Raw genomic sequence first — 288,358 nt, forward strand, 5'->3', positions numbered from 1 at the left:
ATAAAGTCTCATATTTTAAGTAAAACATGAACTTACAACAGTAGCAACAGCCTGTCGGTTGATTCCTGCAGCTTCTCCAAAGTGCTCTAAAGGACAACTAGAGAACTACCATTCTGTATTAATGACAGAAGTATAGCACACTTGAAGCCATAAGGTTGGAATCAAAGTTGTAAAACCTGAAGAATTTCCTTTAGCGATGAACAAAATAATCAGGTTAATTTTATCCTAATGAACAATTGTCATCATGAACAAGAAAACTAAAATGATAACACATTTTCTGTGAGTTCTCAAATATCTCCCTCAACCATTCCAGTAAAACATTCTGACAGGCAGACTCAAACATGTACTTCCAACACCAGCAGCAGTTTGTGAGTTAACTCCATAGTAATCAACTGTAGCGTCACCCAGATTTCTAATAAACAAATAGAGCGCAAACATTTTATATTTTGTGTTCAAGACAAGAGTGTGGCACTCCCCAATGCAATTTTGTTAGAATATGAGTTGTAGAGTTTAAAGCCTTTCCTAAGGAGTAGGCTGAAGTAAATAAGCATTGAGGCATGAAATTAGAGGATTAAATATGTGAGGGGCAGTTTGAGTTTTTAGTAATTTGAGGCATAATATAGTTTTAATGGGGCTAAAATATTTAGAGGTGTCTGCATAACTTACACCATTTCCTTTCCACCTCTTTGTACTCAGTCTACCCATCTTCTCAGTCACTCACCAGCACACTTATTTTAAAATGGCATCATTTTGGTAGACAAATAAATATATATGTTTCTCTTTCTTGGAATGTGGCTTTTAAGATTAATGGAAATAACAAATAGGATATATTTTTTGGCTATATGAACTGAGAATAATTGGTGTATCTGGTGTTGTAGGATTATTCCGTGAAATGAGATCTAACATGCATTCTATTGTTCAAAGCATTTTATCATTATATGAGCTGAGATCTAATATGCACCTTAGAATTTATAGTACTTTAGTACAGGCACTTTTTGACTATGATAAACCATAGAAGTGGAAGGATGTATTTAGAAAATGGTGATCTCCCTGTATCCAAAAACATGTCTTGACTTGGTATTTTAGAATGTTTATTTTAATTGCGGTTAAATATGTAAATCAGCACTTAAGGCACTTTTAGCAGCATATAAGCTGAGTCCCAATATGCAATGTAGTGCCTTACGTGCTTTAATATATATTGTTTTCCATAAAAGTGCATGGAAAAAGGCAAAGGACTTGCACCAGCACTTTATTATACTTATTTGAAAGTACCATACTTAATTTAATTTCAAGAGGTCCTCAATAATAAACTTTGAATGAGGTTTACTGAGTGATTGCAGATAATCCTGTTAATTCTAAGTATTTAGAGGGCATATTCCAAGTGAAAGAAAGTTTTGTTTGTGTTACATAAATTAGATGGTTTACCTGTATGTAATCGGAAAAAAGAAGAAATAAAAGAGCAAAAGGAAGAGAATACAAATGATTGATAACATAAGACTGTCTGCCTGTGAAAATACATTTTGTGCACTGTGTCACTTTAAAGAGAATGTTTGTATCAATGGACTCTATTGCCCAGTTAAAGGAGGAATGCTGAAATGCTTCGGATGCCTGAGGCACGTTTTGCACTTGTGGTGAAGATCCCTAAAAATGAAATAAAATAGAGAAAAGTTGTGGCTCATGTGCATTACCTAGAGATGGTGCCTCTAGGTAGTTATAGTTACATTCGCTTTTCCATAGGAAAAGGTTTTTTTGTGTTGCTAATAACCTTGGCGCTGTTTGAAGAATCCCTGCAAAACTTTCCAAAATGTGTGATTTTTTTTTACTAGTTTGTGCATGAAAGGTTTTGGGGTAATCCGTCAAGTGGGGTTTGAGAAAAAAGGGGGTGTAAGACATGACAGCTTTAGGGTGGTCATCCCACAACTTTTTTCCTGACTCCCTCCATTTTTCTGACCTGTTTTTGCTAGATTTAGGACTCTGTGCACTTTACCACTGCTGACCAGTGCTAAAGTGCATGTGCTCTCTCCCCTAAACATGGTAACATTGGTTTCTACCCAACTGGCATATTTAATGTACTTGTAAGACCCTAGTTAGGTGACTACAGGTGTCCAGGACCTGTAAATTAAATGCTACTAGTGGGCCTGCAGCACTGGTTGTGCCACTCACATAAGTAGCCCCTTAACCATGTCTCAGGCCTGTCATGGCAAGGCCTGGGTGTGCAGTTTCACTGCCACTTCAACTTGGCATTTAAAACTTCTTGCCAAGCCTTAAACTTCCCTTTTTCTATTTATAAGTCGCCCTAGAGAAGGCCCTAGGTAAACCATAGGACAGGGTGCTATGTAAGTTAGAGGCAGGACATCTACTTATGTGTTTTACATCTCCTGGTAGGGGAAAGCTCATAGATGTGTTTCCCACTACTGTGAGGCCTGTTCCTCTCATAGGCCAGCATTACAACTGCCCTTATATACTTTTAAGTGGTAGAATCTGATCTGAAAGTAGTAGCCCTGTCATATTTAGTATGGGCAGAATGGTAAGAGAAAATCCTGCTTACTGGTGAAGCTGGATTTAATAGTACTATTTTAGAAATGCCACTTTTAGAAAGTAGGCATTTCTCTGCACTTACCGCCATCTGTGTCTTATAGCCTGTCTCCAATCCATATCTGGTATGTGCTGGTTGACAGCTCCCCGTGTGCATTCCACCCAGACAGCCATAAACACAGGAAACTCAGTCACATCTGCATTCATCTGCATACTGAATGGGTCTCCCTGGGCAGGAAGGGTGGAGGGGCTCCCTCTTACACTTCAATGGCCAAAGGCTGGCTCTCACACAAAGGACTGATAACCTCCATAGGGATCCTGACAAACAGCACTGGGCTGAAAGGGGAACTTGTGTACTTCAAAACCACTCTTTGAAGTTTCCCCCAAGTTAAAGGAAATTTTGGGTCCATATACACTGTGTCTCTGACCCCACCGAATCAGACACTTCTGAATCTACACCTGAACTCTGTCAGAGGGACTGCCTGGCTGCCCAGAGGACTCATCTGGACTGCTTCACTGAGAAGGACTGCTGCCCTGTTTGCTACCCTTCTTGCCTCTCACTCTGCTGGAAGGACTCTGCCTTCCCCAAAAGTGCTCTCCAAGGGTTTGGATTGAGCGTGCCTCCTGTTCTGAAGTCCCAGGGCCACAAAGACTTCACCCCAGAGAAGAAAATCCCAGTGCGTTGGAAAATCGACACAACGCCTGCAGAAATTGACGCAGCGTCTGCTCGTTCTTACCAGCATGTCAAGGATTTTCAATGCATCCTCACTGGCATCAAAACATCCCTGCATCGCAGTGGGGAACCAAGGCTGCACTCTTGAAAATCGACACATCACCTTGCAGTGTAGAAAGAAACAATGCATTGTCTGTGCCGCGCTGAAAAATTTGACGCAGTGCCTTATTTTTCAACGCATCTCCTCCTCTTCGGCCCCCTTGCATAGTTATTTTTGACACATCCCAGGGACAACCACTGATTCTTAAGGACAGAGACTCCTTTAAACCTTTAAAAACTGATATCTTGACTTGTGCATATTGGATTTTTGTCATTTTGATCTTATGTTGTTTAGATAAATGTTATCTATTTTCCTAAACTGCCGTGGAGTAGTTTTTGTCGTGTTTTCACTGTGTTACTGTATAGTTATTGCACAAATACTTCCCACATTGCCTTCTAAGTTAAGCCTGCCTGCTATGTGCCACGAGAGGGTGAGCACAGGATAATTTGAATTGTGTTGTGACTTACCCTGGGCACAACACAATTCCACTAGGTTTGTGGTCCCTACTTGGACAAGGGTATATACCTCTGCCAACTAGAGACCCAGGTTCTAACAATGGGGATCCCAAAATGCAAAACCCCAATGTGTTTTCTATAAACTTCTTTAATGTGGGCTACAGCAAACATTGCTGAACAAAATTAAACCAAATTTAACAGGAAGCCAGATCTTGGTCCGCAGATTGTGCTTTTTGTGATTTGGTGCAACTCTGTTCTGTAGTTTTGAGAAATTAAGGGTCAAAAATAATTTTACATCTGGATGATTGGGTCTGTGAAAGTCTCGCGATACGCCCACAGGAGCACCAGTTTAAAAATAGAGCAGTCTGGTTGGCCCAATGGAGCTTTTTTAACCCTTGGGCCATCTTGCTCCATGGAAGTCAGACTCCTGCAAGAGGTAGCATTCTGATTGGCTGCCAGAAACATGAGAAAAGTGTTGCAGGCAGTCATTATGGAACCTGGTGACTTAGGCCCTCATTCTGACCTTGGCGGGCGGCGGAGGCCGCCCGCCAAAGTCCCGCCGTCAGGTTACCGTTCCGCGGTCGAAAGACCGCGGCGGTAATTCTGACTTTCCCGCTGGGCTGGCGGGCGGTCGCCTTCAGACCGCCAGCCAGCCCAGCGGGAAAGAGGCTTCCACGATAAAGCCGGCTCGGAATCGAGCCGGCGGAGTGGAAGCTGTGCGACGGGTGCAGTTGCACCCGTCGCGTATTTCACTGTCTGCGCAGCAGACAGTGAAATACATGTAGGGGCCCTCTTACGGGGGCCCATGCAATGCCCATGCCAGTGGCATGGGCACTGCAGGGGCCCCCAGGGGCCCCGCGACCCCCCCTACCGCCATCCGGATCTCGGCGGTCCGACCGCCGGGATCTGGATGGCGGTAGGGGGGGTCGGAATCCCCGCGGCGGTGCAGCAAGCTGCGCCGCCGCGGAGGATTCAATGGGGCGGCGGTACACTGGCGGGACCCCGCCAGTGGTGCCGGTCCGACCGAGGCTTTACCGCCACGGTCGGAATCCCCATTGGAGCACCGCCGGCCTGTCGGCGGTGCTCCCGCGGTCCTCCGCCAGGGTCAGAATGACCACCTTAGTCTTCTGCCCTGAAGTTCGAAAAAAAAAAACATTCAAGAGAACAGGGTAGGGATACCGTGATCCCTAGGCCCCAAGTGGGAGGAACTAGAGAAACACCCCCACCCAGAGCCAAAAAGAAATAAAAATCAGTAATAAATGGTGCAATCCAGCAAGAATCTTGAGGGATAAAAAAAAATAAAAAAATTATGGTGTCTGGGACCCATTTAATAACTATAAGCCCAGGGGGCCCACCCCTGGGGCCATATACATAAAGGGGATGGGGCTGAATGTCCCCTCTACCTAAGCCTCCAGAGGCCCCTAGGAGTCCACCCCCTGGACCGAAAACTTTGTTTATAGGGAGGAGGGATGTGCAGCCCCCCTCCCGAGCTACAAGAGCCCCAGCAGAGCCCAGCCCAGTCCTGAACATGTTGTGTACGTGGTGCAGAGATGCGAGCCACCCTTCCCGAGCCATCAGAGGTCCCGGAGAGCCCATCTCATTGCTGAACATATTGTGTATGGGGATTGGGGATGCAATGCCCCCTCCAAGCCATCAGAAGCTCCGGGGGGCCCACCCCGGAGGCTGAAATCATTAAACAAGGTGAGGGAGGACATGCAGCACTCTTTTAGAGCCATTACAGGCACCAAGGTACCCACCCAGGGACCGAAATTTTGCAAAATTGAGAGGAGGGCTATACAGCCCCTAGCCCTGAACCCCTAAATGCCCAGGGGATCCCACACCTGGGGCTGATTACTTTGAACAAGTGGGATCATGGAGTCCCTCTTCTTGAGCCATTAATGGCCCCAATGATCCCATCCTCTCAGGCCGGCACAGGTGCTATGTCCTGGGTACACCCACCCAATGGACGTAGCGATTTCAGGCAGGAAAACCTATGTTTGCTCTTAATTGACTGGAGCATTTTCAAAACTCCCACCACATGGGAGCAAACACTGTGTCTGCTTCTGGTGGGCTGGAGCTTTGAAAATGCTCCCATCCACTGGAAGCAGACGTTTGATCTGTTTCTCTGCCCAGACAGAAGCGGACAGGGAAACAGATTAAAATATTGCTCAAGCTGCTCCCTGTGGCTGGAAACAATGTCAGCTCCCGCTGTGCAAGGAGATGGCACGAGCTGTGAGGGCCTTGGGGCTTCCCCCGCAATCTCCAACAAAAGTATGGAGGGTGCCCTTGGTGGGCACAAGAGCACTCACCTTTAATAGGACAGGGCCCAAGAGGATGGGGTCGCTCTGGCTAAAATTGACCCAGGGAGGTGGGCTACATCCTGTCCCCCTAAAAATCACATTGGCCACTGGGGGATGGGGTCCCTGGGGCTAAAATCAGCAAGAGGAGGGAACTGGGTGTCCACCTCCCTCTGTAAATTTCACTGGACCCTGTGGGTTGGGGTCCCCTGGGCTGAAATCAGCCTGGGTAGGGGGGGCCACATGCACCACCTCCCCTTTATTTATTAGAGCACCCTGAGGATGGGGTCCCCAGGGCATAAAGAGGCTCGAGGAGGGAGGCCATGCAGCTCCTTTTCCCTTTATGTAAATAAGTGGCCCCTTGGGGTGGGGTCCCTGAGGCTCATAACAGTTCGGGGAGGGGGGCAGTGTGGTCAGGTCCCCAGGGCATAACAAGTCTTGGGGAGGAAGCCACGCAGACCCCTCCCCTTTAATTAAAAAACAAATGGGCCTGGGGATAAGGTTACCGGGCCTTACAAGATTTTGGGAGGGGTGACTTGTAGCCTTCCTCCTCTTTTAACATATATGTATGGCCCTGGGCAATGGAATGCCCGGGGACCTAAAGAGTCTCAGGGAGAAGGGCCCCTCTCCCCTTTTAACTTATAACTATGGCCCTGGGGAATTGGGTCCCCAGGACCTAAAGAAGCTCGGGGGACCGCATAGCCGAATGCCATGTGTAGAATTGGCTGCCTCTGGGTGGGGGGCTGGCCACATGGCCTTGCTGAAGGTTGGCTGTACACGGGGGTTGGCCACAGGGCATGCATGACTGATGGCCCTGTGCAGTGTGGGGTTTTTGAGTTTACGGGGGTTGGCCAAAGAGCCCTTCCACAGGGTGGGGGTTAGCTGTAGGGCCTGGCCATGCACGGTGGGGGGTTGCATTTACATATGATGATTAAATATCAATTTACGTTAAAACAAAACTTAGAAATTCACTTAAAATAACAAATAATTAATGTTATAGTTAGATATGATAAAAAGATCAAGGCCCATATTTATACTCGGTTTGCGCTGAATTAGCGTAATTTCATTTTACGCTAATTCAGAGCAAACCTAACTCCATATTTATACTTTGGCGCCAGAAACGTCTAGCACCAAAGTAATGGAGTTTACGCTGTTTTCTGGACGGGAAAACCTACCTGGCGTCAATGAGATGCAAGGTAGGCATTCCCGTCCAGAAAAGGACGCTATGGCCTTTGCGCCATATTTATCCCCCTGTGCTACAATACAGCACGGGGATGGGGGCCTTAAATAATAGCCCTAAGCTTGCTTAGCGCCATTATTTAACGCCTGCATCTGGGCAGGCGTAAGGGGGCCTGTAGGCAGAATTACATGGTCAGAGACCAGGGAAATTGCCCACAGGTGCCCTTCCCTGGTCCCACGGACACCCCCACCCACCCCCACCCACACTAGCAGGACACCTAAGGATGGGGGACCCATCTCAGGTAAGTCCGGGTGAGTTTATATTTTTTTTGCCAACAGCGATCGGGGACCTGACTTGGGGCCCCTTGCATGGTGCTGGCCCCAATGGCCGTGGCATTTCCATTGGGGTGGTGGGCATGACTCCTGTCTTCATTAAGACAGGAACCATGTCCATGGGGATTGTGTGGCAGAAAATGGTGCTACACTGCTTAGAGGCAATTTTTTTGCCTCTGAACTTCATAGCACCATAATTTGGCGCACAAAGCCCAGTTCCCGCTGCGCCTCCCCGGCCCTGTTAGCGTCCTTTCCAGCACCATTCCATAAATATGGCGCCTGGCCAGCATCATGGAATGGCGCTAGCTGCCGGCATACTTTTTGATGCAAACCTACGCTAACGCAGGTTTGCGTAAAAAATTAGAACTACGCCCCCTAGTTTTTAAAAAAAGCTTTGAAATTCACTGAACAATACTAAAGGTTAAAGTAATGTTGAAGTTAGGTGCATTTGTCAGAGACAACCCTAACATTTTGAAATTAAAAAGACACAGAAGTTAACCAGTTATAGTTAGCAGAGGTCAATTGAGCTGGAGCCCCTGCTATGCACTGCTTATGACATTACTCATTACGTGTTCTATGACATAATTTATGACATCACTGATGACATCTCAAATTACATCATTGATGACATTACTTTTGACATCACTGATGATCTCATCAAGCTTCTTTTGTACACAATGCTCTTTAAACAGGTATACCATTAGAGCTATGAAAGTAAGTCTAAATAGATCAGGATAATATGAAGCATTTTTACTGCTGTCATATGTACAACCCCTATAGGTAAAGCAAGCTTCTCTTATTGACCCTATACCATATGCTTCATCGGTAGCTGTGTTCAAGTTGACTATGAACCACAATGAACCACAATCAAAGGTGTTAGAAATTGGGTCTCTAGTTGTCAGAGATATGCACCCCGTCCAAGTGGGGACCACAATTCTAATCAGAGTATGTCAAATACACAGCCTGAACTCACCTGTGCTCACCTTCTGGTAGCTTTGCACAGAGCTGTCAGGCTTAACTTAAGAGCCAATGTGTAAATTACTTGTGCAACCCTTGATTACAACAACACAGTGAAAGACACCACAAAAATACTCTACACCAGTTTAGGAAAATAGAACATATTTATCTGAGTAAAACAAGACCAAAATGACAAAAATCTAATCAGTAGAATTTGATGAATTAATTTTTAAAGAATAACCTAAAAGTAGTGATTAGAAGTCACTAATGGTCAAAAGGTTTCTTGAGGTCATGAGGGACCGGTGCAAATCCAAAGTTCGGGCCGACCGCGATGGAGGGTAAGCCGACTACAGAACCCATGCTGGACCCAGGGTCCGCTGAACAAGTACCTTGTATGGAGCAAGCGTTGATGTCAAGTAGCAAATGCGAAGATAACGCAGTGATATTTTCCATGCAGTCGGATCACTGCGTTTGTCGAGCCTCGCAGTCATGTCCTGTGTTGGAGTCAAACTCTGTAGGGATAAATTCAATGTGTCACCATTGATCCGTGCAGACCATCATCATCGAGTCGTGCAGGCTGTATATCTGCTGCCGCCGAGCAGATTTTTCCTCAGTTTCCAATACTTAGACCCAGTTGAGCCTTTGAAGTGGGGAAGACTGCAAAGAGAGGCCTTTGAAGTGTACAAGGTTCCTTCCCTTTCTTCCCTGGCTCCATATACTATACATCGGGTTATGTATCCCTTTGTGTGGGGATAGGCACAGCCCTTTCCAGGTTTAAATGTCAGCTCCTTCCTCCCATCTAGCCCAGGAATACTCATCAGCCTGGTGATGGGCCATCAGGATGCAAATGTCATACCCAAGCTCCCTTTGTGTTTGTGACTGTCTAGAGGGAATACACAAAGCCCAGCTGTCATCCACCCCAGACATGTTTTCAGAGACAGGCGAAGGCACAAAACTTTTAAAGTAAGAAAATGGCAGCATTCTAAAAGTGGCATTTTCAAACTTACAATTTATAATCCGACTTCACCGTAAGCTGTGATTTTAAATTGTGAGTCCAGACACACCAAAATCAAAATTTCTATCTTTTCCCAATTGGAAAGTTACACTTTCAGGCTGCTTCTGGTAACTACAATGTTAACCTATGAGAAAGATAGGCCCTGCAATAGTGAAAAACAGATGTAGTGGGTTTTTACTACTAGGACATGTTAAACTTAAAAGTACATGCCCAATGTTTTAAATACACTGCACTCTGCCCTTGGGGCTAAATAGGGCCTACCTTAGAGGCGACATAAGTGATAAAAAGGTAGGTTTCGGCCTGGCAAGTGGGTGCACTTGGCAGGTCAAAATGGCAGTTTAATTCTGCACACACAACCACAGGACTGAGACATGTTTAAAAGGCTATTGTAGTAGATGACACAATCAGTGCTGCAGGCCCATTAGTACTATTTAATTTACAGGCCCCGGGCCCATATGGTGCACTTTACAAGGGACTTACAAGTAAATTAAATATGATAATTGTGGATAAGCCAATATCAACATGTTTTTGAGTACAGAGCACCTGCACTTTAGCACTGGTCAGCAGTGGTAAAGGGCCTAGAGTCCTGAAGCCAACAAAAACAAATTCAGCAAAAAATGGAGGAGGAAGACAAATTTCTGGGGGTGACCCTACTAAAGTTAACCTATCCTGCATATGGTGCTCAATCTGTATACAACTGTTCAGGGAAAACCAAGTTCCCCAAGATACTCTAGCCCTGCGCAATAACTGATGCCCTATTATCGACACTCTTTACCTGAGTCAAACCCCTGACAGTCACTGAACCAACAATGATCAATTAAGTGGATATGAGTAGAAAAGTGGGTAATGTTAACAATGTTTGCTCTATGGATCGAGTTTACTCTGTACCACACTGTTTACAGACAGTGATTCTCTCATGAGGCATACACCACAGAGTATTAAAAGGTATCCATTAATCACAGTGTAGACTCTATGTAAAACTCGTCTAAAGAGTGACTTAAAATAGCCAAGGCCTGAAGTTGCTAAAGATTATACTACCTGCAGCCTTCATACTTTGGTGAAAGCTTTACAGATAGCCCAGCTTCTGAAGCAAAACACTCATGTTTGCATAGGTCAGTACCTAATGCACACAGTCATCAATTGTAGGAGAAACTGTCATGCTGAGACGATTCAGTCTAATAACTCAAGACTGTTTAAACTACTTTGAATGTAGGATGTAGAATCAGCCCTCCTGGAAACTATTTCTCAATACCCAAAAACTTGTGTTGAACATCATGAACACAAGTCAACTGTTACCTGCACACAGAGTTACACTTCAATACAAAGAATTGTAACGTGTTCAATACCTCTACATAACCATGGTGCTTTAGGAGCACATGCATTTTGTACCCACTACTATGTAAACTATAAAACAAACTAATACACTCACTGAATGATGCCATCATTGATGTTATCAGTGATGTAATGAATGCTGTCATTTGAGATTTCTTCATTGATGTCATAAATGCTAGTTCAGGCTGAACAGTTCAAATGGTGAGCAGGGTCAAGACTGATTTCATATGGCTGGGGCCAAACTGGGGTGGCATGGTGAGCACAAAGGCAATGGATTTAACTTAGTTATTGACTGGGTTGAGTGTGTGAAACGTTTCAGCACTCCGTCCATCATCCTTTTATGCTGCTAAAGTTTCCCTAAGGGGCCAGAGAATGCTCAGACGTGTGCCCCTTGCTTACTCTGCCACTTGATTCAAACTAGCCTGGCTGATGAGGGGTGATACGCCAAAACTGGTCCCAGTAAGCTTGTTTCCAGTCCAGTTAGGACCTGGCTTGGCAATGTGGACTGGACAGTTCCTAGGGAGAGCAAGGTCACGACTGATTTGCAAATGGCTTGGTCCAAAGTGGGGTGGCATGATGAGCAAAAGAACAAGGAATTTAACTCAGATCTGTGACTTGGGGTGTTTGAAAAGTTTCTGCACTCCGTCCATCATCTTTTTGTGTCATAAATTATGTCATAGAACACATCATGAATGATGTCATATGTGAGGACATAAGCAGTGCATGGCAGAGACACCAGTTATAGTTAACTCTGCTACATATAACTGGTGAATTTCTTTGGGTTTTTTTCAGTTCAAAAGTTTAATGTTGTCACTGACCTAGTCACATAACTATAGCATTCTTTAAACCTTTCATTTATCAGTGAATACATATCACCTAAACACCCGTGAAATTCACCTGTTTACTAAGCTAACTATAACTTGAACCCCCTCATGCATTACTTTTTACATCACATATTACATCACTCATGACAACTCAATTGACATAATTGATGACATCAGTGATAACATTATAAACATAGCATTGAATTCCTGAGTGTACAGATGTGGTTTGCTGTAATGGAAATACCTCAAGCCCTAGAGGAAGTGTAATTGTGCATTTTAAAAGTTATATGCTGCACCATTCACAAATCACAAAAGTTTGTGGTCAAAGAAATACTCCACATTAAACAAGGCAAGGGCTAAACACAACTGATTTGGATTGCAGTGGTATATTTGAAAGTAGACTGTTGTTTAAAGCCAAAGCCTGTTCTAAAAAATCTATAAGAAAGGCGAAAGCTACTGTTAAAAATACTATTGATATGAAGGTTTGTGTCCATGCCAAATAGTTTTCATTCAGCGGTATAGACAAATTTTATAAACTGTGCATTTTTTAACCCTACTATAGCGAATAGCAAATTGAGGGGGCCTGGCCAAGATGGTAGCCTCATCAAAAGCTTCTTGTTGAGTTCTGTGTGAGGTCCTAAGATATCTGTAGTAAAGTACCTCGCTTCTGACAATCTCCCACCTCCTTGTGTTTGCAAGGCTGCCTGCACCAGACTGGAGGGCCTGGGAGAAGTGCACAAGCCCAATTAACTGGCCACTGGAGACTGAGAGGTGAGAACGGTTCCCTTGGCGGGTGTGTCTGGGCAGGCTTGATGGGAGTGCAGTGCACTCAGCACTCGAGGCTGGGTGACTGGAGCATCACTACCATATCACAAAGCAGGGCCAAAGAAGTCTGTGACACCAATGTGGCAGGTGAAGAAATTATCTGGACTGGTGCTGGCCAGAGGAGTGCACTCTACCGAGGGAGGAGCAAGGCCTGCTTTGTGGGTGCGACGCCTGAATAGACCATGGCGAGGAGTCCTAAGGAGGCTGTCAGCTGGGCTGCGCAGCACACTGGGTGCAATACATTAGCAGAGTTGAAGGGGCTCAGAGATGACAGTGTGGAGAATCCAATAACATAGAAGAGAATGTCACAACGAGCTCCGCTTGACCTCGCCCCCTCAGTGATGCCTGAGGAATCCTGTTCTTTTGCTGTGGTACAAGGGAGGTGAGCCTTGGAGGAGCATCCAACCCTTCGACATGGATGTTTGGTGTTGGACCTGACCCACCTCATGCCCGCATAGTCACTACTGAGGTTAACATCCTCAGGTCCAAGCACAAAAAACTCATAGAACGAATTGACACAAATAAATCATCGTCCACGTCCATGTGCCCCACAAAGAAAGAAATGCAGGCACAAATGCAAAGGGTCATAGTGAAAGTAGAACACCTGAAAGTGAAAGCTGAGGCTTTAGAAGGGTGCTCAGAAGGAACAATGGGGGTCATTACAACATTGGCGGTAAAAGCCGCTTACCGCCGTGCAGAAGACCGCCAATACACCGCCGCTGCCGCGGTAGACCGCCACAGCTATTATATTACTACACCCACACAACACTGCCACACCAAAGGTCAGTGATAAACTGGCGGAAACAAATCCTCCACCTCCACGCCAACAGAAACACGCCCATGCTACCACGAATCCACGCGGCGGTCTTTCAACTGCGGTATTCCATTGGCGGTACACACCGCCGCGCTCAAAATACACACACATCTACAAAACACCGCCACATTGGACAATTCCAAATACGCACACCTGATACACATACACACACCACTCCCACACACCCAATACTGTACAATATAAAACACACACCCACATCACCCACAAACCCCTACGACCAGAAATTCTGAAAGAAGGCAAGAGAGAGAGCACAGATTAGACAACCCCATCACACAGAGGCACACAACACCATCACCCACACAACATCCACGCACAAAACACCACACACCACTACACTCACCACACTCATCACCACATACACCACACCACACCTCACCCACACCACCCCATGGCACGCCAAAGACACCCCCGCTTCTCCGAGGAGGAGATCAGGGTCATGGTGGAGGAAATCGTCTGGGTAGAGCCACAGCTATTTGGCTCACAGGTACAGCACACATCAATAGCCAGGAAGATGGAGTTATGGCGCAGAATAGTCGACAGGGTGAACGCCGTGGGACAGCACCCAAGAAATAGGGAGGACATCAGGAAGAGGTGGAACGACCTACGGGGGAAGGTGCGTTCAACGGTCTCCAGGCACAACATCGTGGTGCAGCGGACTGGCGGCGGACCCCCACCTCCTCCCCCACAACTAACAACATGGGAGGAGCAAGTCTTGACCATCTTGCATCCTGAGGGCCTCGGAGGAGTCGGTGGAGGATGGGACACTGGTAAGTCAAATCTTAAATATCAGATCCCCCACCCTACCTGCATGCTCTCACACACCCCCTCCCTCACAGCCTACCCTATCACTACAACTCCTCACTAATGTACCCATGACACCAACCACCCATCCCAACACCAAGCCCTGCATGACACAACTAAGCATGGACACCCAGCACTAAAGCATGCCCACTGCATATACCCAGAACACCCCCCCAACCATCATCACACAAACCCACACACAGGAATGCTTGCACTGGGGTACACAAACACCCACCCATTGCACACCATTACACACACACATGCAATAATCATGCTCTTATGCCCCTGCAGGAACCCGAAGGATCGTCACCACACCAGAGGGTCCAGACAACACCACTCCACCCCCAGAAGAGGCCCACAGTGACGAGAGCAGCTCTGCCCTACTGGATCTTGATGACCAGCCCGGACCATCGTGGGCCTCAGGACAGTCGGTTCCCCTTGCACAGGCACAGCCCAACACTGACCTTCCACCCTCTGGTAACACCAGCACAGCACCCTCCCAGCGGGCCCAAACCTCCCTACCCAGGACAGGTCAATCAGCGGTGTGTCCACCACTACAGGGCACCCAGGGTAACCCACCACCCCAACAACAACAGGGACCTGGGGGCAGTGGTAGTGGGCACACGGTCCAGGGGACAGAGGCACAGGAACACAGGGGAACTGGGAGGGCTGCTGTGCGACAGGGGGCGGACAAGCCAAGGGAACCCACTCTCCACGAGGCCCTATCCTCCATTATGGGAGCATACCACCACTCCCAGGAGACAATGGCCACGGTCCTGGACAAGTTGCAGGAGACCCTGCGCCTGCAGGAGGAGCAGTATTTGGGGTTCAGGGAGGAGCTCAGGACCATAAGCTCTGCCCTGGGCACCATCGTAGGGGTGCTGAAGGACATACAGCAGACCTTGAGGGACACCGTGGCACTCCAAGGGGCCCCTGACACTAGCCACGACGATGAACTGCCCACCACCTCCGCCGGCGCTAGTGGATAGGACGCCCCGCCACAGGACCACCACACCAGCACCCCACCCCCTGCAGACGGACAACCACCACGCAAGCGGTCCCTGAGATCCAGGAACAGGACAGAGCAAGATGGCAAGACCCCTGCCAGGAAATGAGACCACCCTGATTGTCCTCCCACTGTCCCACTTTGTTAGCCTGTCCAGATTCTAACTGCCCCAGCTCCACTTCCTATGCCCACATGGGCAGTGCACCTGTGAGACTAATAGCTGGACTCTGCCATGGACATTCCTCCACCATCCCCCATCACCATTTTACAACCCCCTTCATTTTCTGAGCACTTAAATAAACACTCTTGAAACACAAAACAATCTGGAGTCAGTCTATGATTTGGTAATTTGTATTATCAATGACAGTGTCATAATGGCTGCACCATTGTAAGGCTAACATACCTATGTCACACATCACAAGCCCTTGAAGGATGCAAGCAGTTGACACGTAGGTTACCACACCTGTGAAACCGTAATGGAAGGGTACAACTCAGTTAACAAATAGTGATTGAAATCGAGAAACAGGATAGAGGTAGACGTGTGAAAGTTAATGTAATGTTAAACATGAAAATGTTCTCACCTGTGTGTCACTGGAAATATTGCTGTATGACTGACTCCCTGTTGTCGTTGTCTTCTTCCTCAGCTTCATCCTCATCACTGTCCACAGGCTCCACAGACTCCACAACTGCTACAACACCGTCATCTGGATCATCCTCCTGCAGAAAAGGCACCTGGCGTCGCAAAGCCAAATTATGGAGCATGGAGCAGGCGATGATGATGTCGCACACCTTCTTTGGTGAGTAGAATAGGGATCCTCCTGTCATATGGAGGCACCTGAACCTGGCCTTCAGGAGGCCGAAGGTGCGTTCGATCACCCTCCTAGTCCGCCCAATAGCATCATTGTACCGTTCCTCTGCCCTGGTCCTGGGATTCCTCACTGGGGTCAATAGCCAGGACAGGTTGGGGTAACCAGAGTCCCCCAATAGCCATACACGGTGCCTCTGGAGTTGACCCATCATATCAGGGATGCTGCTATTTCGCAGGATGTAGGCGTCATGCACAGAGCCAGGGAACATAGCATTTACCTGCGAGATGTACTGGTCTGCCAAACAGACCATCTGGACATTCATGGAATGATAACTCTTCCTGTTCCTGTACACCTGTTCACTCCTGTAGGGGGGGGACCAGAGCTACATGGGTCCCATCAATGGCACCTATGACATTGGGGATATGTCTAAGGGCATAGCAGTCACCTTTCACTGTAGGCAAATCCTTCACCTGAGGGAAAATGATGCATCTCCTTACGTGTTTCAGCAGGGCAGCCAACACTCTGGACAACACGTTGGAAAACATAGGCTGGGACATCCCTGATGCCATGGCCACAGTAGTCTGAAATGACCCACTTGCAAGGAAATGGAGCACTGACAGCACCTGCACGTCAGGGGGGATTCCAGTCGGATGGCGGATCGGTGACATCAGGTCTGGCTCCAACTGGCTACATAGTTCCTGGATAGTGGCACGGTCTAACCGGTAGGTGACGATGACATGTCTTTCTTCCATTGTCAACAGGTCCACCAGCGGTCGGTACACCGGAGGATTCCACCATTTTTTCATATGTCCCAGCTGACCGTGTCTACGAAGGACAACAGCGAAGAACCAGTCATTATTCCTCCAGGTATGTACCCACAGTTACACACAAGACTACACCAGACACAAAACCCTTCCTGTATGTGTGTTGAGTGTAGGCCTAGCTATGTGTGACGCAGTAGTAAATGAAGCCATGTGGGCCCCTGAAATGGCGGCTGCCTGACCTCTAAACTGGGACAATGGGATTGTGGGGTAACTGCGCTGGCGTTGCACACGTCACGGTAGGCGGTCGTAGACCGTGGCGCAATGCTGCATTGGTTGACATTGGACCCTATGGGTCCCAGGAGCCAATGAACAGGTGCGCCGGCGGTGATGATTCGCACCGCCGCGGACGTCACCGCCGCAGACGTCACCGCCATTTTCTATCTGTTCAATCACTAGATACCTGTCCTTTGACAGGAGAGGACCTACACTGCTAGTGCTGCTGTGACCTTGGTCTGGAAGCGACGATGGCTGCTGCGTCTGGGGAAAGGGCCCCTGCCTTCACTGCACAGGAGTTGGAGAAACTTGTGGATGGGGTCCTCCCCCAGTACACACTACTCTACGGTCCTCCAGACCAACAGGTTAGTACACAGTGAGCACGTTGTATGGGCTAGGCCTGGGTGGAAGAGGGAAGGGGGCAGAGTTCATAGAACATTAATGCATGGGAATGAATGGGCCACATGGCCAGAGTAGGGAGGGGGCCACTCACATTGACTTTGCAGTTGGTAATGACTGTTCCTCTTCCCTTGTGCATGTCATGTAGGTCAGCGCCCACCAGAAGAGGGACATCTGGCGTGCCATCGCCAAGGAGGTCCGGACCCTGGGGGCCCACCAGAGATGGGGCACCCACTGCCGGAAGAGATGGGAGGACATTCGCCGCTGCAGCAAGAAGACGGCGGAGGCTCAGCTGGGGATGGCCTCCCAACGTGGGAGGGGTGCCCGTCGCACCATGACCCCCCTGATGTTCCGGATCCTGGCGGTGGCCTACCCGGAGTTGGATGGGCGCTTGAGGACATCACAGCAGACACAAGGGGGTGAGTACAACTTAATTCTGCGCACTTTGCATGCAGTGGAGGGGTCTGGGTGGGGGAGGTGGGCTGTGGGTGTCCCTAGGCCAGGGTGAGTTAGGTAGGCAAGGCCCCTCCGTAATGTAGGCCATGTGGCACTCAACCCCACCTCAGCAGAGTGCCAAGTCGAGGTATAGTTGCCCCTGTGGCATCCATGTGTGCAGATGTCCACCATTGCCATGTAGGCCATAACCCAGAAATTGCGTGTGCATAGTGCAGGAGCACGGCGTAATGCAGGGGGCTGCTGCGTCTGTCTTGTCCGCCAACGGTAGCGGAATGCCATGCACTAAAACTCTCTTTCTTCTGTCTCCCCCCCACTTTTCCTGCTCTCCCTGTCCTTTTGTACATCAGCATCAACAGGCGGAGGTACAGTGGCACTGGAGCACGAGGGAGCTGCATCCCACATGGCCATGGAGGGCCACACCATGGACTCTGAATGCACCAGTGGGACGGAGGGGGAGGGGAGCTTCACGTCGGCCACCGGATCACCAACCAGTGACGCCGATGGGAGCTCCCCTGTGGTGGCGGCACCATCTGTGCCCACCACTTCAACAGGTACAGCCGCCACCTCCCCTACCAGCACTGCCCTCCCAGCAGCCCCTCAGCGTTCGCCCCGTGCCCGCTCACCCAGGAGGGTGGGCATCACCTTCGCCCCAGGCACCTCTGGCCCTGCCCCAGTCACCCCTGCTGCCCTCAGTGAGGAGGCCATTGACCTCCTCAGGTCACTCACTGTTGGGCAGTCTACCATTGTGAATGCCATCCAGGGAGTAGAACGAGAGGTGCAACACGGTAATGCATTCCTGGAGGGCATTCATTCTGGTCAGGCTGTCCTTCAGCGAACCCTGCAATCTCTGGCCCCAGCACTGATGGCAGCCACTGTCCCTGTGTCTAGCCTCCCCCCTCCATCTTCCCCCACCCAGACCCAATCCCCTGTACCCCAGCCCATCCCAAGCACACCTACAGACCAGCATGCACACAAGTCAACACACAAAAGTAGCTCAAGCAAACATAGGCACCACACATCCCACAGGCACTCACACAAGCATCACACCCATACAGACACAGCAATATCCACTGTCTCCACTGTGTCCCCCTCCCCCTCTTCTCCCTCCTCCCTCCCAGTCTCGTCTACACACACACCTGCATGCACCACATCTACAGGCACCATGAATCGCACCAGGACACCCAGCACCACAAGCCGCTCACCTGCACTCACCACCTCCACTGCCATTTACACGTCCCCTGTGTCCTCTCCCAATGTGTCTTTGACGCCCCCTCCCAAAGTACACAAACGCCGGCAATCACTCACCCAACATCCATCCACCTCACGACAGCCTCCAGTACCTGCACCTGCACCCAAAACAGCTAAAATGGCACCTCCGACGACCACCTCCTCTTCCTCCACTCCCAGACCCCCTCCAGCTACCCATCCCAGTGTTCGCCAGAAACTGTCCCTGTGTAAAATTGACCTTTTTGCCCCCACCCCCCCTCCAATTCATCAGTCCCGTCGTAGCGCCTCAGCCAAAATGCCTCCAATACCAGTGATGCGTGTTCAAGGCTTGTGGAGTGCACCGGCCACTAGGGCAGGCAGTAGGACCCGGAGCCTAGGCACTGGCAGCCCACCCCCTGTAAAGGCTCTAAAATTGGAGAGTGGACGACGGGACCGTGTTAAGACTCCTGGTGGGACAACAACTGACATGGGTTCGAAGAGGATTGGTGAGTCAGCTGTGACACCACCAAAGGTGGGGAAGGTCCAGTGGAAGTCTGCCCAGCCTGTTGTGAGTGTCACGGCGGAGAAGTGCGCCATCATTTCCGGCGGTCCAGACACAACCGCCAGCACCGTTGTCACTGGTCCAGAGACCACCGCCGGAGTCACAGCCCAGGAGGGCACAAGTATCGTCACTGGTCCAGAGACCACTGCCGGAGTCACAGCCCAGGAGGGCACAAGTATCGTCTCTGGTCCAGAGACCACCGCCGGAGTCACAGCCCAGGAGGGCACAAGTATCGTCACTGGTCCAGAGACCACCGCCGGAGTCACAGCCCAGGAGGGCCCCGGCTGCCACAGCCCCGCTGGGCAGTGATGGAACGTCATGCCACACACCAATGCCCAGTGTGAAGAACGTCATGCCACACACCAATGTCCGTATCAGAACCGCCATGTCAAAGCACCGCTGAACAGTCCTGAACCGCCATGTCAAAGCACTGATGAACAGGGCAAAGACCGCCATGGCAAAGCACCGCTGAACAGGGCAAAGACCGCCATGGCAAAGCACCGCTGAACAGTCCAGACCGCCAGGTCAAAGCACCGCTGAACAGTCCTGAACCGGCATGGTGAAGACCGCTGAACAGTCCAGAACTGCCATGTCAAAGCCCCGCTGAACAGGGCAAAGACCGCCATGGCAAAGCACCGCTGAACAGGGCAAAGACCGCAATGGCAAAGCACCGCTGAACAGGGCAAAGACTGCCATGGCAAAGCACTGCTGAACAGGGCAAAGACCACCATGGCAAAGCACCGCTGAACAGTCCAGAACTGCCATGTCAAAGCACCGCTGAACAGAGCAAAGACCGCCATTGCAAAGCACAGCTGAACAGGGCAAAGACCGCCATGGCAAAGCACCGCTGAACAGTCCAGAACCGCCATGTCAAAGCACCGCTGAACAGGGCAAAGACCGCCATGGCAAAGCACCGCTGAACAGGGCAAAGACCGCCATGTCAAAGCACCGCTGAACAAGGCAAAGACCGCCATGGCAAAGCACCGCTGAACAGGGCAAGCACTGTGTAGGAATGAATAGCCCGCCACATCAGGCATCCTTATCCCATGTGCAGCTGGGACAGTGACAGGACAGGAACATTCACAGGGAGACTCATCCAGTCCGGGCACCAGTCCCACCCAGTACCAGTAGAGAACTGCATCTACTTGAGAGACTGTGGCTTTGCACTCCCCAGGATGGCACAGTGGGCAAACCAGCCACTGTAGAGACTTGTGAGACTGTGGCTTTGCACTCCCCAGGATGGCACAGTGGGCAACCCACCCACTGTAGAGACTTGAGAGACTGTGGCTTTGCACTCCCCAGGATGGCACAGTGGGCAAACCACCCACTGTAGAGACTTGTGAGACTGTGGCTTTGCACTCCCCAGGATGGCACCGTGGGCAACCCACCCACTGTAGTGACTTGAGAGACTGTGGCTTTGCACTCCCCAGGATGGCACAGTGGGCATACCACCCACTGTAGTGACTTGAGAGACTGTGGCTTTGCACTTCCCAGGATACATCAATGGGCATGGAGCCCCGTCGTGGATCTGGCTTTGCATTCATCCGGCTGAGGTGCCCCCCCCTTCCCTTCCCCCTGAGGTGCCTGTAGTATTTCTATCTGATGCCCCGGCAGTGTTCTCTCCGATAGTGGTCAGGTATCGTTTGTGGGCCTTGCCCATGCATTTTTGGACTGTTGGTGCACGGACATTGTTGTGTACATATCTGCACTACTTCTCGTATTGTATATATAATTATGACTGATTTTCAAATATATATATGTATATTTTTGTATGACATGTATATTGGCACATTATAATGTTTGACCGAATTTCGCATTGTTTTTTCATTCTTCCGGGGGGATTGTGGGTTGTTCTTGTGATTTTTGTGAATGCATTGGTGTGTATGTTGTAATATGCGAGGGTGGGGGTGGGGGTGTTTGGTGGGTGTCCCCCTAACTTTTGCCTCCCCCCTCCCCTGTGTCGTAGGTGCAGTACTCACCGGTGTCTTCGGCGCCTACGTAGCCGTTAGTCGTAGAGGAGCAGAAAGACAAGGGAGTATTTGTAATTCCGGCTCCATGGTGGCCTCCTTCCTCGTGGGATGTGTTCAGGTGAGCTTTTTCCCATTGCAAAAGCTGTTTCCACCGTGTTTTTATCCACTGTGAATCCACCCCGGAAAAGGTGGCAGATTGGCGGGTTGTAATACTGTGGGCGGTACATTGTCTCCCGCCTGCCTGTTGTCGGTAACCGCCGCGCTGCTTGTCTGTACCGCCGTGGTGTGTTAAAGTGGCTGTCTATGTTGGCGGTTTCCGCCAGGGTCATAATTCCCTTTTTTTTGTCCGCCGGCCTGTTTGTGGTATTTCCGCAGCTTTAACACCGTCCGCCAGGGTTGTAATGACCACCAATGTGTGATTTGTGTGAATCCCTAAATGTGTGGAAGAACAGAGATTGGATCTATTTCAGTAGGAATGGTTGTTGGAAATAGTCTTGGAAGGCAGTGCTCCAAAGTTGTTCTCCCTTGAGAGGTCCCACCATGTACCATGCAGCTCCCATTGTTGGGGATGCTCCCCATCCAATGGTCACACAATTGTTGAATTACATAGACAGGATGCTCATTTTGTAGCTCTTCCCTTCTATGGGGACCATGGAAATACAATGGTAATGTTTTCAGTGCATATCCAGATTTCACCCTGGATGTTCAAAAACAGCTCAGATCCTTCATCATGATTTAGCAACAACTGAGAAAATTAGGTTTAAAATATGCTCTGCTCTTTCCAGCGAAATTGGAATACCCCTTTTAATAGAGAACAAGGAGTCATGCAGACACCCATAGGAGGAACAGGCAGCCAGAGAAAGAGCACAAGTGGTAGCGGATGTTTGAAGTCAATGACCCCATGTGCCCTGCACTGACGCTCAGGGCATCAGACAGCATTGTATAAACCTGGTGATATGCATGAGCTTGCTCTGCTTCCCCCTGCTTCGGGAAACGCCTGGGCACGGCACATGAAAACACCATGCACAAGTTTACTTACCATATAAATGTGCCAGTGGTGATTGGTTGTTGACTTCCTGAGGGCCTTGATACAAAAGAGCTATAGTTCTCGTAGCCCACCCCAACCCACAAAGGCAAAGTTCATGTAAAAAATATCTGCATGTAAATGTTCTGGCCCAGATTTAAGAAGGCCTAGTGCCTCCTTGCAACACATTAGCTTTATTTTTTATGATGCTAATGTGGCTCAACAAGGCCAAATTTGCCGCGTCAGATTTATAAAGTGGCACAATGCATGCATTCCGTCATTTTTTACACCTTGTGCCACATTATACTTGGGCCAGGCATAATGTATGTGCAAAGGGGGCGTTCCCCCGTAGGGAGACCACAAAAATGGCATAGTGGAATCTATTTTCTAGCGGCTATTATTAACGCCTGCACAGAGCAGGCATTTAAAGGGGGCACACCATTATTCTTAATGGGCCCCTATGTAACTTGCAGGGTTAGCACCAAAATTGGTACTGCTAATCCAGCAATGTACTACAATAACATCAAAAATTATGAGGCTAGTGTAGCTAACTTGCGCAATGGTGCTCTGTATTTTAAATATGGTGCACACATGGTGGCATTAGGGGGGCGCTAAGGGGCACAAGAAAAGTGGCGCTGCATATAGTGCAGCTCCACTTTTCTTGCATTTGGGCCTCTGTGTTTTACAAGTATAATGGCACAGCGTGAGAATTTCTTTTTGCCTGGGGAGAGAAGTTGGGATGTTACAGTCACAGTTTTGTTTACTGTTACAGAAGTGGACATTGGAACGCAGTGTTACTGTGAAGAACGGGGCAGTTTGAGGGCTCGTGACTGGCAGGGGCATTACCAGATGCACTTTGCTGGGGTGAGAATAGAAAGCTTTGAGATGCACACATAGCAGAAGCAGTAGTAGTGAATCAAACCCAATACAATTTCTTTGCATTTAACATACAGGGGATGGCCACACCACATAATCATCATCAAATATATACATATCTCAGATGGCGAAATGTACAGATATCTTGCATGCACGAAAAACACCTAACACATACAGAGGTACAGAAAGGGGCTAGGCAATGGTAGGGTCAGGTATACATGACTATACACTCTTCTTTTGACAGTGCAGTGTTGAAATAGGTGGCACTGACTACGCCGTTTAGTGTATCACAGGCTACAATAGATCATGAGGGCAGGTATGTTCTCCTACAGGGAGCCTTAAACGGTGACTAGTTGAATGTGATGTGCTTTAGGTTTCTAATTCTTACCTGTTGGCCTTTCTCAACAGTTTAACACTGAGATTACTATGTGACCCGGGGATTCCATGCCTTTGCTGGGGGCGATAGCTGTGCAGCAGATGTGGAAATGAATAAGTCAGCATCCCCCTTCCTGAGGGCACCAAGTAGGCTGGCCACACAACACTTTCAGAAATGGGTGGCACATATTCACTTACATGATATCTGAAGGCTCAAAACCCCACAAAGTTAAGTTTGATATGGGGACGGAAGCCAACTGTAATTCCCCCCTGAGGCTGAGAACTGAAGCAATACTCAGTAACCCATATCAGACCGCAATAGGTGAACATAATAGACAGTTCATCAAGGAAATTGAGGGATCGATGTCCAACACATTGAGAAGGAATGCCTTTTAAAGTGGTGATTAGGGGACAACATGGGGACTATGTAAGACACTAGATAGTCAGATAATATCAATTAAAGATGATTTGAGAATGGCTGAAAAGTGAGACAGGATTGGTAACACTGAATATAAAGAGTATGTAACAAGACAACATGGGGAGGGAGACAAGGTGGGCTGAATGCTTGGTTATTAAGGACAAGTAACCAGCGGACACCCATGGGACTCGTGAGAACCACGCAGGGGGAGAGGGTCAACACACAATAGATGATAAACACTAGCTTTGCAGAATAACATAGGGACTTATACATGGCACCTGAACAGAACACAACTTCATGAGTACAAATCAAGCTCTAAGCAGTGAATATACCTGCGATTGACTCCCTGCATCACCAAGAACTAGAGGAGCCTCTGAGTGTAGAGGAGATCCATTGCGCAATGGCAGGTATGGCACAGAGTAAAACTCCAGGAATGGGTAGTCTACTCTTTAGAATTCTTCCCCACTTATAAAGGGCTAACAGCAAATAAACTACTAGAAGGGTTCATGTGGCTAGGGACATGGGCTCCTTACCAGAATCTATGAAGGAAACACAGTTAGTGGTCCTGCACAAATAGGGCTGTGTTCTTATGAATGTATGATCATATAGACCGCTGTAGCTACTGAAGTTAAATTATAAGATCCTGTGTAAGATATTAGTGACCAGACTGCTTCCCACCCTGACACAAATAGAAACAATGACCAAAACAGGTTCATCCTGGATAGGAACACATTTTTAAATATATGTCAACTTTTAAATTTGATGGATACGGCAGAGAGGATAGGCCATATTTTATGGTAGAATTAGAAAGAATAGGGCTTGGACCAGCCTTCATTGGCTGGTGAGCTTATTGTATACTGGTCCAATGGCCAGAGTGTGCATGGGCAGACTATTTCTGATACATTTACTATGAGTAGGGGCACCAGAGAAGGGTGTCCTCTATCTCTGATCACCTTTGCAATAGCTATGAAGCCCCTAGCATGTTTACTAGGGATGTGAACCTCAGAATGCAGTATTATGGTGGGATGCAGGTGGCATAGTATATCCTTATATGATGATGCACTCATTTACTTGTGTGACTAAGTACTTCTATGGACAGTCTGTTGCCCTTACTGTCCACCTTTGGTGAACTCTCAGGGTTAAAAATTGACTGCCCCAAATTCTGTCTCTTCTCCCTGTGCTGGATAGAGGAGCCCAGGTCAGGCAACACATGGATTGAATGGCTGGAATGAAAAGGGGATACCTTCAAATATTTGGGAGTACAGATGCATCACAGAAGGAAGACTTGATTGGTGGGAATCTTGGATGGGCAGTTGCCCTGAAAGGGGTTGCTGCTGTTGTCAATGGGATGTGTAGCCATAGAGAAAACATGTGTCCTCCCTGTGTGATTAGGCAAGTCCTTTTTTACTGAACAACATCATATTCTGCTGGATTTGATCTAGAGCACTGGAAAAAAGAGGGTTGCATTGGCTCCGGCTCAGCGCCCAGTGACCAAGGACTGGAACACTCAATTATGAATTATACTACGCAGCAGGGCAATTGCAGTGACCGATGCAATGGCTGGGCAGGCCTCTAGTAGTGTGAAAGAGGATCTTCTCCTGAAATTGAGTGAGACACTGATTGAAGGCTACATTTAAGGAGGGGTAGTAGGACGCCCACCCACAATAGATTAGCCACAGTAGCAAATTACTGTTGGGATAAATACGTCATTGGTAAGGGCAGGGGCGCCATACGGATCGCAAATACCACTGTGGGCACTGCTGGAGATAGAAGAACTAGCAGGAGCGCACAATAAGAAACTATGAATTGATAGTGGAGTGACTCATGTAAGTGATTTATATAAAGATAATATGTTGTACACGTTCCCAGAGCTGTGTTACACATGTGGGATTTTGGTAGGATAATTTCTCATCTACAATATTGTCAAACACCAGTTTTATGCCACATTGTTGGCACAGCAGACAGTTGTGAGAGTGAGAAGGAAGGTTAAATGGGACCGGGGTATGGGTGTGAATATACCGGACAAAAAATGGAGCGGGTCTTAAGAATATGTAAAAGCAATGTCCCACAACCCCAGGTTTAGATTTACCCAATTTAATTATTTAAATAAAAAATATCTCACATCATGGCGCTTGCATCACAGTTACGGGGGGTGTCCATGCCTTGCCTTAGCTCTCACCTAAAAGATGCTGGATTTTAGGTGTGGTGGGAATGTCCAGCACTGCGGACCACATGAGAGGGGGGACTGTGCAACCTATATCCAAAATTACTGAGCAAATTCTCGCACTGACACCAGAATTTTGCGTATTGGGGTGGATGACACGTAACAAAAGGGACAAGTACTTATGTAAGTTCTTTGATCTGGCAATTATATCATTGAAGCACAGAACAGCCATATAGTGAAAGGCAGTGAAGGCCCGAATGCCTGTTTTTTTACTGGTAATTTTCATTACTCTGAGTCCATGTCTTCCTTATCACAGTCCTGAGTCTTCCCCCAATCCCCCCCACCTCTCCCTCTAGTTCTACTGATTTCTGTCTGGCTTTATTATTTCAGGAAGTACTTCCCAGGAAGTAATGCATTTGTACTCATGGGCATGGGGGCCATCTTGGAGTGAGAATGAAAAGTCAAGTTTGGTGATAAGGTTCTGGAGGGATGAGATAGACTCATATGTAAGGACAGTGAGAGGAAGGCGGATAAATAGGTAATGTTAGGATTTGGTTTACAGACCAGGCGTTAAAAAAAATGGGAGTCATGGCGCTCATTAGGAAAAGAAAAGGAGGGACCATGTCAGGCCTGATATAGGATGTGTATGTATTATGAGTGGAAACCAAAAATGATGAGCGACTACCGTAATGGAGGCTAGGGAACTAGTGGTAAAAGGCTGAGAAGCCACTATTAGACTTCAGTAAGAAAATGAGTGTCTACAAGTGCTTCTGGGTCATAACACAAGTATGAGCTGGCAAAGGCGTTCCTTTATTGCAACCGTTGGACTTTTTCCCTTTTGCAGAGTCATCTCCAATCTTTTTGCCTTCTTCCGCCTATTTCTTTTCTGACCTGTTGTTGTTGGCTTTAGGACTCTGGGCACTTTATCACTGCTAACCAGCGCTAAAGTGCATATGCTCTCTGTGTAAGTTGTATTGAGGATTGGTTTATCCATGATCGGCATATTTGATTTACTAGTAAGTCCCTAGTAAAGTGCAGTAAAGGTGCTCAGGACCCGTAAATCAAATGCTCCTAGTGGGCCTGTAGCACCGGTTGTGCCACATACATTAGTAGCCCTGTAATCATGTCTCAGACCTGCCACGGCAGTGTCTGTGTGTGCCGTTTTACACTGCCAGTTCAACCTGCAAGTGTTCCCAATTATCAGGCCTAAACCTTCCCTTTTCTTACATGTAAGACACCCCTAAGCTAGGCCCTAGGTAGCCCCATGGGCAGGGTGTAGTGGATGTTTAAGGTAGGACATGTACTAATGTATTTCATATGTCCTGACAGTGAAATACTGCCAAATTAAGTTTTCATTGTGCAAGGCCTTTCTCTCTCATAGGTTAACATTGGGGCTGACTTTAAATATTATTAAAGTGCAGATTCCCTTTGGGAGCAGATACAAATTTGGAGTTTAGGGTCTCTGAACTTACAATTTAAAATACATCTTTTTCTTTTCTTGCTTTAATCATTCTGTGACTCTGACTGCTTGTGGATTGCCAATCTGGGTCAGTTTGACAGTTGGGCTGTTTGCACCTCTTGCCAGACAGTGACACAAAGGGAGCTGGGTTGTAGCCTGCATATCCTGATGAGCCATCTGTGCTGGGGGGGAGGGGAGGAGTGGTCACTCACACCTGAAAGGGCTGTTCCTGCCCTCACACAATGCACTCTCCAACCACCTGGTGTGTGTCTGGGGCCAGCCTGAGCAAGGCAGGATCTTACAAACAAGAGAGACTTTTCTTTGAAGTAGGCCTACTTCAAAGGCAGAAGGGGGTATACGAAGAGCACTGAAAAACCCTGGAAATTAGATCACTTCTGGAATCAAGAGGAAACTCTTTCAAGGAGAAGAGCTGAACAGCTGAGGAGAAGTGCTGCACCTGCCTGTGACTGTGCTTTGTGGGCTATCTGGCAGTTGCTGCTTCTGCCTGTGAAAGTGGACAAAGACTGGACTTTGTTGTGCATTCCTGCTTGAGAAGAATCTCCAAGGACTTGAACTGAGCGTGCTCCCTGTTGTTGAAGTCTCAGGGCTATCAAAGACTTCCTCTGTCAGCACCTGGACTCTCTGCTGAGACTCCTGCCCTGCCACGTGTTGCCCTATCCAGTTCCTGGGCCCTTGAAAGGTGAAGTTGGCAGACAAGAACTGAAAATCCACGCACAGACTGCCGTGCGGGGACATTTTCGACTTACCCTTCGTGACGCGGCTGATAAACGTCACGCCACCGGCTCAACGGCTGAAATCAACATTCCACCTGCATCGTGGCTGGAAGATCGACAAAACGTGGCTGGAAGACATGACGCGCAACAACCACTAACGGAGGCTGATAACAACACAGACCCCACGAAGTGCGGTTTTGTGATACCGTGTGACCGGATTTTCAACGCAACATCGCTGGGCGCAGACAATCAAGGCAAAGCCTGCCCGGACCTAAGGTGCCCATCCAGATCGAGGCATCGCTCTCTTGTGGGAGAGAAGAAACAACACACGCCGACCCGACTGGAGGAGGAACGACGCATGGTCTCGCTTGCGAGTGAGAAATCAATGCATCGCTGGCCTTTTTGACGCACACTTGTCTGTGCGGCTTTATTTTGACGCTACCCAGGTACTTTTGTGTGCTAACACCCTTCTCACTGTTTTATAAAGGATTTAAGACTCTTTTTCTTTTTAAATTCATATCTTGACTTTTGGTCTTGTTTTGTTTAGATAATTATTACCTATTTTTCCAAACTTGTGTTGTGTCATTTTGTAGTGGTTTCACTGAGTTACTGTGTGTGTTGGTACAAACACTTTACACATTACTTCTGCCTGCCTGCTTATGTCAAGCTACCAAGGGAGGAACAGATGAAACTATCTTTAATTTTCCCATATAGTATACTTAGTCCAGAGATTTAAAAGATGTGTCGCAAAAATTGGCCGCTGCTTTTAGCAGACAACACTTTGAACAAAGGAATTACAAACAAACTACGTATTATACACAGCACGGGCGCACGATCCGTAACCGGATTTGTCATAGTTTCATACCGCCCTCTCCAACGAATACAACTTGCCTCTCGAATTTGCCTAAGGGTTTCTATAAATGTGGGCGGTGTAGTATTTGTTGCTATGTCAAAGATAAAACAACCACTTTTTGTTACCATACGAGCAGAACCTATACGATTTCGAAGGTTATGAATTGTAACACCAGATATATTATGTACTGCATGATCTGTGTGTGTAACCGTGTCTATGTAGGCAGCACAATCAGACCTTTTAAAGAGAGGATACAGGAACATATTAGAGCTATAAGACATAACAATATTGATTATCCTTTTGCACAACATTACAATTCGGCACATGTGCACAGAGAGGTTTTGGGTATTTCCATGCATGGCATTGACACCGTTGGTACCTGTCCTAGAGGTGGTGACAAGACATTGGTGTTGAGACATTTAGAGAGTAAATGGATAATTAAGTTTAGAGCAGTAGAAGAAGGACTAAATATGGATAAAGATATACATGTTTTTCTATGAATATGCTTTTCTCATAACTCAGTACTCCAATGATTATTGGTGTTAGCATACTATGTTTATTTAGTTTCTTAATTAATCTTCACTCTTGCATCTGTATGCTTCCTATTTTGTCTTACATATATAAAAACTTTTTACTTGGTTATCATTCTTTGATAGATATGTATGTATAATTGTTTCTTTGTGGCAACACTGTACATAACACATTGTTTATAACCTCATGTATTTGCTTTAATACTTGATGTACTATTGTTTTTCCTTTTCATATGCTCTCTCTGATCTCAGGTGTTCCTTTTGGAAAACTGCCTCACACCACATTTCATATATTTTCAAAAAAAAAAAAAAAATTCTCATACCATGATGATTCTGTTTTCATGTGCTCATATTTTGTATACTTCAGCTTTAATATTTTTAGCACTTGTTCTTATTTTCTTTTCCATTACATTGTGCCACTTTGGGCTTCACAATTGAAATATACACTTGTTTTGTGTCAGTTTAATATAGAGTATGACAACTTCAATGGTGACTGGAGGTGTAGGTATTTGTCTTTTGAATTTTATCTTCTGGTGTAGTCCGTTTTCTGTTTCCATGCTCATGTTCCTTTATTGGAGCACGCTTTAAAATGGCTGGTAACGTTGCAATGTCTTCAGTTTACAAAAAAAAATTTGCACAAGCTACTCTAATCGGACATTCACAGTGTGTCTTGACTTTTTATATAGCTGTGGGGTACCACTCCTCACACTAATTCTATGTGCGGTAAGATTTTTTCATTCTTGTAGCATTACACCAATACTTTCTAGTCCTATATTTACCATCGCACTTTCCCACGCGGCGTCTGTTTTCGGCCTATATTTTGTAATAGCTCACCCGCACATGCGATTCTCACGACGCAGGGTGCATCTATCTTGCTGCCATGAATCACGATCCATTGGGGCAGAGTTCTAGTTTACAATGGTCCGCAAATGACACACTTCTTTGTTGTTATTCGTTACAGTTGGACATACATAATACGATAACAGGTATTTTGTATTCGGGACAATCCTTGAGTAGTAGTAATGAGTTGTTGGACTGACACCTCTATACCATTGCTTGGGCATATGTTTTTTCTTTATTTTAACACAGGTGTATTTTTGTATATCACGGTTGGTGTATTATCTCTCTTACATTTTGCTTTTATTTAATTTTGACTTATTAGACTTTGGCATTTCCAGACGCTTGCATGTTTATTTATACTTAGCTTTTATGGTGACACAGACTTTGCTCTCTCTATTCTTTTCTAGACTTATCATGGTCGGCATTTTTCACAGCATACTATATTATTGGTACCTGTTTTACTTCTGACATTATATCTTATTCTGGAAGATAGGAAACTTATACAGGACATATTTTGCCGGGGTCAGAAAATTGACTACTTGGGTATGTTGTTTATATGCCTTTTTTTTGGTTGGTGTTGTATATAATTTCTCTTTTCTTCTTTCCTGATACACTAATCCGCTCACCCATTTTTATGAGGCTGTTGGTCAACGTTAGCGGCGGAGCACCATAGGCGGGCTCTTGAGTTACTCACAAGAATCTATGTACGGTCACACTGTTTGTTGTATTATATCACCTGTGGTTTTATTTTCCCACTTAGGTTCTTTTACTTAGCTTTTTCTTTCCTTTTTTCTTAAGATCCACCGCACGGGAGACCCCTTTGTATTTTCATGTCTGTTTCATATAAAACAAAATCTCTTTCACAATCTTGGATTTTGAAGGTTTTTTTGTTTAGATGACACTTTTTTGGACTATGCAATACCTGGGATGGTATGATTACATATATTTTTTTTGTGTATGTATTCTGTTACAGCCTTGAGGAAGTCTCATGGACGAAACACGTGTCGGCTGTAATTTCTGTTGAATGGTGTTCTTATCGGAGACATACGAAAACAAACCATATTAAATCTTCTTGATGGACCACATTACGGTGTTTGGTGATTCTGTTTGAATACACAAAGGACTGAACCTGACAGACTTTTTGGAGTGCCATGGTACATTGGTGTTATGGACTACCAAGGGAGGGTGCAGGGGTTAACTGAGGGTGATTCTCCTTTACCCTGACTAGAGTGAGGGTCCTTGATTGGACTGACAATCAAAGACCCTATTTCTAACAGCAACCATTACCTGCCACATATATGTGGTACAAATAGGGTCTTGTTGTTCATTACAGTGCACTTGCTCACACTGAATTGACTCTCAAGATAATGTAGTACCTCACTCTTCTTTTACAATGGGCACATCCTTACTCCTTTTAGTCACAATGCTGTTGCATCATTCACCGCTGGTCTTTTACTGATGATTGTTCTTTATTCTTTTTTTGTTTAATGTTTCGTTTCACTTTGTTTGCTTGACCCAGTGCCTCTCGGATCACCTGATCCCAACACATGGACAGGGTGATATACTTTTCGTATACTGATTCTCTACATAAATGCATCATTTTGCTATTGAATGGAAAGCCTTTCCATGTCACAATGCTTTTAACATTCACTCAGGACATAGTTGTGAAAATCAATAAAAATCTATTTCACAATAATAATGAAAAAGGTGAATAGAAAATTGTAGGTGTAGAGTGTGTTGAAATGGTTCAAGTCTAGAAGCCCTATAGGACTGTCACAATGAATGTATTTGTTTGTTTGTGATGCCCCAGTACTGCAGTACTACTATCAGGGGCGCAACTAGACTCAAACTTCAGGGAGGGCTAACACTTTGAACAATGGGGCAAGGGACCTGAGTCAAAATGTCTTGTAGGGGCCCTCTTCACTGTTGCTGTATGCTGAATAATATGGGGAGCATTTTTCTGGACAATATACAGCCACGGGTGCATTTGAAAGCATACTTTGCCAAAGACATTGGTCTCAACTTAGTATCCTTCAGTGGAATCTCCATAAAGGTATTTTAGCAAAATGAACAGTAAAAGCTACATTTAAATGCTCATTTGTCCAGTAGACCAAGAGGGATGTGCAATTTCTGGAAACATAAACATCAAAAAGGGATTTAAAATGCACTGAGTCAGTTTAAGTGGTCTTAACCTACTGGGATTTTAAAAAATACAAGTTATTTAGGCATATTTCACAAAGAAGACTTTTACAAATTTGCAGCAAACGGTACAGTTTAAACACATTTGTTTTGTCATTGTTCTGTTTGTAGTGAGGTTCTCAGCACACAATAGGTTTATGTTAGAATACAAGCCTATTAGGAGCAACAACTCTTTTGCTGTCCCTTAGAAAGATGCTTGAATGCACAGGCACTGTAACTTACGACTAGTGAATCTATATTCAGTTGTAGTGCATGATCTTGAGTTCAACCTCACATCAAGTATTCATTTTTTGATACACTGGCTAGTGCTGTTACCTGAAATGCATCTTTCATCTGGAAAGAATTTGCTGTTAACAGCACATGGGGTACAGAAACTGAGCATTAAGTGTGATTATCAATGGTGCCTCTAATCATAGAAATTAGACTTAACCATCTAATCAACAGATAAGCCTTGTTAGGCCCTTTGATAACATGAAACTGTCCTGCCAGGTGCTAGTTTTGGAGTTCATCAATACAGTGACAAGATCAGAAATTAACCCTAGTTCAAACATTCTGTGGTTCACATTCCTTTTCTTCCAGCCAGAGGAGTCAATAGGAGTGGGTGAAGGTATCAACCATGAACAGCCATTTGTGGTGAACCTGTTTGATGTCACTTCCACTTTGGTATTTTAGTCATTTGAAATCCATACCAGGACAGACCCAATACCCAAGCATGTATCACATACATGAATATCAATATCAGGAGAGGTTTTAATAATAATAATACTTGATAGAAATATGCTGTTACAGTCCATTGTGAAACATCCTACACAGTACAATCTTATGTCTGTGGAAGTTAACTTAATGTTTTAACATAGCATGGTGTATATATTTAATTAGAATCCTTATGTGGGGCAAAAGAATCATTAAATATGACATCGTGGGGTAATGTTTGGTAGAAATATAAAAATATATTTAAAGAACAATGGTAGACTGGCATCTAACAGCAGTGATGTGTGAAAATTCAAAAGATTGAAGAAAACGTTTTTGAATAAAATGACTAATAATCACTGCTCCTCCACTTAACCTAATCCATTCGCCCACACGCCGTAAACAATTGTATAATGACATATTACCTAACCTTGATGCCTTCTCTGACCTTTTAGGACCTCAGCTATTCCTCCAAAACTTGTATTTGTTATTTGTAAATGGCACAACACATTCCCAGAGGGATATCCCAGTGCTAGACTGAGTCAACTAATGGTTCTGATTCAGACCTAAAGTTAATACAGCCATGTCTTCAATTTTTTCCTGCCAACAAGTCCCACATGATGCGTGGATCCTGAGGAAGCTTTTTTCTGTTGAGTGGAAACTTAGAAGGTAAAAGATGGTCTACCTATCTGGAATTTCTTAATTCTTTTTACAAGATATCAAGGCCTTACTGGCTGATTTGAGATTCCAGGTAGGTTTGTATAAGTTGTCTTTGTCCAGTGAAAGCATATGACCGTCCCTATAGAGTGCTCTGGGATTGTGGCACATTAACTGATAGATGGCTTGTTTGCAGACAGGTAGCCAGTGAAGCTGTTCAAGGTAGGCAGATGCTGAGCTCCATTTATCTTTGTTACAATACGTTTAGCAGCTGTATTTTGAACAGTGTGAATCCTTGAGAAGAAATAACCAGTCATGCCAACATAAAATGCATTTCCATAGTCAATGCCATACAAACGTACTCCATCTTCATCAGTGGGCACACAGTGAAATATTACTATTAGGAATAGGCACATGAGAGGTCAGCCTTTAGGTACTGCAGAGCAGCTGAGCAGTTTCATGCCTCAATCGGACACTTTCTGTTCTACCTTAGCATCACTAATTGAACACCAAGATTTACAAAGCACAGTCACTACAGTAGTTGCGCGCCTGACTACCATAACAGGGAGCCATCTGGGACCACAGGAGCCTCAAGGCCCCCGTGGTCCCATTGCACACTGGGTGCCCTGTGGGGGCACCCAGGAGACATGGCCAGGCCGTAGGGAATGGAGTCCCTGGGGTAAAAAGCGGCCCTGTGGAGGGGTGGAGGGTGCTGCCCCCTCCTCCATTTGTTTATGGCCAGGCTCCGGGGTTGGGGCCGCTATTGTTTTCTTCCCCTCTCCTGATGAAAGCAGAGTCCATGGTTCTCCCATCAAATTGTTAAATTGCTACAAACATGCAAATGTACAAATCACCTGGAAGCAGTGCCCGTTTGCCCCTGCACCATCCACCTAAGTAGTAAGGAAAGGTCTTCCTGCATTTTGCCAGAATGATGGACAGCTTACCAAAGGATCCCTAAGTGCATTTACTGCTGATTTTGGTGGCATGTTATTGATGCTGAGCAATATGATAACATCTCCACAAAACAAAGAAGCACTTACGTCATATAGATAAGAAGAAGGACCTTGGTTTGGTGGTGAGTTGCGTCTTTGTGGTCTCATTGGCATCGCTATAAGAGGATTCATGCTATCACATATTGCTATATAAAAAAGCACCAGGCACAATCATATTGCTAAAATGCACATAAGGTCAAAGGTAACATTTCCTTGTGCTCCATTACACAGCTGTAGTGTAGAACTGACACTGGACATTTAGCCAGAGGGGCAGAAAGAACTCCAATTGCGTTGATATTTCGTGCAAAACTGTGGACTTTTGTTGGCTAAAAGAGCAAGTGAGGTTACTTTGCTGCTGAGCCACTCACACAGCTACTGACACACTCACGCACCCACTCACAGACCCACACAGACACTCACGCATCCACTCACAGACCCACTCAGGGACTCACACACTCACTCACTCACAGACCCACTTAGACTCTCATGCGCCCACTCACAGACTCACTTAGACATCCATGCACTTACTCACAGACCCACACAAACACCCAGGCATCCACTCACAGAGACACTCTCACACCCACTGTCACACCCAGATTCTCCCTCTCACACCTAGACACTTTTACACCCACTCTCATACCAGCATAGACCCTTTCACACCCCCTCACACCCAGAAAGACACTATCACACCCACTCTAACACCCAGAAACACCATCTCACACCTAATTTCACATCCAGAGAGACAGGCCCTGTGGACAATCCCCACTGTGCATGGCTAAAGGTCGTGCGTTGCGTAAGGTGGGGTGGATATGTGATTGGCTGCACTATGCACAGCCAAAGGCCATGTTCAGCAGTGGTCAGATTAACTTATAGTAATTAAAATTACTTTACATTAACAAACAAAACATAGAAATTTACGGAAAAAACAAAGGTTACAGGGATGTTATAGTTAGGAAATTAAATTTGTAAACAAATATATAAATTCAAATAAAAAATCAAAGGTTACAGGGACGTTATAGTTAGGTTCTGATTCACTTGCACAAAACCATAGAAATTCAGCAGTTAGAATTATTTCAATTAACTATAACTTGCGCCCTGAGATGACAATAACTCATGCCCTTACCCTCCTAATTACCCCAGACATTACAGCATTCATGACAACTTTTATAACATCAATAAAAATAAAAAATAAACATTAGCAGTCAAATTATTCAAGAAGAATCTGTGCATGGTGGCAGCGACCGCTGCAGCCCTGGGAAATGCTACTTCCCTGGAGCACAATTTTTCAACAAATACAGGGGGCTGCCTGCCCCTCTCCCACAGCCCCAAGGACTGCCACCTTCCCAGGGCACAATTTTTAAACAAAAGCGGGGGCATCCACCAGGCCCCCACAGCCCCAGGGACCACCACCTCCCTGGGGCACAATTTTTTAAGAAATGCAGAGTGCTGACCACCCCCTGCCCCTGTAGCCGAGGAACCACCACCTCTCAGGGGCACAATTTTTAATGTGGGGGACTTCTTGCCCCCTCAAGCAGCCCCACGGACTGATACCTCCCCGGGGCACAAATTGTCAACAAATGAAGGGGGGCTGCCCGACCTCCCTGCCGCCTGAGGACCACACCCTCCCTGGGGCTCAAATCAAATACAGTGCGGGGGCAATGTGGGGCCCCTGCATACCTGGGGCCCACCACCTGCACGGGGGTGTTTAAGGTGGAGGTGGGCCGTGCAGCCAACCTCGTGGAGCCAATGATGGCCCTGCGGGACCGCCACCCCCAGGGATAGCTCCTGCTATGTCCCGGAATGCCCACCCCTGGGGCATAGCTGTTTGCTTTGACTTGGCGGGAGCTTTCACAACTCCCACCAAGTCAGAGGAAACACTTCGCCATCTGCAAGTGAGAGCTGTCACATAGCTCTCACTTGCAGAAAGCAAAGTTTTCATCTGTTGAAAACATTGCTCCCGCAAGCAGGGAGCTGCTATTTCAAACAGCTCCCTGCTTGTGGGAACAATGCTGGCTCCTGCAGGATGTGGGAAGCCGACTTGGACCCCTGGGATTCATAAAGGGATGGAAAAGAGAGAGAGTTAGATGTTATTTATTATTGCCAGAAAATTTTAACCAGTTAAGTGCAACAGCAGAGCATTTGTACTTCAATTTAAAAATCATTCTGAGATGGCACCCGTATTTTCAAATGGCGAGCCAGAATCTGATGGAACTGTCCTTTTTGAAGTCCTATGGATTGATTTATGGAACTTAATGGTGAGCAGTTGTGTAAACTAACCTGTGAACAAGGGGTCTGTCCCCAAAACGTGTTGGGTTGTGCTGTGCCTGAATAAAACTGGAAGCACTATGGTACGCTGGCTGTCTTGCGTCCTTTGTTTTAATTGGGAGCGTGTGTTGGTGATAAATATATATATATATATATATATATATATATATATATAATTATAATATATATATTTTTTTCACTATGAAAACCAAACGTTGTAGTTAGTTTCACATTTTATACGTACAAAACCATAGAAATTCTGCTATTACAGGTAGAGTTATTTCAAGTAACTATAACTTGTGCCCTAAGGTAACTATAACTCGTGCCCCTGCCGTATAGTTATCTCATCCATAATTTTACTGCAAATGTTACAGTAACATTATTAGTGATGTTCTAAAAGATGTCATGAGTGCTGTAATATCTGGGGTAATTAGCAGTGCATGGTGAGGGCACAAGTTATAGTTACTTGAAATAACTCTAACTATAATATGTATATAGATAGCTAGATAGATAGCTAGATGGATGGATAGATAGATAGATAGATAGATAGATAGATAGATAGATAGATAGATAGATAGATAGATAGATAGATAGATAGATAGATAGATAGATAGATAGATAGATAGATAGATAGATTGATTTTGGGACCCAACCTTTTACTTGGCCCACGCTTGACGGATAACCCCTGAAACTTTCCAGACAGCAGCTGACATGAGCATCAGCTGTTTTTGGAAAATGTTGTGAAGATTCGCCAACTGGCGCCAAAGATTTAGAGAAGTAAAAAAACGCTTTTTCTATAGAAATTAGGGAGCTTATCTGCAAGCCCCTATGGCGCAGGGCAGCGCAGCAAGTGTTTTGCTGTGCCTCCCTGTGCCACCAAGAAAGGGCAGTAATGCACGTTATCTACAAGACACAGCGCATTTATGTCCTCTCTCCCTGCCCTGGAGCTATAATTAGCTGTCTAACGCCAATGCAGGCACCCTTGCACCAGAGTGCAAAGGTGCCTGTGTTGCAGGGAATGATTGCTTATGTGCAGGAAGGTGTCCCTTCCTGCACTTAAACAATCATTAATGGGTTTTGCATAATGCAGTACACATAGAAAAAGCAACAAGCATTTGCAATGCCATGGGTCTTGCATTGCTAAAGTTAGAGCTACTAGCATTGTAAATTCTTAACTGGACTTTTCTTGCCACATAAATTGAAAATAAAAAGTAAAATAGTTGACATAAGCAAGACGATTCAAAGCGCCACAGCCGCCATGAGCATGAAGGAGAGACACGAAGGGAAAAAGAAGTTTGCTCGCAGACAAATGTATCGACAAATGTGCAATTATCCATGTAACAGGGTTGGTGTCTAAGACAGTAACAAATCTGCCCTAAGGAGGGGCAAACTTAAAGCATTTACCTATGATAACAAAGGTTTTTTTAAAGGCAAGTCCATAAATGGGTAATAGTGGAGGGCGTGTGGTGGGTGCGATTAAAAGCCCACAGATAGATTACAATAGGTCAAAGTGCTTTCGCGTTCGACCTAAAAATTAGGAGAAATAAAAGTATTTCTTCTTGTTGGACCACTCTAATGCCATAAGTGTGTGAGTGGATGTGTGACTGGTTGTGTGGGTGTGTAAGTGGGTGTGTGAGTGGGTCTGTTAGTGGCTGTGTGGATCTGTGACTGGGTGTGGTAGTGGTTTTGTGGATCTATGAGCTGATGTGTGAGTGTGTGAGTGAGTGAGTGAGTGTATGGGTGACTGTGTCGCTCTATGAGTGGGTGTGCAAGAGGTTTTATAGGTCTGTGAGTGGTTGTTGGAGTGGTTGTGTGAGTCTGTGACTGGGTATGATAGTGCTTTTGTGGGTTCGTGAGGTGGGTGTGTGAGTGGGTAAGTGAATGGGTGTATGAGTAGCTCTGTGGGTCTGTGAGTGGGTGTGCAAATGGTTTTGTGGGCCTGTGAGTGGGTGTGAGAATGGTTATGTGGGTGTGTACGTAGGTATGTGAGTGGTTGTGTGGGTGTGTAAGTGGGCATGTGTGAGTAGGTCAGTGAGTGTGTGAGTGGGTGCGTGAGTGGATGTTGGGGTCTGTGCCAGGGTGTGGTAGTGGCTCTGTGGGTCTGTGAGTGGGGGGGAGTGTGTGAATGGGTGTGTGAGGGAGGTTGTATGGGTCTGTGAGTGGGTGTATGCTTTTTTAACAGGGTTCTGGATGTGCAGATCCATCACAGATTCACACGGGGGGTGTGCTGAGTGCTGTGGAGGATCCGCAGATCCGTGGATCCTCGGGCTCCCCAAACATTTACATTTTTGGGCAGCTTCATGGCCATGAGGAGTCACGTACAGACCCTTTCATCAGTCCCTTGGGGTGAGCGTACCTCTACCCTGACCCCATCTTTAACTCTTAAGTTTTATTTCCCCCAACAGGACAGAGTGCAGATACACAAATGGCGGCTGCAATTTTTCTGTCAGGTTGCATTTCACATCACTAATGACATCTTCTATGACATGATTCATAATATAACTGCAACATTTGCAATAAAATTAGTACTGAGAAAACCGTGCATGGCAGAGGCGCAAGTTATAGTTACCTTGGATCACAAGTATAGTTCCTTGAAATAACTCTATAACAGCTGAATTTCTACGGTTCTGTGCGTGTAACTTTAGAACCTAACTATAACGTCCCTGTAACCTTTTGTTTTTTCAGTGAATATATATATATCTGCACACATAATTTCTTCTTTAACCGACCTAATCCTGAACTAATATTGGAATCACATATTAATTAGTCACAGACTGTCTGAGCTGCTTTGGCGCATCTGGAAGTGTTGACACTCGCAGGTGTGTTTCAGTGGGAGATGCGCAGTCATAGACTACTATTGCAGATAAAGACATACGGTTTTATTTATAGCAGACTCTATACTGTGCAAACACTGGCCCCAAAGGTATTAGTGTGACATACAGGTATTAACAAGAAAGACAACTTATACAAGGATTTCACATTTTAAAAAAACATCCCTTTCATTTCAACCCTGTGGAAATCAACATTGTGTAAACACAATAAATCTGCCAGTCTCGTCTCGTCCACCCACCTCAAGTTCCTCATAAGTAGGCGAGTAGGCTTTACTTAATAAAATACATAGCAGCAGGCACATCTTGCACATGGAATTTTGTAATTTGTTTAGCGTTCCCACACTACAGGTGAATCTACTTTCATTTTGCATAAAGAGATAGCTGCCGGCATCCCATTAAATTCTAATTGTATTGCTAGGAATTTATGGTTAAATTTGCGGTGTGATTAGAGAAGAGAAAGTGGTTGTTAGTGACAGAGGCTGGGAGGTCCCAATGGAGTCGCCGGTTAAGGGATAAACCAGAGCACGGTACCACTGTGACATAGACTGCTGTCTTCACACCTTATTAACGATGGACATCTGTAATAATCAATGTAGTTATTCTTATCTTGGTGGACAGGCAACAGGTTAAGTGAGTGTATTAAAAGTTTAAGCCAGGCAGATGGTGAGACACATGGTTAATTAACTGAAAGGTGCTTTTCTCTGTATACGAAAGCAAACACTCCTGATAGCTTAGAAAGGTCAAACACGTTTTGTGTAAAACACCATATCAATGGACCAGAGCTTTACACCCTGATCAGTTGGAGCATATAATACTAACAGCCGTACATTACGGTGCTGTATTTATGCACTTTTTCTAAATGCAATTTTTGCAAATCTTGCTTTTTTGTATGGTCACCCCATATTTTTCTACTTTTTTCTGGGCGCTATTTTTGTAATCCCAGCAAAACAGAAGTAGGGTAACTGTGCTCCCCTTTAAATATGGTTACATTTGCTTACTGCAGTACCTACTGTGCCCTCTACAGAGTGACCTTTAAAACATGGCTTCAGGCCTACCATGTGTAACCTAACTGCAGCAACCTCCCAAAATAACCTTTTTTAACAGGAGGAAAACCCTGCTTTTAAACATTATTGTCACCCCTAAATACCGACTTACTGACAAGGTAGGGTTTGATATTTAAAAGTGGAACATGTGCAATATTATGTCTGCAAGTTCTTTCAGTGATTAACCACTGACATATTTTTTTCACTAGCAGGGCTGTGTCTGGATCGTAGAAAATGTCAAAGTATAGATTTTAGGGGCCTCATATACAAAGAATTTGCACCGACTTTTACTGAGTAATATTTGATTTTGCGAACTGATCAATGTACTAATAGGTCCATTCACAAAATACAGAAACGAAGTGGGTCACAATTCGGCCTACCTCCTCAATATATTAATGAAGTAGGTTGCAAATTGCAACACACTACAATTGGCCACAAACAACAGAGAGATGGTGGCTTGCTAGAGTCAGCAGACCACCATTTCTGTGATTGCTTGAAATTAAAGCAATCTTAATGCAGTCCATTTTTCTTAGAGGGAAGTGAGATGCATTTAAAAAAAAAAAGAAAAGTTACACAAACCTTTTTAGAATTAGGCAGTGGTCCCATGGATCACTGCAGTTCCTGACTATCTTTTGGTCAACATTCACAAAGTGGAAGGGGCCCTTTTCCCATTTGTAAATGGGTTGCACCCTCTTTTGAGTTGATGGTAACATTTTGTTTGGCTACTCAGTTTCTGTCACAAAACATGAATATATACCATAAGGAACCTGAATTTGGAAGTGACACCCCAAACATACCCCTTCCAATCTTTGATTCCTTACCGTTTCCTGGACCCATTTAAAGATTTGAGAAACGTTTTCTGAATAGTTAGTTGGGTTTAGAACATTTCAAAAATTGTTTTTGCAGTTTCAAACCTTCAAATGTACCAAATCTGAGGGCTTGACACCTTAACAACATTTTGTACATGAGACCCTTACATCTTTGTCTGTATTTGTTAACACAAATTGGCTAAAATAGCCATTTGTAGAACGATTTTTCATATTTATCAAAAGCCCAATTCAATTTTTAATATATATTTTGAAAAGGTAGCTTTTAGAAAGCTACCTTTTCTCTCCACAAGCTCCTAGGCCTGTTTTGCATTGTCCTACTAGCAGCTGCCCAGCCAGTGATTTACCTAAATGATGTGTGAAAACTCCTTTCAGAGCAGAATAATGGCTTAGACTTGGTTACAGAGTGGACCGGGTGTGAGGCATTAGATCCCTATTAGCCCAGGAAGGACAGTTGGGGTGGACCCAGAATCTTCCTTAACTTGAAAGGGACAGAGCTGTGACTTGGTCAATCATAGTTTAGTGTAAGGAGAGATGCGAAAACAGGAAAGCCTTTGTACCAAGAACCCACACTAACCAGGCTTGCTCTGAACCCAATCGGAGAGAAACTGCCCCTAGAACTGGTTTGGAGTGACACACGGTAGGGTACTGCTCATTTCCCTGGTCATATCTCTGGGTGGAAACAAGAGCACTGCACAATGGAGGAAGGGTTTCCCCATCTAGAAATTTAGGAGTGAGTGGCATTGTGAGATTGTTTGCATTAGTCCAAACAGGAACTTTTGAAAAAGTGTGTAGGGTTGCCCCAGAAACCTTTTCTCCATTGGTAAGAGACTATCCAGTACTCACCCCCACCCACTAATTCCCACTAATTACCTCCCTCCAAGCGTAAATGTGCCACCCCAAGGAACCCTCCTCAAAACATTTAGTGAACCTGCAGAACATCAGAAAAGAACTGGAACTGTTATCTGTGACTTCACAAGAGCCCTGGAGGACTGAACCTCCTCCCACCTTTTCCTAGGCAAAGAAGTGGACTCTAAGGGCCAGTTCGATGACCATCCGTGTGGCTACAGGGATTCACTGAGTTGCAAAAGGTCTTTTTCCTGAAGTGACTAGTTGGCCATTACCAACTAGACATGAGCTGGACCTTGGTGATGGCCTCTGCTGAAGGGAGCTCTGCCCCCTAAGTTCTGTCCCTGAGGTCCTGAGAGACTTAGAAGTGGCCCAGAGAAGCTTCTCCAGAAACCCCGAAAAGTTGTGACTTAAAAATATTTTGGACTTTTTAGACCTCAAGAGCTGTCAGTGGGAATTTGCAGCAGAAGTAATTCACCTACCATGGATACAGCTTCTGGCTTCCCCAGTGGAAGATTTTTGAGCTCCATTAAAAAGACTAAGCCATGAATTATAGCTCAGCAAACTGGTTACTTTGTCACAGAAGTGACAAATACATAGGCCCTCATTACAACCCTGGCGGTCGGTGTTAAAGCGGCAGTAAGACCGCCAACAGGCCGGCGGTAAAAAAAATGGAATCACGACCATGGCGGAAACCGCAGACATAGACAGCCGCTTTAACACTCCGACCGTCACAGCGGTACAAACAAACAGCATGGCGGTCACCGCCAACAGACAGGCGGAAGAAAATGTACCGCCCACACTATTATGACAGGCCAATCCGCCTCCTTTTCAATGCAAATAAAAACACAGTGGAAACAGGACTTGGAAGGGAAAACACTCACCACTACACAACCCACGAGGAACCAGGACGCCATGGAGCCTGAACTCCAAATACTCCCTGCAATAGTATTCCTGCTCCTCTACCAGGAGCACGAAAGACAGCGGCGACGACCACGGTGAGTACTGCACCTACAACACAGGGGAGGGGGGAGGGAAAAGAGAGTGACACACACACACGCAACACCCCCAACAGCCTCACCCACAACAACATACACACCAATACAAGCTGCAACATTACATTTACACCCCCCAACCCCCTGGAAGAACGCAAGGACAAAATGAAATGAGTTGTACGATTGTAATCAATAAAAATCCATTAGTCAAAACTTTATATACAGTATAAACAATTATGTACACCAACCAATGAAGTCCGGGTAGTGCACCATTCATAGTCCGTGGACCACTGGGCCCAAAATGCATGGGCGAGGACCACACTAGATTCCAGACTCGAAATGGAGAGAACACTGCTGGGGCATTAGATCGAAATGAAACAGGCACCTCAGGGGGAAGAGAAGGGGGGCACCTCAGCCGGATGAGTGCACAACGCCAGCTCCACGAGGGGGCTCCATGCCCATTGATGTATCCTGGGGAGTGCAAAGCCACAGTCTCTCAAGTCACTCCAGTGGGTGGGTTGCCCACTGCTTTATCCTGGGGAGTGCAAAGCCACAGCATCACAAGTGGATGCCTTTCTCCACTGGTTCTGGAGGGGGCTATGTGCCCAGAGTGCTTCATCCTGCCAAGGACTGAGGTAGTGGATGCCTTTCTCCACTGGTTCTGGAGGGGGCTTTGTGCCCAGAGTGCTTCATCCTGCCAAGGACTGAGGTAGTGGATATGATACTCCACTGGTTCTGGAGGGGGCTTTGTGCTCAGAGTGCTTCATCCTGCCAAGGACTCAGGTAGTGGATGTGATTCTCCACTGGTTCTGGAGGGGGCTTTGTGCCCAGAGTGCTTCATCCTGCCAAGGACTGAGGTAGTGGATGCCTTTCTCCACTGGTTCTGGAGGGGGCTTTGTGCCCAGAGTGCTTCATCCTGCCAAGGACTGAGGTAGTAGATGCCTTTCTCCACTGGTTCTGGAGGGGGCTTTTTGCCCAGAATGCTTCATCCTGCCAAGGACTCAGGTAGTGGATGTGACACTCCACTGACAGTGGTGCAACATGCAAGCTGCCCATGCTCCTGGAACTGACCACCAGCCTCGTACGACTGACCACTGGGGATGTCAGCCATGTTTGCAGTGGTGCCACTGGCTCAGGATGTTGCGGGGCTGCTGGCGGCGGTGTCAGTATCGGAGGTGCTGGTGGCGGGCTCACTGACAGCAGTGCTGGTGAAGGGCTCAGTGTCTGGTGTGCTGGCGGCAGTGTCAGTAGGGGTAGTGCTGGTGGCGGGCTCACTGACGGCGGTGCTGGTGAAGGGCTCAGTGTCTGGGGTGCTGGCGGCGGTGTCAGTAGCGGCAGTGCAGGTGGCGGGCTCACTGACGGCGGAGCTGGTGAAGGGCTCAGTGTCTGGGGTTCTGGTGGCGGTGTCAGTAGCGGCGGTGCTGGTGGCGGTGCCGGTGGCAGTCTTGTCTGCCATGCAGGTTGGCGTCGACGTGGACCTGCCTTTGATTTTCAGGCCCTTCCCCACCTTGGATGGTGACGCAGCTGTCTTGCCACTTTCAATTTTTGTCTTGACTGAGCCCTTGATAGCAGGTGTTTTGGCCTTCTCCCTCCGGGATGTGGGCAACGTTTTCTGTTTTGGAGGTGGCAGAATGTCCTTGCCCTCGCTCCTTGGGACACGGGCAGCCCTCCAAAATCCTGTTATTTCTGGGTATTTCTGTGCCCGGTGATGTAGTGGCTGAGGTGCTGGGTTGGGACCTGGAAAGGAGGGCCATAGGGGACAGACGGGTGGAGGTGGAGGGAAGAGGTCAACATTTGATAGGAAAAAGTTTTTTGCACACACTGGGATGGGTAGATGAGGGGGTATGGGAGTGGAGGAAGAGGTAGTGGTTGTAGGAGGTGTTCGTTTGGTGACTTTGGGTGAAAATGCATGGGCTATTATCTGTTGTGAGGTGGATGGCTGTTGGGTGGGTGCGTGACTGCGTTTGTGTACTTTGGGAGGAGGGCTCACAGACACACTGCGAGAGGACACAGGGGATGTGTGAATGGTAGTGGGGGTGGTGAGTGCACGTGAGCGGTGTGTGGTGATGCGCGTGCTGGTGATGGAGGTAGTGGCTGAGGATGTAGTGCATGCAGGTGTGAGTGGAGATGAGACTGGGAGGGAGACATGGAGGAGGGGGACACAGTGGAGGCAGTGGATGTTGGTATGTGTGCATGGGTATGATGCTTGTGTGAGTGCCTGTGGGATGTGTGGTGCTTATGTTTGCCAGAGCCACCCTTGTGTGTTGAGGTGTGTGCATGCTGGTCTGATGGTGTGCTTGGGATAGGCTGAGGTACAGGGGATTGGGTCTGGGTGGAGGAAGTTGGAGGGGGAGGCTGGACACAGAGACAATGGCTGCCATCAGTGCTGAGGCCAGAGCCTGAAATGCTCTATGTTGGGCTGCCTGGCAAGAATGAATGCCCTCTAGGTATGCATTTGTTTGCTGCAACTGCTTCTCTACCCCCTGGATGGCATTCAGAATGGTAGACTGCCCAACAGTGAGGGATCTCAGGAGGTCAATGGCCTCCTCACTGAGGGCAGCAGTGCTGACTGAGGCAGGGCCTGAGGTGCCTGGGGCGAAAGAGATGCTCACCCTCCCGGGTAAGTGGCCACGGGACACACACTGAGGGGCTGCTGGGAGGGCGGTGCTGGTAGGGGGGTGGCAGCTGTACCTGTTGATGCGGTGGGCACAGAGGGGCATGCCACCGCAAGGGAGCTCCCATCAGAGGAGTAATCGGTGTTGCTGGTCTCTGCTCATGTCCCCGCCGTGGAGGTCCCCTCACCCTCCGTCCCACTGGTGATTTCAGAATCCGTTGTCTTGCCCTCCAGGGCCATGTGGGATGCAGCTCCCTCCTGCTCCGGTGGCACTTCTCCTCCGCCTGATGATGCTAATGCACACAAGAACAGGGAGACCAGAAAAAGGGGGGGGGGAGGAAGAAAGACATGTTCAGTGCATGCAATACCGCTACCGTTGGCGGACACTACAGACACAGCAGCCCTCTGCACTACGCCATGCACTTAGAGTTCCCTAATTAATCACAGGGACATGGGGTACAGGCCTATGCCCGACTGCTGCACACATGGAGGTCACAGGAGCCTGACTAGGTGTAGATGGCTCTTACCACTGGTGGGGTTGGGCTGCCACATAGCCTGCCTCACAAAGGGTCCTTGCCTACAAAGCTCGCCCTGGCCTAGGGGATCCCACAGCCCTCCTCCTGCACCCAGACACCTCGTAATGCGCGCAGAGTCAGCTGAATGAGAGTGTACTCACTCCCTTGTGGCTGCTGTGATGCCCTCAAGCGTCCATCCAACTCCGGATACGCCACCGCCACGATCCGGAGCATCAGGGGGGTCATGGTGCGACGGGCACCCCTCCCACATTGGGAGGCCATCCCCAGCCGGCCCTCCGCCATCTTCTTGCTCCAGCGGCGAATGTCCTCCCATCTTTTCCGGCAGTGTGTGCTCCGTCTGTGGTGGACCCCCAAGGTCCGGACGTCCTTGGCGATGGCACGCCAAATATCCTTCTTCTGGTGGGCGCTGGCCTAGAGGAATAGTACAGTGGAAAAGGAAAAACATCAACCGTCCGGACCGTCACAGTCATTGGCCCACGTTCCCACCCTTGTCCTGATGCACATACACTCACCGTCCGCTCATGCAGGCCTCAGCCCCCCCCATCCACACCACTCCAAACAGGCATTGCCCATACAGCATGCTCACAGTGTACTCACCTGTTTGTCTGGAGGACCGTAGAGTTGCGTGTACTGGGTGAGGACCCCATCCACTAACTTGTCCAACTACTCCGAAGTGAAGGCAGGTGCCCTTTCCCCAGACACGTGAGCCATTGTCGCTTCTAGACTGAGGCCACAGCAGCACTTGCAGTGTAGGTCCTCTCCTGTCGAAGGTCAGGTATCAAGTGAGTGAACAGAGTGAAAATGGCGGTCATGTCCGCGGCGGTGCATACCGTCACTGTCGCCGTACATCGTCATTGGCTCCTGGGACCCATGGGGCCCAATGTTAACCAATGCAGGATTGCGCTGTGGTCTTCGACCGCCTACCGCGACGGTATAAAACGCCAGGGCGGTTACCTCATATCTCCTTGTCCCACATCACAGGTCAGGCAGCCGCCATTTCAGGGGGCCACCTGGCATTATTTTTTAATGCGTCACACATATCTAGGCCTTGCATACACACAGAGACAGGCACATAGCGGATTGACAAATGTGTGCAAAAAATTATTTTTTTACTACCTCAGTGTTTGCTGACTCTGTGCTCGCTGTTCTCGTCGATAGGGCACGTCCGCTGGGGCAGGTGAGGAGATGGAGGCATCCTCCGGTGTACAGACCGCTGGTGGACCTGTCGGCAATGGAAGAGAGACATGTAATAGTCACCTACAGAATTGATCGTGCAACAATACATGAACTGTGTGCCCAGTTGGAGCCAGACCTGATTTCAGCTATCCGCCATCCCAAAGGAATCCCCCCTCTAGTGCAGGTCCTGTCAGTACTACATTTCCTGGCAAGTGAGTCTTTTCAGACTACAGTGGCCATAGCATCAGGGATGTCCCTGCCTATGTTCTCAAACGTGTTGTCCAGAGTGTTGTCTTCCCTGCTTAAACACATGTGCAGCTACATCGTTTTCCTTCAGGTGGAGGATTTGCCTACAGTGAAAGATGACTTCTATGCCCTGGGACATATCCCCAACATCATAGGTGTCATTGATGGGACACATGTGGCCTTGGTACCCCCCGCGGAGTGAACAGGTATACAGAAACCGGAAGAGCTATCATTCAATGAATGTGCAGATGGTGTGTTTGGCCGACCAGTACATCTCCCATGTGAATGCCAAGTTTCCTGGCTCAGTGCATGACGCTTACATTCTGAGGAATAGCAGCATCCCTTATGTGATGGGACACCTCCAGAGGCACCGTGTGTGGCTAATAGGTGAGGACAAGGACCCTATACCCTGTGAATAGTTGTCTGGGTCTGGGGTTGTCCCTAAGGGTTAGTGTGTGTCTAAAAGTTGTCCCTCGACATTTGCAGGTGACTCTGGGTCACCTAGACCACAACGTAGGTCGTTCCACTTCTTCCTGATGTAATTCCGTGTTCTTGGATGCTGTCCCACTGCTTTGACCCTGTCTACGATTCTGCGCCATAGCTCCATCTTCCTTGCTATGGAGGTGTGCTGCATCTGTGATCCGAATAGCTGTGGCTCTACCCGGATGATTTCCTCCACCATGACCCTGAGCTCCTCCTCAGAGAACCTGGGGTGTCTTTGCTGTGCCATGGGGTGGTGTGGGTGATGTGTGAGGTGGTGTGTGTTGTGATGTGTGTGGGGATGTGTTTGTGTGTGTTGTGTGAGGTGCTTGGATGTTTTGTGAGTGATGGTGTTGTGTGTATGTGGATGCTAGTTTGTTGATGTTGGTGTCTCTCTCTGGCCTTCTTTAGCAATTCTGGTCGTAAGGGTTTGTGGGTGATGTGGGTGTGTGTTTTATATTGTATTGGGTGTGTGGCAGTGGTGTGTGTATGTGTATCAGGTGTGTGTATTTGGAAATTGCCCAATGTGGTTGTGTTTTGTAAATGTGTGTGTATTTTGAGTGCGGCGGTGTGTACCGCCAATGGAATACCGCGGTTGAAAGACCGCCACGTGGATTCGTGGGTCGTGATAGTGTGGGCGTATTCCTGTTGGCGTGACGGTGGAGGTTTTGTTAGCACCAGTTTATCACTGACCTTTGGTGTGGCGGACTTGTGTGGGTGTCTAGATTTTGGCGGATTCTGAGCTGTGGGTCTTAATAGCTGTAGCGGAATTCCACCGCTTCAGCGGTGTGTTGGCAGTCTTCTGCGCGGAGGTAAGCGGCATTTACCGCCAATGTTGTAATGAGGGTCATAGTCTGCTGTATTACAAGTTAATTATATCCATTGTCTCTTGTATATGGCAAAAGGGATATTTTTCATGCTTGTGATGGAGTAACCCGTTCACTGAACTTTAAATCTAGTCTGAAGTCAGAAAGTGAAATCTGTGACTGCAATGAACCTGCTTAATGTTTCTGACACACTCTTCATCACAGCCAGCCTGAAATAGCAACCTGTCCCGGTGTACCGCTTCTATGGACTATAATTGGCACTTAGTGCTTTTTGGTGGTATTTTAAACTTTATAAATTCATATCTCCTGGTCCCTTTTTTGAATTTTTTTCATTTTGCCATTTTGTTTAATAAAATGTATTGTATTTTTCTAATTTGTTTTGGCATTTTTATTGCTTGGTGCTTTGTTTTATTACTGTTTTGGTACTGCATATATAATTTGCACATTGCCCTAAATTAAACCAGTTTACTCTGTGCCATATCTGCAAGGTAGTTGAGCTCAGGGTAATTTTTTTTAAACTCTTTTTATTAAAGTACTCAAATGCTCAGTATACAAAGCATATCATCATCATTTTGTGGATATCAATGTACTTTTAGAGGAAAAGGGTACAATAATTCAATCTGACATATTAGCAAAATAGCGCCTCTACTGTTCAACTTTCAAACTAATATTATCCTGGATCATCAGAAACCAGTTTGCCAACCAAGGCTCCAATGTAGTCTATGACTTTGCCCCATGTCGTGTGTTAGTTCATAGATCTCTGTCATTGTGCCAATGGGGCCATATTTTATCGTATTTCTTAAGGTTGTCCCTACCTTTATAAATCTCTTGTTCGGCTGATTGACACCACTGTATGTTATGTTTCCAGTCACAAATCGACAAGAATCCACTTGCTCCTTATACTTTGGCTATATCTCTTTTGGCCACCCTGCCGCCAATCTCAACCATATTTGGTGGTGTCTGGGCCAGTTTTCCTCCCATGTCATATTTAGGATAAGCCAACTGGCGTCTAGTGGCACCGCTAGGACCGTAGCTCTGCTCATCACCATTACTACTTGGGACCAGAAACTTTGAATGATTGGGCAACTCCACGAAATGTGAAAGAAAGTCCCCACTAGGCCACAGCCCCTGCTGCACCAATTAGAGTCACTACAGCCCATACGGTGTAAAAAGAATCTGGAGTAGTATGACCTAGGCAAAAGTACAAGTTGTATAAGGCGGAACCGGGCTCCTATTGTCACCTCCCAAGAGCTCTGCAGGGCTTCCTGCCAGTCATCGTCTTTTATGGGGCCTATGTCTCCTTCCCAGGCCTCCCATAGCGTGCATCAGGGATCTTGGGTATTACTCAATATCTTTTTATAGATCACTGACAATGACTTGCCTGGAGTGGCTTCAATAGCAATCTGTCCTCTAAAGAGGACCCATCGAGGAGTAACTCCCCCTCCTTTATGTGTCATCTGATTGCATGTTATAACTGAATATATCTATATCTCTCTGAGTCTGCCATGTAGAACTCAGTATGCAGCTCTTCAAAGAAGATAAAACTCCCATTCCGCCATACATTTCCCAGCCTTTCTATACCAATGAATCCCCATCTTTTAAAAACCACCAGTTTACTTAACTCGCTCCATTGGTCGCTAGTCCAGAGTGGGGTTGTGTTCGTCAGTGTGTCCTCCCATCCTAATAATTTTGGTGCCTCTCTCCATGCTTGGACTGTGGCTAATGTGTGTGTGTGTGGGGGGGGGACCAGCCTCCTTTTTCCTAGTATGTAGGATTGCAGGGTATCCAATTTTTCCCATTTCGGCTCTATCTATTCTGTACGCCAGTTCTTCACTGTCCTCAAATACCCATTCCCCCACAGTGGCCAACTGGGACGTCCAATAGTATGCCCGGACATCTGGGATTGCTAATCCCCCTTTGAAGACTCCTCTCTGAAGCTTGTTAGCTACCCTCATACCACAGGAGGATACGTAGTTCAGTGTTGATTTTGTTAAAGAAATCTTTGGGCACTTGATATAGAGTATTTTGGAGGACATACAATAGTCGAGGGAGGTTCATCATTTTAAATAGGGCCGGGCAACCCATTAGAGATATCGGAAGTGCCTGCCAGTGTGATACATTGTCCCGAAGATGATCTAACTGTGGGTAGAGGTTTTCTTTAGGGAAAGCTTCCGGGCTCCTCGTGATATAAATTCCCAGATATGTAAACCCGTTTGTGGTCAAGGGAATCTCACAGCGGGTCGGTACAATGTGTTCACCTTCTGTTAACGAGAAGATCCGGGACTTGTCCCAGTTTATTTGGCATCCCGAATAGTTTCCAAAGGTGAGAAGGATGTGCAATATTCTATCTATTGAGCGACTTGGCTTTGTGACATACAAAAGGATATAATCCGTATATAGGGATATCCGCGTTTCCCAGTTGTTCCCTTCTCTGACTCCCCAAATGAGGGGGTCCTGTAGTATCCAGGTGGCCAATGGTTCTTTCACTAAGGTAAATAAGAGTGGAGACAATGGGAAGCCTTGCCTCATGCCTATGTAAAGTGCAAAAGAGCGCAAGACCACACCATTTACTCTACCCCTGGCCCTTGCTTCTCAATATAGCAACTGGACCCATGCGCAAAACTTGGGGCCAAATCCCAATCTAGTGAGTACTGCAAAGAGGAATGGCCATTCTATACTTTCAATGGCCATTTTCGCGTCTTACGACAATACCATAGCTGCATCTGTGTCAAGTGCCTTTGTCGTATGGAGAATCCCATATAGTCTCCTGAGATTAAGTTTAGTGCTCCTGTTCGGCATAAAACCCAACTGGTCAGGGTGTACCAAGCTAGTTATTGATAACTGGAGTCTTTTACTCAGGATTTTCACCAGTACTTTAGCTTCCAAATTAATTAGTGATATAGGCCGGCAGGAGCTACAAGCTGTTTGAGGTTTGCCCTTTTTGTGTATTATCACAACCGTCACCTCTCTCTAATCCGGTGTAAGGGATCCCACCCTCCTGGCCTCCTGAAACATGGCCAGCATGTGCGGGCCACTATGTTGGCAACACATTTGTACAGCTCTACTATTAGGCCGTTAGGGTCCGTCGCCTTGCCCGATTGTAATCCCCAAATGGCCCCATGTACCTCCTCAACAGTCAAGTCTTGATCCAGTGCTGCTCTATCATCCTCCGAGAGAACCTGGAGAAGAAGGTCTCCCATGAGCTCTGCACAGTACGCCTCTGTGTGGGCAGTACTGGAGGCGAATATCTGTTCATAATAGGAGGCAAATGCCTCTGCTATTTCTTGTCAAGAGGTAAATGTTGCCCACCTCATCTAGAATTTCTGCCACCCAATTGTTACCCTTATCTCTTTTCTTTAAACATACTATCAATTTGCCTGCCTTATCTCCCATGTCATAGAGTCATCTTTGCACTAACACTACCTGTTTCCTAGCTGCATTTTCTGCCAAGTCTTTGAGCTCTCCGGTTTGAGCTGGAGCCAGTGAAACTGGTCTGGGGTCAGTTCTGTGCTGGTAGTTGTTGTCTCCCAGTCCGAGATCTCTCTCTCCAGTCTCTTATATTTTGTTTGTCTCTCTTTGTTTACCCCCCAATTACTGCTTGTCTGAGGCCTCGCAGTACATCCTTAAAGGCTTACTAAAGGATGACAGCCAAGTCTACTGACCCTATGTTTTCCCAGAAATTTTTTCTGCCCACTCTCTAATTTTCTCTTGCAGTTTACTATCTTTGAGATGCCATGTAGCTATCTTAGGAGGAATAGATGTGACTTTCATGGATCCTGTTAGTGTGACTACCACTGGGGAGTGATGCGAGACGCCACACGCTAAGTGCCTCGCCTTGTGGTATCTTCCTCCATCCGCCATGTGTGTAAATAGATAATCCAGTCGAGAAAAGCTGCTGTGTGATGTTGATAAATATGTAAACTGTTGGACCAGGGGGATGTGGTCCCTTCATAGGTCTATCGGTCCCAAGAGGTCTGAGAATGATCTTAAGGGACTTGTGGAATTAAAGGTCTTAGCACTAGTCAGTCTGTCTCGTTCTGGGTCTATGGTGTTGTTCATGTCTCCCCCCAGTAGTAAAATGCCAGGTGGCATTTCCCACAGCACTGTTCCCAGATCAGGGAGAGTATTGTCATGGAACTTAGTTGGCACATATACCGAGCAAATATTTATTGTCTGACCATTCCAGGTGCCAGTCTGCGCAACAAAGTGACCCAGGGAGACAGCCCAGATGTATTGATGTTTTAAGTAGGATCCATACGCCCCTTAAGCTAGAGGTAAAACCTGCATATGCCAGTAAGGTGTATCCCATTCGGTTTAGTGCCCTATGGTTATTACCTTTCAAGTGGGTTTCCTGCAGTAGGTCGATATCTGGGGAATGACGTTTGAGAAATTGCAGGACTAAGGTACATTTAATGTTATTGCCGACGCCATTGACATTCCATGTTATGGCCTTCAGCTGTGCTTGGTTAGGTGGCTCCATAGCGTGACTGTCTGTGTGATGATCCCCGCAAGCTGATATAACAATGGAGCACGGTCTTTCTCTCACTCACTCCCTTAGTTCCCTCCCCTCCATATAGCAAAGTAGATCTGAGCAAACAACTGTAAAAGACTTCAACCATAAACATTTCCTAGTTCAACTCCCCCACCCTGCGTAGTAGGCTTAGAACTGCTCACCCCCACAACTTGCAGAGCGCCTGTCACACATTTTCTAACACTAAGGCCCTCATTCGGACCTTGGCGGGCGGCGGAGGCCGCCCGCCAAAGTCCCGCCGTCAGGTTACCGTTCCGCGGTCGAAAGACCGCAGCGGTAATTCTGACTTTCCCGCTGGGCTGGCGGGCGGCCGCCTTCAGGCCGCCCGCCAGCCCAGCAGGAAAGAGGCTTCCACGATGAAGCCGGCTCGGAATCGAGCCGGCGGAGTGGAAGCTGTGCGACGGGTGCAGTTGCACCCGTCGCGTATTTCACTGTCTGCGCAGCAGACAGTGAAATACATTTAGGGGCCCTCTTACGGGGGCCCCTGCAGTGCCCATGCCAGTGGCATGGGCACTGCAGGGGCCCCCAGGGGCCCCGCGACCCCCCCTACCGCCATCCGGTTCCCGGCGGGAGAACCGCCGGGAACTGGATGGCGGTAGGGGGGGTCGGAATCCCCTCGGCGGCGCAGCTAGCTGCGCCGCCTTGGAGGATTCCAATGGGCGGCGGTACACTGGCGGGAGACCGCCAGTGTTGCCGGTCCGACCGCGGCTTTACCGCCGCGGTCGGAATGCCCATTGGAGCACCGCCGGCCTGTCGGCGGTGCTCCCGCGGTCCTCCAACCCGGCGGTCATGGACCGCCAGGGTTGGAATGACCACCTAAGTGTGCTAAGGGTTGTCTAGCTCCGCCTATAGTATCCCAAAGGTAGTTACTATGTAATGAACCCCTTTGATGTGACAGTTTATTGGCATCTGTTAGGTATCTCCTGCATGGGAGCTTAATAACAGCACTGTATCTGGTAGGAACTACAAACCTCCTGTTTTGTGTGGGCATCGTTCCAGGTGGTCCATACCGAGTCCCTCTATTTCCCCCATTCACATCATGGCTTAATGTTACGCAATCCTCTGGGGTAGCTCTCAACTTCTTTCTGCCTCCACATCATCGGTGCACTCCACTGACTGTGTAGAGGAATCATCAAACCCAAGGATGTCCTGGTCGTTTCTCATTGTCTCTCCACATGAGGGTTGTCTGGTTTTCCGCCAGCCTTCCATCCAGTCTCACACCTCCTCAGGCAAGGTGAGGAACCAGGATTTGACCCCTGTTATTACCCACACCTTCACCAAAATGAGCATCATGTTTTTAATTTCTTTTTTACGCAAGAGTTTTTCAACTTCATCAAAGCTGCGCCTCAGTTTGTGAACCTGATACGTGAAGTATGGAAAAAATCTAATCTGGGCATTTTTGTAGAGTAGGTCCCCATGAGTACAGGCTGCCTGAAGAATGAGGTCCTGGTCTCTGTAATTGAGAGTCCGGGCTATAATTGTGCTCGGGGGAGCCCCCAGTTTCGGTAGCGGGATAGGTGAGCCCTCTCCACCGAGAGAAAGTTGAATAGGTGCTTCAGTCGGAGTTTTTGAGAATGAGATCTTCCAGGAAGAGATCCACACTGGAGCCCTCTGCCTCTCCGGTACCCCAACCACTCTGATGTTATACCTTCTTGCCTTTCCTTCCTGGTCTTCAAGTCTGGCTTCCATGGCGCTCTGTTGCTTAGTAAGTAGCTTAACATGATCCTCTAGTCACTTGGACGTAGACTATAGGGGCTGAATATGCGTTTCAGCCCTGGTGACTTTCTCTGTCATTTTTTGGAAGTCGGCCCTTAAGAGGGCAATGTCTATTGTCACTGCGTCTAGCTTAGGCTCCAAAGTCTGTTTCAAGTCAGAGATGGCAGCCATGATTGTTCTTAAGGAGGGTTCAGGTTCTCCATTGGTGTCTGAGGCCTCGATCCCCGGTGGGGCCGTCACTTATGTAGCGCATATTTGTCCATGTTATTGAGTTTGCTTGGGCCTGACCCTCGGGTTTAACCATTTCCATGGGAAGGCTCCTGGACCCCACGGGGTAGACATGGGGTCCCCACCCACCTCAAAGGTCTTCCACCGTCTCCCCCAGTGCCAAGACAAGGGGAGGGAGGCACAGTTCTTCAAGTCCAGACAGAGCACCAAAGGCAGTCTGAAGAGATCCCTCAGTCGCACCCAGGCAGCTGTCACCCTGGCCCTCATATATATTGCTCATCAAGCTCGTCCAGCAGAGTTTAGCCAGCTGGGGGGAAAGATCACCTAAGTTCCCAGACAGTGTCCCTCTGGAAAATCCGGCATTCGTCTTCTCCTAGGATGTACGCTCACCTCAGACACTCGAAGAAGGCCATATCGGCGTCCATTTTGAAGTCTCCTTCTTGGGCCCATATAATTCCTTCAGCTGCTGGTCTATGCCCCGTTCTCCTCTGGGCCAATTGGGGTGCAGGGGGCCCAATCACAGTGCTCAACTGCAGCCCTATTCTGACTGTGCTGACCGAGGCTGAATCCGCAGGCCCCACCACCAGTACAGTCGTCTCGCCACTGTCTTGTCTCTTTTAACATCAGGAGGGAGATTTACGAGCGGCTCACCTCCCGGCGACATCCGGCATCCAATGGGCAGACCCTCTAATGGTGGCACCCCTTTGCTCCAGTCTCTATCCGGCCGCGCACCGTCGCCCCGGGCTCATCTGAGGCCGCAGCGGAGCACTCCGCAGCTCGCTTGGTCTGGATCTCAGCGTAGGCTGGGTGACCGTCCCCCTTTCTCACCCTTGCAGTTCTTCCAGGTGTTGACACCAAAAATATTAATACTGATGCCTTCAGATTAATGCCAGATGGTGGGGTTTAGGATTTAAGTTTGCCGAGCTTTGTTAATGTGCTGTGCTGTATTTTCAGACGTCCATTCTGATCATGGGCACCCCCATAGAACATCATCAGGCACGTGTGTGTGCAGATCTTGCATGAAGTTTGATAATATTTTTCAAGTAACAGCAGGTATGGGTTGTTCTCATTCACAGATGCGTAGCTCTATTCAAGGACACATGTAGTACAGTTTAACTTTATCATAATTCTCCATTGCACAGCAATAAAGTATGCAGAGACGAGCACTGGTGGGCGTCTTAGGGAGGTGCAGGACACTTGTACTGGGCGGAGTGCACCCAAGTCGACAGTTCACAACACTTCACAGCTGTGTTTGTGATGAGCAGCACCAATGACTGACATCGCAAATGGGCTGCAAGGCAGACTTCCTTTGATGGGCCCAGACATAAATACTTTCATAGGTCTGGAGGGTGTAAGGTTGCTTCAACCTGAGAACGCACAATCTATAGTGCATCTAGAGGCAGCAAGTACATTTTCTTGACTATTAGAAGACCGCATCGTTATTTAGTTGAAGGACAAAAGTAGCAAATGAGGCATGTAGTTTTGAAGATAACATCATAGGGTGTCTCAAAACTATATCATCGGGGATCTGTATGGGTCTTTGGATGGGAATAGCCCTGATTAAAGTGAAGGACCACAGAACTAGAGGCAAAGTAGCAGACCACCTCAATTTGGTTTTACAAAAGATTTTTGCTACATTATTTCTAATTTACAATTATTCCTTTTTACTTTTCCCTGGTGACTTTGAGAGGCACAATGGAAATGTTTAATTTCTAATGTTTTGCAACTCTCGTGCAATACTTATGAAATTAAGTGTATTTCTCAATCACTTGAAAGGCAACTTGGGATCCCAAAACAAAGATCATTAAGTAAGCGCTTAGCTACAGTGATGGCATCTGCTCTTGCACAGGGATAAGCTTCAATCCACCCTGAAAATGTTGCCCCACTCATGTCCACCATGGCTGACCCAGAAGATCGGGACATGCTGCCTCCTTGCGGTGCAAATGGTAACAGTAAGGAGGCAGCGCCATCCTTCCACCCTGCAGATTTGCCTCATGCCTGGTCTGTCGGCTCGCATCTGGCAGGGGACATTCTGGGCCATGGGAGGACCAGGCAGTTCCTGTTGGGCCATCTTAACGGACAGTCTTCTTCCTAGAACCCCTCTTTTGGGATTCTGGAGAACTGTGTATCAGCCCAATCCAAGATGGCAGACACCTTCCATTTTTATCCCTCCTTCGGGGTCCTTTTGGAGAGCACTTTTCTGTTGGGTGCTCACAAGTATAGGCGGCAGCATGGCTACCAGAAGGGACCATTCTTTGCTCTGGAATACCAAGACTTCAACGATCAGAAATCAAAACCACATGGAGGATCTTACCAAACACCATAGCTGTGACAGAAAACATACAGTCACAGGCACATAAGAATAAGAGGCACATTTGGGCATCTGGATGAAGTCCACTTGGAGGTGAACAAGGGGGGCTCTAAATAGGAGGAGGAGCTGCAGGGTTGGTCTTAATCCCTTTCCCAGGAAAATGGAAGTGGGTGGTGACACAGGAATGACAATAGTTGTGGGCAACAGAAGCAAATTAGGATACATTTCCCATGGGTCGCAGTGGCACGGATCATGCCATAGCTACAAACATGGATATCTACATAATACAACTGTACAAGGTTAAGGGGGTGAAAAATGTTGGTGTGAACACACACCTTCAGCTGTCTCTTCAGATTCCTTTAAGGTCACTTGTACAATTCTGTTTGGCCCAGTACTGTTTTCACTTTCATAAGCTTGCCACTGCAAAAGAGCTGGATCTCTTATGAAAGATATAGGAAATAAATCGGTTTGCACAGCGTACATAGTAGCATTACTGGTTTACGACAAGACAGCTTCTCTAACAAATAAATTGCCTAGGAGATCATGGCACTTCATCATGTGGATGTTGATGGCATCCCATGTACCACCTTGTATTGCCTAGGGCAGCAACACATTTTGCACATAAAAGCCATTCTGTATGGGGGTACCCACATAAGTAAAGAATCCCCTCTGGATCCAGAGAAGTCCAAAATCCTGTGTGACTCCAAATGCCTACTTTGAGTCTCGGAATACAGTTATATTTGTTTCTCAACTAGAAAGCTAATTCAAGTGAGTGGCATGGGCTCAGCAACCAGAGCAGACCTCTCTGGGTAAATGGCATTTTTTTACTATTTTATGGAATGTAATCTGAAACCAGCTCCTCTTTGCCATTTCTATATCACCAGTCATCTACAAAATACAGTAATTCACAGTTTGGTATGGTTTGGGTGAACTGTAAGGCGGATCTTGTTACATGTTCAGCTACCACAACACAATCATGAGGTTCTCCCTCCTCGTAGATGGCCATCAGGGATGCGGATTTATTTGTTTGTGTCCTCATTAGTGAGCCCCACTCATACTTTAAGAAAATGTAACTTGACTTTAGTATACTGTTGTCAGTGGGATGGAGTTGCTTTGGGTGGAGGTTCGCTATATTTAGATTTTTCTGCCCTATCACTACTCAATTCATTCACCGTAAACAAGGAAGTGTCTGTCAGCCATATGACTAGAGTTGGTCCTGGAGAGGGGTGTGGGAAGGAAATTGAAAATAGCATAAGGGTTCCCTCAGATATTTTTCTTACTGATCTTGGGGGGAGGAGGAAAGATATCATACACTCACATTCAGAGATCCCCTTGCATTTGGCCAACTGATTTATTTTTGTAACTGATCTTGTGAGAGAAGAAAAGGGATCATACACTTACACCCAGAGATGCCGTTACATTTTGGCTGACGTTAATTTTTGCGCCCAGAGCAACTAGCAAAGGGGCTAGGGTGGCTGGATGAGATGGCCTCTTTCTCACACACATTCATCCTTTATGGGTCTGTATTTCGGTTCCTGGCACTTCTGCTAATCTTCGCCATTCTGGCACAATTTCAAGAGTCATGGATTTCACGCACACCCTATTTGATGTAGAACTACTCCCATTTCTACCTACCCAACCAGTGCATTTTCCTGTTTCCTTCACCCAGACAACACTTTGTGCTTCAATTCAGTAAAAAAAAAACGTATGAAACAATAAATGAAAAGTAACCAAAGTGCACGGCTAGACCTCAACACGATTTAGGTGAATGTATTTCCAATGTTCGTTGAATCACCAGATCCAGTACTGGGCCATATTTCACTCCAGTACCACTGGAGATATCTCTCTCTTACCTCTGGCTCCGGGGTCATTATGCAGAGTCTGGCTCAGAGGCCTACCTTTGTTCCCCTTGCAAACACATTTGGCAGAGCACAGTGCATCAGATCTCATAAAAGAAAACAGACAACAGGGATTGCTCATAGAAGTCTAACACATGTTTAATCCAAAATTTGCCAAAAGCATCAAATATAAGTGAATGGCAAAACACCATATAAACGGGCCAGAGCTTCACCCCATTGTCAGTTGGAGCACGAAATGCTAAAATGCATCTATTTTAGTGCTAAATGTATATACTGTTTCTCAATGCAAACAAATTGAAGAACATATGATAAATTGAAACTACAGTTGGGCGCTTCTGAGTCAGTGCCAGGATATTTTAGAGCAATGCTTCCCATACTTTGTTTTGGGACCCACTGGTGGGCAGTGAGCCATCTTTGGTGGGTTGTGAAACTCTAAACAATAAATAAGAACGCTCTTGAATTATGTATTTTTCTTGTCACATTTTCTTTGCTTCAAAGACAGGGGTTAAATATCAGGCTATGTCTTCTGGCAAATTGATGCAAATATGTTTTAACATGGGGATTGATGTTTACAAAGTCCTCTCACTTTGCAGTCAGAGAAAGACAAGGAAAGTGAATTATGCGACAATCTTGCTGGGGTATAGACTGTTGGAAAGAAAAGGCTGTAGGACCTTATTTTTTGTGAAACACAACAACATGTGAATACCTGTAAATGAACTGTACACATCCACCAGTTAAGAAAGTAAAAATGAAGAACACTTTCATAATTATGAGGTGTGATGGAATGAACATTTTTATGGGATCAAAACAAAAAAGACACAAGACTTGGTGATGCACAAATGATAAATATTCACTGAACCTTCATTTCCACAATTTCTCACTTGTGTTCAATATAGTTTTGTCAGTAAAATAGTGTATGCCGTTGCATATTTTGTGGACATTTAAGAGTAAAATGTGCTGCTTGTAACTGACAGTGAGCTACCACACCATGCTTTAGTTACATTCAAAAGTCAAAGTCACCCACTTCATGTCCATTGAAGCTAGGTGGGTTGTGAAAGTTTGCCGTTCCAAAATCGGGGTTATGGTTCTAAAATGATTGGGAAGCTCTGTTCTGTTGGGAAGAATGTGAGAAGAGACTTCCAAGACTAAGCTAGGGTAAAACAGCTGTAGTTCTCGCTATATGATATCAACTTCAAAATGAGGCTACACCAACTATCACAGTTTAAGTGAAATGTGCAATGCACAACATTGAATTACAACAGGGCAGTGCATTTAAAATACATGTAAATATACAGTAATCATGAGGCTATAGTGTGCTTTAAGCAAGTACCAAACATAATCACAAGTATTAGTTTAGAGTGGTGTCTACAATTTGACATCCTTCTACTAGTGGGGAAATTATAAATCATCCATTGGCTGAGATTCTTTATACGAGGATAAGGATAGTATCATTATAAGGTCCTCTCTCATTTCCCAGAGGACATTACATACTTCAGTTATTTAAAAAAATCTTTATTGTACGGCTATGTAGACTTCAATAAAATTTAATACAGAATATCATTTATTATAGTTCATTATCAGATAACAAACAAAATCCTATCAGCTGCTAATGCCATTCATTAAATATCCTCTTTTATATTAACCCATTAAATATGTCATGCACTATATTAAATTATATAAGTACACTTTATCTCAGTAAAACAGTTTCCGTGTATTACAGTATTTGAAAGTGGCAAGTACTGTTGCTCTTATCTCATTATTTTAATTTCAAGAAGAGCTCTCAGGGATTCCACTGGCAGTACTCATTCTCTCAAGCCCTATTAGGGAAACATTTTAGGTCTGGAGTTATATACTATACACAGTGGCGGCCACTGCAAATCTCAAGGAGAGGGGTGGGGGGGACAGGGACAGAAGGGGAAAATAAAAAAAAATAAACTTACCTCCGAACGCCGTCTCCCGCTGTCTCCTGCTGCCTTGCTCCGGTTCCCTCGATGTGGTGTTCCAGCATTCACTGGGACACCAGCACAGGCTCCCCAGCAATCCAGGCACTGCTTTAATGCTAAACCTAGCATGAAAGCAGCATCAGGATTGGTCTGAGCAGCTTTAACTGATGCTGAGACACAGCTCGAGGGTCTGTGCAGTTTCTCCAGCCCGACTGTTAAACACAGTCAGGCTGGAGAAACCCAAGTGTGCATGTGTGTTTGGACTGTCTGAGACTGCCGGCCAAACATACATGCGCACTTAGGTGCACTCTCCCCTTCTCCCTCCCTCCCAACTCCTGTGGCAAAGTCCCGCCCCTCCCTGCACTGCTGGTTGAGCCAGGGGGCGAAACTCCTTTGCGATTGCAAAGGAGCCTCCCCTGACTATACATACATACAAACAAGGGCTTTCAGTCAGCACTTATCATCTCTTGTTTTCCAGAAGCATAGTTCATGTTTTGCTTATGCTGGTCATGGCATATACAGTGTGGAGCACAGGGTCAGTCCACTTCAGTCAGTAGCTTACCTGCTCTTGCACAATATAGACATCAGCACCCTAAGTAGTCTCTTTCAATGCCAGGCCCCACTAGAACAATATGTGATTTCGCATTAAGAAAAATTATTTTCAGTTTTAGACAAGGACAGTGCCCAGAAGCTCTCTCAATACCGAATAACTCGTGTCATATGACTTCATGCAAAAACCAGTCACAATCAAAACAAGCATTGGCAAAGCCGGAAAGTTGGCAACCAAATGCTAGACCTATTGGCTTTTCCAATGCATGTTTCAATATTGCAGAGGAGCTGGCATGCGATATCATGTGCTGTATGGTGTTTGCCTTGGCACTATTAAGGCAGCACACCCTATTTTAAAATGTAATAGTCATCCGAGATCCACTAAGCTCCAAAATTGTAACATTCTCCCTTTCTTAGTTCAATTAGTTGAGAGGTTAAAATCGCGTCTTCTCCCATGAGTATACCCTGCTTACTATTAATCAAGTAATATAGCAATGATATTCTCTTAATTTCTATATATATGTTCACATCTCAGTTAAGCATTGCGTCTGTAGACCTTAATTCTTGATTAACCTGTACTTTTTACATCGAAACTATCTCTGCTCAGTAATGAATATAATTGGTACTATATTTTGGCACAAACTGCACCTCACGGGGGCACATTTCGTGTTAAATAATGGAAAAAACACAAGCGGCACAAACAGCTGCCATTCCCATTCCCTGTGCTGATTTAAAATCCGTGCTGGGCATGGCCTGTAATTACATGTTGTAGTATAATAGAGTAATTTCGGGAATGTTGCGCGACAAATGTAAACTGAAATCATTGAAATTACTTAAAACTAGTTTGATCTTTAATTTCCCTTACTAAGTGTTTGCCAGAGACTTAGCCGAAAGCTGTTCAGCTGCCAATATTTCAGCAACATGTCAGGTGATGGACCCTGGTGGGCTCAAGCCCACACGACCGAATTTTAAATTAATGTACTTTTTTGGAAGAAACCTCCACTTCCATCAGAGCTCACATCTAGAAAAAGCCTTCATCTTGTTCATTTATTCAGAATCTGCTTTGCCTTTCCTCGGCAGGCTTTATAAAGATATTGGCACCCCGTTGGTGAACAGAATCTATCCAGTGGCAAAGTTCTACCATATTCTCTTAAGCTGGCAGTCATGGCTCTCCTTCATTAAAATAATAAGGCAAGTCCAGACCCTGTAAACAGCAATCCCCATCTAGTAAAAAACGTTATTGTTTTTTTTACAAACAAATGTTAACAAAACTGTCTTACTAGGATGAATAAGTAATGGTTAGTACACAGTATCCTATTAATACGCGCCACGGCTTTAAGTTGGCCTGGTCCTCCTTGGGTATCAGACTTTGAGATAATTAAAAACGGACGAGACGGGTCCCAACAGGCCTTATATTCATGCCCTTAACTTTAGTAGCAAAATCATTGACCGATTGCTGAACAAAGTAAAAACATTAAAACAATCCATGTCAGCGATGTAATTGCTGTTTATATTTCATGTTTTACTTACTCTTGCATTCCCTACGAGTGTTGGCTATTTCCAGGATTTATGTTTCTGTATTTTGTTGTGTAGCATATTACTCTTGTATAATTCATACTTTACACTTTCAGGTGTTTATAGCAACCTATGACTGAGACCTCTGGAGTTGAGCTTGAAGACGATGCAGGTTTCTCACAGTGCCGGTCAGTGGGTCAAAATGGTGTTCAGAATACCAGCTCATCCAATTCTTGGCTTGTCTGCAGAGCGCACAGAGTAATGGTACCTATTCCAGTTGCAACTGTCATTCTGTGTAAATGTGTGTGAAAGAGGCACACAGTTGTCAAAGTATTGACAAGGCAAAAGTAAAAGAAAATGGAGTGCTTACAGGTGAGTGAGTGCTTTGTGTGTGTGGGGTGGTAAAGTGAAGGAGCTGTGAGGAAGTGCAGCCAGGAGCGAGTGAAAAGAGAATGCTAAAGAGGAAAGAGATGAGGTTTGAGATATGCAGATGGAAGGTATGTGAAGAGAAAAAGGGTGTACATGTCTAACATAGAGTGAATATAACAAGAGTGGCTCAGACATGCTGAAGACCATTACACTTCAACAGATGTCAGTAATGTTTAATTCACAGTCTCACAATTTGAGAATTAAACCACACCCTTCATTACATAGGCCACACCTCTTTTTAGCAAGAACACCTATGGGAATATTTAAGAAAAGTGGCCTTGCACCCCGTAGGGCCCCCCGTCGCCACCATGTGTGCGCCATATTTAAAATACAGCACACCATGGCGGTAGTTAGGGGACTAGCATAAGAACTTTTGACGCCAGTCTGAAGCTTTGCAGGATTAGCATAAAAAATGTTGTCGCTAATCCTTCAAAGCTCATTGAGGCCTATTGTAATCAATGGTGTGCCTCCTTTTAACGTCTGCTCTGAGCAGGCGTTAAAAGTGCCAAAAAAAGACACACAAAAATCTGTTCGATTTCTTTGATCCATTTTCTTGCCCCCCTCCCTAATGGGGGAACACTCCCTTTGTATACATTATGCCAGGCACAGGCATAATGTAGCACAAATGGTTACAAATGCATGCATTGCACCACTTTGTAAATATGGTGCAGGGATTTTGGCCTCATTGACCCCACATTAGCATTAAAAAAATGACACTAATGTGGCGCAAGGAGGCGCCAGGGGCTCTTAAATATGCCCCCTAATGTTTTCATCTCACTTAAAGCCCTGGTACGAGTTATCCAATGTATGACCAGGGGGGCAAGGACAGAATTTCAGGCTGTCTATGTTAGTTACACTTACATGCTATGAATTTGAATAGAAATGAATAGGCCGTGATTGTTCAGAAAACTGGGCATGGTTCTAGGACTCCTGAAAGTATGCTAGACATGCCTGTTTCAAATCATTGCAAATGGCTACTTTTTACTGAGCACTTACCATCCCACTCTACAACTTCAGCCTCTCAATTTGCATTACACCAGAGCTTTATCAATAGTGACACCCTATGGGTTGCATTCAGATTTTTCAGAATACTGATCGATCCACTTTATCAAAAGCTCCACAAGACAACTGAACAAGTGCCCGCTCTCCGTGCGTATAGATCGTCCACCTAAATAATTAAACACAAACTACGGTAATGTGATGCTCTGTGTTACTGAGTAGAGCTGAGTTTCCATTTTACCAACTCATCTTCTCCACCCCTGTTCAGGATCTCTTGGCCGAATCGTGGGTAAAACATAAATTGGATTGTATAATCAGTGTGTGTGTGTGTGGGAAGCGGGGGTGAGGGTGGATTTCGCTAGCACCTCATGTTCTCGGCAATTATGCATATTTTTTCATCTCTGCGGTGACATCTTCGGAGAAGGAATATTTTGGGGGCCCCTTTTGGAAGAACTTTGAATTTTATCATCCAGTTTTTGCTAATTCAAACCCTAAGCTGCCCAACAATACTGAATTATACATTAAATGTTAAAATGGAGAAATGCACAGAAGCGAGCTAGGCAGAAAGTTCACGTTCCCTTGGGCCTCTTGGTAGGTGAGGCCTTGGGCAATGGGTCGCTGTGCCCGCGCCTTAAAACATATCTGTGTCTCAGTTATGCCTTGCCTTGATTTAAATTCCGTGCCCATTGATGTCTGGCAGGATTAGAGCACTGTATTTGCAGAATTCTCTCATTGTCATATCAATAGGGCGCCAAGGCAGTCTTCACTTGCCTACGGGTTTCTTTCGCTCGTGTGGAGGTGAAAGCGACGGTGTTGTTTCTTTCAAAAGAATGGATCAGAGAGATTCAGTTGTCTCCTTTCGTCCGTGAAGTACTCTGTGGTTTAGGTTTAATTTCTAACACTGTTGTCTTTGTGGAGGGCTTCACTGGTGTTCTTTCCCTGTGACACGCTCATTGAATGTCAACAAGACGGGGCTTTGGTGTCCCGGTCTGACGAGTGTACAGCACTCTGGAGTGTCTGGAGTGGTGAAGTGCCTTCAGCGCCTCCTGTTAATCTTAAAACAACCCCATTGACTTTTGACTTTAGCGGATTGCTGCTGTGAATTTCTGTGTTCAGAAACAAATTGACAGACTTCTAGATGTAAGCGAATTTCCTTGCAACCATTGGGGGCGAGCCACAGATTTATTATTAGAGCTCTAGTGGTGCAACGGTACTCAGGATTTGAAAATAAATCAGCACGTGCGCGCGCGCTCTCTCTCGCTGCACAAGCGCACATCCATACAGACACACTGACACTGCACACAGATCGCATACGTCCATAACCCCGTGCACCTATAGACGCATAACTACACATCTACAAAGTGACTTGTGTAGTGTACAACGTATACAATATTCATATACCAATACTTATATATTATAGGTAGGTCGACACACAGGTACGTTCACAGGAAACAGAGGTATATCTGTATAGAGATACACACTGATAGGCACAGCGCACCCAGACATGCAAGTATCTCCACACCAGCACAAGCACACATACATGCTCACCCATACATGTGCATGCACTTACACCCATACATGCATTTGCCAATGCACACGCAGTCATGCACACACAAACACTTGCATTGTTTCCCAGAGGCACACACTGCGTAAAACACACAATTAAAATAGGATGTTTGGTGTGAAAGGGTGGAAATGTTAACTCAAGGCTATTAAGAGGGCTCAGAAATTTAGGGGGATATTTACAAGAAACTGGTGCTTCAGCACTGAAACGCCAGTTTTCTTGTGTCACCCATGCCCCACCTAACAACACCATGGGTACGCTGTATTTACAATATAGCGCACCATGGAGGTCATTAGGCCAATAGCGTCAACATTTTTGACGTTATTGGGGTGCTTTGCTGCACTAGCATCAAAAATGTTGACGCTAGCGTAGCAAAGTGTAGGGAGGCCCATTCATTTTAAGGGTGCGTCATTTTAATGCCTGCTCTGAGCAGGTGTTAAAAATGACAGAAAAAATGGCGCAGTGAAATCTCGTAGAGTTCACTGCACCATTTTTTCGGGCCTCCCAGTGCCGGAATGCCCCCTTGCATGCATTATGCCTGGTGCAAGCACAATATGGCGCAAGGAGTTGCAAAGTGGCGCAATGTATGCATTGCGCCACTTTGTAAATATAGTGCAACGAAAATGCCTCCTTAACGGCACTTTAGTGTAAAAAAAAAATGACGCTCATGTGGTGCAAGGGGCTTGTAAATATGCACCTAAATGAGATTCTCCTGGAGAAGCACTGACAAAGCTAATGAGTTGTGCTTTTGTGACCCATTGGATTTGTCAATGCAGTTAGCTGACGCTGCACAGCATGGGCAAAACACATAAAAAAATAAAACATGAAAGAAGAAAAAGTCCCAATGACATAATCCTTTTTGCCAGTTGCATCATTCTATAGGTGCACACGTGGGTCACTAAGCTTGTGCACGCCTACAGAATGGCACAGGCACTGTTTCCCTTTTTCTTTTAATCCAGATACAAGATGGTGGATGCCACTTCGATCAGTAAATGAGAATTTTTTTGCACAAAATAAAAATATGTAAAGACGGTGAGAATGGGAGCAATGAAGGATTAGGTGGAGAAGGGGGTAGCACTACAAATGGGAGACAGCAATACTTGGCATTGGAAGAAGCACACTATGGAGAGAACAACACGTACCACATGGATGGAGAGTATGGTGGAGGAGTTTGGAGAATGAGAAAAACCTGAGAGAGAATGTGCAGCACACAGGAGAAAGAGCAACACTGGTTGCAGGACAAAAGATTATGAATGAGAGAGCAACAAGGAGTGCAGGGGGAAGGGAAATGTGATGAGAAAGAACAAGCAGCTCATGAGAGAAGGAGAGAGCAACAGTGATCTCCAGAGGTGCGTAAATGGCAGGGGGAAAGCACATGAGGGAGAGAGATTAATGAAAAAGAAATGGAAAAGGAAAGAGTAGTTTCCTAAAAATGAGCAGAGGAGAGATGCAAGTCAGCCAATGAAAAGAATGGTAAAGAGGTTGTTTTCTAAAGGAGAGACAAGCACAAGAAAAGAAAGGCAACCCATTAAAAAGAAGCAAGCACATCAGAATGACACCAAAGCCAACCAATAGAAAGCAATGGATAGACTGTTAGCCCACTGTAAGGTCAAAATACATTTTTTGCATCCAGCTTGTGCTGTCTTATAGGAGAGCCCTAAAATGATGTAATTTTGGGGTACCTACTTCACCTACCTGTGTCTCATGGTATACCCTTGTTTAATTCAAATATCTGACAACAAACTCTATTGTTCGCTGTGTCAATTCCTCTTACTTGTTTCCCAACTCCTTCCTCTTCATGCCTTAGTAACTAATGTTTGCCCTCAGGTCCAGACAGTTTTATGTATTCCACCTTGTGTTGCATATGCTACAAAATAGGTATGGTGTTCTCGAATACGTCCCATTGGTCCTTGAAGGTGGTAGTGCCTTTCTATACTGAATACTGAAAAAAACATGACAGGGTTTTCAACCCTGATAAACATAGGTTGCCATTTTTGAACCACATTGATGACAGGTTGTTGTATTTTTTTTTTATTGCATTGCCAATTCCCTTAACAAGCCCCTGCTTAATTGGCTTAGAACGTAGGAGTGTCAACAGTGTTGTTTCCTTTAATGTAAGGCCTCTCACAGGGATCAAACCATTCAATTATTTTACATTAACATTTCCCTGTAGGCCTATAAATCCATTTTGACAAAAAATGAGTTTTAGTAGTGTCCCAAGATAAAGCAGTTGTGCTGCTCTGCAATTAACTTTCACAGTTTTTTTTCGATGGAGAAGTGAACGACCGGTATGTTCCCTGCCTCAGTTTTGGAAAAAGCCAAAACAAAAGATGGGTGATCATTATTCTACCACGGGACACTACTAAAACTCATTTTTTTACAGTACTGTCTAGTAAGGGAATTTGCCCTTGTCCTCCTTTGGGTGTTCAAAAATTCTGAACTGATACATTGAATTTGACATGCCTATGTGTCATTTGTTTCATTTTGTATATTACATTTTTATTGTTTCAATGTGTTGATGTTCATTGGATGTCTGATTTGTAGCATATGTTTTTGTATTCACGACAAAAAGGTAATGTCCCTCTGATATTGACAGTTGCATGTAAATCATATAATGATGTGCTTTTGACCCTGAAGAATTAAAAAGGTGATCACGATAATTAAGTTGTGTGATCAGCATAGAATTATTGCATTGGTCAAACAGAGTCAGCACTGGTGTTGGTTTGTTTTTTGATGTAGTAGAGTCCTAGCCTTGCTGACGTTTAGACAGGCCCAACCCCGTTAGGTTATTGGATTTGTAGTAAGGCAGGCAGGATATCCATCACGTTGGTGACAGAGTGCCCTATCTCCCTAACTCTACATCAGGCATTTCGTCACTTGGATAGACAATATCTACCATCTCCAGGGTAGTACTGTTGCCCAGGACTGTAGCAGCATTGCATTTTTCATGGTATGAGGGTAAGTGGCAGGTAGAGGAAATATACATTACTATGATGTCCTTTAAAAGCATCCCCCCAATCACCTTCCTCCAAGCCATTTGTCATTCTGGGAGTGATGAAGTTGGCTCAGGCAGGATAGGGTTTGGGTGCTGTTTCCAGAAGCGCCTACCACAGATTCACCTAGTGTGGACTACCTGCCTTGGATTGTACGACAGAGCCCTACTACAGTGGATGGTAGACCAAAAAGAAGTAGCAAGAAACTGTGAAATAGAAAGGGGAGTTTGAATGAAGGGACCGACTGTCAACCAATGGTTGAGGATATGAAGATACCACCAACTGCTCTGAAACTAATGTTTGATTGTACCAGGCCATGGCCCTCAAGACAGCATGGCATGTTTAGAAAATGGTTGAAATCAGTGTGCATATAATCAAGTGAACCCCTTATTTACATCCACAAAATATAAATAAATTAAAAAAGAAAAAAAACATTTTCAGCCAGCACGCTAAAAAATAACATGGTTGTTAATACCTGTTAAGTTTGGTGCATTGTCTGCTGTTTGTAAAATGTTTGTACTATGATTTTTCTGTCGAATATACAAATACTGCTAGACCTTTGCCAGACAAATCTTACTCTTGGTTTTGGCATATTTTTCTATTTGGTTTCTAATCAGTCTTTCAAATAATTTAATTGGCAATGTTAGTGTATTCTCAAACAAGTGTGCTGCTTTTGAAGCATGTTCATAGACCAAAGCTGATTTGAGAGCCCTGTCGTGGTGTGGCAACAGCGTAGTGTGGATCTATTATCATCCTGGGGAACGAGTGTGGCCAGAATGTCAACTATAAAAATATTTTTAAGTTCAGCATATATAAGTAAGCAATGTTTTACCACTCTTAACTCCCCTTTGCACATCCATTGACTCACACAGTCTCAGACACCTAGAAATATGCCACCGTCATGCCCCTGCTTAAGAAATCATCCGTTGATCCAGCCACGCTTTCCAATTATAGACCCATCTCCCACCTACATACCTGGCAAAGGTCTTAGAGAAACTAATCAACTCATGCCTCACCAACTACCTCAAGCAACCAACAGTTCCTCAACAGCTTTCCGTCCAGATTAAAGCCCAACCACAGTACAGAAACAGCACTTATCACTGCCAAGACAACATCCGTATGATCCTGACAAGGTCAGCCAATGAGAGAAGGCAGCAGACCAAGCCTCGTCACAGAGTGGGATGGGGTCAGTGAGACTGCTGTCCCCACCCCACTCTGTGACGAAGTGTCACTGATTGACCCTCACCCTGGGCACTTCAGTGCTTAAACTGAAGCGCCCAGGGAGGGTGGCAATTGGTGACGCTTTCCTCATCACCCAGGGGAGGGCCTCGAGGCACCTTTGCTGGGCTGAGGAGGTCACGCCCATAGGAGCTGTGATCTCCTCAGCCCAGCAAAGTTCAGCTCAGGCAGCCAGGAGTCTGCGCAAATCTCACATGTCTGCTCCTGGCTGCCTGACCTGAAAATGAAGAGTGTCTGTCAGGCTGACCTTTGTTCAGCCTGCCAGACACTCTTCATGGGGGGGCAAAAGGCGGGGAGCGTGGCCCCTCCGCCCTAAAGGACGGGCCGCCACTGGTACCACACCCCATCCTCATCAGGTGCCTGCACGAGATCAGCATCCAAGGACCTACTCTCCACTGGAGCAGCTCATTCTTAAAGGATAGAACACAAGCCGCCAGCCTGGCACCTTACTTCTTGGAAGCCTGAAAACTCATCTGCAGAGGCCTCACAGTTCATTGCTCAGCCCCACTCTTTTTAACCCATAAATGATCCCTATGGCCAACATTGCACAAATTAACATCCTCTCCTATGTTGACAACACACAACTCATAATTTCCCTCGCAGTTAAGACACCCAACACAAGAGACATGTTCACTGCCTGCATGATGAACTCTCTAACTGGATGAAAGCCAACTGTCTCAAGGTCAACACTAACAAGAAAGAAGAAATGATCTTCAGCAAGAGCACTTCACCATGGGCCTTCAACTGGTGACTAGCTGAACTTGGACCTACACCCACCTCCTATGCCAGGAAACTCGAAATAATCATCAACAACAAACTGGACATTACTGCATAAGTCAATGAAGTCATTGCATCCTGCCAACACCATGAAAATGCTGAGGAAGATCTTCAAATAGCTCCCCATCAACTATAGAAAAACTGGCACTCACAGCTTAGTCACCGGCAAATTGGACAATGGGAAAACCGTCTATGCTGGCATCACCAAGCAACTCATTAGAAGACTAAAAAACATTCAGAAATCAACAGCCAGACCCATCCTAAAACACCCACACAGAACACACATCACACCACTTCTCAGGGAACTACACTGGCTCCCAATACACAAATGTGCTCAACTGAAACTCCTCACACACACAGTCAAGGCTCTACACAACTTACACCCCACCTACCTGAACAGTCATAATTCTTTCCTCCAACCACCTAGACACCTCTACTCTGCAGAACTCCTACTTGCACTCACCCAGCACATGCACAGAACCACATCAGGAGAACAGGCATTCTCTTATGTTGCTCCTAAAGTGTGGAGTAACCTCCTAGTCCTCATCAGATCTTCTTCTTCTCTTCTTAAATTTCACAAGCAGCTGAAGATTTGGCATTTTAATTACCTACGATAGGCTGGCCTCAGCACACACCTGATCAGCACCAGGATGCACTCGCAGGTGTCAGTGTGCTTTACAAATACACATAACATCACATAACATGACAGAGATTGATATGCTTATTATTTGTGACCACATGGAAGGTGCTGCTCTCGTATTTAGAGTACTATTGCCAACATTCATTAACTTGAAATACTTATTCATACATGCATACATTCTGAAAGCATCTGTCCTCTCTTTCATTTCTCTGGATGACAGAGTACATTGGTTGACTTATACACACCTAACACTGCTCTGGTTGACTTTACAGAACTTGGTTGAAGTATGCAGAATTTTCTGTTGGGCTGTGCATTGGTCAACATACTCTTATATGACTTACATAGGAGAAAGATACTCCTTAAGACTTCTGTTTAGATCACTTTTCTCTCCTTGACTTCTATATAATATAGCACATTTGCTGATTTATACAGAGCTCACATGGCCCTTGTTGATTTGTTTGGGTGATTTAGCGCTGGCATTGTCCTCTGCGGGGATCACAGTCCTCCTGCTGGCTTGTGAGGTGATACTGCACTTTTGTTGACCTCTGGGGTACTCAAAGCATGCTTGTTGACTTGTATAGATGATAGAGCACTCTTTTTGGCTTATTTAGATCTGAGTGTGCTCTCATTGATTTGTAAAGACCACAGAGGGCCCCTACAACGGGTTTTGCAGACCCCCTTAGCGTACAGCTATTATTTCTGACCTTATTGACCAAAAGCAGCCTAATTAGGGAGGATGTGAATCTGATTGCCACCATTTACTTCTCATTAGCGTAATGCTCTCTTTATAAGTTTTAATGAGTGTGTGTTTCCAATGAATTGTAATGAGCATGGAGTTCCTGCATTGACTTGTAATTATAATAGTGACCTCATTGACCTGAGAAGCTATTAATTTGTAACAAAATCTTTATTTGTTACATGGATTCAGCACCACCTTTGAGTAGTGACGCACATGGGGAGACACTGACCATTTGCCCGATGAACAGCTCCAATTGTACATTTTCTAAATGAGTCAGCGTGAATTGTTTTCCGGCTGACAAAAGGAGCTTGACTGAGCTGGAAATTGCAATTAATGCCCTTCATTTGAGCATATACGTCTCAAGGGCTAGACTGGCAGTAGTAAGTTTCTGCACAACACATTATGGATGAGTTAGTCTTTTTGTAAACTACTGCTGGTGGTTCAAAGTAGAGTAGGGAGTCCTTCCTCAGTCTTTGCTCTATTTTTTTTCAGAATGCTGGCAGAAGGGGGAAATTTAGGGGCATATTTACAATGGCAACACAAAAGGATGATGGATGGAGTGCCGAGCAATGCAAACACTCACCCCCAGTCACAGATCTGGGTTTAATCCATCATTCTTTTGCTCACCAGGCCACCCCAGTTTTCACCCAGCCATATGCAAATCAGTCTTGACTCTGTTCCTCATGGGAACACTCTAGCACAAACTGCTAGGCCGGGTCCTCCCTGGACCGGAAACAAGCATCCTGGGACCGCTTGTAGGGTATCACCCTTCATCAGCCAGGCTAGCTTGAATCCAGTGGCACAGTGAGCAAGGGACCCACGTCTGGGCATACCCTTTCCACTTAGGGCAATTTTAGCAACACAAAAGGATGATGGACTGAGTGCTGAGCAATGCAAACACTCACCCCCAGTCACAGATCTGGGTTTAATCCATTGTTCTTTTGCTCACCATGCCACCCCAGTTTGGGCCTAGCCATATGCAAATCAGTCTTGGCCATGTTCCAAATGGGAACAATCCATCCTGAACTGCAAGGCCAGGTCCTCCCTGTACTGGAAACAAGCATCTTAGGATCAATTTTAGGGTATCACCCTTCATCAGCCAGGCTAGCTTGAATCCAGTGGCACAGTGAGCAAAGGACCCATGTCTGGGCATACCCTTCCCCCTTAGGACAACTTTAGCAACACAAAAGTTATTTTGCTCACCATGCTAAGCAAACCCATGGACCCAGCCATATGCAAATCAGTCCTGACCCTGTTCCTCATGGGAACAGTCCAGACCAAACTGCTAGGCCAAGTCCTCCCTGGACCAGAAACACGCATCCTGGGACCAGTTGCAGGGTACCACCCTTCATCAGCCAGGTTAGCTTGAATCCAGGTGCACAGTGAGCAAGGGACCCACATCTAGGCATACCCTTCCCACTTAGGGTAACTTTGGCAACACAAAAGAATGATGGATGGAGTGCTGAGCAATGCAAACACTCACCGAAAGTCACAGATCTGGGTTTAATCCATTGTTCTTTTGCTCACCATGCCACCCCAGTTTCGACCCAGCCATATGCAAATCAGTCTTGACCCTGTTCCTCATGGAAACAGTCCAGCCCGAACTTCTAGGCCGGGTCCTCCCTGGACCAGAAACAAGCAACCTGGGACCGGTTTCAGGGTATCACCCTTGATCAGCCAGGCTAGCTTGAATCCAGTGGTACAGTAAGCAAGGGACCCACGTCTGGGCATACCCTTCCCACTTAGGGCAACTTTAGCAACACAAAAGGATGATGGACAGAATGATGCATATTTACAATGAACTGGTACAGTGCAGTGTTGCACCAAAATTGGCAGTGCCATGCTGCATCAGTTCTGAAGCGCAGTGATGCGCGGTATTTATCAAAATACGTCGCATCCCTGTGTTTCCCCCATCGGTGGCACTAAATTTAGCTGCCAGCGCAAATGCAGGCATCCTTGTGCCTTAGTGCATAGATGTCTGCGTTGAAGGGAAGGATAGTTTATGTGCAGGAAGGTGATCCTTCCTGCACATAAACAATCTACAATGGCGATCTGGCACTTCTATGTGTGATCGGTGGTGCTGCCACAGATTTATAGATTCTCAGAAGCATTGGTTGTTGCACGCCACTCTGTCGCAGAAAACTGCATACGGGGTGCATATTTACAAGGTGGCGTTAAGCCACAAAAAGTGGCTTAGCGCCACCTTGTAACTATGCGTAATGCATATGGCCCCCAGAGCGTCACAAAAAGTGATGCTCCTTTGGTGCTATGGGGCTTGTAAATATGCCCTTTGTGTCAACGAAGCTATGAGTGGGCTGGTGCGCTGAAGGCAAAAGGTTCAGGGCACAACTTTCCAGTGAGAGGATGGCGAAACGTATTGTTATTAAAGGAGGACATGTAGAATTTCTCAAAATCCTGCGCATTTATTTTTATAGAAAATATGTCCAAGAGGGAGAATTAGGCTGCAATGGCCTGGATTAAGCAATAACTTCTTACCGCATACACAATCAGCTCCCACAGTTTGTGCACCTGCACAAACATGGAGACACCCAGATTTCATCCATTTCACATCAAAAAGCAATCAATCAGATAGTCCATGGATTCTGCAGAATCTCCGTGGGAAATTGCAGAGCATTTAGTAGAACGTACAAGTATTAATTGGCGTTTGCAGAGCAGTTGATGATATTTTCCGAAAAGACAGTGGAATTGAAGTAATATTCTGTGGAATCAATCGATCTCAGTCGTATTTTTGATCCACACTATCACTGAAATCTAGGATGGGTCATTGTGAAGGGAGAGGGTGTATATACTGGGACACGCCCCAGAACATTTCAAAAGCATCTTAAGAGACATCTTTGCATCAGCAGCTCTGGCACATCTCGACGGTACTGTCTGGCGAGCACAGCAAAAGCAGAGATATAATCTTAGGAAATTAGAGGAAATGTCTAGGGCTATATCCCACCCAACTTCCTCCTTCACAAACATGCAGTACTGGTAATATACACTGGAGTAGCTACAGAAAACAAGAAGAAAATGTGCAATACACGAGGACACAGACTGACTCTGTCACAACCCTACGGGACATTGAGAGTCCCTGGTATGTGACTGACTCCGCTCCAGCTCCGATGGACTTTCAGTGGTAAAGGCCAATATGGAAATAAACCAAATGAACGTCAAATCAAGTCAGTCTTTTCTCCTTCTCCGACTGGTTAGCACACACCTCCCTCCGGGGAAATAGCGCGATTGATGTACGTTTTGTAAATTACATACTTTAATTGTTTCATACAGATCTGGCGTCATTTCTCAGTAGGTGGAATACGCTCATCCTTCAACCGGGCTGAGGAATCCGTTCCAGTCACCAGGGACCTGCTGTCACTCGGAGAATCATGGAGCTGGAAATTAAAACCAGGAGCTGCTGGGGGGTGGTGGGAGTAGAGAAGCTGAGACCCCTTGTCTTTTGTTAGAAAATCCCACGACGTGACTCTAATTGAAAGCAGGTGGTCCAGCTGTTAGGCGTTTGAGGTCAGAAGGTCACAGGTGGGTCTCAATGGCTAACTCAAAATGAGGGGGGCCCTAAGCAGAATCTGCTAGGGGCCTGCGAGTTTCCTATATCTCACAAATATTCATTGGCTTTGAGCAGAATGGGATACCCCTGAAGGGTTGGGGCCCCATAAAGGGTTAAGGTCCCCTTTGCCCCACAGGGTCTGCAGAGCCCTTTCTAATGCCCCTAGTGAGTGCCACAAACAAGCCGCAATCAGCAGGTGTTTAATGTCAGATAGAGGTTCACAGATGTTGGCGTCACAGACACAGGGTGGATTGTAGCAATGGGGCTGAGCTTAAAAGGCCCCTAGTGATAATTACACAGACAACTGTGGTCAGCATTTGTTGCTGGGTTGAGAGGTTTACTTGTGGATCACTGGTCAGCCATGAAGTAGACAGACGTTTGGTGCTTTAGATCAGAAGGTTACTGTTGAGGGGTGCACAGATTTACAGTGGACACGCGTTTGGCATCTGAAGTGAGACAGTCATGGTGATGGGTTGCTCACACACAGTGAATAGAGGTTGATGTTTGCGGTCAGAAGGTCTGTTGAGTCTATCTCAGACAACCAGTGAAGTTACGTAGCCATCACTGGAGAGAAACAGAGGCTTCAATGATTTCATCTACAGGCTCCAAAGAGGCACAATGGATATCTCTCCTTCCTCATCGCTCTCTTCTGCTATTTTTCAGCTCCCTCTTTGTTTCTTTAGCGCAGACTATGTCTCTCCTCACCCGCTCTATCGCTCTCCTGCTCTACCTTTCTCACCTTCCTTTTTCAATCTTTTCACACACTTTCTCTCTGTTCCCGCTCTATCTCCTTTCTCTCTCTTCCTTTCCTCGGTTCTTCTTATGATTCCCCTGTTATTTGTCTCCGATGTAGTGGACATTTTCCCTTTATCTGTTCCTCAATACCAGATTATATACGTGGTGGAGAGGCACTGTAACACTAAAATCCATCTGACCGTCCAAGCTAAATAGAGCGGGTAGTCAGATTACTTACCTCTGATGGCAACTACTTTGTCGGGCTGTTGGAGAACGATTTACACAGATTAAGTAAATTTTATTCCATTGGCATAAAACATGTGGTTGCAGCACTGGACCCAGCCACACAACTGGTGCAGCACTTTGATCAGCACAAGTGGAGCAATGCTGGGTGGTAGGAATTTTGTGGATTCTGGCAGATTTCAGAAGTTTACATCACAGAAATGTAAGGAAAATTTGTGATTTCAGACAAAGTTTGAGGTTTCCAGGGCATTGTGGGTGAAAAAACCTCATGGGATCCATGCAAGTCACCCAAACTAGATTCCCCTAGGTGTCTAATTTTCAAAATATACTGGTTTGCTAGGTTTCCGTAGGTGCCAGATGAGGTAGGGCCCAAAAACCACAGCTACTCACTATGCAAAAAATGGGTCAGTTTTGCCTGGAAAAAATTGATGTATCCATACCACATTTTGGGCCATTTCCTATTCGCAGGCACTAGGCTTACCCACACACGTTTGGTACCATTTTTATTGGGAGACTTAGGAGCAGATGATCAAATAGTAGAACAAGTGTTATTACCAATTGCATTTCGCTACATTTGCACCTTCCAAATGTAAGACAATGTGTAAGAAAGAAGTCATTTTGAGAAATACTCTCTAATTCACATGCGAGCATGGGTACTCACATAATCAGAGATGTGCAAATAACCCCTTTTTCTAAACTCCATATTTTGTGCCCATTTTTGAAATACATAGGTTTCCTTGATATCTACTTTTCACAATTTATATTTTTACCTTAGGAATTGCTCCATACCCGGTACACAATGAAAAACTGTTGCAAAGTGAGCCTCAGTTATTGGCTCTGGGCACCTCGAGTTCTTGGAAAACCCACAAATCCTATATTTTCCCACAACCAGCAGGGTCTAGCAGAAGTAATGGTGTATAGCTTTTGTTAATTGGCGATCAAGATGATAAATTACATATGGAAAGGTTGTCAGAAATTCCCATTTTTTAACTCATTTTCAATATTTTGTATTTTAAAATCTAGGGAAACAGGTTGCCAAGGACTGGAGTGTTAATAAGGAGCTATGCAGAACTCCCCTCTGGATTGCAACATTTTTTTAATGCCTGCTCAGGGCAGGCATTAAAGTGACACAGTGCTTTGTTCTATTTTTGAAGCTAGTCCAGCAAAGCGCCAGAACTGCATCAGAAATTTTGACACAGCTGTGCTAACAAGCACCATGGTGCGCTGTGTTGTAAATTCAGCCCTATCATGGTGTCGTTAGGGGGCACAGGGTGGCGTAAGCAAACTGTCACATCGTGAGCGTTGCACTCCTTTGTAGTAAATGAGGACCTAAGAGAGGTACAGACCTCTATTTTTTATTGGTTCGCTGATGTGACTTTATACTACACAGATCACTCTTGCTTAAACTTCTGAGGTTTTTACAGTGCTGACACCTTGCTTTAGTCCCAATATTATAACTTAAATCATTTTAGGGCTCCCTGTAGCTTATTAGAGTAGTAGGGCAGATGTAGGTTCAATGGTGAGACAGGAGAATCAAAGCTTGAACTCCGAGCACCAAGTGTTATTCCTTATTTTCTGTATTGTTGCTACTGAAGTCTTGGTTTGTTTGATGTTGGTGGTTTTAATTTTGTTTGATGCTTTATTCACATTTGGTAACCTTTTACTTGTAAAGCATGTGTTTGAGACTCACTTATATGTCTGGCTTTGAATTTGTAATAAATCTATTGAACTTTCAACTTGTCTCGGAGATTCAATGTGTGACCAAATGGGTTCTATTGTAATTTTATGTTGATTGGTTTAATGTGTTTCTCTTCACTTCTCAGAACTTACAGGAGATTTATCGGGCCCAAGAAATCAGTAATAGTGCCAGACGTCATATCGCTCCTTTTCTGCTTTCTCCCAAGGGGGTAACTACTGATGAAGCAGAAAAAGAAAGACTAACAAATATTCATATATCATGTATCAAAATTGTATAAGGTAGTGTGATTTTAGCAAAGAAAAATAATGTACGTGGGAAAATGTGCCCACGAGGTAGTTCGCCATTATTATAAACGAGCTTAATTAATCATGAAGAAGTGACAATGTAGTAATCCGTCATAATTGCAAATGTATTCTATGATTTTCCTGTTGAAACTGTTATATGCTTAGCTTAAATTTAGTAGAGGCTTTGGCCTAGTTTGCCTGGTCTCAAATTTAACTGCGTGGTTTTCACTTGTATTAACAAAAACGTATTTTTTACTTTAAGGTTGTATTTATCCAGTAGAAATGACTAATACACTTATCTCAAGGTTTCGTGCTAGGCTAGTTTCATCCCCTTTGAAGCAAGGTCAGTTTCTGCAGGTGCAGACAATAAAGACACTGATACAGAAATAATTGGCAAACTTTGTTGCTACTTGTGTTCCAAGGCTCCAAGGACACCTTATGCATAAATGAGTGCTAAGAGAAAGACACTATTCATTGGTCAAAAAGAAGCCACCCTGCGAACCCTCCAATGGAAGACCCTGAAGAATTTGGAAAGTTTCTTACTTAAACCCACCAGACAAAGAGAAGTCAGCTATTTTCTTCGATGCCATTTTGAAGCCAGATTCAAGACGCCATTTTAAATGATACTTTGATGCATTTTCTCTGTTGCAGAGAGAGACTTTAAGAATTCTCACCCTAGAGACTTTAACTTTAATTTTGCCCCGTCTTGTCCATGCAGTAAAATTTGCCCCATTCTCCTTGCTGCCACAAGGAAACTTGCCTTAACTTTCCCCTTTGAAATCTGCCCCATGCTGATCGAACCGGTACCTGAAGGACGAAGACTTTTCCTTGAATGCTGATTGTATTTGGTAATTATGAAAAGATAATTGTATTATACATTGTGTTTTCCTTCTTAGGTACCAACTGCTTATTTTGACAGGGCCCAAGCTAGAAGTTTTCAAAATTTATGTTGACTAAATTTGTTTTGCATGAAGCCCCACATGCCAATGCTAATTAGAGGTTAGTTGAGGTATTCATTCGATGCACCATGCTAAATTGAAATCTTGTTATGCTGACCGATGTATGCAATTAGTCAAATTCAGTTACTTATATTAGTGATTTGTGTTGCTATAACCGAGTGCATTATAATCCAAATTTTGCGTAGATTGCGTTTCTTCCGTCGCTATGGACAGCTAGTAATGTTCGTATATGTATATCATTTGATTTTGAGACTTACTTATATTGTGCTAGCTTTGTTAATATAGGGAATTAAACTCATTAACCTTTAATAAACAGGTGTGGTTATTCACGACTGAAAGGTCATGGTGTGTCTAATTACTGATTTTCTGTTTAACTAATTTGTTGTTTGATTATTAATTGACTATTGGGTATTGATTATAAATGGTTATTGATGATTGATTTGAGTGATCTGACTATTCTTGGATGAGGAGAACCCAACTCGGTCAAAAGGTTCCCCGACCTCCGGCATGTCCAAGTACAAGTAACTTATAAAGACTGGACACGCTAACAGTAGAAGGTAGCAGAGATTGATGGTTTCGCCCTTTGGGACCCCAACCAAACAATAGACGGATTCAAGTTAGAATTTTCTTTGATAAAACAAGTTGGAGAGATGATGATGCCCTAAATCCCCAATGACTTTCCCGGAATCTCGGAGCTTGCGAATGGAGGAAATGGAGGTGTGAGGATGTTTTCGGCGTTTCTAGTGACGGTATGAGTGAAGTTAGGGTTTTGCGCTTGCATAGCTTATGCCGCAGATGAATTGTGAAGTTTGTGAGGATTTAAGGGGGTTACGAACTCCAATCAAAATTTTAGAGGAGTGATACTCCAAAGTGTGAGAGTAGGGAAGTCGTCGAACTTCACATGTGTGTAGCGCTTTGTTCAGGAAAAATTGTCCACGTGGTTGTTGATGCTAAGACGGGCCCTGCGAGGTCAAGAGACTCCGGAGTATGTTGAAAAGTGCATGAGACACTTGGTTGATGTTGTAATTTGTTCGGTTTAGTAGGTTGATCGGGCGTGGTCAACAAGTCAGTACAAATGTTGAGTAATAAAAGAACATTTTCGACTTTGAGATTTGACGAATTCTAAGGCGCGCTAGAATAGTTCATTGATCAGTTGAGAGTAAAGTTTGCGGGTCAAATTTTGCTTGCGAAAGTGGGAAACCGAGAAAGATGGAATAACTGCCGAGGCTAGTGAAAAATCCCTAAGGTTTCTGAAGCGATTGTATTACCCTTCCTGTAGTAAACCGACAGATTTGTTTTCTTCTTTTTGGTTAGTGCTCGCGATATATTGCAGAAATTAGTTTTGAGTGAAGCTGAATGATGAGGACAAGCCACAAGACTTTGTCAGCCGCAGTGTGTGGGTGTAACGTCACTAGGAGCCGCGCTGGGATAGGTTGGTTGGTGAGCAAGTTCGCGCACGGATTGGACACAGTCCGTGAAGCGCAATTGGTGGGGAAAGGCAGGCGAAGAGTATTCCGGGAATTAAAGTCACTTATTGATTACATTTTTTTAAAGAAAATAAAAGACGGAAAGATGACATTTTTCAAAGCACTTAAGAGTGCCTTGAGGGGAGACGTATATATTAAAGCAAATGTAGGAGAAGAAACACCGCCTGAGGGTACACCAGCTTATATCGTGATTGAAGAAAAGGGTGTCGCACCATGTCTTTGGTTAAAGCAATGGTGTAAATTAACAGAAAAGCATGGAAGTGTAGCGTTCCCTATCCATTGGTCGTTTAATCTAAAAGTTTTGGAGAATCTAAGATTCACGCTATACGACATGAAAGTAACTTCAAGACCAGCACAGTTTGAAGCATTAGCAATATGGGAGCAAATGGCTAGGAGACAGCTACAAAAGAAATTTGAGACAAGAGTGAGAAAAGTAGAAAAGACACTAGAGGATGCTAGATGGGATAGTACTTAAAAGGTTTGGAGATCAGACATATTGCAGGGAATTAAATTGTTTCCAGCAATTACTGACGAAGCAGAGACGGAAGGAAGGAAAGCTACCTATAAAACAAACAGGAGTCAGTCCAGAGATAGAGAAAACAATAGAAATTTGAAAAGGTCAGACGAATCAGACGATGAGGAGTTCATTCTGCAATTGCTAAATGACCGTCCACCACCATATGTGGAAAACGAAAATGGCCCAAGCACTAGTACTGCCCCTCCAGAACCAATACGGGGTACTGTAACACCGAAGTTGAGAATATCACAGAGGCAAAGTAGTCCCGATATGCCTTTTACACCAGAAATACCACAAGTTCAGAGAATATATCCTGACGTGGCTAAACTGAAACTTGTCAGTGATTATCAGCCGCAGGTTCAAAGGCGCTATTGTGATGAGCATAATTTGGAAATTACTTCTAATTTAATGGCGCAGGGAGGACAGAATTACCAAAGACCGACATTGATTCAAGCAGAATCAACACAAATCTTGATGCCTCAAAAGCAGATGCAAGAAGTGCTGACATACATTCAAATAGCAGAAAACCAGTTAGACATGCCAGCAATGATGAACCGTAATGTGGGAATTAACATGCCACAGGATTCGGGGAACAGACAGAATCCGGATGCAATATCTTTGCCTATCACTGTAGGTCCGCCAGTGCCATTGTATATACAGGCAAAGCCGAATGTATGCGACCAAGGGGTAATGACACAAAATGAGACAGGAAGGAGATGCATAGAAAATACTCCAGAAACGACTCCGGTAGGTACACTGCTAAATAGATCTGGGTCCTTGTTGGAATTCAGTCCAACTCCAGCTTGTGCTCCATCAACTGTGGTAAGGTCAGGTCCACCACTAATAGTACCGCTAACTTCAAAAACAGAAATGTTACAGAAACCATCAGTAGCAGTAGACGTAAGTGCCACATTAATGGAACTGAACGCACAACAGTTAACACAATGGTTGAACAGCCTGAACTCTCCACAGAGTACACCCAGCGGGAAAGGAGAAGAATATTTGAATAGAATAAGGTTGGGCATGGAAGCAGATGAACTAGAAGAGGGAATGATGGGTTTGAACAGGTTAGAATCATACACAGAAGAAGAGCTGAGATACATGTGCCCTAGAATTACAAGAGAAGTAAGCAGCATACATAGGAAGTTACAAGAAATTGCAGACAGAAACAAAGTCGACATAGGTAAAACCAAACACTTGAGCAGAAGTTACAGGTTAGACTGTGAGACAAAAGATTTTGAACACATGAGATCTGAAGGAATGAAAACACACCTTAAAGAGATACTGCAAAGCGCGCAGGTTTGGAGATGTTTAGACAAATGGGAAAGCAGGTGGGTTAAGAAAAAGGATAAGAAGAAAGAAAGTACCCCAGATCGGAATGAGAAAGCACAACAGAATGATGATCTTATAACGATGCTACCAATGAGAGAAACAGCAGGGGGAAAGCTTGTCCATGTACCATGGCACAGGTGTGATATTCAATCCTTTACGGATGACTTCCCTAAATTAAGAGAGAAACCGATCGAATGGTATCAACAAACAGATAGATTTGTGAAACTCGCAAAATGTATTTGGGAAGACCTGAATACTTTATTCGAAATTGTAGTTCCGGCAGATTTGTGGGAAGATTGTAAAAGGGCTGTAGTTTGGCCAACAAGTGAACCAGAAAGAGATAGGGACACAGGTGCACCATCGCCCACGGTAATGAGTTTATACCATAAGGTGATTGAGCATTTAAAAACAAAAGTTGCGTTGAAAAATGTAGATTGGCAGAGAATTGACAGAACAGCACAAGAAGTTAAAGAGGCGATACATGCATACTATGAGAGATTATTGAAAGCGTTTACAAATTACAGTGGTACGGAAACGATTGAGGCAAAGGACATGCTCCATTTTGTGTTTAGATTTGTGGAAGGATTGAGACCCGAAATCAGTCAGATGATTAAAATGCATTTGATTTGTTGGCAGTCAAAATCGATCGATGAAGTGTTGAACGATGCAAAATACTGCAGTGATGAGATTGAGACAAAACAGAAAAGGTTGAAGGAAAAAGTGATGGTGATGCAGATTAAAGCAGCTCAGACAGGTTTGCAAGGTTTGCAAGGTTTCCAACAACAGTTGCGGCAGCAGCAACAGCAGGGAAATGCTATGTTTCAGCCACAGATGAGAGGCAGAGGCCGAGGAGGTTTTGTGAATAATGGTCCTGATTTAAATTAAATGTTGTGATTCCAAATGGTATACAGGCAATGAAGAAGGTGATGCCATGTCACACGTGCGGAATCGTCGGGCATTGGAAACGGGAGTGCCCAATGTTGGTGCAGGAAGGTGTAGGTCAGCAAAACAATGATGTCAATACATTTCAGAATATGAGAGGACCGAAATTGAGAGGTCCAAATCCAAATTTTCTAAATAATGTGAATCAGATGCAGGGTCTACAACCTATTCAACAACAGCAGGTGCAAATGCCCCGTGTACAAATGGCACAGTTGCAGCCAATGCAACAGCAGTTTCCTATGGTACCTAATCAGCAAATGCAAATACCCTTAGCACCAATGAATCAGCAACAAGTAATGCTTTCTCAACAGGTCACGGGTCAAGGAATTAATCAAAATGATGCAGTACACCAATTCCCGTTACACAGTGAGAATGGAATAAACAATGAATGGGTGAGTGAAAGTTCAGATTAGGAGGGGAATTGTATGCTTGCAGCATCTTTGGAAGTTGATCAAAAGGGACCATATGTGGAAGGAAGAGTTATGGGTCACAGCGTTTCATTCTTGGTTGACACAGGAGCTACACGCTCTACAGTCAGAAGTATTGAAGTACCAAATTTGCCACTTTCAGGGAGAACAGTTCAAGTAGTGGGAGTAGCAAACAGGTATCTGACAAACCCAATCACAGATCCAGTGCAAGTCAGAATTGGTAACTTTCAAGGGTCACATACATTTGTGGTGTGTGACTCAAGCCCGAAATCCCTATTAGGGAGAGATTTATTGTGTAAATTGGGATGCTCGATTATGTGTTCAAATGATGGAATTAAAATTCAGACAAACAGTGATGAGGAAGAAGAGGACAGTTTAGGAGGGGACGAAGTGGAAACTGTCGATGAAGAGTATCCCCTGATTACTCTTTATCCAATGCTCACTGAAGCAGATATTCCTGCTGAGTTACAGGAAACAGTTGAAAAAGAAGTGTGGGATATGACAGGGAAAGAAGTAGGATTGGTCAAAGGAGCAGAACCAGTGAAAGTGACTGTAAAACCCAATGTAAACTTTCCCCAGACACCACAATACCACATGTCACAAGACACTCTCATGAAAGACGCCCAACTTATTGACGAATTTGTGAAACAGGGAGTACTGAAAGAAGTACTAAGTAGTCCATGTAATTCACCAATCATGGGACTAATGAAACCAAGTGGAAAGGTCCGAATTGTTCAAGATTTGAGAAAAATAAATGACATAATAGTCAAATGTTGTCCCGTGGTACCAAATCCAGCTGTGATAATGTTTCAAATTCCCTGTGATGCAGAGTGGTTCCTAGTCATCGACTTGTCACAAGCATTCTTTTCTGTGCCTCTTCATGAGGACAGCCAATTTCTCTTTTGCTTCAAATTCCTGGATAGAGTCTACAGTTGGTGTCGAATTCCTCAAGGGTTTTCGGAGTCACCATCAATTTTCAATCAGATTTTAAAGAAAGATTTGGAATCATTGGAATTACCATTTGAATCAACCTTAGTACAGTATATTGACGACTTACTGATTGCATCCAAGACAGAAAATGACTGTACGGTTGACACTATTGCCCTATTGAACCATTTGGGAAGGAATGGACACAAAGTGTCTCCTTCAAAATTACAATTCTGCCAGAAGAAAGTGAAATATTTGGGTCATCAGATAGAGAAAGGGTCGAGAAGAATCATGAAAGAAAGGATAACAAGTGTACTTCAAATGAGTCCACCCAAGACGAGAAAAGAGGTGAGAAAGTTTTTGGGAATGGTGAGCTATTGTCGCCAATGGATTCCCAATTTCTCAACTCTAGCAAAACCTTTACTGAAACTGACCCAGAAAGATGCGCTGGATGAAATAGTGTTGAAAAGAGATGAAATGGATGCTTTTATTGAATTAAAGGAACGCATGTGCAGAGCTCCAGCTTTAGGTATGCCTGATTACACAAAGCCGTTCACATTGTTTTGTCATGAACGTGATGCATGTTCCTTGTCTGTCTTGACTCAAGCCCATGGTGGCGTAAACAGACCAGTAGCATATTTTTCAGCTACTTTGGATCCAGTCGCAGCAGCCTTACCAGGGTGCTTGCGTGCTGTAGCAGCAGTTGGTATAAGCCTAAATCAGAGTGAAGGAATAGTGATGGGACATCCTTTAACAGTTATGGTCCCTCACTCAGTCGAAATACTTTTGACACGTTCCCGAACACTGCACATGACCGGTGCTAGGCTTACAAGGTACGAGACAATAATTTTGGGATCACCCAATGTGCAGCTGAAAAGGTGCACTACGTTGAACCCAGCAACTTTGTTCCCCAGTGAAAATGTCGAGATTGAGAACGCTGAAGACATCGAGCACAACTGTCTTCAGGTGACTGAATTTTGTACTAAGCCAAGACCTGTTATCAAAGACACCCGATTGGAAGAAAATGATCAAATTATTTTTGTTGATGGTTCATGTTTAAGAGATGCACTAGGAATATTAAAAGCAGGATATGCTGTATGTACAATAACAGGTGTTCTGGAAGCATCTTGGCTTCAGGGAGTTTACTCCGCAAAGGTAGCGGAACTAGTAGCCCTTACTGGAGCTTGCCAACTTTCCGCATTAATGAAGGTCACCATTTACACTGACAGTCAGTACGGATTTGGAATAGTGCATGATTTTGGACAATTGTGTCACAGAGAGGCTTCATGACCTCTTCAGGATCACCAGTGAAAAATGGTGAAAGAATAAGAGAATTGTTACATGCCATCCAGTTGCCAGGAGAAGTAGCAGTGGTAAAATGCAGTGCACACTCGAAATCACAAGACTTTGTTTCTTTGGGAAACGGGAATGCAGACCAAGTCGCAAGGTTTTGCGCATTGAACTGTATATTGCTCAGAGACTAATGGAACTTGATAAATTAGCCAGAACTTGAACCAAGTGAAGCCTTTGCTCTAAAAGTTGTAGATACAATTGAAGAATTGAAATTCCTACAAAATAATGTCAGTAAGGATGAGAAACTCTCATGGAGCAAATTACAATGCGTAAAAAAACCAGATGATTTGTGGGTTTCAAGTGAAGGGAGATTGGTTCTGCCAGACAGTCTTTTGATGCAATTAGCCAGGTTGTATCATGGACAAGCCCACCTTGGAAGGGATGCCATGATTAGACTATTCAAAATTGATTGGTTTAATCCCAAATTCCATCAAGTTGCTGAAGCAGTTTGCCATCGATGCGTCATTTGCCAACAAATGAATGCAGGGAAGGGGACAGTAGTAAATTTGAGCCACATTGGAAGAGCATGTGGGCCATTCAGCAGGATGCAAATGGATTTCATTGAGATGCCTATGCATGCAGGCTTGAAGTATGTGTTGGTGATTGTGTGTATTTTTAGTCACTGGATTGAAGCATACCCTACACGCAGAAATGACAGTCTCACAGTCGCAAAACTACTCTTGAGGGAACTAATCCACTTTTCGGATTCCCGATCTCTTTAGAATCAGATAGGGGAAGTCACTTCAATAACGAAGTAATCAAATTATTGTGTGCAGCACTGAACATTGAACAAAAATTGCATTGTAGCTACCGCCCTGAAGCATCAGGACTAGTGGAGCAAATGAATGACACATTGAAATCGAGGATGGCGAAAATATGCACATCCACAAACTTGAAATGGCCTGACGCATTGCCCTTGTTGTTAATGTCAGTGAGAAACACACCTGATAGAAAAACTGGACTATCGCCGCATGAAATCCTCATGGGCAGAGCCATGATACTTCCAGCAGTTCCTGCAAATGCTCTTGTAAATATTACAGATGATATGGTATTGGACTACTGCAAAGGTCTGGCTGATGTGGTCCGCTCTTTTTCCCACCAGGTGGAGGCAACCACCTTACCACCGATCCAAGGTCCAGGACACACCCTGAAAGCAGGTGACTGGGTCGTGATAAAGAAGCACGTGAGGAAGTCGTGTCTGGAACCCTGTTGGAAAGGACCTTTTCAAGTGATTCTGACAACTACCACTGCTGTGAACTGTGTGGGAGTTCCCAACTGGATTCATGCCAGTCACACGAAAAGGGTGACGTGTCCCACAGAAGAGGAAATTGAAGCGCTGAAATTACCAGCAACCGACAGGAAAGTACCAGGCACTGAGACAGAACAAAGAGAGCCTGAAAGTGAACGACAAGAAATCGAGACAGAAGAAATATTTTCTGAGGAAGACGCAATCGATCCTTTTGAGGACAACAGAGAAGAAGCCTCAGGAAGCGACAAAGATCTTGAAGGTGACAAAGATCCTGTCACAGGTGAAGAAGCAGGAGAGCCTAATAAGAGGAGGGCTTTCCCAGAAGCAGATGATACAGGAAAAGAAAGAGAAAACCTGATTGACATCCTAGGGGAAGGAGACAAGACAGAACAGAGTGAAATCGTTCAAATTCTTCCAGAACCGGTTGCAGGTCCATCAGGTGAAAGCAGCGCGAAACGGAGACAAAACATATCACCAGAGAAGTCAAAGACTAAAGAATCATTAAAAGAAAATGAAGGGCCAAAGTTGAAGGAGAAAAGAAAAGAAGTGTCTATCGCAATAACAACATCGAATGAAGAAAAAGACACAGCCAAAGAACAGGACATAAGCGAAAGAGAATCAAAAGGAGATGCAAAATTGAAAAGGAAAAGAATCCCGAGCAGAAGATATTCCGGTCCAGAGTGGGCATACACAGCCACTAATGATTGATCAGACGAATTTCTATCTCTCAGTCTTGAAAACGAAGAAGCAGAACGACACTTTGGTACTTGAAAAGTGAAATTCCATGAACATTACTGAATAAGACATTGACAACCTGATTGACTTTTGAACCGCATAAGACATTGATAACTTGATTGACTTTGAAACCAATTTTGAGACAAAAGCTGCTAATCCGATAAGAGACTAAGCTGCTAAAGAAAACCGTGTGAACATTGAACTTGTTCAGCTTTATATATATCTGCAAATCTGATTTGATAAAGTGTCTTCAACTTTCTGATTCTATATAGATCATGCCAGGCAGTACTACAAAGGGACATAAAATGAAATGTTGTAAATATATGTGTATAGGTCTAATAACTGCATGTGTACTAATAATTATAGCAATAGTTCTTGGAATGCATGGAGAGAATGAGAGAGACGCGAATGATGCTTCTACTTCTAAAATTACTACTGAATTAACTCCTTTGCAGAAACTCGAACAGGACGAGAAATATTTACACAACAAGAAAGAACTCTCTTCCAACGTCTTCTATCGCTTGCTGAATGAGTATGTTGAGACAATGGATGCGAAAGATTGTTATGTGTGCACACAAATACCTACCTCAGTAATAGAAGGAGTGACATATCAAAACATGCCTCTTACGTATGGAATTTCATGTAGTTTGTTACTAACCAGATTCTATAACCAGGAGTATATTCAATTCTTCTATTCCAATCAGGACGTCGTATTTTCATTTGTCCCCATAATTGAATATTTGAGTAAAACAGCAAGAGATTATTATATAAAATTAGTTAGAGGTTTCTTTGAACCAATATTGCCTTTTGTTACAGTCTATGCTCATAGAGACAACCTTACATGCTTGCTTTCACCTGTAGAGAAAAGCTTTTTAGATCACACTGAAGATAGAAGAAAGGTGGTAAAGGAGAAATTAGAAAAAGAATTACACAAAAGAACGTCTGTAGATAACTATGCTTTTGCCGCAATAAAAACACAAGGGAAACTAGCTATAGATGCATTACATATAGGGAAACTTTGTGTATATAGACCTAATTCATATTATGACACAGTCTTTGTAGGAACGAGTGAATGCAAACATGTGTTTTTGTTTCAGGCTAAATGGACGTTCATGTTAAATGGCCTAGACCCAGCTATTCCAGGGGTATATTATATTTGTGGACTTAACACCTATTATCGTCTTCCTAAAGGATGGTATGGGATATGTTATTTGGGAATAGTTTTTCCAAAAATTTATCAACTGGAGAAATTTCCAAAGCTGTCCAAATTACATCGAATTCAGAAAAGGGAGACAGCTTCTGGTGTGGTAGGAGACATATTTGGAGCAATAATCCCTTCTGTAGGAGTCATATTGAATTCAATAAAAATACGAAAGTTGTCTACTATTGTGGACAACATGCTGACAAAATTCTCAGGAGCCATGATCCTGATTGATGCTGAACTTGCTGCAGAAAGAGCTATGACTCTTCAAAACCGGCTTGCTTTAGACATTCTTTTAGCAAAGAATGGAGGCGTTTGCAAAATGCTTAGTGCACGTCACTGTTGTTCTTATATACCGGACAACAGTGGGCAAATTAGGAAAATGCTTACAAATTTATCTAACGAGAGTGCAGATTTGAAAGAATTGAAAGAACCAGGAGTTTGGGAAAAGGTTAAAAAAGGATTTGCTTCCGTGGGAAATTGGCTCAGCAACATTTGGAACGGAATATTACTGAAAATAGTAAAAGGAATATTAATAATACTAATTTGCTTATTAGGTATTTCGGGAATATGGAAAGCTATTAAAATATTGAAATCAAGAAGCAAAAGGAGAAGAGAAGAGAAAGAACAAAATAAAATAGAAGAAATATACAGGGAAAAATCAAAGGGAACAAAAAGAAAGAGGGAATTGACTGAAGTGTCAAATTACTAAAACAGAATTTTAATGAAATAAAATTTGTGATGGAAGATTTAATGTGATGACATAATTAGTCATCAGAGGAAGAATTGATGAAGCAGAAAAAGAAAGACCAACAACTATTCATATATCATGTATCACAATTGTATAAGGTAGTGTGATTTTAGCAAAGAAAAATAATGTACGTGGGAAAATGTGCCCACGAGGTAGTTTGCCATTTTTATAAACAAGCTTAATTAAACATGAAGAAGTGACAATGTAGTAATCCGTCATAATTGCAAATGTATTCTATGATTTTCCTGTTGAAACTGTTATATGCTTAGCTTAAATTTAGTAGAGGCTTTGGCCTAGTTTGCCTGGTCTCAAATTTAACTGCATGGTTTTCACTTGTATTAACAAAAACTTATTTTTTACTTTAAGGTTGTATTTTTCCAGTAGAAATGACTAATACACTTATCTCAAGGTTTCGTGCTAGGCCAGTTTCATCCCCTTTGAAGCAAGGTCAGTTTCTGCAGGTGCAGACAATAAAGAAACTGATACAGAAACAATTGGCAAACTTTGTTGCTGCTTGTGTTCCAAGGCTCCAAGGACACCTTATGCATAAATGAGTGCTAAGAGAAAGACACTATTCATTGGTAAAAAAAAAGCCACCCTATGAACCCTCCAATGGAAGACCCTGAAGAATTTGTAAAGTTTCTTACTTAAACCCACCGGACAAAGAGAAGTCAGCCATTTTCTTCGATGCCATTTTGAAGCCAGATTCAAGACGCCATTTTAAATGACACTTTGATGCCTTTTCTCTGTTGCAGAAAGAGACTTTAAGAATTCTCACTCTAGAGACTTTAACTTTAATTTTGCCCCGTCTTGTCCATGCAGTAAAATTTGCCTCATTCTCCTTGCTGCCGCAAGGAAACTTGCCTTAACTTTGCCCCTTTGAAATCTGCCCCATGCTGATCGAACCGGTAGCTGAAGGACGAAGACTTTTCCTTGAATGCTGATTGTATTTGGTAATTATGAAAAGATAATTGTATTATGCATTGTGTTTTTCTTCTTAGGTACCAACTGCTTATTTTGACAGGGCCCAAGCTAGACGTTTTCTAAATTTGTGTTGACTAAATTTGTTTTGCATGAAGCCCCACATGCCAATGCTAATTAGAGGTTAGTTGAGGTATTCATTCGATGCACCATGCTAAATTGAAATCTTGTTATGCTGACCGATGTATGCAATTAGTCAAATTCAGTTACTTACATTAGTGATTTGTATTGCTATAACCGAGTGCATTATAATCCAGATTTTGCATAGATTGCGTTTCTTCCGTCGCTATGGACAGCTAATAATGTTCGTATATGTATACCATTTGATTTTGAGACTTACTTATATTGTGCTAGCTTTGTTAATATAGGGAATTAAACTCATTAACCTTCAATAAACAGGTGTGGTTATTCATGACTGAAAGGTCATGGTGTGTCTAATTACTGATTTTCTGTTTAACTAATTTGTTGTTTGATTATTAATTGACTATTGGGTATTGATTATAAATGGTGATTGATGATTGATTTGAGTGATCGACTATTCTTGGATGAGGAGAACCCAACTCGGTCAAAAGGTTCACCGACCTCCGGCGTGTCCAAGTACAAGTAACTTATAAAGACTGGACGCTCTAACACTACCAATAGCACAGCAGGCTCACTGAGGGATGAGGGTACCCATCCTGCTCTGCACCAGCTATAGTTAATTATAAAAGACAACAGGCTCTGACTTTTATGTTCCAGTCTCCACGAAAAGGAAAGTGAAGGACAAAAGTCCCAGGCAGCGACTGTGGAAATGAAGACCCTGTCTTCCACAGGAGCTGACTCTGGCTTGTCAAGGGCCAAATTGTTTATAATAGGAGTACTGCACTGTTATGCATCCAATTAAAAACCAGCTCTGGTGTAGTAAGCATGAAACCGAAGTACCAACAGGAGGAAGCGGGCCAATCTGTCTGCTGTCATGTGGGTCTGCAGAGCTTGGTGTAGAATTTAGAGTTTGGCCAGCATGGGCTGTTGAGTGCAAATCAGGGCCACCCTGTAAGTGGGATGAGTCCTGGCAGTGCTCTGCACTGGTAGTAATTAAAACATTGACTTTGAACTGGGTCACTGTTGTGTTTCATATGCTTGTCCCCAAATATACCGGCAGATCGATTTTACAACAATCAGTGTAAAATACCTCATGGTAATCCATATGACTGATGTGACCGGTGTTTAAATCCATGCTTAGTTCATCTCGCTTTCCCCATGATTATCTTCTGTTTTCAAATACAGGATATTATAGCTGAGTCTTTCATTCAACATATGACGTTTAGTGAACTGATAACTGAGTTGCCGCTAGGTGTCTGGGCAAGTTCTGGTGGTGGTAGCTAGGTATGATAGAGAACAACTGAGAATAGTGTTGAGGCTGAAGGCAGTGTGAGATTCTCATAGTGCTTGTCAGAAGCTATTTAGAAAATGCTCATCCAATCCTTACCCGCTCTTCAGGCCACCCAGGAAAAGTGAGTAAAAGAAGGAATGCACAGCTGTTGGAAAATTAACAATGTCAAATGAAAAGAAAATGCTGTGTTTACAGGCGGGAGCAAGAGAAAGAGCGAGAGAGAGAGTGTCTCTGTGTGTGAGATAGAAAGAGACAGAGTGGGTGCTGATGAAGGGGAGGTATCTTAAGAAAGTACATGAAGGGAGACTGTGGGAAAACACAGTGATGAAGACGGGGATAACGTCTGAGAAATTCTGTTTCAATTATTTTAGAAAGAGAAATATGGAATGAAAAAACAGTAAGGGCCAGATGTAGCAAAGTTGGGAATTGCGACTTGCAATTTGCGAGTCGGAGCAACTCGCAAATTGCAAGTCGCAATTTCCAATGCAGAACGGTGTCTCAGACACCGTCTGCGACTCGCTATGGGGTCGCAATGACCCACCTCATTAATATTCATGAGGTGGGTCGCAAATTACGGCCCCATAGCGAGTCTAGGCACTCGCAAACATGGAGGCCTGCTGTCGTCAGCAGACCTCCATGTTCGTGACTGCTTTATCAATAAAGCAGTTTTTTTTTTTTAAGTGTAGCCCGTGTTCCTTAAAGGAAAACGAGCTGCACTTAAAAAAAAAAATGAAACCTTTAGTTTCGGTATTTTTTCTGGGCAGGTAGTGGTCCTTTGGACCACTACCTGCCCTGAAAAAATTGTTTTGGGTCCATTCGCAAAGAGGAAGGGGTCCCATGGGGACCCCTTCCAATTTGCGAGTGGGTTACCATCCACTTGAAGTGGATGGTAACTGCGATACCATTTGCGAACGCATATGCGGTCGCAAATGGTATTGCATGCCACTCCGAATCGCAAATAGGAAGGGAACACCCCTTCCTATTTGCGATTCTGAAATGCATATTGCGAGTCGGTCCCGACTCGCAATATGCATTTCTGCATAGCAAAGAGGCATTTGCGCCTCGCAAATGGCGATTTTCGCCGTTTGCGACGCGCAAATCCTTTGCTACATCTGGCCCTAAGTGACTTACAGAGAGTGAGACATTGCAGAGAAAGTATGAGTGAAACCCTCAGAAGACCACTCCACCTCCCTTCCACCAACTTTAATTCATGGTGTCATATACTCCGAATTGAAACATCCTTAATTCTAATCGTTCAATACAATATCCTTTTTGCTAGTCATTCATCTGATATTGAATAAAGATAATTTCCAAGCATTGACACAGAAATAGGTCTAGTTTGTTTTAGGTGCATGATTTTGTTTTTGCACGATAGGTGTGGGTGAACTAACACACAACTTACAAAGAAGTCCTTACTCCTGGTCAGGTGGCACACTTTGTCAAGCACAGGACTCTCGCTCACAGGTGACAGGTCATTCTCCTGATTCCATAGGTCAAGAATTTTATAAAGGATTGCTAGTTACACTTCTCAGCATGTACCTTTGGAAACACCCGCCACATATTTTCATCCCTCATAAAGCACTAGAGAAGTGGGTTGAAGCACTGGCACATTAAGCTATTCAGTTGTTAGCTCTCTCTCATTTACTGTTATTTTTCAAATATTTTATATTGTTTTCTGTTTTAATTGAACACAAACTGCGTTCCATCTCCAATAAAAAAATCCGATAACAAAATGAGCCTATATTATTTAATATAGTATTTTAACACTCTGGGGACTATATAAGCAGAGAGAAGTCAAGATGTGCGAACTTTAACCAATGAGGTAACTTAGTAGGATGAGCGCCTACTGAGGATCTATGTATCGACAGGTTTGTATCTAGAAGGGATGAACTTTGTGATAAATCGAGCCCAATGAATTTGGCCAAATCACAACACATGGTACTCAAACAGCAAAAATCATTTTAGATTGGTGGGTGCACTTTACAAATGGAAACTATAATTGCTTTGAAAAGCTTCTATCTGCTCTATACAGAAGCCAGACAGAATTATCTCCATGCGAGTCTCGGGGGATCGACAAATACAAAACGATCCATGTGCCAAAACCTGTTTCCACGGGGATCTCAATTACAAGGGGTTTGGTTAGCTTCAAATCACTTGTAACTGAAATTGCAAATATAAGTGGTGCACTGTTTATCGCACCCGGTAATTACTCGGTTTGATAAATCGTGCATCTTTGAATTTTTCCACGCTAAATTTGAACAGGTCAGATCTGCAAAGTGCCTGGACTATTGCAGAATTTCCAGGTTTTTGAGCCTAAAAAGACAAAACTTGCATGTTCTAACCCATTTTGAGGGGTCAAAGTGTATTTGATGCTACCCACTGCACAGTTAAATTCCAAACCCCAGATTATTGGTTTAGATACGATAAATAACACACTGCTCTGTGGGACATTTTAAACCGGTGCCCAAATTGCACTTTCTAATTAGACCAATTGCCATTAGTTCACACCTACCTAAAAACAATCAAATTATCGTAACAATATGAGAAGTATTAAAACCGTTGTTTCTGTAGTTGAAGTTGCAATCAATTCAGATTTTGCTGAGATCTTCCAAGTGATGAAACCTCTTACTATTTTAGCCTGACTTTGCATTTACATGTGTTATACAGCTATGGTGTTTCCAACATCAGTCCAGGAGGGCTGGAGTCGGGTCAGATTTTCTATAAATACTGTCTCAGTCAAACAGTCTTATGTAAATCTATTGCGCATACGTTGTGTGTGTGGGTATCCTCTGAATCTGTTACAGAACTGGCCCTACTGGGCCAATGCAGGGCACTCTTACGAAAGAACAAACACCACGGCTCCACACATTTCAAGCGCGAGTGGTTACTGATCACCCAAAATGAAAACTCTATCACTTCATCCAACCACTCCAGAGGCTGTAGGGATGCTGAATTCAAGGAGCTGTTCAAGAGTAGGATAGCTGAAGTGAAAATACAATATTCTCTTGCTGGTCCATATCTTTGGTAATTCACCCAGACATGGTTTTCATTTGCTTTATGGTACTGTTACATTTGTTTTCCTCACTGTAAACGCACTAGTACACATGCAAGTAAAATAAACACAATACGAAAGTAGTGGATGAGCTACTCGGTAGACGGACATGTTGAATGATCTACTACTCTGTGCTCGGTGGAGAGGAGATGTAAGCTGGAAGGGCCGGAAGGGCTGAGTAGACCATGTTGGGCTATTTCATTCTCACGTTCCACTGTTTCGCACCACTGAAGCTTCTTAGACCAATGAAAGAGAAATCCTCATTTTGCTGTTTCTCAGTAGCTGTCTGGTTGTTTATTTGTTTGGTGGTGATAAAGAAAAAGAGAAAGGAAAAGCAGTGGAAGCTAAAAGTGATAACGGAAGAGAAAGCAAGAGAGGGGAGAGAGGCAAGAAAGGGATGGGGAGAGACAAAGGAATGGAAATAAAGATGTGTAAAGTAAAAGGTGGATGTACTGAAAGATGGAGAAGTTAAAGGGGACAGTGCTATAGTGGAAACATAGACAGAGAGAGAAGGTGAAGGGAAAGGAAATGCAAGTAAATGTGGGAGAAGGGTACAGTAGTAAACAGAATAAAACCTGGATTTGTGTTTTGTATTGCACCAACCTGTCACCTTTCAGCCACATAGCAAAACACAAAGAGATGATTGACAGACTGCTGAAACTTTTCAAACATCCCGTCACAATCTGTGTTAAATCCATTGTTCTTTTGGTCATCATGCCACCCCAGTTTGGACCCAGCCACATGCAAGTCAGTCTTGACCCTGTTCCCTCAGTAGTACAGTCCAACCCGATCTGCCAGGCCACGTCCTCCCTGGACCGAAAGCAAGCATCCTGGACTGGTTTTGGGTTATCACCCCTCATCAGTCAGGCTAGCTTGAATCTAGTGGTGCAGTGAGCAAGTGACCTCGGTCTGCTCACTTAGGGGGAACATAGCAACACACAAAGAGATGATGAACGGAGTGCTGAAACTTTTCAAAAACTCACCCCCAGTCACAGATCCGTGTTTAATCAATTGTTCTTTTGCTCTCCACGCCACCCCAGTTTAGTTCCAGCTATATGCAAATCAGTGTTGACCCTGGTCCACATGGGTGTTGCTAAAGTCGACCTAACTGACCAGGGTATGCCCAAATGTGGGTACCTTGCTCACTGTGCCACTGGATTCAAGCTAACCTGGATGATGAGGGGGTAATACCCTGAAACCTGTCCCAAGATGCTAGTTTCCAGTCCATGGAGTACCTTGCCTGACAGAGTTGGACCATTGCCAAGGTGCACATGGTCAAGACTGATTTACATATGGGTGGGTCCAAACTTTGGTGGCATGGTGAGTAAAAGAACAATGGATTTAAACCAGATCTATGCCTGGGGGTGAGTGTTTGAAAAGTTTCAGCACTCTGTCCATCATTCTTTGATGTACCTTTAAGCCACAAACAGCACTTAAAGATGGCAATGTTGCTGCATATAAAAACAAAACCGCAATTCAGAACCTAAGCCAACCACTAGCAGATGGAGCACTGCACCTCTGCTGGGAGGGAGTGAGTGTGATTAGTGCTGCAGTGCACAGTGTGCTCTTGGTCACTCCTGCTTTGCGCCACCTACGGTCTGTTCTCCTAAGAAACCCTCTTTTTATTCTCCAGTTTCACCAGGCTGTCAGGGTACAGAGCTATCAGTTGTGCTGCAAGTTCAGTAGCACATTGTTGTGGGGCTATTAGGGGTTCACTCATCCCCAACTATGACTTTCTTTAATAAAAAAGGACTGGGGTGGAGGGATTTTTGCTTGAATTTGGGTCCAATGGACCCTTGCAATGCCACTGTTTTCCCTCCTCTTCTCTCCCTTAGCTCATCCCACTCCCTCTTTCTCCCCTCTTTTCCTCTCTGTCTATATTTATACCTCTGTGCCTCTATTTCTGTTTATCTCCTCTGCCTTGTTTCCCTGTCACTGTAAGTGCTTTTATCTCTCCATCCCCTCTGTACTTGCTCTCTTTCTCTTTCCTTCTCTCACAAACGTCCACTCAGACTCCGATTTCCCTATCTCACTCTTGTTAACTTTTTTCCATTTTTAGGGTCAAGCCCGTGAGTACATGTGCTAGCTCATGCATCTCACTTGCGAGATTCTGTTGTGTACAGTGAAGGGCTTGAAGCGTGCCTGTCACTCATCATCTGTTGGTTTGCGTGGCACACTTTTTACAGCCTAGGAATTCATCAAGGCAGACCTGGTATCTTTTCAGTTCTTCTGTATGGAGCAGGGACCAAACACTGATTGATTCTACTTAATTAGTGCCCTATGCTGCTTCCGACAAGATCAAGGTACTATTTTGTGTTTTTTTAACTTCTAGTGCAGTGCAAACAGACTGGCAAAAATGTGCCCAGCAGAACAAACAAAATTGCATAGTTATATTTTTTAAAGCAAACTTTCTTTTATTTGCCAAGTTGTCTTTTCTCACTTTCAACTTATGTTTGCTTTAGTTTTTGTTTGTGGGTGCTCTTCTCAAAAGCTGACTATTAACTTATTCAAAATATTGAAAAGCAATATTTTTTCTTTATTATGTGTAATTTCTGAAATGATGCTTTAGAACATAATCGTTCAGTACACCCCAATCAAGTCCCCTACAATCCACTCCAAATCATCCCACTTTACCCCACACCAATCCACCCCACTACAATCGAAACCACTGACCCCACTGCAATCCACTCCAACCTACCCAACACCAATCTTCCCAACCCACCCATTCTAATCTGCTCCACTCCTATTCACCCCACTGTAATAAAAACAATCTGCCACACCCAAAAAATATGCTCCTCTCCAATCCAAAACAATCTGCCCCATTCCAATCAAGAACAATGAGCCCCACTCCCATCTACTCCACTCCAATCTGCCCCAATCCAATCCAAAACAACCTGCCCTACTGCAATCTGCTTCACTCCAATCCAAAATACTCCGCCCCACTCCAGTCTGCCCCACTTTAATCCAAAACAATGTGTCCCACTTCAAACCGCCCCATTCCCATCTGCCCCACTTCAATCCAAAACAATCTGTGCCACTTGATTTAGCTTCACACCAATCTGCCCCACTCCAGTCTGCCGCAAACCAATCCAAAACAATCTGCCCCGCCCCAGTCTGCCTCACACTAATTCAAAACAACCTGTCCCACTGCAATCTGCCCCACTCCAATCTGCCACATTTCAATCCAAAACAATCAGCCCCACTCTAATCCAAACAATCTGCCCACTCTACTCTGCCCCACTACAACCCAAAACAATTTACTCCTCTCTACCCCACTCCATTTCAAAACAATCTTCCCCACTCCAATCTGCTCCACTTTAATCCAAAACAACCTGTCCCACTCCAACCTACCCCATTTTAATCCCAAACAACCCACTCCAATCAAAAACAGTCTGCCTCACTCCAATCCAATCCACCTCACCTCACCCCAGTTCAATCCACCCCACTCCATCCCAAATCACTCCAATCCACCACAGTCCATCCCACTACAATCAAGTCCACCCCACTCAAGTCCCATCCACCCCACACACTTCCAATCCAGCTCAGTCCAATCCACTCCACTCCAATCCAGTACACTTCACCTCACCCCAATCCAATCCACCCCACCCGCCCCAATCCACTCCATCCCATTCCAATCGACCCCACTCCAGCCCAACTCACCATGCTCCAGTCCAATCCACTCAACTCCAATCCAACCCACCCTACTCAAGTCCAATCCACCCACTCCAATCCGACCTCCCCTACCCCACTCCAATCAAATCCACCCCACACCAAACATGTCCACAGCTACCCAATCCACCTCACTCCAATCGAATCCACCCCACTCCAATCAACCCACTCCAGTCTGCATTAATCCACCCTACTCCAATACAATCCACTCCGCTCCAACGAACCTTAATCTACCCTACTTCAAACCAGTACACCCCTCTCTAGTCAATCCGCTCCACACCAATCCACCCCACTTCAATCCAATCCACCCCAATCCAATCCAGTCCACCACAATCCAGTACACTCCAATCCACCCCACCCACTCCAATCCACCCCAACCCAATTCAATCCATACATCACACCTCTGTATAGTCCACCCCAATTCATCCCACGCAACTCTGCCCCATCCCAATGTGATACATCCCATTTCAGATCAACCCCACTCCATTCCACCCTACTCCAGTCCAATTCACCTCACACCAATCCAATCCACCTCACCTCAATGAAATCCACCCAGTCCAATCAACCCCACTGCAATCCAACCCACCCCACCCCAATCCAATCCACCCCTCTAGTCCATGCCACCCCACCCCATTTCAATACAACCCACCTCACTCCACTTCAATCCATACCACTCCAATCCACCCCATCCCATCCCAGTTCAGTTCACTGCACTCCAATCCATCCAGCTCACCGAACTCCCAACCACCCCACTCCAATCCACTCCACTCTAACCCACCAATTACAGTCCACCCCACCGAAATCCAATCCACCCCACCCTAGTTCAGTCCACCTCACTCCAACACAATCCATCCACCTCAAAACATTCCAACCAACTCACTTAAATGCAATCCACCCTAATTCAATCCACCTGAATCCAATCCAATCCACCCTACCTCATCCACCACGATCCATCCCACCTCACTCAAATCCAAACCAACCCACGGGAGCCCACCACACCCCTATCCAATCCACCCCACCACATTTCAATCCACTGTGCTCCAATCCAAGCCACTCCAATCCACCCCATCCCACTCCAAACCACGTGACTCTCTCCAATCCACCACACTCTACTCCAATCCACTCACTCTATCCCAATCCAGTCCACTGCACCCCATCCTAGTTCAGTCTACCCCACTCCAATCCAAGTCATCCAGCTCACCCCACTCTAATTAATCCAGCCTGCTTCACTTCACTCCAATCCATCCACCCCACTCCAATCCACCCCATCCCACCCCACTCTAGTCCAATCTAATCAACCCCACTTCAATCCAATCCACGCTTCCCAATCCAATCCACCCCACCCCATCCCATCCCTATCACTCTAATCCAAACCACCCCCAATCCAATCTAATCCATCCCACTCGAATCAACCCCAATCCCATCCACTCTACCTCAATCCTACCCAGCCCACTCTACTCCAATCCTTTCCACTATCTCCATCCACTCCAACCCACTCCACCCTATTCCATTCCACTCTATGGCACTCTCTGCCACTGAATCACTGAACTCTACTCCCCTCAATTCTATGACACCCTACTCCTCTTACTCCACAGCATTCCAAGAAATCCACTCTACGGCACTCTACTTCCCAACCGCACTTTAACACTCCATGCCACTTTTAGCAATGCTGAACAGCAGCCACACTGGTGTACAACACAGCAAAACACATTGCCAAAGCTAATAGGTCTTGTATATGCAAGACTTATTGGCATTGCCAGTGCTTGTTCCCATTCTCTCTCTGTCAGCCTTGCATAATAACTTCTCCTGATTTCATTCCATCTCGTTTCCTTCTTCTCATCTATCCAACTGTACAGCTCTCCATATCTTCTCTCTCCTGTTAAGTACATTCTGTGTTCTGCTTATTCCACTTTTGCTTTCTAGAATCCATTTTGCCTATCTTCTCTCGTTTTTATTTCAGCTTCCCCTTTTAAATCTCCTTCCTGTATCCCTTTATTCTCCCTCCTTGTTTCTCCCTGACAGCCCGCATACAAACACGCACTCCATTTCTCCTGGCTACTACATCAACTCATCTTTTTCAGCTTTCGCTCCTCTAGCTGTGCATTTTCTAACTTTCCCTCTCTTCTCTTTCTCACTGGGCCCCATCAATGCCACCCGAGGGGCCGCTGCCCATGTCGTGTTTTGTGTTGTGAACCTTAGGGCTGGGATGTCAGCGCGCGCCCTCCCGCTGTCGCTCCTCGCCCCTGTACTGATATTGATCGAGTCGAGCAGCCTTTCCTTCTGCTGCATGTTTAATGCAGGTCTCTCAGGAGGCGCTGCGCTGGTATCACGTCGTGGCGGAGCCTACCCATGTTCTACTGTCCCTGCTGCCTTCACTAATCACCATCCTCAGCCCGGCGTGTTCTTCTGACAGGCGAGCAGTGTGTGTACACGAACAGCCTGCCTCCGCCGAGAGTAGCAGTAATTGAGCGCCTACCCGTTAGCTCGAGTAACCGCAGCCTCCCACGTCAGCCCAAGTGGTCACAGCGGGAAGACATGAGCCATTGTCACTGATGTACGGCGAGGACCACCACGGCATTAGTGAGCCTCAAAAACAACCCCTCTGGGCTGTCATCGCGGAGAAGGCGGGGAGCCAGTTGTAGTGTTGGGGACCCGGCCTCTTTTATTCGCAGGGTCACCTGACCGGTGACACCTGTGATGGATGGGCGTGGGGTGAATGTGGAAACCAGCCCTGAAGGAGTGGCTGGTGAAAACACGTCCTTACCAAACACTAGCTTGAGTTCAGCCAGACTCTACACCAATCATGACACTGTTGTCTAAAAAGCAGGGCACAAGCCTCAATGCAAATATTGGGAGAACAAAATCAAATACAAATCACAATGATGTCACAAGAAGTAAAACAGGCTGCATTTAAAAAAGATTGCTTTATTTAAAAGCAGTCACAGACATGACCCCAGTAGGTTACCATCCCTGTGATTTCCCAATGGGTCGCAAAGCAAGACCTTCTTCATTAATAGTCATGAGGTAGGTCTATTTGCAGCCCTCTGATCTGGAAATGCAAAATGTGTCAAAGACACATTTGTACATCAGTGTTTGTAATTACCAAATAGCGAATCACTAAGATTCATTATTTGGTAATCACAAAGATTACCTTCATTCATGTGGCCCTGAGCTCAGAAATGAGTGAAAGAGGCAAAGGGGGTTATTCCAACTTTGGAGGAGGTGGTAATCCGTCCTAAATGTGACGGATTTACCACCAGCCGTATTACAAGTTCCATAGGATATAATGGACTCGTAATACGGCTGGTGGTATATTCGTCACTTTACCGTCACTTTTGGGACGGATTACCACTTCCTCCAAAGTTGGAATAACCCCCAATATTTTTAAACAGACATGAAATGTTTAGAGTGCTTAAAAAAATGTGCTGGGTGTATTTTCTAAATATTCAGGGGCTTATTTACATGCCCCTTGCACCACCGTCGGTTAAGTTTTCTTGACAATGCTGTGGCGCTAAGCAGTCCCTACAGTGTGTCACATTTGCAAACTGGCATAATGGGACCACAGCGCCAGTTTGTAAAGCCTTGCACTACATTACACCTGCGCCAGTTATAGTGTATGGAAGGTAGGCTTTGCCCTGTCAAAGCCCACTCAGAAGTGGCGCAGTGAAATCTACAAGATTCCTCTGCGTCATTCTGTGCCTTCACTGCATCAAAAATTTAACACCTGCTCCGAGCAGGTGTTCACTGGCGCAAGGCTTCTTAACATGGCAACCTTCAATGGATTGCTGGAGTAGCATCACTTTTTTGACGCTAGTCCAGCAATGTATGGCTTTAGCACCATAGACGAGTTAGAATTTAAGACGCATCTGTGGAAATGTGCGTCATGGAGCTCTGTATAGTAAATACAGCGCTACCATGGTGTTAGGGGGCGCAGGACAGTGCAAGAAATCTGATGCATTAGATCCAATGTATCAGATTTTTGTAAATGAGGCCCTCAATTTGCTAGCTTCTTCTGGCGCTCTTTATCCACCTCGAAAGCACAAAATTTCTTCGCATTTGCAGTTTGTTAGGCAATAGGAGGATTCATTTTGTGAAGTTTTGTGTTCCTCAGATGATAGATTAAAAGGATCATACTTGCAAATAAAGGGGATTCTGCCAGTAGCATGGATGTTTAGAAACATCCTGAGGCCAGCTGACATGCATCCCATGTATGCAAACAGCTGCAGAGCCTGGGCACAACGTGACACCTCTTAGCCTTGTGTTAAGGGGACAGGAATCCCTTTCTAAATAGAATTGGGGGACTCTGTAAACTCATGCCTGCCCTCTACTTGCGCCCTGTCTTAAGGGCTAGGTTAAGATAGTGCGATGGTCTTCTCCATGCCAAATACAGAAAAAAACAGTTGCTGAGCTTACCTTCCGGTGTCCAACAGAAAGCAGAGTACATTAAAGGCAGTGCTGACATCACATGCAACAGCATAAAAGCCAGCTTTAGTAGAAGCCAAGCCACACGGTGTGGATCATGAATTAGGACATTGGTGCGTTGAGAGGTATGCACTCTTCTCAGAGAGTATTTATTCTGACTTGAGTGCATTCCTCTGTATGTGAATTTCATAGCTTGGCCTGGATATTTGTCAACCATCCTGGATTGCTTCAAATCCAAGTGAGCTGACTCAGAATAGAACCAGCCCTACTGCCAGGAACACAGTAGACATTGCCCAGAGAGGATGGGTGTGGCTGCAATTACTCCACTTATGTCAAATTCTCCAAGTGTGACAGCCTCAGAAATAATTATGTTGCAAATTTATTTGAACCTCTAAAAGGTGATCATCACATATTTAAAAAGGAGTTGTTTCTTAATAGTTTGGACCCTCTGCCCCTATACTACAATTGTAGATTCTCTAAAGAATGTAAAACATTTTTATTCCTCTGCGTCTCTGAAGCAACAGCAGGGAAGGTTTTGGACTTTGGAGGGGTCTAATTTACGATTTCCATTCCAATTTGAGCAACAATATGGAAAGTGTTGGACCTTGCCTGGGTCAGATTTATTATTCCTAAACCAGCATAACCAACAACAGGGGCATTTTAAACTTTCCAAATGGTTAGAGTGATGCAATAGTCTGTAATAATATAAAAACTAATACATAAAAAAACAGAGACATTCGCCAGTTATTCTTAACCAACCTGAATATAATTTGTGCCCCACCATGCTCTGCATATTACCTCACATATTACATTATTCATTATTTATGGCATGTTAAATTACATCACTGATGACATACCAAATTACATAATTGACGATTTCAACATAAAATATGTTTCCATAAACATAACAAAGTTATTAATATATTATTTACATAAATTAAAACTAAAAACACATTAATATTGTACAACATATATCGTACATAAAAGAAATTAAATAATTATAAGAATTAAAAAAGCACTTCTTGCTATAGTATTCTAATTCTCCCGAAACCACAAAAGCAAATGAATTGGTAACAGAAAGATGCACATTGTTTTGAAAATTAATAACACTATAAAACTTAACATATTATAAATAATAAATAACCCATGATTAATAAATTAAAATATTAATATGATTAATCATTCAATTAACCAATTAACAAGAATAGCATGTATTAAAAATATATTTTAAATAACTAAAATAAATATATTACATAATCATTGTTTTTACTACTTAAAATGATTATTGTACAAATTTTAAAATTCATTACAATGTACCATCTGTAAAACAAGCACAAAGAGGAGAAAACAATAAGATGAAAAATAATTACACAATTACTGATTATCGTTCATAAGAATCATACTTAGTGAAGATTAATTGATGTACTAACATTTTATGATGCATAAAATTTAAGCTGTGACATTTGCCTACTCATTAGTTATGCTATCTATTGCTTTTAGTCTATCAAATGTTATGTCCAGAAATCGTATCAATTTCCTGATAAAGCAGTTTGATTGTAAGTGGGAGTAAGCTGTGATGGCTTCTTTCAAACAGTGCAGGGATAACACCCTGAAGGAAGGTAACAAATATTTTCTACTGATATACCTCGGCCTGAGACAAAGACAGGCAATGTGATCTCAAGATTCATTTCAATATTTCATTTTAATAAATACAAAGTCCACAGACTTTAAAATTCCAGGAAACTTCAAACTCTTTCAGTTGTCAAACTAACAAATTAAAATGTATAAAAATACATTTTTAATGAATGAAAAAATAAGCATTTTTAAAAAAATCGACCCTTTTCTCTACAAATCCAACAACCCATCAAACAATAGACATTAAATAAAAGCCCTCTTAAAATATATTGTAAAAAACACTACAAATATTCAAATATAATTAACATTAAATTAATGACAACTAATAATATTAAAATTAATAAAATTATTATGTCTCACAGTTTTTTGGCAAACATATTTTGTTAGAATACCATTAGTCTAAGGTCGTAGTAATGTTATTTCTTTATAGCATGAATTAGCATTGCTTCTCTGAAGCTGGCAATGACATTGTTTTTCTGTAACTTTGATTACAACTATTGTTTCTGTGAAGCTTGGAAATCTATTATTGCTTATTATTGTTTATTTAAGCTCAGAATATCATTCTCTGTAGCTCCGACTGGCACTGTTTTCTTCCAAAACTCGGACTGCCCTTGTTGTTTCTCTGAAGTATTTACTACCAATATTGTTCCTCCAAAGCTCATACTGCTATTCTGCTGTTTCGTTGAAGCTTGGTCAGTCATTGTCATTCATTTGATACTTAAGTGCTGATTACTAGTCTGGCAGTCACAAGTCTGCCAGACTCGCGGTGGAGGTCAGACTGCTCTGGCTGTCCGAATGCCACATTAGCAGTTTGCAGGCAGACCCGCCATCCTACTGCCACCCCTGCCAGGATCCAAGATCCAGACGTGCTGTTGTCAGTCCTGCTTGTAATCAGCCATGGAGGTGCTGAAATTCGCGCCATCCTGACGATTACAACCTTGTTGTCCGCCAGCCGTTTCCTGGCAGTTTCACCACCATGAAAATGGTGGCGAAGAACAAGTGCAGGGGGCCACAGGGGGACCCATGCACTGCCCATGCTGATGTCATGAGCAGTGCAAGTCTCCCCCTACCCAGCACCCTTGAAATGCGCACTGTCTGCTGTGCAGACAGTGCGCATTTCAAGGGTGCTGATGCACCCAGCGTGCAGCCGCATTGCTGCCGGCTCAATTATGAGCCGGGAATAATGCTGTCACACCTTTCCCACTGGGCTGAGCTTTCCGCCAGGCAGCCCATTGGGGAAGTTGTATTGGGGCCGGTGGAGAGACCACCAGCACTGCGGCAGTCTCCTCATCAGGAGTTTTGTGAACAGATGTTTCCGTCCACCAAACTCCCAATAACCCCCTTAGACTACACTCATTGTTCTCATTTACCATGAGCTACCATAGTCCATCCTTTATCTCCCAATGCTATTGTTGTTCCTGTAAATCTTCACCATGGATTCACCAAATATTGTTCTGCAGAAGATCTGATATCTTTTATCACTCCTCTGAAGGACAAGAAACTATCACTGTCCTTTTGAAGTTCAGGATCTGACTCCTTCTAGAGCGTGTGCATCTACAGTTTTTTATCTCTGACCTACTGCTGTTGTTTCCTTAAAACACCGAATCTTAGGGTTATATTGTTGCTCCTCTCCACCTTAGATTGCCATCATTGTTCATCTGAAAAAAGAACTACTCCTGTTACTTCAAACTTCTGACTACCAGCAGTGTTCTTGTGAAAGTCACGCTGCTATCTTTGCTCACTTAAGGCCCATTCAAATTTGTATTCCTTTCAGACAAGCACAATTATAATTATTTCTTTGAATACCGACTTCCATTATTATTTGTGTCAAGTTCTGAGCCACTATCTTATTTAGAAGTTGCAGTTACCGTTGACTTTCCTTTTAATAACTGAGTACTCAGTCGCTTCTGTGAACATCCACAGAGTTTTGTCTCCTAGACTAGGTCTGCCTTCATCGCCAACCCTGAAGCCCTGATCACTAGGGATATTCATTTGATGAGCATACCGCAATCCTGGGTCCAGTGTTCTCTGACTGTCTGCCTTCCATTGTTGTATTTGTGAAGCTCAGACTACTGTTGGTATTCCTTTGAAGTATGAATGACATTAGCTGTTTTTACTTTCTGCGAAGCTCGGACTACCATTTGCACCATAGCGAAGCTCACACTACCTCTGTAGCCCCAGTGAATCTCAATGTGCCCTTGTCATGCGTTTGTAGTTCTGAGTATTCTACTGCACCTTCGAAGCTCCAGCTGCTTCTTTCTCTTAAGGAAGAGGAAGACTCGGAGTTGCTATGAAACTGGATATGCTGTTTCTGTTCCTCCTGCAGCCCAACTTCCTTTCCTTGTATATCTAAACCTTGTGCTGTGGTTGTTCAAGCTACCTTTAATATTTTCCTAATCTTGAACTATCGCAGTCTTCGTTTGAAGCTCGGGCAACAATGGTTGTTCCTCCGAAGATTTGACTACTATGTTTTTCAAGTACTATTGCTTTTCCTCTGAAACCTAAACTAGTAGAATTGTTCCCCAGAGGCGTATACTACTCCCAAAGTACCTTTAGAGCACTGAATACAACTATCTATGCTCTTCTAAAGCTCCAACTAGTATCATTGTTGTGTTCAGGCTCAAAATACTATCAGTGCTCCTTTGATAGTTAGACTGTTATTCTGCGTCCCTTTAAAGCTTGGGCTAATATGGCTGTTACAGCTACTCTTGTTTTCAAGCTCAGACTACTCTCATTGGTCCACTGATGTTAAGGCTACTGTTAGAAATGGGGTATTTGGTTGGCAGTCAGGTTACCCCCTTTCCAAGCAAGGACCCTCACTATAGTCAGGGTAAGTCACACACAATACAAATTATCCTGTGCCCACCCTCTGGTAGCTTGGCAGTGAGCAGTCAGGCTTAACTTAGAAGGCAATGTGTAAAGTATTTGTGCAATAAATCATACAATAACACAATATAGCACCACAAAAATATACCACACAGTGTTTAGAAAAATATATAATATTTATCTGGATATTTGCAGGTCAAAACGATAAAAGATGCAATAAGAGATTGTAAAGATATCACTGGAAAGTGATATAAAGTGTCTTAAGTCTTTAAAAAGCAAACAAAGTCTCTTTCAAGCACAAAGTACCTGGTTTGGAGTGAAAAATCTCAGCAAAGGGCTGCAGAGGAGGAGATGCGTGGAAAATGGTGTGCGCGTTGGTTTCGCCCCTTCACACACGGACTTGCGTCGTTATTTTTCATGCGGGGAAGACGTTGCATTGATTTTCGGTGCACGGACAGGTCTCCTCTGTGGGTTGCGGGGTTTTCAGACGCCCCGGGGTCTGTGCGTGGCTTGTTGACCTGCTGTGCGTCGTTCCGGTGGGCTGTGTGTGGAATTTTCTCCCTCATGGCAGGCGCTGCGTCGATTTCCCCTCTGGAAGTCGGGTGGCGTTGTCCAGGCGGGCCTTGCGTCGAAGTTCTGGTCGCACCACAGGCGCTGCATCGATCTTTTCCTTGCGAAGTCGAGCACCGTCTTTCCGGTTCGGCGTGCGGTGAAGTTTTCACAGCGGAGCAAGCTGTGCGTCTAATTTTTCGCCGCACAAGGAGTCCAGTTGCAAGAGAAAAGCCTTTTTGGTCCTGAGACTTCAGGGAACAGGAGGCCAGCTCTATCCAAGCCCTTGGAGAGCACTTCTGCAGCAAAGCAAGGGAGAAGCAAGACAGCAGGGCAACAGCAAGGCAGCAGTCCTTTGTAGAAAGCAGTCCGGTGAGTCCTTTAGGCAGCCAGGCAGTTCTTCTTGTTAGGGTGCAGGTCTGGTTCAAGTTTCTTCTCCAGGAAGTGTCTGAGGTGGTAGGGCAGAGGCCCTGTTTTATATCCAAATGTGCCTTTGAAGTGGGGGAGACTTCAAAGAGTGGCTTAGAAGTGCACCAGGTCCCCTTTCAGTTCAATCCTGTCTGCCAGGGTCCCAGTAGGGGGTGTGGCAGTCCTTTGTGTGAGAGCAGGCCCTCCACCCTTCCAGCTCAGGAAGACCCGTTAAAATGCAGATGTATGCAAGTGAGGCTGAGTACCCTGTGTTTGGGGTGTGTCTGAGTGAATGCACAAGGAGCTGTCAACTAAACCCAGCCAAACGTGGATTGTAAGGCACAGAAAGATTTAAGTGCAGAGGAATGCCCACTTGCTAAAAGTGGCATTTCTAAAATAGTAATATTAAATCCAACTTCACCAGTCAGCAGGATTTTGTATTACCATTCTGGCCATACTAAATATGACCTTCCTACTCCTTTCAGATCAGCAGCTACCACTTCAACAATGTATGAGGGAGGCCCCAATGTTAGCCTATGAAGAGAGCAGGCCTCACAGTAGTGTAAAAACGAATTTAGGAGTTTTACACTACCAGGACATGTAAACTACACAGGTACACATCCTGCCTTTTACCCACACAGCACCCTGCTCTAGGGGTTACATAGGGCACACATTAGAGGTCACTTATAAGTAGAAAAGGGGAGTTTTAGGCTTGGCAAGTACTTTTAAGCGCCAAGTCGAAGTGACAGTGAAGCTGCACACACAGGCCTTGCAATGGCAGGCCTAAGACAAGGTAAAGGGGCTACTAGAGTGGGTGGCACAACCAGTGCTGCAGGCCCACTGGTAGCATTTAATCTACGGGCCCTGGGCACATACCCTACCTTACTAGGGACTTATAGGTAAATTAAGTAGTTCAATTGGGTATGATCCAATGTTACCATGTTTAAAAGGAGAGAGCATATGCACTTTAGCACTGGTTAGCAGTGGTAAAGTGCGCAGAGTCTAAAAACCAGCAAAAATGAGGTCAGAAAAAGAGAAGGAGGAAGGCAAAAAGTCTAGGGATAACCCTGCAGAAGGGCCATTTCCAACAGCTACAAAGCTCTGAAGCGCTGACTACTACGTTTTTGCAAGTACTATTGCTTTTCCTCAAAAACTCGGCTAGTGTCTTTGTTCCTCTGAAGATTAATGCCATTGCTGCTCTAAGCCTCGGACTACAGTTATTGTTCCACTAAAGTTATGCTATCATAGTTCCTCTCAAGTACAACTTGCTATCATTGTTACTTTGAGGTTTTGACTATCAACTATGCGTATTCCTGTGCATCTTGGACTACTATCCACACTTCTCTGTCGCTCAGTCTACTATTACTGCTGGTTTAAGACTTGGACCAATATTATTTATCCTTTGAAACTTGGACGTCTGTCGTTGCTCCTCTGAAACTCAGCCTGGTACCATTGTTCTTCTACTGGTTGAACTACTCCCGTTGTTTCTCTGAAGCTCTGACTTCTGTCACTGTTCCTCTGCAGACTGCAGTTCAGATGACTAGTATTGTTCTTCTGGAGCTCAGACTGTTATCATTGCTCCATTAATGCCTAGAGTACTATTATGGTTTTTTTAAAGGGTGGACAACTTTCATTGTTCCTCTGAAGTACGTCTCCTGTCACAAGTCCTTTGAAGCTTGATCTACCAGTACTTTTCTCGGATGCATGGGCTGCTATAATTGTTCCCTTAAAGCTTTGACTCACTAGCATTGATCATATGAAGTTTGGACTGCGATCCCTGTTCCTTTGAAGCTCAGACTGCTGACGCCATTTTGTTTGCCCACGTTGCACATGGCTTGCACTGCTTTCTCGACTCTGACATATATCCCCTTACTCTCATGCCTAGGCTGCTAAGCAAGGATTCACTAACGACTAACTCAACGTCTGGAAGTTTACATTCCATGTAACTTTTTCAGGGCCCGCTATCATTCTTCTCATGAAAGAGATGGACACCTCCAGCCAGAGTTTCATTTTCTGTCACACAAATTCTTACTTAAAACATGCATTAAGAAAAAGTACAAAAATCGAGGATCGGTTAGCATTAGATGCTCACAGTGAACGGAGAGGAGATAACCCCGCTTTCAATTTCGATATCAGGCTCTGCTTGGTTTGCTGAATAAATGTGAGCCGACTTCATGAAGGCAAACGAATAGTTCTTCGTATATTTGACATTCCACAAGGCTTGGACTAATACCACTGTTTCTCTGAAGTGCGGCAGTCATGGCTCATGCTACTCCCAGTTTTCTGGGTTTCCAACGACTATCATGTTTTCCTATCAAGCTCCGACAACTGTCACTTCTCTGAAAGCTAGGCGACAACCATTGCTCCTCTGAAACTGACACTTAAAACATGTTTCCTCTAAACTCTTAATACCACAATCAATCCTCTGAATCTCGTACTATTGTCGCTAATCTTGGCTGTGTCCTGGGGCAGAGAGAAGCTGAGAGCACTGCTTTCATTTCCCAAGCCATGATGCATTCACATTACGGTGGCCCTGCATGCTGACAAAGCATTTGATAACCTGGAAGTGGCAAGGCGTGAGCTGTGGAACAACAGCCGGAAATCGAAATAGCAATTGGGTGCCTCCGGCTCCGCTCTCACCTTGGCATCCGATTAACCCTTTCATCCTCTCTGCCCCATTAAAGGTGTGTTCAAAGCCTAGAGCTTAATAGACCACTTCAGAGTAGGAAGTGAAGAAAGGCCCACCTGAGCAGTAGGGGTGCTTATGACTGGAAGTGGGACAAGAGCTGTCAGCAATCGATGCATTTGAACTGTTCTTATATAAGCGAATCAATGACGCCTGTGACATTTGTCGACCTTTCACATACATACCTAGAGACGATTGGCTTATAGACAGTCACAAGAACTGTGAGCTGTCCAGTTCTCTGAAATGTCAAGCGAGGCTGGTGAATTTAGTCACATTTCAGACATCTCACATTCGGCTGGCTCTTCTCTCTGCCTAGCTGCCTTTCAGAGCACGAGCCTGCTGGCAAATAGGGTGGCCATCGGTCCGTAAATTTCACGGACTCTCCGTTAATTATGCCTCAAGTCCTGCCTTTCGTCTGGAATTTTAGATAATGGTTGAGAGCAGTGGCACGTCTGGGGCCAGGTACACCTTTCACTAGCCGCGCACTGCCCACTGCTCAGACTAGGAAAAGAACGGGGCGAGGGCAACCCATAGCTGCCTCCCTGCAAGATGTCTCGGAGCTCTGCAGTACACACTAAGGGGCATATTTATAGTCGCCTAATGCCACCTTGCGCCACATTAACATAATTTATTCTGAAGTTACTGTGGCCCAGCGAGGCCAAAATCCCTGCGCTGTATTTACAGGGTGGCGCATTGCATACATTGTGCCACTCTGAAACTCTTTGCGCTACATTATGCCTGCGCCAGGTCTAATGTATGCAAAGAGGGGGTTCCCCTATTAGGGGAGCCGGAAAAATGGGGTAAGGAAATCTATGAGATTTCCTTATGTCATTTTTTATGGCACTTTTAACACCTGCTTACGCCTGGGGTCCTGTGTACTCTGCAGGAGTAGCGCCAATATTTTGGCACTAGTCCTGCAGAGTACACCAATAGCGCCATGTAGGAAGACGCTATTGCCCCTTACCCTGCTCCATGGTGTGCCGTATTTTAAATATGATGCACACATGGTGGCGGTAGGGGGGTGCTAAGGGGCGCAGGGAAAGTGGCACTGCACTCGGTGCAGCACCATTTTCCATAAATCTGCCCCCTTAGGGCCTTATTTATGAAATGGTAGTGCCGCATTTACGTCTTTTTTGACGTAAAAGCGGCGGAAACTTGCAATATTTTATCAGTTTTTTGTGTATGTAACGGAGGGTCACTGATTTAAAACCTCTTTGGAGAGATAGTGCCAACCTCCTGTGCCTCTCTCACTATCTGTGTATATAGCTATCCATTTACATAGTAACATAGATATTTATTTATATTTCTCCCTTCTCTTTTCTTACTATTATTTCACCCTCTCTTTCACAGTCTTTGTCCTCTCTGTCCTCTCTTCTTTCATTCTCTTTCTCTATCCTGTTTCACCCCCTCCCCCCGTTTCTGTGTCTTTTCAGCACATTTATTAGCTGTCTCTCCGTCCTAGGACGCTCTTCAACCTCACTATCAGATGGCAGGAGTAGCAGGGACTGCTAATTGTAATACTACATTTCTATGTAAAGTGCCAAAGTGCCTTAATACTTGTCTTGTGACATGGTGCTGTGTAAAAACATCAAAGAAATGAAAAACTTAAGTGCTACTAGGACCCTCTTCTCCATCGGCCCCTAACCTCTTACTGTCCTCTGCGCACACCTGATTTTGGATATACCCACATGCTGACTGGAAAAACAAGGTGGGCTTTGCAGTGAATACTGAATTTCAGCTTTGTGCCCGAGAAGGCTCTGCCAAATTCTGTGACTGTATCTGTGCTGGCGAAATGGCCAGGGGTTTAAGTCTCGCAGCATATTCACATGTATACAATTAAACCTGCGCTCTCACACTCAAAGTGCTTTTGTAGTGGTGGAGAGAGACAATCTGGGTGTAAGAGATGTACATGTTGCATCGTTGCACACCCAACACTGTAACACCCAGCGCTCTCTCACTAGGAATGCTCTTACAACAAAAGCATTTTTGGACAGCCAACACTTTTGCCAAACCATCGATCTACAACATGTACACTTTCTCGCATTCCACACGCTCACAACACTATCTGATGGCAAACACTTGCACAATATACCAAACAAAATATCCAGAAGGGATCAATATATACCCAGCTATCTAAGTGAAAAACTCAATTATTCACTGAAAAATTATTTCTTTTATTGCCAATTAAGCCAATTTAATCATAGTGGCCACAAGTTACCTGTGCACCCAAAAAGAATCTAATATACAAAACTAATGAAAATTAATTATATATACACTTATTATACATAAAAAGTACATGGCAGTGAAAATGAGATACATGAATAATTATCACTTTCAACAAGTCACTTTTAAGAGCTGCGATTCATGGATACCACGCGACCGGCTCTTTGCCTTAATAATAGAGCATTAGTTCCTTTGCGATAATTATTCATGTATCACATTATCACTGCCATGCAGGCACTGTTTCCATTGTCCTGAAGAGGCTGGATTTGTTAAGGCCGAAACGCGTCAACTGTATCTCTTAATGAGTGACTGTTGGAATATTTGAACTGTGTAATTTAAGAATTTGTGGACTGTATCGGACTTCTTTTCAGTGATTACTACCTCTCACTGAGGCATGATATGGTCTTTGGACAACTGTCACTTCCTTCTGCTGTGACTGCTGGCCATTGGTTGGTTAAGCAGATCACATTTGATGTACTACGGTGCTCTAATGGAACTGTTGATTGAGGATTTATATTTTTTATGTACTTTTTATGTATAATAAGTGTATATATAATTAATTTTCACTAGTTTTGTATATTAAATTCTTTTTGGGTGCACAGGTAACTTGTGGGCACTATGATTAAATTGGCTTAATTGGCAATAAAATAAATTATTTTTCAGTGAATAATTGAGTTTTTCACTTAGATAGCTGGGTATATATTGATCCCTTCTGGATATTTTGTTTGGTATATTGCTTTTGTCCCTGATCCAGTGGGGTTATAGGGAGTCCCCTCCTGCTGTTTGTTACGGCAAACACTTTCACAGCACCATTGCTCTCCACATTGACCACGCTCACATCACCTGAACTCTCTGGCACTCAACTTCTCCTGGGAGCAAATGTTTTAGTAATTCTGCCAATTATGATAGAAAGTACACATTCATAAAGAAAATTAAAGCTATCAATACTACTGTATGTGAACACTAAGCCACGTCCAGCAACAGTGTGCTGCTTCTGGCACAATCATTTATGGTGCGGTAGTGAAATTGTGACAACTGCCCATGATGTCAACTTCGAAATTCTGCTCGGAGTGTATATGTTTGCCATTTTTTCATGTTTAAATAAGTCCCTCTATGTGGAAATGTCGGCTCAATACTCATATTTGTTTCACAAACCGAAGGACATAAACCCATTTTGATTTGTACCTCACATCGACCGTCAAATTTAAATTTGCGCAACCTTCTAAAATGTATCTGTAAAATTCATTTTTTGTCCTGAATTTTGACCCTTGGTCCTGAATTTTGAAAGTCACTGCCCTGAATTTGCCTTCGTGTCTGGTGGTCACCCTACTGGGAAATGCTCACATTTCCAAAGACAAGAAGCTATTTTGGCAGTTGAACAACTTGCCTGTGCACATTAGTCTTTTACCTCCATCAGACCTTCTCTAATTCTACTTCCAGAACTCCGAAGTGAAAAAAACGTCTTTTACTTTTTCCCGTCAATAAATGTATGTTGTTTGTGACCCTCCCAAATTATCTATAAAAATGGATATATACATATAATTTATATGCGTAATGGATCTGAAAGTTACCTTTGTGTTTTTGATGTGTAGGTGATTACTACACATGATAGAGGATGCAGTCTCTCAAGTTATGCAGGAACACCCTGTTGCCTTTGCCCTTTAGGTGAACTCCATCATTTCCATATATCCCCTTCATATCAAATTGTAAGTTGTTGTGGTACATAGAGCCCATGTTATGGTCCTTGAGGAATGCAGAAACAGTTTTATTAACATGTTTCTTGGATTTGTCTATTTCTGGGCAGAATTGAGTTAACCAGTTCCACTTCTGCCTTTGGCAAATGTTTGAAAAAAATGAAGGCAGAGTGCAGGAAAAGTTTCATTGATTTTCCAAAGGCATCCTTAATTAGGATTTCCAAACTAACTCATGTGACTGCACTCAGGTCATTGCCACCACAGTGTACAATCATAAAGTCTGGATGTTGACAATCCTTAACGGTTTCAACCAAAGGGAGTAATTGATGCCACTGTAACACTCTATGGCCAATCCAAGTAATATCCACATTAGACAAACCTAGGTCCCTGTCAATACCACGTCTTTTTGCACCTCTCTGGCCCAAAATACAAAGCTGTGTCCCACGATCCACACTCTAAGCATCTTGAAGGTCATTTGGAGAAGCACACAGGAGATGGCTGCAGATGAATGAGGCTGGTTTGAAATGAAATTTAGTTAAGATGCAGGGCAGATGTAGATGAAGTCTCAAAGACTTCTCTTGTTTGATTCAGTGGTGGTTCTAAGAAGAACCATTTTTCTTTCATTTGTTTGGAATACGTTTTTATTTTTTTTTCTGAAAATGTGTTGGAAACTTGGGAGAAACTTAAATGTAAAACATTTGCATTATCAAAGGACAACAGTGTGCAATAATAGTTTCTCTAAAGAAAATAATCTAAAAAAATAAAAAGCAGCATTGCTTTTGCACCTGCAAAAAGAAGTCATTGACATCTTTAACCTTTGCAACCACAAGATTATGGCAGATGGTGCGGGATGTTACCATTTGACCCAATTCAATGCAAGTGGCTGGAATACTGATGTTTTGAGCAGTAGAATTGGCAGATGATGATGTACCAGGCTCAGCATCCAAATGTGCTATTTCTTTTTCCCTCATCATACGTCAGTATGCCTGTCCTGGATTGTGCGCACATGCTTCCACATACTTAATGTCCTGTGGCTGTATTTTTTTTATGTACCATGAGACAGTTCTTTTCCACAGAGGTTGCATTTAACAATTTTTCATCTTCTTCAGCAATACCTTGAAGCTGAGCAGATGGTGGGGGAGCACTCCCTTCTGCCATTCTGGAAATCTCTGTAAGTATAAGTAAAAGATTTTAATTACCAAAGGTTACAGGGACATTATAGTTAGGAAATAGAACTAAAAAAAACTTTAGAAATTCTGTGGAAAAAAACAAAGGTTACAGGGATGTTGTAGTTAGGTTCTGAATTTACTCATACAAAACCTTAGAAATTCAGCAGTCATAGTTACCTGAGCTAACTATAACTTGCGCTTCCGTAATACACTGCCTATGACCTCACATATTACATCACTTATGACATGGCCAGTGACATCACTGATGACATCTCAAATGATATCACTGATGACATCATCCACACAACCAGACATGCACTCAATCATCACCCCATTCAAACTCTCGTCCATCCACACACATAACAACTAACATACATCCTAAAATCCTAGAATCCTAAAACTAATGACACACATTCACTGATTCACTCACACAGCAACTGACACAACTAGTCACCCACCCAGACAGCATTAACTCAGCTATTCACACACTCATACAGCTACTCAAACACCCACTCACACAGCCACTGATACATCCAGTCATACACCCATGCAACAACACACATACCCACTAATAGAATCATGGAGATACTCACAAACCCACTTCTTCACCCATATAACCACTGACACCCACACACTCAGCCATGCAGTTTCTGTCACACCGACTCAGTCATTGATATATTCACTTACACAACCATTCACCTACCAATACAAGGACTAACACAGTTACTCACTCCACTGTACAGGACTCCCACACCTACTCACTCATTCATGCATGCACTCACACACTAAGTCACTCACTGAAATACCTAGTCAGACATTCACTCACTGTCCTATAGAGTCACTCATATAGCCACTTACCTATACATACAGCACTTATACGCCCACTCACTCACTCATGTATGTAGTCACTATCTCACCAACTCACTTAACAATACAGGGAGAACAATTCACTCACCCATGTAAGCAATTACACACCTATTCACTCACCCATACAACCACTCAGGCACCCATTCACTGAACCAAATGCAGCCACTAACATAGTCACTTCCACACGCATACAGCTAGGTACATATCCTCTCACTCTCCCACAGAGCAAATGACTCAACCACTCACTCACCCATTGAGCCAGTCATACACCTACTCATACATCAATACAACTACTTACAGTGACTGGATGATGTCATCAGTGATGCCATGGGGGGGCGTGGCCCAGATGGCGACCGGAGCGGCAGCATAATTTGCAGCTCCGCTCCCGGCTGACTTAATTCTGTCATTGGCGATCCCCGAACCTTCCAAGGGGATCACCTGTCTCCCAGCTGTCCCGGGCCCCCACTACGATGCTCAGATCGTGGCCCGACGCTCGAGGGACGGTGGAGGAGGCGTGCTGAAATGAGGGGCCCACCCTGAGGTCAGAGTCGGTGAGGCCTGTGGCCTAAACGTGTGCCAACAGTGGTGGGAGGGCTAAACGCCGCCAGAGAAGCACAAGCGGCGTGGAGCCAACTCGCGCCACTCAACTGCAGGCAGGCGGCACGGAGGACCGAGCTTCGACCCGGACAGGACTGGATGACGGCGTAGACGGCAGCACGCAAGAGCGGACCTTTGGGAGGCGCTATGCCGGCGGCATATGTCGAGCCGCGTTACGTGGATGAAAATAGACCCGTGACCCAGGCCGGGTCATTTTCTCTGTCCCCCTTCCACACGGACCGGACAGACAGACGGAAGCGGTGAGTGGGAAGGCCGGAGGTCCGCAGTGCGATTGAAGCAAATTAAGGGGCGCTGGCGTTGTGGATTGATGAAAGACTGAGTGGGCCCTAATGCGGAGATGTGTGGCTCCATATTCCTGATCTGCTTAACCCGTTGGGAAGGAAGCAGCAATTCTCTTTGGACTGAACACAGGTGGGCTTGTCTCCCTACCTGCGACACGAAACGAGTGAATCACCCGGCCACGTCTGCATGAACCCATAACAAAGGTTGGACAACACACCCTCCCTGGGTTTATGTTAGACTCCATCCAGATAAGGGCCCAGGGAAAGACAGTACACGCAGTGAAAAGATGGGTCATCAGTAACACGGTGGGGATGTACTGATTTGCGAGCAGGAGAACCTTTTCCATGCTTCATCCCACCGGGTGTCCACACTTGTGAAGGGCCCAGGCAGGCGGTACATGACCAGTGCTTCTTTCCATAATAGCAGGGGACAAATGGGCAAGCCTAAAACACAGAGAGTGCCCATGGGAACCATGGATGCACCTGCTGCCCTGTCTGGGTAGCAGGGCGCGACCTACCAGGCGCTTCAGGAGATGGAAATCACTCTGCACAACCACGCATCGCAGTTTGAAAAAAGTATTACAGGCCATCATTGACACCAAAACCACCTTTGAATTGAAAATTGGTGCAGTGGTGGCGGACGTCAGTTTACTCTGAGCTGGCAGAACGAGTCACAGAGCTGGAAAGGGACATGGCTGAGTTACACTACAAGAGAAGGTGCTGCATTTATCAACAGAAGTGTAGGGCCTAAAGCATAGAGCGGAAGACGCGGAAGGCAGATCGAGGTGAAACAATATCCGCCTGGTGGGGTTACCGGAATGGGCCAAAGGCCCTAGTGCTGAACTATTTGTGGAGAAATGGCTCACAAAACTGTCCTACGTGACAAGATCTCGAAGTTTTTCTCAGTCAAACGTGCCCACAGAGTACCGGGAAGGCCTCCACCACCAGGGGCGCATCCACACCCCATGATGGCTAGGTTGCTTAATTACTGGGACAGGGACCTAATACTGCAGTTATTTCACAAACTGAGCCCTCTGCAATACGAAAATGCAACGATCACAGCCTACCCAGATTTCACCACGGAGGTCCAGAGGAAACGCGGTTCCTTTTATCAGGTGAAAGAGCGCCTCCGAAAACACAATATTAAATATGCGCTCTTGTTCCCGGCCAAGCTTCGTGTACAGGATGAGTCCCAGGTACATATCTTTACCTCACCAGAAGATGGCTGGACCTGGTTCCACGCCAAGGGCCTGGCTCGTTCTGCAAGCACAGAGATCACAGAGGAGGGTTGGTCTTCCTCAAAGGTGAAGCGCAAACGCCAGACGCGACTGGGAACTAAGCCAACACTAGAACAGGTAGTAGAGGAGCGCTCCCTGTACATTTCCGTGATCATGCAGGAACAAATACACATCCCAAGGTATAATGTGCTTACATGGAATGTGAGGGGGGTGGCGACACTGCTTAGGTGGCAGCGCATACATGCATATCTCAAACGGCACCAGGTGCATTTTGCCATGCTCCAGGAAACTCACCTATCGAAAGCCACACTAGACAAAACACGTGGAGCCTGGAAGGGGCAACTGATTGGCACTGTATCTTCATCGTTTGCCTGCGGAGCAGCGATTTGGATCGCCCCAGGAGTGTCCTATACGGTCGATCATAGACAAATTGATCATGACGGTAGATATGTGGTGTCAGAGGGCAGTCTAGATGGCTCACCATTGTCATTGGTAGCACTGGACACCCTCAATACCAACCAGCACAGCCTCTAACATACATTATCTGCAGGGATGCTGCGTGATCCAACGGTAGACAGTATATGGGGTGGGGATTAAAACTGTGTTCTAGACACTCATATGGATCGGTCCTTTCCGCCACTTCCGACCGCCCCGAGTAATCGGGTCTCGCGTAAACTGGCAGAGTGGACATCGAAAAATGGTTTATGTGATGCTTGGAGAGCAGGGCACCCGACACAACGCGAGTACTCCTTCTACTCACCTGTCCACTGGTTACACACTAGAATAGACATGCTCCTTGCACCGCCGGCGGTGGTCCATAAGATATATGCATTGGATTATTTGGCTTATACCATATTGGACCATAGCCCGCTATGTGCGGTAATGGGCTGGGACCGTCTGTGCACAAAGATTCCCACATGGTGCCTACAGATAGAGGCACTCACAGACCCTCCCTTCTGTGCTGAGCTTACCGAGTGATTATCCAATTATTTTTCCCTGAATGACAATACAACGTCTAGCCGTGCAATCGAATAGGAGGCCCACAAGGTAGTGGTAGGGGGCCATTATCTGGCTGCCTCGGTAGTGATCAGGAAGGTACTGCTTAAAGAGACATGGGAGGCAGTCCTCAGATTGCGCGAGGCGGAGATAGCAGTAGCTAGAAACGAAATGCCAGTGGAGGAATTGAACTCCCTAAGGGCTAGTCATAGGGAAGCAGACACCAGACTGAGTAAACATGACTACAGACACTACATGACACGTCAATATGCAGAGGGGGACAGGGAGGGCCGTCTACTGGCCTGGCTGGTTTGCCAGCCATCTCAGCCCTCACCCATCGGAGCAATCTGTTTGCTATCTGGGAATATAGTTAATTCCCGAATTGGATGAAATGATGCCTTCTACACATATTACAGGTCCTTGTACTCGCCCCCCCCTCTTGCACCGGTAGACCAAATGACTGATTTTCTGCTGTCCACCCCCCAGAGACACCTGCTGATCGAGCAGGCAGATGCAGTGGATGGCCCAATTAGTATAGAGGAGGTTCGCCTGGCATTGTCACAGATGGCCTACCAGTGGAATACTTGACATCCCAGCTGCTCACCTCCTGCGGCCATTACTACAGGTGTATAACGAAGCATCCAACCGGATGCAATTGCCAGATTCAATGTGTGAAGCTATAATAGTTGTACTCCAGAAACCTGGCCGCAACTGTCTTGATGTTCGATCATATCGTCCCCTCTCCTTACTCAACTCAGACTGTAAATTATTGGGGAAAATCTTAGCCAACAAACTTCTCCCCTTTTTATCATGTCTGATCCACGAAGACCAATCAGGGTTCATACCCAGTAGAAGCACCTTCTTAAACATTAGGAGACTACTCCATATAATACACAATAACAACCCTGAGGAAGCAGTAGCCCTGTCACTAGACATAGAAAAGGCGTTTGATACGCTGAGCTGGGATTTTCTAGTAGTCACACTAGAAGCAATGGGATTTGGTGCAGGATACATCAAATGGATCAGAACGCTATATGCTAAACCCACTGCCCGAGTTAGAACAGGGCAGGTCATCTCTGAGTCATTCCCAATAGGCAGGGGCACCAGACAAGGTTGCCCGCTGTCTCCCTTATTATTCGCAATAGCCATGGAACCACTGGCCGTCAAATTACGCATGCGGGCACAACTATGGGGTATCCCGGAACTCAACATGCATCACATTATTTCCTTGTATGCGGACGACACCCTGATACATCTACGGGATCATTCTGCCTCCATGGCTGGGGTAATGGCTCCACTTAACACCTTTGCAACCATCTCTGGCCTCAGGGTCAACTGTTCCAAATCTTGCATTTTTCCTCTCTCCCCTATACCACTAGAGCTTCGCTCGGCTTTACCAGACTACCACCTACCTTGGTGCCACTCCACCTTTAAGTATTTGGGCATATAGCACTCCGTGGACGATCTTAGGGTAGGCAATATAGACAGGGTGCTTTGTTCTGTCCGCAGCTCCTTATCATTTTGGGTGGCTCTTCGCCTATGGGATGTGTAGCCATTGCAAAAATGTTCATCCTCCCAAGATTCTTATATTATTTTACGGCACTCCGGATATCCTTGCCACGTTCATTCTTCAAGACCCTGCAGTCAATAATGACTGACTTATTATGGGGGAAAGACAGACGTAGAGTAGTGCTGTCCATAACACAGTACCCACAAAAAGAGGGAGGATTGGACATGCCGAATCTCGAACTGTATTACGCGGCTGCCTAGCAGCAGTGGCCGGCTTTATGGCTCAGTGAGGCCCCCTCGGCAGAACGAACAGTGATAATGGAATCATTAGCGCCGTTTACGATATTGGCTTGGCTATTAGACAGATCATTCCGCCCACAGCACTGATCCATCTTGCTCGACGCTGCCAGATCGTGCTGGCAGAGATACGTCCATGGACGAAGCTCCTGGGTGCCGTACTCTCCTCTGCTTCCACTAACACAACTGCCTGGTACCCAAGTACTTACAGAGCATCATGACACACACTGCATAGGGCTGACGAACACAGGGGAATATTATCTGGGATCTACGCAGAGATCCTTTGATGAACTTATGGAAACTATGGGGATTCGCGCTGGTGCCTTCTTAACATACTGCGCAATTAAACACCAGCTAGATGTCACGTGGAAACAAGGCAACGCTGAACCACAAGAATCACTACTACTTACTTTGATCCTTTCAATTGGTAACACAAGAGGCACCATATCAAGGCTATACTCAACACTATTGGCTGGGGTCTGCTCCGAACTGCTGTGCGCTAAAGCCCATTGGGATGAAGCACTCCCTTCCCCCTATCCCAAAACGCCTGGTCAGCGGCACTTTCAGCAGTCAAAAATGTCTCTTGTAACACTAGACTTCGCTACACCCAGTTTATCTACGTTCACCACTCCTATTTATCCCCATCCCGCATAAAACGGATATACCCGGGATCTGACCCGGTGTGCCCCAGATGCACGGCGCCAGCAGTGGATTTTTATCATATGGTGTAGAACTGCCCCCCACTGATCATGGCCTGCCAGCGTATCACCGACACCATAGCCAACATCACTGATCATGCCTTGCACATGGAACCTGAATCTTCTCTGTTGGGCCTGCGCCGTCATGCCAAAGAGGGCAAACAATTATATAAATTTATAGATTTGGCCTTGATAGTGTTTAAGCACTTGACATCAACGGGTGCTTACCTCCAAAGTGACAAAGCGCTCAAGGAAGTGTAATCTGTTCTGGAGTACCGAAGATGCTTAACCTGTTCGCTGCCAGGCCTTTTCCCCTCAGGTGCCAGGCCTTTTTTTGGCTATTTGGGGCAGTTCGTGCTTAGGCCATCTTAACTTTTTGTCCACATAAGCTACCCACGCCAAATTTGCGTCCTTTTTTCCAACATCCTCTGGATTCTAGTGGTACCCAGACTTTGTGGGTTCCCCTGGAGACCAAGAAATTAGCCAAAATATAATGACAATTTCATTTAAAAAAAAAAAAAAACAGATTGGAAAAAAGGGCAGATTTTTTAATTCCCTGGCATGTAGTGGACTTTCTGCCCCCCTGGGGTGTGGCAGAATAACTTTGGCCCCATTTATTTGGGTGGGGGAATGGCCAGACCCCACCCTCTTATTTTGGAAAAAAAATCTTCCCTGGTCTCTGGTGGGCTTTCTGCCCCCCTTGGGGGCAGATGAACCTTCCAAAAATACGCCGATCTGCCCCCCACGGGGGGGAAGATATGGACAACAGTAATGTACCCCCATGGGGAGCGACCCTTGGCAAGGGGCTGCCCCCCCAAACAAACCACACACGTAAACACGCCAACCCCTGGTGCCTAAGTGGTTTCGGCCCCCCAGGGCCAGATCGGCCTAATAGAAATAGGCTGACCTGCCCCCAAGGGGAGCAGAATGGTCGAAAAATAAATTTGCCCTCCCCCGGGGAGCGACACTTGCCTGAGGGGTCGCTCTCCTTGCGTGAAATTGGCACAAAAAAAAATCCCTGGTGCCTAGTGGTTTGGCCTAATAAAAATAGGCCGATCTGCCCCCAAGAGGGGAAGATATGGCATAAAATAAATTCCCCCCCCCCCCCCACCCCCCGGGGAACGACCCTTGCCTAAGGGATCGCTTTCCTTGCTTGAAATTGACGCAAAAAAAAAAAAATCCCTGGTGTCTAGTGGTTTCTGCCCCCTTTGGGGTCAGATTGGCCTAACAAAAATAGGCAGATCGGGGCAGAAATGGCCTAAAGACAATTTGCCCCCCAGGGGAGCGACCCTTGCCTAAAGGGCCACACCCCACATATAAAAAATTAAAAACAAAAAAAATCCCTGGTGTCTAGGCTTTTCTGCCCCCCTGGGTGCAGATCAGCCTAATTCCAAAAGGCTGATTTGCTCCTAAGCTGGGCAGATATGGCCTACAGGGAATTTTCCGCCCCAGGGGAGCGATCCTTGCCTAAGGGGTCGCTCCCCTTATGTGAAACTGAAGAAAAAATAAATCCCTGGTGTCTAGTGGCTTCTGCCTCCCTTGGGGACAGATTGGGCTAATAAAAATAGGCCAATCTTCCCCCAAGGGGGGGCAGAAATGGCCTAAATACAATTTGCCCCAAGAGGAGCGGCCCTTGCCTAAGTGGTCGCTCCCCATATATAAAAAAAAAGTAAACATAAAAAAAAATATTTACCTGGTGTCTAGGGGTTCCTGCCCCCCAGTGGGGGCAGAAGTTCTCTAAAAATATTTTGCCCCCCTGAGGAGTGGCCCTTGCCCAAGGGGCCGCTCCCCTCATGTATAAACATATATGAAAAACAAAATTCCCTGGTGTCTAGTGGTTTCTGCCCCCCTTGGGCCAGATTGGCCTAAGAAAAATAGGCCAATCTATCGCCAAGGGGGGCAGAAATGGCCTTAAAGTAAATTTGCCCCCAAGGGAGCGATCCTTGCCTAAGGGGCCGCTCCCCACATACATAAAAAAAAAGAGAAAAAATTATCCCTGGTGTCTAGCGGTTTTTGCCCCCCGGAGGGCAGATCGGCCTAATTATAATAGGCCGATCTGCCCTCAGTGGGAGCAGAAATGGCCTAAAAATAAATTGCCCCCCTGGGGAGCGGCCCTTGCCCAAGGAGCCACACCTTTTATTCAATAACAAACAAAGAAAACATTCCCTGGTGGTGGGCATTTCTGCTGCCTGATCACATCACGATCGTGCAGCGGAAATGCAGAGAGAGACATGAAAGGAGAGGAAAGTCATTTCCTCTCGTTTCATGCCTCTCTCACCCCCGCCACGTGATTGGAGGAGAAATGCTTTTCCATTTCTCCTCCGATCTGCACTGGAAGCTGAGCTTCCAGCGCGGAAGGGCAGGTCTCTGATGAGGTCAGCGCACGATCGCGTACTGATATTAGCAGACGCCATGGAGGGGGTCAAGAGGGGTGGGGGTGGAAGGGGACGCGATTCCCCTTCCATCCAGGGTAGAGGGGTGCCAGGCCCCCGGGGGGAGCACTAGCGCTTTCACCGTGGGCCCCTATCTGGACGCAACGGTTATGTCCTGGGCACCCGAGCGGTGCTGCCCAGGATGTAACCCTTACATCCAGGGCACCCAAGGGGTTAAAAAGCATGCAGTGGTAGAAAGTTAAGATGGACTGACGTGACGGACGCTGTTTCGTGAGCACCATCTTGAAGTCAGTCAAATTTCCACATCATCGCAGTAGTCTAAAACTGCATTAATCGAAGTGTGTTGTGGGGAAAATAAAACATAAAAACTCCAAGCATGCATCGTGACGAGTGTCAGCACTAGGTCCTGTAATATATCTGAGGTGCCACAAGGCATTGTCAAGTAAAAATTAACAGTACTGCTAACTCTGTTTACAAAAAGGCACAGTAAATGCCATCAGTACATCTAAGAACCAGAGATAACAATTTTGCCAACAGAATAAATGGAGAAAGTGAAGGACATACAGAATTGAGTGCCACAAATGGGGACAAAGAAAAAACATAATCTGGAGTAGAGTATCTCAAGACTGAAATTTAAAAAACAAATACAAAAAGGTGGAATGGAATGGAAACAGTGAATAGCAAATAATATAAAAATAAATTAAAATATCCAAAGTGGTGAAAAAGAGCAAGAGAAACAAAGAGGGTGAGAAGCATAGAGGTAATACAAGTAGTATAAATAAAAATAATTTATATGATCATCACCATGTTGATAGAAAATGTCAAACAACAAAACAAAGTTGATAAAAAAAAACACTGGGGGCCATAGTAAGGCCCTATAGCAAACCTAGTCATATTAAAGACGTAAACGAAGTAAGCAACGTCATGAAAAAGTAAATTGGTACACACTAATATCGTACAACTGACAATGAAATGAGAAAACTTAATTTAACTACTCTACTGACAACCACACATATTTCCAAATGCAGGTAAGTGATAGTTTGAGAGGACTTATTCATCAAAAAAGACATAAGATTCATGGTCTGTATTGAGTACCAGATCGACTGCCCTTAGTTTTGTGATCCAGTTAGTTTCCATTTTCCTCAGTGTCCGGATTCGGTTCCTGACTACTTGTGCAAAATCAGTGATCTTGTGTTTGGCGTTAAAGTGAATGGCGAGAGGATAATTTTCATTGTGATTCCGTATGGCTCATATATGTTCCTGGATTCTTTCTTTGAGTGGTCTAACGGTGCTTCCCACACATATATGTCGACACACACAGATAATACAGTACACAGCAAATCTTGTGTTACAATTGGCAAATTTGTTATTCACATGTTTGGAGAAGGTATTATAATGGAAACATTTGAGCTACTTTCTTGTGTGGACCGAAGAAACAAGGCCATAATAGTTACGTAAGGTTCGTCCTCAGCATTATTTAACAGAACATTTGTCGGGAATGAATTTCTTATGTACAGAATTCATATGTAAAATGTGCAAATGTTTGTTCAAAATCTTGCAGAGCAAATGACTGGAGTTATTGTAAAAGGTGATCATAGACACATCACTGTGTAATGATTTTTCTTTTTCTTTTTAGCATTATCTTAGAGTAGAGTCTGGTGCCTGGTTCGTAAAATACGTTGTTTTACTTTGTCTAACACAGTCCCAGAACACCCCCTACTGGTAAATCTTTTAACCGGTGTTACAATTTCTAAGTTAAAATTGTATTCTTCACTACAATTGCGTTTAATTCTGGTCATCTCTCCAAATGGAATGGGATCAATTTGTGATCTTCGATGTGAACTGGTAGCATGCAAAATGGAATTGCAAACAGTTGGTTTCCTAAAAATTGTAAATTGAATCACAGAGTCTTTCACATACAATAGCAGATCTAAAAAGGCAAGGTGTGTTTGGCTATATTGAAATGTAAAAGTGATATTAAAGTTGTTCTCATTCAGAAATGAGATAAAATCCTGTAAAAGTGCTTCACTGACTGTCCAAATCATAAGAATGTCATCAATGTATCTGCCCCAGTATACAACAAGGGTAGAGCATGCCGGTGGACACTTGGACCAAATGTAAAACTTCTCCAACTATTCCATATACAAATTTGCAAAGGAGGGAGAGAATGTGGAACCCATTGCCACACTCTAGCAATGTCTGTACCAAGAGTCATTGTGTAGAAAGACATTGTTATCCAAAACCAAAGAGATCATATCTAGTAGCATGTGTGTATGCTCAAGAAAGGTTGCATCTATTCAAGAGAGACAGTACTTGATTGCTTGTAAGCCCAAATCTCTGGAAATTGACATATACAAAAAGAAAATGCCTAAAGTGACAAACCAACAATCTGTATCCCAAACAAAATCCACAAGGTGACTCAACAGATGCCTGGTGTCTCACACATAAGAATGGAGATTAAGAACAAATGGTTGAAGAAAAATGTCTATGGGGATTATTCCAACTTTGGAGGAGGTGGTAATCCGTCCCAAAAGTGACGGATTTACCACCAGCCGTATTACGAGTTCCATAGGATATAATGGACTCGTAATACGGCTCGTGGTATATCCGTCACTTTACCGTCACTTTTGGGACGGATTACCACTTCCTCCAAAGTTGGAATAACCCCCTATGTATTCAGAAATGCGTTCAGTGGGTGAACCGATCCCTGAAATGATTGGTCTCCCCGGTGGGAAACTGCCTGGTTTGTGTATCTTGGGCAAGACATAAATACAAGGAGTCGTGGGCTGGGGACTGAATAAATATCTATAGTCTAAGTCTGAAATCAACTTCTTTCTCTCCTCAAGAGATGCAACCTTTCTGAAAAAAACAAAGGCTACAGGAATGTGATAGTTAGGCTCAGATTTCAAACGTACAAACCATAGAAATTCACCTGTTATAGTTGGAGTTATCTTAAGTAACTATAATTCGTGCCCTAAAGTAGCTATAAATTGCACTCTCGCCATGCACCTCTAATTGCCCCATAAATTACGGCACTTATGACATCTTTGATAGCATCACTTGTAATATCAATGTAATATTTGCAGTAAAAAAATTATGAACAAACTGTGCATGGCGGGGACGCGAGTTATAGTTTCTTTAGGGCACTAGTTATAGTTATTTGCAATAACTCTAACTATTACAGGTGTGTTTTTATGGTTTTGTATGTTTAAAACATGATCCTAACAATAACATCCCTGTAACCTTTGTTTTTTTGAGTGAATTTCTATTTTTTTAGTTCTATTTCCTAACTATAACATCTCTGAAACCTTTGTTTTTTCAGTGAATTTCTATGTTTTTTTAGAGTATAGTAATTTTCATTACTATCTGTTAAGCTAGTCTTATTCTTTGAAGTCATTGTATGGAGAGACCATTGCAATGCCAATCTCTCTCTCTCTCTCTCTCTCTCTCTCTCTCTCTCTTCCATCTCAAAATGGGAGGGAAGAGAGAGGGCAATGTTTTCCTCTGTTTCCCTGCACGCATATTTGCGAGCAGGGAAACAGACGAAAACTCCGCTTTCTGACAGCAACAGCTATTTGACAGCTCTTGCTGTGAGAGAGCAGACTTTGGCAGCTCTCACAAAGCAAATGCTAACAGCTAGGTCCCAGGGGGTGCACACCCCGAGACATAGGAGGAGCCGGCCCTCGGGGTGGCAGTTTCTGGGGGCACCAATGGCTCCTCGAGGGGGTCCGCACCGCCCCCCCCAACAAGCATTGCCGCAGGGAGGTGGAAGTCCCCAGAGTTCTGAAATGGACCCCTGTCACTCTTTTATTGTAGGCGCAGGGAGGTGATGGTACCCAGGGCTATAGGAGAGGTGTGCAGCTCCCCCGCACTGTATTTAATGAAAGCCCCGGGGAGGTAGTGGTCTCTGGGGCTGCTGGCAGGGCAGAGGGGCCCCACACACTGTATGGTCCGAAACGGACTCCCCTCATTAATTCATTTTAGCCCCTGGGAGGTGGTGGCCCCTTGGGCTGCGGGGAGGCACATGGCCCCCCACATACAATTAGCATTTTAGCACCAGGGAGATGTTGGTCCCTGGGGCAAATATAAGCCCTGGAAGAGTGTCCCGTGTGCCCCTCTCCTTATATTATCCATGCCTCTGTGACGTGGCCCACACAGGGGCTTAAAAAAAAAGTGCGGGAGACGGCGCTTGCTTTTTAAAAAAATTATGAAAGTGAATTTGAGATGACATAGTGAATTCGCTGTAACATTTGTTTTTTAAAAATCCCTCTGAACCACAGCACAAAAGCTAAGGGGTCAGGGTGTCTCTACCCTGGCCTCTTTTCCTTTTTTTGCGTTTTTTGTTGGGACTCGGCTGAAGTTGAGTCCCAAGATAGCTGCCAACACTACCTGGTTAAAGTGTTGGCAGCCAATCAGAGCTCTGCCTTTGCCTGCACAAGCTCATCATTATTGGCGAAGTCATTGCTGCCAGAGATATACAAATGTATTTTCCCTTTAATTTCTCAAAACTACTGAACAGATTTACACCAAATAGGCAAAAGCACAATCTGCATACCGAAAGCTAGGTTTCTGCCAAATGTGGTGTAATGCCGTCAAGTGATTCGGCCTGTAGTTGTGTTCAAATGTCCTATAGGAATTGCAATTGGAAACACAACTATTTTGACACCTGGTCCCCTTTTTCTCTGACCCCTCTTGATGGATCACCTCGAAACTTTCTGTGAGCAACAAGAAATACTGGGGCACTTTTTTGGAAAATGTTGTGAAGATTCGTCAAACGGTACCAAAGATAGAGGCCAGTGAAAAAAACGCAGCATAAGGTAACTATAACTCACCCCCTCACCGCTTTTTCTTCAATAATTTGACTTCAATGTTCCATTGATATTTTTATTGATGTTATAAAAGTTGTCATGAGTGCTGTAAGATCTGGAGTAATCAGCACTGCGTGGCGAGAGCACAAGTTATAGTTCCATTAGGCTGTGAGTTATAGTTACTTGAAATAACTCTATCTATAGCTGCTGAACTTCTCTGGTTTTGTGCGAGTAATTTCAGAACCTGACTAAAACGTTCCCGCAAACTTTGTATTTTTAATGAATATATATGTTCACTGAAAAAAACAAAGGTTACATGGATGTTATAGTCAGGTTCTGAATTTACTCGTACAAAACCATAGAAATACAGCAGTTATAGTTATAGTTCTTTGAAGTAACTATAACTCGCGCCCTAAGGTAACTATAGCTCACACCCTAGCCACGCACAGTTTTCTTATCAATAAATTTATTGCAAATGTTGCAGTAATAATATCAAAGATGGTATACAAGATCTCATCAATTATATAATATGTGGAGTAATTATCTGTGCATGGCGAAGGCGCGAGTTATAGTTACCTTAGGGCGCAAGTGCTTTTTTTTTGTTTTGGTGTAATTCCGTTCAGTAGCTTTTGAGAAATTATGGGGAAAGCAAATTTGTATACCTAGGGACTCGAAGGATTCACAACCCATCCCGATCTCTTGCTGAGATCAGATTGGCTGATAACACTTCAACAACAGAAGCTGTTGAAGTTTTGTCAGCCATTTTGGGACTCAGCTTCAGCCAAGTCGCAAAATAAAATTTAAAAAAACAACAGGGGCCAGGATACGAACAACCTGACCCCTTAGCTCTGGTGATGGGGTCCCAAAGGGACCCCCCAGGGCTAAAAAGCATTTTTTAAAATTTTATGAGCAGAGACGCAGTGGACCTGCGTGTCCACTTGTAAAATTAAGGAAAGAAAATGAAGCGCAGTCTCCCGCGCGTCATTAGTTTAGTGCCCACAGGTGGGCTAAGTCCCATGGATATGCCCCGAAGTCCGCCACCTCCCTGGGGCTTGTTTTTCGATGCAGGGGGACTGTGGCCCCCCACTGCCCTGGGGACCACCTCATCCCAAGGGCTGTAATGTAAACTGTGGGGGGTCTCCTGCTGCCCTGGGTATTCCCACCCCACCGTGCAAATGTTTAAAAATATAGAGTGGGTCCCCCACCCCTAGGGAAAAATTGAATTTATTTGCGGGGGCCACGCACCTCCCTGTGCCCGGGGGACCACCCCCTCCTCGGGCTACACTGGATTTCTGCCCAAGGGATCACCAACCCCTGGGGCCAATATTTTAAAATAGAAAGGGAGTTCCTATGGGACCCCCCATTAGCTCTAGAGACCACCACCCCCGGGGAATTCTTCACATTGGAGGGGAGGGGCACGGCCACCCTCATGGAGCCAAACATGGCCCTGGGGACCACCACCCCCCAGGGCCAGCTCCTGCTATGTCCCGGAGTGACCACCCCTGGGGCACAGCTGTTTGCTGTGGCTTGGCTGCTGCAGCTCTGCAACTGCAACCAACTCATGCGTGCAGGGGACAGAGATGAAATGCTTCAGCAACCATGGAGCTGCTGTCAAAGCGCTCCACGCTTGCTGAAGCATTGGCAGGGGAAGCCTTAAGGCTTCCCCTGCATTGTCAGGTAGTCCTTAAAGGGTGTTTTATTTTTTAAAATTATATATATATATATATATATATAGGGACCATAAGGGAGCCATTTGCAGTCCCAGATAGCTCGTAAGGACATTTTATCAATTTATTTATTTATTTTATAGATAAATAAGTAAAAAGGGACCATGGGAGAGCCCTTAAGAGTTCCCTCGCTGTCCCAGATAGCCCATAGAGGTCTAGAAAACAATGGAAATAATATTTTATTTTAATGTAGCTCATTGTGAAGGTTGCATACCTTCACACTGAGTTACAGGGGTTCGGGTCCAGCTAGAGTCATTACCATTTTGAAAAGAAATATATTATTTTTGTTTAAAAAAACCAATACATTTTTTATTTTTCATTTGATACAAATATCTCATTTTAAGTATACCAGACATCAAAGCCTAATAAACTATGGCCCTCATTCCTACTTTGGCGGGCGGCGGTCGCCGCCCGCCAAGTGGGAACCGCCAGAAGACCGTACCGCGGTCAAAAGACCGTACCGCGGTCAAAAGACCGCGGCGGTCATTCTGACTTTCCCGCTGGGCTGGCGGGCGACCGCCAAAAGGCCGCCCGCCCGCCCAGTGGGAAAGCACCAGCAACGAGGATGCCGGCTCCGAATGGAGCCGGCGGAGTTGCTGGTGTGCGACGGGTGCAGTTGCACCCGTCGCGATTTTCAGTGTCTGCCAAGCAGACACAGAAAATCAATGTGGGGCCCTGTTAGGGGGCCCCACGACACCCGTTCCCGCCAGCCTGGTTCTGGCGGTGAAAACCGCCAGAACCAGGCTGGCGGGAAGGGGGTCGGAATCCCCATGGCGGCGCTGCTTGCAGCGCCGCCGTGGAGGATTCACAGGGGCAGCGGGAAACCGGCGGGAAACCGCCGGCTTCCCTTTTCTGACCGCGGCTTTACCGCCGCGGTCAGAATAGCCCCAGAAGCACCGCCAGCCTGTTGGCGGTGCTTCCTCCGTCCCCTACCCTGGCGGTCTCAGACCGCCAGTGTAGGAATGACCCCCTATATCTCTCTCCCTCTCACTTTCTTTCTCTCTCTCTCTTTTAATCAATTCTCCCACTCACACACCCATTCAGACACTTACAAACCCACTCACAGTCCCACTCAGACACTCACGCATCCACTCACAGACCCGCTCAGACCCTCATGCACTCACTCGCAGCCCCAGTCAGACCCTCACGCACCCACTCAGACCCACTCGGACTGTTATGCGCCCAATCACACTGCCACTCAGACCGTCACACACCCACTCATAGACCAACTGACACCCTGAGGCACCCACTCACAGACCCACGCACACACCCAGTAAAACACAGATGTATGCATTTTCATACCCATTTAGACACTTACAAACCCACTCACAGTCCCACTCAGACACTCACGCATCCACTCACAGACCCGCTCAGACCCTCATGCACTCACTTGCAGCCCCAGTCAGACCCTCACACACCCACCCAGACCCACTCGGACTGTTATGCACCCAATCACACTGCCACTCAGACCGCCACACACCCACTCGTAGACCTACTGACACCCTGAGGCACCCACTCACAGACCCACGCACACACTGACACACCCAGTAAAACACAGATGTATGCATTTCCATATCTGGACAGACAATCTGACAGCCTCCCTCATCCCCAGATACACCTTCTCACAACTATTCTCACACCCAGAGAAGCTTCAGCCAACTCCTGCCGTGCAAGGCCAAAGCACTGTGCACATCGTGGTTTTGGGTTAGGAGGTGTTGGCCACAGGGTCTGGGTGCATGCCAGTTCTTGCAGGCAATCTCTCCGGCGCACGGGTGAAGGAAGTGCATGGTGCAAGGTTAGGTGCTTTTAGGGGGTTGGCCTCTGGGTCTTGCCACTGACCAGGTCCTGTGGTGAACCGCCGAGTGCACAGCCAAAGGCAGTGCGCATTGGTGGTTGGTTTAACATATAGCAATTAAATGACTATTTGTTAAAAAAATATTGAAATTCACTGAAAAAAACAAAGGTTACAGGGATGCTATAGTTACAAAATAAAATTTAAAAAAGAACTCGTGCCCTGAGGTAACTATAACTCGCGCCCTCATCATGCACTGCAATTTACCCCACAAATTACGGCAATCATGCCATCTTTCACTGATAATATTAATGTAAGATTTGCAGTAAATTGTTTGATCTTCTGTATGTAACTTAGGGTCTAAGGCCCACTATTTGGGAGATATCTTAATCACTCCTCAGTATTTTCCAGTGATTTTTGAAGATATTTACAATCTCTTTACTCTCCTTACTGTAGGTAAGTATTATACGTGGGCTTTCCTTTTCATCCTTTGGAGTGATCAGTGTCTAATCAACTAAGGTTTGTTGACGAGTTCTAGATCTAGCCTTTGTAGCTCCTTATTCAATATGGACTCTAAGATATCCTCTGTGAATGAATCTCTGGCCCACATTATAAACTGGGCTTCAATTTCTCCATCGTCTGAGCAGTTCCTTCTAGCACATAAGAATTCCCCAAAAGGATTACTCTTGAGTAAAGGTTTAGGATGAAAGCTTGTCCCATGTAAGATGCTATTTGTAGCAGCTTCTTGTCTATACCTGGTTGTATGTAATTGATTATTCTCCACATAGACTCGAATGTCCAGAAAGTTTATCTGTGTCACATTGATATTATCAGTGAACTGAAGTCCACAATTATTTTGATTCAGCATTTGAAAGTATGTAACAAATTCCTCATCTGTGCCATTCCATATTACAAAAAGATAATCTATGTAGCGCAGCCATAGGACAATCTTGTTGAGATGTTCATGGTAATTATCATGTCAGGACACGTCTCTCTTCCACCAGCCCATAATAAGGTTTGCATATCTTGGAGATAGAGAAATACGCATGTCAGTTCAGCGCACTTGTTTGTAAGCTTGATGGTGGAATAGAAAAATATTATTTTGGAGACACATTTCAAACATTTCCAGAAGCATAATTGAATGTCTTGTTTTTTTTATATTTCTGTCTGAGAAAGTATCCTAGGGCTTGAATGCCTATCTCATGTTGAACTAATGTGTCGAGTGGTACCACATCTATGGTGACTAGAAGATAGCTAGGTTGCCATGTTATGTCAGCAACGGCTCTCAAAAAAATCCCTGGAATCTTTGATATAGGAGCTTAGAGAAGCTACCATGGGGGCAAGGTAAAATTTCACATATTTTGAAATATTTTCAAATACAGATCCACACCCTGAGACAATTGGTCTCTCTGGGGGGGTTCTAAAGTGTTGTATGAATTTTAGGGTGGAAATATAGTTGGCATGATAGGATAGTCCTGTTTGAGAAAGTTAAACTCCTCATCATTGATTAACAATTCTTGTTGCCAATCTTTAAGCTTGGTTTTGACAATGTGTAGTATCTCATTTATGGGATTATTGTCCAATTTTTGATAACTCTCTGTGGGCCAGATGTATGAAGCGTTTTTGCATTAGCAAACGGTGCGAATGTCCTTTTGCGAATGCAAAAATGCATTTTCCAATGTATGAAAGGCATTTGCAGTGCGAAAATAGGAAATCGCAAAAATAGCAAATTTTTGTGAATGAGACATGAATTAGTGTGTCGCAATCTGAGTATAGCAAATAGCTATATGATTTACTGAATCGCAATTTGCAAAATGCTAATTGTGATACAGATTAGCGAATCGCAGATAGCGATCTGCTAAATTGTGACGCTATTTGTGATACGCAAAAACGGATTCGCTATGCGATGCATCAAAAAATCACAATTTGCGATTATTTGCAGAATAGCCATTAGCACATGCAATTTACCACAAACTGAAACCAGGTGGTAACCAGGTGCAACCTATATAAAGAGGCCCAGAATGCCTCAGCTCCTCTTCCACAATGGCTGCACTCTACGTCATGGGGAGGAGAATGAGGATCTTGGCAGGTTTGAGGAGAGAGAGGAGGAGACAGGAGCGCATTTTCAGAGTGCGCATAACCCTTTTTGACCAGACTGAGGACGAAATTTATGAGAAATACAGGTTAAGCTCAGCCATGATACTTGACTTGATAGCTGAGCTACAACCAATGCTGCAGCGCACAACACACAGGACCAATAGCATACCCACCCATGTGCAGGTTTTATGCTCCCTACACATACTAACCTTAGGGAGCTATCAAGAGGTCATAGCAGCAGCTGGAGGGGTATCACAGAGTGCCCTCTCAAGATTTTTCAACGCATTTCTCAATGGCATGCTGAGCAGAATACAACTGTACATAAGATTCCCCAACACCCCACAGGCATTACAACATACTAAAGTTAATTTCTACCAGATAGCACAGTTCCCACATGTCCTAGGTGCCATCGATGGGACACATGTAGAAATCTGTCCACCATCAGCCAGCGAGTATGTGTATTGCTAACGTAAAAACCATCATTCAATGAACAGACAGGTGATAAGCAATGCCTCCTACATCATTACCGATCTCGTGGCCAGATACAGAGGGAGCACACATGACTCCTACATCTTTCGCCACAGCGGGATACACACAAGACTGCTAGATGGGGAGTTTGGTGAAGGATACCTACTAGGTAATTTGATAGTTCTGAATAATGCATTGATGTAAGCGTGAAGTCAGACAGCACATATACTCATTTTACTCTCTGTGCATCCAGGAGACAGTGCCTACGCTGTGCGCACCTATATGCTAACACCCTACCTGAGCCCTGCAACTCCAGCAGAGAGGAGGTACAATGCTGCACGTAGGGCAACCCGCCATATGGTGGAGCGCACTTTTGGGCTGCTGAAGAGCCGCTTCAGGTGTATCCATAAGAGTGGAGGTGCACTACAGTACAGCCCAGAGATGACTTGCAAAATTGTGGCCACATGTGCAATCTTGCACAACATAGCAACGACCAGGGGCATACCAGTGGAACTCACGGAGCCAGACTCATATGAGGATGATGATCACTTACCACCCCTTCTACCAGCAGACAGGACCAGTGCAGCAGAGGGCAGGCAAAGATGTGCTGACATCACGTGCAACCATTTTTTATGTAAGTAATGACAAATCCACTTAAATGAAATGTATTTCTGTAGTTAGCATCTTTATTACCTTGACTTCAGGTAAACAATGTGTCATTAGGACATAGTAAGTCACAATGGGCACACATGAACAATTCACAGTGTCATACTATTAGCATCATAACATGACTGTATTTTTACATGTTTAGGTGGTCCTCTATAGCCCTCAACATCACTTCTCACGTCCACACATTCCACTTGAGTGCTCTGTGCCCTTGCTGGCACCTCTAGTAGCCGGTTCACATGCAGTACTGTGTCTGGCTTCTGATGCCTCAGATCAATCACAGGACTGTCAGACTGCTGAGGCTAGAGGACTCCTCAACACCCAGTTCACTGGTTGTGGCACTGCATGCTGTTTGCATGGCATGCAGTACGTTGGTAATTTGCACCAATTCCTGTGCAATGTCCCGAATGCAATGTGCCATCTCCACCTGTGTGGCAACGGCATGCCGTGATATCAGGGCTGTAGAACTTGCGAGCCGATTGACGGATCTACAGAAGCTATCAAACCTTCCCAAATATTGGTGATGGTGCCTGCGCTGGCTGAAGCGCTCCTGCCGTATCTCAGTGCAGAGTTCCCCAAAGGCCTGTGTCAACTCCTTGGTGTTTTCAGCAGCTGTTTGCTGTCCCTCAATCAGAGTCTCCAACTGCTTGTGTAGTAACCCCATATTGCTATTGGGAGACACAAAGGGCCTTATTTATACTTTTTGGTGCAAAACTGCACTAAGGCAGTTTTGCCCCAAAAAGTTTTGCACCGGCTTGCACCATTTTTTTAGCACCAGCTGGGCACCATATTTATGGAATGGTGCAAGCCGGTGCAAAGGGTAGGCTAGCTTAAAAAAAAATGACGTTAGGCAGTTTTGAGTCAAAATAAATGATTCTGACCAGATTAGCATCATATTTTGACGCTAAGGGGCATACTTATACTCTGTTTGCACTGAATTAGCGTAATTGTGTTTTACTCTAATTCAGTGCAAAACTAACTCCATATTTATACTTTGGTGCTAGACCCGTCTAGCACCAAATTTATGGAGTTAAAGTCATTTTTTGGAAGTGGAAACCTACCTTGCCTTAATGAGATGCAACGTAGGCGTTCCCGTGCAAAAAAATTACTCTATGGCCTTAACACCATATTTATACTCCCATGTAAAAATGGTGCAAGGGAGGGAGGAGGGGTCAAAAAATGGGGCAAAGCTTGCTTTGCCCCATTTTTTAAGACCTGGGTCAGGGCAGGCGTTAGGGGACCTGTGGCCCTATTTCAATGGTGGAACACCTTGGAATAAGCCCAGAGGTGCCCTCCCTAGGCCCTAGGGGCACCCCCAGCCACACTAGAGGGACTGCGAGGATGGGGGACCCCATCCCAGGTAAGTACAGGTAAGTGCATTTTATTTTTTAAAGTGCCATGGGGGCCCTGAAATGGGCCCCCATACATGGCACAGGGTGCAATGGCCATGCCCAGGGGACCCCTGTCCTCTGTGCTGGCCACTGAGGTGGTGGGCATGACTCCTGCCTTTTCTTAGGCAGGAGTCATGTGGCATGGTAGGTTTAGCACCATAAAATGACGCTAATCTGGTTAGAGTCATTTTTTTTTACTCTAACCTGCCTAAACCTACTCTTCTTCTATACTGCCAGCCCCACCCGACTAAAGTCACTTTTTAAAACTCTAGCCTACCCTTTGCACCGGCTTGCACCATTCCATAAATATGGTGCCCGGCTGGTGCACAGAAATGGTGCAAGCCGGTGCTAAACTTTTTGGTGCAAAACTGAGTTAGTGCAGTTTTGCAGCAAAAAGTATAAATAAGGGCCAATATTTTGTACGTTTGCGCCACTTTTGCATCATAAAATGACGTTAATGCGGTGCAAAAAAAGTTTAAATCAGGGCCTTGGTGCTAGATGGGTCTAGCACCAAAGTATAAATATGGAGTCAGTTTTGCACCGAATTAGAGTTAAAAGAAAATGACACTAATTCGGTGCAAACAGAGTATAAATATGCCGCAGAGTATAAATATGCCCCTAAATATGGCGTTAAGGCCATAGAGTCATTTTTTGCACGGGAACGCCTACCTTGCATCTCATTAAGGCAAAGTAGGTCTCCACTTTCAAAAAATGACTTTAACTCCATAAATTTGGTGCTAGAGTTGTCTAGCACCAAAGTATAAATATGGAGTTAGTTTTGCACCGAATTAGAGTAAAAAAAAATGACACTAATTCGGTGCAAACAGAGTATAAATATGCCCCAAACTGTCTGTGCAGTGACTTCAATTGTTTGCATTGCAGGAGCTGCACCTTCAGCATGGAAGCTTCAAGGCTGCCAAAGATTGATGAGCCCACTCCTTCTACTGTGCACTGTCTGCTTGCATCGTGGCGCCTCCTGAGGGGAGTTGACTGGTGCAGGGACTGCTGTCTTCCTGTGGGACTCGCCCCTGGTGGTGGTGTGGGTTCGTGTTCTGGCATCTCATCTGAGTCCAGGTTTTACTCTGGCAGTGGTAACACCCTTGCCCTGCATCTAGTCGGAACAATACTGTAGGACTCACTGGTTTTAGAGTCAGACTGTGACTGTGATTCTACTTCCCCCACTTTTTAAGATCCTGCAGCAGCAGGGACTGAGTCATCTGCAAGGACAATGTGCAGTATGTCAGTTCTAGCTTTTTTCACAGATTTCCACAGTGTTGCTTTAAATGTACAATTAAATTGTTTCACCCTGAGTCGTTTGTGGTGTTTCTCTATGTGGCTGACCACTATATTGCTATTTATGTTGTGTAATTCACCTTAGGGTTGTGTACTACCACTCCCATTAGGCACTGTTGTGTTGTATATAAGATGTGTCATGGACTACTTTTCACTGTGCATCAAGCTATGTTCTATCTCCTAAAGGGCATTTGTACATGCACATGTGGGGATACACATAATTACTAGCCTTACCTTTGCTGGTGCTGGGTGTCCCTGAGGTGTCAATGTCAGTTACACCACTGACAGCTTCTGGCAGCAATGTGGACTCCACCAGGTCTTCCATAGGTGTGGACGGTGTCTGGGTGGATGGTCAGCCTCTGGTTCTCCTTGCCTCCATAAGCCTGCTTGCCACCCTCTCCTTGGCATGGGACTGCAAGTCGTACCACCGCTGCGTATCTCCTCCACAGAGTGCTGCGCAACACCCACTGTGCATATTTCTGTCTGTATGTCAGACCAGAGTTTCAGCTTCTCACTCTCAGGTACTTGGAGTGAGATTTTTCCAAATAGTCTATCATGGTTCCCAGCAACCTCCTCAATGAGCACCTTCAATTCTGCCTCACAAAATTTTAGCTTCCTCTTCCTGTCTCCCTTCTCCTTCCCATTTTCAGCATTGGCCATGTTGCAGTTTGGTCCTGGCTTACTCACAATGCTGACTCCCTGGTGCTGGGGTGTGTCTCTCCCTGCTCCTGTGGGTGTGGCTCCTGGAAACAGCATGGGATAACTCACTTCCTGGTTGTGATGTCATCAGGCTGTTCCGGTTTGCCATTCTCGCAAATTGCAATTTTCAATTACCGAATCGCAATTTTTTTTTGCGATTCGGTATTTGCAACTCACAAATTGCATTTGAAAATTTTAAGAAATCTCTATTAGCAATTTGCAAATTTGATACATCGCTTTTTGCATTTCTTAAATTGCGATTTCTTAAAAATCGCAATTTGAGAATCACTAACTGGAATCTTGATACATCTGGCCCTCTGTCACTTAGTTGTCTCATTGCCTCTTTAACATAATCTTTGTGGTTTTGAAAGACCACATTGCCGCCTTTGTCTGCGGGGTTGATAATGATCGTATCATTCACAATTAACTGATTTAATGCCTTTATCTCCTCCAAAGTTAGATTTTATTTCCCCTGTGGCTGCTTTTTATACTTCAGGGTTTCTAAGTCAGCTGTGAAGGCATCATAAAATAGATCAACTTTAATGCCTGGATTTAAGACAGTACAAAACTTTTACATTCTGTACTATCTTAAATACGTGTGGGCATTGGTTGAGATTCCCAATTGGTCCATTACTTGTGTCGAAGGGACTTCAACATTAAGTCATAGCATACCTTTACGTCATGTATTTGCTCAATAAGAAGTCCAGCGTCAGAATGTGAAGCCGATTCTTCTGTTTTTTCTTTAAACAATATTTGGCAAAATGTTTAGCTAATTTGATCCTTCTTATAAACTTGTAAGTGTCAATTTTGGTCTCAAACTTTGTTGAAGTGATACTCCGGGCAAAAAGATAGATATTTATACAGGTTCTCTTCCTCTGTTAATGTGTGGTCAGATAGATTAATCTGTGGTCTGATAGATTAATCACCAAGTCCTCCTCAATGTTTTTACTATCATTAATTTCTTTTGTCCGCTGCACAGAGGGTAACTTCTTTTTCCCACTTCCTCTTCTGATCTTTCTGTGTTTTGTTGTGGAGTTTTTGATCCTTAGCTGAATTTCGTTTTTGCTGGCTTTAGGACTCTGGGCACTTTGCCACTGCTGACCAGTACCATTGCTAAAGTGCAAGTGTTGTCTGTCTAACTTGTATTGGTGATTGGTTTATCCATGATAGGCATATTCGATTTACTTCTGTGAATATAATATATATATATTCACTGAAATAAATCAAATATGCCTGTCATGGATAAACCAATCCATTATAATATATAAATTCACTGAAGTAAATCAAACATGCCTATCATGGATAAACCAATCACCAACACAAGTTGGAAAGAGAGCACTTGCACTTTAGCACTGGTCCGCAGTGGCAAAGTGCCCAGAGTCCTAAAGCCAGCAAAAACGAAATTCACTGAAATAAATCAAATATGCCTATTATGGAAAAACCAATCACCAATACAAGTACAGACATATATACATTTGTGTGTGTTTGTGTTAGGCAGCCCTAGGGAATATCTATATATTTTAAATACCAAACAATCACTTTGAGAAAGAGTTCTGTGAAGCAGAAACACGTCAGCACTGAGCACAAATAATGGGTGGAACCACCTACATTGGTGTGCTGCATTTCTTGTTCATCTGGATTTGACTGGGACTACTGTGGTGTGTTCTTATTTACAAACCATAGAACATATGCAAAAAAATACAAGTATCTAAATATATACACTTAATCAAATTATAAATGGTTACATACACAACTACCTGCTGTACATTAGTGTTTGAGTATGGGGGTTATGCAGGGAAGAGCTAACTCTTGAGTAGTCTTTTGAAGATAAGATAGTTATCAGAGGATCCTATCCTTGGGGTAATGAATTGCATAGTTTGGCTTCTTGAAGAGAGAAAGACGTACCACTTATGTTTTTTTTCTTGAATGATGGGTTTTGAGGTGAGGTGCCAAAATGGAACAGAAGTTCCTTTGTTGAATGTCTGGTGATTTTATCCCTAATGAAAAACGGTACTGTTCCATGTGTTGCTTTGTGGATGATACAAAGTAGCTTGTAAGTGGATCTTCTGGCAACCAATAATCAGTGTAGGGCTCTCAAGGCAGGTGAGATTGGGTTTGTGATTTTACATGTACGAGTAGTCTGGCAGCAAAGATCTGAATTCACTGTAGTCTTTTAATGGTTGATAAAGATGACCCTTGGTAGAGGCCATTGACGTAATCAAGTTTAGACAGTAGCCTGAACCTTGTGTGGAAATTCCTTGTGAGGGAAGATGTGTTGCAGTGTTTTCATTGTAAAGAAGCTTGATCTTTCTAATTTGTCCACTTGGGCATTCATTGATAATGTGGAGTCCATAATAATTCCAAGATTTCTTACTTCTTTAGATACCTTCAGAGGTGGTCCCAGATCATAAGGCCAGGCACAGTGGGTCATCATTTTCCCAGACACCACGGGTGAGTTTTTCCATTTTTGTAGCATTCAGTTTGAGATGGCTCCATATCATCCACTGATCAACAACTCTGAGGTAACAAAAGAGTTTTGAGTTTCCAATATCCTTGGGGCTTTACATTTTAAGAAGTGTTTGTGTGTCATCTTGATGGTTTTAGCATGTGAGCTGAAATTCATTGATCATTGCCGATAATGATTTCATGTAGATGTTGAAAAGCATGGGTGAGATGTCTTGAGGGACCCTGGATTTTGTGAAGTAGGGTTTGGATGAGAAAGGGGAAGAATGGATGACATTTGTTCTGTTTTGACGGTAGGATGTGATCCAGTCAAGAGCAGTACCTCTTTGCTGGCTTCTTAGAGTATTGGAGTGTCTTGGTAAACTGTGTCGAAGGCAGCTGAGAGGTCCAAGAGAAGTAGTGCAGTAACCCTGTTCCACTGACTGTGTTTTTAAGGTTGTCACAGATGGCAATGAGGGCAGACTCTGTGCATCTTCCTGGGTGGAATCCTGTTTGAAAGTCGGAAAGTATGGAGTTATCTTTAGTAAATTGTGACATCTAAGCAAATGCTGCTCTTTCTTTCACTTCTCCAAGGAAAGGTCCATTTGTAATTGGTCTGTTGTATTTGGGGTCATGCAGGTCCAGGTTTGCTTTCTTTAATAATGGGCATATGTATGCCTTTTTTAGGTCTTCTGGGAAGATTCCTGTAGTTAAATAATTATTGATGATTCTTTTTACAGGTGGGGTAGCAGAGATAGTTAAAAGAATGTTTTTGAAGATTTGTGGTGGACAAGGGTCAAAAGGGCAGCCGGCTGGCCTCCTTGCTTGGATATGATCCATAAATTTACTTTCTGATAATTGTTTGAAGGAATACAGAGGCTGGGTTAGCCTACTCTTGGAGGAGATTTTTGGAAATGGGTTAGTGCTGGTGGGTTTCCTTTGTTTTAAATAGGAGCACAACGTATCTGCTTTGGTTGTGTAATGATTTGACAGTTTGTCAGTTATTTCTTAAGTAATATATTGAGTTATCTCTGTGCATTTAGGTTTATGAAATTCTTTGACAATTTTATACAATTCTTTATTTGTACATTTAGCATTTTGAATTCTGTTTTAATAGTACCTTTTATTAGCTTTTTTGAATGTTGACTTGTGAATTCTGTTAAGTTTGTGTAGATGAAGTTTGTCTTGATTGCTGCTTGTTTTGAGCTAGGTGCATTGCAGCTTTGTAATGTGTTGTTTTATTTATTTTAGCTATGTGTTTCTTCAAGGTGCTTATTTTCTTTTGTCCTAATTTTCTGTTCTTAGTGGTGTTAGGATATCAAAAGCTTCCTGCAGCCACTCATAACATTTTTTCACTGATTTTATTATGTCTAGATCTGTGCTGGATGTTAGTTGTGTTTCTAAGTATTCAAGACTGGGTTTGTTTCACAGTCGATAGGTGAATGCATGTAAGGTGTCCTTAGGTTTGTTGATTTGAGGTGTTTTGTGTTGGTAATCTACCAAATGGTGGTTCGACCATGTGACTGGAGTCATCCTTCGAAAGGTAACTAGTTCTGGATTTACAAAAATGACATCTTGAATGTATCCGCCAACGTATATGGGTTTCTGTAAGATCTGATCTAGGTTCAGTGTGACTAGGCCAGTGGTAGTAGTTTTTGAATGGGACAAATTGGATTTGTCAAACCAAATGTTTAGGTGACCAAGAATGTGTAGGTTGAAGTGTAGTGTTATAAGGTTTGAAATTGTTTTAGGAAATGTGTCTGGGAATGTCGCATTACCTGGTGGTGTTCTGTAAAGGAAGAAGAAGTTACAGGAAGAAGTTGGTGTAGGGTTGCATCTGGTGGTGAGGGTCTCGCAAACTTGTAGGTAATAGTTGTCAGCTTTGGTGATATTTATTGTTTGCTTGAATATACCAACTACTCCATCTCCTCTTTTGCCTCTACAATATTGTGTGGCAGTTTGATAGCCTGGAGCAGTGGTTCCCAACCTTTTGACATCTGTGGAACCCCACTTTATCAGTACTGGAACCCGGGGACCCCCGCTGAACCATTATTGGAATCCAGGGACCCCCCTAATGAGTCATTACTGAAAACTGGGTACCTAATTTGTTAATAATATTAAATTCTCTAAACAGTTGCAGACCCCCTGAGGAGGCTCCCCGGACCACAGATTGGGAACCACTGGCCTGGAGGAACAGCTTCATTCAACACTGGAGCCATGTCATCTCCCAACCATGTTTCCATATTGACCAGTAAGTCAAGTTGGTTATCAGTGAGTAGGTCATAGATGTGGTACTTGTTTTTAGAGAGTGAGCCAACATTCATTGGTAGGCAGTTTAGAGATTATGGGGGTGATTCTCACCCTGGCGGGCGGCGGAGGCCGCCCGCCAGAGTTCCCCACTCCAAAATACCGCTCCGCGGTCGAAAGACCGCTGAGGGTATTTTGGGTTTTGCACTGGGCTGGCGGGCGACCGCCAAAAGGCCGCCCGCCAGCCCAGTGCAAAACACCTTCCCACGAGGACGCCGGCTCAGAATTGAGCCGGCGGAGTGGGAAGGTGCGACGGGTGCAGTGGCACCCGTCGCGTATTTCAGTGTCTGCAAAGCAGACACTGAAATACAAAGTGGGGCCCTCTTATGGGGGCCCCTGCAGTGCCCATGCCATTGGCATGGGCACTGCAGGGGCCCCCAGGGGCCCCACGACAACCCATACCGCCATCCTGTTCCTGGCGGGCGAACCGCCAGGAACAGGATGGCGGTATGGGCTCAGAATGACCCCCTATGTTTTGGTGGTGGTGTGACTGTTTTATAGAAGAGTGATCAGTTTTCTTAGAACTTGTAGCAGGTGTGTCATTAGTACTTGTATTACTTGAATGAGTATATCAACAGTGTTGTTTTTTTATATCATATTCCTGATCCAGTATGCTTAGAAAGCATAGTGTTGGGTCTGCGCGAGTAGGTGGTGGAGATGGTGGTTGAGAGAAAATGTGTGAACTGTGTTGTTTTTGTAGCGTAGCCTTGTTGTGTAATAGACATGGAGATGCAAACTTGTAAAGAGTGGCATGTGGATTATTTTGTTAGTGTCTGTTTAGGGTGTAATCTGTGGGTTCAAAGCCAAAATGAATAACATGGAGCTTGGCACTAACAATACCTGCTTTAACTCAACTCACCTCACCATAACAAATGTTTAATGTGATGTTCAAATGTTTCCTATTTTCTCTGTTTTGAGGCAGTTACTGTAAACTACAGTATAACAAAGGACTAAGAGACTTGCCCACCTTTACAGGGGAGGTCAATTTATATCACCCGACTCCTCAGACAAGTTGATTAAAGTCAGGGGCAAGAACATTTGATGTCTATTCTGTCTGATGGAAAACTAGGCATTAAATCACAGAAAACGGACAGAGATGTGGAACTTTAGTGCACTCCGGCAATCAGGATGCTTTTATTTTGCACTTGCCATGCTGCTCCTTTGTGTTAGGAGGTTCGTTGCCCACTAACGAGCCTTTATTGCCTTTTTCTTAGCCCAACTCGCTGGTCCTTTAATTAATCCCATTAGGGGACTAATTTTCTTCCACTGTGGAACATTAATGAAGCAGGACTTGCCGGTTTAGAGTTATTTACACTACTGACCAGCCTAAGTGTGTTTACGAGGTGACTGGGAGGGAACCACTGGAAGCCAGAAAATGTTATCAACAAAACTCTTTTGCAAGCACATTTTGGGGGTTATTCTAACTTTGGAGGAGTGTTAATCCATCCCAAAAGTGACGGTAAAGTGACGGATATACCACCAGCCGTATTACGAGTTCCATAGGATATAATGGACTCGTAATACGGCTGGTGGTAAATCCGTCACTTTTCCGTCACTTTTGGGACGGATTAACACCTCCTCCAAAGTTAGAATAACCCCCTTTGTCTTCTTTAGCAAGCTGATAATATCAATGTACAAAAGGAGGGCCATAACCAGCAGGACGTGGGGCCTGTAATGAAACTGACTTTGTATCATGTTAATACTCAGTTCGGACATCAGAGTAGAAATATACTGTAAATGCATGTCAACATATCACCTTAAAATGTTGCTTTTTGCTGCTCGATTCTGATTATATAGCTGTTTAAACCGGTCTAAGCTTCCATTTGTCAATCTTTCCGTGAAAAAAAGATTGTGCAGAAAGGAGGTGATGGGTTCCGTAAGATTTGACATTTTTGTCTATCAGAGATCAAAGTTGGCCAACCTCAGCCCTCTGGGGAGTGATGTGGACAACCCTGCACTCGAGCACCCAGTGTCACATAGGGGGTGATTCTAAGCTTGGCGGGTGGCGGTAGCCGCCCGCCAAGCGGGAACCGCCAGAAGACCGTACCGCGGTCAAAAGACCGCGGCGGTCATTCTGGGTTTCCCACTGGGCTGGCGGGCGACCGCCGAAAGTCCGCCCGCCAGCCCAGCGGGAAACACCCTTCCCACGAGGACGCCGGCTCAGAATGGAGCCGGTGGAGTGGGAAGGTGCGACGGGTGCAGTTGCACCCGTCGCGAATTTCAGTGTCTGCAAAGCAGACACTGAAATTCTTTGTGGGGCCCTCTTACGGGGGCCCCTGCAGTGCCCATGCCATTGGCATGGGCACTGCGTGGGCCCCCAGGGGCCCCACGGCACCCCATCCCGCCATCCTGTTCCTGGCGGGCGAACCGCCAGGAACAGGATGGCGGTATGCGGTGTCAGAATCCCCATGGCGGCGCAGCAAGCTGCGCCGCCATGGCGGATTCCCATGGGCAGCGGAAAGTCGGCGGTACACCGCCGGCTTTCCGCTTCTGGCCGCGGCTGTACCGCCGCGGTCAGAATGCCCGGCGGTGCACAGCCAGCCTGTTGGCGGTGCTACCGCCAACCTCCGCCCTGGCGGTATTTACCGCCAGGGTCAGAATGACCCCCATAGTGTTCACAAACGTGAAAAGTCCAGTCTTTGGCTATCACAATTAGCTACAGCTTTCGTTTCTAGCAGGCCATTTGATTAGATGCATGGACATTGACAGGTGATAGTGTGTTGGTCTCAAAGTTAGTATTTGCCAAAACTATATTGAAACACAGCTGATCCTGTGTTACAAAAAGCTAGGTACCTCTCCATGGTGCCAACAGTTGTACCTAGAAATATTTTTGTTCCTGCACTTTGGTCTGTGTATCTCCCAAAGCTATCAGTCCTGTGCTTTTTGTTTAAGGCTCTACTCCATGGCAAGACAGCAGTGACTCATGAACATTACCCAGATTAAAGGAAATAAATTATAATATCAGAGCTGGAAATGCAACTCAGAGACCCAAGCCTCCAGTTATATCAATCATCTCCAACTACTCTAAGCTAGGCAGGCATGACAATGTGTAAAACATTGCTATTATAAAGAACAGAAGGCTTTAAACAGCCCAGCTAGCAGGGGTGTCCATCAAAGGCCCAGAACAGTCACATTCATACCCAGTTTTCATGATCATCACATAAAATAAACGTACATGCGACTAAGCTCATTGTGTCTCATTTGCATAGTCAGTGGTTAGCCTGAATATCATGTTTCCTGAGCTGTCATTATGAACATTCCTGCCACAACTCTCTATGAACCACTATCCTTCTGCAAGCTCCTTAGATGGCAGTTTCCTTATCATATGTTTGCAGAATGGCCCCTGCTTAGGTTGGCAAATGTGTGGCTTCTTTCGTGCCTTTTTGGTCATCTCTTGATTTCTTGTCAGGATTCTGCCACTCCTCTAGTTATCCCCAAGTTAGGAGCATGTTATACAGCTCTTTCAGAGTCAGACAATCACTACCTTTTAGGCTCTGCATGGTGCACTCATGTTGCTATTTCTCAATCTGAATGATCTACAACTCTTTCTGTTTAAAATCTCTTCAGGAACTGGCAATGGCAGACTGTAATGCATTGAGTAGACAGGGTAAGATGTTCCCCACAACACTAATCACCTTGAAAAAGAGATGGGCAGCGGTATTTATGAGGCAGCTTTTTTTATCTACATGCTATATGGGAGGGAGGAATGTCATCACATGGGAACAGTGTGTACGTCTCAACACAGTGTGACTTTGCAAAGTGAAGTGGGTGTATCTCTTGTGCTGTGAGTCTCCCTCTGTACCTACAGGGATTCGTTTTTTGTCTACCGGAGAACTTTATGCGCTTATGCAGGCAGGTGTTTGTTCGTCTGTGCATGGAGTGCGTATAGGTATGGTGTGAATGCACAGTGAATCTACATTGTGTGTATCTGTGCAGGAGGAGATGTGTATCTGTGCAGGAACTATTGTGGATGTGTCTGTAGAAGGGCTGTGTGTGTGTGTCTGTACTGGAGCTTTATGCAGTGTGTGCCCCTATGACAGAGCAGAGAAATGTGTTTGTCTGTGCAGTGGGTTGTGTTTTTGCGCAGTTGGTAAGACAATAACAGAAGACTCAGTTAAGAAGAAAGAAGGAATGAAGAAGTTTGAAATCTGAGCTAGGAAGACATCAGAAAGAAGACCATTTCTGCATACAGTTGGACAGACTACTGGTGAAGGGGGAAACTAAAGTCAGTGCAGGAAACAAAAATAATTGTAGACATAAAAGGCCTATTTGCAGATTCAAAATCAAAGCAGTCTGTTTTATGAAGACCATCCATCAGGTAAGTGAAGTTGCTGCATTGTAGATCAAATTGGTTTCAATGCTCCCAATACACCTTCTTTAAAAAAAATACTCTGGTCCTGCTTCTCCAGTTGTTGCATGGTATGTAGACAGGCACAGGGTGATAAATAAAAAGAATCTGATGACTGCCTTTATCAGGTAGCGAATGACTTGGGTGAAGAAAAATAAATGTTTGGAGTCATAGTTGTTTCCCATGCCAAATTCACATGTGCTTCAGTTAACACACTGCTCAGAACGATCATCGTGTCAAATTAGTTTCATATTTGGTCCTGTTCAAAGACACATTACCATGCCAAATATTTCTATGCCCTAAAAAACTGATGTTTATGTGTGCATGTGTACCACTATATTACACCGCTGGTAACCACACTCCTCATCATTTTGGCCAATTTATAAATTTCAGCACATGTGAATATGACATGCCAGTGTATTTTTGAACAAGGGGAAGCATGAAAATAAAGCACTACATGATGGTCATTGGAAACTAAGGCAAGCATGGTAATTTAAAATATCTGGGTAGAGCTCCTGGTGTGAAATTGAAGCAGTGTCTCTGACAGGATGATACGCTGAGGCTTGAATAATGTGCAACATCTTGATACCAGCGTATGTCCTCCACTATACGAGCAATGCTGCAGGTATCTGACGACAAACAGCGCATCTCCAGCTGGACCGACTTTCTGATCTTTTCAGTCTTCAATGCAAAATGGACGGAAATGCAGAAAGGATTAAACTTTCTTTGTGGATGTCCAAATAGCACTACCAGAAGCCAATTGTTCAAGACCATTTCAAGCAGTCTTCCAGTAGGTTCTGTTTGAATAAGTGTAATACCACTTTTCTCAGTACTAAAAATTAGTTTTGCTTAAAGCATTTTTGCAAAGCATTGCTATAGATGGCCAGTTTTAAAAAATAAAAAGGTATTATTTTTCCCTGTCAGTCAATATAACAGAAGTAGGGACAAGGGGAACCTTTTATAGGACATGTAGATGTACGTTACATTTTGTCCTTTGGACCAGTAGATTAATTTAAAAATTCCACATCCTTTCACTAGTAAAGCATGAAGGCCTCTTGTGCTGTGTGAAAGGAGCTTAAGAAATGCTCTTACAATAAATTATCAAGCTGAGCACAGAGTACAAAGATCCCATTGTACCTAGTTCTTACAGGATCAAATTCTGCTAAGGGAGCTCTGTGGATTGAGCTCACGCTTGGGACCGGTGTGAACCCTGCAGGCCACGTTTTCTTTTTTGCATCAATTATGTCTTACACATGGTATTTGGCCTACAGTACAATTAAACCATCCAGTAAATACCATTCTATTGCACAGAGTATAAGCAACTTTTCAGTCAGTTAGTCGAAACAGGTATGCGGCTATGGTATGTGAGTAGGAGTTTCTTCCGGTTTGACTGGGGGGCTGGGAGAGGAGTTGGTAGGGGCTATTCAACATTCTAATTTTCTGTCCCAGGATGTAGAATATACATAACAATTGATTTCTAAGCACCTTAAAGAGTTTGGAGAAATCAAAGACATGGTATGTGAGGTCTTACGTTTTCAGGTAGGTAATCAGAAAATATGGGACAGGAACTAATGTATTGTGCTGATTATTACCCAACACCATGATCCTTAGATTTCTGGATGCTCAGAATCTAATGAACAATGTACTCTTTTTGCCTGTACTTCACTGCGAGGATAAACAGCTGGCAGTGAAAGACAGAAAAAAAAACAATAATGAACCAACACCCTGGTAGAAAACTCCCAGGTTTTGGGGGGTAATTAACTTTTTGTTTTTCAAAAACAAAGTCCCACATTGGTAGTTTGTTTTTGAAATGCAAATACATGTAAACGTTGAGTGGATGGCCATCAAAACTAATGGCAGGTGTCTACAAGACCTTTCTGGTCACGTCTAAATTTAAGGGCTGGTAGTCCATCAAGATGACAGAAGTAATGTCCTCAGCCACCCTGATAGAGGGAGTGCCATTTGCCAAACTTAAAATCAGACCCTTAGTTTCCATTCTGGGTATAATGTATTATTTTGAGTTGGCATGTGAGGTACCAACACCATGTATGCATGAAGTTTGTCTAGTCTGTCTTGTATTTGGTACAATTCTTGTTTACAAGGGTCTATCTGATGGGATTCTGTGAGCCATTCTGACAGGGTGGGAAGTGTCTGCACTCTCAATGGTGTAGGATACAAAGTTTTGCCTTGATTAGTATTGTAGGTAGTTCTGTGTGTTCATAGTTTGTTAGGCCTGTCTAGCCACTCATGTCTTGAAGTATGCCTAAATGTGTCAATACTTGTATAGGGGAGGGTAGGTTGTCTATAATTTCTTCTCATAGTTTGGTCCAGTATCGACCGGGCCTGATTTAGAGTTTGGTGGATGGGTTACACTGTCACAAACGTGAAGGATATCCTGTCTGTTGCATTACGATGTCCATAAGTTATAATGGATTCGTAATAATGCAGACGGAATATCTGTCACGCTTGTGATGGAGTAACCCCATCCGCCAAACTCTTAATCAGGCCCTCAGGCTTGGGCAATGTCACAAACATGGAATATGTTACACCTAGGGCATTAACAACATTGAGAGCGATACTCAAACTTATGAATATAGCTACTGCACCCCCAATCATGTTAAAGGAATCGTTGGGCCCCCCTGAATGAAAAAATATTTTCTTAAAATTAATCTAGAGCTCTGTACATATTTAACAAGTCACACATTGAAGTTATGTTCAAATACATGATTTTCAACATTCTTTTTGGCAGCCAGTTGCATCTGAAATATCCACAGTGTGATCCTTTACAAGAAATAGGGGTAGATATTTGGAGGGTTATTGGGAGCCTAACTTCCCCCACCCACACATTGACATCTACTCCCAGCAAAAGATGTTTACAGATGACCCATTACTCTGTTTTCTTTCACTAAAAACACAGCACTGTTATCAGCATGATGTTTGTTTCTGTTACTCAGAGCATAAAAAATGTAATTGTTTCCCCTGATCTGATCCTGTCCTCCTATGAGATCAATTGGGCCACTCAGAGGGGCTCATCCCTCAGTTTGAAAGCCGCTGAGATAGAGTGAGGTACCAGGTGTGCTCAATGTCGTCTAAAGGGAGTCCTTTACCAATTACGGAGTATTTTAAACTATCCAAATCTATTTTGCCTCCCATAGATATCTGACGTGATTTTCTCCTAGTTCTGTCAGATCGTCATACTGGTAGTCCTTCGGCATTGTCATTTTCCAGTGTTGTCTGGATCTCGTGGTATTGTATAGACGAGACATGACACAATGTTGTCTTCTCAATGTCTGAATGTATTGCAGGTCAGGTGAGGCAGCTAATTCCACCATCTTTCCTCAGAACCTGCTATCTATACAGTGTGTTAGCTGCAAGTATTACCAGCAAGATATTTCCTTATTAAAAACTTAGTATGTATGTTTTTAAATGTTTTATGTTTGTTATCAGAGATGACATGATCTGCGAGTGTGATCCTTTCATTGCCTCCAATAAACACTTGAGCCTTAAATGCAAATGCATATGTATTATGCCATGAAGTTGCAAATTTATGCCTCTAGTGATCAAACCCTAATTATTTGTGTGCTCATTTCCATATGTAGTGTGTGGCTGGTAGTTGTAGCTTGAGGCTAATTATTCATGTTGGGAGGAGCGAAGCCTTTATTGCAGTCAAACACAGATCTTTCAAAAGTGATTCATAATGCAGGGTGTCATGCGTGAGGAGCTAATTTAACAACTAGGATGGTTTTGGTGCTAAGTGGTAAGTACACATGTGGGTAATTCACATTCCTATTGATAGGGTGAATAAAGACTGCGTGGTTTCATTTATTCTAGGAGGCATACCGAACCACATGAAGCATTTGATATCTTTGTCAATCCGAGGCAGAGTTGAGGACCTTATCTGCAGGGAGTTGTTCCTAAGGCTAGGGGTATTAGGGTAAACTCATTATTTTCACCACCTTAATTCTAACTTGCTTTGGGAGACCTAATCTGGCCAAGCCAGCTACCTCGTTTTGAGTTTTGGAAATAAAGAGGCCTGGTTTGTCCTCGAAATCCGCTAGATACCTTTGTTCAATTGATTTCCAAATATTTTAGGACAGGGACACTATGGGCAAATTTATGAAAAGTGGTGCATCATGTCATGGTGCGCCACTTTTCTTGCACTCATAACGCCCCTAACGCCACCATGTGTGTGCCATATTTATGATACTGAGCACCATGGCGCACGTTAGGGAACTAGATTCATAAATTTTGACGCAAGTTTGGTGCTTTGCAGGATTAGTGCCAAAAATATTGATACTAATCCTACAAAGTGACAGGAGGCTCATTGAAAAAAATGGGAGCCTTATTTTAATGACTGCCTTAAGAAGGCATTAAAAATGATGCTAGAAATGGAGCAATGGAATCTCATAGATTCCACTGCTCCATTTGTTTGGGCCTCCTAATGCCGGAACTCGCCCCTTGCATACATTATGCCTGGCACGAGCATAATGTGGCACAGGGGTTTACAAAGTGGAGCAATTTGTGAATTACTCCATCATGTAAATATTGTGTGGCGTTTTTGAAACCTTAACTCCACATTAGCATAAAAAAATGACGCTAATGTGTCACAAGGTGGTGCTAAGGCCTTCATAAATCTGGACCTTTGTATATCATACTGTCCTAAACTATCTGTAGTGGCAATGTCAGACTTTGGCAGGGCTTTGCATTTTCTCCAGTTGGTTTTACTGCTTAGAAGGCTTAAAAGTATATGGTTGTGGACATTAAGGCCCACTTACATTCATTACATAAAGTGCCACTTTTCTTGCACCCCCTAATGCCACCATGTGTGTGCCGTATTATTGATATGGCTCACATGGGGCACGTTAGAATCAATAGCATCATAATTTCTGACACAACTGTGGTACTTTGCAGGACTAGCTCCAAAACTGTTGGCGCTAATCCCACAAAGTACACAGAGGCCCATTATAAACAGTGGTGTGCCTCAATTTAACGCCTGCACTGAGCAGGCGTTGAAAATGCAGAGAAATGGTGCAGTGGAGCCTCAGATTCCACTGTGCAATTTTTCTTGGCCCCCAAACGGAGGAACGCCTCTATTGCATACACTATGCCTGGCGCAGGCATAATGTGCTGCAAGGGTTTACAAAGTGGTGCAATGCGTGCATTGCACCACTTTGTAAATTTGTTGCAGTGTTTTTGCCAACCTAACACCACATTAGCGTCAAAAAAATGATGCTAATGTGGCACTAGCTGGCGTTAGGCCCTTATTAAATTTGGGCTTAAGAGTCTGATTTCACTTTGACAGATGGAATACTCGGTCACAAATGTGACAGACACCCCTTCTGTGGTATTACAAGCATCATAAGACATAATATGATACTGCAGATGTGATATCTGTCCCACTTGTGATGGAATATCCCATACAACAAACTCTAACTCTGTCCTTAATTTCTGGAATAATACTGATCGTCATAAATATATCATCCACATGCAAGAATGATCTCACATGGGGCCCTGGGTGTCTTTTTCCTGTCTAAGCGGGTGGCTGTGGTAAAGCTGCTGACAGAGCTTCTATGGCCCACAGAAAGAGAAGTGGGGAAGGGGGAAGAGCCAGCTTGTTCCCGTGAGATGCTAAATGTATCTGTCATGAGGTTACTACATTTAACCTGTGCTCATGTGGTGGTATATAGCAACATGGCCCTAGAGATAAAAACCTTGCCACAAGCTTGGCTGCTCCATAGCCATCAAGATATTGCTTCATTCACACAGTTACACTTCTTTTCATAATTTAGGGACACGCAAAGGCCTCCCGAGGACTGTCTGTTTTATAGATTAAATCAAAATAGCTTTCTCAGGATTACATGACGAGCGGCCTGGTACAAACCCCATTTGTGTCTCTTGTGCGAGCGTGTGACCGCACTTCGTAACTGCACCACAAGAATCGCTGCTAGAGTTTTAACATCGCCGTGGGTCGTTGCTTGCTTTCCATAATAAGGTTACGATGGCCAGGCCTTGTTGGAAACCGGCTCAGGCTCCCGTTAGTTTCGGCCGCGACGAAAACGTTGTGCAGCACTGGATCTCTGAAGTATGCGATTGCATTGTAATACTTGTTGGGGAAACTGTCTTCACCCGTGTATTTACAGGTCGGGAAGTCGCTACACATTGTGAGATCTCCTCTTTGGCGATCTCTCCTTCCAATAGCGCTCTTCTTTATCTGATAGTGGGGGTCATCGCAGGTCTTTTAGGGCGTTTTCTGCTTGCGTGCTTTCCTTGTGTTCTGAATGATGCGGGGCCTCTAGTACCAAACAAAGGCATTTATGATTTCCGTCAGGTGTGTCAGCATGGAGTCAGCACTGTTGTGCACTGCAACTATAGCATGCTGTGATTCTCTTTGTTGCATCTAATACACCAGTGATCTGTTTTTCCCCCTTTCATATCACCTACAATTTAGTTCCACTAAAGCAGAGCCCGACTGTGTAGTAAGAAAAGGATCAAAGAGTTATTCTTCCTCTAGGCAGCCGAGGAGTGCATTAGTGGGCTTTGCGCTATACTGTGCAGTGAGATTTCGAATGGCGGAATCCAGTCGCGCTGGTTTTGTGAAGTACACTTTGATTACACCTTCATATAATTGCATAGAAAAACTTCCTTGTCTAATTTATATGTGTCGATGTGCGACCTAAGTGTATCTTTTCTTCTTGTTGTTTACATCTGTTTGTTCGTATTTCCATAGCGATGAGGGCATCGATACGTGAGCTAGTTCTAATGTCAGGTGTATTGCAGCATGGTTCGACATGGTTCCCTCTAGGATGTCACGGCACCACACCAGTAAAGAGTGGGATGTGGAAGTGGTCTGACTATACGTGGAGACGTTCATGTGCAGTGCCGGTCAGTGGGGTGTTTTAACTTCCAAATATCCATCAGTCTGACGACTGTGAGTAGCTCACGTAAAAATAGCTCAGTCGTTGTCACAACCTTCTACAAGGTTCCTTTTGTGACTCTGGACTAGGTTCCAGTCCCCATCCAGAAAAAAGGTACTTGACCCAAACTCTGCGAGGAGTTGGGGAAGTTTGGAGAAGTCTCTTTTGTCAAGGTGGAGACATAAATTGAGCCAATGATCATTTGTGTGTTGGAGATTTTTACTTTTGGAAATATGAACTGGTCTTCCGTGTACGTCACTTGGCGCAGGACTTTGTGTGGTGGTGATTTTCTTATTAGTCTCATGATTTCACACTCCCCAGGATGTTCAGGGAGTCATAGGAGAATTAACAGACTATTACCAATCACCGTCCTCATCCAGTGGCGCTTGAGCTTGGATGATTTGGTCTCCTTAAGTGTGTCACCCAAATATGTGCTATCTCAATATATTTGTATGCAGATATTACTGAACCTTTTTGCATTTAGTGTAGCGAGCCCTGACACTGATGTTTAGGGATGTCATAGTAAGTGGCTTTAAGGTTCATTGGTTAGCTGTCATTTCAGCAGCAAAGAAGCATCATAGTATAATGTATTCCTTGACCTGAAAGAGGGAATCATGCGTTTATATAGAGTTAAAGAAAATAGATAAGGAATGAAATAGGGTGGAGAGATGAGTGAAAGTGAGCACCAATGGTCCTCTCTGGAACCCATGAGATAGATCAATACAAGTTGGAGTAGTAAAACAGGCGACTCTGCTCTCCAATCTGATAACCTTTACCTGCAGGCTATAGCCCTATAGCTAGCAGGGGATGGAAGGATCTTGGGGCCAGATGTAGCAAAGGTTTTTACCCATTCTGTGTCTATGGGAAAAAGTGTTTGTACATATGGCCCTTGGTTCCGTGTCGGTATGAAGAGTGGCTGGGAATATGGCTAGAGTTTGTTCTTATATATGAACTGTGGGATTTAGCACCAAAAGAGTGTTATATGTATACAGCGAATGGGATGCATCTTCAAGGGTCTTTATCAAATGAGTGATGAGAAGAAGAAGAGATAAGGGGGAAAGGTCGTACCTCTATTTAAGTTCATTGGGAGTTGCAAGATTTCTTGAATTTTTCATTAAGATTCATTGTGAGTTGCGAGATTCTTGAATTTTCAATATTGGGGATTCAGTTAGTTGGAAGGGCACATTTAGTAAATATAGATCATTACATCAACTTTTTCTATATCAGGATGTAAGTGTGTTTTTATCTAGGGTCCATTTGTCTAATAATTATATGAGCTTAGCATCAGATAGCAAACATTAAACACTTCATACCTATAGACCAACTTACCATACCATTTTGGATATCATAGGCTGCATTGCACAACAATTCTACCATCAAACAGTCTCTTACAGTCCAATCGGGCATTTGTACGCATTTGCCAAAATGCGGTCTGGAAATGAAATACATGATGTCTTGCATTCTTTTTTTTTTATAAATCAAGGCTTGGTTAAGGGATTCAGGGGCATTTAGAAGGAGGGGCTTCCGTAGGGGTCTTAACTTGTGAAATTCCTTTTAACAGTAATCTGGATTTGTTCCTGTTTTTTTCAATACTTCTACAATTTGGTACAGGCCTTGCCTGATTGTTAGGTTTCATTTTCATTGGTGTCCCCAGCATCCTTGTGTGTATTTTTGAGTAATGCCCATGGCATGTTTGCTTTATTCAAAGTTGATTATGTGTGAAGTGCTTGGGGTCCTAGAAAGGTTGGACTAGTGGTATCCAGTAATTTTTTGTTGCCTTCCAGATTAGTGTATTCTGATGACTTCCTATGTAGTAATTGCCATCATGGCAAGTTCTGGGAGGTCATATCTGAAATCCAATTGCCTAAGTCTTGGGCTTAGGACAAATAAGTGTCTTCTAAGAGTGTTCTCTCTAAGGAGTTTTCCACAGAGACATGGACCAGGAGTTTATCTAGCATGAATGGTCAGTTTCTTTCATTGCTACCTATAGTATGGCTCTTGATCACTGATGTCACGAAAAGCAGACGATTATTGGTCACGGTGTCTTTGTATTGAGTGCATTCGATTGCCACATTCTGAGCACACATTAGAATTCTAATGGTTCCACAAAGTAGTTTCCTTCGAGTCTGTGTGATAATATTTTTCAGTAATCAAAAAAAGTTTCCCTTTTTGCTTTTTCCAGTATACTATACAACCTGATGTTGTCTTGGCGGGACTTTCTTCCATGTCGACACAAGCACTTCATTGTCTACATTTCATGTACCCCGAGTCCAGGATTCCAAATTTTGCTTTACTTAATTCCGCCAATGGCCAGGGAAGTCTCCTTCCATTTACCCTTCCTCTGTACTCCCTTAGCCATCTAGCCACCATCAAGTTCTGCCTCCGCAGATTACAGTATCTAATTACAGTAAGGTAATAAAGGAGGTTAAGACATGTGTTTTTGGGACACGGATGTAAGTAATTAACACTTCTCCCGTTCATGGTTCCCAATGCCATTGATATCGCCCCGGGGTTTAATGTGTCTACTGCAATGATTGCCATGTAAGCTACTGATCAAGGATGTGAATCCCATCTGACTCATTTAAGCCATTCATCCTTTCAAGGCAGAACAAATAGGTACATTTTCATTGAGTTACAGAAACAGCTAAATCCAGGGTTTTGAATATCTCTGAATTTCATCACCTTGGGAAATCAGGTGTCTTTAGGACAGTGTCGGCTCCTCCGCTATGGCAGAGGAGCGTCGCCCTCCCCGCCCCCCGGCCAGCAACGACTGCTTCAAATACTTTAACAATGAAAGGATAATAAACTTTATTATCCTTTCATTGTTAAAGGGGCTGGGCATTGGGGATGACGAGCACTGTGGGGAGTGCACTGCCCACTCCCCTCAGAGCTCATGTTTGTTTTGCCAGCTGTTTTGGGCCGGCCAAACACACTTTCGCAGTAGACTCTCTCCAGCACGGCACACTGCTGCCGGGCTGGAGAGAGATGGCACAGGCTCCCAGTCCGCCTGGGAGCACCCTGGCTGGGTGCTCCTAGCCAATCCTAACATTGCTTTGAGCAGTGTCAGGATGGCCGCAGGGCAGGCTAGGAGCCTGTGCCTGCAGCCTTCTGAGGAGACGGAGGAGCGGTGGCGGAGAAGGGCGTGCAGGTAAGTTTATTTATTTTAAAAAAAAGTATTATTTCCCCCTCTACCCCACCTGCTACCCCCCTCCCGCATGCCGCCCTGCCCCCACAGAACACCTGCGAGCTGCGACTGCTTTAGGACAGCGCCTCCAGGCTAGTAGTGGCTTCACCAGTGGCCGTGCTCTGCTACAATGTTCCATCTGGCACAGGTATCCCAAAATGCAGTCACTGAGATCCTGTTGACTTAGGCCTCTTAAAGAACTTTTTAGCAAGCTCAGGAAACACCAATTAGCTCTTAAAGTCCATTCGAACAAAAATACACTTGTGCATGTGGTACACTTACTTATAGGTAACTACCTCTGCACAAGGCCAAATTAGGTACCCTGTAGACGGCTTATAGTGGGGCTTTCCTGGGGCACGAGGCGTCTTCTTTCTTTTGCATTGTCTGAAGATAGTCAAAACGTCAGCATTTCTTATACAACCTTTTCCACTCTGGCTACCTACACCCCTCTCTACACTTAAATGAGGTGTATCTCCTCTCTCTTTTGTGCAGTTTAGAGCCCTTTGGAGTCCTTAATTTGCTTAAGGCCTGACCCACTCTCTTTGGAGTTCCACTCCTGTGTCGTCTTAGATAATCTGGTGCTGACCTACTCATTAGTTGTCGTCCCATGCTCTCTAGTCTTAGTAAGAGTGCTGCCCACTTGATGCTGGTGAAACCCCATTGAACAGATTTTTAGGTCCAGGATAGCAGCGCGCAAGTGCTGCTCTCACGACGTGTTGTTATCTAGTTGGGCTTTTAACCATGCCGACCTCACGCCCATCACTATCGCTCATTCATGGCTTGCCCTTCAAAAATCCTTTGTTATCATTGGTAAATGCTTTACGTTTGCCCCATCTCGGGTCTGTTTGGTTATCGCCATGGATATCTACCCTGCTACATGGCTAATTGCACTTTTGCCGATGCATTTGATTGCAAGCGATCCTCATTGTCCTTTCGTGTGTCTCCTTCACGCTGATGCTCATGGCTGCCGTGGCGATTTGAATCCACTCGCGTATGTGAAACTGTTTTACTTTTCATTTTCAATTTATGTGGCAAGAAAAGTCTGGTAAGGAGTTTGCAATGCTGATAGCTCTAACTCGAGCAAATGCGAGACCCATTGCATTGAGAATGCTTGTTTTCAAAATGTCATCCTTCATGACCAAAGTGAAAAGCTCATTATTTGTTGCTGCATCATTGCTTTTTACATAAGCCCTCGTAACTGTATTGCTGAGAATCCTTTGTAGTGTCCATAACCTGTTAATAGTACTGCTCTAGGGTCGATCCATACTTGGTTATCAGCGTCCCCTTCAATTGAAGGACGCATGAGTTCTGTCTTCTCCAGGCTAAGGTCTAGATTCCTACCCAATATATAAAATCTTTCCAGAATCATCATAGTTACATTTCTGCTCTAATTCAGCCACATCAAGTGTCACTTCAAAGAAAGTAAATGACCCCAGCTTCATACTTAGGTACGAAGGGGCATATTTACAAGAAAGAATTGCATCGGTCCCGATGCACCGAACTACACCATGGTTGCACCATATTTACAATATGGCGCACCATGGCAGTTGTTAGGACAGTAGCGTCAAAATATTTGATGCTATTGTGGTGCTTTGTTCCACTAGTGTAAACAAATTTGACATTAGTGCGTCAAAGCACAGGGAGGCACATTGAGTAAAATTGGTGCATTATTTTAACGCCTGCTCTGAGTAGGCGTTAAAAATGACAGAAAAATCTTTCACTATGCCATGTTTTGGGCCTCCCTGTGTCATAACGACCCCCTCCCCTTGCATACATTATGCCTGGTGCGGGCATAATGTGGAGCAAGGGTTCACAAACTGGCACAATACAAGCATTGTGCAACTTTGTAACACGGTTCAGGAGAAAGGCCTTCTTAATGCTGCCTTAGTGTAAAAATAAAAATTACGCTAGCATTGCGTCAGATGGTGCTATGGGCTTAAAATTTGCCTCTAAATATGTGAGCTTATGGGGTTGTGGCTTTCCCACTGTAGCATGGCTTGAGTCTGGAACGTTGGCGTGTGGAGGTTGTAATGAAGAGTGTGTTGGAATGTGTGGGTGGAATATTAGGATTTGGATGTGAGAAAGCTGTCGTAGAACTGTGGGAGACTTCTTATGTGTGACTTGTAATTTCTTCTCTGAATTATGTTTCTTCATTGCATTGTTATACCTGTTAATTGTGATGTATCAGAAATAAATCTTCAAAACAACAACATGACCAATGATGTTGTTTTGATGTACCTTCCACTATGGTGATGAGCGACTGATGAATTGTGGAAACAACAGTCCGTGGCGGGAAACAGCCTTTACAACGTGGCCATAGCCACGCAGACCGTAATGACATGCATGTGCGTGAATCACGCAAAAGCGTGATTAAGGCACAATGCATATGTGTGGTTCAGGCAGACAGTGGTCGGGTAAGTGGAGCTGGGGCGGATTGGCAGGTAGTTGGGGGTATTTTTAAGTACAGGGTGGGGTTGGGGGCGATGGGATTGTTTTTATTTTAAGGGGTTGGTGTTAGGACTTAGGATGGGGGAGGCTGGGGTAGTTTTTAGGGTAGGGTGGGGGTTGTGGGATGAGGGCGGGGTGAGGGGCAGCTTTGGGGGGCAGTTTTAGACCCCAGGACAGGAGGGGGGTCAGGGTACTTTAGTTTGTAGGGGTGGGAAAGGTTTTAAGTTTCAGGGCGTGGAGGGTCTGGGGCCAGGTTTTGGGGGGTTACATTTTTCAGAATGGGGGAATGTTTTAGGGCCGATGGCGGGTGGGGGTGGAGGGGTGTTTTGCTTTTTGATTGGAGGAAGGGTTTAAGCCCCTGGGTGGGTGGAGGGGTTGACGGTAGATTCTTTTTTTAAGGACCAGGGTTTTAGGGGAAAGAATATATATTTTTTCGCTGTGGGAAGGGTTTTAAGGGTTAGGGTGGGGATTGGCTTATTATTTGGTTTGCGGAGGGGAGGTTTTTTGGGGTTAGTTTTAAGCCTCAGGCTTTAGGGGTGGTCAGTGTAGGTTTTTAACTTAAGGGGGAGGGATGTATGATTGAACTATGCATGCGTTTAGCACATATACCTTTACTGGGTATGCTTTCACAACAAAATTTGTTGTAAATGTATGTGTGGTAAAGGCATGTGTGGTAAAGACGCGGTTGTGGTTCTACCATGCGTGGTTCAGTCATACAACCGTACGTGTATAAACAGCAATTCTGGAGGGTGAGAAGCAAAGAGAAAGACTCCTGGGTTATCCCTCTCGAGTTTAGCAAGTTAGGCAATTAAAGGACTGCTATGCATTTTCCGAGGACCCATTATGTTCACGCTTTGGGTGTGTAGAATAGGTGTGGTAAAGGAGTAGACAATTAGTAGAAAGTGTCCTGTGATGTGCGTTCAACCTTCTTAGCAACCATCTAAGGCGTAGAGTGCATGGTAGCAACTTGCATTCCACTGCCCTGGCAGTCATTTGGTGATGCTTGTAAATGGAAAGCATTTGATGGCTTGTCTTCCCAGCGAAGCATTCTATTTTGTATCCATTTTTTGTTCCAGTAAAGTATTGCCCAGCAAGTGTCCACATCTTTGGTTCCCCCAGAATTTCAACTCTCAAGGTATTTCATCTTTCAATGGATTATGGCAAAATTTCAGAACCTCTGTTGGTGATCTGATGAGTAAGAGAACCTGTTTAATTTGTTAAACCAGAAAGCTAACTACAAGTGGCGCAGGTGGTTTTACTTCTGAGATACACAGACACAAATGCAGTTACCAGTATTTGGAGACACACAAATGCAATTACCAGTATCTGGAGACACACAAATTCAATTACGAGTACCTGAGTATACCAAGTTTTTCGAGTAAATTGAGGTACTCCAGTGTGATGAAAATATTCATTGATGGAAGTTATCGCAGCCAAAAAAAATTGCCTAAGAGGAGAAGTTCTTAAATTCATACCTGTGATACCAAATGCAGCAAACTTAAACACATTTGACTACGCTGTGAAACATCCTTGAACAAGGTATGTTTCAAAATGAATACTATATTGGACACATTGAAGTTTTATTGAAAGGATAGGACGTTTACAAATGTATCGGAGAATATGCGACAGCACCTACGGCCTTGGCAACAAAATGAACTTGAGAAAATCAATTACGACCAGGGTTTAAGGGTTTAAGCGATCAGGTCCTTCTGGGGACTAATAATAAAAAGATACAGTAGCAGTTATGATGCAGTAGAACTTGCCAAATGTTCGGAACATTCCGAGAAGTTTATAAAGGAAATGTTTGTGACCCACAGGGATTAGAAGTTGATGTGAGTGACATTTAAAAAAAAAAAACAAGCAATAGGGGTCGGAAAGATGCAGGGGACAATACTGACAAGAAATGTCTTCCTTCCAGTGTGGTGGCACCAGCACATTAGTAACTTAAGACTGGCCCTGCAATAGTTATGTTTTGCTAAATATGTAGGAGAACGGCCATTTTCGGAGAGGGTGTAGAGGTGGGAGAATTAGTATGGTCATAGTTGAAATAGATGGGGCAGAGTCTGATTTGGACCCCAATGTAGCTTGAGAGTGGGGGCAGAAAAGAAGAGCAAACGTTCACACAGCTGCATTATTTATTTGGATGGCTGTCCTGTGGAGGTCATGGTGAATTCATGCACGTGGTTCATCTCGAATTCTGGGAGGGGAGGATACTTATAGCTACTTATGTTTGCTGATCTTGCCACATGATAGATATTTTGGGATATTTTTGGCCTGAGGTGAATTATAAAGATCGCGGGGCGCATGGGAAAGCATACATTGCAGCATACATTGCAGTCTTGGGATATGAGTATAAGGCTGGATCTGAGGTGATATGGTATTGGAGAAAACCGACCAATAACCACGAAAGAGAAAACAAATTAAAATGGAAATTTTCTTGACAGCATATAGGATAACTTTAGGAATGTTTTTTTCTCTGACAATTTCGGTAGATACAATAATTCTGAACACTGCCTCAAGGTTGTTGATGGTTCTATATCAGTCAGGCACTGAGCAAGGAAAGCGTATTGTTTTATGGGGAAAGTAGTAATGTTCCAAAGATTTCATAGAACCAATGTCTTGTCCTTGGCTCTCTTAATGATTTTTCTCAAAAATTCATGGGGATTAAGCCGATGAGTTCATTTGCGGAGTCCTATTGATTCCATATGAGTGGATTGTCACCCTCTTCCCAATATGCCCCAAATTACTGCTACTTTGTGGGAACCACAGTGTTCCCTACATTGGACCTAGCAAGTGTTGCCTTTGTTTCTGTAGAGTGCAGCATCAGTTTTTCAGAGGATCATGAAGGACCCTCTAGAGCAGTGGTCTCCAAACTTTTTAATGCCGCGCCCCCCCAGTTGAAAAATAAAAATCACTGCCCCCCCACAGCATTTCTCACAATTATTTTATAAAAGTGCCAATGTTTAAATATGCCTAGACCTATTAAGTACTGTTAACTTTAAAAAAAATTAATAACACGCTTCTGCTTAAAGCAAAGGCCTGTTATCTGTATAATGCTGCTTTCGGCCAGAGTCTGGCAACCCCTCTGGGATCACTTGAGGCCCCCCCTAGGGGGGCCCACCCCCCAGTTTGAAGAACTCTTCTCTAGAGGCTATTGAGGCAGTTGTTGCAATCCCAGACTATATATTTTTATACTCAAGGACCATGAAGCCAGCTTTTTGCAAGCTTTGCAAGAAAGGATTACATTCAACAAATGCCATTTCAGAACAGACAGCACTGAGTAGGTAGGACATATAATTTTCTAAAGTTTGAATTAGATCAAAGAACAAACATGTTGATGTGATCCTGCATGCCCTGGGACCTATGACTTAAAACAGTTGATGTAATTTTTAGGTCTATCTGAATTTTACACAAAATTTTTTGGGTTATGCATCGAAGGTGGAACCATTAAGAATGTTGATGAGTAAAAGTGTGAAAACCATCTTTTTGAAAATGGTGCTTGTTGGACCTGGCCTTTTTTGCAGGGTCATCCCCAAACCTTTTGCCTCCTTCCTCCTATTTTTTCGGACCAGTTTGTGTTGGCTTTAGGACTCTGGGTACTTTACCACTACTAACCAGTGCTAAACTGCATATGCTCACTGTATAAATTGTATTAGTGATTGGTTTATCCATGATTGGCATGTTTGATTTACTGGTGAGTCCCTAGTAAAGTGCACTAGAGATGCCCACGGCCTGTAAATCAAATACTACTAGTTAGCCTGCAGCACTGGTTGTCCCACCCACATGACTAGCCCTGTAAAATGTCTCTGACCTGCCACTGCAGTGTCTGTGTGTGAAGTCTTGTACTGCCATTTCGTACCCACTTACAAGGCCCAAACCTTCACTTTTTATACATGTAAGGCACCATTAAAGATAGGCCCTAGGAAGCACCATGGGTAGGGTGCAGTGTATGTTAAAGGTAGGACATGGGCTGATGTGTTATACAGATCCTGACAGTGAAATGATGCCAATTTTGTTTTTCACTGTTGGAAGGCCAATCTCTCTCATAGGTTTACATGGGGGCTGCCTTTAAATAAATTATAAGTGTAGTTTCCCTTTGGGAACAGATAGAGATATGAAGTCTGGGGTCTCTGAACTCACATTTTAAAAGTACATCTTTTGGTAATGTTGGTTTTTAAATTTTCAGTTTGAAAATGCCACTTTTAGAAAGTGGGCATTTTCTTGCTTAAAGCTTTCTGTGACTCAAGGGGAGCTGGGGTGTAGCCTGTATATCCTGAGGCTAGGATGGAGGGAGGAGTGGTCACTTAAACCTGAATGGGCTGTGTCTGCCCTCACACAATGCAGTCTCCAACCCCCTGGTGTGCACCTTGGGCCAAGCCTGGGCAAGGCAGGATCTTGTGAACAACAGAGACTTTCATTTGAAGTTTTCCAACTTCAAAGGCAGAAAGGGGGATAGGTAGTGGACCCAAAACCTCAGACATTTAGAACATTTCTGGATCAACAAGAAATTCTGCCAAGGAGAAGAGCTGAAGAGCTGGAGGAGGAATACTACGGATTTGCTGTGTGTGCTTTGCTTAGTTGGCTTGCAGTTGCTGCTTCTGCCTCAAGAGTAAAAAGTTTCTCCAAGGGCTTGAAGTAGAGCTTGCCTCCTGTTGGATGTCTCAGCTTCATCTGCCTACAACACTGGGAACTGTGTGTTTTGTGCTGCAACAGAAGAAAAACCACTAGGACGCCCACAACGATGTCGCTGATTGCACCGTGACCTGACGACACCACACGGAGCTGTGCCCCACATCGCACCACAACCCTGGTCTCACCGACGCCGCCACCTGACGTCGACGCTGCTTGCACTGTGACCCCTGGGCCCGCACTCCGCATTGCCGAGCTCACACCGCAGGCTTGGCATCCCCAATGACAACGCTCCATTCTGACACCGATGAAGCTGCCTGCACAGTGGCCTGAGGACACCGCTCGTGAGGTACACAATGCACCGTCCCATCCCGCACGACAGCCCCTGTCCGATGCCAGTGCCATCAATTCCAGTGTCATCAACTGATGCCCCTGTCTGCACCATGACACGTGGGTGCCACACGGAGATTAACCACACCACACTGACGCCTTGGGACTAGTGACAACAGCGCTTCAGCAACGACGATGCTGCTGCCTGCACCGTGACCTGGAGACACTGCGCATCCCACTGCCCCACTTCACACCACAGCCCTGGTCCCACTGACACTGCAGGATGCTGTCACCGAGCCGCTGCCTGCAGCATGATCTGTGGGCACCGCACGTTGCATTGTTTCACTTCGCACCTTAGCCCCGACGCCATCCACGCCAGTGCTCCTGACTTCGCCATCAGCCCAGAGTTTGATCTGCAGTGTATGTGACTTCAAGGGCTTGACAACCCCCGCACTGACCTCCAGAACTGACACCTGCGACTTCTGCGACACCAGCGACACCGCAATCCGGATTTCACAGCGAGGCTCACGATGCTCTACATTTCCAAGACACTTTTTGTGGGTCCTCCCCACGCCATAGCTGGCCCACAAAAGCCGCAGCCGGCCTGAACTGTTGGATTTGATTTTCACGACACCGTGATAGCCCAAGAAAGAGCTATTGACTTAAAGGAACTGTATTTTTAAGTTAATTCTTGCAAAATTCATATCTTTATTACTGTATGTTGGATTTTTCTCGTTTTGGTCTTGTTTTTCACATCTAAGTATTGGCTATTTTTTTAAACTGGTGTGGTGTCCTTTTGTAGTGTTTTCACTGTATTATTGTGTGTTACGTGCAAATGGTTTACACATTGCTTCCAGGGACGGCTCCTCAGCAATGGCGGAGGAGCATCGCCCCCTGCCAGCAGCGGCAGCTGCAAAACGTTTACAGTAAAAACGTAATAAACTGCATTTATTATGTTTTTACTGCAAAAGGGGTTGGGACACTGGCGTGACCGGGACTGAGGATAAGTGTACTGGAGTCTTGGCCCTGCCAAACATACATGCATAGTAGGCTCTGTCTAACCCGGCACCGCAGTGCCGGATTGGAGAGAGCAGGCAGAGGCTTCTACTCAGCCTCGGAGCACCCAGCCAGGGCGCTCCGTCCAATCCTACTGCAGCTTTCATGCTGCGGACAGCATAAAAGCAGCAGTAGGATTGGACGCAGGGCAGGCTGGAAGCCCGAGTCTGTCCTTGCAGATGAGGAGCGGGAAGCGGTTAGGAGCGGGCGTGGTACAGGTGAGTTTGTTCTTCTTAATTTATTTATTTTTCACATTCCCCCCCCCCCCGGCACCGGGCTATCCCGCCCCTTCTCCCACCCACGAGCCGTGACTGATTCGTTCTGAGATAAGCCTGACTGCTCATGCCAAGCTACCAAGTGGGTGAGCAGGGATTATCTGAGCTGGGTATCTCCCTTATCCTGACTAGATTGAGGGTTCCTACTTGGAAAGGGTGCAAACGGGCTGCCTACTCGAGACCCCATTTCTAACAGCACTGATTTACTGAAAATCAGTACATGATTTGTCCCGATCTTACTTTATGCAGATGATGCTGTTCTAATGTCGGACACTGTAGAAGGATTGCAAAGATTACTTGATGCGTTCATCAGTTACATGAATGACTTCAACTGGCAAACCACCTTGAGTAAGACCATTATTATTTTCTGTGACCTTCGATCTGCAAAGAAGTGTTCTTTTAATATAAGTGGAGTTCCCATAGGAAAGCAAACATCTTTTCATATCTGGGTTTTCTCTTTGATTCTCAGGACTTGTGGTTTCTAAAAAGAGCTAGTAGGAAATCTCTAGTGAATTATTTTTTAGGTTCTCTTGCAAGCTAGGGCTGAAATTTGAAAAAAAGGTGTCTCCAAGACAAAACAAAAAGTGTTTCGGTGACTTCATATGGTGCTGACATTTGGGGTATAGCGAATTGTGAGTATTTACAGATTCTTTAAAATCACTTCCTTAAAATGCTCCTAGCTCTCCCATTGAGCTGTTCTGATATTATAGCGCACAAAAAAGCTCGCCTGTTATTGTGACACGTGATTTGGACTAAACCTGAGTCTGCATTCAATCCTTTGGTGATGCAAGGAAGTAGGTCCCTTTATCATGCCCAACATATTTCATGATCGGTATATATTGCCTCTCATTGAAGTTATCTGAGAAAACCTGAGCTCTTTAGTGACCCTGAATCAACGATTATGGGTGCCCAAGAGAAATCTACCAACTATGTGTCCAGATGCTTGAAGAAAAGCACCCGAAGGAGGAATCAACTACCCCGATTTTAATGGCTCATTTCTCATTTCTAATCACAGAGAGCATGTAGTCATACAATTTTTTAATTGCGAACCTGGATCACAGATACATTTTGGCCCGTTTCCGTTTAAATCTTATTTATTTTCAGGTTCTTTTCCTAAGATGGGCAAAAACTTTGCCACTGACCTCTTGTGACTGCTCAGCAGCCCAAAGCACAATGCGTGTTGTTCTCTTTTGTACATTTTAAATCCAATATCTCTATGTGACTTGCTCTACTCTTAAGGAGAAATGGCTTTAGGACTTGTTAACCAGCCGTGTTATTTTTACAGAAGCTGCAGGAGACTTTAACTTGTTCAATTAGGATCGCCTTTTTTAAAACATTCACTGAGACTGAAAAAATGTAACTTGTTTAACTTACGTGCACATCACGCTTTTTATGCGATATGATTGTATGGTTGAAGGATTTAGAGTTATTATGGTTTGTCTTTTCTGCAATGTAATATAACTAAATGTATTTTATCTTTATGTAGTTTTTTTGTCGTTTTGTATCTTTTATGGTTTTAATAACCGAATAAAGAAGATTGGTTGATTATGAAGGTGAAGTTTTCTTGGGGGGAAGCCAGAGGAGTGTCTTTGCATCTCTCAAAGGCAATATAGCACAGGCTCCATGTTTGAAACCATTTACTGGGGCTAACAGTGTGTAGTGGCTGTAGGGGCAAGTGAGTGCAGTCTAGAGACTGTGTTAACTCAATGTATGCGAGAGTCAAAACGAATATATTGTTGAGTATGGATCCAGGGATTTAAGGTAAGAGAACAACTATTCAGTAATGAAAAGGGGGTTAGTATGTGTCTACATGGGTAGTTGAGCATGTCAACATGTTTTTATGGCAACGATGTGTGCTCCAGTTTCGGCGGCAAGGCTAGCTAGATTGGCAGCTAGATTGCAGAACTATCAGCATGTAAACTAGCAAATGTCTGGTAGGTCAAATCAACATGCCAACTGCATGTCATGCATTGCTTTACCCATTTGGGATTCTGGATCGGATGAGGGTGACAGTGAAGTGGATGAGACATCATGGTTTCAAGGAAAATTGTGGGTGTAAGCATGGTGGAAGAATTCAATTTTTGTGAATATGAGTAAGTGTCTTGTGCCAGGGTGGACACGTGAATGACAACTGTCTGGTGAACCCCAGTAGTTTGCCAAAGTGTAAGGCAAGTTAGCCTGGGAAGGTGGGATACACATGAGGGGTGAGAAAGCTGTTCCCCCCACGTGTTACATAGAAAGATATGTACTCGGTGTCACGTTGGGCATATAAGGATGTCAGCTTCTAAAAGGCATGTACGTCAATATTACTGATGGCTTAGTCTTGATGAAATGGAGAGCAGTGTCAGAAGGTGTGATGGTTGTTCCAAGATAGATAATGTGACCAAGCCATGTTTCCTTAATCTGAGTCCTATGTCACTCCTAGCGGTACTATGGAGAAGTTAAGAATAGATGTTGAGGGTGGTTTTGCTGCATCCTCAAAAAGAAGCATGCTTGCTGTAGTTTTGATCCAATGTTTTTCACAATTCTCTCAGGTAAAGATAGTGGGACATCTTACTACTGATATTGTCACTGACCTTTTTTCAAATATTTTTTTGTAGGAATACCCAAGTTTCTTGTATCAAATAATGTACCACGGTTTGCTAGAACTTAGTCTGCAACATATCTGAGAGATGTGGCATAAACGATAAAAGAACTGCTGTCTATCACTCAGAGGGCAATGGTCTTAGAATCTGTGCAATTGACTGTTGAAAGTGGTATTGGTTAGAGAAAGGCTTTGATTGTAACTTTGCCCGGGTACAGTACTACTACTACTTCGGCTACTGGGTACTCTAATTTTGAATTGCTAAAGGGATGGAAGCCAGGTTCATCTTTGGCTCCTTGGTGGTTGAAGGAGAGGTTAGTCGAAGGTGACATGGATGATAAGTATATAGTGAAAATGTTCCCTGAGGTGAGGTAAAAAGCGAATGAGTATAAAGGGAGAAGTGGATCTGACGTCCTCCAATCTCCTGTGCGCAGACGAATATTGAAGGTAAGTCTGTTGAGATCATCCATTAGAGTTAGTCCTATGAAAAGGTTTCTACTTTGTTGTTTGCTGTATTATTGTTCATGAGGAAAATTTGTAATATGACATGAGTCTGGAATGTCGGTGCATGGATGTTGGAATGTGAGGGTAAAATTTTAGCGTTTGAATGTGGGGCAGTTGGCATTCAGCTTCGGCAGACTTTCAATGAGTGACTTCCTATTTTTCCCATTTCAGTGCAGTGTATCAGAAATACATCTTCATCAAAACCATAAAATGGCCAGCAACATTATTTACTTAACACACCCATGTTTGGCATTTCACTCACCACTTCATTGCTGCCACCTGAACTGGTCCCAGGAACTTGCTGAGCCCCCAAGTCCCTGCATTAAAATTTTGCCTCACGCACCAAGTGGGCTTTGCCGTCTTCTAGTTTAATAGCTCTGGTCTTTCTGAACGTAACAGGTAATCGTTTCTTCTCCAGGCTCAAATTTTTCTCTCAAAGATCTCAGCGGCGTACCTCCGAATCTGAAGGAATCAAATAACGAGCTAATACTCTGCCCTCTGCTTGAAATGGTGCTGTCAAAAGGGCCCTTTCTGGCAGGACTAAATGTCTTGCCCCCTACATTTCTTGTAGTGCTACACGAGGTTCATGTCTAGGTTTTGTTCCCTGTTTTCCCCTGGATCTGTGCTCAACGGGATTCCTTCCATGTTCTTAAAGTCGTTTCCATCTCAGTTGTATTCCCCTTCCTGATAACCCAAATGGCCTGGTCTTTACACACAAAATTGCATCTTTACTTTGAGCAAATCGGGCATGGTAGGCACATTCACTTCAGTTTCAAAGACAACAAGATACACACAAAAAACTGAAAGGAAACAAATGGTCTTGTTGGCTAAAACAAAAATAAATGTATTTAAAGATTTTTAGTTCCTGAACCCAAGGTTGGAAGAAACTGCTTGACCTAGGATAGGATCCTATAGATGCCATCAATCTGTAGAAAGCCAGGTTAAAAAGTGAATCAAATTCTCCCATGAATGTACAAAAGCAGCTCCTAGTCAAGCAAACACTGTTCCTCTAAGACAGCTTCATCTATTTCTTAGTAGTGCAGAATAGAGACAAAAGGCAACTTAAGAGAATGCATGCTACTGCTTAGTAGAACTAGCACCACACTTGGATAAAAAAAACAACTTAGTGAAGCCCCAAGACCATTTTAGTTAAATCAAAAAAATAATTTTATGCTTAAAATATGGCCAAAAGGACATCAACCGGACCAGTCAATACAAAATATTCCATTCTACATGTCCTCTACATTGGCAGCGAATAAGTGTTCCTGTGAATTACACACATGGCCACTGGAACGTTTTCATACATCATGACTACCAGCTCCAGGCTGCCAGACGTCGGTCAGGCTGAAGGGCCTGGATTAGGATCAGTCATCCTGTGCAGAAAAGCATAGTTCAAAGCTTTCAAACTTCACAAAGTTACTGTGAGGGTGTCTATGGCTTGCATCTCCTTGGTAGACAGAATGTTTCTGGTCTTTCCTAGTCTGAGTGAAGCAATAGACTGTTCCCTTGTTCTTCTCAGCTACCTGTCCAGTCTTGGATGTTGAGAACGAAGTCTTCTCCTTCCTCTGAAAAGTCTTCTTTCCAGATACCAGTTCACAGTGAGTGTAAGTTAGCTTTACCACTCACTTTTCCATTTCAAAAATAAATCTTCACCTATACGAGTACCGGATCAGTTACAAGTGATCTTCTTTGCAATACAAGTCCTGAGGCGCTCTTGGGCGGTCAGGTTCAGCAAACAGGTGGATCAGGGTAAGTGACACTCTCACACACAGTTCAGCAGATTCAATCTGTTTCCACGCCCTGCACCATACAAGCTTATGGATCTGGTTATCCTTTTCTTCTCACTCCAGTCCGGGCTCAGGAGCTATCAGGCCCTACACAACCTCCCCGCTTTCTCCCACTACAGAGGGTCTACGTTTCCGAACCTCCACACAAATGTCAGGCAGCCGAAGTGTGCATGTGTCAATTCCAGTCCAATCCAATCTAATCCAAAAAGCTTCTCACTGAAACTCCAAAAGATACAGAACCTAGCAAAGGAGGAAGGAGGAGTACTTATTGTTGTTCCCCTTGCCTTCAATGTACACCAGTCTGTCCTTTATGGCAAGTTCAAGCTTTTTAAACATTTAAACTATTTATGTCCAAAAAATAGGATGCACTTGTTTAGCCCATTAATATTTGAGGGCATATTTATAATCTGCACTGAATTAGCATCCTTTTTCTTTACGCTAATTCAGCACAAACTTAACTCCATATTTATATTTTGGTGCTAGACATGACTAGCACCAAAATATTGGAGTCAAAGTCATTTTTTTGCCTACGGAAAACTACCTTGTGTCAATGAGATGCAAGGTAGGAGTTGCAGGGAAAAAAAAATGACGATATGACCTTCGCGCCATATTTATCACCTGTGCTAAAATCAAGCACGGGGGTGGGTGCCTTAGTATTTAACGCCTGGGTCAGGACAGGCGTTAAGGGATCTGTGGGCCTTTTCCCTTGGTCAGAGACCATGAAAGAGCCCACTGGTGCAATTCCCTAGCCCCAGAGACACCCTCACCCACACAAGAGGGACAGCAGAGGATGGAGAACCCCACCCAGGTAAGTATTATTTTTGTATTTGCTGTAGTGCCATAGGAGGCCTAACTTGGGCCCCCCTACATGGCACTGGGCCCAATGGCCATGCCCAGGGGACATATGTCCCCTGGGCATGGCCATTGGGGTGGTGGGCATGACTCCTGTCCATGGGGTTCTAACATCAGAAAATGATGCTAGTCTGATTAGAGGCATTTTTATGTCTCTGCCTGTACTAGGGTCATCCTTTGACGCTAAAACCCCTCTTCCCCCTACGCCTCACCCACCCGGCTATTATCCCTTTTTATTACACTAGCCGGGCATTACCGCGGCTACCGTCATACCATAAATATGACGCCCGGCTGGCGTCCTGGGATGGCGCAAGCCGGCGGGATACTTTTTGACGCTAAACTGCATTAGCGCAGTTTAGCGTCAAAAAGTATAAATAAGGGCCTTGGTTTCCTTCCATTTAATAAGAAGGCTAATCTCACCTAAACTGGTTTAACTTGCATTTGATTTTCAGCTGCAAAAGAGCACATGTTCAAAATATATCTTTTCTCCTCACCTATCCTTGCTAGGCCAGTTCTTTTAAAGATGTGCTACAGCACTTTCCTCTCTTATCTCCTACCTGGCCACCTAGGAAGGTGCCTATAAATCACCTACCTCCTCTGCACACCTTTGTGAGGACATGCAAAGGGAACCCAGCCCATCTGCAGCTCTGTCCTGTAAAAAAGCAGGCTGGTTGTGCAAATAACTGGATACAGTCAACAATACAGCCAGCAAAAAGGAAACGCCAGTGCGCCCAGTCAAAATGCCATCCGGTTTTAGCAAATAAAAAGGAACAGAACCATGTGAAAATGTGTATTTCCTACAGTGTCTGTTTTGAAGTGATGGCACACTACAAAATGAGTGCAATTCTTCAGATTTATTACAGATAGCATTTTTCTGTTTTTATTTTCTAGAAGAAATACCATACTTACAAAACCTGAATTGTGGATAATAGAGTGTTGCATTGCACCTTTCTGTAGCAAACCTGGGGCCAGATTTAAAGAAAAGTGGCGCCGAGCGGTGCTGCGCCAAAATTGGCAGCACCGCTGTGCGTCACTTTAGAAACGCAGGGATGCGCTGTATTTAAGGGAATACGGTGCACCCCTGTGTTTCGCCCTGCGTGGCGCTAAGTTTAGCTGCCAGCGCCAAAGCAGGCATCCTTGCACCTTCGTGCAAGGATGTCTGTTTTGAGGGGTGTAATTGTTTATGTGCAGGAATGTGTCCCTTCCTGCACATAAACAATCACTAATGGCGCTTTGGCACTTCTGTGTGTGCTGCACAATGCAGCACACACAGAAGTGCCAAAGCGTCATTTTCACATGATTGTTTATGTGCAGGAAGGGACACCTTCCCTAACATAAACAATAATTTCTGGGATTTTGCTCTTTCTAAGCGTGTCCAGAATGCAGCATGCACAGAAAAAGCAAAAAACGAGGAGGAATAAAAGTATTCCTCTTCGTTGCTCCCTGCTAACGCCTCCTCTGGGGATGGGGTTAGATTTTGGCACTGCTTCAGGTTTACGAAATTTCATAAATCTGAGGCAGCGTCAAATGAAATGGGTGTTGCTGTTGCATGCCCACAGCAACACCCATTGCACACCCCTTCCAGGCACACTGCTGCAAAAAGTAGCTTAATGCCACCTTGCAAATACAGCGCTGTGCTTAGCGCCACAGAATCGTCACAAAAAGTGACGCTCCCGTGGCGCTAGGGGCCTATAAATACGGCCCCTTGTACTTCTTGATTAACAAAAGTGTTGCGATCTTTAGAACAATGTAGTGGATCTGGAAGAAAAGGATTTGTTCAAAACTGTATTAAATATCCCTGAGCTGTGTCTGGAACCCTTTGATGACACGCTGCCAGTATATAAGGAAAGTTGCTGAACAAACCAATAGAATAAGTGGCACAGACAGAGGACTAGAAAGTTACAAGGGTTCCTCGCTGTACTTTGGTTCCACTATAATAGTAACATCTATCTATATGTGAGAAGAACTGAAGTCTAAACTATTGATTGGAGAAATGAGAGCATTTGTTCTGTGAGTGGAACACTGAAGTGTAATGGCAAGCAAAGCGACTCCTTCCTCTGAAAGCCCTTCCAAAAACTTGCAGGCCAAAAAGGTTTTTTAGAGAATATTGTAACTTGTTCAAAGATGCAAAAGTGGAAACATTTGCTCATGTCCTTACTGAAGCAATTGCCAAACAGCATTCCGTTTGCTTGTGGACCTGTGTCTGCTTCGGTCACGTTACTGAATCTGGGATCCATTTTTAAAGGAAGGACTTTGAGATGCACAAATTAACATTTCTTAAAAGTCTTTGAGCCCTCTGGGTCTAAATCGTAAGAATCAATCTTGCCTCTTCGGGAGGATCAACAATTCTAGTGAGTGGTTTCGCCATCTCCAATAACAAGTGTTGGCAATTAGCCGAAGCCCGAAGCTCTATATATACCTTTTTTTTTCTTTTTTTTCTGGAATTTGAGAAAAATAAAACATGTTAGGATCAATTATGGGTGTCTAGTATTATAATGAAGAGCTGGGTGAAGACACTCTGAGCATAACCTATTAAGCGTTTTATTATCAAAAGCCAAACAAAGCCTGCTAAAAATATTTTGCCTCACATGATTACAAGGTCCCCATTTGGTTGAACTCGGATGGTATAGGGAAATTGTATTAGGCTTGGTTGTCATTTAAATTATGCCGGCGTAATTTTCATAATTTCAGGGTCTTTGTGATATGCTTGTTGATAAAAAATTCCAGTAATTAAACAATCACGCCACATTGTGTGATTATGGTGCTGTTCACAGCAATATTATAGCGTGGTAGTGCGGGAAAATGTGAACCGTAAGAGCACAAGCAGCTATTGTTCTCAACATTTGTGTTGTTTTGTTTTATTTTCCAGCAAGAATTCAGCCCTGCATAAGAACTTGAAGTGAGGATGCATTTTGTGCTCAAATATAGCACAAAATGACGAATTTGTGTTTTACACAATTCTGTGTACTTTTGTGTAATTCTCATCAAATTTGCATAATTACACAAAAATCAAATTGCTGGAATTTATCACACCCCTAGATGGGATCAAACATAGGAGCACTAGATGCATCCAGGACTAAAGATTTAGGGGCATATTTAAGTGCCCATAGCACCACTCGAGCGTCACTTTTTGTGACATTCCGGTGGCGCTAAGCACTACTCCATATTCACAAGGAGGTGTAACGCCACTTTTTTGTAGCGTTATGCCTCCTTGTAAATATGGGCCCCTCCAACACAGTTTTCTGCATCTAAGGGTCGTGCAATGTGTGTTGCTGTGACCGTTCCACTGCAACACTCATTGCTTTTGACGCTGCCTCAGATTTACAAGTTGTCATAAACCTGAGGCAGCTCCAAAAACGAAGGCCACCGTAGGTGTGGCGTTAGCATAGCAAAACGAGGAGGAATGTTTTTATATCTCCTCGTTTTTTGCTTTTTATATGTGTGCTGCATTCTGCAGCACACATAAAAGAAGGAAAATGCCATGGACAATTGTTTACATGCAGGAAGGTGTTCCTTCTTGCACAAAAGCAATCATTTCAAAAGACGCTTTAGTACTTCTATGTGTGCTGCATTTTGCAGCACACACAGAAGTGTCAAGTCACCATTATAGATTGTTTGTGTGAAGGAAGAAACACCTTCCTGCACATAAACAATCAATCTACCCTTAAACGCAGACACCCTTGCACTATGGTGCAAGGATGCCTACGTTGGCGCTAGGAACCTTAATTCAGCACCAATGCAGAGGGAAACACCAGGGTGCGCTGTATTCCTGTAAATACAGTGCAACCCTGCATTTCAAAAGTGGTGCAGCGTGACGCTGCTATTTTTGGCGCAGCACGATAAATCTGGGGTTTACTGTTTTGAAATTTATCTTTTTCATTAAGTGTTATATGCTTTCTTCGAGTGGGCCAGGCCAGAAGGAATTATCAATGTTCTAAACAGCCATATGATCATTGTCGGTATTGTAGCCACAACTGTCAACAACTGTATCAATTGCATCCACGTGTTCAATTGAAAATTGAGCTTATGGAGTTGAATCTGTAACTTTTCCTCAATGAGGACCTTGGGAGACAGAATATTCACCGATATGTGGGGTGTCTTTGCTAACCATGGTTCTTCAACTATACATATTTTAGGGTTGTCAAAGTTTTTTCTCCATTATCATTGAGTGCTGAGCATGCATGTCTAAAGAAGAGAATAAAACCAATATATTACCATTTTGCAACATACAACCGGGGTAGCACACCCTGGCCCATATTTATACTTTTTGACACAGAACTGCGCCAACGCAGTTGTGCATCAAAAATGTTACCGCCGGCTGACGCCATTCCAACGCGCCATGCGGGCGCCTTATTAATGGAATGACGTTAGCCGGCGCTGCGGACTGGTGTGCGTCAAAAAAAATTACTCACACCAGGCAGCCCCGGCGTATGGGAAAATGGGGGTTGTGCGTCAAAAAAATGTGCAAGTCAGGTCTGAGGCAAAATTCAGGCCTCAAACCGGATTTGCGCAATTTTTTTTGACGCCCAACCTCCATTGACATGACTCCTGTCTTAGCAAAGACAGGAGTCATGCCCCCTTGCCCAATGGCCATGCCCAGGGGACTTTTGTCCCCTGGGCATGGCCATTGGGCATAGTGGCATGTAGGGGGGCCCAAATCTGGCCCCCCATGACACTTAAAAAAAAACGAAACAAAATACTTACCCCAACTTACCTCAACTTCCCTGGGATGGGTCCCTCCATCCTTGGGTGTCCTCCTGGGGTGGGCAAGGGTGGCAGGGGGTGTCCCTGGGGGCAAGGGAGGGCACCTCTGGGCTCCTTCCGAGCCCACAGGTCCCTTAACGCCTGCCCTGACCCAGGCGTTAAAAAACGGCACCAATCAGGCTGTGCGCCATTTTTTAAGGCCTGCCCCCTCCTGTGCGTCAAAATGACGTCAGAGTATAAATAAGGGGCACAGGCCTTAAAGTAATTTTTTGGAAGGGAACGCCTACCTTGCATATAATTAACGCAAGGTTGGTTCCCCCTTCCAAAAAATGATGCACATGGTGGAATTCTGACGCCCGCGGGGTCGGAAGTCAAAGTATAAATATGGGGCAGGGTTTGCGCTGATTGTGCGTCAAAAAATTTTGACTCACATTCGGCGCAAACAGAGTATAAATATGCCCCTCTATTTTTCCTTAAAGGATGGGCCGAAGCAAACCTTTTTTGAATCATTTGCGATAAAGGAGCTTCAATGTTTTAGACATGTTTCATTTTAGAGAAAATATCATGTTGTCCTGAGGACTGAAGAAAGCCATTCAATTAACTCTAAATATGTGGTCTTTTTCCTCAAGACTACTGAATGGCGTGGAATCATCAAAAAACATCTTGAGTATTTGTACAGTAATGATAATAAAATTAGAAAGCTGAGGAAGGCAGAACAGAGAAACTTTGAACAGTAAATATCTCACTATTCAGTGAATATGTAGTTGGTACTGCCAAGATAATATGGAAGCTGTGCATGAATAACAAATATGCACAATACTGGTATTATATGGGTTAATATGGGAGCATAGAATGCTCTGTAAATAGAAATGCACACAAAACTGTATACTGATCTTTGAGGCCTCGGAAAGCTAACCCTTCACTTCTTGACATGTAAAGGGAAACTTCTGAGAATAGAAAGTCATAAAGACAACAAGCATTTGCAAGGCAACAGGTCTTGCATTTCTCCGAGTTAGAGCTATTAGCAGTTATAAACTCCCAACCGGACTTTTCTTGCCACATTAAATGGAAAAAAGAGCGCAATTGCGCTGCTACAGTTCACTTGTAGTGAAACCTATTGGCAAAAGTACAATTATCTACGTAACCGGCAAAAGTGCAATTAACTATGTAACAGGGTCGATGTCATGCAAATCGCTCGGCTTCTGCCAAGCGGGATCGTGCTGTGAAAAAAGATAAAAAGTAGTCCACAAACCGGATGGAAAACAGTGAGCCTCGCATGTTTTCAGTACTTGGTCGCTGCACTTGAGGAGGGATAACCACTGGAAAAGGCATGACGTATGCATGCCTTCCACTCATGAAAGCAAGCAGATTTTAAAAGGCAAGCCCACAAACCAATGAAAGCCACTGACGTGACATGGACGGGGCTCCGAGCCCTTTTCTAACTACTAAAGCGTCTTGCAAGTGATACACATGTGCAAGCGCATGCGACGCAGGCTCGGCCATAAAAAGGAGTAGACCTGGACAGAATTTCAAAAGCACCACAGTAATTGGAGTAATTTTGGTAATTCGGCGTTACTCTTTGATACAACACCGATAATTGTGCATATACTCCTGATCGCATAATTTGAGGGAAAATAAATCCTATCACAGGAGCACATTTAGTGAGTACCCACTGGTGTTTAAATGCTTATCTTGTTCTGCTGTATTTAGCGCTATTTCCTAGCAAAATAAATGCATTTTTCTGCCTATCTTCGGACACTAGCATGCATTTTTTGCTAAGAAAACAGAGCTAAATGCCGGGAGTAGGTTGGGGAAAAATCTAACCTAAGAGCACATTTAGCGCACTCTCTAATCAGGTTCTGAGGCAGTTAATGCAATTTCTTAGTGCAAAAATTATTCTTGCGTCCAATCTGGACCTAATAGCACTAAGTACAAGATTACTCTTCTTGCATAAGTCAGCAAAATCTCATGGAAAGCCCAGCTAATTCTGCATGATTACACTACAAGGAATTACAAGAGTTACACCCACCTGCGAAGAGCAGCCAACTGCGTTGTCATCTGAAATGCAGTGCTTAATTTGAGACAGTAGTTTCTGGTGGTTTCTGTTGCTTGAGATCAGCACTTAATTGTCAACATTGGCACATATGACTGTCTGCCACATAGTGACACTATTTGTCTAAGTTGGAGATGGGCACAACACCTTTTTATTAATTCAATATGTATTAAAATGACTAATTCAATGTGCTCAAGCCATTCTTATGGCTTTGAGTTCCTGGAATAGTCTGAATTGTCACACTCATTGTAGGATAATGGTTAGTGGTTGTGTTGGCTACTGTCAATGTCAGCGCTGGCGGGAGCAATGGGTGATGCAAGCTGCAATGGCCTCCTGGATGAGGGCCCTGGCACTTACTTTTTTCACAAATTAAGCACTGCTGAAGTGATTCTGTATTTTCAAGAGTTCCCTTCAACTATCCTGACAGGCAAAAAAGTGATAGGCAAAAAGAGAGAAGCATAAGAGGTTAGCCTAGGGTAGTCTGCATCACACCGTCAGAGGTGAAATGGCCTCTCTTTGACCACAGTTCAACAAATGCACCAAAGCTGTGAGATTGAGTACAAGACAGCAAGAGATTTTAAAGAAGTGCTGGCAAAGCCAATAGGTCTCGCCTACAAAAGAGCTATTGGCTTTGTTAATGTTTTGTTTAGCCATGTTGTACAGCCGCAATGATGTACAACATGGATAAAATATATTGACAAAGCCAATAGTTCTTGCATGAGCAAGGTTTATTGGCTTTGCCAAAGCTTGCCTTTTGTGCCAGCTGGGAAATTGTATGCCTGCTAGTCAGTTTTAAGAATTGCGATTCAACGATATGCGATGTTCATTAAAAGCTCTGTTGAGATCACTTTGTTTACACTGGAGGAAGTAGGGCTGGTGCATAGGTGTCTGCTTGTATTTTTCGTTATATCTTAGATATGCCCTGAGCATGGACTACATAGACAAGGTAGGTACAGAAACAGGCACAGGTGACAACGCCTGTTGTCACAGTTTATGCCATTTCTGGACATCTCACTCATTCAGTGACAAAATGAAAGTGTCATAAAGCTGCAAAGGTGATGAGCCGTGGCAGTTCTTAAGAAGCAGCAGCAGGAGTTTGCTGATGCACTTTGGAGAAGTGTTGCTGTTTTAAACAAGGAAAAAACGTGTGAACCATGGCAGTGCTTGAGAGCAGCAGTGCAAATTATCTGATGTATTTGGGAAAGTGGGGCTATTTTTAAACAATAAAGAAAAAAAGTGCCTGAATCTGAGCGAGCACTGCAAGAACACTAATAATGTAATTAATCAGTACTTGGCCCATGCTCCGTCAAGAAGACAGTGAAAATGGCACACTGACCAATGAATAGCAAGGAAATTAAAGGGATACTGAAGTCAACCAATGGTAAGTTAACGGGTGAGTTATAAGACCCTTTTTAGAGTTAGTTTTTTAAGACACAACAGATCATCGTAAGTGATAGCACTTGCAATGACTCTGATGAGATCTTAACAGATATTAAAGTGAAGGGCAGTAAGAAGATATTAAAGTAATCTAAATTCAGAAACTTAATATCATTGACCAATCATATCACAATGACAACATTGTACCTATCATGACTGCGAGTAGAAAGAAAAGCAGGCGTGTTACTCACAGTCAACAATATTATTTTGCATTGGTTGATGTCTGGTTGATTTCCTATAGTTTATCTCCCATTGATCTGTGGCATAGAGCACGATGGGAGCTATAATCTTTGTTTTCTTGGTTCTATATAATAAAGCAAGAAAAGTTAAGGCATAACATGTGCAGCCGGTCTTCCCATAAAATGTCCTAACACATATTTCCCAGTACTGCTTTCCAGCACCTCCTTCTCTCCCTCTGCATAGAGCTCTCACACAGAGCTCTCTGGGTGAATCTCAACAGTACTGTGCCTTTACACACTGCTGTACTTGTGTCCGGGCCTCAACACGTCCTACTGTTCAGTAATGGGAAATGTACATACAGAGTACCAGTCACTCACTTCGTTAAAGATTTTGAGCATGTGGAAGAATGGGAGCCCTGATTATAGGTCATTGTCAGGTTAAGCTCTCTGATTTCAAAAAATCAGATCCTTGGCTGCAGAGCTCTAGCACTGACTCCACGGTGCACATGCTGGAACGTGTTGGACGCAATATAGCATACTAGGCACAGACCTTTGCTTGCCTTACCCTAGGATTTCTGAGAAAAGCTGATATAACAAGAAGCAAGCTGTCAGTCTTCAGCCCAATGTCCTAGACATAACATCACTTTGGGTCTCATTTACAAGCCCCTTGCGCCACTGTAGCGTCATTTTTTTACGCAACATTGGAGCACACAGTCCCCCACACAGTGCTGTATTTACAAACTGGTGCAATGGTACAATTGTGCCAGTTTGTAAAGCCTTGATCCACATTATACCTGCTCCAGGTATAATGTATTCGAGATAGGTGTTCCCCCACAAAAAGGGCCACAGAAATGGGGCAGTGAAATATACAAGATTTCACTGCGCCATTCTGCGCAATCACAGCATTGTTTTTTAATGCCTGCTCAGGGCAGGCGTTAAAGTGACCTGTGCTGTTTACAATGGGCTCCCCCTAGCACTGGTGGACTAGCATCGACATTTTAATGGTAGTCCAGCAATGCTATGGTTTAGTGCCACAATTGCAGCAGAATTTCTGACGCAGCTGTGGACATTGTGCCATGAATCACTGAACCGTAAATACAGCGCTGCCATGGTGTTGTTAGGGGGGTGCAGTGCAGCGCAGGAAAACTGGTGCATCCATCACGATGCACCAGTTTCTTGTAAATGAGGCCCTTTGTACCAAGCCGCTCCTCCGCCCACGGGTTGCCCTGTATTTGGTTTCTCTCCTTGGTTTTTGTAAAACTTGAGTTGGCAGAGCTTGTATTCTGAAGAAACACGAGCAGCTCCTCCACAGAGACAGGATGACAAGGTAAAGCAAGGAGCTATGTTTCAAGGCACACTACTGCACCCGTACTGTGGGGCCTACATAGCGCTCTGCTGATGCACCTCAGTCCTATCTGCAGCACCCCGTGCTCTCCCACTGCTCTGTAACCTACGCACAGCTCTGCTTAGACGAGTCTGGCCTGCAGCCCCTCCCGCTTGCCACCGACTGAAAACTGCTATTCGCCTCCCGCCCTCTGTGAATGAGCTCATAGTTTAACCCTGGCCAGTGAAACTGAGAGAACTGGGTCTCAGTGGCAGATCTGCCACCAAGGCCCCGGACATTCTATAAATCAAGCTTTTTACTAACTCCCTGGGACCTGAATATATGAACATTACACACTTGGCCTTTCGAGCAATCAATGGCCATAAAAGGCGTTAGTGCCCCGGAGCCAAAGCCGGTGGTAGCGGCGATGGAGTCTCAGCTTCTGGTGGTCTCTTCACAGAATTGATCACTGGTGAGAGCGCACTGACAGCAATGTCACCTTCAGGAGCCCAAAGCTGTGAGGAACCGGAATGTAGTTTGGGGCTGACCCTCAGGGACCCAGAGCAGAGAGAACCGTTAAAGGCCTACAGCATCAGAGACAGAGCTGAACCATTTAATACACCCAGAACGTACCCCCTGAGCCGGGGGCACGGACCCTAGACACAAACACACAGGGGTAGTGTAGATGCTGTGGTCCCAGAGGAGACACGAACTAACCAGGGGCCTACGGAGCTGCCAGAATTTCCAAATATGTTCACTAAGTGACAGGAGGGGGCGGAGCATTTAAGGGGGTGGGAGAGGGGCTGGGCTTTAACTCTGTCCCTTCCTGGGCAACCATTTGGGAGGCGGGACCAACGTGAGGGATTCTGCCCATTCAAATACTAAGGCCCATATTTATACTATTTTAGCGCCGCATTTGCGTCATTTTTTTGCAAAATCAGCGCAAACATACAAAATAGAATTGTTTTGTAAATTTGCGCCGATTTTGCGTCATAAAGCGGCGCAAATGCGGCGCTAAATAAGTATAAATATGGGCTTAATATGCTCCTGACACTGCCAAAAGAGTCCCATGAGGTTGAAACCCTTTGATGGGTGTGCATGTGCAGATCTTTCATACATGAGCTGGGAACCCTCTCTGCACAGGGTTTGCCTTTTTCCCACCTGGTGACCGTACTTCATGTGGAGACAGTGTGAGGGGAGCTGTTATTGTGTAAAATATGGTGCACCCAGGAACTTTCTGGCCTGGGTCTAATCTATAAAAGAGGAGATCTCCGAGCAGGACCCCAGAAATGAATGATTTGTAAATGGGGCAAACACCAACAGCTAGAAGGCTCCCTGCTGAGGCGGGGGGTAGGGGCGGGATTAAGCTTTGGCAGAAGACTAACCAGTGCAGGGGAAGGAGCAAACAGGACACTCATTGGCGGACTGCTAGCCCCATCCCATAGCAATAGCTCAGCGAGTGAGTGCTCACATCCAGACACTAGTTGTGATTTCTGCAGGACAGTGATCAATACAGTCATTTTCATTTGCTTAATTTAGATCAATTTCTAAGGTACTGTTAGTGACCAGCATGCCGGAGGGTGCAGCACATGAACACCCTCAGCTGTATATGCAACATTTACGAATCATAGACAAGTTTTTGATCACAGCATGGTGCAAATGCCACCATGATTGACAACTAAATGGAAACTATTGTGGGCAAGAGACAAGGGCTGGCCATCAGCCTTCACTCAGTCTTCACTGTAATGTGTAGATTGTTGCCCTTTGATTGGGAGGCTCAATCAATCCTCCTGCTAAAGCTGGAAAGTTGGCTAGAGATCCAAGGCACAGCCAAAGTTTGTTTGGAGCGAGTCTGTATCGTCTAGTTTAGATTTGCACTTTGTATTCCAGGACTGAACTAAAAAGTGGGGTTCAACGAGGTTCCCTTATTGCCCCCTTTGTATGGATATATGGCACGCTGATGAAAACAAATGTGGATGAATGAGCTGAACTTTCAGCTCACTAAAGCACCTCATGAGTCATCAGAAGGAAGTCAGTGAGGGCAAATAACTTCTATATGTGTGTCTAGCCCATGTTTGTGGTGAGAGGGAGGAAACATCCTCTTAATGGCGACAACACCACTCGTCAAAGTCCTTTTCTTAAAGGAGGAGGCCAGAGTTAATCTTTAGTGAAGCTGGGGAGCAAGACGGACCTCTCTAATTCGGATCGTAGTTCCCGATTACGCTCAATGAACATGTGCCACCCGGAATAACTGCAAATGGGAAGTGGGTGGCTGTGGAGAGAGAAGTGGAGTAACGCAAAATGATGCCACCCCCCCAGCAGAAAGTGATAACCCCCCCCCCCCCCCCCCCGCCCCAGAGTCTTCAATTCATGGAGTTGGGCTGAATGAAGGCCCAACCTGAAGGGTTGGCCTTCCTCTCACTTACTCTCCCCTTGCGTGCAGGACCTGGGTGAGCAGCAGGGACGTTTTCCGTTGGTGACGCGCATGGTAAATGGAGTCACTTCTCTCCCGGTGATTACTGGGGCCCAAATCCAAGCTCCCCTTCCCCGCAGAAATGGACCGTGCAGCACTGATGCTAGATGACAGCTGTTCGCCCTTCCTGCACAGCTGTGGCTTCCTCTTGTAGACACCCACCTGAAGATCAGATTCCACATCGCCCGGCGAGTTCCTCCAGGTTCGGCCTTATGTCCAGTGTTTGCAGTTTCATAGGACGCCAGCAGAAAAGCATCGAAAAGCAAGGAAAGAGATGGAGACCGCAGGGGTGGGGTCTGTTTCGGGAACGTAACGGGGAAACCCAGAGAGTGGATGGGAGTGAACGTTTTTTTACCACCTAAGTATCTATTTTGAAACAGCAAATACAAGTTGCTAAATTACTAGTGTTTAATAAGAAGTCCATCCGTAGTGAGCATGAAAAAGTATGCACCTGATAACCAGGCCTGGAAAACTGCATGGTTTGCAGCTTAGCAAGGCCTCTGTAACAACTGAGGTTACTGGGGTGAGACTGCAGAAATTGAACTGTTGTCAGCAAAGAGAAGCCAGCTGAGAGACAAGAGATCGATGGTGAGAGAGTACAGTTCTGTTTCTGCCTTAGTTAGTTTTAGGAAATTGAATTTTGTTGGTAGGCTGACAGAAAGCGGGCAGAGTGAGCGAGCTGTCTCAACAGAGAATAGAGAGCGGCGTTTGTTTACTTTGGAGTGGACCACAAAGCTAAAGGCTCATGAGAATAAAATACAATAAGGAGCAGGAAAAGTCCCCTTCATTTGATTAGAGGTATGCAACCATCCTCCCAGGCCCTGGCATTTTTTCAATGCCATGGATAGCCCCCTTTTTTAAAGTTAACCCCTACGCTGCCAGGCCTTTTCCCTCTCAGGAGCCAAGCCTTTTTTTGGCTATTTGTGGCAGTTTGCGCTTCGGCCCTCATGACTTTGTCCACATAAGCTACCCATGCCAAATTTGCATCCCTTTTTTCTCCAACATCATAGGGATTCTAGAGGTACCCAGGGTTTGTGGGTTCACCTGGAGGAGACCAAGAAATAAGCTAAAATACAGCACACATTTTTGTTTTGTTTTTTAAAATGGGAAAAAAGGGCTGCAGAAGAAGGCTCTTGGTTTTTTCCCTGAAAATTACATCAACAAAGGGTTTGCAATGCTATAACCACCATCTTCCCAGCTTTTCCCATTTTTACTATTTTTTGTGCTTTTACCCTCCTTCCAGTTAGTGACAGAGAAATGGGTGTGAAACCAGTGCTGGATCCCGGACAGCTAAACACTTCTGAAAAGTAGACAAAATTCTGAATTCTACAAGGGGGCATTTGTAAAGACCCTACAAGGTTTTCCTACAGAAAATAACAGCTGAAATAAACAAATATTGAAATTGAAATGAAAAAAAACAGCAATTTTTCTTCACGTTTTACTCTGTAACTTTTTCCTGCGATGTCAGATTTTCAAAAGCAATATACTGTTTCATCTACTGGCCTCTTTTGGTTGTGGGGATATATGGAGTTTGTAGGTTCATCAAGACCCCTAGGTACCCAGAGCCAATAAATGGGCTGCACCTTACAATGGGTTTTCATTGTATACCGGGTAAACAGCAATTCATTAAGTGAAATATAAAGAGTCAAAAATAGGTATCAAGGAAACCTTTGTATTTCCAAAATGGGCACAAGATAAGGTGTTGAGAAGCAGTGGTTATTTGCACATCTCTGAATTCCGGGGTCCCCATACTAGCATGTGAATTTCAGGGCATTTCTCAAATAGACGTCTTTTTTACACACTGTCTTACATTTGGAAGGAAAAAATGTAGAGAAAAACAAGGGACAATAACACTTGTTCTTCTATTCTGTGTTCCCCCAAGTATCCCGATACAAATGGTACCTCACTTGTGTGGGTAGGCCTAGTGCCCACGACAAGAAACGCACCATGGACACATCACATTTTTACATTGAAATCTGACGTGTTTTTTGGAAAGTGCCTAGATGTGGATTTTGGCCTCTAGCTCTGCCAGCACCTAGGAAAACTTACCAAACCTGTGCATTTTTCAAACCTATTTGGGGTATCCAGGATGGGGTGACTTGTGGGGCTCTCACCAGATTCTGTACCCAGAATCCTTTGCAAACCTCAATATTTGGCAAAAAAACACTATTTCCTCAAAGTTTGGAGATAGAAAGTTCCGGAATCTGAGAGAAGCCACAAATTCCCTTCCACCCAGCGTTCCCCCAAGTCTCCCGATAATAATGGTACCTCACTTGTGTGGGTAGGTCTAGTGCCCACAACAAAAAAAGCCCCAAAACACAACATGCACACATCACATTTTCCCAAAGGAAACTGACTTGTTTTTTGCAAAGTGCCTAGCTGTGGATCTTGGCCTATAGCACAGCCGCACCTAGGAAAACACAGCAAACATATATGTTTTTGAAAACTAGACTCCCAGGGGAATTCAGAATGGGGTGACTTGTCAGGCTCTCACCAGGTTCTGTTACCCAGAATCCTTTGCAAACCTCAAAATCTGCCCAAAAAACTAATTTTCCTCACATTTCGGTGACGGAAAGTTCTGGAATATGAGAGGAGCCACAAAGGTCCTCCCACCTAGCGTTCCCCCAAGTCTCCCGATAAAAAGAGTACTTCACTTGTGTGGGTAGGCCTAGTGCCCACGACAGAAAATGCCCCAAAACACAACATGGACACATCACATTTTACCAAAGATAACTGACCTGTTTTTTGCAAAGTGCCTAGCTGTGGATTTTGGCCTCTAGCTCAACCGGCACCTAGGGAAACCTACAAAAACTGTGCATTTTTTAAAACTAGACACAGAGGGGCTTCCAAGATGGGGTGATTTGTGGGGCTCTCGCCAGGTTCTGTTACCCAGATTCCTTTTCAAACCTCAACATTTAGCAAAAAAACACTATTTCCTCACATTTTGGTGATAGAAAGTTCTGGAATCTGAGAGGAGCCACAAATTACCTTCCACCCAGCGTTCCCCCAAGTATACCGATAAAAATGGTCCCTCACTTGTGTGGGTAGGCCTAGTGCCCGCAACAGAAAATGCCCCAAAACACAACATGGACAAATCACTTTTCCCCAAAGAAAACTGACCTGTTTTTTGCCAAGTGCCTAGCTGTGGATTTTGGCCTATAGCTCAGCCGGCACCTAGGGAAACCTACCAAACCTTTGTGTTTTGAAATGTAGACACCCAGGGGAATTCATAATGGGGTGACTTGTGGGGCTCTCGCCAGGTTCTGTTACCCAGAATCCTTTACAAACCTCAAAATGTGGTAAAAAAAACACTTTTTCCTCACATTTCGATGATAGAAAGTTCTGGAATCTGAGAGGAGCCAGAAATTTCCCTCTACCCAGTGTTCCCCAAAGTCTCCCGATAAAAATGGTACCTCACTTGTGTGGGTAGGCCTAGTGCCCGCGACAGGAAATGATCCAAAATACAACACGGACACATCACATTTCCCTAAAGAAAACTGACCTGTTTTTTGCAAAGTGCCTAGCTTTGGATTTCTGCCTCTAGCTCAGCCGACACCTAGGGAAGCCTAGCTAACCTTTATGTTTTTGAAAAGTAGACACCCAGGGGAATTGAGAATGGGGTGACTTGTGGAGCTCTCGCCAGGATCTGTTACCCAGACTCCTTTGCAAACCTCAAAATTTGGCAGAAAAAAACATTTTTTCCTCACATTTCTGTGATAGAAAGTTCTGGAATCTGAGAAGAGCCACAAATTTCCTTCCACCCAGCATTCCCCCAGGTCTCCCGATAAAAATGGTACCTCACTTGTGTGGGTAGGCCTAGTGCCTGGACAGGAAATTCCCCAAAACACAACATGGATACATCACATTTTCCTAAAGAAAACTGACCTGTTGTTTGCAAAGTGCCTAACTGTGGATTTTGGCCTCTAGCTCAGCCGGCGCATAGGGAAACCTAGCAAACCTATATGTTTTTGAAAAGTAGACACCCAGGGAAATTCCGAATGGGGTGACTTGTGGGGCTCTCACCAGGTTCTGTTACCCAGAATCCTTTGCAAACCTCAACATTTGGCAAAAAAACACGTTTTCCTCGCATTTCGGTGATAGAAAGTTCTGGAATCTGAGAGGAGCCACAAATTTCCTTTCACTCAGCGTTCCCCAAAGTCTCCCAATAAAAATGATACCTCACTTGTGTGGGTAGGCCTAGTTCACGGCACAGGAAATGCTCCAAAATTCAACATGGACACATCACATTTCCTTAAAGAAAACTCAACCTGTTTTTTACAAAGTGCCTAGCTGTGGATTTCTGCCTCTAGCTTAGCCGACACCTAGGGAAACCTAGCTAACCTATATGTTTTTGAAAAGTAGACACCCAGGGGAATTCAGAATCGGGTGACTTGTGGAGCTCTCGCCAGGTTCTGTTACGAAGACTCCTTTGCAAACCTCAAAATTTGGTAAAAATACATTATTTTCCTCACATTTCTGTGATTGAAAGTTCTGGAATCTGAGAGGAAACACAAATATCCTTCCTCCCAGCTTTCCCCCAAGTCACCTGATAAACATGGTACCTCACTTGTGTGGGTAGGCCTAGTGCCCGCAACATGAAATCCCCTAAAACACAACATGGACACATCACATTTCCCTAAAGAAAATTGATCTGTTTTTTGCAAAGTGCCTAGCTTTGGATTTTAGCCTCTAGCTCAGCCGACACCTAGGGAAGCCTAGCAAACCTATATATTTTTGAAAAGTAGACACCCAGGGGAATTCAGAATGGGGTGACATGTGGGGCTCGCACCAGGTTCTGTTACCCGGAATCCTTTGCAAACCTCAAAATGTGGCAAAAAAAAAACACTTTTTCTTCTCATTTCGGTGACAGAAATTTCTGGAATCTGAGAGGAGCCACAAATTTCCTTCCAAACGTATGTGTTTTGAAAAGTAGACACATCACATTTTCCCAAAGAAAACTGACCTGTTTTTTGTAAAGTGTCTAGCTGTGGATTTTGGCCTCTTGCTCAGCCGACACAGAGGGAAACCTAGTAAACATACGTTTTTGAAAAGTAGACACCCAGGGAAATTCAGAATGGGGTAGAGATTGAGGGGATAGCACAGCGAGTTGATAAGCACAATTATTCTTTTATACATTTTTAGGCTGGCTCTGCTTTGGGGACCCACACAAGTGAGGATTCATTTTACTAGGGAGACTGAGGGGAATGCTGGGTGATAGGAAATTTGTGGCGGCACAGTGATCCTACAAAGAAAAGTGTGAAAAATATGCTTTTTTAAACCAAGTTGAAAGTTTGCAGAGGATTCTGGGTAAGAAAATGTTGGAACCATGCAAGCCACACCTCCCTGGACTCCTTCAGGTTTCTAGTTTTAAAAAATGTCTGGGTTTGGTAGGTTTCCCTAGATGAAGGCCGCACCCGGGACCAAAAACGCAGGTTCCCCCCCCCCCAGAAACACAGGTAGTTTTGTAATAGATCATTTTGATTTGTCCATGTTCTTCTGTGATGTTCCAAACACTACAATTATGAAAAGAAACGTACTTAGGTTATGTTAAAAAGACCCCTCACCCACCAACCAAGTTGGTGGCATGGATCATCATCGGGGGCCTACCCGAGACACCTAGCATGTCACGGGTGTGCTGTGAAACCTGATTACAGCGGAGCAGGCTTTTTTCATTTTTACCACAGATACTGGTTGGATTTGGCACGAAGGTGAGTGATGGTTCAGTAGATCAAATTTTATTAGCAAGAGATTTCAAATAAATGAAATGCACTGTTAATAACAGAAAGGCCAAAAAACTGAACCAATGACTCACAGCTCATGAGCTGTAAAGCTGCAAAAAGGCACCAACCGCTTTACAGTCCATTCACACACCTTTCTTACAGGACATGCAGAAGACCATTCACGCCGCCAGCCGCGGGCCCAGCACATTACAACACTCACATCAACAGAAAGCGCCATTCAAGGGCCCATCACTTTTATGTACCCACATGCCTGACACTGCAATCACACCAGCTGATGGGAGTGTGTGGACTGTCGTTTGGTTAGCAGTGTTTTGCAGTGGCCAACAGCAAGTCACTATTTACACCACCAGCCAAGCGCCACTCCACGCACACCGTCAGCCAAGCGCCACTCCATGCACACTGCCAGCCAAGCACCACCCCACGCGCACTGCCAGCCAAGCGCCACTCCACTCACACCGCCAGGAAAGCATCACTCCACGCACACCGCCAGCCAAGCACCACTCCATGCACACCGCATCACTTTTTGTTTCTTAAACAACAAAGAAACCACTAACTAATTTGAAATAAGTACAAAGCTACAAACAGAAAACCTCTAATTAAATACATGACAGTAAAGCCAACCGTGAAACTGAACATATGAAAATAAAAAACAGACAGTTTACGCTCACGGTAGTTCCCAATAATGTTTGTGAGTGTGGTTACTCTTGAAACAGCCACCCACAAACAGCCCAGGCTTTCAAGGACAGTCAGGGCAGTACGTCCTAGTCTCCTTCCTGATACCTCTTCGAGCACAGAGTGTACATCTCTTTGCAGGAAAGTCTTTTTTGGCTGTGGGAGGAATGTGCTCAGCGAAGTGGCAAACTTTCAATCTAGCCACATCCTCCACCACTGCTTCTCTAGGAACTCTTGCTTGTTCCAGCACAACAAGGCTCGCTATGACAGACTCCTGAAATTTCTCAAATGCCATCCTGGACTCTGGAGAACTATTCTTGAACACAAAAAAACATTAAAAGTTTCCAAGTGGAAGAGGTGAACCACTAATTTCTAATACCAAACATAAGCCTTATGAGCATCAGTGTAAGGTTCCAACCTCTGATCTACTGTATCAACACCACCCATGTGCTAATTGTAGTCTAAAATGCACACAGGTTTGCGCACTTCAGCAACTTGAACCACAAACAGCCACAGGTGAAGTACTCTCATCATGGATGGTAGTTAGCTTGTAGACATCTCTCCTGTCTGCAAAATTCAGAGCTAGCAGTTCATCATTCCACCCTTCTCAAGTTTTTTTACAGACAAGCTCTCTTGGATAGCCTTTCCGGTTAGAGCAGATTGTGCCACAAGCAACTGTGTCCACCCTGAACAATGCCTTCAACAACTGCACTCCAGTGTAGAAATTATCTATGTACAAATGGTGACCTTTATTAAACAGTTGTCTACTAAGTTCCCACACAATTTTCTCGCTAACTCCAAAAGTGTGCGGACAACCAGGCGGGTCAGTACTGGAATCCCTACCAGTGTAGACCCAGAAATTATAAACATGTCCTGTACTACTTTCAGACAGCATATACAATTTAATTCCATACCTTGCCCTCTTGCTCGGAATGTACTGCCTAAAAACCAAACGACCCTTGAACAGGACCAAAGACTCATCTACAGATATTTCTTTGCCTGGAACATAGACCTGTGAAAACCGATCTACAAAATGATCAAGGTCAGGGCTAATCTTAAAAAGGCGGTCAGAATCAGGGTGATCTCGCGTCAAGGCTAAAGCATCATCAACAAAATGCAGCATCTGAAGAAATAGCTCATACCGGTTACGACTCATGGTTGCAGGAAATATAGCAGTTGGCAACAAGGGACTAGTAGACCAATATGAAAACAGTTATGGCTTCCTTATCAGCCCCATCAAAAAGGTTAAACCCAAGAACTTTTTTCAACTCTTCCAGATTTGTGGGAATACACTGGCTAGCTCTAGAGTGTGGCCTAAGTCTGACAGCCTTGTCCCTAAAATACTGCTCTGCATACAAATTAGTCTGCTCAACAATCTCTTCCAAAAATACATTGTCCATAACAACTGAAAGAAATTGACAGGTAAAACGTTTTCTGTATTCACTCTACACCCTCTGAGACCAGTAAAGGCAGGCAACTGTGGCTGCTCCATGTTTGGGCCAACCTAGAGTTCAGGTCTTCCAATAGGAAGTCTTTCAGCCGCTGGCTGCTGCAACATTGGCACATCAGTGTCCTCCTCTAAAACAGGCACTTCATCATCAGATGATTCCTCTCTGTCAGAAAATTCACTTCCAGAATCTTGCACTTCCTCCTCTGCCTCAGATGCAGAGTCAGTCTCATAATCATGGTCAGAAGACAACTCAAAAAGCACACCAACAACCTGATGAGCGGTCATCCTACGGCTTGCCATGATCCTTCCTACGAAAAGTAACTGGACAAATACACCACCAACAACCAGCACTGTATAAGGTAAGTAATAAACAAAGTGTGGCTTGATCACTAAGAGCTATAAACTCAAATACTATACCACTCACCTGAAAAAGCTAGACTCACCAGCAACTATGCTGCACAGCCACAGCAATCACCAATGAAATCCCACTAAAAAGAATAAAAGAAAAAAAAATTACACATAAGACAACACAAATATCATTGTGCACTAATCTAAAGACAATTTTACACACAATCCTTCATTTAGTACACCACTTACAAAATGTCATTCATGCATGGCAACAATATAAATTTGGAGTAAATTGTTTTTACTTACCTAAAGCAAGCAACTATGCAAACCGCAGGTCAACCACTGCCAAAACCGCAACGAGCCACGGCAAAGGAAGCAAAAGCTTTGACCTAGAAGAAAAAGGAGAAATAAACTGTTATAATCACAAATGCAAACACTTTGCCAGTTGACAAACACCATGCCACCAAACATTTAGAAATCTTCCCTGGTGTCTAGTGGTCTCTGCCCCCCTTGGGGACAGATGGGCCTTAAAAAACTAGGCCGATCTGCTCCCAAGGGGGGCAGAAATGGCCACCAGTACTGCTCTGAATCCCTTGACCAAGGGGCCTCCCCCACACAAAAATAAAATAAACAAATCCCGGTGCTAAGTGTCTTCTGACACCCTTGGGGGCAGATGGGCCGAAAAGAATAGGCCGATCTGCCCCCAAGGGGGGCAGAACTGCCCAACAGTGCTTTGTCCCCTTTGGGAGGGATGACACTTGTGCAAGAGGCCATCCCCCACACAGAAAAAACACAAAACAACAGTCCCTGGTTTCTAGTGGCGTCTGCCCCCTCTGGGGGCAGATTGGCCAAAAAATAAGAGGCCAATCTGCCTCCGGGGGGGGGGAGAAATGGTGTAAAATATATTGCCCCCTTTGGGGGGCAACACTTGCCCAAGGGGCTGCCCCCCCACACAAAACACACACACACAATATCCCAGGCGCAAAGTGGCTTCTGCCCTCCTTGGGGAGAGATGGGCCCCCAAGGGGGCAGGACTGCCAAACAGTGCTTTGTCCGCTTTGCGGGGGCGACCCTTGCCCAAGGGGCTGCATCCCACACAAAAAAACACACAAAAAAAATCCCTGATTTCTGGTGGCTTCTGCCCCCATAAGAGGCCGATCAAAGGTGGGCAGATACGGTGAAAAACATTATGCCCCTTAGGGAAGTGACCCTTGCCCATGGGGCCGCTCCCGACATATAAAAACACACACACCCCCCAAAAAAAACAAAAACAAAATCCTGGTGCCTAGTGGGCATTCCTGCTACCCGATCACATCACGATCGGGCTGCAGGAATGCTAAAAGAGACATTGAGGGAAAGGAAAAGCCTTTCCTTTCCCCTGATGCCTCTTTTTCAGCAAACCCCCCCCCCCCCCCGGCCAGAGGAGAAACTCACCTGTTTACTCCTCGACGCGCTGGAAGCAAATGGCATCCAGCGCATCCGGCACCCTCTGATGATATCAACGCGCGATCTGGCACTGTCATTAGAGGGGGGAGGTGGGTCGGGGATGGAAGGGGAAGCGATTCCCTTCCATCCCTCCCCATGGGAGGGGGGCGGGAGGCTCATGGGGGGAGCACTAGCGCTCCCCCCATGAGCCAGTCCATGGACGTAACAATTACGTCCTTGGCGCCTCAGCGCTGCAGCCAAGGACGTAACCGTTATGTCTATGGCGGGGAGAAGTTAATAAAGATTCCTCTTTTTATCTTTTCCCTTTGCAATGTTTTCTCCCACAATATGTTCCTGCCAGTTGAGATTATTTACACTCCAATTACACCCAGTGAAGCAGGAAATATTTGCAGATTTTATGGCAAGTTTACATTTTGCTCACCTTTTCAATGAACACTGACATTTCAGAGGAGCTGAACACTGTTTTCTGCAAAGCAGGATTACAACATAAAATCACAAAAAATCATGATTTTGAAGTGGAACTGAAAAAGTAAAACACTGTGGAGTTTCCGGTGGACCTTGACAAAGGTTTAAGAAACACAGCCTTGCACAACACTGGAGTTATTCTCCAACCCATCCGAATCAAAGAGCAGCACTACCCCTACACAGAACCTATGAGACTCCCTTGCTGACTTTTTCCACAGTAACAAAGCCACCATCCACAAAAACTTCACTCCCCAAACCTCCTTCACCGACACCATCAATCTTCTCAAACCCCCGGACACCAATGGCTTCCTGAGCCTTCCTGACCACTCTACCAATTGCACCATCACCAATGGAATCAGATTACCCCGCAGGACTCTGACGATCTGATGAGATCCATCCATTCCGGATCCCCCACGTACCCTTGCCCTCACCACAAGTTCAACATAGGCATCAGCACCATCGCCAACAAAATCACCGACATTCTCAACTCCTCTATAAGTGCAGCCAATCTACCCGGAAAAATGGAAAGATACAGGAGTCAAACCCCTGCTCAAATAAACATCTGCTGGTCCCAATAAACTCAAAATCTACTGGACTATCTCCCTACTCCCATTCCCAGAAAAAGTTCCTAAAAAGCAATAAACCATCAACTTACAACCCAATTAGAGGACAACAATCTCCTGGACACGTCATAATCCAGCTTTTGCCCTAACCACAGCATGGAATCTGCTCTCATCGCATCCAAGGACGACATCAGATTCCTCCTAGATCAAGGAAACTTGGCTGCCCTCATACTACTGGACCTCTCTGCAGCCTTTGACATGGCCTCCAACCATACATAGCTCACTTGGCTCCACCATATGGGGATCAGAGGAAAAGCCCTTAAATGGATCTCCTCATTTCTCTCCGGCAGAACTCAGAGAGTCCACCTCCTGCCCTTCACCTGGAAACCCAAGGATATTGTCTATGGCATCTCCCAGGGATCATCACTCAGTCCCACTGTTGTATTGTGGGTTTAATTCTTTGAGTACATTGACATTTATTTCCCTAAATAAGTTGTCATGTTTGTATTTCCTTAATACTTTTGTATTCATTTGATTATTCTTCTGTTATGTTCTGCTGCCCTGGGTACGTGCTGTCATTTGATGCAGCATTCTATTCAGACTGCTACTCAGATGACAGCAGTTGCCTGCGACTCCTGCCTACACTTCGTGAACTTGTTCTCTGAGTTATTCTTGGCGACTACTGATGGAATAAATCAAGGGGAACTTCATCTTACGGCTTTTTGGATTTATTATTTGCCGATAAACACAACATAAATTGGTCAACGAGTGAAAATCAGAGATTTCTCTTCTACTCAAACCCACAAAAGAACCGGCATGGGACAGGAGTCTGCCTGCATTTGTGTGAGTGACACCGTATTTGTGACTGACATATTTCACATTTGCTTACCTGAAGTGTATCTTGTGGCAATTTATTCTACTTATCTTAAAAGATCCGCTTTACCTCATTGTGTATTCAGTGTTATCAAGTGCGCACCCATGTGACTTTGGTGCCTATCCTGCATCTTTCAAAGTGTTTCTATGACCCTCTGGAATATTGGGGAGCGTCACCACAATAAACTCTTCCGTATTGGTTCAATTGCCATTTGTCATACATTATTGGGAGACGTTGGACAAGAAATGTTTGATAATCTTCCAGAATGCGACCCTCCTCCTGGGCAATTTATACCATGGGATGTCTACAGGGAAGCTGTTAAAAGGCTCCAGAAGAGATTGAGCGAGGAACCTAATATTATGATTGAAAGGTACAGTTTCTTTCACAGGAAACAACTTATGGATGAAACAATTGAGGGATGTATTTCTAATTTACGAATTTTAGCTGGCAATTGTGATTCTGGTGAGAATATTGATATATATTTACGAGCCCAATTTGTTTTTCACTGCTCCAGTAAGACAATACAGGGACGCTTGCTTGTTTGTAGGAACCCTCTACTGAGGGAGGCGATTGACATAGAACGCTCTTCCATTTCTACAAAAGGAACTACAGGTGCTGATCTCAGCAATGATCCTGTGTGTGCTATTAGTACTAAAACTTGTCAACATGATAATTCGTAAATAAAATTCAATGACAGCTACTAAAAAAACTGACATGATGCAGATGTGGATCCAAATTACATCTAGATAACAATCCTATTTGTCCGGCAGTTAACAAAAAATGCGACAAATGCAAGAAACAAGGACATTTTCAAAGTGTATGTAGATCAAGTATCGTCAAGTCTAATAATATTCCAGTGAGAGTCAACAGTTTGAATTCAATACTTGAGGAATGTCAAGAGGGCATGCTTAATACCCTTGTGTTAACAGTTGATGATGACATAACCTGTGTTTCTTCTTTCAAAGCTCGTCTAGACACTGCACAGGTAGGTGTTATAATTTGGAAATGATGGATGATTCAGGTTCGCCTATTAAAATTTTATCTGATGTAACTTTTTATGGTAAAAAAAGTAACAAGATTTCTACACATACAGATGCTCACCCAAAAGCTTTTGGTGGACAAAACATTGAAATGCTTGGCTATTTCTTAGATTCACTAAGACCCATATTTATACTTTTTTAGTGCTGCATTTGCGTATTTTTTTTACACAAAAGCGGTGCAAACCTACAAAATACAATTGTATTTTGTAGATTTGCGCCGCTTTTGTGTCAAAAAGCGTCACAAATGCGGGGCTAAAAAGTATAAATATGGGCCTAAGCGGGTCGTTACAACCCTGGCGGACGGTGTTAAAGCTGCGGTAATACCGCAAACAGGCCGGCGAAAAAAAAAGGGAATTATGACCGTGGCGGAAACCGCCAACATAGACAGCCACTTTAACACTCCGACCGTCACGGCGGTACAGACAAGCAGCGCGGCGGTCATCGCCAACAGACAGGCGGAAGACAAAGTACCGCCCACAGTATTACAACAGGCCAATCCGCCACCTTTTCTGGGGCGGATTCACCGTGGATAAAAACACGGAGGAAACAGCTTTTGCAATGGGAAAACGCTCACCTCAACACACTCCACGAGGAAGGAGGCCACCATGGAGCCGGAACTCCAAATACTCCCTGCGCTTGTCTTCCTGCTCCTCTACGAACACCAGCAACGGCGGCGCCGAAGACAACGGTGAGTACTGCACCTACGACATAGGGGAGGGGGGAGGCAAAAGTCAGGGACACACACACGCAACACCCCCACCCTCAACCCAACCCTCGCACACTACAACACACACACCAATGCATTTTCAAACATCACAGTAACAACCCCCAACCCCCCGGAAGAATGCAAAGACAAAACCAAATTACTTGAACCATTGTAATATATCCAAATACAGTAAGCTCATATATACAGAAATATATACACATTCCAAATATATACATCACGATTGGTACTGCAGGTATGCACAATTCAATGTCCATGGACCACTGGGCCCACAATGCATGGGCGAGGCCCACACTAGATACCTGTCCACAAATGGAGAGAACACTGCTGGGGCATCAGAGAGAAATACAACAGGCACCTCAGGGGGAAGGGAAGGGGGGGGCACCTCAGCCAGATTACAGCACCACGCCAGATCCACGACGGGGCTCCATGCCCATTGATGTATCCTGGGGAGTGCAAAGCCACAGTCTCTCAAGTCTCTACAGTGGGTGGGTTGCCCACTGGACCATCCTGGGGAGTGCATAGCCACAGTCTCTCAAGTCTCTACAGTGGGTGGGTTGCCCACTGTACCATCCTGGGGAGTGCAAAGCCACAGTCTCTCAAGTCTCTACAGTGGGTGGGTTGCCCACTGTACCATCCTGGGGAGTGCAAAGCCACAGTCTCTCAACTCGATAACAGTGGGAGGCTTGCCCACTGTTCAATCCTGGGAAGTGCAAAGCCACAGTCTCTCAAGTCTCTACAGTGGGTGGGTTGCCCACTGTACCATCCTGGGGAATGCAAAGCCACAGTCTCTCAACTCAATAACAGTGGGTGGCTTACCCACTGTTCAATCCTGGGGAGTGCAAAGCCACAGTCTCTCAAGTTTCTATAGTGGGTGGGTTGCCCACTGTACCATCCTGGGGAGTGCAAAGCCACAGTCTCTCAAGTGGATAACAGTCTCCACTGGTTCTGGAGGGGGACTGGTGCCCAGAGTGCTTCATCCTGTGAAGGATTCAGGTAGTGGATGCAGCTCTCCACTGGTTCTGGAGGGGGACTGGTGCCCAGAGTGCATCACGCTCCCCGTGACGGTCCCAGTTCCGTCACTGTCCCAGCTGCACATGGGCTAACGATGCTTGAGTTGGCGGTCTTTGCCCTGTTCAGTGGTGCTTTGCCATGGCGGTCTTTGCCCTGTTCAGCGGTGCTTTGCCGGACCAGTGACGATAGTGCTGCCCTCCTGGGCACTGACTCTGGCGGTGGTCTCCGGACCAGTGACGATAGTGCTGCCCTCCTGGGCACTGACTCTGGTTGTGGTCTCCGGACCAGTGACGATAGTGCTGCCCTCCAGGGCACTGACTCTGGTGGTGGTCTCCAGACCAGTGACGATGGGGCTGGCGGTGGTACCCTGGCCAGCGGGGAGCATGGCGGCCTTCTCCGCCGTGCTGCTCTTACCAGACTTTGGAGACTTCTTCTGCCCCTTCACCACCTTGGGAGGAGTCACAGCTGACTCGGCACTCCCCCCGGGACCCTTGTGAGCAGCTTTGCTGGCAGGAATCTTCACCCTCTCCTGTCGGGCACTGTCCAACTTCTGGTGCTTTACAAGGGGTGGACTGGCAGTGCTTTAGCTCCATATCACACTGGCTGCCCTGGTGCCCAGTGCACTCCACATACCTCTAACACGCACCACTGGAACCAGACTTTTTTTGGCTGAGGTGCTAGTATGGGACCTATGAATTGGAGGGGGGGTGGTGGGAAAGAGGTGAAGATTGCTCAGGAAAAGTTTCTGACGAACACTGGGATGGGTAGCTGGAGGGGGTCTGGGAGTGGAGGAAGAGGAGGTGGTTGTAGGAGGTGTAACTTTAGATGATTTGGTTGCAGGTGCATGTTCTGGAGGCTGTCATGAGGTGGATGGATGTTGGGTGTGTGGGTACCCGCGTTTGTGTACTTTGGGAGGGGGCGTCACAGACACACTGGGAGAGGACACAGGGGACGTGTAAATGGTAGTGGGGTGGTGAGTGCAGATGAACAGGGTGTGGTGCTGGGTGTTCTGGTGCGAGTCTTAGTGGCTGTAGATGTAGTGCATGCAGGTGAGAGTGTAGACGACACTGGGAGGGAGGAGGGAGACGACGAGGAGGGGGACACAGTGGAGGCAGTGGATGTTGCTGTGTCTGTATGTGGGTGATGCTTGTGTGAGTGCCTGTGGGATGTGTGCTGCCTATGTTTGCCAGAGCCACTTTTGTGTGTTGAAGTGTGTGCATGCTGGTCTGATGGTGTGCTTGGGATAGGCTGGGGTACAGGGGATTGGGTCTGGGTGGAGGAAGTTGGAGGGGGTAGGCTAGACACAGGGACAATGGCTGCCATCAGTGCTGAGGCCAGAGATTGCAGGGTTCGATGAAGGGTAGCCTGACCAGAATGAATACCCTCCAGGAATGCATTACTGTGTTGCAACTCCCTTTCTACACCCTGGATGGCATTCACAATGGTAGACTGCCCAACAGTGAGTGACCTGAGGAGGTCAATGGCCTCCTCACTGAGGGCAGCAGGGGTGACTGGGGCAGGGCCTGAGGTACCTGGGGCGAAGGTGATGCCCACCCTCCTGGGTGAGCGGGCACGGAGCGAAGGCTGAGGGGCTGCTGGGAGGGCAGTGCTGGTAGGGGGGGTGGCGGCTGTACCTGTAGAAGTGGGGGTCACAGATGGTGCCACCCCCACAAGGGAGCTCCCATCAGAGGACGAGTCCGTGTTGCTGTTTGCTGATCCGGTGACCGACGTGAAGCTCCCCTCGCCCTCCGTCCAACTGGTGTATTCGGAGTCCGTGGTGTGGCCCTCCATGGCCATGTGGGATGCAGCTCCCTCGTGCTCAGGTGCCACTGTACCTCCGCCTGATGATGCTGACGCACAAAAGAACAGGGAGAGCACAAAAAGGGGTGGGGAAACAGAAGAAAGACAGGTTGAGTGCATGGCTTACCGCTACCGTTGGCGGACAATACAGACACAGCAGCCCCCTGCACTACGCCGTGCTCTTGGCCTCTACAGATGCAGTTCCTGGGATATGGCCTACATGGCTATGAGTGTCATCTGTCCACATAGATGACACAGGGGCATGTATACCTGTACTTTGCACTCTACAGAGGTGGGGTGGAGTGGCACATGGCCTGCATTCTGGAGGGGCCTAGCCTACGGAACTCGCCCTGGCCTAGGGAAACCCACAGCCCTCCTCCCCCACCCAGACCCCTCCAATGCGCGTAAAATCATTAGAATGTGAGTGTACTCACCCCCTTGTGTCTGCTGTGATGCCCTCAAGCGCCCATCCAACTCAGGGTAGGCCACCGCCAGGATCCGGAACATCAGGGGGGGTCATGGTGCGACGGGCACCCCTCCCACGTTGGGAGGCCATCCCCAGCTGAGCCTCTGCCGTCTTCTTGCTCCAGCGGCGAATGTCCTCCCATCTTTTACGGCAGTGGGTGCTCCGTCTCTGGTGGACCCCCAGGGTCCGGACTTCCTTGGCGATGGCTCGCCAAATATCCTTCTTCTGGTGGGCGCTGACCTACATGACATGTACAGGGGAAGAAGAGAAGTCATTAGCAACAGCACCGTCGAAGTGAGTGGCCCCCATCCCTGCCCTTGCCATGTGGCGCATGCATGCACACTCCTTCATGCTCGCATAACTCTGCCCCCTTCCTACTTACATCCAGCCCTCTCCACCCAGGCATAGCCCATACAACTTGCACCCTATGTACTCACCTGTTGGTCTGGAGTACCGTAGAGTAGCGTGTACTGGGGGAGGACCCCGTCTACGAGCTTCTCCAACACCTGTGCAGTGAATGCAGGGGCCCTTTCCCCAGACGCTCGTGCCATTGTCTCTTCCAGACCGAGGTCACAGCAGCACTTGCAGTGTAGGTCCTCTCCTGTCGAAGATCAGGTATCGAGTAATTGAACAGATAGAAAATGGCGGTCACGTCCGCGGTGGTGACGTCGGCAGCGGTGCGTATCATCACCACCGGCGCACTTCGTCATTGGCTCCTGGGACCCATAGGGTCCAATGTTAACCAATGCAGTATTGTGCCGCGGTCTTCGACCGCCTACCGCAACGGTGTACAACGCCAGCGCAGTTACTTCACATCCAAATGTCCCACTTTAGAGGTCAGGCAGCCGCCATTTCAGGGGCCCACATGGCTTCATTTACAACTGTGTCACACATACCTAGGCCTGGACTCAACACACTTACAGACAACTTTTTGGATTATGTTTCGTGTACTGTGTAGCTGTGGTTACATACCTCCGAGTTGCTTGACTCTGTGGTCGCTGTTGCCCTTCCTAGGCACCGTAAGCTGGGACATGTGAGGAGATGGCGGAATCCTCCGGTGTACCGACCGCTGGTGGACCTGTTGACAATGGAGGAGCAACATTTAATCATCACCTACAGGTTTGACCGTGCCACAATCCAGGAACTGTGTACCCAGTTGGAGCCAGATCTGATATCACCAATCCGCCATCCCACAGGAATCTCCCCTCAAGTGCAGATGCTGTCAGTACTCCATTTCCTTGCAAGTGGGTCATTTCAAACAACAGTGGCCATGGCATCAGGGATGTCCCAGCCTATGTTTTCCAACGTGTTGTCCAGAGTGTTGTCTGCCCTGCTGAAACACGTGAGGAGCTACATCGTTTTCCCTCAGGTGGAGGATTTGGCTACAGTTAAAGGTGACTTCTATGCCCTGGGACATATCCCTAACATCATAGGTGCCATTGATGGGACCCATGTGGCTTTGGTCCCCCCCCACAGGAGTGAACAGGTGTACAGGAACTGGAAGAGTTATCATTCCATGAATGTACAGATGGTATGTTTGGCAGACCAGTACATCTCCCAGGTAAATACTATGTTCCCTGGCTCAGTGCATGACGCCTACATCCTGAGGAATAGCAGAATCCCTCATGTGATGGGTCAACTCCAGAGGCACCATGTGTGGCTATTAGGGGACTCTGGTTACCCCAACCTGTCATGGCTATTGACCCCAGTGAGGAATCCCAGGACCAAGGCAGAGGAACGCTACAATGAGGCCCATGGGCGGACTAGGAGGGTGATCGAACGCACCTTCGGCCTACTGAAGGCCAGGTTCAGGTGCCTCCATATGAAAGGTGGTTCCCTATTCTACTCACCAAAGAAGGTGTGCCAGATCATCATCGCCTGCTCTATGCTTCACAATCTTGCTTTGCGACGCCAGGTGCCTTTTCTGCAGGAGGATGGTCCAGATGACGATGTTGTGCCAGCTGTGGAGCCTGTGGACAGTGATGAGGAGGAAGCAGATGAAGAAGACATTGATAACAGGGACTCTGTCATACAGCAATATTTCCAGTGACACACAGGTGAGAACAATTTTTTTACAATTACATTTACTTTCACACTTCTACCTCTATCCTGTCTGTCAATTTGAAGCAGTATATGCTAACTGAGTGGTACATTTCCATTACGGTTTCACAGGTGTGGTTACCAACGTGTGTCATCTGCTTGCATCCTTCATGGGCTTGTGATGTGTGACATAGGTATGTTGACATTACATTTTCGAACTGATTTTGTCATTGTCATAGATAATACACATTTTCATAATCACAGACTGACTCCAGATTGTTTTGTGGTTCAAGGGTGTTTATTGAAGTGCTAATTATTGGAGGGGGTGGCAAAAAGGTGATGGGTGATGGTGGGGGAATGTCCATGGCAGAGTCCAGTCTATTAGTCTAACAGGTGCACTGCCCGTATGAGCATAGGAAGTGGAGCTGGAACAGTTCCAATCTGGACAGGGTAACAAAGTGGGACAGTGGGATGACAATCAGGGTGGTCTAATTTCCTGGCGGGGGTCTTGCCATCTTGCTCTGTCCTGTTCCTGGATCTCAGGGACCGCTTGCGGGGTGGTTCTCCATCTGCAGAGGGTGGGGTGCTGGTGTGGTGGTCCTGTGGCGGGGCGTCCTGTCCACTAGCGCCGACGGAGGTGGTGGGCAGTTCATCGTCCAGGCTAGTGCCAGGGGCCCCTTGGAGTGCAACAGTGTCCCTCATGGTCTTCTGTATGTCCTTCAGCACCCCTACGATGGTGCCCAGGGCGGAGCTGATGGTTCTGAGCTCCTCTCTGAACCCCAAATACAGTTCGTCCTGCATGCGCTGGGTCTCCTGAAACTTGGCCAGGACCGTCGCCATCGTCTCCTGGGAGTGGTGGTATTCACCCATGATGGAGGAGAGGGCCTTGTGGAGAGTGGGTTCCCTAGGCCTGTCCGCCCCCGTCACACAGCAGCCCTCCCAGTTCCCCTGTGTTCCTGTGCCTCCGTCCCCTGGACCGTGTGCCCACTGCCACTGCCCCCAGGTCCCTGTTGTTGTTGCGGTGGTGGGTTATCCTGGGTTCCCTATAGTGGTGGACACACAGCTGATTGACATGTCCTGGGAACGGAGGTATGGGCCCGCTGGGTGGGTGCTGTGCTGGTGTTACCAGAGGGTGGAAGGTCAGTGTTGGGCTGTGCCTGTGCGAGGGGAACCGACTATCCCGAGGCCCACGATGGTCTGGGCTGGTCATCTTGATCCAGTTGGCCAGAGCTGCTGTCATCACTGTGGGCCTCTTCTGTGGGTGGGGTAGAAATGTCTGGACCCTTCTGTCTGGTGACGTTAGGTAGTGGTCCTGCAGGGGTATAAAAGCATGATTATTGCATGTGTGTGTGTCATGGTGTGCAATGGGTGGGTGAGCGTGTACCCCAGTGCTAGCATTCCTGTGTGGGGGCTTGTGTGATGATGGTTAGGGGGTGTTATGGGTATGTGCAGTGGGCATGCTTTAGTGATGGGTGTCCATGCTTTGTCGTGTCATGCAGGGCTTGGTGTTGGGATGGGTGGTTTGTGTTAATAGTACATTAGTGAGGAGTTTGAGTGATAGGGGAGGGGAGAGGGTGAAGGTGGGGGGGTGTGATAGCATTCAGATAGGGTGGGGGATATGATAGTTAAGATTTGACTTACCAGTGTCCATTCCTCCACCGACTCCTCCGAGGCCCTCTGGATGCATAATGGTCAAGACCTGCTCCTCCCATGTTGTTAGTTGTGGGGGAGGAGGTGGGGGTCCACCGCCAGTCTGCTGAATCACGATGTTGTGCCTGGAGACCACGGAACACACCTTCCCCCGTAGGTCGTTCCACCTCTTCCTGATGTCCTCCTGATTTCTTGGGTGCTGTCCCACTGCGTTGACCCTGTCGACGATTCTTCGCCATAGCTCCATCTTCCTAGCTATAGAGGTGTGCTGCACCTGTGAGCCAAATAGCTGTGGCTCTACCTGTACGATTTCCTCCACCATAACCCTGAGCTCCTCCTCCGAAAACCTGGGGTGTCTTTGGCGTGCCATGGGGTGGTGTAGGTGATGTGTGGGGTGGTGTATGTGGTGATGAGTGTGGTGATGTGTAGTGGTGTGTGGTGTTTTGTGCGTGGATTTTGTGTGGGTGATGGTGTTGTGTGCCTCTGTGTGGTGGGGTTGTCTATTGCTGTGCTCTCTCTGTCGCCTTCGTCTCTATTTTTTGGTCGTAGGGGTTTGTGGGTGATGTGGGTGTGTGTTTTATATTGTGTTGGGTGTGTGGAAGTGGTGTTTATATGTGTATCAGGTGTGTGTATTTCTAATTGTCCAATGTGGCGGTGTTTTGGAGAAGTGTGTGTATTTTGAGCGCAGCGGTGTGTACCGCCAATGGAATACCGCGGTTGAAAGACCGCCGCATGGATTCGTGGGTCGTAATATCATGGGCATGTTTCTGTTGGCGTGACGGTGGAGGATTTGTTATCGCCAGTTTATCACTGACCTTTGGTGTGGCGGAGTTGTGTGGGTGTCTGAATTTCGGCGGTTTCCGAGATGTGGGTCATAATAGCTGTGGCGGAATTCCACAGCCGCGGCGGTGTATTGGCGATCTTCTGCACGGCGGTAAGCGGCTTTTACCGCCGATGTTGTAATGACCCCCTAAGTGTGTTAGGACACAAAATGATAACAAAAGTTAATTTTGCTGCAAAAGGCTGACATTGTAGGTTGGCATGATTTAGGCAGAATGGGCTTCGTACTTAAACTTGGAAGTGAACATCTACTGATATTGGATGAATTACCTGTCACTTCTGTTGAGGTTGTTAACAACAATTCTAGTGAAAAAATCAATACAATTTTGGATAAGTACTGAAAAGTTTTTGATGCCAAAGTTGGTTGTGTGAAAGGAGTAATACATGAGATAAAACTCAAAAATAATGCTGTGCCTGTAAGGCACAAAGTTAGATCCATCCCTCCCAGTGTAAGAGAGGAATTGAAAACATTATTAGATAAAATGTGTGACGATGCAGTGCGGGGCTTGCCAAGATGGCTGCCGGGACGTAATTCCCTTTGGCTCCGCTATCTGTTGCGTAAAAACTGGTCATTTCGGCGACAATCAATGCGTGAATTTGGAGTTGGAGTTGGAGAGATGTAAGGAGTGGCAGAGCAAACCAGAACGTTTTGGGAGTGACGACGGCGGTACCAACGCTGATAGAGCCGTGAGACGGGCCCCTTGGAAACAGCGCGGAAATCCAGGAGGCCAGAGACGACCGCAAAGGTGGGTAAAGCACCGAGGGCGGCCTGCCCCCTCACCCCTATTCCCATTGTGAGCGCCATCGCACCAGGGGAGTGGATGGTGACTGGAGCAAGCAGGCAGTGAATGGGGCCTCACTGGAAAGACCCCTCTCAAGCAAGGCCTGCCTGACCTTAAAATGGAGACCGTGCTGGAGGACTGAGACGCGCCAACACAATGGGGAGGCGTCATGGCCTGAAGCTGGCAGCGCATCGGGAGCCAACCCGAGGACGGTTGAGTGTTTCCCCTCGGAAGAAGTGGGGGAGGGGCCAACAGCAGATCAATCCTCGATATCTGGGTGCAACAATTCTGCTATAACGGAGCGCGGCTCACAGTGCAGAGTGGCAACCCTTACGAGTAAGAGATCCTTACTGGAAGAAGGCGAGGAGCTGATGTAACGGGGAAACTGCAGAACGAGCAATAACCATTGCAATAGTCAGGAATACTCAACCCTTATTCATGCCTCCCAAGAAACAGAACTCTAACAGAGTCTCCAACTACTTCTCACCTTTGGAGGGGGCATCATACAACAGAAAGAGGAGATGACCCTCACACTGGAAGACCTCATGACCTCCTTGAGAGACTTTAAAAAAGAATTGAGAAAAGAACTGAAGACAGACATGACCTCCTTGCTTGAAAAACTACAAGCAAACCTTGATGACAAACTCTCCTCTTTGCGACAAGATGTAGACTCCGTAGGCACCCACATGTTAGATGCTGTGGCGAAAACGGAAGAAATGGAAAATCGCCTTAAACAACTGGACGCCCTCACGCAGACACTCCAGACGGACCTTCACTCAGCAACACTTAAACAAGAAGACATGGAAAACAGGGTGCGGCGAGACAACATCAGGATTAGGAATCTCGCAGAAGGTGCAGAGGGGTCGGACCTTGAAGCATTTGTGATGGGCCGGTTCCAGGCGATCATGAACAAAACACAGCTCAAGATAAAGATAGATAGAATCCACAGAGAGGGCAGCACCACCTCTGTGGACAAGAGACGACAGAGAGACATTCTTGTTAAGCTACACTCCTTCAAAGTAAAAGAAGCCATTCTACAAGCCTCAAGAAAGATAGACAAAGTGACATCTCAGGGAGAAACCTGTGCCCTATACCAAGATATAGCACCAGCCACCCTTGCTCGAAGACAACAATTCAGGCCTGTCATGGACAGACTGAGGGAGGACCATATACGATACCACTGGACTTTCCCCTTTGGCTTCGCCTTCAAATTAAATTATAGATCTTATCATGTAAAATACCTCACAAGGGCTCTTACAATACTTGGTATTCCCCAATCTGGAGAAGATGGTAGGGAGGATCCTGTGGAGACAAGTCACAAACAAAGTCAGAAACAAACCACTAGTCCTGGACGATGGCTGCCCGGGAAAAACCCTTGAGCACATAGATGCGGTCCAAGAGAGGAAGATGCTCCAGGATAATGCAGCGATACACCTACAACCCTCCCTCATCAAACCTCAAACATCAACCAGCCCCCCACTACCTCACACTTACTCTGCTGAAGCCCAAAAATGACCAACCGATGAGCGAAAAAGTAGAATAAGGCCTGCATTCCAAACGTTGTTAATAGACTACTGGAGTCTTACACAAATAGGACCTGTTGTCTTTCAATTGTTCATTGATCAGTTTTGTTTAGGAGTTGGGAGACCATGTACAATAAACAAGAGTCGAGATACAGACCCAAGCGGGGGAAAGACAAGGAGGAGCTATCCAGCATTGACGTTTCAGAGACTGCGAGACAGTACTCCACAGACAGGGCACAATAGATCCTGCTCCAGCACAACACTAGCCGCAGATAGACGACCACACCCACCCTGACGGAATGGTAGTGACAGTACTCACCTGGAATGTCAAAGGGTTACACGCACCAGTGAAGCGCCACAAAGTATGGAAATATTTAATGGACAACCACTATGACGTAATAGCACTACAAGAAACTCATCTTAAAAAAGTAGAAGACCATAGGCTTAAACATAAACAGTAGCCACACACCTTTCAATCATCAGCGTCGAAACACAACAGAGTAGCACTCATGCTCGATCAAGGCCTACAATTCCACGCTACAGGCTCACATGCTGATAAGGACGGTCGCTATGTGATGGTGAAAGGAGTATTGAGAGGCCGTCGAGTAACTTTCGCTTCAATATACACACCTAACACACAGCAAGACCGATTCCTACGCAGCTGCCTAGAGACATTAGGAGCCTTTGCGGAGGGGGACATATTCATGATGGGAGACTTTAACCTTACGTGGCATGCACACCAAGACAGTACACACCCCCACTGCTCGCCATCTGGGAACTTTTCGCCAGCATTGCAACAGGTAATGGCGGAGACTGGCTAGTCGACACCTGGAGGAAACTTCACCCCAATGACAGAGACTACACCTTCTTTTCACACACTCAAAGGTCGTGCTCAAAAATTGATTATGTATTCACTAGCCAAGGGATAACCCAAGACCTTCTCAAGGCAACGATTCATTCTATAACCCTATCAGACCATGCCCCAAAGGAACTAACAATAGACTGGAGGGATCACAAATCAAAAACCTCGAGATGGTACTTCCCACCCTCCCTGATTAGAGACAAGCCTTATAGAGACGATCTACGTACCACCATCAGGGAATACTGTCAATTCAACGACCCAGCAAACACTAACTTAAGTATAACAGGGGACGCTTTTAAAGCTGTTTTGAGGGGGAAATGTATCTCCCTAAAAACAGCCCTAAACAAACAGAGAAGACAGGAGTGATTAGGAATAGAGGCAGAACTTTGAGCCGCGGAAGCAGCTCATAAAACACACCTGACGCTACCCTTGCAACGCACGATGACAGGCTTGAGGGGGAAACTAAACGATATATATACCAATAGAGCCGAACTCACAATACTGCGTCTGCAGAGATCGACATATGAACAAAGTAACAAAGTGGGTTCCCACCTTGCCAGACAATTAAGAGTGAAAAGAGAAAAGGAATATATAGGGGACATAAGACACTCCACTAAAGGCCTGACAGATTCAGACGTAGAAAAGGCAAATATATTTAGCAGATTCTATCGTAATCTCTACACAGCAGAAACCACTTCTGCAATTACTCAAGCAGCTTACCTAGAACACATAGCTCTACCCAAAGTCACAAATGCACATAACGAACAATTGGGGGCACTCATCGAGGAATCGGAGGTACAGACAGCAATAGACCTCCTTAAACAAAATAAATCCCAAGGGCCGGATTGGTTGACACGCCAATTCTAAAAAACATATAGTCCAGAACTGACCCCCTATCTAACCAAATTATTTAAATATATAGGTACCTCAGGGTCCACCACTCTCACAATGGGTGAAACCATTATCTCAGTCATCCCCAAACCAGGGAAGGACTCCCAACTCTGTAGCTCATATCGCCCTATAGCTCTTCTGAAATTAGACGCAAAACTATACACCAGGATCTTAACATCCCGCCTTGAAGAACTACTTCCCGACTTGATAAACCCAGACCAATCAGGATTTGTAAAGGGTAGTCAGACACACAACAACATTCGCAGGATAATACACTTAGTGGAAAAAGCTCATAAGAAAAAGATACTGGCCATTCTCTTGAGCCTAGACACCGAGAAGGCATTTGATCCAGTAGATTGGGCCTTTATGACCCAGGTTCTACGGGCATATGGGTTCTGCAATACATTTAATCAGATGATAAGAGCCAATTACGCAGCCACTTACTCCAGGGTAGTGAAAAATGGCACCAGCTCAACACCATTTCCATTGACGAGGGGGACAAGACAGGGATGCCCGCTTTCCCCTTGCTGTTCGCCTTGAGTATAGAGCCACTGGCAGCAAGCATTCGGGCCTCAACCACTATACACGGGATCACCTTTGGGACAACAGAACATAAAATCTCACTCTTTGCGGACGACGTCCTACTGACACTGACGGAACAAGTCTCTTCATCCTCCGCTCTACAAGAGGAACTCCGACAGTTTGAGGAAGTAGCGGGATTTAAGGTAAATCTTTCAAAATCCTACATGATGAACCTGATCATGCTCCTCTTGGAGATGGAGCAGCTGGCGGTCACTGCGCCATATCAGTGGTCAAAAAAAGAAATAACTTACCTGGGTGTCAAAATCACACCTAACATATCAAACCTCCATAGGGCCAACTACTCCCCGCTACTGATGCACATCAAAGATATCTTAAAACAATGGGTCCCATCCTACCTTACATGGCTGGGAAGGATCAGTGCCATTAAATTGACACTTCTTCCTAAGATACTTTATATATTTCAGAGTCTCCCGCTGGAAGTAGAGCATGCCTTCTTTTCAGCTCTCTGCACCCTTTTGGTGCGATTTATTTGGCAGGGAAAGAGAGACAGACTCTCATATAAAATGCTGAGTATGCACAAGGAGAAAGGAGGCCTGAGTTTGCCAGACTTTCAATTATATTATAAAGCTGCCCAATTAAGAGTGATAACGAAGGGAATCTGATAAGCACTGGATACACATGGACCAGGCAGTGGTAGGGAGAGTGATATGGGATGTGTTGTGGAAGCCTAAGACAGACAGACCCCGTAATGCTTACCTTAGCACACCAATAAAAACAACACTTAAGGTCTGGGACGACATAACAAAAACAAGAAACTGGACGACCTTCCCTTCCCCACATACACCATTACATTTTAACCCAGCCTTTCCCCCTGCCTTACAGACAAGACCCTTTGATAAATGGTGTGAGAGAGGATGTTTGATTTTAGCAGATCTATTCCACAATGTGGACATAATCTCATTTGAAAACTGTAGGAGGGAATTCAATCTTCCACAAGCTGAATTCTATTACTACATTCACTTACGACAATGGGCACTGAAAATTGTAAATCAACAGGCAGCTATAAGGGAATACACACTTTTTGAAAAATTAATTCATAGGGCAGGATCCCCGAAAGGGAATATCTCCCAGCTATGTGCTTTATTAACAACCATGGGCCAAATGACAAGGCCCCACCATCTCTTCTGGGAACAAGTATTAGGAGAAGAAATTCTTGATACTCAATGGGAAAAATTATACCGAGACATCCGAAGACACAACCTCTCTATGGCCTTAAGGGAGGCACATTATAAAACTTTGTACGACTGGTAACTTTACCCTTCCAAGCTAAAGAAAATATTCCCAAATCCATCGGATCGGTGCTTGAGAGGGTGTGGAGCACAACGAGATTTCAAACATATATAGCATGACTGTCCCACGATCTGCCCTTTTTGGAATGAAATCCTGGCTCACATCAAAGATATACTAGGCTATCCCACAGAAATTACAACCCGCTCCACACTTCTTAGGCTAAGAGATGACGCTCTCCAGTTTTAAACAGGGGCGGACAGGGCCATCATGTGGCTCTGCCTAGGGGCCGCTAAAATGGCGATAGCGGCTGCCTAGAAAAAACAAGAAGCTCCGTCGATCACTCAATGGCAGAGCCATCTATGGAGAGCATTAACCATGGAAAGAATGGCGGATATATTTGCAAATGATTTTTAAAACTTCGAATATAAATGGGGTCCATTAGTAACCTATTTATCCAGAGGCCTTCCACTGACTTTATGCCCACCTAGAATTAGATCTCTGCATCTATTTCAAATTTAAGAGAGGGATAAGGTCTGCAACCATCCGCAACTCCAGTCACTTGCAACGGACACGAATGACTCTTACATAGGGTTCAGATATACTAAATGCGATGGACATGTATCTCCCAGCTCCGCTTTATGTTTACAACTCGTTACATGGTTATTCATTTAATTTCTTTCTATCTCTTCTTTTCTTAGTTTTCTTATTATCAAAATTGGTTGTGCATTTGTATCATAATGGAACTAGTGACCATTTTTATTATGCACTGTAATAATGTAAGTCATGATAACAGCTAGGTTTAGCTGTCAACACCGGTCTGTTGACTATTGTAATGTCTGCATGAGATTCAACCTAATAAAAATATGTTTGACAAAACAAATGCGTGACGATGGGATAATACAGCCAATTGATTAATTAGAATGGGTTTTGTCTATAGTTTTAGCCAAGAAAAAAAATGGCAGTTTGTGTTTGTGCCCTGATTTAAGGTCACTTAACAAAAACATTGTTGTGGATTGCCATCCTTTGCCAAAACTCCAGGTGATGCTTATGACAGCTGGTGAAGCTACATTCTTTTCCACAATTGACCTTAGATCAGCAGATTGTCAGGTGGCATTATCTTCAAGATCTCAAGAATTGACTACATTTGTTACTCCCTTTGGCGCCTTTACGTTTTTAAGATTACCATTAGGGATAACTTCTGCTGTCAGTGTTTTTAGAAAGTGAATGGGTTCTTTATTTAGAGGTGTCAAAGGTATGCAGGCGTTCCAAGATGATAACTTATATATGGTAAGGATATCAATGAACACAATGCTGTTTTGAAGCATGTTTTAAGTATTTTAAGCAACAGAGGCATGACTATTTCAAAAGAAAAGTTTACATTTCTAGTTAAGGAGCTTGATTATGTAGGACACACAAATACTGCAGAAAGCATCAAACCTAAACTTAATCAATGCTATTATCCAAGTACCTGCACCCACTGATAAAGACTAATTGAGGTCTTTTTTAGGCACGATTATGCCAGGTTTCTTCAATGATATGCTGTACTTGTGGAACTATGGAGAAGCTTAGAAAAAAAGAAAACATCATTTGGTCTGAGAAGCAAGATAAAGCTTTTAAGCAGTTAAAGAAATGATCATTGTTGCACCGGCTTTACAACCCTTCAATAGCTCTGACAGATGTGTCGTTATTGTGGTTGTTAGTTTGGTCGGATTGGGGGCTGTACTTACTCAATATCATCATGATAAAAAAAAGCACCATAGCATTTAGCTCGAGATCCTTGAATAAATCTGAGAGACACTAAAGCCCTATTGAAAGGAAAGCTTTAGCCCGTACATGGGCTATTGAGATATTTAAATCATACTTCTGGGGATGTATTTTTGACTTGCTCATGGATCACAAACCTCTTACCTATCTAATGAGGCTCAATGGAATGAGAGCGGCTTCGGCAAAATTAATTAGATTGCTTTCCAAATTACAGACGCACACGTTTACAATAAAATATATCTCAGGTAGTAAAAATGACAGGGCAGATTGTCTATTCCATATGCCTGTAAAGAGTGATGAAATTGAGATTTAATTCTTGAACAAGAACGTGTTGTCTCCGCTGTTGATGTTTCTATTCTCCCATCAGGATGTATAAGTGAAGATGAGTAGATAAGGTCGTCTAACACTGATGTTGTGTCGTCTGAAGTCAAAAGGCACAATTTGAATGGGTGGGCACCAGTGAGGAACCTAAACAAAATTTTAGTTCTATATGAACAAGTCTCTGCAGAGCTAGCTTCGGAAAATTGTTTAGTTACAAGGCAAGGTTTATTTATACCACCTGAGAACTTAAGGCATAAATTGCTATACGTAGAGCGAAAAGGACACCCAGGTATGTATGGCACCAACTTATGTTGAGCAATTTGTGAACAGAAGCTCGGAGTGTCTAGTATCATAGAAGCATTGAAAGCTTAGCAAATGTTAAACTGGTAAGGTCCTCTACCTGAAGGGCCTTCGTGCAGAGTAGCCATTGATTTTGCTGGACCTTTTAAAAAATGACCTACTAACATGAAATAACTGTTGTAACTGACTATAATTCAAAGTGGATAGCATATGAATTTGTTTCCATGGCAACCACAGATGCGGTCATTGAATTCTTGGAGAAACTATTTGTCATTAAAGGAAGTCCAGCTATTCGGGTTTCTGACAATGTCACACATTTTGTTTCCAGAAAAAGTAGTGAGTTTTTGATCAAACATGGTATCAAACATCCGAAACCAGCACTTTATATTCTTTCAGCCAATGTATTGGTAGAAAGATGCAACAATTTTTTCAAAGAAGGAATACAAACAGCATTAGCTTCCAACATGGATGTATGTAAGTATTTAAGGGGAAAGTATGGACCTATTTGAACACACCTCATTCCATCACTGGAGTTACTCCCTTCTTTTTGTCTAAAGGAAGAGAAGCCAAAACTTGTATAAGACCATGTTGGAAAGTTCAAATTCAACAGAGTTCTTTTCAGAGATTTTTAAAGGATCAAACCTCTGTTGATGAGTGTGTTCATGACAACTCTGCACAAAGGTATAAAACGCTTGAAACTACAAGTAACAAAAAAAACCTCCAAAATATTTTGAAATAGGGGAATGGGTGCTTGTTAAGTAACCTGGAAAGGCTATTAAGGGGGACTCAAATTTCTCTGAACCTGTACAAATTGCAAAAGTCACACGTATTGCAGTTTTACTCAAAAATTGTTGTGGGTGGAATAAGAGAGCTGTTGTCAGCATTAAACCTTACCAGAAAAAGATAATTGAAAATAAGAGGAGAGGCATATCTGAGGAGAGTTGCGTCGATGGTATTTGGGTCAGGAGAGGAGTGCACACAACTCAAAACATGTATCTTTTGGTCACACTAATTCTTGTGATTCTAGCACAACAGCAAAATTCACACAAAGAAGAGTTGAAGATGAAGTTTGCCCAGATGCTAGGAGTAGTCCTAATTCTATACTAACAAATTCTGAAAAAGAAATTACTACAGAAGACATGAATGCATCTAACTCTGGTTTGAATCAATCTAATCCAGTATCATGTGTCCACCATGTGAAAAGATACATTGTGCTTCCTCTAAAGTACCAGGATTATCATTTATTTTAACCAAAGCTTTGTTTTTCATTATCTTTGTAAGAAGGTGGATTTTGTATTCTTGGTTTACTGTTTATTACTTAAGTTTAATGCCTTGCGTATACTGACACGTATTTCTTTAAATAAATTGTTATGCTCGTATTTCCTTAAGACTTTTGTATGCATTTGATTATTCTTCTGTTATATTCTGTTCCCCTGGGTACCGGCTGTCGTTTGATGCAGCATTCTATTCGGACTGCTACTTGGATGACAGCAGTTGCCTGAGGCTCTTGCCTACACTTTGTGGGCTTGTACTCTGAGTTATTCTTTGGGACCACTTATGGAATAAATCAAGGTGGAATTCATCTTATGGCTTCTTGGAGTTGTCATTTGCCAATAAACACAGTCAGACCATGTTAGATGCTGACTAGGAAAGAACAGAGGCTGTTTACAGCTAAAACACCCAAAAGGCCACAGGGACCAGATTAATTGTGCCCTACTAGAAGTGTGAGAATTAGTAGGGTGACCACATTTTGAAAATCAAAAACCGAGACATTTCACAAACATAGAAGTAGGACCAGTAGTAAGAAGGCCCAGAAATCCATGCATTGTGCCACTTTGTAAATCTGACACAGCAATTTTTGTCTCATTGCGCCACATTAGTGTAAAAACAAATTATACTAATGTGGCACAAGGAGGCACAAGGCCCTCTTAAAACTCGGCCTAAGTTTCTGAGCCCTGTAATGGATACCACAACAGTTTATTGCTGCGGCTGGTCAGTCAGAGTGCTTGCTCCCACAGGAGTGCCCGCCTGTGGGAGGCAGGAAACCCAACGGAGGAAAAAAAAAAACATAGACCAATCACAACCCTCAAATCCTACCATCCTGATATACAAATATTTTTGATCCTTAGTTTCTCAAAAAATACTGAACAGATTTACAGCAAATCACAAAAAGCACACTTTTTGGACCAAGATCTAGCTTCCTGCCATATATGGTGTAATTCTGTTCAGCAGTTGTGGCAGTATTGCTTCCTAAAAACGTTTATGGAAAATGAATGAGGATTCACGTTTAGGGACTCTCCCCTTCTTTTCTTGGCCGCCTCTGACAGTTCACCCCAAAATTTTCCATGAAGAAACTAGTCAAAAAAAGAACACTTTTGGAAAGTTTCTTGAAGATGTGTCAGACAATGCCAAAGTTATTAGCAAACCAAACAAGCATTTGCAATGCAACGGGTCTCGCGTTCGCTTGAGTTAGAGCTATTCGCATTTTAAACTCCTAACCGGACTTTTCTTGCCACATAAACTAAAAAGTAAAACAGTTTCACATAAGTGAGCCCACCGCCACCATGAATCATGACGGAGACACATAGAAGGAAACAGAAGTTTGCTCGCAAACCAACGTATGGGCAAAAGTGCAATTATCCATGTAACTGGCAGAAGTGCAAATATCCATGTAACAGGGTCAATGTCATGCAAAGCGCTTGACTACTGCCCAGTAAGATTGCGCTGCCTGCGAAATAAAAAGAAAAAGTAGTCCAGAAACCATATGGAAAACATGGAGCCTTGTATGTTTTCAGTACTTTACCGGTGCGCTTGAGGAGGGCTAAACACTGAAAAAGGCATGACGTATGCATGCCTTTCACTAATTAAATCAAGCTAATTGTAAAAAACAAGCCAACTAACCAACCAAACTGATCGGCCTGCGGTGGGCATGGTTTAAAGCCCACAGAGAGATTACACCAGGGACGGAGCACTTTGCGCTCAACCCTAAAAAAGGCATTTCGTACGGCAACACAGACCCAACTATAGTGGCCCAGTGTCTTCACAAGTTATGCTTTAGTCCAATCTCCACTGACTTGTCCTTTCCCACTTTCCATTCATTAATGTTGTCCTCACCTCTAGCAAGAGTCCCTTGATCCAAACCAGTAGGAGAGAATAGGTGCCATTTCCTATTACAGACAATTCCAAATTCAGGCTGAAGGCTCAGCAAAGTTTGGAGCTTGAGTCTGCTTGGTACTGCAGTTCATATCAGGACTTTAAGCCTTTGCCTGCCCTGGCCATCCAAGGACCCTGGTGTTGAACTCTGAAGGAACATTTAGGAAAACGTCAGACAAGCCCCTACTACTTCCAGGCTGGTGGCATGCATCGTGGTAGCTTTCCTGATTCCTGGGTATGTGCTGCTTTTATGTTTTTTGTGCATTGAATGACCATTGACTTCATAGTAGGCATGGGCAGAACTCGTGGAGTTTCACTCTGCGGGATTCTGAGGAGTTACATAAAAACTTTGTGAGATTCGGCGGAGTTCTGCAAGCATGCGGAATTTGGGAACGTCCCACTGCTTGCACTGATTTTTAGTGCTGGGAGCTTGTTACACAATGTAAAATTAGTGTGAACCAGTGGTGGCCCGTCCTTTAGGGCGGAGGGGCCACGCTCCCCCCCCACCTTTTGCCCCTCATGAAGAGTGTCTGTCAGGCTGGTCAAAGGTCAGCCTGACACACACTCTCCATGTTCAGCTCAGGCAGCCAGGAGCAGATATGCGTGATTTGCACACACTCCTGGCTGCCTGAGATGAACTTTGTTGGGCTGAAGAAGTCACACCTCCTATGGGCGTGACCTCCTTGGCTCAGCAAAGGAGCCTCAAGGCCCTCCCCTGCGTGACGAGGGAAGTGTCACCAATTGACACTCTCCCTGGGCGCTTCAGGCTTAATCAGTGACACTTCGTCACAAAGTGGGGAGGGGTCAGCAGTCTCACTGACCCCATCCTACTCTGTGATGAGGCTGCGACTGCTGCCTTCCAGGGAAGGCCGCAGTCCCAACCCTCCTGGGACCTGGAGGCTGAAGGTAAGTGTGTGTGTATGTGTGTGATGTTTTAAATTGAATGTCTGGTGCGCGCGTTCATGTTTGAGTGTTTTGTTAATGGATGTGCGTGCGTGTGTGAAAGAATAAGTGTGTGTGTGTGTCTCACCTGCCCCCCTCCCTCCTAAAGCTCCCAGCCGCCACTGGTGTGAACTGCACCGGTTGGTAAACCAGAAGGCGCGGCCTCTTTCTGCTGCTCCAGTAGATTATCTACTTGAGCGGCAGCTTTCTCAACGTGAACGGTCATCACCTGCCACAACCGTCCGCACTGAGCAATCTCGCCAGGAGCCATTCTAGCCCCTGAAAATCGCTCTAGGGGATTCAAATTCTCACTTGCGCTCACCAACTTAAAGTTGCTGAGCCTCGTGCAAGAAAAGACTGCTCCACGCAGTGGTCGGCAGACATTTTCTGGAAAAGTGGGCAAAACTCTTTCGGCTTAGTGGAATTTTTCGCCTTCGACTGAATAAAATAATTTCTAGCTTACGCGTCAAGAATTTTCAATTCTATTAAGGACACGGAGGCGAGGATTATGCTATCTCTTTCTTAATGTACTCCAAACAGCAGCCAATCAATGTACATAGAAAAACAAAAACTACAAGCCCCATGAGGCATATGTCCATTATCACGTGGCCCAATCACCACCCACAACTTCTGTCCATAAGTGTCACGACCTATCACGTCACTTCCTCTTTCTTTGGTTAGGTCCCCTCTCAAACAGTTATAACAACAAGTTCTTAAACTCCAAACTTGATGAAACGAAATCCTCTGGAACCGAACTTCTTGAGGGGTCGACGAACAGGACCTTGAAGGAGTTCCTCAGAGTAGAAAAAAATGATTTCAAGTGTTCTTCTGATCAGAACCTGAGGGAAAAAATATATACAAATGGTAATATTCCATACTAAGGTAGATAGGAAAGTTTTCAGGTCAATAGCATTTTCAAGAGGGATATTTCAGTGTCAACAACATTTCAGGGTGGGAAGAAATAATGTATATTATAAATTCAACATATTGCAAACATATTATATTAATAGCATTGTTTCTTAGGGAGGGATAATCCTCGCCTCCGTGTCCTTAATAGAATTGAAAATTCTTGACGCGTAAGCTAGAATTTTTTTAATTCTATTTCGGGACCGGAGGCTCGGATTATGCTCGTTTAAAGCTGATTAACAACCACAGAAGCAACATCTAACACGGGTTTTTGGTAAAACTTTCTGAAAGTGGATTCTGTTGACCAATCGGCCGCTTTTATAATGTCCTCTAAGCGAGAACCTAGAGCATATGTTTTGGACGCCATAGCGCCTCTCACTGAATGAGCTCCAAATACGTTAATATCTATGCCCGCTTCCTTCATTAACCATTTAACCCATCTAGCTAAGGTAGCAGTTGAGACCGGTTTAAATGGCTTTTGTGGAGCTATAAATAGCTGATCAGCAGTATCCTGTCTAAACGGTTCTGTAACCATTTCATATTGTTTTAAACATTGAACCACACAAACTTTTGGGTTATCTAAGAAAGCTGGGTAAGATACTGACCGGCAATTAGTCTTTGTCCGTTTGGAGATGTTGAAAGTAACTCCTTCTGGTGAGAAAACCCTACCTGTTAGGTCTAAGGCTTTGACGTCTGAGATGCGTTTACAGGAAACAAGGCATAATAACATTGTCAATTTGGCTGAGAGTTGTTTACGGGATAAGGAAATATTGTCTGGCCAGGATTCCAAGAATCTTAGTACAATGTTGACATCCCACAAGGTAGAATATTTAGCCTGTGGGGGATTGGAAAATTGAATACCTCTAAGCAGCTTACAGATTAACGGATGTTCACCTACTGGTTTTCCCTCAAGGTGGTTATGACCAGCTGAAATAGCAGATCTAAAGTTGTTGACTGTTCTATATGCTAGGCCCGAGCTAGCTAGTTCGGCTAGAAAATTAACAACCATTTCAATATTTGATGACACTGGGTTGAGATCCCGTCTATGACACCAATTAGTCCATCTTCGCCAGGCAGATGTATATCTCTTGTGGGTGCCTGTTGCCCAGGCTTGTTTAATGAATGACGCAGCTTGTTGCGAAATTCCTGGGGAGTTCCATCTTGCCCTGAAACCTTCCAAGCTATCAATGTTAGTTTCTGAGAAACAATCATTGGGCGTTGATGATTCTCCGGGTTCAAAAGGAGGTTCGGGCGAGGAGGAATGAGAAGAGGGAGAGCACAGGTTAACTGAAGGGCAAGTGGGAACCAAGATTGGGCTCTCCAGAAAGGAGTCACCAATATGATTTCCGTTTTTTGGCGTCTTATCTGCGATAGTACTCTGGGGATCATTAAGAATGGTGGAAAGGCATATCCCCGAAACTTCGACCAATCTTGGAGAAAAGCATCGGTCGCTAGTGCTAGTGGGTCTGGGCGCCAACTGAAGAAGGTCGGAACCTGAGAATTGAGGCGAGATGCAAAAAGATCTACTTCGCACGGGCCCCAAATCTTGGATATCTGTTGGAATATTATCGGATCCAGTCTCCAGTCGCTGAAGTCAGTCAGGTATCTGGAATTCCAGTCCGCTATCGCATTCTGGTCCCCTGGGAGATATTCCGCCATGATAATCAGGCAGTGACTGAGGCAATAATGCCAAAAGTCTTTGGCAATTTCTGCTAGTATCCTGGATTTTGTACCCCCCAGCTTGTTGACATACCGAACTGCAGATATATTGTCCATTCGTAGCAGAATGCAGCAGTCCGTCTTTTGAGGGGAAAGACTTCTGATGGCAAAGGAGCCCGCCAGAAGTTCTAGGCAATTGATATGTAAGGTCTGTTCCCAGGTTGACCAGCGTCCTCCGGTTACTATCGACCCACACCGGGCTCCCCATCCCCAACGGCTGGCATCGGACTCGATCACAACTTCAGGGTGAGAGCCGAAGATTGCCCTGCTGTTCCAAGCTTCCATGTGTTGAAGCCACCATTGGAGTTCCGCTTTCACTTCGTCTGTTTGGGGAATGAGAGCTGAGTAGCTGAGACCCTGTTGGAGGTGTCTGATTTTTAGTCTCTGGAGGGCGTGGTAGTGTAGAGGTGCTGGGAATATTGCCTGAATCGAGGAGGCCAGGAGACCTACTATTCTGGCAATGTTTCTCAGGGATATCATCTGGTTCGCTAAGGCAGCTCTCAGTTCTCTCTTGATGCCTCGGATCTTTTGAGGTGGGAGAATGAGAAGAGAGAGGTTGGAATCTATCCTGAAGCCCAAAAAGTCTATCACCTGGGAAGGAGTCAATAATGACTTCTGCGCATTGATAAGGAAACCTAATTCCTGCAGAAAGTTGATTGTCCATTCCAGATGCATCAGGAGTGTCTGGGGTTTCTGAGCCATCAGAAGGATGTCGTCGAGGTAAATTATAAGTCTGACTCCCTTGGATCTCAGGCGCTCCATCACAGGTCTCAATAATTTCGTGAAGCACCACGGGGCCGATGAGAGACCGAAGGGGAGAGCATTGAATTCCAGACAATGTCCTTTCCAAAGGAATTGTAGGAATCTCCTGTGGGGTTGAAAAATGGGTACTGACAGATAAGCGTCTTTGAGGTCGAGACGCACCATCCAGTCCCCTTCTAGAAGAATGTCTCGCAACAAGTGGATACCCTCCATCTTGAAGTGTCTGTATAAAATCCAGTAGTTGAAGTCTTTGAGGTTTAGTACTAGACGGTGACCTCCTCCCTTCTTGTCTACGACAAAGATGGGGCTTAAGAAACCTGTTGGATGAGGGGAGGCATAACTTACCGCTCCTTTGCGTAAGAGGTCTTGTACCTCTGCATCTATAAAAGTCTGATCTGTTAGGGAAAAATACATCTGTGTTGGGGGGAAGGACTGGCTCGGGGTTCCTATAAACTCTAGATGAAAGCCAGTAACTGTCTGGAGAATCCACGGATCTCCTGAAATTATTTTCCAATTTTCTAGGAATAAACCCACTCTGCCCCCAAGGCGTACTTGTGAATGAGGAATAATGCTCACCTGAGTAACTGGAATCTTGGATTGCACCCTGTTGACCTCTGCGTGATCCTCGCCTGTATCTAGGGCGGCCGCCTCAGTAGCGGGTGGGGTAGAAGGTGGTATCCGATTGGTCGGCGTACCATGTGTTCCTTCCTCTTGGTTGAGAGTATTGGGGGCTTTGGTATGTCCCGCGGCCGGGCATACGCCCTCCAAAACGTCCGGCCCTGGCAAAAAGGTTACGTTTGAAGACCTTTTTAAGTGATAAGTGTGCTTTGTCAAGTGAGGAGAATGTTGCGCAGAACTTTGCTAAATCCTTAAGAAAGGATGAGCCAAAAAGGAGTCCATCGGCTGAGGGACCAGCTTCGGAGGTCGCCAAGTCTGTTAGTTTGGGATCTATTCTCATCAAGATGGACTTGCGACGTTCTGACGACACCGCGCAGTTTGCGTTGCCAAGAAGGCAAAGCGATCTCGGGGCCCAGCCGATCAGGACATCTGTGTCTACAGGGGTGTTAGATTGTTTGGCGAGGACTGCCATGTCTAGTATTTTTGTCAAGGGTCCTGTGACGTCAAGAAGTTTGTCTTGGCAAATCCGCCATGATCTGTCCAAGCCTTTTTTGGGGTCTTTGCCAAATTTTTTCATGAACGTTACCATGGTGGGGTCAATATCGGGAGTGTCTGTCACCCTTTCGTCAACATCAGGTCTAGGGCATTCGGCCTTAAGGCGTGAACGCACTTCCTTGTCAAAACTTCTTCTGACATTGTCATGCACGTATGACGCTACTTCGGGGGATGGGGTCCAGTTAGAGGCTCTGGGATGCATGATTTGGGTGGGATCAAAATCTAGGGTTTTAGTCAAGGTAGGATCTTTCCTAGGTTTTTTGACAGGAATAGGGGGTTCTGAAGCGTCAGAGTCGCTAGAGTCAGAGTTGGAGGTAGAAGAGGATTGAGAGGAATCTAGGTCCTTAGAAGTACTATAATTATGCTCGGAAGCATGTTTCCTAAATAATTTGTTAAATGCGTCCGCATGAATACCAGAGATCGGGTTTTGAACTTCTTCCAGATTTTGGGTTTTAGTTTTGCATTTAGATTTTTTCTCTTGGGGTTTCTTCTCTTGTGAAGAGGATTGAGGTTCATTAGGCCAACCCTGTGTCTTGGTGAAGTCAAATAATTGCCCTGAAAAGGGGCCCAAAGCTTTTACCAGGGCGTCATTCACAGATTGCTGTACTCTGTTGTCCAGGGCTTCAACTAGATTTACTTCTAGTTGGTTGCCCAACTCATCAGGATAATATCCTGTGTCATTGTCACTCCATTGTGCCATAATGAATAAAGGTTATATATGCTTTCTCAAATAGGGGGAGTGTGAACCCCTGGCAGGCAATTTATAGCCCTAGTCTAGCGTGGAGGGAGCTGCCTGAAACAAAGGAAAGCACTCTAGGCAGAAGCCTTATTTTATTTTACAACCTGTGTTCTATTCTGAACCGGGCGTCAGGGAGCAGAAAAATCGATATACCAAACTGGGGAAGCGAGGCGAGCACTCCGTGCGTCTGTACTACGAGCCATCTCATCAAGAGTGATGAGCTCGGCTCGAAATGCGTGCGCAAAGTGTGCGCGTCACAATAAACAACGGACTACACGTCCGTGTAGCGCTCCCGCTCCACAGGGCTAAGAAAACAAATCGGCGAACAGCCGATAAAGCTAAAAACACATTAAGCCTGTAAACACGGGTCAGCGCGAGTGGAATCGCGTCGCTACCCGGTTATAAGCATTCGGCAATACAATTGAGTAATACAATTCAGTAAAATAGTAAGAAAATACACAATTAAGTAGAGAGTAATGAAAAAGTCACTTATCTGCTGCAGAGCAGCAAAGAAAGAGGAAGTGACGTGATAGGTCGTGACACTTATGGACAGAAGTTGTGGGTGGTGATTGGGCCACGTGATAATGGACATATGCCTCATGGGGCTTGTAGTTTTTGTTTTTCTATGTACATTGATTGGCTGCTGTTTGGAGTACATAAAGAAAGAGATAGCATAATCCGAGCCTCCGGTCCTGAAATAGAATTCTCAAAGCAGTTTAAACATTTAAATCTTGCACTACTTCCTTTCGCTTGGGTTGTTTTCTATTCACAACTGGAAGCCTTCCTTGCATATTTAGTTTATGTAGGATAAAATGGTTAGCTTCAGAGGGAGCGGCTAATACCGCAGGGAAACAAGTTGACTTTCTGTAATATGACATTAATTAAAAAGATACACAACATATGTCATGTTCGGGACATGCCCTTATATGATGGAGTATTTTTGCTGTCTGATTTCATGAAAGGCTTGCTTAACTGCACAAAATAGCAGTATGTCATGCTCATGTTAACTGTACAAAAGGCAAAGACAACTATCGCACAATATAAGAAAGGGTACAGTAGCTAAACGCTAGGAAAAGAAAACAGTGGAGACTTGGTGTTCGGGTTTGTGAAGGTGGTTGTGATTCTGGTTCCCCCTGCCTTGGGGAGCACATCCATTGAGACAGTTTAGTGGGTTTAAATCGGTACCAGCTCCGCCGTTAATCCTTCTACTGTTGATGAAATTAGAACTTTTGAGTTAGATGACAAACATATAGGGCCTCATAAGAAGATGTATAATATACCACTCCTGTAATACAATGCTTGAAATTACCAGTACAGTGAGGTACGTTTTTCCTGCAGTATTCTGAGTTTTTCCTGAGGCATAGGTATAAACACGGGAATTGATGTTTAGTCATTGACTGCCATCCCGCATGTTGTTCCTTTTTTCGAGTCACTTTTGCCACGTATTAACCAAGTATCATGGGTGACAGGTCAGCACTAGAGGTGGATGCAACCCGCATACCTCAATGTTGCGTAATCACACCAAAATATCTGATAATTCCACAAGATTACACTTAATTAGGTAAGCAGAGCACTTCTGCATGTAGTGCTATTTTTTAGCGCAAATATTCCTTCTCGCATCCAAATTGGGCACAAGAATGTATTTTGTGCTAAGAAATAGTGCTAAACGCATCAGAACACAAAAAGCGGGCTCAAGTAACCACTCGTGCTTTCTAAATGCGCTCTTGGGGTAGGGTTTTCCCCCAATTTACTCCCATAATTTAGCGCTATTTCATGGCACAAAATGCACCCTCACGTTTAACATGGATGAAGATGTATTTTGTGCTAACAAATAGCACTAAATCAGTAGAACACGAATAGTGAGCACAAGCAGCAGCTTTCGCTCACTAAATGTGCTCGCACTGTAGAATTACCCCCACCCAAATTTCTCATAGCTAAGCAAGCTGGATTAATCACATAATTATCAGTAATTCTGCGTCAAAGTGTAATGTGGGATTACTGAAATTACCGTGATTACTCCAGTGTGATTGAAATTACACCCAGGTCTAACCATCACGACCTGGAAGGAAGCCACTGCTCACAACATCCTGCACAGAACCTGGAGAAGGAGGCACAGTCCACATGCAGGAAGCCTGGTCTGCCTGTGGCAGAAAGCTCTGCTCCACACCACTCACACAGCAGGGGCCAGATAGGGATGGAAATGGACAGAAAATCGGCCTGAGCACCAAAACAAAAGCGGACTGCATTAGCACAACAGAAAGCTAAAATGTGTCCCACATTTGCAAACTGGGGCTGTTTTGAACTTGTAAATATATAGGTATTTTCATGGTATGGGTAACTATATTTATTTGTGTTTGGTGCAGGCAATGTTTGTAGTAATTTTAGGGCAATCAAAAGTAAAAAGCATTGGCTAAACCAATAGGTCTTGCCTATATAAGAGTTATTGCCTTTACCAGTATATTTTAGCCATGTTGTACACCAGCATGGCTGCTTTTCAGCATGACTAAAGGTTAGCAGTGTAAAGGAGAGTGGCATGGAGTGGACTGTTGTAAAGTAGAGTGTTGTGGAGTAGAATGGAGTGTTATAGAGTGGTGTAGAGTGGTTCAGAGTAGAGCTGAGTAGTGTTGAGCAGAGTGTTATGGAGTGACATAGAGTGGAGTAGCATAAAGTGTTGTGGAGTGTCATGGGGGGAGTAGTGTGTTATAAAGTGGAAGGGCATAGAGTGGAACAGAATGTCATAGAGTTGAGTGGCGTAGAGTGCATAGAGTGTCAGGGTGGAATAGAGAGTCAAAGAGTGTAGGGGCATAGAGTGTCATGGGGTGGTCTAGAGCAGAGTGGCATAGAGTGTATTGCATAGAGTGGAGAAGAGTGGCATATACCGGAGTAGGTTGCCATGCAGTGGAGTGGCATAGAGTGGAGTAACATAGGAGAGTGGAATGGCAGAGTGAAGTAGAGTGTTGTAAAGTCGAGTGGTGTAGAGTATTGTGGCATAGAATGTCAGAGTGAACTGACATAGAGTAGAGTGGAGTGGCATAGAGTACAGTGATGGAGTGGAGTAGGGTGGAATAGTGTGTATAGAACAGAGTGGAGGGGAGTGGCGTGGAGTGGCATAGCGGGAGTTGCGTAGAGTATTGTAGAGTGGAGCAGTGTTGTAGAGTGGCATAGAGTGGAGTAGAGTGTTGTATAGTGGAGTGGCATAGAGTGGAGAGGAGAGTCATAGTGTTTAATGGAATAGAGCATCACAGAATGGAATATAATAGAGTGTAGGTTAGTAGAGAGGAGTGTCCTAGAGTGGTGTAGAGTAAAGTGGTATAAAGTACAGTGGTGCAGAGTAGATTGATATAGAGTGTAGTGGAGTTGAGTGCACTGGTTTTGATTAAAGTGGCGTAAAGGGCATTTGTGTAAAATGCAGTGATGTAGAGTAGAGAGGCATAGAGTGCATTGGCATGGAATGCAGTGGTGCAGAATAGATTAGAGTGGTGTGGAGTTATGCAGAATGTAGTGATGAAGAATGCATTAGCGTAGAGTGTAGTAGAGTGGTGTTGATTGGTGCAGAGTAGATTACAGTGGTGTAAAGTGCAGTGACGCAGAGGTGTAGAGTGCATTGGCATAGAGTAGAGCTGTGCAGAGTACAGTGATGCAGAATAGAGTGGTGCAGAGAGCAGTGTCAAAGAGCACAGTGGTGCAGAGAAGAATAGAGTGGTGTAGAGTGCAGTGAAGTACAGCACAGTGGTGTAGAGTGGTGTAGTGTGCAGTGATGGACAGTAGAGTGGAGTTGAGTTCAGTGGCGGAGAGTGGAATCATGCAGAGTAGAGTATCGTAGAGTGCAGTGCGCACAGACAAGAATGGCGTAGAGCAGAGTAACGTAGAGCAGAGTGGTGCAGCGAGCAAGTGCATAAAATACAGTGGTGCACAGAAGACTGGAACGGCATTGAGTGCAGTGACGCAGAGTGCAATGGTGCAGAGTGGCATAGTGTGCAGTGGTGTAGGATGCAGTGGCATAGTGGGCAGTTGGGGTAGAGTGTTGCAGAGTACAGTATAGTGCATAGAGTGCAGTGGTGCAGAGTAGTTAGCATGGACTGAAGTAGAGTACAGTGCATTAGTTTTGAGTAAAGTGGTTTTGAACACATTAGCATAGAGTGCAGTGGTTTAGAGTAGAGTGCGTAGAGCACAGTGGCATAGATTAGAGTTGTGCAGAGTAGAGAGAGTGGTATAGAGTGGTTCAGCATAGAGTACAGTGGCGTAGAGAGGAGTGGAGCGGAGTGGAGTAGAGTTAGGTAAAGTGCAGTGGCATAGAGTGCAGTGGCATAGAGTTGATTGTTTCAGAGTACAGTGAAATGGCATAGAGTGGAGTGGTGCAGAGTAGAGTGCAGTGTTGCAGAGTACAGTGATATAGAGTTGAGTTGAGTAGAGTGGAGTGGTGCACAGTATAATGAAGTGGCCTACGCTGGAATGGTGTAAAGTGCAGTGGCAAAGAGTACAGTGGTGCATAGTAGAGTGGATCAAGTGCCCTGACATGGATTAGAGTGATGCAAAGTAGAGTAGAGGGGCACAGAGTGACGTGGCATAGAGAAGAGTCATAGAGTGCAGTGGTGGACAGCAGATCACAGTGCCGTATAGTGTAGTGGCGTAGAGTCTAGTGGCAGAGTGTGCATTAGCATACAGTGCAAAAGAGTGGCGTACAGTAGAGTGATGCATACAAGTATGGAGTAGTATAGAGTAAAGTGGTGCAGAGTGCAGTGTTGCAGAGTAGAATAGTATACAGCATATTATTATAGAGCACAGTGGAGTAGAGTGGTGCAGAGTAAGGCAGCACAGAGAGAAATGGTGTAGAGTAGAATGGCATACAGTGCAGTGGTGGCAAGTAGATTGGCAAGGAGTGCTGAAGTGGCGTAGAGTATATTGGCTTTGAGTAAATGGTGTACAGTGCTCTGGTGCAGAGTGCTGTGGTATAGAGTGCAAAGGCATAGAATAGAGTGCCGTGGAGTGGTGCAGTATTGTAGTGGCATAGAGTGGAGTAGTGTAAAGTGTAATGGAGTAGAGTGGCATAGAGTGCAGTGGCATAGAGTGCATTGGCATAGAGTGCAGTGTCATAGAGAGCAGTTGTGCAGAGTAGATTAAGAGTGGCTTAGAGTGGATTGGTGTAGAGCGCAGTGGGCTAGAGTGGATTGAGGCAGAGTAGAGTGGCATAGAGTGTATTGGCATACAGTGTATTGGTGTAGAGTGCAATAGAGTGGTATAGAGTAGAGTGGTACAGAGAAGAGGGCAGTGGCATAGAGGACAGTGGTGCAGAGAAGAGTAGCGTATAGTTCAATGTTTAAAAATGGAGTGATGCAGAGTGGAGTGGCATAGATTGCATCGGCATTGAGTAGAGTGGTACAGAGTAGATTGCAATGGTGTAGAGTGCACTGGCATAGATTACAGCAGCATAGAGTGGTGTAGAGTTCAGTGTCAGAGAGTGAAGTGTTGAGGAGTAGACTGTCGTAGAGCGCAGTGGTGTATAGTAGAGTGGAGTAGAGTGTGTAGAAGTGGAGTAGAGTAGAGTGGGCCACATAGAGTAGCGTAGAGAGCAGTGACATAGAGTATAGTGGTGCAGAGTAGACTAGAGTGGCATAGAGTAGAGTAACATAGAGTACAATCGCATAGAGTACAGTGGCAGAACATGTTGCAGAGTATAGTATAGTGACGTAGAGTGCAATGGTGCAAAATAGATTGGCATGGAGTGAAGTGGCTTAGCGTGCATTGGTTTTGAGTAAAGTGGTATAGAGTGCATTGAATGAAGTTATGCAGATTAAAATGGAGTGGTGTACAGTAGAGTGCAGTAGCACAAAGAGGAGTGGCTCTGAGTGCAGTGGCGTAGAGTAGATTGTTTCAGAGTAGAATGGAATGGTACATGGTGGAGTGCAGTGGCATAGAGTACAATGATATAGAGTGCAGAGAAGATTAGAGTCTGTGCAGAGTGGACTGGCATAAAGTGCACTGGTGCAGAGTGGAGTGGTAGAATGCATTGGTGTAGAGTGCAGTGGCATAGAGTGCAGTGTTGCAGAGTAAAGTGGTATAGAGTGGAGTAGCGCAGAGTGAAGTGGTGTACAGTGCAGTAGCGTAGAGCGCAGTTGCACAGAGTGCAGTGCTGCAAAGTAGAGTGGCATAGAGTAGAGTAGTGCAGCGTGTAGTGGTGTAGAGTGCAGTGGCACAGAGTACACTGGCACAGCGGGCAGTATTGCAGAGTAGAGTGGTATACAGTGGAGTAGCACAGTGTAGAGCGTGTAGAGTGCAGTGGTGCACAGTAGAGTAGTGTGGGGCAGAGTGTATTGGCACAGAGTAGAGTGGTGTAGAGTAGAGAGGCATGGAGTGAATGGGTCAGAAAATAGAACAAACATATTTCATAATACTTACAAAATGCTAAAGTTAAGTCTACATTTGGGGCAAATGCAGTTTGCGCCTTTACTTGTTCAGCAAGTGCCAACAAAGGACGGAAAGGGAATGTGCTTTTTTATATAATGCACATCAATACCTGTGTGTGTGAGGTGGTATGCAAAATAAGAATTTCACTAGCAGAATTTTAAAAATGTGACATTTCAGAAATTCACGTAGTAGGTGTTACGATTGACACCCAATAGAACTAAGTCTGCAGGTGGGTTCTCACTGCCCCATTCCAAATAAAACGTTTTTGAGGTAGATTTTTCATGCAAGCATTCGTTAATACACAACATCCCTCAACATTGAATAGAACTTTGAGGTATAGTGGGAGTGGACTTGAGGGCGGAGTAATTCAACTCCACAGAATATATACTATGAGGATTGCCACGTCCTTTGCAATATACGATTTAGCGCCCGTCGGTTACACACGTTGAGGTTTTGAGGGATGCATTTAGCCACCATTAAGAGCTGTACGGGTGAGCGCGGGATTGTCAGAGCTATGCTCCAGGTATGAGGGCTGGGGGCAACCTTTCCCGGGTCTTCCCACTGTGGCCCTCACGCGCCTCCTTCTTTATGCTATCAGTCAGGGCGCTCCTCCCTTCCGAGCTCCTTTCTCCATGTCCTGCTTGGCTACATCATTGATTTTACCAATCAATAAATGAACGCAGCCTGATGTCTGGAGATTCACTTATTAATACCTGTGAACACCGACAGAGCCGCGAGCCTTCCGGGGGGAGTCGTTTCAGTTAATAAGCAGAGGGCGGGATGTGCACGAGGCCATTCAAGGCCTGGGATACTACACAGATATTTTTCAATTCAGATTAAAGGACACAAGGGATAAAGGGGGAGTTCTGTGCTTAACTTGTGAAAAAAAGCATAAGGGCAAGGTCTCAAAGTTTCCAAGGAGGGCGGCGCCCTATGTTGAGATCGCTGGGGTGGGCACAGTGTGGGATACGGAATCACTTTTCTTCATGAAACATTTTCTCAGAGCAATAGACAGAACGACAGAAAATGAGAAAAGTAGGAGGAGGTGGAAGATAGGAAACAGTGATATAAGGAGGAAACGGATGAAAAAGAGCCTAGGAGTGTGAATAAAGAGAAATAAAATGCCAGGTGGTGAATGAAAGATGCGCATGGTGGAATCTCAAGACTGGTATTCGGCGGCACCATCATTCCGCAGAGGCTACTGAGGGGTGTTTTAGAAACATTTTAGGCCTCTGAGCGTATTTTTTTTTATTTAACAAATTAAATATAGTTCTGCGCACATATTTTTCTACTAATTTGGGCAGCAATTTGAAATAGCAAACTGTGGCGGTAAGCGGTCTATAAAAATATTAATTGTCCCTTACATTAAGCAATGTCAAATGAACAAGGTATTCAAATCTGTGTTCATCGACACTTGCAAGTGGACCGATTTGGAAACCAGACCTTGTTCTTGTTCTTTCAGGGGGATGAACAGACACTGTGAAAAACTATGCCATATGAGCGTAATTTTCATTACAGGTATGGAAAATAACGTTTTGTTTTTTTTGCTAAATTATTTGGTCGGTATTTGCAGGGCGCAAAACAAGCTTACAAAACACAAGTGGGACACAAGTGGTCGATTGGTTCAAGGGGGACATTTCTCTCCGCTGTGGTTTTGTTGTTTATGTGAAACTTGCTTTGCTTAAACCAGTGTCCAGTGATGAAAATAATGTGAAATACCATGTCTGCACAATTAAAAGAAAGTTGAAATTCATTTAACACGCAATATCAGAATTTCGCAACAGTTTGCGCGCAAAATGAACATTTTGCCCAGACCTAATTCTCCTGCTTAACATACACTCTGTAGTCATTGAAGTACAGAAATAATGATTGTTTGGTAGGTAGTCCACCAGGTGACTTACACTTTTATGTTCATGAGCCAGCATCAAAATAAGAGTCCACAACACTAAGGTACTGAAAAAATAAGCTAGTGCAGGCCACTGTTTTAACTACACAGATTAATTTACTGGTCCCAGACATAACATTGTTACCTTTAGCTCTTCTGTGGATATGAACCATAATAATCGTGTTAAACATCTTTTGTGGGAAATATTTTGATACAGGTTTATCAATTGCAATTTTGAGTTAATTTACAGACAATTTAAGTGTTAACAGCAAGTTCATATAAACAGCAGTAACCCACCCCAAATAAATATTAACTTTCCATTAGCAACCAATATTTATTCATGTAATTGTATATGGTCACAAATACATTAAATATAATCTGATCATTTAGGTACAGCATATTCAATAAGATCAATCACAGAATGACAAAAAATACTTGCAGTGCACAGGGTAAAACATCTAGGAAATAGTGTGGCTAGATCTGAGATCAACATGCAAATACAGCAGCACATATATGATTAAGACCTGTCTCCCGCTTTTAGACTTTACGCCTCATAATGTCAGTCTCTGTTTCATATGTCTGACAAAAATGTGCCCACGACTCCCATGCAGTATGAAGAGTCTGACCAATCTAGTCATTGGCAATACAGAAGCGAGCCACTATGATAGCCATAGAAATAGTCACAGAAAAAGAAGGACCAGCATCAGCTTTAAATCCCAACACAATATTCTTAATGGAGAGGTGAACATCACTTTCCGAGTGCTTGGATAACAGAAGGGCAATATCAGACCAGTAGCTATTTAAATGCGGACAGCTAGCAAACATAAAGGCAATATCTGCGGGTTGTAGCCCGCACCTCTGACATCTACACTTATTATTAGTGCTGTTGTTAGCCCACGTTAGCCCACGTATTAATCTTCTCTGGTGCGTAGTACAGCTTATAGAGGGTTTCCATTACTGAAGCTTCAGACTGAGACAATCATGGAGTTTATACTGACTGAGACAACCGTGGAGTTTGTTATATTAAACTGTAGCGGCTTTCTTGGGTCACAATCGGTGGGGTGGGTGCGGCGCCCGGGTGGGGCACGGGTGAGGGGGTAAACTTTATTGAAAAATATTTAACAAAAAATAAAAACTTACCTGCTCTGCTCCCATGTTGTGTGCCTCCTCTTGCTCCTGTCACTGCAGACAGGCACAGGCTCCCTGCCCTGACCTCTCACATTATTATGTTATATGTGGTCAGTCCCATGTAAGTGGATGGTTACACGGAGGTATGAATATCGTCTGGTGGCCTGCCCAAGAAAAGAGCGCTGTGCCATGTAATCTTGACTTCCCAGTCCCCTCCCCCCCACTTCCCCCATCCCAGGCCCCCACCATCTAATATGTATGAAAGAAGATAGAGAAAAAAAAAGAAGATGAACAAAGATAAGACTTCTAAAGTGAAGTCCAACTTGGAACACTGTGGCACAACAGGTGTCACACGTGGTAAGTGTCATGGTATGGTCCATTAGGTGACCCGATAGGGTGTGAGGGGGCGTGAGTGTTGGTGACGGGAAGTCCATTCGTGGGAGCCCGTTCCAGATGGTCAACACCCCCCGCCCCGTGACATCCGCCACCTTCGTCTCCCCCGACATGAACATCCCCCTCTGGGGAAAGATCCCCAAAGAGGTCGATCAGCAGGGAGCACCAATCTGGTCATAAGTTCCAATGATTCGTCCGATTAGTCCCAGCTCGGCAGTCCCTTGGCACACATTCCGAGTCAGAGCTTAAATGTTGTCCGCCATGCGTGGTGTGAGCTCTGGGCCGAACACCGAATGAGAGGTGGAGCCGCTGGACTGATCCGTCGAGTGATCCAAGGTTGTGCCCCTTGGCGTCTAGGTGAGTCTGGCACTGCGGTGATGCAAAAAAGTTGGCTTCTTTAAGGGCCAGCTTCTGACTTTCAGCTGCTTGTGCTTTGGATGGGCGTGTTTCAGGCTTTGATTTTTTTCTTCGGCTGAGGCTATGTTCCCTGCTTGGAGTCATCATTTTTTAGGTGGGCCAGCCCCTTTGCATGGAGCCAGGTCCAGGCATCTACAGGGGATGGAAAGATATGAGTCTTCCCCCCGTCTATCACCCGGAGTTGTGCTGGAAACAACAGGGAGTAGGAGAGATTATTGTCTCGCAGTAGTTGTTTCACTCTTGTGAAGGACGCACGCCTGCACTGTACTTCGACTGTGTAGTCTGGGTAAGCCGTTATTACTTTGTTGTCCATCTATATTGGGCCTTGTGTCCTGAAAGTTTGGAGGATCTGATCTATGTCACAAAAGTTTAGTAGGGGTCGAGGGGGTGCTCCCGGGCGTGGTGGTCCACTTGGGATTCGGTGAGCGCGCTCCACCACGAACATGGGTGACACACTGGTCATCATTACCTTTTCCAGGAGCCATTTCTCCAGAAATATTTCAGCATATGGTGACTCTGTGCGTTCCGGGAACCCCATAAATCTGATGTTGTTTCTCCTCGAGCGTCCTTCTGCATCTTCTGCTCGTCTCTGTAAATGAATGACCTCTGTTTCCATGCGTTGCACTTGATCTCGCAGATCTTTCATTTTTGGTAAAGTTTCATTAAGCAACCGTTCATTATCAGTGACCCTGTCCGCTAATTTGCAGTGGTCCGCTCTGAGCAGATTCACTTCAACTACCAGCGAGTCTATCTTCCCTTCCAGGGTGGTTTTCGTGTCAAACACTGCTTGTAGTAATTTGTCGAATTGTGCTGAGTGCGCTTGGAGTGTCTGATTCATTAGTTGTAGCGCAGCAGCTTGTGTTTCTGCCAGCCCAACCGGGGTCGGCTCTTCTATTTCTACCGTCGACTGCGGCCTAGGCGGTCTTGGCTTGACCATGGTTGCGCAGGTCGTTGCGCCATGACCAGTAGTACCGACCAGCCTGAGCTGTCAAGCAATTGTACTATCCAGTTACGGGGCAAGTGCGACCACAGAAATGACACTTGGAATGTCTTTTGAGCCCCCTGTGCCGATGTCATAGATGGGATCACGGTGAAGATACAGCAGCTCGCTTTCCAACTATGGTGGTTACGGCCCACTCAATATTCAGCTTCAGTCTGAGTCTTAATCCTGGCCGTACCATCTCAAGCGTCCCACTTCCTCAGCTACTGAGAGGCATCCAGGCCGTGTCTCGATGGGCCTGCCGCTCCAATGTGGTGCTACATCAGGGCTAGCGTGTCGCAAAAGTTGTTGAGCGCCCGCACCCCACACAGACCCCAGAGTGTTGCATTATCCAGTGGTAGTTACCAAATGTGCGGGCGCTAGTGTTAGACCCCGCGAGGTAGCCTCAGCCATAGACGCAGGACTCTTGTTGTCAGGGAGAACTGCGCGGTTTTGCAGGACGATCACCCCGCTTCGTTGGGAGGCACTGCGATCAGACTCACAGGTTGGAGAGTGCTTGATCTTACTTCTGGTGCGGTCGCCAACATGCTCACCGACCATGGCAGATTTACCTTCTCGGTAGCCTTGCGCAATGTCCCCCTGTCTCCATCCGCCGATCTTGTTGGTGCCCCAAGGTCCTGTCCGCGCTCACCAGGGCGCCTCCACACTCGGGCGTGCAGTGCCGACAACACCACCTGTCTCTTGTCTCCTCCACCAGCAGGCGCTCCGGATGACCCCTGCACGGCGGTCCTCAACTCCCCAGTCGCAGGGCCATGTGAGAGTCAATCGGCACCTAAGCGCAATGGTGCATCTCCGGTTAGTGTCGCCGGGGCTAGTGTAAGCCAGATAAGTATATCAGTGCTGGACCAAGTCAAGTCCCAAGCACTCGGGCACCGATACCAGGCCCGATGGGGTGATCCAGGTTGTGTGAGGGGAACTTCACACGTTTATAGGCGTGGTGCGCGGCCTCATCGGTCAGATCTGCAGGCCATTACCTTCTTGCCAGGAGCGTTCCTTCAGCCGTGTTCCTCTGCGTGTCACTGCCCATCAATAATAGCCTCCGATGTGCCTCCACGATTCCAATGGTGAATGCGAGGCCTGGTCCACGAGCTCCGGAGCGCCGCTACGCTGTCGGTGAAGGACACCGCTGTCACCGCCGTCCTGCCGCTCTACACCTGGCATCACCACCATCCAGCGCTCCGCTCGGCCCCAGCTCCGGAACACCCTTCGCTATGCAGCTGAAGGTTCGCCGAGCAAACGATCGCTCGCCAGTGCCGCCCAGCCATTCCTAGCAAGGCGACGGGCACCGGGGTGGGCCGGGGAGGAAGAATTTGAGGAGTTTTTTCGGGGCCACGAGCAGAGCTCTTAGAAAGCGTCCGCTCCGGCCACCATCTTGGACACGCCCCCAGAGAGCTTTATGAGCCGAATAAGACATCTAGATTTCTTGTACCACCAGATGAAGCTGGTAATCATGCCATCTGGTTGTTTGAATAGAGAATCAGGGATGATCAGTAGGTTTGCTCTCAAAAGGTAAAGAAATTTAGGAGTGTATTCAATTTGACTGTTACAATACTCTTGTATGCTAATTGAGAGACAGTTCAAGGCCTGCACCTTTGCTAGGCATATATTAGCTGCTCGTGGTTTAGTTGTTCTATTTACTCTGCACTATTGGTGATCCTGATCCCTAGATAGGTAGTTACTGGAACTACTCCGGAAACGTTTTTATCTGTTGCAAAATTAAGCAGAATTTGTGTCTTTAGTAGTTGAGTCTATGTGCATTAATAGCCCTAAAAGTCTGAGCCTCTATTGAAATTTGATGATAGCTTGGAATAGGTCCACTGAATACACAGCAATGTCTTCCTCATAGGCACTGATTTTAATTTTCACCCCATTCAATACTACCAGTAGAATTCAAGGATTCTTACTAAACAGCCTTAGATAGGGCTCTGTATACAATGGTGAACAACAGAGGGGACAGTGGGCACCACTGCCGTGTACCCCTGCTTAGTCTACGCAGGATAAAGCTGCACCCACCCAAAACCTACCGATCCATTGGATTCCAGTACAGGCTTTATATATGATTCATATATTTACCACTATTAACCATGATGCTCATGGTTGCCCAGAGGTATTACGAAGAGAACTGGTTGAACGCCATTTTGGCATCTAGGAGGAATATTCTGACATGTCTCCCAATGGTATTAAATGGGTCAAACAAAGTGATTGCAGGGTTTATATGATTAGTAGTATCTATGCCCAGATAAACCCATGTTGCTGTGAGCACACTATGGCCCTCATTAAAACCCTGGCGTCGGTGTTAAAGCGGCGGTAACACTGCAAACATGCCGGCTGAAAAAAAAATGGGATTATGACCATGGTGGAAACCGCCAACATAGACAGCCACTTTAACACTCCTACCGCCACGGCGGTAAAAACAAACAGCGCGGCGGACACCGCCAACAGGCAGGCGGAAGACAAAGTACCGCCCACTGTATTACAAGAGGCCTATCTGCCACCTTTTCCAGGGCGGAACCAACGATATCAAAAGCACGGCAGAAACAGTACACAGAAGGGAAAACACTCGACACCCAACGAGGAACCAGGACGCCATGGAGCCCGAACTTCAGGTGTTACCCATGTTGGTTCACCTCCTCTTCTACCAGGAGTACGAATGGCGGCGACCATGGTGAGAACTGCACCTACAACACAGGGGAGGGGGGAGGAAAGAGAGTGACACACACACCCAACACCCCCACCCACAACAACATACACACAAATACATCAAGCAACATTACATATACACCCCCCCCACCCCATGGAAGAACGCAAGGACAAAAGGAAATGATTGTAACAATTGTAATCATGAAAAATCCATTAGTCAAAACTCCAAATTCAGAATATACTAATATGTACACCAACTACACAAGTCCGGATAGTGTACTAATCATTGTCCATGGACTACTGGGCCCAAAATCCATGGGCAAAGCGCACAATGATACCTGACTCAAAACAGAGAGAACACTGCTGGGGCATCAGATCGAAACTACACAGGCACCTCAGGGTGAGGGGAAGGGGGGGTCACCTCAGCCTGATGAACGCACAATGCCACTGCTGCACGAGGGGGCTTCATGCCCATTGCTGTATCCTGGGGAGTGCAAAGCCACAGTCTCTCAAGTCTCTCCAGTGGGTGGTTTGCCCACTGCTTTATACTGGGGAGTGCAAAGCCACAGTCTCTCAAGTGGATAACAGTCTCCACTGGTTCTGGAGGGGGCCTGGTGCCCAGAGTGCTTCATCCTGCCAAGGACTGAGGTAGTGGATGTATCTCTCCACTGGTTCTGGAGGGGGCCTGGTGCCCAGAGAGCTTCATCCTGCCAAGGACTGAGGTAGTGGATGTATCTCTCCACTGGTTCTGGAGGGGGCCTGGTGCCCAGAGTGCTTCATCCTGCCAAGGACTGAGATAGTAGATATATCTCTACACTGGTTCTGGAGGGGGCATGGTGCCCAGAGTGCTCCATGTGCAGTGTGGCCGGTACAATTCCCTCACCTGGGTGTGCATGCCACGAGATTGGTGAGGTTCAGCTAGCATGATACGCCATGGAGGCAGCGACATACCCCACACTGCTGCGGCTGCGCCTTCCACCTGCAGGTGCAAACAGTGATGGATGTCATGCCTCATGGAAGCTTCCCAGGGTCCAGACACTCTCCTTCAGCCTCAGACGACTGACCACTGGGGATGGTAGCCATGTCAGCGGTGGTGCCTGTGTCCGAGGACGCAGCGGGCCGGTGGCGGTGCTTGCTGCGGTGTCTGTGGTGGCGGTCCTACCGGCGGTGCATGGGTCAGCACCCGGATGGCTGCCCACTGGGGAAGAGGCTGGGGACTGTCGCTGAGGCTGTAGACGTGCCGGGGGTAGTGCAGGTGGCGGTGCTTGCGGCGGTGTCTGTTGCAGCGGAGCTTGCGGCGGTGTCTGTGGCGGCGGGGCTGGCGGCGGTGCTGGTGGCGGTGCTGGCAGCGCTGCATGGGTCAGCACCTGTTGAGGGACACAGCAGGACATCTCCTGCAGCCTTGGACGGCTGCCCACTGGGGAAGAGGCTGGGGACTGTCGCTGAGGCTGTAGATGTGCTGGGGGCGGTGCAGGTGGCGGTGCAGTTGGCGGTTGTGGTGGCGGGGCATCTAGCGGTGTTTGCCGCGCCGTACAGGTTGGCGTAGTCGTGGAAAGAAAGTGTCACACTGGTCCCTCAGTCGGTGCCACCATGCCCTCTCCTGACCTGCTCTTCTGAACTTGGGCCTTCCCCAGCTTTGATGGTGCCGCACATGTCTTGCCACTATCCCCTTTGGTTTTTGCTGAGCCTTTGGTGGCTGGTAGTTTCGGCTTCTCCCTCTGGGATGTGGGCACCTTTTTCACCTTGGCAGGTGGTGGATTGTCCTTGCCCTGCCACGTGGCACACTGGCAGCAATGATGGGTGGTGCACTCGATGACCCCGCAGTTGCTGGCACCACTGTGCCTGGGGATGTGGTGGCTGAGGTGCTGGGCTGGGACCTGGAAAGCCTGGCCCTAGGGGAAGGACGTGGGGGGAGGTGTAGGGAAGAGGTCAATGTTAGCCAGGAAGAATTTTAGACACACTGGGACGGGAAGATGGAGGGGGTTTGGGAGTGGTGGTAGAGGTAGTGCTTGTAGGAGGTGTACTGCTGAATTTGGGTGAAGGTGCATGGGCTGGAGGCTGTTGTGAGGTGGATGGCTGTTGGGTGTGTGGGTGCCTGCGTTTGTGTACTTTTGGGAGGAGGGCTCACTGACACACTGAGAGAGGACACAGGGGATGTGTGAATGGTAGTGGGGGTGGTGAGTGCACGTGAGTGGTGTGTTGTGATGGGCATGCTGGTGATTGAGGTAGTGGCTGAGGATGTAGTGCATGCAGGTGTGAGTGGAGACGAGACAGGGAGGGAGGAGGAGAATGTGGAGGAGGGGGACACAGTGGAGGCAGTGGATGTTGGTGTGTCTGCATTGGTCTGGTGCTTGTGTGAGTGCCTGTGGGATGTGTGGTGCTTATGTTTGCCATGTCCACTCTTGTGTGTTGATGAGTGTGCCTGCTGGTCTGATGGTGTGCTTGGAATAGGCTGAGGTACAGGGGATTGGGTCTGGGTGGAGGAAGTTGGAGGGGAGAGGCTCTACACAGGGACAATGGCTGCCATCAGTGCTGAGGCCAGAGCCTGAAATACTCTCTTTTGGGCTGCCTGCCCAGAATGAATGCCTTCCAGGTATGCATTTGTTTGTTGCAAATGCCTCTCGACACCCTGGGTGGCATTCACAATGGTAGATTGCCCAACAGTGAGGGATCTCAGGAGGTCAATAGCCTCCTCACTGAGGGCAGCAGGGCTGACTGGGGCAGGGCCTGATGTGCCTGGGGCGAAGGAGATGCCCACCCTCCTGGGAGAGCGGGCACGGGACACACGCTGAGGGGCTGCTGGGAGGGCGGTGCTGGTAGGGGGGGTGGCGGCTGTACCTGTTGATGCAGTGGGCACAGAGGTGGCAGCCACCGCAAGGGCACTCCCATCAGGGGAGGAGTCGTTGTCACTGCTGTCTGCTCCTGTCCCAGTCGTGGAGCTCCCCTCGCCCTCTGTCCCACTGGTGGCTTCAGGCTCCATTGCTTCACCCTCCAGAGCCAAGTGGGTTCAGCTCCCTCCTGCTCCGGTGCCAATGCTCCTCCGCCTGATGATGCTATTTCACACAAGAACAGGGAGACCACAAAAAAGGGGGGGAAAGACAGAAAAAGGACATGTTCAGTATATGCAACACCACTACCGTTGGCAGACACAACACACAGGGAGCAGCCCTCTGCACTACGCCATGCACTGACAGTTCCTAAAAATTTCAGCTGACCATGGGGTACGAGGCCGAAGACCAATTGCTGCACACCTAGAAGTCACAGGAGCCTGACTAGGTGTAGATGGCTCTTACCACTGGTGGGTTTGGGGTGCCACATGGCCTGCCTCACAAGGGACCTTGCCTACCAAGTTCGCCCTGGCCTAGGGGAACCCACTGCCCACCTCCCCCAGCCAGACACCTCGTAATGCCGCTGAGTCTGCTGAATGGAAGTGTACCCACCCCCCTTGTGGCTGCTGTGATGCCCTCAAGTGCCCATCCAACTCCAGATAGGCCACCGCCAGGATCCGGAACATCAGGGGGGTCATGGTGCGACGGGCACCCCTCCCACGTTGGGAGGCCATCCCCAGTTGGGCCTCCACCGTCTTCTTGCTCCAGCGGCGCAGGTCCTCCCATCTTTTACGGCAGTGGGTGCTCCGTCTGTGGTAGACCCCCAGGATCCGGACGTCCTTGGCGATGGCACGCTAAATACCCTTCTTCTGGTGGGCGCTGACCTAGAGGAATGGTACAGGGGGAAAGGAAATTAATTACCTGTCCGGACCGTCATACTCATTGCCCCCCAGTTCCCACCCATGCCCTGACGCACATACACTCCCCATCCGCACAAGCAGGCCTCAGCTCCCCCATGTATCTTCCATCCACACCACTCAAAACAGGCATTGCCCATGCAGCATGCTCACAGTGTGCTCACCTGTTTTTCTGGAGGACCGTACATTTGCATGTACTGGGGGAGGACCCCATCCACTCGTTTCTCCAACTCCTCTGAAGTGAATGCAGGGGCCCTTTCCCCAGACACATGAGCCATCGTCACTTCCAGACACAGGTCACAGCTGCACTTGCAGTGAAGGTCCTCTCCTGTTGAAGGTCAGGTATCAAGTGAGTGAACAGACAGAAAATGTCTGTCACATCCGCGGCAGTGTGTATCGTCTTCACCTGCGTACATCGTCATTGGCTCCTGGGACCCATAGGGCCCAATGTTAACCAATGCAGAATTGCGCCGCGGTCTTCGACCGCCCACCGCGACGGTGTACAGCGCCAGCGCAGTTACCTCATATCCCCTTGTCCCACCTTACAGGTCAGGCAGCCACCATTTCAGGAGGCAACATGGGATGGATGTTAACTGCGTCACACCTCTCTAGGCTGGGAATATAGACAGATAACGACAAATTGCAGATTAATAACGTTTCTGCAAATAACACTTTGTGATACCTCAGTGTTCGATGACTCTCTGCTCAATGTTCTCCTCCATAGGGCACATCCGCTGGGGCAGGTGATGAGATGGCGGCATCCTCTGGTGTACAGACCTCTGGTGGACCTGTCGACAATGGAAGAGAGACACATCCTATTCACATACAGACTTGAACGTGCAACAATCCAGGAACTGTGTGCCTAGATGGAGCCAGACATGATTTCAGCTATCCGCCATCCCACAGGAATCCCCCCTCTAGTGCAGGTCCTGTCTGTACTCCATTTCCTGGCCAGTGGGTCTTTCAAACAACAGTGGCCATGGCATCAGGGATGTTCCAGACAATGTTCTCTAATGTGTTGTCGAGTGTTGTCAGCCCTGCTGAAACACATGCGCAGCTACATCGTGTTACCTCAGGTGGAGGATTTGCCCACAGTGAAAGGCGACTTCTATGCCCTGGGACATATCCTCAACATCATTGGTGCCATTGATGGTACACATGTGGCATTTGTACCCCCCGCAGGAATGAACAGGTGTATAGAAACTGGAAGAGCTACCATTCGATGAATGTGCAGATGGTGTGTTTGGCTGACCAGTACATCTCCCATGTGAATGCCAAGTATCCTGGCTCTGTGCATGACGCTTACATTTTGAGGAACAGCAGCATCCCTCATGTGATGGGACAACTCCAGAGGCACTGTGTGTGGCTAATAGGTGAGGCCAAGGTCCCAATACAGTTGACATAGGTGTCTGGGTGTGGGGCTGTCCCTAAGGTTTAGTGTGTGTCTAACAGTTGTCCCTTGACATTTGCAGGTGACTCTGGTTACCCCAACCTGTCATGGCTACTGACCCCAGTGAGGAATCCCAGGACAAGGGCAGAGGAACGCTACAATGAGGCACATGGGCGAACTAGGAGAGTGATTGAACACACCTTCGGCCTCCTGAAGGCCAGATTCCGGTGCCTCCATCTGACAGGCGGCTCCCTATACTACTCACCGAAGAAGGTGTGCCAGACAGTCGTGGCCTGATGTATGCTGCGATGGCAGGTGCCTTTTCTGTAGGAGGATGGGCCAGATGGTGGTCTTGTAGCAGCTGTGGAGCCTGTCGACAGTGAAGAAGAGGAGGCAGAAGAAGAGGATATCGACAACAGAAACAACACCATCATGCAATACTTCCAGTGAGACACAGGTAAGAAGATGTCACTGCTTCCCACATCTCATACTATTGTTTGAGCTAGCATAAGTCTGTCATTTTCATTTAGTGTATGGAACCTGACTTGTCACTTTGACTTTCCATTTCACAGATCTGGGTCCCACTTTGTGCACTCTGCTATGTTTACTGCTGGCCTACAGTTGTGTTACATTGGTATGTGAGCAAGTAAATTGGCATTGCTATATTCCATAGTTATTGCAATTACACATTTGTGAAAGCACAGACTGACTCCAGATTGTTTTATGATTGAAGTGTGTTTATTCCTGTGATAATAAGTGGAGGGAGTTGTAAAATGGGCTGGGGTGATGATGGAGGAATGTCCATGGCAGAGTCCAGTCTATTTGTTTCACAGGGGCATAGGAAGTGGAGCAATGGCAGTTTAAGGATGGACAGGGTGACATAGTGGGACAGAAGGGTGACATTCAGGGGGGTCTCATTTCCTGGCGGGGGTCTTGGCAATATTCTCTGTCTTGTTCCTGGATCTCAGGGACTGTTTGCAGGGTGGTTCTCCATCTGCAGGGGGCAGGGTGCTGGTGTCCTGTTGTTACTGTGACGGTACCTCCTGTCCAATAGCGCCAGCGGAGGTGGAGGTCTGTTCATCGTCCAGGCTAGTGTCAGGGGCCCCTTGTTGTGCCACTGTGTCCCTCCTGGTGTTGAAAAGGTCTGCCAGCACCCCTGCAATGGTGACCAGGGTGGTGTTTATGGATTTCAAGTCCTCCTTGATCCCAAGGCAGTGTTCCTCCTGCACCCCCTGGGTCTCCTTAAACTTGGCCAGTACCGTTGCCATCGTTTCCTGGGAATGTAGTAAGCTCCCATGATGTTGGAGAGTGCCTCGTGGAGAGTGGGTTCCCTGGGCCTCCCCCTGTCGCACAGCAGTCCTCCCAGCTTCCCTGTTATCCTGTGCCTCTGTGCCCTGAACCGTGTTCCCACTGCCACTGCCCCCAGGTCCCTGATCATCCTGTGTTAGTGGGGTTGCCTGGGTTCCCTGTAGTGGTGGACACACTGCTGATTGACGTGTCCTGGGGACAGAGGGATGGGCCCACTGGGTGGGTGCTGTGGTGGTGTTTCCTGAAGGGGGGAGGCTCTGTGGTGGCTTGTGCCGATGGCAGGGGAACCGACTGTCCCGAGGTCTCAGATGGGCCGGGCTGGTCATCTTGATCCAGGCGTGCAGAGCTGCTGTCATCACTGTGGGCCTCTTCTGTGGGGGGACTGGATTTGTCTGGCACCTCCTGTCCGGGGACGTTGGGTAGGGGTCCTGTTGGGGTGTAAATGCATAATTATGGTTTCTGTGTGTGCCATCATGTGCAATGGGTGAGTGACCCTCTACTCCAATGCTTGCATTATTGGCTTGGTCCTTGTGTGATTGGTGATTTTGGGGCATGGGTGAGTCTCTGTACTGGACATACTTGGGTGATGGGTGTCCATGCATTGGTGTTACATACAGGGCTTGGTTTTGGGATGTGTGGGTTGTGTTGGTGGGGTATCTGTGGGTTGTTGGGGTGATGGGTGTGAGGGTAAGGGTGGGACTATGTGATGGCATGCAGGTGGGGTGGGGTGGGGGGGATAAGGTAGTAAAGATTTTCCTTACCAGAGTCCAGTCCTCCTGCTACTCCTGCAAGGCCCTCAGGATGCAGTATTGCCAAGACTTGCTCCTCCCATGTTGTTAGTTGTGGGGGAGAGGTGGGGGTCCACCGCCAGTCCTCTGTACAGCAATCTGGTGTCTGGAGACCACGGAACGCACCTTCCCCCGTAGGTCGTTCCACCTCTTCCTGATGTCATCCCTAGTTCTTAGGTGCTGTCCCACCACGTTGACCTTGTCGATGATTCTGCGCCATAGCTCCATCTTCCTTGCAATGGATATCTGCTGCACCTATGATCCGAATAGCTTTGGCTTTACCCGGACGATTTCCTCCACCATGACCCTGAGCTCCTCCTCAGAGAACCTGGGGTGTTGTTGAGGTGCCATGAAGTGGTGTGGGTGATGTGTGAGGTGGTGTCTGTTGTGATATGTGAGGGGATGTGTTGGTGTGTGTTGTTTGAGGTGCGTGGATGTTGTGTAAGTGATGGTGTTGTGTGTCTGTGGATGCTGGTGTTGTTTTAGGTAGTGTCTCTCTCTGGCCTGCTTTCAAATTTCTGGTAGTAAGGGTTTGTGGGTAATATGGGTGTGTGTTTTATATTGGATTGGGTGTGGTGTGTGTATGTGTATCAGGTGTGTGTATTTCGAATTGTCCAATGTGGTTGTGTTTTGTATATTTGTGTGTATTTTGAGCGCAGCGGTGGTTACCGCCAATGGATTACCGCGGTTGAAAGACCGCTGCGTTGATTCGTGGGTCGTGATAGTGTGGGCGCATTCTGGTTGACGTGACGGTGTTGGTTTGGGTATCGCCAGTTTATCACTGACCTTTGGTGTGGCGGACTTGTGTGGGTGTCTGTATTGTGGCGGATTCTGGGCTGTGGGTCGTAATACCTGTAGCAGAATTCCGCGGCCGCAGCGGTATGTTGGCGGTCTTCTGCACGGTCTTCTATACCTGCAGAAAGCTAGGTAGCCAATATCTTGGCATGTTGTTTAGCATCTGAGTTCTTTAAAAAAGATGGATTGGTGTGTTCCCCTTTCCTCACGGGGCTTCTCCAGTTTTAGAAAAACAATGATGTTAGTATAGTTTCAGGAATCTGGTGTATCACCTCCTTGATCAATACTAAGGACAACAAAAATAAACAGATGTGTAAGTGATTCTGTGGATGTTTTGTAAAATCCAAACTGTGTAGAATGCTTTCCCGCTGCCTTCCCCGACGGAAGAGACTTTATAGCCATTTCCACGTCCAGCAGGGTGATATCATCCTCAAGAGCCTGTACTTGTAACAAGCTTAGCCGCAGGATGTTAGCCCTTTGTAAATATATACTTATTTTGATCTGCTGCAACGACTAGGAACTGTTATATATCTCTTGGTAAAAGTCCCTGAATTGGTCGAGTATAGCGTGTGAGTCAAAATGATGTTTCCCTTCCTTGTCCCTGATTCATTTAACCACATGTTAGGGCCTTTATTCTGCAATCTTTCAGCCCACGACTCTCCGAATTGTCTACCTGTATTTTTACTGGGACTCCCTGTTAAGCTTGTATGCTGCCACAACCTTCTCCTAGCTTTGGTCAGCCTCCTGCAATATTTCATCAATTCTAAATAGATTTTTTGCTCATCTGGAACTTTTTTTTAAGACAGCCATGTTTCTGGTCCCATTTCTGTAATTAGAAGTGTAATAAATGTGTTCTGCATTTCTGAGTCTTATTTTGTTCCAAAATGAACTGCATAGTCGCCCCCCCCCCCCTCCCCATCCCCCAAATAGGCCTTCGGAACATCCCAGACCACATTAGAAGCCAAGGACCCTACATTGACCGGTATGAACACTTCTAATAAACTAGTCATTATAGTTTTCTAGTATGGGTTCAATAATAATGATCTTGGAAAGTCCACTGCTGCTCCTCCTAGCTAAAATTCACTACTTGAAGAGTAACAAATATTGTGATATGAGGTAATCTTGGGACAGCCCTCTATTTCCAATGGGTAGATCAAGTCTGTCAGCATTTCGACCTTGTAAATCCTGAAATAATGTCTATGTGGCATAGAGTAGTAGGTGTACCCCGGACTACTCAGGTTAAGTGTCCTCCATATGTCGACTAGGCCAGGTACCCGAGTTATGTCTCCAATAGAATTCCTAATTCCAGTCATGCTAGGAGTAGCAGCTCGACTTTTCGTATCTAACTTGTAGTTAGTAACAAAGTTGAAGTTTTATAATACATTTCAAGTTCTTTAAATATAAATGGTTCCAACCTTTTTAAAGTTCATTTTATTCATGCTCACAGCAAGTTGGTGTGAACTAATATCAGTCTCTACAGTTGAACAGGTTTCCAACCTTCAGTTTCCTTAGCTCTTGTCAACCCGATAAAAAGTGAATGGAAGGAGCTGCAAGGGCTATTTGCAGATTACGGTGACCATTCACTTCATGTCACAGTTCCCAATCCTGGGCTTGTAAATATCAGCAAAATACATTACGGGTGTGGTAGTCTTTGTTTACTTCCACTGAACTATTTAGATTAAGATGTCTGATGTTAATGATTTCTAGTTGAAAAGTTCAGGACTGGAAACACTGTCAGTGACAACACGGAGTGAGGTGATCACCCTACTGCAGTTTATAAAGACAAAAAATAAGGGAGAAAGGAATGCTGGTGAAAAGTTTGAGATGTATTTAAGGTACACCATCCGTCAGCCAGTGTGTAACTTAGAAGTACCTTGCATACAAAGAAGGGTAATAGGGCCACTCTTGTTAGGGAATGAATACCTGGCTGAAGAGACCCCACTAACTGTCTTCCTTAAAATGTATGAAAGCTGTCACTCACTTAAGTAGGATACTTTAGCTTCAATCCCCGCCTCACCATGCTTGCCTGCAGGTTAACCATACTGGCCTCCCCTGCACCTCTTTCAGAGGAGAAAATATGTGTGCCTCCCTAATGGTGAGATGTATGGGGACCTGGCAGAAAAGGAAAAACGTGCAGAAGGAAGGATTTTACTTAGATTGTATTTGTCTCTATCTCATAACTAAAATCAGTGTACAAGGTGAACTGCAAGGCAGGACATAAGTAAACATCAACATGTTTCTGTCCTTCAGTTTCTGGCCTTTACTTGTCTGGGGCATTCATCAGGACAAAAGTTCCTGCTTTCCCTAATACTGTTGTACTTTGGAGTAGTCACATCTTGTTTGTCAGTCATGTAATAAAAGGAAACATGGTGGTATCAATGCATTGTTAATTTACCTACTCCGAGGTTGGGTGCACTTTCAGGAATCTAACATTGGTCAGCTGCAAGGTGAAGCCCCCGCTGAAAAGCTCGTCTTAAAGGGGAGCTTCTTAGTTGACAGTGCAGCAATGGGAACCCCACATCACCATGTCACAGGCGTGCACAAGTAATGTAGTGCCAGTAGACGTCATTGCGAGTCGGCCATGGAGCTAGGAATTCAGTCTGCAAATGAAGAGCCTGTGGCTTCAGGGTGGTTCCTAATCTGCAACTCTGCATTGTGTTCTCTGTGATACTCCACCAAACGTACTCCCTCCACCACGTTTCACTAGCACCTTTGAGGTTCATGTGAGGTCAAATGTGTACAAATAGTGGGAAAGCGCCATTTCGATGTAAGGAGGAAATTGTAAAAATGTCTGAGAATGGAATGCCACATTTTTTACCACCTATTGAGTAAAGGTGGCCGCCAGATGCTCTGTGCACACCAAGGCTGCCTTGTTTTGTATATTATTGTAACTATTTTTAGTATTTCACACTCTAAACGTGCCATGAGACCTCTCGCGCTATTTCAGTGATTTGGAAAAGAACAGCCAAATGCTCTCTAAAAATAATAATAAATACAAAGCTGACGACAAACGAAGCCGCTGATGTAAAACAAATTAGGATTCGTGTGCGTCCTTTATATTTTAGGTGAAATATTTGATAACCTGCAAGCTGTTGGATAAAACCCAGGCGTGGGGGATTTTCTTGCCCACGGGAAGATCTCTGGCTGGTCTCCGGAGAGCTGGAGGTGTGCTCTACCTGCAGCAGCAGGTTAACGGAGGTTGGGGAAAGCCCCCGCTCCACAGAGCCAGGGTGCAGTGGTTATTACTCAATACCGTCCATCACTGGAGGCCTCCAGTGCTGCTCTCAGCAAATCAAGCGAAACATAAATCACTTTCCGACTTCTACATCCCTAAAAATACACTGTGGGTGCTGGGCAGGAGATAAGAAAGAAAGGAAGAGCGAGTGGGTGTAGCCGATTATACTGGAAAGTTATGGGCTGTAGTCACAGAGAGGCGGCTGTAACCCGACAGCAGGGGCGAAGCGGTCATTGGTGCAGCAGGTGCAGTGGTATCCAGGCCCGGTGACGTACGTCACTTGAGGGTGCCCCCTGTACAGTACATAGACGCCCCCCCCTCCCCAAATCCGGACTCACGCAGGTGCTGAGGTGGCCTCCTGGAACTCGAGGCCCCTCCGCACTGCGGGGACCTTTGTTACGCCAGTGTCTAGACCCATAGGTTGTTGAGGGGCACACTACAGCCAAATGCAATGTAGGGGCTGGTCGGCTATAGGGAAACCTGGCAATTCCTGAAATGCTGGTTTGACCGGTCAGTGCGTGGGCCTTTTTTTGGTCTGTTTGTGGGCTTGTTTTATGACTGCTGGATCAGTTTTTGCTGTTTATTTCCCTGATATTACCACAAACATTGCGGCATCAAGCAGGGATGCATGCTGGATCCCATGCTTTGAAGAACACATACATCCTGTCTTTACAAGTTCAAAACAGCCCTGATTTGCAGGACGTGGGGCACTTTTTATCTATCTAATTCAATAATGATCGGCCACTATTATTTTGGTGACTGAGCCTATTTTTTTGTCCCACTCCCACCTTGTTTCTTACGGCCTTACCAGGTAAGAGGAGGTGACATTTTCCCTGCACACATTCTGGCCCAGGCAGGAGTCAGTGGCATGTCATAAAACACAGAGACGGGGATAAAGAAGAATGTCTAAAGCAACGGAGGACAGCAGCGTTGTCAGGAGAGTCCTTGGGGCGCAAGTGACTCAAAGGAAGTTACGCAATCACTGCGAGGGTATTGGCACAAGTTTAGTGCAGTAGTCTGAGAAGCACAGGAACCAAGCACTACTCCGAGCTTACTGAAGAGGCAAGGCCCTCCTCTTTGAGCTTTGACTTTCACAGGGTGGACATCAATCTAACTTTTTTAAATGGTGGTATTGGGTGGTGGAACATCCAGATGAACCTGCACATGTGTCACTCACAATAAAGATGATGTACCAGCAGGTATTCTTTTGTAAAAATAATTAAATAAAAAGGTATAAGGCTTAATATTAAAAGTAATTTGCTCAATAACTTAATACCACATCTAGGCTACTGTGTGAACATGCTCTGCTGCAGCCTTATGTGTATGGAATAAGGAATACAGTAAAGGGATTTAACCCACTTCAAAGCCATGTGCAAGCATGCCTGCAAGTGTACAGTGTGATACCTGGTTTGCTTCGTGGTATGGTGATGGAAGCCACTTATTGACGACCACTCTGCGTTGATAGGAGTAGCATAGCTTTTGGGGTACTGATCTGTCTTGGGGTGGTGGGAGGTGAGATTGGGTTGGAGAAAGTAGGACCCGTATCTTAGGCAAGTGGGATGAATGAACAGTAGTGGAGATGGGTAAGTGAGCCCACTCGTCAAAGCTGTTCAGATGGAGGGAACTGGATAACGGGGACTTCACAATGACAGGTTCAGTGGGGTGCAGTTTATGCACCAACACTGCCCTGAAGAGGCAGAAAAATAGGTTAGATCAATCGAGCTCAGAAGGTCATTGCAGTGAAAGCAGGGTGTAGGCTCACGCGCCTCACAAAGTCAGCAGTTGAGTAGTATAGTCACTCCCCCTAGAAAGAGATGGCCAAGATATCTACCTCTGCTCCTCATCTTTCTGCATTGTTGTGCAAGCACTTCTGGATGCAAAAGGTCAACACTGGACATGTTGGAAGGGCAAAATGGAATCCAGTCCTTCAAACAGTGGCCTAATCCATTGTCCACTAAAATTCAAACATTGCGCTTAACAATTGGGACAGTGAATCACGGAATATTACATTTAGTTTTCAGCGAGAATGATCTCCATGGAAACCAGTTTCAGGTAAAACTCTGACTTTCAGGGTGAGAATTCTTCTCAGTTTATGCTCCACAACATAAAGCATGGTGCGTGGGAAGGGAGGGCACATTGTGCTCTGCTGTGGTATTCTCTGCACCTCTGTCTTACTTCTATACCACACTGATTGTTGAGGTGTTGTTCTGGCTGGGTCACACTCCTATCCACTGGAACTGGTTTGGAATTAGCCCGGTACCACAAAAGATCATCCCTTCACCTTTCTGTGTTTCATATTGCAAAGCAGGCAGGGCACTTGGCTTTGCAAAGATTTCTTGAGGGAGGAGGCTCTAGCAATCAGCACAGGGATGAGACATATAGGGTGAGGGGGAGACAGCTACGTTTGATGACCACTAACCCTGTAATGGATCATATACCCTTAGGGCTACGTACACACAGGAGGGGCCGTAGCATGTGAACCCCACCTCACATGTACTCAAACAGGTTAATTCATACTTTGGAAACACACAGGAGATGCACGTAAGCTTAATCATGACACACTACACCGGCTTTTCAGAAAGAGGCAAGAGGCAGTCTACAATTACTAAAGTTGTCATCAATCTTTCCTAGAGTCATGCACTGGTCGTGGGGATAGAAGTCATCAATTTAAAAATAAATAACACTTCATTGGGTCCTAATTATCAGAGTCCTGCACTCTGCTGTTGGGCATAACTCTGGCATTATGGAGCACACACTTCAGGAGACTCGTAACAAGGATCTCATGCACTAGAAAACATACCAGACCCTCATTCCATAGGAAGAGGAGAAGCTTGTCACATTGGCACTCCATACCCTAAAAGACTCCAGAAATATAGAGACCGAAGTGGGATGGTGGTATCTCAGCTGCCTCACTTGTCCCACATGACAGACGGCAATGGAAAGACAAGAAATGTCGAGAAAGAGAAAGGGCTGTCTGATATAACGAAGGAAAGCATTGAGTCAAACAGTGGGAAGACAGAAGAAAGAATCCGGTATTTAACATTGGAGGCCATAACATGAAATATAGGACAGTCTAATCCAACAGGAAAAAGTGAGGAGTCATGAATTTGGAAATGGTGGGCCGTTTAATTCCACGGGAGACGGTGGTGAGTCAGGAAATGCACAGACAAGGAGAGGGAGCCGACTAATGCATTAGAGGACAGCAGTGTCGAATAATTTATAGAAACAAAGTTTTCTATAATCCACGGTGTGGGGGTGGGGGGTGAAGAGTCAACTTGTAAATGGATAGATAGTGCTTGGCCTAATCTATCAGAAGGGAGTTGACAAGAATAGAAACAAAGAGAGGACTGTCCAAGGCAATAGTGGAGAGTCAATAAATATAGGGAAAGAGAAAAAAGACTGTGTAAAGTAACACAGGAAAGAAGTGAATCAGAAAATGTCAAGGAAGAGAGGGTAAAGTTTAATCCACCAGTTGAAAGAAGGGATTCAAGTTAGGTAGAGACAGAGAGAGGACTATCTTACCTAACAACGAGAAAAAGAAGTGGGAAGAAGGGTAGATACGTAATCCGAACGCTGACAGTAGGGAGACAGGCATAGAGAGGACTATAAAATCTGACCAGGAACAGCAGATAGTCGAGGAATGTAGAAACAGAGAGGACTGTTTATTCCCCAGGGACAGTGGCGATTCAGGAAAAGGAAAGGCAGAGAGAGAACTGTCTGCTCCAACTGGAAAGAATCAAGAAATAGAGTCGATTGTCTAATTCAACTGAAAAATGTATAGACTTTCCATTTGAAAGCCCTACACACCTAACAAATGAAAGAACAAGGTTTCTGGTAGCAGAATAAGGTACAGAGTACATGTGGATGAGAAACATTCTTACAATAGAAAGAGAAGAACCTTAAAACACACCTCCTGAATCTAGTAGTCAGAGAAGTCTAAGAGTGATAAATCAACAAGATTGGTCAACAGAGTAAGGGCCAGATTTACAAGAAACTGGTGCAGTGCTCCGCCAAAATAGGCAGCGCCATGCTGTGCCTGTTTTGAAATGCAGGGCTGTGCCGTATTCACAAGAATGCCCTGCGTTTTCCCCTGCGCTGGCGCTAAATTAGGCTTCCTGTGCCAACAGAGACATCATTGCACCATAGTGCAAGGGTGTCTGCGTTGAGGGGAGTGATTGTTTATGTGCAGGAAGGTGCCCCTTCCTGCACATAAAAAATCACAATGGCGATTTGGCACTTATATATGTGCTACAGAATGCAGCACATATAGAAGTAACAAAGCGTAATTTTTGAATGATTATTTATGTGCAGGAAGGGACACCTTCATAGACAAGAGGAATATCGCCACCTTCCAACCTGACGTCACAACAAGTCCTGGGCTTTTCTGTTACAAATCATTGTCACCTTGTGGGAAATGGGACTGATTTAATAAACACATCAAGTTGTCAAGTTAAAGCTCAGGAGCTGAAGCATGACATCCTAATACAATGGGGCAGGTCATATATCCCTAAAGTGTGAACTAGGGATGAAATGAGACACACTCCCTTGCCCCAAATAAAATAACACAATAAAAAACTGCTATAGAAAAGTTTCTGGGAGAATTACTGATTTCACACATCTTGACAATGGGCACAAACTCCGTATTCCGCTCAGAAGAAACTGAGCTGGCAATACTACTTCTCAGATTGTGAAACAATCCCAGTCCTTATAAAAGGTAGACCCTATTGCAACACTAGTGAAGCGCTGGCTGCACTTCTAAAGCTCCCTTCCATGAAAATAAAACATTATAGAAATGATTTGCTATGAGAGGGTTATCTGGGGTAATCCAGACTACTAGAGAGACAGGTTACACATTTTATAATAGAGCTGGTTTATGAGCAGCAGCTTCTCACCCTGGATCCATTTAAGCCACCTGGCCCAGAGTCTCACATATCTCTCTATATGGGATTCTATGTTATAATATTGTGTACAATAATATTGTCAGACATAAATATTGTTTCCTGAATATTATTTACCAAAAAATCATCCAACTGGGCATAGACCTGTCATTATTAACACCAATGAAACAATATTTGAGTAAATGATTTTTAAGACACAGTATTTAAGGTAAACTATTTTCAGTAAATAAAACCACAGTTTAAATGGTGTTAACCCATTACCAAAAAGCTGGGAAGGGATAATACAGAGGAACCTAAAGTTCTGGCATCTATGGGATTGGATGCTGAAGATTCAAATTCAGCACTGGTTGATAGGATTCCATGTTTTCATTTTTGTTGGCAGTTCCTCAGTGTTAGAAAGTAATCCTTTCAGTATGTTCACCCCTATTTTTATTTTTCAGACTGATACTGGGGGTAACTGACCCAGGCTGTGCTCTGGGCTCTGCTAACCAGGCCCAGGGCAGGTGCTCTGTTCAAAAGGTAGATGGTAATGTGGTACAATTACAACTGGCAAAGACAGGCTCCTGTAAATCCCTAGTAGATAATAGGGAAGGAGATTCAAACCACCTATAAGTCTCTAGTATATAGTAGGGCAGGGAGGTTTAGAGGCCTAAGAGATTTCTTACATTGAAGTGTTTACTGCTGTGTTGCCTGCTGTAATTTTCAAAGGCAGTCCTGCCTTGCAGACTGTCTTTAAAAAGTAAAATGTGTGCGAATTCGACTTTGGAATTAAACATTCTTCCAAAATGACAATCTGCCTTATTTTTACATATAAGTCACCCTTAAGATCTCCCCTAGGTGCCCCAGGGGTGAGGTGCCATATAACTATAAGCAGGGACATTATAACATCGGTTTATATGCCCAGGTGTGGGAAAAACTGCCCAGTTCCTTTCTCCATTTTTAGATACTTGGCTCCACAGGCTAACAGTGGAATATTTCATGTAAGCCGCAATATTGCTAGGAAGGAGCTAAATATATCATGAAAGGCCTCAAAAGATTGATAATGATAAATCCCACAACTTGCCACTGCTGAATTTATAATAACTAATACAGAGAAGTGGTAGAACATTTTTCTGTAAGCCAATATACAGCCTACTAGTGGCATCTCCTTATTGGTCAGCCTTAACAGGATTAGCCAGGCTGCTTTGATGAGGTCATAAGTGGCCTGCCCTGAACAGAGGTTATCTGATAAGGGAGTTCTGCAGTTGCTGAGGCCATGCCAGGAAGGGGACTGGGTAAATCAAACTTGGCTTCAAAGAGTACAGGACAGAAAGGAATGCCAGCCATGCCTACCCACTCACCCTGTACCCCACAGACAGATAGCAGGCCCAGGAATGGAATATGCAGGTGTTAATGGAAATGAGCTACACCAGTAGGCTGGTTTAGCCAAGTCTTTCTCTGCTGGAAAGAATTAATCCATCTTGGATTTTAAAGTGCCGTGCTTTGTGAGACAAGAAAATGCTACACTTTGGAGGAAGCTGTCATGCTTTTGGCTGGCACCTTGCATCTCATTGGACAGGGGTGCCTTCCTACTAGTACCCCAAGATGATTGAAGGAATATCTGGGAGCTGCATAGCAAATCAGATCTGCTGTCTGAAACCACAAGAAGAAGAATTGCCCTGCTGGAACCCTGGTCTGCAGCCCAAAGGACTGCACTCTGAAGGACTATTCCTGTTGCACAATGGAACAACAGCTCTAAGGACTTTGCCTTGCTTCTCAAAGGACTAAGGAGTGGACTCCTTGAAAGCAACATGCTAACAGAACTTGCATGCACCAACTGTCACAAATGTCCCTAGCCTGGAGTGCATCGAGGAGCCTTTTAAGGATTCGGCCAGGTGCATTGTGGGAATTGCAGGCCTAAACTTCCAAGGAACATCTCAGAGCTTCTGGACCCTTGGATTTGTATTTTAGACACTTTGAACCCTCAAGAGGAACTTCAGGAAGAAGTTCCAGAAGTTTGGAAGAGTATTGAGCAACTTTGGGATAAAGCTTCATAATTTGACCAACCCAACGCCGTGAGTCAAGCCGAGCCTGAATTTCAGGTTTATCATGCTAAAAGCTCCAAAGCTCCAGACTTCCAGGATTTGATCAGGGTCTCGCAGAAAAATAATCTGATGACGGTGCATCAAAATTGACTTGCTGGAGATTACCGCACAACGTAGAGAGAGAAAAGCTAAGTACGAAGGTAAAATTTTGTATCCGAACAGGGGTCCATCGCGGTCGGCCTCAAATTGTGACTTGGTTCCGGTCTAGCATGACCAGATGTCCCCAGTTGGCACTTTTGACTTCTAAGCACTAGAAAGCACATTTTTTGATCCAATCTTTAAAAATTCATATCTCTGGTTCCCTACATTGGATTTTTGTTGCTTTGGTGCCATTTTAATGATAACAATGTTTCCTATTTTCATAAATTGGTGTGGGATTTTTATTCTGACCTGTGTCATACTTATTTACTGTATTGGTGTACTTAAGTGCTTTATACATGTCTCCTAAATTTAGCCTGACTGCTCATTGTAAAGCTACAAAGGGTTGAGCCAGCGGCTAATGTATTGAGACTTCGACTGGACCCAGCATTGGATTGATGGCCTTATTGCTGGTTGTAGGTGTGTACCTATTGTTACTAATAATCCACCTACCAACACTCAGCCTGAATTTGTGTAATTTCTGAGTTGGTTTTGATGAAGTGTTTGGCAGCCATGCACACATAGACATTCCCTGCGTTATTTCAGACGGGGACCAACATTATGCAAATCATCCTTATTCTCACCCCTTTAGGGACAGAGCAGCCTAAACTGCTAGGAGTGTTCCTTCTCCAAATAAACACAAGCATTGCCAGGCTCATGTCAGCCCCTTTGGACCTCATTAGTGAGGTGCAGCATGAGTCCTATGTCTGAGTCGAGTGATTACTAAAATGGAGGCTATCTTGTTGGGCAGAGAAATTACATGTTGCTGTGAAATAATACTTCTGTTGTCCTAATGACCTTGTTAGGGTAAATAAGGGGCCATTGACTCTTGCACTTGAGCACCGAGTGTACCTACAAATATAAAATCTGACCTGGAGCCATCAAAAAGAAACAGTTACACGTCATCAGTTTTTAATTTGTCTAATACACATAGATTTTGTAACTTATCCTGTCCCAGTGCCTTTATTTCTGTAGTAGATGGGTGTGTAGATAGCACATGATCAAATCAATTAATAGTCAAAAGTAGGGATCAAAACAATAATGTTGAAATCGGTAAACAAATATTAACAAGCATTGGCAAAGCCAATAGGTCTAGCCTATGTGAGAACTATTGGCTTTACAATGTTTTTTATCCAAGGTGTACATCCGTGGCTGCTGCTCACATGACGAAAAGTTAGTGGCGTGAAGTAGAGTAGAGTGGTGTGGAGTAGCATAGAGTGGATCGCTGAAGAGTTGGGTTGTGTAGGGTAGGGTAGAGGAGAGTGGCGCAGAGTAGAGTGGCACAGAGTAGAATGGCACAGAGTAGTGGCATAGAGCAGAGTGGCCTAGAGTAGACTGGAGCAGAGTGGCATAGAGTGGAGGGTGTAGAGTAGAGTGACAAAGGATGGAGTGGTGTAGAGAGGAATGGAGTGGTGTGCTGTGGAGCAGAGTGGCATGGTTTAGAGTGGCGCAGGGAAGAGTGGAGTGATGTAGAGTGGAGTGGAGTTGAGCAGTGTAGAGTAGAGTGGAGCAGAGTAGAGTGGCTTAGAGTGGGACAGAGTAGACTAGAGTGGCATAGAGTGGCACAGAGTGGCATGGAGCAGAGTAGAGTGATGTAGAGTAGAGTGGGAAGTGACAGAAGAAAAGAAAGAATGGAGTAAGCAAGGGAGGAAGGAGGAGGAAAACATGGGTGTAGGTAAGACGGAACAATGGGGAGGAAAGGAAGAATGAAAGGAAGAGGGGTGAATGTGGGGCAAAAGGCAAGGGGATGATACAATATGAAGAAGGGAGACAGAAAGAAAGTATTGACAAGAAGTATGCAGGAGTAGGAAACAAGAGGAAGAGAAAAGAAGGAAAGGAATGAAAAGCTGAAAAGTGTGTGAAACAGGCAAGGATCAATGAAAAAAAAGAAGAACGTCAAGGTTGAAGGAACAAAGATGGATGGGAGCCAAGGCACTTAGAAAGAAAAAAGTAGGACAAGAAGGAAGGAATTTAAAAAGGCAGATACAAGAAAAGGAAACAAGAGAGAGCTGGAAGTGGGAATGAACGAAAGGAAGAATAATTTGGAAGAAACCAGTGGTGTTTGAGAGCTAGAAAGCATAAAAATGTTTGGCTGCTTAGTCTATAAGGTGGCTTAACATACAACAATATTGGCCAACAATACAGTGCGCTTGACATCTTTGGTTCCCTCAATGAAGTGCTGTTATGGGTAGTAAGATTTATTGCTTAGTTACTTAAAACCATAACAAAAGTGAAAAAAGAGATGAAGACTATTTAAAAAGAGAAAAATAAATTTCTACTGTTCCTAAGTATACATTGTGGGATTATACACATTTTCCGGTCGTTTCAATTTGCGCTCCATAGGAGCTTGTTCTAAAACATAATAGAGTATTGCTACTTAAGATTTTGCTTGCTCCAGTGTCAGTAGAGCATCGCTTGATGCCATTATAGTACATTGTCAGGCATTGAGCTATGAGCTAACCTCCTGTGGATCACAGGGGGCGCAGTGCTGATTAATTAAATTTAAATTTAAATTTTGCTTTTGTGACCCTGCAATAGAAACTTCACCAAAACACAGTTAAACTGCAGGTCCCCGGGTGCAAAGCACGCCATCACTGCTTGTCTCCGTGTCCGTATGCCTTTTTCATTAAATTTGATCTTTAGTAGGGCTTTTCGTTCTAGTGCAAAATTATTGCATGAGCAGAGGACATGGAGGAGGTCTTCCATGTGCTCACCACACAGGCGGCATATAGAGTTGAAAACGTCCCTTAGCCAGGGGGCCGCATTTGAAGCAAGTGGTAGGAGACCTAGTGGATAAGAATGTGTCCTTTGTTCGTCTCTAGAAGCCCTGGCCTAGGTATGATTGTGGTGTCAAAGAAGTGTAGTTGTCTAAAGTCATCCATGCATGAGACCTCCGTGAGAAGGCTGCTTTGTCCTCCAGTAGTGACTGAAGCCTAAGTGATTTCCCAGCTGCTTTCCAAGGCATTGTGCGTGATTGAGGTCCTCCACAAGTCGGTGAGCCCGGTTTTCTTAAGTGAATCATCTAAATGGATTCTGATCGGGCGTGTTCTTGCGTTCAAGTTCTTACCACATATGGTAGTTAAGAGTGCCCAGGAAGCCACCACGGGCTTGGCTCCAGAAGTTTATGTAGGCAACGCGTCGAGCCAGGGATTGGTTCAGCAGACCAAACTCCAGTCTCAGTTGGGCAGGGGAGGTGAATCTGGAGATGTTAAAGATCGTCCAGTAAACTTTGCTCACTCATGGTTTAAGATATCAGAGTCCTTGCCTCTTTGTACTTCACTCCTGTATGTTATTGTGGGGAGGAACTTAGCTTTAAGCACTTTTAAGAGGTGGGTGTATGAGGGCCCATTCACAAAGGTTTTTAGTCTTTTTAGAGATAGCGCTATGTAAGGGCTTTTATCCCATTAAGCTTTTCCTTTGATGCACGAAGTTCCCCGATTTGTCAATAACGACTCCAGGATATTTATACTTGTCTGTTTGAACAAGTCATGTCTCACCCCAAAACCAGGCTCTCGAGGGTGCCTTTGATCTAATTAACAGTGTGCGTGTTTTGCCAAAGTTTGCTGTCAAGACATTAATGGCTGAGTAGTGCTGAGTGGCGTTTAGTAGTCTCTGATGGCCTATTTTCGTGTGGCTGATCAGTACGAGGTCGTCGGCGTACCTGAGGCATGGTAGTTCAGGGTCCCCAATTTTTGGAGAGTGCAAGTTTGTGAGGGTGAGTGCACCCGCCAAGTCTGCTAGATATAGACTAAACAGTGTGGGGGCCAAAACGCAGCCCTGTTTTAGGCCTTTGGTAGTAGGTATCCGCCTTGAGAGATGAGTGTCTGTGCCCAATTTTATCTGGACCCATGTGTCCGTGTGAAGGGCTATTATCAGGCATAGGAGTGGATGTGGAAGCCCCCAGGTTTCAAGCTTCTTCCACAGCAGATTCCTGTCTACATGGTCGAATGCAGCATTGAAGTCAACAAAGCACAGATGGAGCTGACGTTTCAGTGTTATAGCTTTGTTGGTTAAAAGGGCAATGGCCATGATGTTCGTGATGATGCCAGTATGTTTGGAGAATCCTGTTTGAGTCAAAGGGATTATTCCCTTTTCAGTAGACCATGCCAGCAGATGATCCAATAACGGGCCTGCAAAGTACTTTGCGTCGTTGTCAATTAAGGCAATCAGATGAAAGCTGTCAGGGAGCGACTTGTCCCCCGTTTTAAAGATGGGGGAGATTATGGACCCCTTCCAGGACTGCAGAATCATTCCTGTCAGACCTATTTCCAGGTAGAGGGGTTCGAGAATCTTTTCCCAGAAGGGTCTATTGTGCTTGAAGACTGTGGGTGGGAGGCCATTTGGTCCCGGGGCGCCTTCTCTCCAGCCCTTGGCTATCTGTTTTTTATAGTGACCGAGTCAGTGAGTAATGTGAGTGTAGTCTATAGTGAGGGCCTGTGAGGAGGGAGACTTCCTGGCATGATCGTGCTTTGTGTGACCATGCTAAGTGATATAGGTCCGTTGAAATGGACTTCAAGATGTTTATATGCGATGTAATGGCACCATGATATGGACGTGTGAGGTTGCATATTACACGCCCGAAGCGTGCACTGTTATTACTCCTTGCATCCAAGTGTAACCTGGCCCACAAGTCTTCATTGTGGCTCCTATTGATTGCCCATTTTAGCTTCTTCAGTGCCTGTTTGTGTTGCCTTAGGATTGTCAGAAGGTCTGGATTGCCCGGGCTGCCACGGAGTTGCCTTATACTGGAGTTGATTTTTCTCTTTGCATCTCGTAGTGGTGTCCTGTGGGCTTGTGCCAGGTGAGTTACGGCTGCAGGAGGTGGCAGTCGCCTGTTAGTGATTGGATCCGCAAAAATTCCACTATGCCTGGTTGTGAGTTGTTCCCATTTCTGCACTTAGCTGTCATTATTTGTTTCAAGTTCGTGTGCGAGATCCATTGCTGCTTTGATGACTTGATCATTGTTTGATTGCCCACATTTGACATGTTTACAGTTTGTGGTGAAAGTGGTAATGTGTGCAATATTCATTTTCTCCATTTTGGTTATCCCCAGGATGATGGATAATTCCTGTGGGCAGTGATCGCTCTCGCTCCTGTTGCCTAGCTGGAAAGAGGCTACTTTCTTGAATAGTGGAAGGGAAACAAACGTGTAGTCAATTGTGGTAGAGGCTATGGTTGAGAAATATGATGCTGCCGGAGGTGAGTCCTCAGTAAATCTGCCATTCATGGCTCTTAGCTGGAATAATTCTAAGCCATTGAGCAAAGTTTGTGGGACGGCCGTGTTTATTGGCCCCTTGTATGTTTAAAGGGCAGTTGTGGTTTCATCTGTTGAGGATCCTAATAGATGCAAATTGAAGTTGCTTGAGACAATGATGTCGGCCGCTTCGGCTATGATGCCGCTTCTTATGTAGTTCTCGAGCAGAGCCTCTAGATTATTAGCGTCACTGAGTTTAAGTTTGGAGTGAAGGTAGGTGTTTACGAGAACTGTCTCTGCTGTGGGCTCACTCGTCCTGTCGGCAATTGATACAATATTGATGGAGGAGCAGACGGAGTGCAAAGGGGTGAGTCTAGCCGTTAGTGCTAAAGAGACATAAGTGTCCAGGCCACCTTGCGGGTGTCTATACTTCATATTCCTGGTTGCTGGAGTGATGAAGCACATACAGCGCTGCAAGTGGAATGGTTCATCCAGCCATGTTTCCTGCATTATTACAATGTCAAAAGTGCTGATGTATTGGATGAAGTCGGAGTCCAGAGCTTTGGAGAGGAGGCCGTTTTCATTCCATGAGCACATGTGGAGGGTCTCCTTTGACAATTTAGAGCCCATCTTTTGGACTGGGGTTTGTCATTATTGCCTATTGCAGTTGTTGATTGGTTTTGAAAACCACCTTAAATCATTATTGTTTGAAAACAGGTTGGCTGAGGTGGTGGATTTTTGGGGCTAAGATTTGCCCCTAGCAGTCGTGGAGGAACTTGGGAGCACCAGAGAGCAGCCCCAAGCGCTCCTGAGTATGGACCTTGATTCCCTGCACTGGGGGCCCGATTCAAAGGCAGGATCCGGTAATAGCAGAGGAGTTGGGTAGCCAACCTCACAGTGCGTGGTAATACTGATGTCCCAGTGTTCGAAGGTTGTGCTTTCTCCTAGGATTGTTTGGGCAATTAGGCTTGTCTTCCATGTGGCTTTAGTGGATTCGGGAGCAGTGGTGTTAGTTGGGTGGAGAAATTCTACTGCTAGGAGATCAGTTGAGTTGAGGCCGCTTGTGGAGGGAATATGTGAAAGTAGCCGAAGAATATTCCCCCTGTTCCGAATATCACCAGATCCCTTATATTTGTAGTGAGGATGAAAAATTAGTGAGTTGGTGTTTGAGGATCTGGTCGTGTTTTGAATTTCTGCGGCGGATGCAGAGGGTTCCCTGGGGGGGAGTATCCTCCCATATTCCAGCAATTGTTTGACCCGCTGGTTATATAGTTTCCCACTTGTGCGTGATATTTGGGGATAGGAGGTTTAATAGTTGCTCCCAGGGCCTGTGAAGGAGGGACCGTTAGCTGGGCCCAGGAGGGATTGAGGGAAGTTACTTGTGTAGATTGTCCGTGACTTCCGGAAGATGAAGATTGAAGTTTCCTGGTGATGCCCGCCCCTTCAACAGACCAGGGGTGGTCGCTTTTGGCAGCGTTCTTCTGCTTAGTGGCCAAACTTGAGGATGGGACCACAGAGATTGTTGTTGGGGCAGGTGACCCGGGGGACATAGCTTTGTTGGTGGCCCAGATGTCAGGTATTGTTAGTTTGGGGGCTGCTTCTGGGATCGCTCCATTCCCTGCGATTCGTTTTATGCGGCCTTTCCTCAGCTGAGTATTTCTCTGCTTGGCATTGAGTTTCACCATGGCGTTGCCGTCTCTTGGACTGCCAGTTGAAAGTATATCCCTTAAAGGTACAGGTGCGGTTACTATTGGGTTCAGATTGCAAGAGTTTGCTATCGCTAGAGTCTCCTGGATAGGGCCGTTTGCTCATCGCTTTTTGTTCCCAGATCGATGGTTGTGGTCTCAAGTGGATCCAAGTGAATCTTTCTCAGGACCTTTTGGAAAGGCCAGGTGAGGGATGCATGTGTGGGTGCTCGCTGGAGGCTCCCATCTTTAGAGATGCACAGAGGTTGGTTAGCATCAAAGGTAATGTGGCTAGTTGCCTATTATGCAGCAACATGAGCAGCTTGTGGGAAGGCTCATGGAGTTTTCTTGTGAGTGCACAAACAGGGATTTGAGGTCACCTAATTTCTCATCAGTGCCTGCTACGAATACTGCCGAGTTGTTGAGCAGGGTTAGCTGTGGGTCCATTTTGTCCGATTGATAGTGGAAAGATTCACCTAGGAGCTGCATGGTGTTAAGCAGGGAAGCCCAGGTGCCATCCGTATGTGGATTGTGACGGTTTGAGGCAGGGTCCTGTCCAGTTGTTGATGTGGCGCTTGAGTCCGTGCTTGTTCTGGTTCTTGCACCGTCATTGGGAGACGGTTGACTAAGAAGTGGAATGGCGAGGTTGTTCCTTGCTTCGTCATCTGGAGACTGCTGGCTGGGTTCTGAGGTGAGTCGAATGGCGGAAGGGGAAACTTGAGAGTATGCAACAAGCATATCTTCCCACTCTTGAGTGTTTAGATAGGATAGAGTTTCTACGTCTGCCTCTGTATTGAGGCCCTCTATTTTCATATTTGCTGAAGGAGATGGGGATGGGGCAGGAGGTCCATCATTTGTTGTGCTTTCCATGTGAACCTCATCAGTGGCCATCGAAGGTGTGGCCAAAGCGTCTGTGGGCAGCTGTCCCACCTTGTTGACAAAGTCAGGCTGCGCTTCTTTCAGTCCACGGAGCGCTAGGTGGATTTGGTGGGCCACACTCTGTTGGGGGGAAGTCTACCATAAATTCACTGTAGTCCATCTGGGCCACTCATGCACCCCTGCCCTGAGGAATTTTGCAGATTGCCCCAAAGGCGTCAAGTTTGTGCTAGCTGCTGAAGGCTGAGCAGGGGTTGGGCTTGAGGAAGTCCCCGTTGTGGCAGAGTCATTTCTTGATGGAAGGCTATCTGCTGTATATGTGAGAATCAAAGGGATTAATGGTGACTGTAACCCCTGTGTGTGTCATTGCTATTGGAGAGGAGGACAGGTCTACCATTTAAAAAAAAGGAGAACTTGGTGGTGCTGCGTTTTTTGGATTGTTCCAGGCTGTTTCTTGGTTCCAGCCTGTGCCCAGCATGAGGTCTGGAGATTGGTTGCTCTTCTGGTCCTCTCTGGAGAGGCTCTGACTCGATCTCAATGAGGAGTGAGGCATTCTGTGCCTCATGTTGACAATCTGGAGCTTGAGGTCTCCTCTTCCTTTTTCCCATTGTGATTTTGTTAGAGGGCTTCTTTCTTGTTTTGCCTGACCGCATGGTCATGTGGTTTCCTTCCAACACCTCCTTCCCTTTTTTGCCTCCTATGGAGTCTGTATGTTTACGCTGATGGAGTGATTGTGGTGGTGATTGTGGTAATGGAAGTGGAAGTGGTGGCGTGGAGGAGTTGGTGGGTCGGCTGTTGAACTGTCACTCGTGAGGGCACTGGGCTCTGCTGAGGTAAAGTCAGATGTGGGTTGAAGAGTTTGGAGATCTCAATGCTGGTGCTGCTGATGTTACTGACTAGGCAAGTGGGGCTCACCGGCACTCCGCAAGCCACACCCATCCTAGGAGGGCCGCTTTCACGGATGCTGGGGCACACCCTTTGCATTACAAGTGGGGAAATGCATGCTTATGAATCATTTTTAACAGATGTCAATGACATGGTGTAATTTAACGTACTAGAGTGCAACACACATTTGAAATAATTATCTTATTTTTAATGTAAATGTGTCTCTTGTGTACTTTCACATGACATTTGCTTCACCATTTATTTTCTAAGTATTCTGATGGCTTGGAGCATTATTTGCCTCTTGGTGGTAAGCCAGGCATTTGGCTTGTTCTGACTCAGCTTTCCATAGGAAGTTGCTGGTTTGCCTACCTTTTAATATGCATTCTTCACTGAACAAATGGTCTGTGGACCCACTGATGTACACGTGGGGCTAGATCATAGCTGCAAAGCAGACTCAAACTTAACTTGCAATAACTTGCTAAATCAAGTAATTCTTCAAGACTGTAATGCAATTCTTCTTTGTACCTTTGGCATGCGTAATACTAATTTGTTGTCAATAGTACCGCATGTTATGATTTCTACGTGCTTTAAAATATAACCCCAAATAACAGCACTCAACTTACCGATATCGGAAGGATGAAAAGCTGATTTTTCTCTTCCGTATTCAACCTCGAGAGCTGCAGATTTCCGTCTGTTTATTTTTGGGGGGAATTCGCAAGTATGCTGTCTTCGTTGTTGATTTATATATTACACACAATAAACATAATAAATACTCCATTTAGGTACTCCGGTAAGAGGTTAACACTGGGAAGTCATTCCCTCTACGAGTTTTGTCTGGTGCTAACATGCTATTTAAATAAGGAAAGCATATAGTACACTAATCTGCTTAAGAAGACACAAGCTATTTAAAGAATAGTTGGCTAATATATTTCCATTTCACGAATTTGCTTCTGAGATGTGTGAAGCAAATAAGTACCGATAGGCATAAATAAATGGTATGATATAGTATTTTAATATCGCTCTCTTCTCAACTTCTATGACGAGTTTGAGCTGCAAAAAAGAGGTGGAGGCACAACACAGAGGATGGTGCACTAGTTCTATGGTTCTGTTATTCTAGGAAAAAAAGCTGGTGGAGGAACATTGGCTGTTGTTTATGCTTTCTCTTTCCTTATTATCAAAAACAGCAGCCAATAAAAACATTACTACATTTTCCACAAGACCAAAACAGCCTCCATATGACCCACCAATCAGGGCCCATAATGCACTATATAGTCCTTAACAGACATTGGCCCTCATTGTGACCCTGGCGGTCTTCTGACCGCCAGGGTTAATGTGGCAGTATTACCACCAACAGGCTGGCGGTTTATACTACCACATTATGAGTTTGGCGGGTTGGCTGGAGCCAACCTGCCACTTCTCCACTCATATCGCCATGGCGGTATGAGCCGCCAGGCCGGATATGTAAATCTCCAACCCGGCAGCCGACAGAGTACCGCGGCCGGCAATATAAGCCAGCCTTTCGCCATGGTTTTTGTGGCGTTAGCAATGCCACGAAAACCATGGCGGTAGGCCCTACTGGTGACAGGGAATTCCTTCCATGTCACCGGTAGGCAGCTCCCCCACCCCCCACCACATACCGGACACACCCCACCCCCCTCCATCCAAACACACACCCCCTATCCAAACTCACCCCCAGCCCTGATTCAAAAACACACACCCACCCCCAATACACACAAACCCCCAAACCGTTCGATACACACTCTCCTCCACCCCCTCCAATACACGCACTCACCCCCTATAAAAGCACACACCTGCAAACACGGACACACCACACAACTGCCTCCACAGCCACACACGCACACATCATCCCCCTCACCTGACCACCACAACGGTCACAGCACCCCTCACCCCACACCCGTCCTTCCTGCATGCACGCACACATACACCCACATAAACCACACATACACCCATTAACTTATACTGGCATACACGCATTCACTCACACACTGGCATACACGCATTCCCTTGCACATACTTCCAGACATACTCACACACATTCTTACACACAATCACACTGACATGCAGACATGCACTCACTTCACCATTCCTACACACATTCACGCACATGCATGCAACCACGCAAACAACACAACATACACAGACGCATTCACACACGCACTCACACATTCAGACACACACACAACACCCCTCACACCCACCTCCCCAGTCGGACACCCGACTTACCTTGTCCGGCGAGGAGGCCATTCAGCAGGGAACGGGAAGGGGCACTGCTAGCGCCAGCAGCGCCCCGCCAGAAGAACACCACTCTTAATACAGCTGGTGGCGTTCTACTGGTGGGGCAGTGCTGGTGTTAGCAGCACCAGGTTACCACCATCCACCAGTATGAACACTGCCTGATTTCTGCCCTTATTGTGGCGGAAGTCAGGTGGTGCTCATAATCTGATGGACAGATGGTCGCCGCTGTGGCGGTATGTTGGCAGCCATCACCGCAGCGGTGGGCGGTATTTACTGCCAATGTTACAATGAGGGCCATAGTCCATCCACTTTCTTTTCTGCTTATACAGAGCTAAGTACATTTCAATTAATTCAATGTTTTAGGTATACATACTATTGTTGAGTACATGACGTGGCTTATTGATTTATAGCGCCTGCAAAATTTCATGGTTCAGTGACGCATTCACTGAAGCGCCATGCTTCATCCTTTCCGAGATGGAGTGCCGTCTTAATTCAGTTACTTTCAGGCAACTGAGGAGCAATTTCTTTGCGCAGCCCTCTTTCTGCAGCAGGACTTGAGCATGCACTGTGCTCCATTTGGGGCTCTTTGTGCGTGCATGTGCAAACCCCCGGCAGCAGAGAACACAACTAACTCTGTGTGCCTCCCGCGTTACGCCCGAAGGGTCTGCAAAAATACAGTAGAGCTTTGCTTCCTGCTTTTTCCTTTTAGTTACCGTCAATAGCCTTTTTTAAGTGCCCTGTTAGCACCTAGGTATCTCCCTCAATATAATTGAAGTGCAATTGAATATTTGACCTCTACTTGATATGAAGGAAAACATTTGTACCTTAAAATGGCACAACCATGCCCAAATGATCATCAATATGGGAAATATGCTGCAGGACAGTTGATCAGCATGTGGAAGAGCTCCTAGTGGAAGCTATAGACTTCTATGTTCAAGATTCAGTTAATATAGCATTGGTTCAAGTCTTGAGCCCTTTTGCACAACCTATTTTTAATGTTGGCTTTAGGCGCTTTGGCGCACGCTCGGGGTCCCCCGCACCGGTAGAGATTAATATGAATTAGCCTGACCGGTTTAATATAGACCCTTTTGAGCAGACCATTGAATCAGTCCTAAAATACCATGGTTATGGCTCCTCTTGAAGTCAAGAGACCTCCTACCCCTTTCAGACCTCTCAACAGACGATAGATGAACATCTTCGGCTTCAGATGAGAATACGTCTTTTGAAAAACAAAAGAGCAAAAATAAGCTCAAATCGTGCCACAGTGAGAGGTCGTCATCTGCTCCTCATAGCAAGAATTTACAATTTAACCCAGAAAATATGGTGCATCCTTGGTCCATGGAGTGGACCCCATGTCGAAAAGTGGCATTGTATGTTCAGTCAAGTCTTTGGAAGGGTTTTGAAAGATACATTCTCAAAACGTTGTGGTCCGAAAGATCTCACCCTTCGCAATCAGGGAAGGTGGTAGAGACCCCAGACTTAGATCCGCACATGGTTGCCTTCCTTAAGAAATATGCGAAGGACTCTAAAAAAGGTATAGATAGGGTCTGGCGAGGATACTAGGACAAGTTACTAGACTTATCAGGACCTCTTACAAAAATCCTGGACTTAGCAGTCCAAGCCAAAGACGCACAAGAACCCATTGACTCTGATGTCCTGTTGGTGTGGGCTCTAAGGGCAGTGTGCCTGTTTAGAAATGCCAATTGTTCAATTTCTACTGAACAAAGAAAATCTTTATTGATGCACATTGACCCCATTGGCAGAAATGGCTCCATCTGACGCGGGTTTATCGGCTAATGGACTCTTATTTAGCAACAAGTTTGTAAAAGACTTAGCCAAATATGTAGCCAATTTTCTGGCATTAGATAAAGCCTAAACTTTGATCAAGTAAGTTTTTAATAGTGGCCTTTTCACAGGAATGGATGCTACAGAGGTCAAGCGTGAGCCTGTGGCAGCCACCAGAACTCTAGACCATATTACAGGGGCAGGGGGGACTCTGGTTTTCAAGGAAATTTCAATTTCTACCCATCTCGAGGCCAAGGATACAGAGGCCATAATGCTTGAGGGTCTCACTGAGAAGGACAGTACAACAAGAGCTTCTCTCGAACAGGTAACAATTATTCTTTCCGGGAAAGTTGTACTGGGGGGGCAGAGTGAGTTTGTTTGCACAAAGCTGGTTACTGATTACGCAAGATGCATGGGGGTTAGAGATTATAGATTATAACAGGTTATTATCTAGAATTTTATTAAACTCCCTACCAAATGTCGCCTCCCCCACCGCTCATTTTTTCCCATCAAGAAAGTGTTTTTATAGATGAAGGAGCCATTTTCCTTGCACAACCCCATCCCAGTGGATTCACAAGTGCTATCTTTCTGGTTCAAAAGAAGGGAGGGGGCTCTCAATTGGTGCTCAGTCTATGCCAGTTCAACTCTTGGATTGTCTACCGACCTTTCAAAATGGAGGACATTCACCTCCTCCGAGACCTATTACAATAGGGGGATTGGATGGGGGTCTGCACCTCAAAGAGGCCTATCTGACTAATCCTATATTTGCTCCTCATCGCCTTTTCCTTCAATTCTTTTGGTGATATAGGTACTATGAGTTCTCAGCCCTTGGATCTGGCCTCTCTTCTGCCCCTAGGTGTTTTACCAAGCTCATGCACCAGGGAGAAAGGTGTTCTTCTGATAGTTTATCTAGATGATATCCTCATCATGGTACTTCTTCATCTTTCCTGGACGATTCAACTACTTCAAGATCTAGGGTTCATTATCAACAAAGCTAAAGCCCAGTTTACATCCCAGAGTATGGACTTTCTGGGCTTCTGGATCTATTCAGTCTTAGCCCAACTCAAACTTCCCCTGACCAAAAGACTGGCTATCAAGAATGAATTGAGGAAAGCATTGTCTGTTCCTTCGATTTCATTGAGGATACTTGCCCAATTGGTGGGCCTCCTGGCTTGGTCTCTCCAAGCCATATTTCCAGGTCCCTTAAATTATCGGGCTTTGCAGAGGTTGAAGATTCAGCATCTCTGCAGAGGTCTCTCCCACTCGGAACAGATTGTTTTGTCGCAGGAAGCCAGAATGGAACTTTAATGGTGTTTGACACATATGGACGCCTGGAATGGCAGGGCAATTTTCGCTTCAATTCCAGAAGTAGTCATAGAGTCAGATGCCAGCAGATGGGGCTGGGGGCAAGAAGCAGCCAGTTGGAAACGGGGGGAAGGTAGTCCCTGGAGGAACTTCAGTTCCATATCAACTGTCTAGAACTTTTGACAGGTGTTTTTGCAGGGAAGACCTTATCTCCAGTCAAGACGAAATGTATTCTCCTGAGGATGGGCAACATTTGTCAGTACAGTATATCAACAAACTTGGGGGAACTCGATCCCAGATGCTAGCAGAAATTGCAAAAAACTTTTGGCATTTCTCCCTGGAGCATTAGATTTCAGTAGCAGCGTAATATATTCCGGGCAGGGTGAACGTAGTGGCAGACTGGAACTCTCAGTATCTCTGGGACCCCAATGACTGGCAATTGCTTCCCCGGGTGTTCCAGTTTCTTGATCACCTTTGGAGTCCATGCTGGGTGGACCTATTTGCGTCTCACCTGAATGCCCACCTTCCACGATTTTACAGCTGGAGACAAGATCCGCTAGCGTTCAGTTTGGATTCCTTCCTACAATCTTGGACGGGGAATTGAGCTATGTGTTCCCCCCCTTTTCCATAATTCACAGAGTTCTCTCCCAGGCTCGTTGTCAAAAGGCAGAGCTGGTTCTAGAAACCCCATCCTGAAGAGCTCAATTGTAGTTTCTGGTGGCATTAGATCTGTGTTGTGCTCCACCAGTGCAGATCCTGCAGATCAGAAGATCTATTGTTATATCCAATGGGGCATCCACATCCTCTAATTCAGGAGGAACAATTGTCTCTCATGGCGTGGAGTATTTCCGGGGACTTGAGAAAATCTCAGAATTTTCAGATGACACTAGATTCTTTCACTCTCAGTCCCTGGCGTCTAGTACACATAAGGGATATGCCTCCGCCTGGAAGCAATGGTTGGATTGGTGCAGTCAGAGGGGTGTGGATCCCTTGGGGGCATCGGTGCAAATGATTGCCAATTTTTTATCTCATTTAGCATTGCAAGGTTTAGCCTATAGAACAGTGAACAATCTTAGCTCGGCCATTTCGGCCAAACACCCTAACATTGACTGTAAGGCAATTGGTGAGCATCCTTTAATTTGTAAACTCCTGCACAGCGTGCGTATGGTACAGCTGCTTCTCCCGAAATATTGATCTCTCTGGGATGTTTATGTGGTCTTAAAATTCTTACAAGCCTGGCCGGCTAATGAACATCTTTCACAAAAGCAATTATCCGCTAAACTGATGATCTTTCGTTGCTTGATCTCCTGTCGGAGAATGTTGGATGTCAAAGCTCTGGACAATGTAGGTTTTTACCCTGATCGGGGTTTCTTTTCATTTTTCTAAACGCATGAAATCAAATTCTAAATGTATTAGTTATCTGAGTTTCAGAGATAATACTAAATTGTGTGTGGTGCAATGCATAAGAGTGTATGAAGACGTTACCCGTGAATTTCGCAGCAATCATTCTGGACAGCTTCTGATTTCACTTTAGAAAACTTTTGGTCCTGTCGTGTTAGCGACTCTGGCATGATGGGTCAGGTGGTTGTTGCAAGAGGCAGGGGTTAGATATATCCATATTTGGGGCTCATTTTTTGAGGGGAGATATGGCTTCAAAAGCTTTTACCTCAGGGTCAAGGTTAGAAGATATTATGACAGCGGTTGATTGGTCATTAGATTCTACTTTTAAATTGCTTTATCACAAACCTATTGTGGATGTTGCTTCTGGTGTTATCACTCAGCTTTAAACTATCATAATCTGAAGCCTCCGGTCCTGACATAGAATCAAAAACTTTCTAGTATTCGCATCAACATTTTTAAATTCTATTAAGGACACTTTTTTTTATCAATGACTAAGTCACCTTTAGTCATTCTTCAGCAAAGATTAACCCCAGTCTGCTCCAAACTGCGTAGCAAACAGCTATTAAGAGTCATCCGTATCAGTCCAGAGCAGGGTCCAAAGATGCTTCTATACACTGGAGGAACGTGTGAACTCCACAGCCAATAAGTGCTTCAATACTTAGATTTTTTTACAAATTGGACTGGGATTGTCTGAATTTCCACATGTGCTCCAATCAAAGAATACTTTACACATTACAAGTCCTTCCCAGACAAATCTCCCACGTTATGTGTTCAACAATGGAATTGGCTGTCTTGTGACCTGGAAGTACTAAAGCCATGTTCGTCAAAAGATAATTGGGCGTCAAGTGACATTATGCTGAATGTATGAACTGTCTGGATAGGTAAGGCTTGTGTGATCACTGTGTATTGTATTTTAAGAAAAAGAAAATCTGTTATGGTACTGTCTTGCTCACATTTTTTGATCAATCAGTCAATCAAGCTGTATTTATATAGTGCAGCTTATGACCTGTGAGGGTATCCAGGCACTGTGCTGCTGTTACAGTTGAAGAGGTGGACTTGAGAACCTTCCTGAAGTTGGTCAGCGAGGGTGAAGGGTGGAAGTGGAGAGTCTTCCAGGCTCTGGCTGCGAGGTGGGAGAAGGAGCATCCTCCAGAGCAGCGGCGGATGTGTGGTATCTGTGTGAGGGCATGGTTTGCAGAGCGAAGGTTCATGGAGGTCAGTGGAAATGTAGGCAGTGGTTCAGGTAAGCGGGCCCTTGGTCTTGGAGGGCTTTGTAGGAATTGGTCAGAAGCTTGAATTGCCATCTCCTCCATAGAGGGAGTAATTGGAGGTCCTTCAGGTGCTGGGTGATGTGGGTCCTCTTGGATAGGTTGAAAGTCAGTCTGGCTGCTGCATTCTGAATTGTCTGGAGACTTTTTATGAGTTCAGTGGTGGTGCCTGGGTAGCGTGCAGTGCCCTAGTCCAGCCGGCAAGTGATGAGGGCATGTGTAACCGTTTTTCTAGTGCTGAAGGGCAGCCACTTGAAGACTTTGCGGAGCATGCAGAGAGTGTGGAAAAAGGCTGAGGAGAAGGCATTGCCCTGACATTTCATGGAGAGTTCGCTGTCCAGGATGATGCCAAGATTGTGGCCATGTTCTTTTTCAGTGTAGGTGCAGCCAAATTCCACTAGCTACCAGCAGTCAATCCAGAGTGCGGTGTGTCTGTCGAAGATCAGGACTTCGGTTTTGTCCATAGTGAGCTTCAGGCAGTTGCCCATCATCCAGGTTGCAACATTCTTCACACAACTGTTGAAACTGGTCTTCATCAAAGTTGGCTGCTCTGGTGGGAGCGACTTGGTCAGCGGCACGGGTGATTCAGGCATTGGAGTTTTTTACTGCTTGGTTCATGTTAATTTTAATGTTGGGCCATGTGATGCTGAGAGCATTGATCCATAGGTGCTGTGTGTCTTTGGCCCAGCTGCAGAGTTGGGCAGTCTGGAGGTTGTGGGTATTATGAGGGGATCCAGCGAGGGTGAAGTGTACGATGGACTGACCGGACCAGGTGAGTTCCTTGGTGTGGCTGTGTCTGATTCTGTCGCTGGATGTGAAAATGGGGTCCAGTGTGTGTCCTGCTTTGTGCATGGGGTCTGTGATCAATTGCTTGAGGCTGATATTGTCCAATCTTTCCAGTAGGTCGGGGGAGTTGGGGTTGGAGGGGTCATCCAAGTGGAAGTTGATGTCTCCCAGGAAGATGTAGTGTTTGGATTCAATGGTGATCAGGTGATGAATTCAGCGATGGTGCCGCTGAGGCCAGTTCATGGTCCTGGTGGTCTGTGAGCAAGAGTGCTTCTGATGGTGCTTTCGATGTCAGTCTAAAGCTGGAAATTCATGAGTACCATGATCTGCATGGTTTTGTCATTGGTGATGGTGCAGGTGATTGATTCCTTGTGTACAATGATCATGCCATCTCTGTGTCAGTTGACGCGGTCGCAGTGTTTCATCTTGTAGCCGATGGGTGTTGCGGTGGTGATGTCGGGGACCGATGAGGGGGTGGGGCAGGTCTCTGTAATGAAGGTTACATCAGGGGTGAGGGAGAAGAAGGTGTCTCAGAATTCTGTGACGTGTTTGCAGAGAGATCTGGTTTTGATCAGGCGTCAGCTCAGTTGTTCAGGGGAGGTCTCATTTGACAGGGCTGGCATTACTGTGGGTGCTGCAGTGGTGGTTGGTGCTGGGGTGGAGGTGAACTGGCAGGAGATGCAGGAGACTGGGCGGGGTCCAGTCATGGACAGGACCAGACGGGCTTGCCTTTGGCGCACCTGTGGCACTCGGGTAGTGCACCCGCTGTGCGCATCTGCTGCACGCATCCGCTGCCCAATCCCCAGCTTGTCATGAAATGTTGTTATTGCTTTTTCTGGTGCTCACTGGATGTAGGAAGCTGGCTTTCTATATAGTGTACTAAAATGAAGTGCACTGTGCAGAAAAGCAAGTGGATCCCCAATTGGTATTTGCAGAGGCAAAAATAGAAAGGACTATTGCTCTATTTGGATGTTGTGTGGGTGAGCAGTTAGGCTTATCAGAGGGTAGTGCTAAGCATTTGTTGTACTCAATAAATGAGACACATTGTTAGACCCAGTTTCCTGGGCACCAGGGCACGCAGGGGCTACCCTGCTCCGATCCCATCAACTGCAGTGTCCTTCACTGATGTCCTTGGGTTTCAGTACTGGTGGACCCAAAACTGGTTAACCAAGTACCCATATCCAGCACTTGCTCTCTCAAGGTAGCAAGACATCACAGTCGAAGACTTCGTCAGGGAGGTGATGTTGGTTTAGACATTCAGAATACAGGGTATACTGTACTACCAGCTAATAAGATCAATGTCCAGTCAGTGCTTTACTTTTTTAATTGAGAGGCACTTTAATGCGCATGAGAAATACACTACACATAAAACTAGGATAAACAGTGAAAACCAGACATCTCTACAACCCTCTGGGCCAGAGTTCCGACCCCAAACAGTATTATAGCGCCTAGGCACTAAGCACTATACAAACACAGTTAGCATGTGGACATACAATTAGCATTGCATATTACAGACCATGTTGCACAGGATTGCTCTCATTCCCTGAAGCCATGATACCAATCCTTCTATGGCAATGGTGTGGTTTCAGCATATGATGTGAAGTCAAATGTTCCAGATCAGCCCCAGAACCCACCACCCAAAGAACAGACATGCACTCCCGTCCTTAACAAGGACACTGCTCTGGTGGCATCAGGTATCTGATCACAGGTGCCTGATGTCTTGGCACAGTTTACTGGAGTCCCACTAGACCAGTAGCCACTGGCTAGCTATAGGAGAGTATTAGCTGGCCAGAGTGCCAGTACACCCTGGTACACCCATGTATGACAAAGAGAAAGGTAGGCACCAGGGGTTAAGGCAATCTGACAGTAACCACCGATTAGATCAAAAGTACTAAGGTACTTCTTGGCATGCAACCTATCCACCAACTCATCATCTCGGGGAATAAGATAGACATCGGTTTCTGTCACAGTATTTAGACCGCGATAGTCCACACAGAAGCGCAGGTCAGCTGACCCTTGCTTAGGCACTAACACCACAGGGCTAGCCCAGGGATTATGTGAGGGTTAACCAACAATCAGGTCTAGCATCTTGGCCACTTCAGTCTTGATGGATTCTTGAATCCGGTCTCAAGTCTTGTATGTTTTGCTCTTAACAAGCAGGATGCCCCCTGTGTCTATGTCATGGATAAAGATATGCCTCAGCCCTGATGTAAGTGAAAAGAAAAACTCCCCAGCAGCTCTTTATACCCCACCTGCTGTTCAGGTGTCAATTCAGAGGCGAGCTTAACTCCCTCAAATGAACCATCCTTCTCATCACCTTACAATAAGCCACGGAGTGGCTCACTCTCCTCTTCCACCTCCTCAGCCATTGCAAGTAAAGAAACTGTGTAATCCATGCAAAGGTATGGATACAGCCGATTAATATGGATCACCCTTTTGGGCTCCCATGTGACACCTGTGTCAACTAAATAGTTGACATCAAAAATATTCCTATCAACTTTGTAGGGACCACACCACTTGTCCTCCAGCACCCGGGGACAAATCGGCTTCAGGACTCACACTTTCTGGTCCTTCTGGTACCACTCCTTTATCAGCTTCTGGCTTGCTGGAAGATTGTCCTTTGTTGTGCTCATTAGCCTAGCCATCACTCTACGGAGGCCATGAACACAGTCCACCACATCATGGGTAAGGGACTTAGGGTTGCCCCCACTGCCCTCGTTGACCAAAGTCAGGGGACGTCTGACAGGATGCCCAAAAATAAATTCAAAGGGACTGAACCCTACTCCTTTCTGTGGTATCCCCCTGTAAGCAAACAACAGGCATGGTAAAAGGAGATCCCACTTCCTCTTGAGGGGTTCACACAGAGTCCTCATGCTGCTCTTTAGGGTCTTATTGAAGTGCCATGAGTCTGGGGGTGGTAAGCAGTGGAGAAGTAGTGAGTCACACCTACCTTTTCCCACGTGGCCTTCATATAAGATAAATTGAAGTTTGTTCCCCTATCAGAAACCACAGTCTGGGAAATACAACCTTGGAAAAGATCCCTAGAGGAGCCCTAGCAACCACCTTGGCAGTAGTGCTCCTCAAATCCACCTCCTCAGGATGCCTGGTGGCATAATCCACTGCAAGAAGAATGCATTTGTTGATTGAAGATGATAGAGGGTCAAACAGACCAACTATATCAATTCCCACCCTCTCAAATGGTACCCCCACGACAGTAGGGGCACCAAGGGTGCCTTTGTCCAGCCACCAGATGTGCCACTGACCTGACAGATCAGACTGTTATGGTAAAACATCTCCACATCCTGACCAACTCCTGGCCAGTAAAACAGTGGTGCTAACCTGTCTTTTGTCTTTTTGACGCCCAGGTGACTCCAGTAGAAACCTGTTCCTGAGCAGTCTTCTGTAGACCCACAAGTGTAGGACACTCCACCTGTGCCTTACAAACTCCTTACTGTATGGTCCTCCTGCCACAAGCAGCTCCTGCAGCTCTGGCAGCAGCCCAGCCTTCAACACCTTATCTGCCCCTGGATGCACACCCTCCTCTCCAACCGGAGCAGGAGGTGCTGACACCAAGACAGGGGCCTTCTCAGAATTTGCCCTTGATTCTTGTTTTGGCCTATTCACCCCTGGTTTCTCATACGCTAGGGTGGTCCCCACCTCACTAGAAAGTGGTTTTACAGACTGCACCTTAGTGAGCTCAACTGATAAAATCCAGGCCATATAGGCCTCAGGGCCTGGTACTAACGTGGGTTCAACCAGATCATTCTCCAGAAAGCACCCAGTGCCCTGCTTCTTTTGCACCCCTACATCGACCATGGCCTTCTTGCCATTCACCTCTACCTCCACTCTGGCAAGAGGGCACTCCATGTCATCACCACTATCTACAAGTCCATACTCTGTGGAACCAGGGATGATCTCCTTGGGTTTGAGATATTTCAGTTCAACTATAGTCCTGTGGGCACCAGTATCCCTCATGGCAGGAACCTTCCTTCCATTGATACTAGCCACATTCATATACCACCTCAAATTATGGTGAATAATCTTAAGGGCCTCTGTTTTGAGTCCCCAGATGTCCCTGGAGACTAAGCTAAACTCAGTTGAGCCTCCCTTCATGTCTGCCCCCATTGAAAGCACACTTGCTATCACAGGAGCCACTGGAACCGCATTCTTACCTGGGCAGTCTGTCTTTAAGTGTCCCTGTCTGTGACAATTGAAGCATTTAATCACCTTGGGAGTGAAAGGACCCCTTCCCTCCTTTTCCCTTCTGGTGCTGACTAGAGGCCTTGTTCCCCTTAGACTTCTGTCCTGGCTCAGAGCCCTGGCAACTGTTCTGGCCATTCCCCTCTCGTTTAAGGCCAGGCTGCTGGGAGTTCTTCTCCCCCTTGGGCTTGGAACTGTGGTACTCCTGCCCCTTATTCACTCTGTTGGCAAGCCACTTATCAGCCAACACTGCGGGTTCCTCTGGGTTCTTCTCAGCAAGGTCTGACAAATGTTGCCTGAGTGGGTTAGAGCACTCCTCCTGGAGGCGCTCCGCTATCATCACCTGATTCAGGGACTGGTAATCATTTGCTTCCATCCCTCTCACCCACTCATTCCAGACTGTCACTATGTCATGGACCCAATTATCAAAAGGACCTCCATCCGCTTTCTTGTTCTCACGGAACCTCTATAAGTACTCGGCTAGTTTCAACCCAAACCGTCTAATCAAAGCATCCCTCATGCATTCATAAGTCAGACTGTCTTTCTCAGGCATCCTTTCAATGACCTCAGTCCCTTACCGTGGGAGACGACTCAGTAGAATTGCTTCTTTGGACTGACCATTCAGACATTGAGCCTTACATGCAATATTAAAGCATGCATCCAGCTAAGAATATCAGTGCTTTGGATATACATGTGTATCAAAACCTTTGGTGCCTTTGTGGTAATTTCCTTGTCCTTGGACTTTGAAGAGGACTCACCATCCACAAACTAAGCCCTCTCTCCACTGGTAACTTCCGCTTTTTATTCTCCAGGGCTTGCTGCGCTTTTTCTAGTTTCCTATCCTTCTCTTTCTCCTGCCTTTCCCTCTATTTCTCCACTCTTTCTGTCTGGCCCCCTGCTGCTCCTCTTCTGCCTGGCAGGCCACCCTCAGCTTCTTCCTCTCAAATTCCCTTGCTTTCTCCTCTGCTAAATCCTTAGCTTCTTGAAGTTTCAGCTGGATTTTCAGGATATCAGCTATGTCAGTCCCTCCCAAGGAGGAAAATCCTGGGGCAGGTGAAAAGTTAGCTCTAGAAATGGGGGAGGTGAAAGTCAATGGCAGGTATAGAGGAAAATCTAGGGGAATGTGTAGTGGCAGATTTAGGGGAAAACCTAGGGGGAAGCCTAGGGACAAGTGTAGGGGAAGCTTGCCCTTAAGAACCTGACAGGCTTGTGACAACAGTACTCTCAAACCTCCAGCACTGCAGTGACCTCTTCCTCAAAGCACTTTTTCATGTGGCTAATCAAGTGTTCCCTGTCTTTAGATCTTGGGACCTTCCACCCTCTGTCAGCACACATTTGCTTCTATTCCTCCATGGTCAAGGTCTGCAGTTCAAATTCCTCTCCAATGTTATCTGCCATTTTACATATCGCTTATGAGTACCTGCTGGATTTATTAACTGGCATAAGTGTCCACTGAGCCTGAATTCTAGTGAGCCCACAGCTGCCACCAATGTTAGACTTGGTTTCCTGGGCACCAAGGCACTCAGGGGAAGCCCTGCTTCAATTGTATCAACTGGAGTGTCCCCTACTGGTGTCCTGCAGTCTTAGTGCTAGTGGACCCAAAAATGGTTAACCAAGTACCCTTCTCCAGCACTTGCTCTCTCAGGGTAGCGAGACAGAGCAGTCAAAGGCTTGCTCAAGGAGGAGAGGTGGGTTAGACATTCAGAATACAGGGTACACTGTATTACCTGCTAATGAGATCAATGTCCAGTCAGTGTTTTACTTTTTAAAAAGAAAAGTACTATAATACTTTAATACACATACTATATATATACTACACATACAACTAGGATAAACAGTGAAAACCAGACATCTCTACAGCCCTCTGGGTGGGAGTTCTGACCCCAAACAGTATTATAGCACTTAGATACTAAGCACTAGACAATCACAGTTATCATGTAGAGACACAATTAGCATTGCATATTACAGACCATGTTGCACGGGGTTGCTCTCATTCGCTTGAGCCATGATACCAATCCTTGTATGGCAATGGTGTAGTTTCAGCATATGATGTGAAGTCAATTGACCCTCCCCAGGGCCCACTACACAAAGAACAGAAGTGTCGAACTGTTAACGCGTCCGTCTATGTTAATTTATACACATCAGGACTCGTTTTAGGCCGATGAATCTTTGGGCTCAGTGGTGAGACACCGTAGGACGAGATAACTGATCAATATATCAATCAATATGTCAATAACATTGTCAACAGTTAACACCAAAATATATCTTACTTTAGTCATTAATAAACCTTCGGCGCAATCATGACCTTTCAGTCACGAATAACCACACCTTAATGGAGTTTTATGAATTTGATTCCCTATTGATTACAATCTAATAGCAAATGCATCAATCTCAAAACCAAGAAGCAAATAAACATAATCACAAGATGACAATCATAATACGCTTTCAATAATGCAAAGATCAGAAGCATAGACAATCAGATGACTATAAGCAGATCGTAATACATAGAACCTTCTAGAGATATTAGTTCAGCATAGCACTACGTCAGTCACGTCAGGTTGTCAGTCGGGATGAATGTCTCATCCAACCTCTAATTAGCATTGGCATGTTGGGCTTCATGCAAAACAATTTTGAACACCAATTTGGAAAACATCTAACTAAGGTCTCTAATCAAAAACATACAGCAGTTGATACCTAGAAAGAAAAGGCAAATGAATGCATTTCCATTATCAATGATTATATTTACCCTCCTCAGAATAGGACAGCGTACAGGATCAGTCTTCGTCTTCAGGACATCAGTTAGTTCACCGTCAGTCTATCTAAGTTAGAGGCAAGGGACACTCTCCTCATAAGGAGGAAAGTGTAATGGGGCAGTCTATGGGCAAGGATGGTTTTGTCTAAGTCTCAAATCACCAAATAAAGTGACAGAGTTTCTGGATGCAATCGATATCATTCCCTACCTAATGCCCTTTGTCTCTTGTGTCATGGGTTTTTAAACCTTTTTCGTAATACATTCCCCCAAGATTATATTGGTCAGTCTCTACACCCCACTATCGGTAGCCTATTAAATTATACATTAAGTAATGCATTTGTCATTTCATGATAATTCCCTAATTCCTAATTGGTCTTCATAATTGATGTTTTTTGTAGGTGGCACATCCGGGGTTACTTCATCGTCTTTGCACATATCAGGTCAAAAGTTCTCTTCTTCTCGCTTCACCGTCCTTGGAAGTGTCCATTATTGTTTCGAAGCACATATCTTTTTATACGAAAACTGCTAGCATGCGGATGGGAAAACTCAGCGTTGTTACGAATTTAGTAAAGAAAAGAACAATTGCTGGGTCATGGTCTTTTGCAAGTCAGCACACTGGAGAAACAGAAAAATTTGCTTTAAGATGAGAGTTACACAGCTAGTTCTCGACTCACGCTAACTTAAGATATATGGTTTCAATGAATGCAGTTTTATACGTGTTAATGTGCTCAGTTAGGCAAACTATAAACGATTATTTCTTACAGTCGACATTAGTTTATACATATGAACAATTCTCCACGTTTATGAATACGCTTCAATTAATATTTTTATTAATACAGCATTGTTAGACATAAGCATTTCACGTCTATAATATGTAATATTTAAACTACGCTCTCTCACTCCCTGCTCTGGTGGTGTCAGGGATCTGATCACAGGTGGCTGATGTCTTGGCACAGTTTACTGGAGTCCCACTACACCAGTAGCCACTGGCTAGCTATAGTAGGGTATTAGCTGGCCAGAGTGCCAGTACACGCTGGTACCCCCATGTATCACAAAGAGAAAGGTAGGGGGGCACAGGACTCTCTTCCCCAGCTACAGTTGGTAACTGTAAGTAACAAAGGCAGCAACAGCACAGGGGAGGAGTCTGGGCAAAGTTATCTCACCTTCAAAGGATTGATGGAATCAAGCTTTCCCGTCTCCCTTTGTCTCTCATGATGTGCTGCAAGCTTCCTTATCTTGAGCAGCTGTTTGCAATGCCCTTGTCTTCCAAGCCAGTGTTCGACAAGCCCCACAAACAGCAGGTCCTCTACATCTGCTGATAGATCATTTTCCACAGCCGGCAAATTCCTTCACAGCAGAATCCATCCATCACAGAGAAAACCCTGGAGTTCAGATATGGTGAGCAAGCTTCCTTGCCTTTATACCGCGGGCCCACAGCTGGCTTCTGTAGATGCTTGTTAAAACCGACGACCAGTCCTGAACAACCACTGACCACTCAGGCCAGACTTTTATCACCTCTGATTTATAGGCTGATCCAATCAGAGGGTCTGCTACTTTTGAATCCTGGGTGCCCCTCCAAACATGAGGCCTATCTGTGTCATGCTCACTGCATGTGTAAGACATGTATAGGATGAGTTACTGGGCTTCAGGACAGGCTACTGGTATCAGCCCAGGCTACTCTCCAGAGAGGAATTTTATTTAACTCCAGACCAGGGGCACTGACCATCATCCCTCCTAGCAGAGTTAGGGCAGCTAAGCACAGATAAGAGCAAGTGCCAACCCCAGCCCACCAAGCTTCTTCAAGTAAAAGGGAGGTGGCATGGTGGAGCTGTAATGTCTAGCAGAACACCTCAGCTCACACTACACACAATGGCTCACCTCACCATTCTCCCCTAGAAAACCTACTGGCTCTCAAACACACATCCCAGATAGACAGAAGCAACAGGACCACAGGAAAGAAGACTGCACAGACTTGATCAGGAGGGTGGCTAGTAGCCCCTCCACCAAGGGTACAAGGATAGAGAGATTCTTGACTATAGATTTATTGCTGCCACCACTGTCAGTCTACCACCGCCTTACTAGAGAGGGCAGTAGCCACTCTCTGTGAAACAGAGGTGCACTATGGATGCCTACCTCAACCTCATAGCTAAGCTCTAGGGTCTCAGTCCATGTAAACAGGGAATTCCTCAGTGGACATAAATGTTAGTCATGTTCACTGAAGTAGGGATCCAGAAACCATATAGTAACCATATAGTAACGTTTAAGTGACTTACCTGTAGATCACCATAAGGCAGGGGAAGCACGCTCTCCAGAGTCACTGAGAAGACTTACTGTCCCAACACACATTCAAAGAATAAATCAGAGACCAATTTAAAAAAGTAAAATTTCTTTTATATATGTTTCAAATCCAAGAACTTTGTAATCTGGTGAGTAGATTTACAAGCATAAATACTTGGTGCAATTTTTCGGTTTAGCAATATTAACCTATGGAAGGAAAACAAGAATGCAGTTTTGCAGGTAAGTACATGACTTAAAAATCCAGTCTTCAGGGTTATAGGTCAAAACCAGGCAAGGTTCAAATCAGTACCAGGTATGCACCCACAGCGGTACAGGGGCGTCCGGGTGTAGAGGACAAATTCAGCATAAGGTGCCCAATGTTAACCAATGGAAACTGGGGGGTGAACAAAGATGTGCTGCTCCTGGGTGAGTAAAGCGGTGTTAGGGGTTAATCTGCTGAGGTTTAGGTAAGTACAAGGGAGGGGTCACAATACATCACCAAACTTACACCCTCGTCGGTACAGGGGCAGCTGGGTGTAGAGTACCAATACATCATTGCGCTCCCAATGTTAACCAATGGAGACTGGGGTAACTGAAGATGCACTGCTCACAGGGAAGTAAAGCAGTGTCAGGGGTCGATATCCCGGGCTTGAGGTAAGCAAAGGAGGTCAGAAGGTAGCATCAAACGAACACCCTCAGCGGGTGCAGAGTGCCAACATAGCATTGAGTGCCCAATACAAATCAATGCAGGAGATCAGTTTTGGAAAAAGGCTGCAGGATCGGGTCAGGAGGCTGAGTGAAAAAAAACCACAGCTGTACAGGTAAGTTTTAATGCTAGGGAATGGAGGGACACCAACGGTCCAGCTCTCCAGGGCCTAGGGGCTCTGGGTGCAGGGTTGTCCTTTAGCATCGGGCAGGGCGCGGTCAGAGGAAGTCTTCGATTTGAGGCTGCAGGCTTTGAGGTAGAGACCGGCGGGGGTCCTTCCACAGTGGACTCGGACTTAGAATCGCTGGGGAACCTGCGCAGGACAGGTGGGCCACTTTGACTCAGGCCCTGGGCATCGGGTGCAGAAGTGGGTCCGAGGCAGTTTTGCTGTTCCTCAAGGCAGAGGTCTTTTCTTTTAAAGTTGGTTTCTTCTTGAACAGGTCCGCTGTTCTCTGGAGATTTTGATCGTTGTCGAAGGCAGGCAGTCCTCCAAAAGCTTTGGAGGTGACTGGGCTGAAGGACAGGTCATATTTTGGTGCAGGATCATTAAGGGCTGCAGACAGGCCGGTAGGGCTTGGGCCAAGTCAGTTGGTGTATGCAGTCTTCTCTGCTGATGGCACTCTGTAGCGTCCGGTTCTTCTTAGATTGTCAGGAATCTAAGTTCTAGGGCTCAGGGGTTCCACCTAAATACTGAATATAGGGGCATTACAAGGAGTGCCAGGTGGTAGCCAATGGGCTACTTACTCTTAGGCTGACTGCCCCTTTTTCATGACCACTTCAAATGGGAAGTGGGCATAACCCTAGCCCTAGTTGCCTAATTCCTTCCAAATAAGATGGAGGAATTTAAACAGTAGTAATAAATCCATCACAGGGTGCAGTGAGGGTTTATTATTCTGAGATGGGTGATACCAAACATCCCAGGATTCAGAGAAGCCATCATGTACCCAGGGACCAGTGTCCAGCACTTGCATTTAAAATGGCTTCCCTTTACAATTTCTATGTCTGAGAATCGACAAAGACATAACAGGGAC

The sequence above is a fragment of the Pleurodeles waltl genome, chromosome 3_1 (assembly GCF_031143425.1).
Source record: "Pleurodeles waltl isolate 20211129_DDA chromosome 3_1, aPleWal1.hap1.20221129, whole genome shotgun sequence".
NCBI lineage: Eukaryota > Metazoa > Chordata > Amphibia > Caudata > Salamandridae > Pleurodeles > Pleurodeles waltl.